Raw genomic sequence first — 288,358 nt, 5'->3', positions numbered from 1 at the left:
AATATGACAACAGATTAACATGTCTCTCTTAATTTAACTGTGGACATGATGAACTGCACCACGCAATTTGTTTGCAGTTCTGGGTTGTAAAGCACTGTGCGGGGTAACTTATGAAGTGTGGTCTGATAATTAAAGCCAGACGAGATTGTGTGTAATTTTGTAATCTAATCTCTTTGATAAAGTATGACTGCTTTAACAGCTGGTGCCAATCCAAGTATAACTCTCTCATCAAGGACTGACACTATTATCTTAGCCTGGAACAATGGCTGGCTTTAATAGGGACTGTGTGAGACAAAGAGAGCAAGCGAGGAACCAGTGGTGTGCTTACATTGCAAACAAAGCAAGTTTGTCCAGAAGGAGAAGGTTATAGTTTTGCAGGAGTATCACTAGCTCAAGGAACAAAATTTAAAACCCTGAGGGGAAAGGTACAGTATGGGATTTCATCAAGGAGTCTTTCAGTTGTAACTCCCCGTCTCTGCTGCTGTAGCCTGTTAACTATCTTAGTATCTCTGTAGTCATACATAAAAAGTCAGTATCTCGAAATACAAAATGAAAAGGCACAATGAAAACTGCATGTGGAGTCCTCAGAGTAAAAGGCAGACCTTTTTCTGGAAAGAGATTGCCTATAAGATTTTAAAGTAAACACCACACTGGAAGCAGGGAGAAACATGTGCCCAGGCTCAGTGTGTTTGTGTAAGTGCACTGCTTTCGGATGCCACATCCATGCATGCAGACAAAATAAGGTTTGCTGGTTCTCTTAACACAGACTCAAGATTATAGAGAAGATACCAGAAGATGGGTGATTACACAAGAAGAACTGGACAGGGATGTAGAAGGGCACTGACCAGGCAGTGGGATCTGTATCTGCTCCTTTGTGCAACGAGGAACAGTGTTACTGACCCACTGCAAAACCAGTTGTGCTAGTTGATGTTTCAGCCTCCATAATGTTTGCCCCACCCTGTTTAGTAGCCAGTAGTGGACTCTAGTGAATGCCAGTGGAGTTGCACAGTGCCTACCTGTGAGCACACGCCCCACTTAAGTAGATCCAGACTGTAGACTTCTGAATTATGCACTAATATCAAGCATTTGTGGACACAGTGAAGAACGATGTTTGCTGAGATGGTTCTGAATCAAGGGTGGGTAATTAATTTCCCCAAGGAGCCCAAAGAAAACAGATGTTCAGTTTTGGTTTTCAGCCATGTACCCGTACCATGTACCAGCACATAGATACAGATTCTCTGCAATTTAATGCAGAGAAACATTATTCTTAAATCATTAAACTTTTTGAGATGCCTTCTCCACTTTTCTACCTAAAGACTCTCTAAGATGTTCTTTTTTATGTGCAATCATGTAACTAGAGTGCCTAATTGTTTCATTGGTACTGTGTTTTGAATAAATTTGTGTTTAACTGAATTGCAAGTCATTGTGTTTATTGTGCATTTGCATTTCATACAACATCCCAAACTTTTTTGGACAGTCTCGAAGTTTGTTTCAGTGGAAATCTTAAACACAGTCAGGCTACATTTCTTCCTCCCTTTTATCCTTGTCACTGAGTCTAAAGTGGCCGAGCAACTGCGTCAGAAGGCTAAACCTTTATTTAGAGATGACCATTGTGTCAGACTGTTAGGGTATGCAACCACTGCTAACGTCCAACCTACTGTAATAACAAGCCAGCAACAGTTTGCGGTTAGAGGCACCCATCATTTTCTCATTCCTCACCCTGGCCAACACCAACCCACTCATCAACCCACTCCCCTCTAACCTCTCCATCTGAAAAACAAAAACAACAGATGGGCTCTGCCAAGGAGACTCCTACCCATTACCACAGTAAGGAGACAGAGGGGTGGTGGGAGTGCTAAGCTGCTTGCTTTGCAGATATGTAAAGTAACCTGGTGGCACGGAGGGACTAGGCTGTTCTCCCTCGCATGCCTTGTTCTTGCTGCTCTCAGCACCTCATAATGCTTTTATAATTACATTTCAACACAGCTGAATTATGATTGGGTGATCCTAGCTTTTTTTTTCCTGGCTATCACCCACTTCACTTGACGGTAGGTCATGCTGGTCTCTGAAATTAGAGGCCTGCATAAGCTGCAAATTACATATAGAAACACATTTTAAAAACCTAATGATAACCTGCACACTTGTGTAACATCTGAAGATGGAGCTACAAATAATTATCAGCTCAATCTCCAGCTCTAAGCTTTAAAAAGCTTCCTAATGGTTTATAGCTCATTGTTTACCTGCTGTTATGCAACTTTACCATTTAGCTTCACGTTGCATGCTGTTTTTGGTCACAGCAGAAAGCTTTTTTTCAGTAAAAAAGCCAAAGCACCCACAGTACACTACCTGCTCAGCAAAAGCTAGGTACAGCATAAACTACTATTCAAAAGCCTTGTTATTGTGGCCATATTTGAAGTGTCTGTGGTAAAACCAGCAACCATCATGAAAATGTGTTACATAGTGATGGAGACAGGTCACTGAGGAAAACACTGGACTCCAGTGCAGCATCTCAGGCAGTTCAGGAAAAGGGTTTTTATTTGAGAGACTGACTGTGGGATGGATTTGGGCTTGAAATCTTTGCAGACCTTTTGGATACACTGTGGGATGGGCACTTTAGGTAAACCGATAAACTATATCACTGAATCAAAAGTGAAATTGTTAGTCTGCAGAAAATGATGCTTACATCTAAGTTCACTAAGGAAGATCTATAGTCTATTCTTTACAGCACTTCTGCTTCCTCATGCTGTCAAACTCAGCTCTGACATCATTACTGTAGTCCAATGATTTCCTTACATCATATCTGCGAGCCAATCAGCCTCTGTTCTGTGTGCTTTAAGTGCTCCTCTGCCATTCTGACTTTCAGATTGGCGTTCATGCCATCCAACTTCTTCCTATCACCGCCTCACCCTGGTCATATCCACCAACACCAGCTGATTGTTGATTTCCCTGAACAGATCTTGTGAAAACTGTATACTTTGCTTATTTTGGTATGAAATTGGGAGACCAGGACAAGCTATGGGCATGTCATTCAGTTATCCCAGTATGTTTTGAAAACCTCTCTGAGCAAAGACTAGAGGAAAGAGAAAGACCTTAGGTTTTGGTGATCCAGTGGTGTAGAGGGAACCACAGAATCACTTTGATGACAGATACTTCTGTTTAGTGAATATTTATGGATACAGTTGTCAAACTAAATCAGTTAGCCAGTCAGTTAGCCTAACCTTCCATCAGCAATGATGGACATTCGGATGAAAGACACACTACCCATTTTTACTGGCTTATTCGATAAGAGAGAAGAGTTGCACTACATTCTAGAGATGGGAACTGTGGAGATCCAGCTTCTATTAGCTCATCTGTCCCCCAGTTATTCACTCAGCCAGACTTAAATGACTTGGCACAAGATGTTGATCTGTCAAAGGAAGCAACTGAATTGATTGGGTCTAGGCTCAGTGGGAAAAACCTGCTGGCTCCAGGAACCATGTTTTCTTTTTACAGGCGTAATGTGAAGGATGTTATTCCTTTCTTTCAAATGGATGGTGACTTTGTCTATTGAGCTGATGCTGAAGGTCTTTTGGGTGCAGTGGGTTTTCAGTACGAGGCAGACGAGTGGAGTCTGTTCACTGACAGCTCAAAGCAAGCATATAATATGCCCTGTAATGGTAGTCACTTTGCATCTGTGCCAGTTCTGTCCAGCTAAAAGAAACCTATGAAAATAAGGTAATTGTGTTTGAGAATAATATACAATATAATATTGTGGCGAGCTCAGACAAGGAGGAGACGGAGGTATCGTTTGGTCTTGCTTCCCGTGAGCTAGCCAGGGAGCACAGCCGTTTATTCACATTTGCAGAAGAACACTGCCGCTAGCTAACTGCTCAGCACGGCAACCACAACAACAACACAGGGCGCCCTCTGACCCCGGAAGGACACACCGTCGCAGCGAGAGGGCGTCACCTGTCACTATGGCAACATAAACAAAACATAACTGTACAAACAGAACCCCGAACAGCCCTGACCCACTACATAGCCCCCACCTAAGGGGTCAGTCGTCCCCGGCGACCCCATTACCCCACACAAAGTCCTGCAAATGTCCAGGTGCCTTCTTTTGGCGCACCGGCCGGTCACGACCGGCGGGGGAAAAGTCACTTGGGTCAGAACATGGGGTGCCACCATCATCCCCTGCTCCGGCGTCTGCTGGAGCGAGCGGTCGGTACGGTGAGAGCCTGTCCCGGTGCAACACCACCATGCGCCCCGGGCCCGGCATGCGGATATGGTACACCACGTCTGTTAGCCGCTCCACGACCTCTGCCGGCCCTTGCCAGTGACTGCAGAGTTTGGGGGACACTCCTCTCTTGCGAACCGGGCAGTACACCCAAACCTTGTCGCCAGGCATGAAAACCCCCCCTCGGCACTTGGTGTCGTAGGCTCTTTTCTGTCGTACTCCGGCGCTGGCCTGGGCCTGGCGGGTGTAGACATGAACCACCTGCAGCCGCTCCCTGAGCCTCCTGTAGTAGTCCATCTCTGGCCCACCATCAATCTCCGGCTCGGGGGGGGACCCGAACACCAGATCCACAGGCGTCCGGAGCTCCCGTCCAAACATCAGAGCGGCAGGTGTGCACTGGCTGGACTCCTGCACCGCAGTCCGATACGACCAAAGGACCAGGGGCAGATGTCGGTCCCAATCTTGCTGGTGGCGACTGGTGAGAATGGCGAGCTGGGTGGCCAGCGTGCGGTTGAAGCGCTCAACCAAGCCATCGCTTTGTGGGTGGAGCGGTGTGGTTCTCGTCTTCTCCACCCCCAGTCGCCGGCAGATCTCCCCGAAGACCTTCGATTCAAAGTTACGCCCCTGGTCACTGTGGAGCTCAGCCGGGACCCCAAAACGGGTGAACATCTCCTCCACCAGCTTCTCGGCCGTCGTCGTTGCGCTCTGGTCCGGCACCGCGTAGGCCTCTGGCCACTTCGTGAAATAGTCCATAGCCACCAACACATACCGGTTCCCTGACTCTGTGACGGGGAAAGGCCCTAGGACGTCCACTCCCACTCTTTCCATTGGGGCCCCCACCAGGTACTGCTGAAGGGGGGCAGTGGAGCGTTGAGTTGGGCCCTTCTGTGCCGTGCAGGTGTCACAGCAGTGCACATGGAGTTCCACATCCCGTCGACAGCCAGGCCAGTAGAACCGTCCCCTGAGGCGGCGGAGAGTTTTGGCGTTCCCATAGTGTCCTGCCCCCACCGAGCCATGGACCAGCTCAAGCACCTGCGACCGCAGCGGCCGAGGCACCAACAGCTGCAGGAGATCTCTGCCCTGACTGGGGGCCCGCCATCTCCGGTACAGGAGGCCGTCGTGGGTCTCCAGATTGTTGTGCTGGGAGTAGTAGGCCTTCACCTCGGGCTCCTGTCCCGACACCCCCGTCCAGGCGGGGCGTTGCGCCGCCTCCAGCCAGGCCCCCACCTGAACCAACGTCGCGTCGGCCTCCTGCTCCCGCTTCAGCTGCTGCGTTGTCAATGGGAGCCACCCCCCTCCGCCAGCTGTGGCCTGAGCAGTAGCCACCCCCAGCACCTCCTGGGCCCGCTCTTCCTGTCGCAGGCAGTAGCGGCACTCGACGGCTACGCAGGGCCGTCTGGAGAGGGCATCAGCGTTGCCATGCTGTCGACCTGGCCGATGCTGGATCTCGAAGTCATAGCCCTGAAGGACCTCCAGCCAGCGGGCCACCTGCCCTTCTGGGTGTTTGAAGTTCAGGAGCCAAGTCAGAGATGCATGGTCAGTGCGCAGGAGGAACCGGCAGCCGTGCAGATATGGCTGGAAGTGCCGCACCGCTAGCACTACGGCCAGCAGCTCCCGCCGGGTCACGCAGTAGTTCCTCTCGGCTCGCCCCAAGGCATGACTGAAGTACGCCACCACCCGTTCTCCAGCCTCGTCCTGCTGGGAAAGGACCGCCCCGACCCCTACATTGCTAGCATCAGTGTCCACAATGAAAGGTTGCCGGGCGTCGGGGTAGGCAAGGACTGGGGCTCTGGTGAGGGCCTCCTTCAGCTGCTCAAAAGCCGCAGCACAGGCATCCCCCCAGACAAACAGCTGTCCCTTGTCAGTCAGGCGGTGGAGGGGGCTGGCCATTGTCGCGAACCCTTTGATGAACCGACGGTAGTAGGAGGCTAAGCCCAGGAAGCTCCGCAGTTCTTGGACGTTCGAGGGAGTCGGCCAGTCCCGGACCGCAGCCACTTTTGCGGGGTCAGTGGCGACACCTCGAGCGCTGATCACATGGCCCAAGAACGTGGTCTCTCTCGCCAACAGGCGGCATTTCGCGGGGTTGAGCCGCAGCCCAGCTCGTCGGATGGTACTCAAGACCTCGCTCAGGTGAGACAGTGCACTGTCGAAGTCGCCACCGTGCACCAACAGGTCATCCAGGTACACAACGCAGCGGCTACGAGGGATATCCACGAGCACCCTCTCCATCAGCCTCTCAAACGTCGCTGGCGCATTGCAGAGCCCAAATGGCATGACCCTGAACTGCCACAGCCCCTGTCCAATGGTGAATGCAGTCTTAGGCCTTGCGTCGGGGGCTAGCTCCACCTGCCAGTAACCGCTGCGTAGGTCGAGGGAGCTGAACCAACTGGAGCTGGTAACGTAATCTAGGGCCTCGTCGATCCGCGGCAGCGGGTACGAGTCCTTCTTGGTGACTGCATTGAGACGGCGAAAGTCCACGCAGAACCTCGGGCTGCCATCCTTCTTCCCCACCAGAACCACGGGTGCCGCCCATGGGCTATTGGACGGCTCGATCACCCCAGCCGCAGCCATCTCACGGATCTTCTCTTCCGCTACCTGCCGTTTCGAGAGGGGCAGCCGGTGTGGGCGCAGACGGATGGGCTGAGCAGAGCTGGTGTCGATGGTGTGCTGGACCAGACTCGTCTGCCTGCAGTCTTTGTCACTGGCGGCAAAGATGTCCACATTCTCGTCCAGGAGCCACCTCAACCGCCGGCGCTGGTCGACGTTGAGGCCTACGCTGCTGCGCTGCCAAAGGTCATCAACAGCCTCGATGGTCTCGGTCGAAGGAGGTTTGTCAGGCTGAGAGGCTGAGGCGAGTGGAGATTACCCGGAGCCACCGGCATCCGAAATCTGCTGAGCGGCAGCTGCCCGACGCCTGTCTCGTCTGGTCCCCGCTCCATGCTTTTGGCCGCGCTGGAGAGCAAAAGTCTCTGCGCCAAGAGTGATAGCCAGCTTTGCGGTGTCGACGCAGGCCCCCCAGCGGCTCAGCAGATCCAGGCCAATGATGCACTGGTCTTGAATGTCGGCGAGCCAGAAGTCGTGCACCAGCTCTAGATCCTTCACTCGGATCCGCAACGGTTTCTTCCCCCGCATAACAGTTTTCTCCCCCGTCACTGTCATCAGCTGGGTGTCTGTGGGCAACCAACCCTTCACCAGTGGCCCGGATGTTTCAAGGAGCACGCCAGGTCGTATCAGGGAAATGGTAGACCCCGTGTCCACCAGGGCCTGGCATGGCTGGTCCTCAACACAGCAGCTCAGGTGGAGTCCCTTGAGGTGCCCAACTCGGCCCACCACTGTGCATCGTCCTTGGAAGGGGGCAGGAAGCTGGAGCGGTGGTCCCCTCGCTACACCGCTCCCTCCTCGTTTCCCTGAGGCTGCGTAGTTCCGGTCTTCGGGGCTGGTGCTGGGCAGTCACGCGCCACGTGGCCAGGCTCATCGCACCGGTAGCAGCGGTCGGTTGGTCGACGAGGACGCCTCCGGGGCACCGAGGGTTGCAGCTGGGACATCTCGGCGACCTCCCCCTCCCCGTCGCAGTCTGTGGCTCTGATTTGGGGGTAGTTTGGGGGGGCACCTGTTGGTTAGGTCGCGAGGTGAGCACCGGCTCGGCCCTTTCAGCCTCAAGGAGCGCCTCACGGAGGGTCTGAGGCATGGCCAGGCGGACGTGTTGGCGTAGTCGCTCTGGGAAAAGTCCTCGCAGAAAAGCATGCAGGCTAAGCTCCTCACGGGCCGCTGCTGGAAACTCCGGGTAGCCACGACGAGCATACAGCAACACGTCTGCTGCAAAGGTGCCCAGGCTCTCCCCTGGTCGACGGCTCCGGTTGGTTAGCTGCTCTCTGCTCTGATCAGTGGAGTGCCGCTGCCCGAATCGCCTCTCGAGTGCCGCGGTGAGGGCCTGGAGCTTATGCTGCTCTGCCGGGGCTAGGTCAAGGAGTATCTGCAGTGCATCTCCCTCTAATGCTAGTGCTAGGTGTGTAGCAGTCTCCTCTTCGCTCCAGCCACTATGTCTGGCAGCTAGCCGCACTTGTGAGAGGTAGGGCTCTAACAGGTAGGGCTCGACGGGTCCCGATGGTGCGAGCGCACCATCGGGACCCGTCGGGGGACCCGTCGGGGGACTTACATGGCCGCTCACATCCTCTCTCTTCCATCGCCAGTTTCCCAAGCGGGGAATGTTCTCCTCGACGGCTTGCTCCAGCCTCTGAATGTCTCTCTCCATTACGGCGAGGGTGAGCTATCCCACTTCTGACACCAATGTGGCGAGCTCAGACAAGGAGGAGACGGAGGTATCGTTTGGTCTTGCTTCCCGTGAGCTAGCCAGGGAGCACAGCCGTTTATTCACATTTGCAGAAGAACACTGCCGCTAGCTAACTGCTCAGCGCGGCAACCACAACAACAACACAGGGCACCCTCTGACCCCGGAAGGACACACCGTCGCAGCGAGAGGGCGTCACCTGTCACTATGGCAACATAAACAAAACATAACTGTACAAACAGAACCCCGAACAGCCCTGACCCACTACAATATACTATAATATACAATGAACACACATCGATCATTTGTGAAAAAAATGTACATTTTTACTGTTTTCTAGAAAACAGTAGAAATGTTATTTTGTTCAATTCTTCCCAGTTCTTCTCTCCATATTAAAATGCTAACATATCACGTTGTAATTGGAAATTTAGTGTTGCAGTTCAGTTACAACCTTTATCTAAGTACCATATACAATTTAATTGTTACATCTTAATGTAGAATTAGGGGAAGATCACAAGCTTAAGCCTTGTCAAATGGCCACCAAAAATGGAAATACAGCACATCCTGGGCCTTCTGACCTCAGGAAATCACATGATAGGGTGGGGCTAGGTTTCACAGCCGGTTCACCTGAAACCTTGGCTGATTGTGACTTAAAACCCGTTTTCACACCTTGGCTCATGTGATAAGGAAGAGGATCAATGGGGGTCCCTGACCCTCTTGGGGACACTCCCATAGGGCATAAAATCTGGGACTCTCCACCATTTGACCTCAGAACTGAAGAAGTTTCTCGGATGAGAGGTGAAACATCTTCGAGCAACTTAAAGAAGTCCAGACGCTTTTCTTTCCAAACTCCTTAGACTACAGTACACGATTAAACTGTAACTTCCACCACAAGGGATAAACTTATTATTAGGTAACCCAGAGCTATGAAGTGATCCCTGAATATTTATTTTTTATTACACATGATAGTGATTAGGTCTGCTGTAGGTATATTATATATTGTTTTGATTCAAACACTTGAATCAAGCCACATCTGGATTCTTAAAAGTGTTGTTCTTATTGTCTGTAATTGGTTTGTTGCTATGTACTGGTGTGTGATTTATGTTTACATGGTGTTGTGCCTCATGGCTGGCATTGCACACAGACTTGTTTTATTCCAGCAAACATTGGCTTTAGCTAAAAGCCAGGGGACTCATCTGCGATGAGAAATGGCACAAAATAACCCAAATAGTAATGACACTATTGGGGATGATGCCATTTGCACTGCGTACGAGGTCTATCTATTTCATCTTTGGAAAGGCATTTTGTTTGGATGCAATAGCTAACTGCTCTTATCAGACAAGGTTGTTAAAACTGGTGGAAGAAGAGCACAAACAAAGCCTGTTAAAGTCAAAGTCAGCTGCATATAGAAAAACACAGCCCCTTCCTACCATTAGGAGACATTGCCATTCCTTTTCTCAGAAGGTTGAACAATACAATGTACAATGTAATTATGATGTTAATATAGAAAATAACCCAGGTGTCATAAGGAGGAATGGTCCAATACTGACTGCAACTTGGACATTGTCACAAAGTCAAATTCCAAACCCACAATGTTACCGATACTGCAGACCAATTTACTGAGTCTGTTGGTGTCCACTACTCTCAGGTTCCTTCCAAGCACACCACAGCATAGATAGCACTGATAGCACTGACCACAACTGACTGATATAACATACTGAGCATCGTCCTGTAGATGTTAAAGGACCTCAGTCATCTCAGAAAATAGCACTGGCTAGATAGTAGAGATGACCCTTCTTGTAGAAGGCTTCTGTGACTTAAATGAAGTCCAGTTCATTGCCATTATAAACACTGAGGTATTGTAATTGTCTACTGTCACCACAAAGACACCCATAGATGGAAACAGAGGCTTCCAGTCTTCTATTCCTCCTCATGTCCACAACCAGTTCCTTAGTTTTTGCCACGTTAAGTTGAGGATGGTTTTGCTTGCACCATGTAACAAAGTTGTAGCCCTGTACTCTTCCCTGTCATCCTCTCTGATACATCCCATGACTGCAGACTCATCAGAAAACTTCTCAAGGCGTCAGCTCTCTGTCCAGTAGCTACACTCAGTGGTGTATAGGGTGAAGATGAAGGGTGAAAGGATTTTCCTTTGTGGGGTCCTCTGTTGTTGACTATGCTGTCCAATTCAGGTGAACATACTGTGGTCCACCACTGGGCACGTAGTCAAGTTGGGAGGGATCACCCAGAGAAGGCCTGACGGTGTTGAAGGCACTGAAGAAGTAAAAATAACATGAGTGCTGGATGGCTTGTCCAGGTGGGTGTAGATATGGTTGAGCAGGTAAAGGATGGTGTTCTCAACTCCAAGTTGGGACTGGTAGGCAAACTGGAGTGGGCAGCCTGTTTGCCGGAGCTGGTGCAGGATGAGTGACGACTCCCCATGGTCTTCATAATGTGTCATGTAAGTTCCATGGGTTTGTTGTCCTTACGGCCAATGGGATGTCCCGTTTTTAACACAGGGATGAGGTTCTCAGTCATCCGGGTCATTGCAGTTTAAGGAGCTTGGAAGGAAAAGTGTCTGGACTTCCTTAAGTTTCTTGAAGATATTTCACCTCTTATCCGAGACACCGATTCAGTTCTAAGGTCAAATGGTGGGAAGCCCCAGATTTTTTTTTAGGTATGAGGCATGACCTCTTCCACAGCATGGGCCAGGCCTTGAATATGCTTTTCTATTGCCATCATTTATCTCCACTGTTGTCTTCATCCCTTGTCTTACTATCTCATGTTTACATTCGAACTTCCTGTTCTCAATCTTTGTCCACTTTATCTCCATTTTTTATCCTGTGTGCTCACTCAGTATCACCTGAGGATTCACAAAAGAAATCAAAGATATGAAGGGAAGCTGATGACTTCTTTCTTCCACATTCCCCTCCCATGAACAGTCATTTGAATCAAACAGCTCTTTAGCTTCTATCCAGGACATGAAGTGAGAGAAAAGGGCTGGCCCGAGTTTCTCTTGGAATGCGTGCCGCTCTCCTAGAGCGACAGAAACCTCGGTGGTGCCAAGTACGCAGCTCTAACTGCTACCAGATGTACAATTATAACCACTTACAACCACCAGGGCCTGTTTGGTGGGCAAAAAAGGGAGATAAAGTACTTGGCAAAATAATGAACAATCTGCAGAAATATTTATCTGTTTCAGCTTTAAACTATTTCTTTATTATGGGCATTTTATTGCCTCTGAGATGCAGATTGTGTGTTCTGAACCACACAAAACCACTGCAGAAGTTACCATGTTTTATAAGCTAATTATAGACCAAACGCACACACTGAACAAGTGAGGGTGTATTGATTTTCCTCCAGCTCATTATTGAGGGAAATGGAACGAGTCAGATTTTTTTACAAAAAGGGGGGGAAAAAATCTAAATACATTACTAACTTGTTCTGTTTGTTGCCTTTTGAGGGTATAATGTTCATTCAAGTTGACATATGGTTTGCTGAGCATGACAGGGAGTATAAAACATCATCTTTCTTGATTTTGCCCTGCCTGAACTGTTCTTCAGAGGAACTGGAAGAGATATGGAAAAAAGCATTTGTTTGAGGAGCCTTTTTTTGGAAAGTCAATTTTATTTCTTAATTTGTGAATTTCTATGGTATGATAAAATCAGAAAAATCAGTCAAGATCTATTTTTATTTTTTCTTTGGACAAGTTTTGCAGCAACACACTTGAGCTAAAGGTGCTTGTTCTAGAAACAAAGCCAAGTTGTTGTATCGGCTGCATAAGGAAAACCAAATGTAGTATCACATACTGGCCATTTTATTAGGCACAGTTGTTCAAGTAGTTGTTAACACGAATATCTAATCCATTAATCACATGGCAGTAACTTAGTGCCTTTAGGGATGTAGACATGGTTAAGATGACCTGCTGAAGTTCAAAATGAAGAATGGTGCTTTCAGTTAATTTGAACTTGCAACGGCTGTTGGAGCCAGATGGGCTGGTCCAAGTATTTTAGAAACTTTTAATCTGCTTGGATTTTCCCACACAACCATATCTTTATAGACAGTGGTCCAAAAAAGAGAAAACATTCAGTTAGTGTCAATTCTCTGGGTGAAAATGCACAACTGATATCAGAGTTCAGAGGAGAATGGTCATACTGCTTTGAGTTGATAGGAGGTGCAAGATAATTTAAATTCTCACTTCTTACAACCAAGGTATGCAGAAGAGCATCTCACATATCAAACCTTGGGGCAGATGAGCTAGAGCAGCAGAAGACCACACTGGGTACCACTCCTGTCAATAACAAGAAACTAAGGTTACTACTCACCCAAGCTCATCAGAATCAGAAAAATGGAAAAAGGTTGTCTGGTCTGATGAGTCTCACTTAAGCAATTGCATGGTAGAATTTAGTCTAAACAATATGAAATCTATCCTGCCTATAATGCCACAGCCTACCCAAGAATTGTAGCTGACCATGTCCATCCTTTTATGTCCACAGTATACTGACATCCGATGGCTGCTTCCAGCAGGATAGTGCATCATGTCACAAAGCTCAGATTATCTCAGTCAATGAATTCACTGTACCCAAATGGCCTTCACTGTCACCAGATCTCAATCCAGTAAATCACCTTTGGGATGAGGTGGAATGGGAGATTTGCATCATATTTCAAGGACATATTGTAATAGAGTGCTACGCCATTACTATATGTCCTTGAGCAAGATCCTGAATCCTCATGCCGCATTGCTCATGATGCATCCATAGGTGTGTAAGTCTGCATTTGATGCGGGCACACCACAACAAGTCTGCATTAGATTAGATGTGCTTATATCTAATCATGCACCTATAGCATAAAGCATGTGTGAATGCATGAATGTGCCTTAACATATAAAAATAAATTTTTTTACATGTCTTTCCATTTACTACTTACGTTTTCCTCATTTTAATTGGTCAGTCAACTTTTTGGTGTCTCACAGTCTCTTTCCTGTCATCAATAACACACAAAAACACCACTAAGAGTTGTATGTATGCACCTCAGGCTTTTCATTTATTCTACATAGGATGAGTTATAGCAGGTTAATAGAACTAAATTAACAAAAGGCTCTTATACACACAGTCAGCTTTGCTGTTTCTGGCTATTATTTTTCTGGCACCAGATATAACAGTGAGTGCCCTCTGTCCGTATACTCTTTCTGGAGGACATGATGACACATCATTGGGCTAAATGGAGATGATGATGAGTAATATGACAAATAAACTATTTTGGTAATATGTTGGCTAGCTCATTTTATCATCACAACCAAATCCAAAATACTATAAGACCGGGTCAGATACATTTTCCTGTTTTACTAGACTTGCAACATTGTCTGAATTACTCACATTCATCTGCTTCACAACAACTGCCTGTTTCACCAACAGGCTTCCCGCTGGTGGTGCGTGCTGTGCAGTTTATAGCAACAAATCACTTCAATACAGCATCTCAGTATACGTTTAAAATGGTAAATGAACTGATTCTCATATAACAGTTTTCTACTCTAGTCAAGCATTCAAAGTACTTTATACAGCATGCCTTATTCGCACATTCACACGCATTCATATAAGCCCTTTTTTCTATGCCTAAGTGCTTTCTGTCTAACATTCACACACATTCACACTCTGTCGAATGCATCGGAGAGCGACTTGTGGTTCAGTATCTTGCCCGAGGATTCTTTGGCACGCAGACTGGAGCAGTCGGGGGATTAGACCACCAACCTTCGCATTAGTAGATGACCTCTCTACCTCCAGAGCTACAGTAACCCCAGAAAAAAGAATGAGGATAATGTACTTTTCATGGTATTTTGGTATAATGCCATACCGCCTGAGGTTAGCTTCTAAGGTTATAATTCAGAAATGGCAAAATAAACACCATGCCTGTATCTTTTTTCTTTTTTTGCATAAATCATTACTGCATCCTCATGTGAACAGCTTCAGTATCTGCAGAAGTCCATCACCTGAGAGGTTAGCCATAAGGATTGCTAAGCTGTGACTGGAAAATTGCTATTCAAGGGATGGCTTTAGCAAACTCTCAATTCACAATGATCATCAGACCATCCTGGCCACAATTTGATAACACAGTGTAATAGTATTAGTCTAAGATCTCCCATCTTCACACATGTAATTATACTCTGCCTGTGAGGTCCACTTGCTGATTTGCCTACCTGCAGAAACATTGGTTTGGGTGAGTCATTGTTACTAGTGAAAGGACATAAATCATGCATGCACACACTTATGTTTTTTGTAATAATAAAGAATCCCCCACAGCGCTCTATGCGGCAAGATATAACGTTCTTCTTCTCTGGGAGCACAGTCGATACGCTCATCTTGCCAGATCATTTTGAGCCCAGTTAGAGTTTAGAAAATGGAGACCAGTATGCCTATATTTCTTATGTTAATTACAGTTTTCCACGATTTAGGCTTTTCCAAATTCTGCTTTAACCATGTAACAATACCCTGTCTGTAGAATGATGGAAAATTCTCCAAGCACCACTACATTCCCGTTCATTCAGTTCAGGGAGTTAGCCCTCAATCAAATACAGTTTTGACAGAATAAATGTGCTGTCTGTCGGCCACAGGGTAAAATACATACAGACGACTACCTCAGCTACAAAAAGCAGGGCTATGCAAGCAAATAAAAAGCTGACTGAGCCAGACTGTGGCTCACAGGTGTGCGACAGTGTATATAAAACGTGGACAGCGTGTTATTACAGGTGTGTAACCACATGTTGACATACCCTCCCTCCTCTGCTGACAGCTTGTTATATGGTTCAGTCTCCTCTGACCCTCAAGGCTTGGTGAACACTTTAACTAGTCACTGTAACCTCATCGTTGCAGAGCATGACACCATGATTTAGTCTCTGTTTTGTGGTTACGAGTGTAATGACTGAAAGAGGCTCACGGGACATGGCAGTTGATCCTAAATCACCAGAGTGAGAGGTGTGATAAATATGAATAAAGGCTCAGTTTCTTAAGGCCTCCACAGAGAAAGAAAAACATTCCATAACATACTGACTTTACAAATTCTTATTTTGTCTTAGAAGAAGCTATGCAAAATGCAACATTCTCTCATTAAAAGTGGACCGCTTTTTTTGTCGTTGTTTCTTGATGCAGATTTAAAACAGTAATTGAGGTCAGAAACTCCAGCAGTCTGATGGAGTATAAACCTCCAGCAAGTGATGACAAAATTACTTTTTTCCAAATTGCTGACCATGGTTTGAAAGGGTATCAGTGATCCTCTCAGAAGCACAAGTGCTGCTACCTACACTTTATAGCTTACGTGAGCAAAATGAGTAATTATTTGATGCGAAACAGGAAACTGTGTAGAAAAAGACCATATGAGTGGGGAAAACCCCCCCTAGTCCTCAAACTGCAAAGAATAGCAGAAGCATCTTTTCTGGCCATACAACTTGCAGGCTGCCATAGTTTTGAGTTATCTTCTGGCTAATTTAGTAAAAAGGACTAGATGTTACAGTCCCTGATAATGCATTGCTTTAGATGTAGAGGCTCTTGGGGGATGACTGTTATAAGGAAAGGCAGCCCAGAAACTTTACCAGCAGCACACATTGTTGTGTGCCTCAACTTTCGGTCTTTTACCCAGGCTAATCTGCCATTTTTTTGGTTAGGTTTAGGGATTAGAGATATACTAATACTTGCAATTACATGTTGTAACTGTATTTTTTACACTGTTGTCAGTTTTACTTCCTGTTTTTAGAAGTTTTCCCCCTCTTCTGGTTCTTTTTTGTTGTCTACCCTGTCCTTGTTAGTTTATGTTTAATCTGCAAGACTTGTTAAATACACAATATACAAGGTGTTATTTGTGGTGAAAAAACCAAATAAATATATAATAAATAAAAAGAAATTCTCTTGAGGAACCAAAGTGGCCCTTTATATTCTGAATCATATTAGAGTATTTATTACTGATGTTTATGTGTAATAACTATGACCTTGACGTAAACAAGTTTAGAACTTCAGCATAAAACTGCAGCAATTACAAGAATATTTTGACATAAAAATAATATTATGCACAATATTCTCAGTCTTTAATCCAGGTAAATGCAATAAAACAAACAGTCTAACGCTGCAGAATTAAATCTCCCTGCTCAACTTCCACTTCCACTTTGGATGACTATTTTGCCCAGCGGTAACACTGAACTTCAGCATTTACTGTAATATGAAATAACATCAGAATGTAAATGCACAAAATAAAACCAGTTTCAGTTCATAAAATAATAAATAAAAAGTCTGTTACAGTAAATTCAAAAGAAAACAGTTTTTGCTTAGATGCTTTTCCTGCTTTGCTGTGGAGCATCATCTCCAGCATGTCACCCCTCTGTCAACCACATCTGAAAATCTCCAGACAGGGAATGAGGCACCCTGTTCATTTACTGGCATCAACAGTGCCTTTGTGAGTTTGAGAATCCATAAATATGTGATTTGGCTTTTTTGTGCATTTTCAACCTTTCCAAACGATGGTCAGGTTGGGATTAATTTTTGTCCACAGGAGTGTTCATCACAGAAGCTGCTCCATGCACAGTGAACCTTTACAGCAAGCTATGTCTGTCTTTCCAACAGCTGGAAGTGAGACGGCAGACCTTGTGCATAAGTGACACTCAAAAGTGTTTATGGGGGCTTTCATTGGTCTCCTCGAAATGTGATGATTTGCATTTCTCTTTTATTTAATTAGTGGTAGTTTTCATTCTAAAATTGCACCATGATTACATTCATTCACGTTGTGTCTTTCACGTGACGTCTTTTCACCTGAAGAGGTTGTGCTCCTGGTAGTCAAGTAGTGCAGTCATTTCCAGTGGTCCGTTTGATTTCTCTTATGTTTGAACTCCTTGTGTATTACTTTTTGACTGTTTTTAGATTTTTCCTGATTTTGTTGAATACCGATATCAGAGGTCCAGCCAGACTGTCTAATACTTTCTAAACCACTCGGGCCTGGCAGGTAAAGTTAACAAAACGCTTTGTGTGGCCTAATGTCAGCATACCACAGTGGATGACTGGAAAAAAAAGTTTTATGTTCTGATCAGCCCAAGTTTGACATTTTTGTAACACAAGGAGTAAATGCAAGAAGGGAGAAACAGAAGAGAGTGATGTGAAATAATTCAAAACTAAACACTAAAAATACTGGTGGGAATATTAAAGCATAAAGGTGTTTTGACTGTTTTGGATTTGGACACCTGCGCTGACTCAATTCCACCCTGACCAATGAGGCCTAGCCCTCTGTTGATCTGAGACATCCAGCAGTGTGGAGACGGGTTAATTCTGCATATTGCTAGTACCACCGATATCCCAGCATCCATTCATCCATTTTCTTAAGCAGTAGTCTGTAAAGGCAGGGTTTACCCTGGACAGGCTGCCAGATATTACACAGAGTCAGCCAATAATTCACACTCACGTGCACATCTTTGGCCGTATTAGAATCGACAGAAGACTGTGGGAGGAAACAATATAATAGCAGTGACAGGCAAATTATTTTACCAATTTGATCAGTCTGTTCAGGCAAGAGTCTGTAATACCCATAGGAAAAAAATATTTTTTTTATCCTAATACTCATTTATGTAGGAAATATGAAATGAAAACCTGACATTAGATTTTAAAAAAAGTCCTTGGAATGAATAATTGAAGGGAAAAAGATCAACAGCTTTAAACAGAGAGAGAAATGCCACTATATTAGTAGATATTGTGTGTAAATTTTGGCATGATTAGGTCATATAAAACTAGCTCCAACTGTAGCTTCCAAAAAATTGTGGCACAGATTAAAAGTTTCTGTGACCCATTTGAAACTGTATTTGCACATTTTGAGTGGACTTATTCACACAACAGTGTAATCCAGTACTTAAATCTGTTGTCAAATGCTGCATGGGCTGGTTGTATGAATGCTAACTCGAGTGGGCTACCATGAGAACCCAAGTCCATCTGTCTCTGAGTAAATTTGGCCTGTGAAGGTATTTGTGGCATTTGCTGCTATCTGCTTGAGTCGACGCTATCTAAATTTTCCTTTTCTGCTTCCAGTCTGGAGGGAAAATAATGCTACAAACTGACACTTCTGTCACCAGGGTGGTCTAAGTACAAGTATTTGACACCAAAAACTAAAAACCTTGAAATGCTGAGTGTTTTCTTCTACCATGCTTCAGTCACAGTGTGAATATGATTTACACTGTGTCAGTAGAAGTGAAGCTTGATCCAAGCAGCACTAACATACTAAAATGAATTAATAAGTATTCATAATATAAAATCTCCCTTTGGGAATACCGTTGATGCTTGGTTATAATATCTACTAAAACCCATTAACTCACAAAACACCATCTTTGTGGTATTTGTAACACCTTCAGTGTCAATTAACTCTCCCATGCAAAAATTTAAGAATAAATCATGGTGATTTTTATTATCATTAAGTGCCCATATTTGTCCTGTAATTTATTTCATGACACATTTCCCTGAGACAGAAGATACGGCAGATTACTTTTACATTAGAAGAGAGCTGATTTAAAAGACTGTGCAGCTCTGGCCTGAAAGGTTAAGTCTTAAAAACACATATAAGGTCCTTTCAGAGGGTTCTCTTTAAAAAACAAAAGAGAGAGAGAGAGAGAGAAAGAAAAGGAAAAGCATGAATGTTAGCTACTGGGAAAGAAACTTTTGCTTTTTTGTTTTTTGATTATTTTATTTTTTGGTAATTAATGGCACTGAAGACCTCTGTCACACAGACCTTCAGACTGGTTGGGACCCCCTAGCAACCTCTGGTCATGTATTCAATGACCAGTTGATGAGTGGTTGATGGAGGCCGCTGCCAGGTGAAATTAGTCACGACCAAGGTGCTTTACCAATGACCTCTCTTCGATTGCTTTGGTTCCTAGCAGACTGCCTATAGTTTGCTTGCAAGGCATCGATTTGTCTGTGTTGTTAGTGAAACTTAAAACAAATTAAACTGGAAATGGAAAAGATTTACTTTCAGACTAAAAGCATGCCTTACAGCAACAACCAACTCATTTCCAAGAGGCCCATTTTTTATCTTTGAAGTTGAACATTCTCCGCTTCTGGTTTGTGTCACAATTTTCACAGATACACAAATGTTAGGCAAGAGGTTTGCAAGCGTTTTCAAACACGTTGGTGTCTTCAATGCAAACTACTGAAAACCAAGGCAACCTGCTGGTGACCAAAACAACTGCCATGAGTGCAGCACTGTACATCTCTTTGCAAACAGTTTCACTCTAACAACTGCTGGCAACCACTTGCTAGTCTTTTGAAGAATAAATACTTTTCCCTAGCAACTGGTGGTTGCCACTGTGGTCACTGTGAATGATACTTTCAGTTTCACAGTGACTGCCAGCAACCTCCACCAACCACTTCCCACCTGATTCAGCAACCTCGATGGTCGCTAGCTCGCCTCTATGACTGTGTGACTGGGATCTTAATTACCAAACTAGGGACAGGTGTAAAACTCCCATGGTTCAAAAATTCACAATTAATAGCAAAAATCAACCTTGTTTGCAGGTGGCAGACCCATGGTGGTCTGCAAGAAAAATGCTTTTTGGTTCACAGGGGATCTTTCCCTTGTGTTCACTGGAGAAACCAGTGAGAAGACCACACTGTATTTAATTTAGTGAGAAATCAAGGTCTCACTATGAAAAATGATGGTCAAGTGGGATATTTGATGCTGTTGACAGCATAGGACTAACATTCACATTTATGTACCTTATACAACATAAATCCTTCCATCAAACACTGCAGTCAGTTCTTACAGTATTGTACGTTTGTAGCCTAAGATGATGAATGGAAACAAAAGCTCCTAAACTCCATCATATAATTTGTTACACCTAAATATTGATGTGTTATTTTGACACTCAGCAATATGCCATATGTTATGCCGAAAAGCATCTGACAAAAAGGCAGCAACCTGTGAATTGAACTGTCAGCATTTTCATTCATTTGTAGTCGAGTATGAATAGAAAGCTTAGAGCTGAAAAACTGTTTCCACCTTCAGTCTTTTTAATAGAATATATTTACAGGTTACATACATATCTTCTGCCACAAAACCGAAAGAGTTTTGGATGCGGAGAAATGATGAGTAAAAATTTCAGGTTACAACACTTTAATTCATCTTGTTTCCCCTCCTTCGAAAGAAAGCTCGTCTAGCAGTTTCTGGCAGGAATTGAATTTCCACTGATTGTGCACCTCCTGTGACATGCTGGTGGTAACTAGAATTTTAGGAAAAACCACAAGGCAAGATATGGGGTCTAGAATGATCATATAAGCAACTCTCTCTCGGTATAAATACTGGTGGTTATTTTTGGCAGATTGCTGCAGAAAACAACAGAATATTCAGCCATATTTAGAGAGACTGACCAATAACCCACACAAAAATAAAACAGATGACATGTAGGATTCATGTCTGCACAGAATGATTTCTACACATTTTGCTTTACACAGTCTATTCAGATGACTTGCATGTAGAATTGTCTGCTTTTCATGGAGGGAAGGATGTTATTTCAGTGAAAACGTTCTCAAAACCTGGGACCTAGCAGTTTGTTCTCCCATTTTAGCCTGCTTCATCGTGTGTGGTTTTTCATGTTAAGAAAGACCACATTCACTGGTCTACAGGTGCACCATGAAGAGTTTAAATTCTGTCAGTTTATGAGAATGTGTTTTATAGAACTGGAAAGAGGACAATAAAAACCACTGCAGGGCTGGACTGGAAATAAACAGTGCCACATACCAGTGTGATCAACACACTTACTAGACCAAAATCATAGTCCGTTTAGCCTGCTCTTTCTTGCTGTCAGTTTTTCTCCCTTTTTCTTTCTCTCAGCAGTGTCGACAGTAAGTGGGATGTTTTCCTTCCAGCCCTGGGGTTACCTTGGCAACTCAAAGAAAAGAAACGTGCTCAGAGGCTGTGCAAATTGAGGCGTAGGCCGAATTCTTTCCTTTACAAGCCGCAGGGTCCATGTCAAAGCCAGCCGGCCAGCCAGCAACCTAGCCAGCCACATGTCAAGAGACACCATCCAAGGCTTGTCTCCGGTGAGGGATCTCAAAAAGAAGAGCCGTGGCTGCTCACATCCTCAGGCAGACTGTCAGTGGGTGCAGCTACAGGAAAAGTAAATGTGAAGTATCAAATCTCAGGCGGAACCAGCTGGCAAAACACCGTGACAAATCTTTAAGCCTACATCACTCTCCTCTTTGACTTCCATTTACCAGACAGCAATATCAGTCATCACTTTTCCACCACAGACAGCTTTTAAAGAAACTTCTACTACAAAAACACGCAAGAACCCGTAGCAAGAGAGCTATTGTGTGATGACATGACTCCAGAAGTTTAGCTTTTATCACACTTTGCATTTAATACTTTTGAAATGGTCAAAGTGCAGAATGAATGACGAGACTAGATTTATTTTCTTTGGAGTTTCAAGTTTCCCTACCTTGCCTGGAACACACAGTCATAACCCGTTCATACACTCTGAAGACCAGAATCCTTTTTTTTAGAGTTAGATTTTTAACCAAGAATGTGATCTTAAGCAAATGTTTCTAAAACAGAAACTCTTGTAAATAGCACATTTTATTGGGGAGTGTACTCAGCTGCAGATGAAAGTGTTTAGTGTTTAGCGTAGAGTTTAGAAAAGTGACTCAGTGCAACAGCTGCTTTTAGTAAAGATGTATTAAAGCTGCTGTTAGCGTTTTTCAGAGTGACTGAGCTCTTGACCATGACACACAGGAACACTGGTAATTTTAGCCTGACTGACAATTACGTGATGGTTTGCCTGCAAAAATAAACTGGAACATTCAAATGTATGACAGCAAAAATACTTTACCCTGTCTCCAAGAAACCTTCTTTGCCTGGCCTTAATTGCATTTAGCTGGTTAAATATAAAGACAGTGGGCAGCAACTTTAGGGGACAACATGGTGCATTTCCCATTAAAATAAGCTATTACAATCTGATAATGCTGCTTTTAACTTTTACTAACCACTTTTGCAGATATTTGGAGAGCTCTGTGATTTATAGCTGAGTAACACTGGAGTAAAAATAGAATGGCAACCCCCTTGCAACTAGGAAAAACTGGTAGTTGTTTGGTGATTTCCTTGAATCTTTTCACATTCGGCAACCTAGTGGTTTAGCATGCAACACCCTCAACTTCTGGGTGACCACTTTTGATTCAAAGGTATTTAAACAGGTTGCTGGATGGGAGGCAATCTGTCTTCAAACAATTGCAGACTCTCTAATAACTGGATCAGTAAGTCGAACTCAGCTGGGAAGGGTCTCTTTGCAGCAAGCGACTCGACACGTCGCACATAGTTGCAATAATTGCCATGGCTTCACAAACTCTGACCACTGCTTTCCCAGGTGTGACTATAGCATAAAACCTCTACATTGATACGCTACACAACAGCTACTTTATTGAGAAATATATCTGGTTGGAATTGAATAGAACTGATTGAATAAAGATAAGCTTTTAGCTCATTGCTACAAGCATTTAGGGTTTTTTCATTGTTTTTGCTGCTGAAGAATAGCTTCTTTGTTCAATATTTCATGCCACTAAGCATCATGTAGCATGACAAATATATAAATATACAAACTTGCTGTGTAATAGTATTTAGTGCTTCTGAAATATTCAGCTGAGGTGTTTCACTGACAGAATGTCACTTTTTGCCCCACAACATCTGAACTAACCAAAGGCCTGAAAAAGTGGGCAAAAATCTTAAATCATTGATAATCACTCAACATTAAACACAAATTGCCTTTCCGTTTCAGAACAGCTCTCCGCCGGCTTTAATTTATAATTCCTTGATCCGTCTCTGTCCCAGAAATCAACTTCCCATCCTGATTGGCTGCCTCTCTTTAGAGCTCCCTAAACGCGCATATTCACGGTGATGGAGGCTGATGAGGGTGTTCTCCACCTGTCGCACTATTTAACAATAATTGCCTCTATTTTTCTTTTCTCCTCTTTTAAATAAGCCACTAAGGTATTCTTTTAGCCATCATCCTAATTTAATTTCATCCCCCTCAGAGCAATTTAGAAAGATGACTGAGACTGACTTTTTTTTTTCTACAATTTCACTTACCCCTTTCCACTCTTCACTGCCTTGCCGTTCTATTTCCACTCTCCAAATGGAATACCAGCGCCACATGCATTTTTAACAAGAGCAGAGGGATGTTGGAAGCTCTGCTTTTGTGTGTACTGCATATGCATGTACTTGTGTAAGAGTGCTGCTCGTGGTTTTTGTCTGTAAAGGAAAAACACTGACGAAATAGGCCAAAGGACCGTATCATCTGGGCTTTTTATACTCAGTTTTTGTATATCAGTGTTACCTCTGTCAGTGCACGTGTCAGAATGAGTGTGTAATGTAAGCTGGCACAGAAATGTTGAGTGTGGAATGATGACATTCACACAACCTGACATCCTGTATGTCAGATCATCCTGACCTCACCACTGTGAATAAACATACGGGTTTATTGTGCGTTCTTGCAAAGTCATCTTGCCATATGTCATCATCTTTCAAATCATCATGGAATAAATTGCTTCATACTGAAAACAGGAAGAAAAGGACATGCTTTCAGTGCAAAAAACCTGCCACCGATATGCCCTAAAAAACATCTTTATTTTGCTTTCAGTGTCATCTTCCCCCACAAAAGGCTGTGGGGGGATGAGCTGGGAACAGACATTCAAAGCAGTTGTGGGAAATTTTAAGATGACTGTTGAATACAGGAAACTCAAAGTTTCAGTAGCACTTTGTAATATTGCCCTTAAACTAAGGGTGAAATTCCCCCGCATTTAGAATGAAATGCCGATGTGATTTTTGTTAAATTAGGGTCTCATCAAATACCTTGAAAATTCTTGCCATAGGTTTTTTTTTGTTTACAGGAGAGAAACATGTAAGCTAAATACTGATCAGTTAAATGAGTTAAATACTGATTACTGTATAGTTACAGTATAGTAAAGTATTACAGTAAAATACAGTATAGTTAATTCTGACTTACAGTAGAAGTTCTTTGTTTTTCCTGTAAAAGTGTGAATTGAAGTGTTCTTACATAAGTCACTTTAGAACCTTTAAATCACATCCAAGTTTTACAAAAATGTTACAATACATCTGAGGAAATGACACACTTAGTCACTGGCTGTATGAAATTATAAAGTGTTATTACACTTGGGGTGGGACTAAAGTCTAAAGATGAGTTACACTGAATAAAGTTTTTTAAATGAATGATAAAGCTGTTTTGTGTTTTACTGTTTTGTCATAAACCCATCAGGTATACATTGTGAGTACTTAACACACACCTGAATGATCCAGCCTGTCACAACTTCTGTTTGTTGAGTGGTCAGGGTAGTCACTCATGCTGATGATCAGTTAATCATGTATATTTCATGAGCAGTCTCTGGCTCCTACTTACTTATGGAAGCAGTAAGGATGTACTCATTTTTTAACAGGAAGACACAACAGCCAGTGAAAATGTTCTTTTTCAAAGGACTGTATTTATTTTGTCCTGTTTCATTTTCTCTGTCTCTCTTTATATGATGTGTACTTGGAATGTTTATATAAATTTGGCTTGACTGAAAGTTTTATAGAAATATCGCATTTATATAACTTCGCATACAAGTGATAACAGTGTGTATTGTCTGTTACATTTACTTCCTGTTTTATTTTGTGAATAAATCATGTTTGCTGCTGCTGCTCCTGCTGCTCTAAACTTTTCTCTGCCTTTGTGAGTGCCACTGCTATCTCAATAATTTTCCCCCTGCAACTTGTTTCAATAACAAGTTTGCTGCAGTTGTTAAAATTCTGGGACATTTTTTTCTTATTAAAAAAAAATATTCAAAATCTCACAAAAATAACAACCACAAAAATTACTGTCCACTTAATCATTGCGCTTCATTGCTGACAGTTGGATCGAACGATTAGTGTTATATCTCTTCGCCTCTGTGCCCCACATGGTGTTGAGGATATGCATGGATTTGTTCCTGTTTTTCTACGTAATCATCTTACAGTCCCTCATATTTACATTTATTATTAGACACCACGCAGTGTAAGGTTTATGCCACAGTTGCCCTAAAGTAACAGCAAAGGTATTTACCAAAATTATGGCTTTTTGTTTCTATAATCAAATCCATCCAGAATCATATTTTAATACTGAAATGTACTATTTTACAAAAATTAAAAGAATAGCAAAGTACATCATTATTATCATTTTTATTAAAATGTTAAATTGCAGTTATTTACTTTGATTATTGGACATAAAAAACAGTTTAGCAGTTGAATTATATGCTTGATCAATTAAGTATTTGTGTTTTCTCTTTGATTCAGTTTTAATATTGTCACATATAATAATAACTAACTGAGAGGAGACAATCAAATAGTTTTAATTGTTTAATCACACATGGCTGGCAACACTTGAATACTTTTACTTTAAGTAGGATTTTTCTGGCAGGACTTCTGCCAGAAATCAAACATAAGTGCTGCTAATTATCTACAAGTGATTTCTCTGTTAAATATCAATAAAAGAGATTTCTCTCGTGGAGGGAAGTAAACTTTAACTTTTATAGCTGGTGGTCAGCTGGGTTCATCGGGTCCCACGTCCATTAGATCGAAGCCATTTATCCTGGCAGACAATTTATTAAATACCAGAAAGCAATCAGAGTGTGTATCTGTAATTAACAGTCATCTCTCAGATTGCCTCTACACCATTAAATACCAGACCAATATCTGAGCCTTGTATCCCTATTATCCTTTTCTTGATTAAAAATGCAAATGAAGCTCCCTCTAATTACACATTAACTGACATGGAACTGGACAAAGCAGTGTGTGCCACGTGCATGTGTGTGCGGAGGCTGTATTATTGGAAGGTGGGTAATCAAACTAATGGTTTGAGTGGCGACTTGTGAGGTTTTATGATTAAATTGCAAGGAAGGACAATTAATGAAACTTTGTTAACGTCACTCAAACTTTAAAGGCTGAAATGAATCTCTGCATGTCTGCAGCTGGCATTCACGTGTCAGGTTCTTACAATTCTTTGAAAGCATTTCATCCACAGTAAGGTCTTGACAGAAATCGCCTTAACTGGATCTAATTAGTCAGTCAACATATCCTTAAGAGCACCCTGCAGCTTCAGCTACATTTGATTTTTGCACATGCCATAACCCTTGTGTGATGTTAGTTTGGGTCAACTTATCAGATGCAGGTAGTGCAGTAGAACCTGTTTCTGTATAAAAGAGGCCTACTTTTACACCATGTCATTTTAATTGTGTACTCTAAGAATTACCTTAATTGGAACTTTTTGCTTTCAGTAGTCAAGAAGTAAAAATTAAACAGTGTCTCCTAAGCTGTGAAACAGACAGGGTGGCATTTATTTTTTAATTGTGGAGATCATTTTGACAAAATCAAGATAAATGTAGGGTAGTGTCAACAGCCGTGCTATGCTGTCAGCTAAATGAGCGGAAAGAACAGAAAGTTTTGCTGCCGCACATTCTCTGGAGACTTCGAAGGTTGCAGACATAGTCGGTTACTCCGCTGAGTGACAATCCGTAACATTTCCATTCTGCATCCTTGTGCTCCCTCTCTGATCACTTTATTCAGTAAAAACTGATTTACATATTCTACTTTTTTTTCTTATCAGGCGATACATCTAAAAAAGTGAATTAAATGCATTCCGGAAATGCTAGATGAAGCAGCAGTCATTAGCAGGCTGTTGTACTATACAGCATTGTCCTTTATTAAGATCCTTATTTTACAATTGTGACACTGTATGATAAAATCGACTTAAATGAAGGTAAAGGAAAACAGATGTGTTGTATTTTGAGCTGTTTCAATGTTTAAAATGTGAGATTTCAAGAGACAGTTTTGTCTTAACTGCAAGTCTCAAATGGCATGTTACTAAACTCAGATAGATGTCTATATCAGATGAGGTGCAAACAAACGGGGTCCAGACAAGGTTGCCAGGTTGGCCACTGCAGGAAGCGCCAAGACAAAAGCTAAGTAAACTAGTCTTTACAAAAACAGATTTCAAACAAAGGCAGCTTAAATGTCACCAGGTAGATTGGGACGGTCTGGCGAGAAACCATGGCAACACCTACCTTTGATATACTCCCTGCCCGATGACTTCATTACAAAAAGGTACAGGAAGTATGAATCACACCGACAGGCTCCGCCCCAGGGCGGAAACCACCAACAGAGCCAGCCTGGCATCTCCACCATAGAGGAGGAATGGAAGGAGGTGGAAATAAAACTCAAACTAGTCCTGCTAAACTATAACAATATCTTTATGTTTAGTACTGTGCAAAGGTCTGACTGCCTAGCAATTCTTATGTTTTGCTAGAAAAATTAGAAATATATCCAATGATTGATTGACACATTCAAACATATATGGCAAGACAAAAATTCTAAAGTCAGTATTTGGGAAGACTGCCTTTATTCTTCCACATAGCCTGAATGCTTTTAGGCAGGCTTTCTTGTAATTTCTTCAAGTTGTCCTCAAGACTAGCTCTCCAAGATACTTGAAGAAGACTCCACAGTGTTGCATAGATGGCTGTAGGCACTCACTACTGTATATCTCCTGACCTTCTTTTCTCCCTGTTGTCCTTCCTGGAGAATGGCTTCGTGACAGCCGTCCTTCCACTGAGACAATTCCAGATGAAGCATCAGTGAAAAGTGGATGAATCAACTGAAGTGGCTCAGAAAATGGTTGCATAGTATGACTAGACTGAAAATGAGTGAAAAGGCACCCAATGGCCAATTAAAAAAATCTGAAAGACTCTCATAAGGAATGGAGAACTATTGCTCAAGCTCAGGTTTAAAAAAAAAAAAAAAAAAAAAAAAGACCAGAAAGTCTGGCTCCTTGGAAGCAAAATATGAAAAAACATAAGGAGCGGCTCAAGTCTGATGTCATCCATTGAACTTTCCAAATCAGATAATAAAGCTCTTTGAACATTTCTGGGCTGGGCTGTGTTTAGTGTAGTGGCCCAAACACTTCACCACACCTTTCACACTCATCATGCAATGGACACTGAGAAGTTCTCCCACACAATCACTTCAGAAGAAGCAGCTGTAAATTTGCAAACCACATGAAAAGACTGTTCCAATAGCATTTGGAAAGTGTGAGCCACATAATTGTTTTATTTAAAGTCACTCATGTGTGTTGGGGGGAAGTTAACAAGTGCGCATTTTTCTTGCTTACTCTCTGCTGGCTTTGCTAAGAGGGAGGCAGTGCAGATGCAGGAATATGTGGCTCATCAAGGTACCTCACAGGAAAGCTGGAAAACATTTTTGCTACAGGAAGCTCAATTTTAACAGCAGGGGAAGACTAACAGTGGTTGGAACAAACTTCCTGTGGGCGACTCGCATTTCATCTCAGATACACAGAATGTTGGAACACGCTGTAACAGATTATCTGTAGTGTGGATGTCTCCTACTCAGTGTAATGCACTACAGTGATTTACAGCAATTTTCAAAAAGTGATTGAAATTTGAAAGTCAGCATTTCAGCACAATAATTAGTCCCAGAAATGCTGATTTTGTCCACATGGAGATGATCTATTTAGTGTTATACAGATGTTCAGATTAGATTTGTCTCTGAATCACCGGTGTGTCAGTTTGGTTCGGGGATATAGTTTAGGGAATCAGCAACAATGGCTAAAGATGCATTCATAGTGTTTTAATAATTTAAAATGATTATTATTCTGCTGCCATTACAGTTTATATGAATATTTTCCCCATTTTTGCTATTTCTGATTTAATCAGCTCTTGGTTATTTTGAACAAAGTTGCCTTGTTCGTAGAATTATTGTGCAAAGATCTCAAAGATAGGCCTAATGTCTTTTTTTGTCGAATAGCCATATAAGTGTTTTCCACTTCTAATGAATTTCATATGCACTTTCGTGCTGAGTATGTACAAAGTATATTGCCTGTTACCAATAACACATTAATGATTGTCCAAAAAAAGCTGATCCCTAGTCTTCATGCTGACTCCAAAGCCAATCAAAGAGTGACATCATTGCCTGCTGCACCCACTCACCAGATATTTTATTAGGCACAACTGTTAATGCAAATGTCTAGCAGGCCAGTTGGATGGAAGTATATTAATCCATTTGCACATGCTCATGATAGCCTGCTGAGGTTCAAACTGAGCATCAACGAGGGAAAGAATGGTAGTTTAAGTTGCTTTGAATATGGAATAGTTGTTGGTGCCAGATGGGATGGTTGATCCTATTGGTCTACTTAGGTTTTCAAACACAATCATCTCTAGAGAACAGGAGAGCTGAAAACTGAGCTACAATCCACATGGGCTCACTAACACTGGACAGTATAAGATTGGAAAAACATAGACTGGTCTGGTAAGTCTTGATTTCTGCTGCCATGTTCAGATGGTAGGGTCAGAATTTGTTGCAAATAACGGAAAAACATGAACCCACCTTATATCATGCTTTGTTGCCGACCGTGTCTATCCATTTATGACAACAGTGTAACAGTCTTGTGATGACTGTTTACACCATGCCACAAAGCTCCGACCATCCTAAACTGGTTTCTTGAAGATTCCGATGAGTTCAGTCTGCTCAAAAACCTCCACAATCACCAGAATCAATCAAAATCCCTTTTGGGATGTAGTGGAACAGGAGATTAGTATCAGGAGCTGTCAAATCTGCAGCAACTTTGTGATGCTACCATGTGGATATAGACCGGAATACCTGAGGAATGTTTCCAGCCCCTTCTTGAAGCTATGCCCCAAAGAATTAAGGCAGTTCTAACAGCATAAAAGGGTCGAACGCCGTACCAGCAAGGTGTATCTAATAAAGAATATTGAGTGTATATAAAGCTGAAGGTGTATCTGGGTCTGTGAAAGGAAAGAGAGATGTGACTCCCACTGAAATCAGTGGCTTTTACTTTTTATAATCTTAGCTAGCTGTAATGCTAATGTTAGCTTAATATAGAGCTTTGAGTTTTTTCATAACTCCAAAATTGTATAAAACTGCATATAATGGCTTAAAAAATAGAAGATGTGATAGAATTTGACATGCAGCAAAGAAAAGATAAACAAGATGGTGATACACAGAGAGAAGGAAATTAAGGAAATGAAAGCATGCAATTTCTTTACCACTTATTTATCCTTAAATGAGTCAGGAGTAAATCAAGGTTTCTGAGCACTCGTCAGAACGAATGTGGCCCGCTGTAGTAGCTGTAGTGACTCATAGAGCCAAATTGACCTCATTGTGTTCTTTCGCTAAATGTTACTAGATTAAAGGAGGAAACATCAAATATCATATTTATCTGAGGAGAGAAGATTAGAGCAGTGAAACTCTAGGGCAAAGGTTTCTGCAAAAAACATAAGAAAAGGAGCAAATATGGGTTCATATTGAGGTCACATGAACTCATATTGATTCAGAGATGGACAGGTGGGACCTTCATTTCTCTCTGCAGCCAGACTACCTTTCCCTTAAAATCGGACATGACGTGTTAAACAGCCGTAACTGGAAAACTAAGTCACGCAAGAAAAGACAAATGGAGAATTTATCCAAGGTGCAGCTAGCTGTGTGTCTCTGCACTGGAAAGAAAAAAAATGAATAAGTGAGCGATAAAGACAGACACTTTGTTATCTGTCTTTTTAATTGAAACAAAAAAAGAAAAAAGGCTTTTCTGTCACCACACATGGTTTGACACATATGTGCTGATCATCTGGCAGGACTCATCTGGATTAACTCCAGCTCACTCGCTGTGGGCTGCAGCGCTCTGCTGTATCTGCGTAGGCCTGGTTTCCTCTTTCTCGTGAAAACAACAGGATTATAGTCCGCCGAGGGAATTTCCTCGGACTGCAAACATCTTCTGTTTAACCTAGTCTGTGAGCAAGATGGATTTGGCTTTCTTCAAACCCTTTCATAGGTATTGAGGGCATTTCATTCTCTCAGCTATGCCTACTTAGCCTCTCCGTCTTATTGTTGTAGAGATTTTGCTAGTGGGAATACGAGTCTATTATCATTCTATTCTTCTCTGCCTCCACACAAGCTTTAAATTCCACTGTCACTCTGTCAAATATGTTTGACTGATTGTCACTTTTTTCCCACCGCTTTCTGGAAACCGGGTGGGAGAAACCATCATTGTATTTCAAATACTTAATCATTTAACTGTGATTTGTCTCTTCTCTTCTTCTCTCACTTGATATTAAAATTGTTCATGAAAGTTTTAAAGCACAAAGGAGGCCTGTCAATTCAGCACATAACACACCATAACATTAAATCTTAGACCGTACCGGAAGAAAAACAACAAGAGCATCCACTTTAGAGGTTTAACAAACTCAGAAATGTGCCTCAACAATTTTCTGACACGAAAATAATTACCACTGGGAGGTATAATCTGCCTATCTGCCTGAGGCAAAGCTTTCACTGTGGCCTTACATATTGAATAAGTACTCCATATCCGCCCTTCAGGATGTCAAAGGAGTGTTTTTAGTCTGTGCAACTGATTTGAACTCATTGAGTAATTGCTGTTAAGGGAATCACACTGATGGATTTTTAAACTACTAGACGCTGAGCAGTATTGAAGGGAACTCAATTTGAGTCAGCTCAAATTTATGTCAGATGTCTTTCAGAATAACCTCGAAGTCTTCAAAATCCATTCAGCGAAAGGGAAGTGCACTGCAGTACTGCTATTTAGTTTATATACTGCAAAAAATAAATGTAAAGAAACTGTACAAAGGCGTCTTCGTGAAATGTGCGAATCTAAGCGATCATCAGAGCTGGTAATTGTAAAAAGGCTTGGAAAGGTCATTTGGAAAGTAGAATTACAGCCTTGTGGCTGAATACATCTGCCAACCAGCGATGTTGCAGTTTTAAGTTTCCATTTTGCCCAATAATTGCAGGGCTGCTGTGGACGGATGATGTCATTTTCTGTTCAGATTGCAACATTTCGGATTTGTAATGTAGGAATTGGTATAAAATAAACCTAGCTGTGAGAATAAAAACAGTAATGTTTCTTAGATGTGTTCTCATGCTTGGCAAAGAGAGAAAATCCTTATGCAAAGAAGTGAAAAAAGGAAATTGTAATTATATATACAAACACCAGTATTTCATGTTGAGGTGAAGGGTGAAATATGATCTGGGGTTAATAAATCTGATTGGCAGGTTTATGTATATTACTTTTGAATTAGTTCATTTTTGATGTGCTGCAGCTTGGCATTACTTCCACTGATGGCATGGAGATACTTTCTCAATAATAACCAAATAATAACATGATCCACTTACAGCCTCAGCACCCTGTGATGCGTTCATGGTGCAGACATAAAGTTGCAGTCGCTGTACTTAAGCTAAGCTAGCAAGCTGCAGAAGATGAGTAAGCTTAGGCGAGTAATTGTAAGTCTTGGCAGGCTTTTTCTCTCTCTTCTTTTTGGCCACTCTCCCTCTTTCACTCTCTTGGGTGTAGAGTCAAGCTTACCTGTGCCTTTTCATACTGCACTGATGCATTTGCAGTGCATTGCCATCTCAAGGCTGAGAATTTAAGGATGGGCTTTTATTCTCTACCAGATTGTTGCTTCCACCATTTCTGTTTTTTAGTTTCCTGCCTGGAGTTAAGTGTTGGTTCTCTGGAGAACTCACCTGTGTTCCTATGACGTATCGGAAGATCATGGCCAGCCATTTTTCTCTTTCGCTCGTCACTTACCTGCTACTCACCTGTCTGCCTGCTCTCCACTGAACTTCTGTCCTCTCTGGACCCCAACCTGTGTACTGGTTACCCCTCCTGTGCATCAAGGAGTACTAACAAACCCTTCTTGAGTAATCCTAATGGAAATAATTCCAGCCCAATTGCTCACCTGCTGGTCATTAATTCCATTCATTCTGTAAATAAATCTTTAAAACCTTTTATTGGCTGTCTGAGTCTGCTCCTCGGGTCAGGAAATTGCAAAGTCATGACAGTAATATTGTTGAAGTTCCAGGTAATGAAACTTGTTTAAAAGCTTAACAAACTGTCTCTGGAGAGTTTGTCCCAAACGGTGTCTCTATATTAAATGTACAGTTGCTGCATTTCTGCTGGACTTCATAAAACAAATTATTACATGGTGTATTTCAAACCAATTCTTTTCCCCATGCTACAAAAGATCTCAAGATTTCCCCCTTCTGTTAAATCCCACTTTAACGCCTGATCATAATCTCTCCAAGTGTTCCGGTATTATGGTGTTAAAGAATGGCCAGACGAATGCAGGATAAACACACAATATAAAAAAAAATTCCCCAGCCACGTGGAGGCTTAAGAACTAGACCGCTGTATTGGGATGTAATTTACCACGTCAGTTCTTGAAAATAGAGACTTTGAAGCAACCTACCTTCTCTGACATCCTCTGAAACTGTGAACCCAAAACTTTGATCTTTACCAGCTAACAACACTGCATCTGAAGTCCTGTGTCTGCATCTGTGTCTGATGGTGGGGAAACCTCAGTCCTCTCTCATGTGGCTGTCTGCCCCTCAGCCCCAGCCTGTCTGTTTTGAAACCCACCAGACGCAAGGTAGAGTGAGGCAACTGAGGCGAGCAGCGCAGCCTGCCTAAAAGCCCATGCTCGGGACGAGGCGTCTCATCAAAGCTCTGGGAACGCCGGGCTCCAAGCTAAGTTTACTTGGCTGCATTTGAGCTCAAATATTTGAGCAGTGCTCTGTGGCCTGTGTGCAACTGGCAGAGCAACACAGGATCCCGTGTCCAAAACAACATTTTTGGGACAGTGTAGAAGGCTTGGAAGGTGGTTGTAGAAGCGCTCTGAATGTTCGGTATGTGCATCACGGATGTTTATGCACAGGCATCTTCAGTAGCCTTCCTTCCCTAATTCAAACTTGATAAAGTTTAATATTAAGGAAGAATTTGGACTGTATGCAGTCTACCAGAGTTACTGCACTTGAGTACATAATTGCAATTCTGTTAGGTTTTCATGATTTTAAAACACTTCGTTTTACAAAAGCAAAATCTTGTAGCGATACCAGGAGTATATTTCTTGGAGGAGTTGTCCACCATATTCGAAATGATACAACAACCAGTCATGACAGTAAAAGTGTACCGTGGTGCCGAGAGGTTGCTTGGTGAAACTAGTCATAGAGAGGGTGTTAAACCAACAGCCTCACTGTAAGGTTGTTGCTTTGGTTGTTAGCAAATTGCCATTATCATCCATGGTTTGCAAGGCAGAAACAGACTTGTCCATCAAGTTGTAGTGAAACTGTGAAAACTGTAACATAAGCTGGAAATGCAGGTTATTTGGCTTCAAAATAAAAGTTGTGCCAGCTTGTTTCAAAAGGTGCAACATTTACTTTGAAGCCAAATGGTCTGTGGAAAGCTGGCAAGCGTTTGACAGCTCAGCATGTTGCATTCAAACTACCGGCAACTGCAAGAATCTTTTCCCTGTTGCTGGTGATGGTCGAAGACTGGAGCTTTATCCACATGTCACCATGCTTGTCACACATCCAAAATGATGAGCAATGTCACATGATTAACGAGCACGTGACTGCAAAATAATAAGTAAAGGAAGTTTAGCAGAAAAGCAGAAACCAGTAGCTTCCATATCAGCTTTTAACTTGAAGTAAATGCATATGTCTTCATTTGGTTAAGTTTCCTTCTAATAATTTTTTGCATATTTTTTTAATCTAATAAATGATTACAAGTATATTATCTACATATGCTCATTTTTAGCAACAATTACCTGCACTCCAGTGTTCTCTACTGCACGTTTATGTTATTATAATAAAAAAAAACAACAGCTACAGTTGTGAGTAACCAGATTGTTTTTTTCTGTAGATTTTTAGTAAACATCCTCTAATGTAGAAATAGATAGAGTCAATCAAGTTTAATGTAAATCATTGTTTGCCAGACAGTTGCAAAGACAAATGAGATACATATTATGCCATTCATTTCTTGACCTGAATCAAGGAATTTTCTCCAAAGCTAAGATTTTCGGAACTTTCCATACCAACAAATGCTTATATGATTAAAAAAAAAAACATTAAAGCAGGTTTAGAGGTAAAGCTTTTCAAGGTAAAGCTTGTGTAGTTTCTGTAACTAAAGGCAACTAAAACAACTCAAATGGTGGCCTGGTAAGGCCCTTTGACTCAAAAATCATCTTTTTTTAATATATATAAATCAGTAGATATACACACCAGTATATCTGTACAGATTAGGAACTTGTGCTTTTTAATAGTTGCTCTTTTATTTCTCAAAGCTCACACAATAATGCATAAAACATACATTCACCACGGTCACCTAACTGAGCAGTCCGTGGGTGCTTTACATCCACTACCGAGCTATTAAGCCCTCAGGATGGTGTTTACGTTCACTTTCACTCAACTATTAAGATATCATGTTTCAGGATTGGCATTTATAACGCAGCAGGCCAGTGCCTCTGTACAGCAGACTTACAGGGACGAAACATTAGACTATTGTGTTCCTTCTCCTCCAAAACAGTAAAACAGCTCGTTTTATTCACAGTCAAATTGCTGAAGGGTGGATTTACTCTCTCGCCTGTTGTACCATAGAAACAGGTAAAAAAAAAAACAACTTCTCCAAGCATCGTCACAGCATTTTCACCCACTCACTTCCCACCCTTAACAACATCAAACACGCAAGAACGCTTTTATATGCAGATACTTTTGCTACGTTCTGCATTTTAATACCATGTATATTTGCTTCCCTAAAAACTGAATGCAAATTCCAATCCATCTGATCGACAGCATATTTTATGAAACAATATAAATAAGCAGCAGACTTTACATATGCCATAAGCATCTTGAGCTTACTGTGCTATATGTCCTCTGTGTATGTGTGACTATGTATGAGAGTATGTCTTGTTTTGCAACTCAGTGCTGTAGTGCCATCTAGTGGTTGTGAGCTGTAGCTGTTAAAATCGCTTCTGGAGACACAAACGAACACTGGCACACAAAAACCTTTCTGTCCTCTCCAGTTTTTACTAGTCACGCAGTCTGGTTTCTGTCCAGCAATCCACGAAGGGATACTTTGGGATCGTTTGGGCCCGAGCTGCCCTCTTATGGAAGGTTAGACTGGACACAGGCAAACTAAACACCACCACCTCTTTCTCCTTTGGGGTGAAATGAAAAAACGTTTCCTTCAATCCTACTGGGACATGAAATGAAATAGGTACGTGTGTGTGTATCTGAGTGTGTGCAAAAGTGGAAGGTTGCACTACTACTGCCCAGAAGATAACTCATTATTGTACTTAACAGTGACAATCTATTCCTCTGCCTCCACTGTGACCCTGACCCAGCAGAATCTCTTTAGATCCACAAACACTGCATTTAATAGTCTGTTAGCGTTGACCTTGGATCATGTGCTACACTTAAAAATGTGAAACCTTTTAAAAATATAGATTTTAAAGGTACGTGAGCCATAATGGAAGTGTAGCATTGCTGGGTCAGTTTAATCTCGAGAAAGCTTCACTGGCGATGACGCATTTTGCAGCTTAAAAGCCAAATATTTCATACTGTGGGTGGAAATATCTCACAGTTTATCATAATGCTTCCTCTCGTGATACAACTATTTATACAGTGGTGTCAGGTATCGGTGGTTTGATTAAAATACGCAGGCAAGTTTGCCTTGTGTGTTTGACTTACCAAAGCTGCTTTATGACTCTTTGTGCTGGTGTTCATCAAATAAAATGAGGGAAAAGTGAGCCAAAGTTAACCAGCTTCAGTAAAGAAGAAGAAACTCACAGGGGAAAGTAATGAACAATAAACGAGCAATGAATAATGGAAAAGCTAATGAGAAAACTTTAAACTGAACTGACATGTTAGAACTGATTACACACACACACACACACACAAATCACAACAGTATCAATGTAATAAATCTATATTTTCTGCTTTTACCCTTTTAAAAGATATCCCGATCTCCTAGTTGAATCAAGAGAAAAAGTCAGACTTTAAACACTCAAAAAATAGTTCTTCACTTTAAAACATGAAGCATTTTTTTCCCCTTTTTTTTAGAGAAGACAGTCCATTTTGGACTGACATTCAAACCAGAAGCATATTTCCAGCTGGATGAGTAAATGTGCATATATATATATATATATATATATATATATATATATATATATATATTTGTACCTGTTTGCAGTTGTTAATTCTATTTTTCTGTATCGTTTAAATTCCTACTGGGTGGACAATAATGAAATTTCCCTTAATGGATGTATAAACATGACTACAGTCAACACAGTTTACTGAGTGTGGATGTAATCACCCTGCGATCGAACCCGAGAGTAAGTACAAGTCATTTTGTTCATTTCCAATATAATATGATGAGGTGCAGAGCCAGAACAAACTGTAGTAATACTTATGGGATACGAGAAAGTAAGTAAGGATGTTTGGGAAGTAGTGGTAAATCCCCCAGTAATGCAGCCACTTCCTCAAACAAATAACATAAGCAGAAATTTCCTGGCCTGCAGACATGCTGATTATTACCATACACATGCAAGAATAGATAGTATTTCATATATGCTATAAGCCTTGTTTGTCATGCATTCGTTCACATGAATAGAAAGAAATTTTTTTATTCGCCCCTAAGTCCCTGAACAATGCAGCAAAGTTCAAACAGCGGCTAATATATTGAGGCTGAGAACGGTAAGATTTTTTTATACATATATTCACATTAATTCTGCACACACACACACACACACACACACACACACACACACACACGGACAAAAGGTTAAAACCCCTAATAGCCCCGTATTTACAACACACGCCTAGCAGCAGAGCCCCCGAGGCTGCTGAGTGATGAGCCCTCTTCTAGACAGCATGTCTGGGAATTAACTCCCTAAGCAGTGACATAGTTCACAGCTGTGTCTGTGTGTGTGTGTGTGTGAAGTCGTCATGAACCCACTTCATCTCACAAGCATGCAGAGTCCACTTCAGCCATTATGCTGCCATTCAAAATATTTTGTATTTTTGTAATATTTTACTGAACTTGCCCAGATGAAACAATTATTATGTTTTCAGTTTACTTATGTCAGTTTGACAGGGTTTGTGGAGGAGAGTCGAGTGTGTTTACTGAGATAGCAAACGAAACTGCATCGCTGTGCATAGAAAAGTATTTTTAAAGCAACTTAAGCTCTTGTTTGGCATTACCTTTTCTGGCCAGCAGGTGGTGGCAATGCTTCACTGTGCTTCTCTGTTTCTTTTCCTCCATGAAACACTTGACCCACATTTGAAGCTTTGTGAATAAACCAGTTAAAGGAAAACTCAAACTAGAGATTTTAATTCTTATTACTATTCAGCATTTCTCTTGGCATTTGACCACATGTTCTTCTATGCTTACAAACTCCCTTTAATGTCACGTAGAATCTAAGCATATACCGTAAAACAACAACGTTTCAGATACATAAAGGATTCCCAACAAATGACAGCTGCGGTGACTGATGCGAAATATTCCCCTGCGCTACTCCATATCCTATCTGTAATCTCTTCCACAGCTCAGATAAATCAATAAATCAGAACCTTGTCTCCGTTGTTGCCTTTTACTGACTCTATTCCCACAGCAAGGATTTACAATACAGCCCTTCAATCCCTTTTCTTTTGGTAGATACAGAATTTCCAAATAGAGATAGAGACAGATGGAGAATAGGAGGCGGGGGAAAGATATGTTCTACAGATGATTTATTGGCTAAAGTTCTTTTACGGGCTCATGTAGTGTAGGTGGGCCAGCTGCAGAATGACCATCGTAACCCAGTTCAGTTTTCTCTCTCTTTTCTCCATCTCCTTGTTATTAGCAGTACTTTTTGTCTATCTGCGTAGATAATGCAGGCCTAATAAATACTTTCAACTCTCCTCTTTTTTCCCCCACTCCTGGACCAGTGGTTATCAGAGGTCTTTATGACCCATCTGCCCCAAGGGCATGTCGGACCGAAGCTGCAAGACACACACTCCTTTGATCTCTGTCACTGAGCACTCGGAGGCTGTTACCTCCAGATTAGATTCGGTCATTTACAGAACAGGCTGTGACTCAACGGGAAACCAGAAATGTGCCTGCAGAGTAACTGCAGAAATCGAGGCAACATGTCTAATAGCTTTTTTGTTTAATAATTTGTTTTGTTTTTACTCTAACTTGGGAGAGTCATGGTAATTTCCCTGACTGATTTCTATTTCATTCCACGATACTTATGTACATAAATTCACATCATGCTCAAAGCAAGGCCAGATAAGATTGTTAAAGAGACTAATCGCATTATCTTCATCCAAAACATGAAGCTAGGTTTTACAATAGACAAAACTGAGCAAATTATGGATTTTGGTTTAAATGGCATCAAACAGAACTCCAGAAAGGGAAGATGCATGTTTCTGAAATGTCAGCTCATTTAACCCCATTAAAATCTAGCAAAAGAAAAAATCACTGAGGGAAAACAGGGAAAAGAGATTCTCACCAGCAAAGTAAAGGACAACAAGAGCACAGCAAAGTGTTCAAGCTAACGATCAAACATCCTCAATGGGTTTAACTCAAGAATGACAATTAGGCAGTTTGTCTCAGGTGGCCCTGTGTCTCTCCAGTAAACCGTGGTTTGCTGCACAGCACTATCAGTTGTCTGGTCATCATCCCAGACAATCTCATCTGACACACACACACACACACCTCTGACCCCGATTCAGCTGCGTGCCTCCAAGCAATACATTTGAGGCCCTGGATACTGCAGGCTTAAGCTCACTCTGTTCTGACGTCTACATTGAGTGGCACTAATGCGTACTCACCCCCACCAACCAACTGCATCCAAAGTGACACAAACACACACAAAAACATAGCACTGAAGAAAATAAAGGTGATGGTTTGGCCCTGCAACCATTACATCATTTGAAATAGAATTCGCCAATCAGTCATCTCTGTAGGGAGCGTTCCTAATCAGACTTTGCTTCATGGTTGTACAACATATAGCTTTGACCCAGTGTAACTGGCTTACTATGGTTCAGCTACTACCGCTATAAAGCGCTGCTCTCCTCAAGTCACACATCTTTTTTCTGAAAAGTGTTTTTTTTTAAAGCACTCATTTAAATGAATGCTGTCCCCACTTGGCTGTGAAGAGGTGCTTTTATTATTTCTTTTGAAGTTAAGACTTTTGAACCCTTAGACATCTTTCATGTTCAAACTTGTAGTTTCGGACTCGTGTTGCCTGACCACTCGAGGCTCCCAAGTCTCATTTAGCTTGGAAATGTTTCCCACTGAGGATGTTCAAAAGGAAATATGCAAACTAATGAAGAGATTTCTACTTAAGCAAGCCTGAGACTGGTTAAAAATTTGGGAAATATATTTTCTTATTTTGCTCTGAGTAAGATTTGAAAACCAAAATATAAGAAGCTCATAAAATATGTTTGTGTTAAATATAAAATATGATAAACGGAGAAATGAATTCAGGTAAGAACTGAGGTACATTCAAGGAGAAGACAGTAATCACATTACTAGGACCGTGGTGAACGACAAGCGTAAAATATGACGTTGCAGATCTAAGCTTGGACCGTCAGCATTCTCCAATCAAGCTTGTCATCTATAGAACACACTTCCAAGTGAAATTCAGTTAAATCTTTCACAGTAAAGGTCAAAGGTTGGTTAAAGAGCTGTAGTCATTTTAACTGATTATATTATAATTTTATAACTATCTTTTGGAAATAATTTAAATTTTTCTATCTCACTGTCCTTCTGTCTTTCTTACACAATATTTTAAACTTTATGTATTTATTATAGCTTTTTATTTATAGTGTATTATGGTTTTATTTAATTGACTGTTGCAAATTTTGTTTGTGCATTGTGAATGTAAAAGCCCGACAAAGGTTTTATTAGCAATAGCTACAGGATACACTCTCTGTGTGTAGCGCATTGTGCTCCATATTGGAATGATGTTAACTTGTACTGCTACACTGTTACTACACCTGCACCTTGACACAAAATGAAAAATTGAAATTTTGTAAAAAGAAAAAAAAGGAAGAAAAATATGGTAAATTTACAGTAAATATACATTCACTGTACTGCAATGCATTTCTCCCAGTTATATTTAACATTTGCATTCGACCTCCCAAATTTAGGCGGTGGTGATGGTCTTTTTGAATGTTGTGTTTTATAGCTGCTATTTTTGTTTCAGTGATGACAGATGTGGAGTCAGTGATTAAACAAGCATAAAAACTCGGTTTCACCTCTCTCTCTCTCACTCGTGCACAAAAGCATAAATAAATTGTCAATGTTAATTCAACACAAGTGTTAAAACTCAGCAACGTGCCAGAGTTTCTTAGCTCAGAGCCTTTAGAGTTCATTTAGCATGGCTGCTAGTTCTGAACAGCTGCCTTAAATCCATCGTAGCTCTGCAATCAACAGTTGTTAGTGCAAAGAAGTCTGCTGTGTGCCGACCACCTCACACGTTACTGTAACTACCATTATCAGCTTGTTGCTGTTGAAATTATTCAGCCATATAAACCAAGGTATTTATCCGCAGCTTAACTTTGTCTCTGTGAAGTTTTCATGTTAACTACATTTAAAGTGTAGTAGGCAACACTGTGCTGCTGAGTAGAAGATTTTAGAGATTTGATCATGTAAAGTGGGTGCAGAGCTCCTTTGAAGCCCATCATTCATCCCATTATCTGTATCAGCACTTTGGTAACTTTAAAGTGAAGTTTAGCGTTGTCAGTGGTGGGACTTCAATGCAATGTGTGAGTTCTTCTATTTGTAACGATTTGTAAGTTATTTTATAAAGCTCAAGATGTCCTAAAGGCAGATTTTAGTAATGACTGCCTGTATCGCCAGTGGAAAGACAGGAGTAGATGAATGTGAAGGAAACTAAAACTGTGTGGATTTAAAAAAAAATCATTCTATTATTTCACACAACCGCACATCCAAAGGGTGCCCACGGCCAGGGGACTGATGCCTTAATGAAACTTTTTATAATAATTATAAAACCTTGATTATTAATTCATATGACTTTATTAAATTATCCAATTATGTATAATATATAAATTAAAAATGTTACAGGTCGACTGGAATAACACAAAAATGTAATTGTTTTAATTTTATTTAAATTCCCTGTGACATTTTCTCCCCTGATACAGCTTCTAGGGCACACTTTTGGCCTTCTGAGCTAACCGTGATAACTATCTTTCTTAGTCACTTTTATTAATAATGACTAAATTTACTCCCTATAAGGTCAAATGGTTCATGGTCATGAATGACAGAATAGGGTAACATATCAAGCAGAGTTTTTGCATTTCATATTTGTCTGGCTTTTTGATTTTGTGAAGCACAAATGAACCTGGAACATCTGATTCCAGTTGAACAGAGTGAAAATACCATGTTAAAGCATTTGTTCCCTGTTGGGATCATTGTTACATAGAAGAGAGATTCTGAATTCATGAAGCAAATCATCAACCCTGTTGATACTAAACATCAGAGGAGAATGGCCAGACTGCTTGGAGCTGCATGCAGCCATGGTATGCAGGAGAGCATCTCTGAATGAACAACACCTCAAGCCCTAAAGCAGACAGAGTATAGCAGACTGCACCTTGTGTTTTTACACCACTATACATTTAATCATTAGTTATTTTTAATCTCTGGTCTCCACATTGTGTCTTTTGTTCTGTCTCCTTCCCTCCATCCTCAACTGGTGGCGGCTGCCCCTCCCTGAGCCTGTCGGAGGTTTCTTCTTGTTAAAAGGGAGTTTTTCCTTCCCACTGTCACCAAGTGCTTGCTGATTATTGGGGTTTTCTCTATTACCGTAGGGCAGGAGTGTCCAACTCCAGACCTCGAGAGCCACTGTCCTGCAGCTTTTAGATGCGTCCTTGTTCCGACACACCTGAATCAAATGAATGGCGCGTTATCAGGCCTTTCCAAACTTGATGGCATGCTGATGAGGTAATCCAACCATTTCATTCAGCTGTGATGGAGTAGGGATGCACCTTACAATCTAAAGTGCCTTAATGCAACTGTTGTTTTTCTTTGGTGCTGTATAAATAAAATTCAACTGAACTGAAGAAGCGATTGAAGGAAAAGTAACTAATTAGGTAATAATTCCCATATATGGTTGGCAATTTTCCTAGCTGATATGCAGCAACACTCAAGAGTTTTGTGTAAGCAACTCTGCAGAATGAAGCACTTTGAAGGTTTGATTTTATTTATCTTAAGTACATTGCACTCTAACACTCTAAAATTAGTTCTTAAGCATTTTTCAGTACCAATATGTGCTCATTATTTAGAAGCTTTAATGAAAGTTCTGATGTGCAAGTGGAGGTAAAACTGTTTCAAATTGGCTGCCAAAAGATAGGATTATAAAGGTTTATGCCTTGATGAAAGCGCAAATTCCAAATGCAAAATAACCCAACGACTTGTAAAGTTGAATGCTATGTGTACTCGAGAAGCCCTTAAAGTGACCCGCTCCACCAGCTTTGAATTACGGAAAAATTACTTTTGCCTCTATCATTGCAAGTCATCTGATTTCCAACAAATCCAACCCAAATGAAAATGTAATTTGCAACTCTCCTCAGCACTTACAGTGTGACTCACAATGACAATATTTTAAAACATGATGCCAGAATTTAAAAACAGCCTTCAAAGGGGGAATGACAAATCACCTAGAAGATCTAAGATAGCACGCTTTTTCCTCTTTTACCTCCAAATGTCCCGCAGAAGTCTGGAACTCATTTCTGTCAGTTTTCAGATAAGGTCGTGAGTCGAAGCTTTCATAACACTCTGCAGAGCGCAGGTCTGAGCTGGTTGCACAAAGAGCCCATTCAGCTGCCACGGCAGAAGTATCCTTTCAGCACAGATGCCACCCCTCCAAGTCACATACAGGACACGCAAAAGAGCCTGTGGCTGTAACAAGCGTGGAAACCTTTTGGCAGCTCGCAGACATACACAACTCAGGTATGTGTGGTCGAGAGAAAAAGGGAGCAAAACACAACACTGAGATGAAATGAAGCAACTCTCTGGACTAAACCGCTAAATTGAGATCAGATTTATTAAGGGCCACTCAAGGGAACGTGTCGGTTTGCAGATTAATCACATTTACTCATGGTTACATGTGCAGACACACACCACACATGCTGGCAGAGTCAAGGGACCGGTCTGCAGTTACAGGATAAATCTCCTGAACTTCTCTTCATCGATCGCGCCGACCCCGACGGAGCCCGTGGCGCACGTTCAGCGATTCTTGTCACATTAGAGATGTCAAGCAGACAGTTGTGTGCATCCTAATGCCAAATGAAATACATCATTACGTAGGTGGAGTGTGCCACAGTGCAGCGGGCTCATATCAAGGTTTGCGCCGCAAATTGAGCATAATCTCGAGCAGCTGTGAAAGTGATTGCATAATTGCAGATAAACTAAGACATCTCACACTCTGGTTCTCCCAAAGCAGCGCGCTCTGAAGGGCAGTTTGCTAACACAGCACGACTTCCTAGATAGATTAGGACAAATTGGCCATTGAAGTGAATTGTTTGGGAAATAAAATGCAAGCCTCTATAATGAAACGTGATGGCCAGTGTTGTGTTATATATTTACTTTACTTTGACTGTAACCACTGAGAAATGAGTTCTTACATCCCAAAGGTGCAATTCAAACCGATGAGGATGTTGTAGAGGTGGTCCGCTGGTGTCGGTTTTGCACGAGGCATAAAACCAGGACTGCATCAATATTTGAGAATCATTTAATCTGCACCAGTGGGATCAGAGCGCACAGGCGTCAGGATCCGGTTGGTCTCGAACTGTCGGAATGGATACCATGTGGTGCCTCTACCCAAATCAGCTGCGCGGTACGGCTGTCAGTGGTCGGTAAAAATAGAGGGTGTAAGAGAAGAAAAAGGTGTTTGTGCTGCTGATATCCTGAGACCTTTCAGCAGATATGAAACACAATTAATTGAGCACTTCGTCCCTACACTTAGAAGGAAGTCAAAGTGTGTGCACATTATCTCCAAACACGTCAACAACACCAGGCACTAGGGAGTGGAATAAACCAAAGCCCCTCCAGATACTTTGAATTATTTTATCATATCGAACACGCGCACAAGCACCAGCACCTGACACACATGCACACGACTGAGAACCTGCGCATAAATGGCATCTGGTTGTCCAAGTGAAGAGTATCAAGTCATACTCTAAAATATACATGCCTCTAAAAAAAGCTGAACTATGTTAAAAGATCTGAAGGGTAGATTTTGATGTAAAGTTGATGCAATTCAAATCACAACTAAAGAGGAGAACTGTTTCTCTGAAGTTATCTGATTTACATGTTTCCCCTTTACTTCTGATGTTGCTTAGCGAGATGGCTGTATTCATTAAATAGCCCCCATAGCATATTGGCTAATGCTAAACTCCACCTGTAAGCTTATTGTGCTCTTGATGTCTTATTTTCTTTTTCTACCTGTGTTAAACAGGGAAGGTGTTGGTGTTAGGACTAAGAAGGCATCAGGACTGAGTGGTTGATGTAAAAGGAGCATTTTGAAAGTGTTATGTAAGAAAATGACTTTAACCTCCTAAGACCCGAACTCTTCCACAGCATGCATTTTTAATTTTTCCTTGATATTTGGGCTGATTGGGGCCCAGTGAATGTAAAAACAAAGAATTACCAGATTTTTTTTACCCAATTTTTGTTTCTAAGAAAAATAAGAGCCACAAATGAGGATATTCATTTAAAATTTCGATAGAGCAGTAGCAGTATAATGTCCTCGTAAGTGGATATCAGGCCCTTGTAGAGCAAAATTGAGTATTTGGGTCTAAATAACCAAAAATGTGATGTCCACATATGTGGACGTCAGGTCCTAGGAGGTTAAAATGGGTGTTTCCATGAATACTCAAAGCATGTATTTACATACAAAGTGCACCGTGATATGTGACTGAAATGCGACATTTTAATTTCATTAAGCCCACTTTGTAAAATGGTGAATTATATAGTTACAAGGAGCTTCGCTTTAGCTGGCTACACCATTAAGGTGCTGCATACATGTTTATGTGGGACATTTTCGAGTCATGGAATATTTTGTTTTTAACAGTTTAGTGTTGCTTTTGCCAGAGCAAAGGATATGAATCCTTGTAACTAGGATATATCAGAACACATTTGAAACTGTTAGTCACGCTGAAAGGTCCATATCTGAGACATTTATTATGTTTTTGAGATAGCTTTCTGTATAATCACAAAGTTCACCCACAGCGCCACTGAGACTGCCTATTATCAACAGACTAAAGACCAAATAGCTTGGCAGCGAGTGCTAGCATTGGCGTATGGTTCTTAGTTTCCAAGCAGAAGTTGGATTTTATTCATTAAACAGCTTTAAGGTGACAAAAAGGCTGCAGTGATGACACAAGAGGGTGCTAGTAACCATACACAGCATCAAGGAGCAAACAGAGGCAGAGAAACACACAGAAACCAATTTAAATCCACTTCTTTTAATAGCAGTCAAAAACTAGTTTACATTTTTATTATTATTTTCTATGCATTAAAGAATTAGCATTCAGCTGTTTGAATATAAAAATGAAGGAAACACTTGAGCAATCTTAGCCTTACCCAGCCGTCAATGGGTTGTTGATTTTGTTGTTGATTTACAGCTGGTACATCATTTTCTCCTTAACAAATGACATAATGTAGATCAGTAAAGACCGTGTGATGTGCTCCGTAGTGGTATAATCACACACAATGCTGCAGTCACAAATGCTGTGTCACAATCAACTTGCAATTATTTCACTTTCAAAACAGTTGCTTTGAAGACAGGGACGACGTCTGTGACAACTTGCAGTCAGTTGGTGTCTTCAAAGTGACTTTGGTGTGTCAATAAAATGGCAATAAGATAGAATCAGTCTGCAATCTGCACTCAGTTTGCAATTTAATTGTGTCAACTTGTAATGTATGTGCTACATGTAATCTGTTTGTAATAAACCAGCAACTAACTGTGATTAAAGTAATGAAAATTGCAAATCTGTCTATGTAAACACCGAAATTCAAAATAAACTATGTATTTTCAGACTCAAGCCGGAACCTCATAGATCTGAAACATGAATTCAGATGTCTGTTCAGAAATTGTGATGTAGCTGCTGCCGTATCATTTTTTAACTGCTAAACATACAACCTTGCTTTTATATAGAAATATAAACAGAATACAACCAGTTGAGTTATCTCTGCTATTGCAAAGAGATTTGTTGCAGTCAAGTTGCACTCATTAGCATTAGACTGACTACGACTGATTGCAGCATGTTGACAATCTGTCTGAGAGTGGAATCTGGAATCACGTTACGCGCTTTGCTGGGATACTGGGTCAGAGAGTGATTGCAGTTAGTGGGCAGCAGTCGCTTGGAGACAGATTGCCAGGAGGTTGAGATGAGGCAATCAGTTGGTCACTGCAACTACTTGTAATTGGTGAAAAAAAAAAAGTCTGTGCAGTCACCAGGCAATAACCAATTTTTCCCAGTCGCAATGAAGTTGCTGTTCCACTTATATAGTTTTGTGACTGAGCCATAAGCAATCAATAAATTAGAAAAATGGTGCATAGTGGAAGCTTCAAATAGTTATGTCATTCAGACTTAACATGCCTGCAACTATGTGAAAAAGAACAAAGTTTACAAACAGACTTTTGTACCTAAAATAAATGATTTGCATTTTTATAATGACCAGCAGGGGCCAGCAAGTCTGGCTGTAAAAAATAAGTCAGTTTGTTTAGAAGTCTACAGGAAAACAGCCGTTGACACCCTTGATTTATTTCCTCTAAACACTTTCCTGGTTAGTTTATGGTCTCAGTGACTAGTTTTAAAGTCTTTAATGTAAAACAGCATGATGTGTATTTTGTCCTCATTGTTAGGACAATTAAGCAGGGTAGGGTTTAGGGTGAGCTGAACTCAGAATAAAAGCACTTCCTGTCAACACTGTCTAGAGTAAAGCTGTAAATGGCTGTAACTCCTCATGCGGATTTTATTAATGTGAATGCTGTGGTTGTTAAATTGTAATGACAAACATGCTTAGTCTTAAAAGCATTATTGTTCTCTCATTGTAGAGCAGATTTCCCTGCACTTCCTACAGTGGGACTCAAATTAAAACCTTTTACAGAGCCCAACATACCAGCTGAATGGCTAGCATTGTCTGACTACCACGAATATTGAAGTAAAACAATTCATACCAAAATAAAAACAAATAATGGAACCTTGCCCATTGTGTTCAGTAAACTATTTTTTATCACAATCTCATGCCATATTACTTTCTGGCCACAGTCAAATTATCTAATTTCCATACATTAATAACTTGCGGGCTTGCAGTTGCATTTTCCTCACCAATGTCAACAGGCTGCCTCTGTAATTTTCTTATGCTTGTCTTAAACACAATCTAGGTTTACCACAGAGTTGGCTGCAGGAGTCCATTTTTAAATACTAAAACCCAGTGGCCAATCTCTAATAATATTTTTTAACCCCGTTACCCAGAAAACTTAGCTGTGAACTTAATTCCAATCAATTGCTTGTTGGAGCCAGATGTGCCAGTTTGTGGCTCATTCATCACAAAACAGAAAGTATAAAACTATCAAAACGGAAACTCTTTAAGCTCTTTTCACTATCCAACTTTGTGAATGACTCCTTCGGTGATGACCCAAGATTTAACTGTCCTCGACTTGATGAATAACTGTTACCTTGCAATTATTAATCAGCGGCTTTTAACTATTTTGTCCTGAAATCCAAACCATTGGGTTTAAGTGGAGCGAGGATAAAGATCTACTCCTACTTCTTAATGAGTCAGCATTAGACTTTGTCTTTGGCAGGAACCTTGTCAGTTTAACATCTGGAAGCAGCTTGATGCCAGCTTCTTCGGGGCCATTTGAGGTCTGTTTTAACTACATGCATTACTGAGAATTTGTTACACTTTCCTAGTAGAGGTGTTATTTGGGTTGAAATAATATTATTTGGCTGTTGCATTAGATTGGAATTTAAATTTGCATAGGAACTCTGCACTGGAGTAAACTGAACTTCCCATCTTCTTTTTAACACTTATTTCCTGTATTGAATGGTGTTACATTCGGAAATCTTGCATGATGCACCAGCACAATCTCTCTCTCTTTCTCTTGTCACCAGTTCCCTGCTGCAGTGCCATGTGTGCTTATTTATTTATGTTTGTGTGGTAAGTCGGAGATGGGTGGGTTGATATAAAAATGCAACCCGAACATTAATATAATCCCATTTTCTGCTCTGTCCTGCCAATGTCTTGCCCAGGGGAAGAGGTAATGAGTCACAATTGGTGTCCAAGATTTTCTCTCGTTTTAGTCTTTATGTCGCTGCCATTTTTGTGGGCTTAAAAAAAACATTACAAGTTCATGGAAAGTCTTGTTTGCAAGGGTTGCTATAAGTGTAACAGATTCCTTGCTAGCTCGTCACCAGCAGTAGTTATAATAACAGGATGCCCCAAAATTAATCAAAGGCGGGGATGTTTTCCTGTTAAACATCCTGTCACATGTGAGATTCGCTTTCAATACACCTTTATCATAGCTGCAAAAGAAACAATGTGTTTACATGGAACGATTCAAGCACGGTATATGATTAATTAAGCATCAGTCGGAGGTCTAGGAGGAAAACATTGCGGGCTCTCATTCCTTTTTCATAGTGTGTATTCAAGGCACAATTAAAGAAACTCATTTTGTAATCCCAAGGACTTGAACCGAATGAATAAAATGCTTTATTCAAACATAACAGGGAGTAATGACGATAGCCATGTAAATATAACCGTAAATTATTTTAGATACAAAGACGAAAGATTTTCAGTAGAATCAAATAGGGCTGAAAGTTGGACTCTATGAGAAGTCACAGGGAAAGGTGAGCAGTCAGTATTGGTTATGACTGCTGTTATAAAATATAACAACCTCAGAATAAAGATGAGGAACACTTCATTTGCACACAAACCCTCTGAGGAGAATTTCCTTGGAAGTCAAGTTTTACACAATGTCCTTAGCTTTTCACCCCTTTCTGTGAAATAAATGTTTAGCCTTTAGTCATTGTAGATGGGTTTTTTTTTTAAACTTGCACAATAATAACTGAAGGAAGCCAATTTCCCACAAAATAACTTGACAGAAAAGCTGCATTCTGTGCTTGAGAAGCCAAAAATGGAGAGAACTAGGATTTGTTAGGATTTTGTCTTTTTGCTTTCCACCAATTTATGGTTTTGCTCCTTTTAAATCACACTGATGACCACATAATTTATCAGAGGTCAAGACCTCTATTGTAACCATATCTTCTCTCTTTTTCTTTGAGCTGTTCAACATCCATCAAAAGGGCACAGTGACAAGACAGTGATTCATTCGTTACAATCCTTTCTTAAAACTGTGTCATTTCATTTTGAAATCTCCAGATGTAAATTTTATTCCTGGAATCAAAAACATATTCCGTATCAAAGGTAGGAACCACGACAGATTTATGATCTTAAGATAAGTTCCTGTGACGCCTTTGCCAAGTGGCTGGTCATCACCTTCTCAAGTTGGCCAGCCCTGCTGAGGAATGCATAGACGACTGTAGTTACGTCACTAGTAACTCTGGGAATTATACCTATCTCCTTCCTCCTCTTCTCTTGGAGATCCAGCATGGAATGGTCTTTGTCGAACCTGAAAAATGGTACTGACAGGCCAAATCTGACTATTTAATAGCCCTTAAAGAGGCCAATCTCCAAACATGAAGAGCTTTTTTGGCAAGCAGAACACAGCATATGAAGGTATTTAGTACAAAATGTCTTCCTCACTGTGGCAGGAGAATTAATAGGACTAGCATGTTATGTGTAGCAACCACTTGATGTAGTGTTGAAAGGCTGGCTCGTTTCCAGTGTCCCGTGTGGTGTTGTGTGATAGGCGAGATACGGATGACATAAAATGTTCCACCCCACACATTTGTAGTTGATTATCTGCTTGGTGGGTCCTGATTGATGCATATGTATTCTGTGTTGTCAGATATAGAAATCATAAAATCTGGCATCATTAAGAAGACGTATGGCGAATGCTGTATGCCCAAATGTGATTACAATTTAAGTGTGAAAGGTCAGGAATTGAAAATGCACTCTTGTGTTGAAAAAGTCCAACAATCCAAAAGCTTTTCACAAGCCTTTGTTAGCGGCAGGCAAACTAACTTTTACTTTTGCCTCAAATAAATACAACTCTGCTTCTAAATGTAGACTTCAAATGGGTTAAGACGAAAGCTGGCTCGAAAAGACCTTTAGAGATGTTTTATCTATTTGAGTTTTGGAGGGAAACACACAAAAAAGAAATAAATTACAATGATCGATTGGTGCTCACTTTTTCCAAAAATGTTACTTTATACTAGACGACTCTTAGTACGTTAGTATGGCAGTGAAAGAAAACACTGTTCTCATCCACACCCAAGACCTGGGTGTGGTTCACTGGTTTTCAATAAAACATCATCAAAACAACATTTTGATGGTTACGTCTTCAATTCCTCGTGAGCTCAACTGTGATCTTTCTACAGACAACAATATGCTTCGCATCAATCTGTCATTGCCGAGTATATGCATTTTACAGAAATGATCAAAAGTCAGAGCTGGGACAGACCACGCCATCACAAATCCATCGAATAAAAATAAGCTAAAATAGCAGTTAAACATTTTTGGTAATACACTTTACCTGTTTACTTACCAAGAGTTTCTTGCACCCAGTCATGAAATAGCTCAACATATAAGCCTCCAAGTGAGGTCAGTCAAGATGTCTGATTGTTAAAGAAAGAATTTACCCCAAAATAACATTCCTGTACTTTGCCTTTGGGCTGTGGGGCTGTTTGTCCACCCAGATTATTCTGGTTTGGTGATATCTGGTATTTCATGACTATAATGGAACTAAACGGTTCTTGACTAGTATTGCCCAAAGCACAAAAAAAACACAAACACCTGAGCATTTTAAAGTAGGGAGCATTTTCTCTTTTAGTGAACTACACCCACCAGCTGGATCGCTCTACAGGACAAAGTGTTTGATTCAAGAGGCTCACAGCAGTGTAACAGAATGTAAACATTTACAATATCTCCCCTCAAGTGAGCCGTAATGTTAGCTTTATTCTTGCTTTACATGATTGATGGATATAGTAAGTAGAAAAAAATGGACCACTCACACCAAGTTTTGAACACTGGAACAAACCTATACTGACTGTTTAACCATTTTCCTTGTGTATTTGTGCTAAGCTTACTGTCTAAGCCAGTGTTTCTCAACCACTGTGCCGTGGCCATAGGTGTGTCGTGAGAAATTATCAGGTGTGCTGTGGAAAATTATCTGGTTCCACCGTAACAGACAGAACAATTACATTCTCTTCCACTAGAGGGCAGTACAACTACCTGCTCTAATTAAATGAGTTGCCAACTGCCAGTAAAACAGAAGAAGACAAAGAAGAAATTACATAATAGTCATGCTGTGAGATGACTCCAATTCTGCTATATCTAGTATGCTGGGAAAAATTATTAATATGCTTTTTGTGACATATTTGTTTGGTGGTGTGCCGTGTGATTTTTCACATTTGAAAGATCAGCGAATACTAACAGCGATCTAAGCTAAGCTGTCTGGCCCCCACTACATTTGGTCAGTGTACATATGTGAGCATGGGGCCCAGTCACACAGGCAAGAGACCAGTTGGCAACTGCCTTGCAACCACCGACCACCAGGGAAATATGAGTATTCGCTGACCTTTGAGGAATGGTTGCTTTAGGCTGCTTGCTGTTGCTGTGAAATCGATTGCTAATCCCCTAGTGTTGCAAGCCTCGAGACTGCTTGGTAATAGTCTGCCAACCACTGGTCACTGCAACAGGTTGGCAAGTGGTTGCAGGAGTTTGGTGGCTGCTGCTACAAGAAATTAGGTGCATATACACAAACCGCAAGAATGTCTGCCTTGAGAGTAAAAGTTGGTCTTTTTAAAAGTGTTGATTTCAGTGGTAACGCAAAACTTTTACTTGAATGTGAATGTACTCAGTTTCAGTACAATTTTCACAGTTTTGCTACCACTTTGTGGTTAGTTAATGAGTGCTTGCAGGAGAGTTGGCGTCCTCCGTGCAAACTACAGCTGACCGCAGCAATCCCCTAGTGACCCAAAGAAATCACATGGAGGTTTTTGGCAAACTCTCTTTGCAGCAGATTTCACCCAGACACCCACCAGCTTTCCTGCAGCAGAGGCTATGCACAATGGGATAACTGCATTTACACAGCATTCTGTGTAAACGTATCACTGAATTATACAGTCATAATGAAGTAAAATAATTAAATCCAATCTTCTTTAAGAATATAAAAAATAGTTCAGTACTAGTGCTAAAATGCAGAGGATCTGGCTCAGTCAGCTGTCTGTACAACTGAACTTGTACTGCACGGCGGTGGGTGGCTCTCACTGGGACATGGTAGGCATGGCAGGCAATGTGCCGGAGCTGCCTAGCCATCTGTGAGAAGTGGAAAGTGCTGTGTACCTCCAAGCCCCAGCTCTGTCAACTGTTAAAACACTAGAAGCAACAAACAGAACCAGAAGGATCGGTAAGCTGGTCAAACCAGTGTGTCGCGGAGGTCAAGTACCATGTGGTAGAGCTTTTGCTTCCCATTTGCTAAATTAGTTTCCATTTATTTTCACTTGGTAATAGCGGCTTTAGTGCGTGACAAGTTCATAGACAAATACTCAAATAACCACAAAGGACCTCTGTCGTGTGTCCTGGAGGCGAGGCAGTCATTGATTGTGTTTAGTGCTGGCCCTTTGACCCATACAACAATGTGACATGATGTAAACCTTTGTTGCACTTCTGGCTTTATTTAATGTGACATATCTCTTGTAAACATATACACAGCAAGAGCAAGTTTATGCCACTCCCCACCTTCCAACTGACTCCGTGACATGAAACTGATAAAGTTAAGTTATCACTTACGTGAGCACAAATCACTCGTGTTTGAGGAAATCAGTTCATCAATTCTGACAGTTTAATGAGACATTTGTTTCTGATCAGCAGCCATAAAAATCACCACTGAGAAGCACCTCAAGTGTTTCAGCGTGTAAAGTGTAAAGAGGGGCGTGAAGATCTGGCTTTTGTAGCACACTCAGTGTTTCTGACAGATCACTGAAACATACCCGTCCAGATCACCAGGTGAATGACTGCCCGTTCTCTGCCAGACATGTTAGTCACGCTCTGCTGCTATTTGAGTTTTAATAGGCAACTAATAGGACTGCTTTCTGGGAGGTATTGAGAGTCCATGCTACACCGTGTCACTCACTCCCCTGACCTCATTGTGTTTCTAGAGGTTGATGCAAGCGTCACCAGACACTGACGCCTCATAGGTTGTTTCCATATGCAGAAAAGCTGTTGAAAACCATATCTATGTCGCAAAGTGGAAATACTGATTTAACTTTAGCATTATATTGCATGTTTTCTTTTCAGTTTTCTCCCTGATTTTGTAGTAAAAAAATGTGATGCCTCCACTTATGAGGGGCAAAAGATACTGTCAGCAATAGTTTAATGTGTTATTTGACTCTTTCTAAACTCATTCTAGTGCACATGATTGACTTTGGCAACAGGCATTTGAACTTTGGCTCAACAGCATTTGACTTTATGAGTGTGCATAGTGTTGTGGTCACACAATACTTTTTTTGTTTGTTTTGTTTTTGTTAAGCCCTTTAACACTTATTTGAATTATGAATCATTTAAGCATAAAAACGGCGTCTAACTCAAGGAACCAGTGTCCTCACAACAGACAACTTCGGAAAAATTTTAAGAAGATGTATGAACTTTAAGCAAAGGGGGGAAAAATCCTCTGAAGACCTAATACAGAACCCCGAGAGATGAATCTGGCCCTTGATTTGAATGATTTTCTGGTCAAAGGTAAACAGGCTGAAGTATGATAAATTGCACACAAACTGGATGGAAAATCAGTAACGTGATTAATCCAAATTTGAAATTCCTGATTCAAATCATTGGCAATATGTTCTGAGAATATCAGGAGAGAGATACAACAGCGAGAACGCGGCGGACGCTCTGTTATGGTTTGGGGCTGTAGAAAAAGTACCATCAGATTTTGATCCACCAAAGTGGGAGCTTAAAGTTTTTGAAAATGATCCCAAACACAGCATCTCTAGATAGAAGAAAAACACACAATGGAATATCATCAGTCATGGATTAGGCACCACAGAGCTCGGACCTCAGCATTATTGAAGCAGTGTGGGATCATCCTGACAGCGAACAGAGTAAGTGGCAGCCAGCATCCAAAGATGAGCTTTGTGATGTGCTTTAGGTAGCTTGAAGAACTACTTGAAAAAATTACAAGAAAGCTTGGTTAAAAAAGTTCAGGCTGTGTTGTGGAATGAAGGTATTTCGAATTTATTTGCTTTTGCCTTATAAACTATATTTACATATATATGTTGCACATCTTTCAATCAATGCCTCCACCTATTTACAATTTTCCTATCAAAACATAAAGATAAGACTTTTGCACAGTACTGTTGAGTCCTGTTTTCCAAATGGCTGTTATTAAAATATAATATTAAAAGCATATCCTTTACAAAACATATCCTTTCAGGGTGCTATAAATCAAATCTTGGCACAGTAGCGAGTTTGGCAGCACACAGCAGAAAATCAGTGCCGTGCTATTGCCACTTATACTGTATGTGTGATCACCAAGTAATATCTCTGCAAAAATTACACAGTCACCCTACATGGTAAAAACAAATAATGTTCCAGTGTTTCTGCGCTCGTGTTTTGGTTGACTTTAATCAAGAGCTTGTAAAAGCATCCTTTTACAGGCACATTAGCAAGTCATTGTGTGACTTGTGCTTTTCAAACTACATTGAATTTGACTGTAGACATAAAAATGTTGCCCTTTTTAATCCCAGTTGCTGTGATGACCTAAGATTTAGTTGAGATATGTCAAAAGATGTGAATCACATATTGGATTTTTTTGTTCAGTTTATCTGCAGTAAGGTTGTGTCATCGTCACAACACAGACTGGAAAGAAAAAAAGAAAACTCTGGAAAACTTTATGTTATATGGAGCGGTTATCGATGTGGTGAAAGGCAACGAGAAAACAAAAGCAGAACACCCTAATTCCTTTCGATTCCTGCGGGAGCGCATGTGATGTGAAAATGAGGAAAAGGGCAAACCAGCTGACAACAGTGTTTTTTTAACCCAGTCCATGTTTGGTCCAGCCTCCTTATATGTGGTGACATTTCTTCATTATGTGAACCAGTGCAAACACAGAAACATGATGAGGCTGCCACATATGAAATATGGAAATGCACTTTTCATACAAAAATATTTTCATATTGCATTGCTGTTGTCGAACATACTGGAACACAGGCTAAGCCAATGACTCTGAGGTGGCGACAGCACATTGTGCAGCAGTCACCTGGGCAGGTGATGACAAATATTCTTCATATTAACAAAAACAAACCCTTTATATTCTATTTGTTGGCAACAAAGCTCAAAATGAATTAGTGGGTAGACACAAGACCAATAAAGTGACTATGTATTCAATCAAGTTAAATGATGAACCAGTTGGAAGACAAACTAAGCTTGCAACATGGAGCTATATCATTACCATCATCAAGGAGCAAGTGGCTGATTAATGTCAGAGTTATAGAGACAGAAAAATAAAGAGTCATCGTGTGCTGTCAACAGGTGATTAAAAACTGGAATAAGACCATACACGGAGCGAAAAAGAGTTTGGGAGAATCTGAGAAAAACAAGAAATGCATCAATTTAAGTTCCATTATATCCAGATAATTCTTTAAACACTCAATCAAATCCTATTCATAATTCTAAACACATTTTTGAGCATTTGTTGTGCATCTTTCTAACTCACGGTTGAAAAGTACTTTATTTCAAACAAATGAATGAAAAATGAATGAAAACATTTGCAAAAATTATGTCCAACAAGCAGCAGCACAACACAAGTATAAACCATAATGCAATATTACATATGAAAATGCAAAACAGAAAATAGAGCAAAATTAAGATACTGAGCACGCCTGGTCATTCCTTAGCTGTTCCCCTCTAATTGTAAACCTAGCAGTAGAAAAAGTGTAGCATGGACCTTCTGTACTAATAGAATAACCGCGTGTCGGGTCTTTCCCTTATTTAAATCTGGCTTTTAGCAGTTGTCTACAATCTTGGACTTTCATCGTGGTTGATGATCTGTAGGAGTTTAAATAATGATTTCATTTTTCTGTAAACCTGTTCAAAATGCATTAAAAAAAATAAAGAATCAATGCATTATTTTGCAGCTTCCAGTTTGGATTAAGGAGACAGACATTATCTCTACTTTTAAGATTAGGCTTAAAACGTTCCTTTTTGCTAAAGCATAAAGTTAGGGCTGGACCAGGTGACCCTGAATCCTCCCTTAGTTATGCTGTAATAGGTGTATGTTGCTGGGCGATTCATTCCCATGATGCATGGAGTATTTCTTCTTCAGTCACCTTTCTCACTCACTGTGTGTTAATAGAGCAGAAAGCTTTGAATCCATCCATCCATTCGCTTCCGCTTATCCTTTTTCAGGGTCGCGGGGGGCGCTGGAGCCTATCCCAGCTGTCATAGGGCGAGAGGCGGGGTACACCCTGGACAGGTCGCCAGTCTGTCGCAGGGCTAACACATAGGGTCAGACAACCATTCACACTCACATTCGCTCGCACATTCACACCTAGTGGCAATTTGGATTATCCAATTAACCTATCCCCACAAGCTGCATGTCTTTGGACGGTGGGAGGAAACCGGAGTACCCGGAGGGAACCCACGCAGACACGGGGAGAACATGCAAACTCCACACAGAAAGACCCCGGCCAGGACCTTCTTGCTGTGCGGCAACAGTGCTAACCACCGTGCTGCCCCCTTTGAATCATATTTGCTATTAATCTCTGTCTCTCTTCCACAGCATGTCTTTTATCCTGCCTTCCTTCTCTCACCCCAACCGGTCACAGCAGATGGCCGCCCCTCCCTGAGCCTGGTTCTGCCAGAGCTTTCTTCCTGTTAAAAGTGCTTGCTCATAGGGGGTCATATGATTGTTGGGTTTTTCTCTGTATGTATTATTGTAGGGTCTACCTTACAATATAAAGCGCCTTGAGGTGTTGTGATTTGGCTCTGTATAAATAAAATTGAATTGAATAATAATAATCTATTATTAAAAGTGACTGAATGTTACAAATGTGTGTTCAAAGCTCTCAGATAAACTCTTCAACTTATTGCTAAATACTCTGTGCAATGTGACCAGGCCACTATCTTCTTTGTTAAGCTAATATGCCATGTCATTCCTCTAAAAATACTAAAGATGCATAAATGATGCTCTGATCTGATGATCTCTTTATAAACTATAAGAACTGTTCATAAACTTCAACTTTGTGTCACTATTCACAGGATTTTTTTTAAACTTTGTGTTCTTTATCTTATCTTTTACATGTTTTTAAACAGTTGGTGACTGATTTAGCAGCCCACTAGTACCGTTTATTAACACATTTTAAAAGAGCCAGTATTCTCCTTTCCATTTTCACTGTTTCATCGCTCGTAGATAACGCACGTTTTGAAAATAGATGTTCTCTCAAGAGTCTCTATAGTATACAGCACCTGACATGGTAAAGTCTTTGTGTACATTCTCGAGCTCTCGGGAGACTAACCTTCTGTCCATTAAAGGATTACCACTATGACAGAGCTGACAAAAACCTGCTCTGTCTCCTGTTGGCTATATCATACTTCATAATTTTCACAAACAGAGCTGTGAGAAGGTGTACGTAGGGTGGACAGAGGAACATAAATTCTTGTTCACAAGACTTCTTATCAGATTCCTTCCTTGCCATTTTTCTTAAGGTATGCTAGGGGTAAATGTATGATGCTAAAGATTTAGGCTTATTCTCCACCTGTCCACCTGTTAGATTGTCCTACATCAGCCAAAAAATAAAGAGACACGAAGGAGCATGCAATCCAAGATGTGAATGTATGTCAGATTGTGTGTGACATTCAACTTTAAAAGTGCTTTGTTGCCAACCAGCATGCAGCTGAACAGACCAAAAGCATAGTATTAGCTGGACTTATTTATTGGTCTCTCACATATGATATCATGTTGCACACACCTACACACTGACTCACTGTGTTTTTGATTCCACCAGCAGGTTAAGTCCAGAAAATAACCATCTGCTGATGTCATGCTCTTTTCCAAAGTTAGGAGGACCAACTGGCCCCATTACTGAAGAAGAAAATACTACGAGACAAATGGCAGCGAGCTGGAATCACATTAAGATGGAGCGAGCAAACAGCACTTGCCAGCAGTGAAATTAACAAAGTAAGTAAGAAGATAGAGCTCGGCTTACTTTGTCTTTTCTTATGTATGTCTGCTGAACAATGCACCCTATCTGAGGCCAACAATAAAAGAACTCTATAGTAATTGATGTCAAACGGTGGTCCAAGTAGTCAAGCTAAATGAGTTATTGCTAATTAAAGTTGCTTTGCTGTCTGATATCAGTTTCCAAAGCCTAATATCGTTATGGAGTGCTGACAAGCATGCTGCGCTTTAACCAGCCTGAGTGGTTTGCTCAGACTGACACAAAGGCATGTTTCTGTTTATGTCCAAAATCTGATTGTGTGAGTTAATGTGAAGAAAACATGGCGATATCAGCATTCATCGGCTTGTATCAGGTGTCAGCTTGCTGTTGCACAGGACTTAATTTTATCTGATATGGCAGGACAGAATGGGAAATGTACTTGAAGAATATTATCTAAAGACTAAGGAATGCGATGGGTGAAGGTCTTAAAGTTTGGAATAGATTTTGAATGCAAGCTGTCGAACCAGCCACTGGATTCAAAGAAATGTACTTGGACGGTGACTGTTTTTTCTTAGCCTTGACAAATAGAAGGCAACATACTGACAACTAGGCAACTGATCAGGACAACTCAAAAACTATGATGGCTGCTGTGTTGCAAGGCAGCGAAATTAGCAACAGCAATTTTTCCTTTCGTTTTTTTTTTCTTTTTCATTATCATCTGTAAAGCTGTTTTATGGTAATAACGTTCAGCTTGCGTGTCACTACAGTACATTTCACTTTTACTCAAATGGAGTTTGTTTAGTCTTCATGGAGACAGCAGAGCTTTATGGAAAAAATAATGAGGCGCTTCTAAGAGATGCTAAAAGATTCAAATAAGCATTAAATTGTCACTGCATATAGCAATTAACAATTAAACAAGAGTGAATTATTCCATCTGATTCATCAGATCAGGAAACCTTTTCCCAATTGTCCAATTTTGATCAGATATTTTGATGGAATTCGTAGTTACTTTTTCTTAGCTGACAGAAATGGTACCCAGCGTGATCTTCTGTTACCACAGCCCATCTGTTCCAAGGTTTGATGTGTTGTTCAGCATAACATGCTTGTACAATAACAGAAATGGCACCCAATGTGGTTTTCTGCAGCTTTAGGTCTTTGCTTATTACTGCCACATTATTATTTTACTGATGTGTTGTGTGTTCAGATATGGTCTTCTTGGTTGTAACGTTTGGTCAAAGCAGTTTAGTCATTCTCCTCTGACTGCAACAAGTAGATATTTCATTTTTCTCTGACCATGATAGAGATGTTGAATTCTACCTTAAAATTTAAGGTATTTATTTTCTCTTTTTTATTCTATGTAAACCCTAGGTTGTGCTGGAAAACCCCCTCCCCTCATCTGGCTCCAGCAAATATTTAAAGTCACTTACAGTAAATCACCTGTCTTCCCTACTCTTACGCTGGGTTTGCACTTGAACATGCTGTCTTAATCATGTTGACATAATTCAATGTATTGAGTAGCTGCCACAGATATTTGGATTAATAAGCAGTCCAGCAGGTGTACCTGAAGTGGATGGTGAGTGTATATACTCAGTGCCCATCACTTTGGAGCTGACACTTAGCTCTGGTAACACTTTATATTGCATAATATATGTCAGCCACAAGTACTAGTCATTGCCATTAGTAGCCACTTGTGTCACTTTCCTTAAAGTTGAGAGTAGCTCAGCTCTGTAGCCAACCACATCACAGGACTTATTTCATTTGAATTCGAATGACTCTACTCAGTAATTGTTGATATGTTTCGATGTTTGCAGCTTTTTGTGGTTTACAATTGTCCACGAATAGTACAGGCATAGATAGTACAACAAAAGGACAAAGGGTTGTGCACAGTGGAAAAGTAAGAAAGAAAGAAAGTAAGAAAAACTTTTGAATTATGAGCTTTAGTAAACAATTCCTTTTTTTTTTTAGGTTTTTTAAATATATTGTGTGTCAGTCTATAAATGTAACTTGTATGTTGTTTTCAGTTGTGCTTTCTTGGTCTGTATCTGTGTTTGTGTGTTCCAGTCTTCTGCTTTGCAGAGTTACTGCTCTCTAAAATAGAGACAGAACAGAGGGTAACATATCTAGAGCCACATAGCACATTCCCGGGGTCTAGCCAAACACTCTTCTGACCTTTGCACCAACCAAATATTGCAGCAGCAAAGGTCATATTTTGTTTGTGCATTTGCTTCCATGTGGCGTTGGTTAACCTTATGATTGCAAATTGAACGCATAGTGATATCATGTAAACTTGACTGTGACAAATCTGATCTCTGTGATTTGATGAAAATTTTATAATACACGCGAGAGACACAAAGTAAACTAAAGCATGCAAATTTGTGGCAGTCTGTAGTGAGGCAGGAATGAGGGTGAGGAGTTGGAAAACGAAACATCAGATGGGACTGGTGACATGAAGTACACAAAAATAAACAGAACGTCTTTAGGAATACACATATCAACTTGAATTTGAAATTGACTTTGCTATAATGATAAATTGCTGAAGCATAGAGGAAAAACAAACACGAGGTCCAAACCACAAAAGCTTTTGCAAGTGGGCACAAAGCACCCATATTTCTTTTTCCTTTATTTATGTTTTTTTGTCTGTTTCTATTGTTTACTGATGCTTTGTCATTCATTTTAGAGTTTTACCTTGGTACCAGACCCAACTGCGGGACCACCAACAGTGCAGTTAACTTGACCGTGGGTGCCCCCTTTTTCCTAACTTTCCTATTTCTGTTTCTGTTGAGATAAGAAAAAAGAAAAAACAAGTTAAAGAAAACAGCTCTTCTTCTGAGGAGCAACATAAGATTTAATACCATACTGACAGACAGAAACCTTTTTACTTTTCCATTCACCTCGGCCTGAACTTTGTCTCATGTATCCAGGATGGGTGGAATTGAGGTTGGATAGGGATATGGCATGCTTTGACAGGAGATGGAGGCCATGCCTGTGGAGTACATATCGACCTGTGGATCCCAAGGGGAAAAGGAAGACTGACAGCCACCTTGTGCTAATGGCTTCCCACTGTCACTTTTCCAATGGTCTCGCCCTGATGACATCATTGCTCCGGCAGGCACATGTCAGAACTGGTTGTTTACAAAATCCATCAAATCCAATGCTGGTTCAGCAAAAAGTAATACGCTTGGCTATTGTCGATCTTAATCAGGATCTTTCTGACAAAAGAGCAGATAACAAGACTGTTGTTATGTATAGTCACATACTGTTCTAGTCAACACAATGCTACAAACTGAACATTGTGCAAGTATGTTATCATAGCCACTGTCAAAATGCTCAAGTTTAGAACATTTAGAATTAAACTATATTACAAATAGCTCCAAATGCAAGTGCAGCTGAGGCTGACAGGAAATCTGCCAGTCAACCAATCACAATGACAGCACAAGCGACCCTAGGCGAGACTTATGCTAGCGTCCACTTCAGTCCAAGTGTCATTGGCTGTTAAATGTGTAGGTCCATGTGGATGTGCCTGCTCATTTTTGGTGACTTTACTTGTGCACCAGCTGTGCATGCGTACTAGGCGGTGAACTTCATAGAAGTAACAGGAGTGACTCCTCAGCCATTGTTTCTTCAGTTGTCTGTGTCCATGTCTGCAACCTAGCCTAGCATAATTATGGCTTGAGAGAGCAAACAATACATGCCCTAATAACACCGATAATAGGTGGACAGCAGGATTACAACAGCAGAGATGTTAACAGAAACTATTCTCCCATGTGAACCTGAATTCTCACATCACTCTTGTATTTTTGCAAGTAGCTCAGTTTATTTAGACAAATCACAACAGTCGCCTTAAGGTAGTAGTGTGATCTTTATGTATTTATTAAAGTCAGTATTGCATATTGCAAAATTCAAACTTTAAAACAGTAACACAGTCCCATTTGTTTCTGCATTGTGACAGATATGTCAAGCCATGAACCACATGTAATTCTGGCAGCATCTCCTGCTCTCGTTTCAAATAAATGTTCTCTCCTAGCAGCTTTGATTACAGCCACATCAGACCCAGAAATTGGCAATAAATTTTTCACAATGTTGGGTAAAGTGCATGTCGCTCACCTAATAAATCATGTTTGTCTAATTCATTTAAATATTCTCCTTTTGCACTCTGTAATAAGGCCAACAACTAAAATACCTGCGTCCACGCTTTGATGTGTTGTTGTGAAATTAACATGCCAACTCTTTAGTAAATCCCAGCAGTAGCTTTTTTAGCATCAAAAGAGGAGTCTTGTGCTGGCACAGACCCATTAACGTGATTCCAAGTCAGCCTGAGGAAATACTAAAAGCAATGTTTTATGAATCTATCCAACATGATGGTAGACTAGTAAATGGTCAAAGAAAACAAGCAAAGGAAGAAAATAAAATAAAAAAAAATCACAGGATTTCAACCTTTGAGGATTTACTGTCTGACTGTCATACACATCTGTATCATATTTAATGGCAGTCAAGCTAGTGTGTTGAAAAAGCCGCATTTTATGGCATCTGCAAAGCAGATGTATATTTAACAGGAAAGTCAAAACTTTGAGCTCAACAGTGAGGTTCCTGAAGTAAAAGTATCATTCATATTCTCCGTTGGGATTTTGACTATGTGCCACAATGTTTTAACTATCCAAAGCCGATTCATTATGAGTGACATTGTGAAACAATGGCATGTGCTCCTGTGGAAACCACAAGTCTGTATGATATCAACCTTATTTTAGCAAAAATGTGTTTTATTGGTAATGTTGCGGAAAAGCACTACACTCACCACAATCCCAAATTGAAACAGCAATGTCTCTGACTGATGGAGTTCACTGCTACCATGGAAAATTTTAAACCCACGAATGTTGCGATTGTTTAGAGAGCATGAAATTTCAAAACTGTCAGAATGAACCTCTGTGCCACAACAATAACTAGGCTATACTTTGTTACACACACACACACACACAAAACACAACACAAACTATAGAAATATTATTAACTAAATAAACACTACAATAATAAATATAATTAAATTCAAGAAAATTGGACGTTTGCTGTGGAATCTGGGATTTGCAATGGATTATGGGACGAGTAGTTCCTGAGCCGTCACACGGTCTATGTTGGATTTTATTTAGTTTTACTTCATTTTCCCAATCAATCTTTTTATGGCCATTTGTCACCAAGAATTTGGTTGGTATGTTTCAAGGATTAAAACTCTGTATATGAGGATTTTCTGAAATTTCAATGGAGAAAATGAACGGAAAATTTGATTTTGGAATCAGAGCCCTTAAAGTGCGCAACCATTGTTGCACTCTGTTCTAGCATGCTAGCATGCTTGTTGAACCAAGGAATAGTGTTTCAGGATGGTCTGCTACATTTGCATATGAGGTTGGTCTGCAAGGAATTTAAGAATTACATTTTAATTCTACTCTCAACAGGAAATTGCGAAGCAAAAGGCGTGTTCGTTTTAGGCCTCGATTTATTTCTACTCAGCTGAATGTCTGCTTTTTTTTCTTAATCCTTTATGTTTGTCTCGGGAAAAAAAAAAACACTGGACGTTAAGCCCCATTATTATTTTCCCACAGGATTTAAGTAAGCAGACTTGAAAACACGAGCCTATTACTCTATAGACTTACTGCAAAGTAGATGAAGTGCCTGCAGAGCCACTGGTGTAACTCTTTACTCCCTGCACATGCACTTCAGTACATCCATTCAGTCTTTCACAAAAACCACAACCACTCAAAGCACCCACAAATGCATAACTCTTTAACTGTCACCTCTCAGCCATCTAGCATGAAGTGATGTCATCAATGGTCAAATGCTAACGAGGCTATTGTGTGTGAGATTAACGCTCCTTTGAGGCCCCAGCAGACCAGACCGTGGATCTTTCAGAAAGGATCTCAGGATATCACACATCAGAACTGAACTCAGAACAGGAGAATAATATGAAAATGACCCACATTTGCACTTGCAAGCAGATCCTGCCACTGATATGTCAGTAGCATGGAGGCTGGCACTAGTTCACCACTGCCTTGACATTCGTGTTTAAGCGCGTATTTGTGTCCCCTTCAGTCACCGTCACCATGACAAACAGTTAAGCTCAGGACCAAAAGAAATGGTTCCATCAGTGTTAGGCTGGGTTATACAACCATTTCATCAAATTCAAATCGAGCTGAAGCTATTCAAGCATTTCTGAATGAGTTGCTTAGGTTTGTCACTGGAGTCAAACGGAACGCTTGTGCCTTTTATATCCAGTGACAACACCCTTTATGCCCCACATTGGGGGGGCGGGGTTCTAGCCAACCATAGAAGATCAAAGACCCTCACATCTTAATAGTGGACCAATGTGCCACTGAGTAAAAATTTTTTTACCATGAATTTTGAGTTGATAATGAGTTTCCAATAAATAAACACAAACTTTATTTTTAGTCGTCATTGGTGATCGACTTGGATGCAGAATAACTTTATCTAAACAATAAAACTTTTGTCAACATTTAACTGCTTTATTTTTATCTTAATCAAATAACATGTTTAAATTAGTTATCACATTTTTAGACCTACAACAGTTGTTATCTCAAGTGGTTAATATCAAATAAAAGTTAAATAAAAATAAACATGTAACTTTTTGGTATCATACCTCCATCCAATACAGAAAATATAGTTAATAGTTAACATGTTGCTTTTTCTGTTTACCTGGGATTTGTGTTTTGTGTCACGTAAAAAGTGGCATTTTACAAGTTATGTGACCACAAAATGATCCCTATGAGTGACCCCGGCATCAATCACACATGATCATATGATGATCAAATGGGAATTAAAAATCTATAAATCCACTTGTTGTTGTTTATTTCTAAAGTGGGGCTGCTGATTAGAGCTGTGAAATTTTTTCCTGCATGCATTTAAACATTAAAGATTTCTGTCCTGTTGCCTAATAAATGAAAATTGCTTTAGTTTGTTGGCAGATCAAAGTGAAAATAATTCTTTTGACTGAAGAGGTATTTTTATTCTGTGTTCTAATAGTTACAGTTCCAGCAGTGTAAAAGAGACTTAGCATTAGGCATTAGCATTAGGTTAGAATCAAGTATAGAAACACGTATACATGTTCTGCAGCACTACATTTACAGGGTAACATATAGAGACAGATAACCATTCTGTCATGGTCCTGGGTCATTTGACCCAGCGTTTTGAGTTTTCTGTGTTTTTGTCATTTTGTACTACGTTCACTTTAGAAGCACAAATGAATCTGTCCTGACTCAGACAACCCAGGAAGAGCATTCAACCTCCACAAAGAAAAGACCCTTCCTGGATTTGTTGAACCTAGCTAACCGTCCTGCCAGCTAGCTAGCCTGAGCAAGCTATATGTTACCTTACTTCCATTATATATATATATATATATATATATATATATATATATATATATATATATATATATATATATGTACACACACACATATATGCCATATATATACATATATCTGTGTATACATGTAGATTTTTGTATTTTACTAAACTGGGTATGTATTGGATGTACATGTGGAGCAGCCAGAATGGGATGCCAAGAGTTAGTGAATCATTTTTCTCTCCTTGCTCTGTAAACTGTTTGTTTTCTCAATAAGTTTACATTCCAGTAAGATTTTAGATCTGAGATTATAGCACTCAGTTACTAACTCATAAATATAAACAGCTTGTGTGTTTTCCTTTGCAAAACAAGCCACTGCTGGATGTGAGATGGCTGAAAATTAAGCATTTTGTGTTCCAAAAATGTTTTATGGACTTTCTTCAACGAAAAGCACGTGGACACACGCATTAATCTCAATAAGATGCTTCCTCACAGGATAAAAGTGATTACTAAGAGTAACTTTGAACTGATTTGCAGTGACCATATAAGGCTACAGAAAGCAAAATGGCCTCTAACCGTAGCAGCTTCAAACAGAAAAAACACATATATTTAATGTTCTATTTTAATACCTCTGGTTTTCTGTGTTTGTCTGTTTTATTAAAGGCTAAAAAATAAATAACTGACATTGTTCTTCCTACATGATACATGTGAAAATATCTATGCTGTAGCTTTAAAGGAATACTAAGTCATAATTCCTAAATTTGTTTAGATATTTTCATGTATAGCTGTGCATCAAAGTCATGTGCTGTTTTAATTTACAAGCCCCAGTTCTTACACTTATCTCCTCCTTAGTTTCCTTTGGACACAGGAAAAGGCGCCTCACTTTTAGGACACCAGCAAAGTACGTCAACCTAAGAAAAGCATTCCAAGAGCAAACATGCTTTGTGTCTTGGCCAGTCTGGGTTATTCAGAGGGTTTGTTATCTTGGGTCTCCTTCATGCATTCATTCACACCACCCCTCTGCTCCCACACACAAGACCCAACTTTTTTCAGCCTTCTGATATCACTGGATACACAAGATGTCAAACCCACACAGGATTACGCAGAATTCTGTGACATGTACTGTGAGTATGCATAAGCAGAAGGATATACATAAACATACGCTGGATACAGTATTTGCACATACATCACACACGCAAACAGAAAAACAGACACACTCAAGCATGTACACAAATTTGAATGTCTTGAACTGACGAGGAATGTTGAAATTCAGCCAGAAATCAGACAGCTGTGTCTCCCGGAATCAGAGATTTTAATAGGCTGGCCGTAACAAGGACTTGACCTTTAACCCAGGGTCTTTCAGCGCTGTATTTCCTCACTCTGCCCCTTGTTCTGGCTTAATGATAAAGAGGCATTCCATCTATCCCCTGCTCATTCTTGGATTTCACTTTTGTTTTCATGAAAACGTGACACTGGAAGGCATGTGATATACTTGTGATTATGTAAACTCTTGTAGTTAAGATACCAAGCAAAATGACACCTAAAAAGCCGTATGATTTCAAGTCTAAAACAAGCCATATTAGTTACAGTTTAATAATTTGTTACTGTACAAATTCTGTGGACAAGACCTTCCATAGATCAAGCTCCATACAACCATTTTTCAACCAGACGTGTCAGGTCTTCTACTGCATAAAGAAGTATTGGAGACAAGTTGCGCTCACTGGCGCAGACTGACTCAGACTGATTGCAGTGCGTTGGCAATCTGTCTGCATTTATAAACTAGACAGTGAGCATTTGCAAACTTTCTCTGAGTGATTGTAGTCTGTCTGAGTCAGACTGCAGTTGTTTGGAGACAGGTTACCCAGGAGGTGACCTGTGCAATCAAAAGTGGTCACCCAGAGGTTGAGGATGTTGCACAGCCAGTCTCTGAGCAACCAGTTGGTCACAGCAACTGCTTGCAATTGGTTGTTAAATGCAATGCAATACAATGAAATCACTGGGAAAAACATGGCTTTTATTAGTCATAAGGAGGTTGCTGACTTAGGTTTGCCATTAGTAAACTTAACCCATGACAGTAGGCTTTGTCCAACCACAGATGCTTTGTGACTGTTTGCTGAATTTTTACTTTACTCTATTGTACATATTAAATATTTGCATGTACATATATGTATATACTACTTACAGTATATATAGTGTCAAACAGACTTAGCAAACATTAGCAAAATGATAGAATGGTGGGCATTTTTGGTGTTTGAGTGCTCTCTAATAGTATTTTAAATTTACTGCAACAAATTCTATGGAATGAAACATATTTAATATCTTGTGGTAAATGTAGCTCAGGCGTATGGTTTGCTGTCCATTAGCCACTACATAGGATTGCAGTTTGATCCTATGGCTACTTTCATGTAGGTGCTGCAGTTTATAAAAAAAAAATGCTTGTCCTGACTGTGGATTTGTACTTTCAAGAGATAAGCAGAAGAACATATAAAGCTACCCCGAGCACAGGTGACAGGTTCGTAGCACCTGTTATTAGCTGAGCAGGGAGAAAAGAAGAGATAAATTAAATGCGTGCGTTCAAATTATTATTATTATTATTATTATTATTTTACACAGGCAAGGGAGCAGGTCAACCACATAAACCGGCCTGAAAGCTGATCCCCACAGTCTAAGCATGTCCTCTGTGCTGAGGTCTCTTTCTGCCAGGATCACACACACACACACACACACACACACACACACACACACACACACACACACACACACACAAATACGTCCATGCACAGAGTCACATTCCTCTGCAGGCTCTGCGAGGGGCAGGCGCAGAGTGTGCTGGAAGCTTGGAACTGCTCTTCAGAGTGAGCGTCTCCCTCTCTCTCCCTCCCTCTCTCTCTCTCTCACTCTCTACCCCCAGTCGTTAAGTTTGCGAGCAGAGGAGGAAAGAACGGCAGAGAGACCAGGGGAGGTCTGACGACACTATCCCAGCATACCCAGCACCTACTTTAAATGCACACTCTGATAAACGCAGGCAGGCTCTGATTTACTGGAGGAACACCAAGAAATATAGCCAAGCTGTCACACTCCAAGACATGTGTGCAACTTTCCCTGCCAGGACAAAAGCTTAAGAGGAGGTTTGGAAACATACATGTGTGTCCCGTCCATGGCAAAAAAGTCTGCATGAACTCTGACTGCTGGAGGTCCAACTTAAGGATGGAGGATACATGTTTCAGGCTAACGTTTTCTGATTCAGCCCTTAAGAGAACATCTAGTAAAGCATAGAAGGAGAAACAAGAGACACACGAAATTTAATCACCCTCAACAGCGCTTCCAGGCTGATATGATGCTGTGGTACCACTACAGTCGTCACCTGCTGTCGCTGGCGGCGCTTCTGGTGATTGTGAGCTGCGGAGGAGGTGAGCAACGGAGAGGGACGGACGGCAGCAGCAGTAGCAGTAATGGAGGGAGTACTACTAGTAGCAGCAGCAGCAGTAGTAATTCCAATAACAGACGTTTTCATAAGATCCAGCATGGCCAGTGCACCTACACCTTCATCCTACCTGAGGGAGAGGGAGCTGGAGGAGGCTCCTGCAAGGAAGCGAAGGCCAGTAGCTCGCAGTACAACGCCAACTCTCTCCAGAGGGACGCTCCACCACCTGAGCCAGACTTTCCCAGCCAGAAGATCCAGCAGCTGGAGAACGTTATGGAGAATTACACCCAGTGGCTACAGAAGGTAAGGAGGAACTTTATGTGGAGCATCAGGTGCTAGATCTCTCTTTTCTTTTAAACATGATCTTGGCTTAACGATAAGCTGAAATAAGAACGCAGTGGAATTTTCCTGTTTTAATCAGAACCACGCTGAAAATCTTAGAATTGCATCTGCACGAGTTTTTTCTTTTGAAGTGGCTGCTGTGTGTTATTTGTTGAGATATTTGTGTGTGTGTGCTTGGGTGTGTGGTCTCCCCAGAGCGTCTGTTTGTAGCTTCACTAGATACCTTGTTTTGGTTTGTGGACGAGGCTGTCAGACTAAAACCATGCAGTGTTTGCTGTTTTCATGTAGTCGACAGGTAGTTTGTCAAAGTGCTTGTCAGTAGGAGAGTTCATGTGCCTTGGAAAAGTGCAGCTTTCTTTTACCCATATCCCCCCCAAAGGGTGATGCTGTGTGGCCACTTTCAAAATAAAATTCCAGAGATTACCACACAAAACACTGACAACATCAAAAATGTTAAAATGCACGGCTGTCAACTGGTTGACTTACATCTCATAACTCCTTCAGTTGTTGAGAAAGCAGCCTGGTCTCATAGTGGCATTAATCTTCTTTGCTTCTGAGTTGACAAACAGACTTTTATTAGTTAACAAAATATGTGTTTTTGATAACACACAAAAGAGGACAGACTGGAGTATTTGGTTACATAACTGTGTACATTGACTGCACTGAATTTTCCGTTCTGGATGTCACACAGCTGTCCGGTTTTCACGCACAGACATCTCGTACTGCTGCGTCTCTGTCTAACACATCTCTGTTTTCCTGACGCCTTCCTACTTTTCTCTGTGTTAACCGCAAAATTCCACAGATGCTCATACAGCAAAGGTAGCTATATGTCAGTCACCCTCTGCTCTCCAGTGGGCTGTCTCTTTAATGGCAGGAAGTCAGAGGGAGCCCCAAGAGACTCAAAGAGGAGGAAAAGACAAGGAAGGAGAATACTCTCTTTATTTTTGTTCAAGTGTGAGTTTAGCCTGAAAATCCAGATTCATATAAAATAAGTTTTATGTGAATATTTTTATTGGAATAATTTATTGGTTAAATAACTCCTAAATTAAATCCTTTTAAAAGGAATTTGAAGATCTGTGAGGTGCTATGTTCAAATATGGTTCTTGTGTGATGTTAATAAGACGCGAATTCTGATGCCATATCTGATACTGCTTGGCAGGCACTCTGCTTTTTCAGGCTTTGAGACTTTGTGTCTCCGAAAAGCCCAAGACCGTCTCTCTGAAATTAATACACGATTCAAACAAACAAACTTCCAAATTTGGCATCACAGGATCTCCTGCTCCTGCTCTTTCTACAGTGTTGTTGCTCCCAAATAAGATTAGCACGTCCAATCTGCCATCAACACCTAAAAGCTGATGGCTTATTTTATTTTCCGCAGTTTGTAAGTCAAACACGCGCACAGCTAACAACTGATGGATTTCATGGATCACAGTGTAACGGGGAATTTATCAAGCTGAATTTCGCCGATTAATCTGTTTGTACGCAATGAACATGTCCTTCGAAAGCTCTCAGAGCTACGCTGCGTCTGCTTTTCGTTTTCTCACAGAAAGTAATTTTCACTCCTCGAGTTGGAGGAAATAGTCATTTCTCATCAATTAACCAGGCAGTGGCAGCGGTCTGCTAGAGCGCGATGTTGACTGAGATCGTAATTAAGGGAGGTAGTGTTGGGGGCTACTCCACCCTCCAGCAAATTCAGAATATCTTAGGAAACTACAGAACTTAGAAATGCGTCTCAAACCAACTTGGGTATAGCACAAGAGGGATTTTGTCGCTACTACTGACTTTATCTACATTTAGCATTCTGTGTGTCACAGTTGTTTATGTAGAGTCACCATTAAAGGGAGGAAAAATGAGAAAAGACTTTTAGTAGTCAAACGTCTGAAAACTTGTGTATGTGTTTCTGTCTGTGTCTTAAGTGCAGAGAAAGGCCATGGTTTATAATAATACCAGCTCTATCTTTGCTCAGTGAACCTCATCCGTCTATGACAGTACAAGGGACCCTGTGAAAACACAACGGCAGCATTCGTGCACTGAAGGTTTGACTAATGGGACCTCTAGAATAACTTTCTCCTCAGATGTAAGGAAGGGAGCACCACTACCGCCATTGTGCTTCTCTCCTGACACCTAGGAGTTTATCGTGCAGGACCAAAGACAATCTTATCATGAATTTTCTGATGTATCTTCTAAATACTGTAAATTTAAATACAAAAGCAGAAAAAACAAGTAGGTATATGAGAAATAAAGAGGAATTACCTCTTGGTCATTTCATAAGGGAAGTTCAAACACACAGTGGTAATTCACGCTAATTGCACTACATGGGGGGGAGAACATCAGGATGCAGTTAACATTTTTCATTGGACAGAAGATTAAGCGTCTCAGTCGGTCTATCTATCTTAATCACGCCGGTCTTTTTACTGCTTGTCTAAAAGAAAGCTCGCCCTGATGTTGCTCCAACCAGCCCTGATGAAAGAGACGGACAGAGAAGATTATTATAGATAGCAACCCTGTGCCTGTGCTTTCAGTCCAGTGTGGGGGGTAGACAGTTAAGAGTGATGTAGCAAACAGCTGTTGGGGAAGTGTTTTAAGCCTGAGATCTTACCTTTGTCAACCCAGGGTAAAGTATATGGACCCTGATAACATTCCTAACCAGTCAAAGGTGGCTCGTGTTTGCTCAAGGATTACTTCTTTTTCCTGTCTGCAAGGTGAAGAGCCATGGATAAGCTTTCTTACCAGAATTTCACAGAATTATATGTCATAAAAGGAACACACGGGCAGAAAAACCCCACAAAAAACAAGAAATGGAGAGAAAATAAAAGACAACAGGTAGGTGACTGAGTTTGGTATCCAAATGTGTTTTTATTTTTGACACATTTATCTATAATACTTTTATTTTCTGTTCTTACCAAATATATTGTCCACAGTGATATTAATTATTCACTGATTTGTACTTTAATGGGGTTTATATTGAGCAATAGCTGAAAATGTAAAAAAAAAAAAAATAGAGAAGAAACACCCTTCAGTGATGTTACAAGTGTTGATGTTGCATAGTCTGTCCACCTGAGGGCGCTCTGCAACTTGTTGGCAACAGGTGTTTGCCAACAAGGAAGAACCAAACATAAGTATAGACCAGTATTAAAAATCCTTTATCAGACAGGCTGTAAAACTGGGACAGTACATCAGACATTTCACAGGATTCAATTCCCACAATGCACCTGCTGCAGCAACTCACCTATCTGTTACAAACCAGCCAATCTTAGTACAAAACAGAGTGATACAGAATACTGAAGCTAACAAAATGCTAAAATACATACTCAATATGCAGCAGGAAGTTTTTTCGAATTTTCTCCATATCTCATAAACAGGTGTTGTTGCTATTTAGAGTTAGTTCCTTGCTAGAATGCAATACGGTTACAGCTTAGAAGAGATTTTGTTATCTTATGCTGGCAAGTCAGCTTTATTTATTTATTTCAAACATATGTCACCTTTGGTAGACGTCAAAGTGCATAAAAAAATCGTCCATTTTCAATCCAAATCCAGTGTATGCCTGTAAAATTCCACAATGAAACTTTGAATATATATAAATCTCAACCACAGTGTCTCACAAACATCAAACATAATCATTTAGCATCAAACAGTAGCAAGCTAACGTTTCCATTTCTGAAGCTTTTATAACATAAACTGTCTGGTCAATGCAGCAAACCTTATTTTTGAAATAACTAAGTATGAGTTGATCTTCTTGAGATTTAAAATATCTCATGCTTATAACTTTGTGCAATTTAGGGCACAAAAAGGATTCCCAGTGTCATCTCGCCATAAGGTCTCCTAACCAGTAACCAGGAGCCAGATTTAAATATGCACTTATTGCATAGAATGAGTTTTGTTGGTGGTGGAAACGTTTTTAAAAGCTACATTTTATCAGCATCTACTTTTGAATTGTGTTTGGAGTTTTTTCCCCCCTTTTTTGGTTGTTTGATAGAGTGTGGATGCAGGCAAGTTTTCATAACTGATCTACAAACTGAAATGACCAAAAATGTTGACTGAGCTAATAAGATTTTGATGTTCGACAATTTCCAATATTTAGTGTTGCGACATACTTAGATCAATACCAAAACTCAGCTTTATTGACAAGTAAAAAGATGAAACTGGTGTTTTTTAGTGCACTTTAACAACAGATGGTGTTCTTTGGTGCACTGAAGTGTAACAAGATCTTCTCATTTCCCCCTCTTGTGGAAACTGCAGAAAGTTTCTGGAGAAGCCTTTGCCAAACTAAGCTGTTGAACATGGAGGGGAAATGACCATCCTGGGTGTCTTATCCCTGTGAAATTCCCATCTTTCTGCCTCTTGACGAACTTGACTGCGTTGCATAAACAGTGCTTTAGAGGATATACCAACATGTGGGCAGCAGCTCGTTTCCCTTCCATATTGGGAGTTCATTTGAGAAAGAGTGAATATGTTTCTCTACTTAATGCTGTCAGAAGGCCACACAGTGTGCCTGGGGATCCAAGGGGAAACCTATCTATTTTAGTAGTGACTTCCTCTATAAGAGTTTATTTTCACTTGTAATGTTGTCCAAAGCTAACAATCGGATGATACATAAAGACGGGCAAATGCTCCAAGGAATAAAAAATCTTGTCCTTCTGGACCTCTAAACTTGCAAAAAGGAAACCATAGAAATTACAGAAGGGCGCTCCAATAACAGCTTCCAGAAGGGTTTTCTTGGTTGCACTTGTGCTTTGACTGTAAGTGAAAAGGAAAGAGAACTTTCTGCTTCTGCGTGTCGTGGGAGCAGGGAAAAACATTACAACAATGCCGCAGTATTTCCACACGGACATGAAAATGGGGTTCAACACTGTTAATGTTTCTGATTTTCAGGGAAAGGGGGCATTTAGCGGTTTTGTCATGCTCAATAAGCCGTACCGCTTTGTTTTCAGACTCACCCGTTTTTTCCAGAGGTCGTATTTCAATTAACCGGTGGCTGCGAACATGATGGCAGCTTTGATACTGGCCAGGCAGGTATTGTACACCTATGTCTCTTTAAAGTCACATGAATGAAGCAGTACATTTCTAGGTAATGTGACAGTCCATTTTGAATTTGTCTAGTTTCCTTTAGTGCAGCGATACAAAGTTACCATTTGGTTTCTTTTTCCATCATTCATTTTAGTGAATTACTCTCAGGTGGGTACTTTATTGAGGATTTATTTTTGCTTTAATTACAAGGTTATACATTTGGCTAAATGCTTGCAGGATTTATGACATCCCTACTGAAAACACTGTAGCTATAGCTTGTAGCTTGGCACCCACTCGTGCATCTGTAAAATAAATTGAGAGTTTCCTCTTATAGGCTCATGTTTCCGTGCGCTCTCACTCTTCTAATGGTGCTAATTTTTCTTCATTTGGTCGTTAGAGGTATTACGAATGTAGGTACTCTTGTGATTTGGCCACTTGGACACAGTGAAAAAAGTCACGCACATATGCTATACCGTATTATTACTTTTAATCATCACTGAAAAAAATTTGGAGGTAGTCTGAAGTCTAGCCCCAGGCCATCTGATTGATGAGAGGTTGTATTCAGATTCCTTTTAGCTCTAATCTGGTCACCACCAACTTCAGAGGGACATATCTGACTTTTCAGCTGCTAAACGCTCCATTATGTTCACCTTTGCTAACTTTGCAAGTCTGCTTTTTAGTTGACATTAAGAACAAAGCAGTTTAACTAGAGCTTTTTTTTTTTTTTACTTAAACAGCAGTTTGCCAGGACCAGAAGAGTCATAAGAGAAACAAACCAAACAATGAAGTCAGAAGCAATTCCAGCACTGAGACTTTGAAATAGTCTCCAACTCCAGCTTTGTTTAGCTGACTCTGTGGACGCCTTTAAGAAACGGTTAAAAACATTTTAGTCAAGGAGGCATTTTGTTGAGATTCTTATGGATAGTACCTGTTTTTAGTTGGCTGTTTTCCTTAATTCCTATATTTTATTTTTTGGATTGCTTTGTGAAGATATATCTGTGAAAAGCACTTTAGAAATAAACTTTACTTCCTTACTTATTTATATCTCAATACTTGTAAAAGCTCTGGGAAATTATTTAGAGTTAATAACACCAAGCCTTTATCTAAACAAAGAGGGAGAACGCCATTATATATAATACAGCAATGAAAAAGCTTTACCCTGTGATTGCTTTATTTACCATACTAATGCACTCTGCTTGCTTACTTGCCGGATAACAAATTCTGGTTTTGGAAAAGGGCTTTGACACATATGTGGTCATCCGTCCATCCACCCGTTCAACTTAGGGTGAAAGGTGCTGGAGCCTATCCCAGCTGTCATGGGGCAAGATATGGGGTACAACCTGGAAAGGTTGACAGACCATCACAGAGCCATTGTTTATACAGCAATACAGATTATAGCAGCTTTAAGGTAAGTGTATGTGTATAGGTTTTATTCTAGTGTGGTATTTAAATATTTTCTTATAAAATTGCTGAAATAAGAGGTTTTTTGTTTTTTTGCCTCCCCAACAGAACAACCATACATAATATTATTCTGGGCAGACAAGTGAAAGCCATTAGTACTAGAGTGGAAGTTGTTGTCAGAAGAGTTGCCAAAAGCAAAAAGGTTCTTGTCTGCATCTTTGCCACTGCTAAGGTTGAGTGATTATGAGCCAAATATGAGATAATAACAACTTAGATAGAGTGGAACATTAGACATTATGGTCGATGTAAGTGCACAGTTAGTAATGTAATGTGCTGTTATTTTAGCCTGCAGCAAATCACGAGTGTTTTTAAACTTACTTCGGTCGCAGAGCTGCCTGTTATCTTTTTTGTATTTTTGTTTTATAATGACTCTTGATAAACAGAGCAGATGATAATATTACTCACCCATATCTGCTATTTGTTTTCCTCCAGACTTCGGTTCATGCAGGTCGTACGCTGTAAATCAAAGTTTGATTAAGGTCAAAGGAACTGATATGGCATTAAAAACAAAGCTCTGTTTGGATATTTGATATTTGAGCTGTTTGCAGAGAATACCCCAAGACGTCTAACTCGGTTTGAATTTGCAGTAATCTGTCAGATGTTCTCTTTTTTTTTCCCAACTGGTTTGTTTCCAGGAAAAGATAACTGATAAAATATCAATTTCTTGTATTGCTGATTCTGGCAATGTGCCGCAGAATGAAAAATGAGGATACGCTGTGAATTTGAATGCTCTCGCTACATGCTTCAGTTTGTGTTCATCCAATTTGGAAGTTCACTCTAAGTTGTGTTGTTTGATCTTCGTTTATGATAATTTTCAATCCCGTAGATATTTCTGTGAAGTGGAGGAAAAATTCCTGAAGCCGCCTTAGATGCTGCCTTTGAGGCCGGCTCTCCCTCCAGTGTCTCTTTGACTCTCCCTGACAGATGTTGCATTCTGAGTGGATGTCTTTGTTTGTTAGCGCTGGGGAGCCTTCCAGAGGTTCCAGAGGGCAGCGCCGTTTCACCCTGCATGGAGTCAGCCTTGCAGATTATGTGTTTCTCGGATTCTAAAGCGAAGAAACACAAGAATCAAGGTCAGATGCTCCAAAATGAGGAGAAAAGGCCGTAGAGTGAGGCCAAGTTGTAGAAAACTGTTGACAGGAAGCGCATAACGGTGAAAAGAAGACAGAAGAAGATTGGGACAGACTCGGGATAGTAGGAAAGAAAACATAAACAGCTTCATTCCCTCGCACTGTGGCCTACATAGATCTTCAAATGAGTAATGGTTGTCTCCATTGTTTTTGTTGCATTCTTATGGTGGTAGGATGTGAGCCACTTGTTCTTAAGCCCTTCGTGTCACATCTGAGCATTACTTCACGTATTTATTTAATCGTTTATTTTCTTGTGGTGCGAGTGAGGGAAGCGAGCTGGTCTGTGAGTATTGTGCAACGTATTGAATTACATCTTCAGACCCACACATCTTGATGGAATTCAGTCTGGAGCAATTCAGAAGGGCAGGCTGTTTATAACCTGCCTCTGTTTTCTTTGGGCGCTTTGGGCACATGAAGTGAGTCGGGTCTCGGTTTATCGCGTTAAGTGCTGTGATTGGTGTGACACTTCGTTCAGCCTGCTAGTGGCAATACGCACACGCACGAAAAGATATAGACGCACATGCAGACACATTTGCACCCACAAATCTTAATATTTGCTTTGAAAGCAAAGACACTCGTAACCCTGTACAGAGTTGTGTTTGCGTTAGTAGGGACCTGAGCCAGACTTCTCATATTTCACAGAATACCACAGCTGGAGCTGGCACACTCACTGCAGACGTGTAGAGGAAAGTCAGTAAAGTGGGTTACCCTGTGACATTTCTTATGTCCCCTGCTGTTAAACAATAACACCCTCAAAACATCGTACAGTGCAACTCAAGAGTCCTCATAAAATCATTGACTCCGTCGACTGTTTCAATATGTTTCTTTTCTTTGGTCATTTTAGCTGTTTGTACTTTCGGTCACACTGCTATCAGAGCTGTCGATTAGCTGATAAGGAACACCTGCTGCACGACAGAATTTGGTGATGAATTGCACCAAGTATGCAATTCACACGCCTAAAACGCATAATTCGTTTGTTTTTAAAACACAAAATAAGTACACACAATCAAAGTATTCAATCAAGTACGGTAACGAGAGGCTCTAACGAATAATCTTTTAGGCAAGCAAGCTGTGGATTGGATTTTTTCTTTCTAGTAAAGGCTCTAAAAAGTTCAACATTACATATAAGCAGATACTGATTTCGATTTTCATTAGAACTTGCTTTGTTGCATTACACCAAACTATAGCTAATCACACTCCCACCAAAAAAACCCACCCAAATTGACATGGAAATAGCTCTTTTATATAATTCATAAATTCACTTTAAATGATAAATGTTGTAAAAATCAGTCTATACTTAATTTATCTAGTCCTACATTTTTTTTTCTCTGTGCTCACAATGCAAAACCCATACAAACACGTTGATATATATACTCACTGGCCACTTCTTCAGTTACACCTTTGCGAGTTGGACCCTTTTTTGTCTGCAGATTTGTGGACTGCTGCTGCAGATCTCATTTTCCACAACAGCCCAAAGATCTGGTTGCCATGGAAGCTATTTGAGAGCTGTGAACTCATTGTTATGTTCCAGAAAGCAGTTTGTGACATGGAGATTTATACTGGTGGATGGAGCCATCAGAAGATGAGAAAGCTGTGGTCATAAAGGGATGGAAAAGGTCAGCAACAGTACTCAGATAGGCTGTGGCATTTAAAAGATGCTCAGCTGGTACTAAGAACCTCAAAGTGTATCCCCCACAACATTACACAACCAGCAGCACGCCTGTATCACTGATATAATACAGGATGAATCCATGCTTTCATGTTGTTTACACCAAATTCTGACCTTTATAGAAATCTGGACCTTCATTTAGGACTGTTTATTATTGCTACATTGTTATTCGAGTGCGTGTTACAGGGAAAAACCTTGTAAAAACACTGCTGTATTTGGTGTCAGCCTGAAGCATCAAGCTGTTTTTGGTTTAGGCAAACAGTTGGCTGTAATGATTAGTACAGGTGGATTTTAGCAGTCAGTGTTGTGATTACTGGTAGAGAAAGCACTTTGCACACATTTAGGGATGGAAAAAATGTTGCGTAACATTTTTTTTCATGTATTTCCCCTCTGCAGTAACAGTGCAGTGACAGACTACCTCTAAATTGCGCTGCTGCACGGTGACCTAACAGGAACTAACTTAGAAATCTGTTGTTGATTGAAAAGATGGATGTGCTTGTTGGTCTGAGTTTACAACGAAAATACAAATGGTTACAAATAGTTCCAGAAGTTTATTTAAGTTGACATGTTTGCTGTGGTTCTGAGGTGGAAAGGTTAATCCTCCAGAGGCCTGGACATGGACGTTAGTAAATCTGCACGCGTGAGTGTGTCACGTTCGTGTCCGTTTCTGCATGCGGGTTTGTGCACGACACTGTTTTATCTGCACAAGCCTGCTTTTTTGCCTGTGTTTGGATGAGATGACCTTGAGCTTAACCGATAGTCTGAGAAGGATCACAAGAGATGTTACTTCTCTGGGCATGTGCAATCACAAGGTGCAGAAACTGGCACAGAAGCTGACACATGCTGTCAAACAGCACTCACATTATCCCTGTAAATGTATACACGTCAGTGATACATGATGTCTAGGATGTCTCGTCTAAGGGAAGGATGAAGATATAACTAACAGTTACAGATTGCAAAAAAGAATGGGTGATGTCACTGTTTTCCTAAAATCTACCTTGTATGGAGTAATTATCATTGTGTTTGCCATGATACAACTAAGATTCGTGGCTTTCTCATGGTTTTCAGTCCTACAACAGCACCAGACGGAGTTCGGTTCCAAGATTAGATGTTCAAATTTCAGTTTTTCTGATCGTTGTGGTACTTGTCATGTTGGCTTAACAGTTAAGGTTTAAAGTTCATTCACGTCCTCAGAGATGGCAGCTTTCAAAAAGAAAACAAAGCCTCTTCTCTTTTTTTTTTCCACAGTGTTATTGCTTTACAGTCCATTTAGTACCTGGAACCTTTAAGCCCTCAAACTAATCACAAAAAATGGATAAGATGTTTTGTTGTTTGAGCATGACCATTTATGTTTAGTTGCACTGGTTGAAATCATTTGATCCATCCTTTGCTTTTGCTTTTGTTTATAGACATGTCTTGAGTGCCGCTGCCTATGAAATTCAAAAACAAACAGAAACTGAACACAGAAACCCAGGGATTAGACAGGTAATGCACACAGTGTGCGCTTCTCTAAATGATCCTTTTCTTTACTTCTGTTTTCTTTAGCAACCTTGCACAACAGAAAAAGATGTGATGTAATTCCAATGACATGCTATATCAAGAACTTTTCAATGTGTGTACAAATGTACTCGTACTGCAGTTTTTCTATGAAAAACATCAAACACGTGAGCAGCTAATGATCAAGATGCACAAACATGCAACATGTCAACCGAAGCCAAAGATCAAACTGCTCATTAGCTGCACATCGTCGATAAGAGCAGCGTCCACTTCCTTTTAAACATATGTGGTAAACTTCGGGTCAAAGCTGTTTCATGTGTGCATGTTAGCTGGTCTACTTCGGCCTCACTTACTTAGAAGTGCCTCGTGCAGCCACTGACAGTGCGCGTTAGCAACAGTGGAAGCGTGCAAAATGACTGAACAGTAACATAATCTGGACCTGGTGCGATAGTGTCTCTGTGTCTTTGGTATTAAAATCAAAGCGAAGCAAAGATTGTAAGAAAGACACGGAAATGCAAGCACGTGTAGATGTGCAGATATGGGATGGAGGGAGGCAGAGAGAGAAAGTGAAGGAGGCCGTGCTCAGCTCACACTGTGGTGATTAACTATAGGAACGGTTTATAAACTCCGGAGTCTATGCTTAATGGGATGTTAGGATGAAAGATAAACACGAATGTGACATTGAAGGAAACAACCCTTGTCATTAAAGGCTCATTCGTTTTGATTTAAAAAGACGCCCAGCTTGGTAGGTAGTGGGGCTGGCACACAAACTACTGGAACCATTTTTCCCTGAGGTTTTGCCTGACTAGGAGGTTTAACATACAACGCTGTATGTAGTAAGGTTTCTGTCATGGCTGAAATTAAAACAAAACATGCCCCCTTTCATATATTTCTACAACTGTCTGGCAGAGGAATCTCCTGCTGGGATGTTTTGAGGGTATACTGGAATGCTATCTCAAATATTTGGACGTAATAGACTCCTCCATGGGATGGTGGGTTTGCGATCCCTGTGTGCTTAAGTAAAGGGGCAGACTGACATGGCCAGCAGCATAGACACACAAAAAAAGACTTTTAAAAAAGGGTGCATTCCTGTCCAGATGTGTCCCTGAGGAAAGCTTCTCATGTTGGATGACTAAGCGAGCCACAATATCTCAGGACTGTCCCTCTGCTGGTGCTCCCAGTTTAAGACATCTGGATGAATGGTAGCAGGTCCAGCTTTGTTTGCTTATTTGTTTTTCATTATGCATTCCCATGTCTTGGATGACTGCAAGAACTTCCTCTCCCATAAGGCTAGATAAGCAAAATTAATTGGAGTAATTTTTGGACCATTTTGACATTAGATAGCACCAATGTAACTGGAGTATTTATGAAAATATACATTCATATGCACACTTTCCTTCACTGTATTTGTTTACATTTGTCATTGAAAGAAACGATGCTTTGTCTCTAATAGCGACTGTTACATCTGCTTGACTTAGGAATCATACATTAAATGTTGTCTTGAACCACCCCTCATTTCTTTAGGTACAGTGATTTATTGAATCATGTCCATCATGCAGTAAATAAAGGCTCTTAGGCATAAAAGAATTCCCATGTTAGAACTGTCTTACGCATGTAATTTCTTTAAGTACTCTGCAGGAGTAGCTCCCCAGTTGTCTATGAAGGTGATCCCATACTGCTTCAATCATGGTGAGGTTTGGGCTCTGAGAAAGTCAGTACATGACTGATGGTGTTCTTTTGTCTTTCTTCTTGTCTTTTTTCTCTACTCTGGGATGCTTTTACTGAATTGGCATCAGATGCTTTCCAGATGGAATTGCATCATGGATCAAAATCTGCTGATACTTGTCTGTGTGCATAATTCCATTCTCTTTGACAATATCCTCACACCACTGGCTGAAATGCAGCTCTAAACCATTTCAGACCCATTCTACAGAAGGCTGTAGATACTCACTGTTGTACCTCTCTCCTGATTTTCGCAAGACTGGTTGCCATTGATTTTCAGTGGGGACTGGTTTTTGTGTAATTTCAGTTTTTACTTAATTTGGCATACCTCAGCATTTTCTTCCTGTTTCCCTTCCTTAAGAATGGCTTCTTGATAGCCACCCTTCCACTGATGCCATTTCTGATCAGGCTTCAAACAATAAATGGATCAACTGATCTGAACTTGTCAAGTGTCCTCAACTTTTTTAAGGACACACTACACACCATGCTCAGATACGCCAAGTTTTTGGCTAATAGCCTTGTTGGTGCAAAAATACTATTATATTGCTGTCAAGCAGTGCTATCTTGGCATTGTTCATAGATTCAGCTAAAGAAATGAGAAGAAAATGTGTTTTTGCGACAGACTGCCAGTAACAAAGGACCTAAAGATACAATTTATACAAATTTATAATAATAACAATAATAAAAGCTTGTTCCTACCGTAGATTTTATGAGATGGGCTTGTTCTCTCGGTTTTATAGTAGTTGTAGCCTGTAGATATTATGATATTTTTATGTTTCTTGTCTAACACTTTGCAGTGATTTGAGTTATGTGTAGTTTCACTGGAATTTAGTCCTAAAGAAGCACCGAGCAGAGCAACTCTGAAAATTCATTTCCAGAATAAATTTCCCTCATGAAAACAAGCAGTGTCTGTATAACCGTATCAAAATCAGTAAATGAAAACCAAACATTGCTCTTGGATGTTCTTACACAAGTGCCACAAAACTCAAGTTCAAGGCTTTAAAATGTCCGTCTCTCTATTTTATGTCAAAAGGCCGTGTTTGTCCTTCTGTGCTTTTCATAACACAATGCCAACATTGCAATTTTTATATCTCAATCTGTCATTCTGACAAATAAAAGACTTTCTTTGTTGTATATTCTAGTAGTTTATCACTGAATGTATGTGTTATAGACATAACACTGTCAGACTTTGATTTAAAAGGTCCTTCCAAGTTTGACCATTCACGTAAGAGAAAGCATAACATAGATTACACAAAATTTATGTCTCAAAGAAACTGACAAAAAAAAAACCAGACTAAAAGCAACAAGAGCAACACAAGCAGGTTTTCTTCTTTCTTGGGTTTTAATGTTTTTGCAAATTTAACATAATCAAAAGAAGTATTAAATCTAAATTTGACTCGGGTTTGTGTTTTCGAAATCGTGATTAAGAGCATCAGAATTTTACCCTGATGCTTAAAGGGGTAAAATGAGGCTTGAAAATCAAGCCTCATTTCAATTGAAGCATTTAAATTATCTACACAGAGATCTCATCAGTTGTTTGGGAAAAAAATCCCCACATCAAAAGGTATTATGTATATTCCCCCTTCTGTGTTTGTGATTTATTTGAATTGTTAACACTGAGTAATGATATGCAAAGTCGTATAGTTTAAGAATATCTGACAAAATGGAAAATATGAACTTCAATTTGGCTTAAAACTTTTGCACTCTGGTTAGAAGTTCTGATTTGTTTTTCCTAAGAAATATCACCCAGCCTTGAATATACCAGCCAGAAAATCTCACTTTCTTTTATTGGCTGCCCTGTTGACAAACCATCATGACAGTAAACCTTTGAAGGTTGAAAAATGGTGTGCGTCTGAACCTGCCAAGCAATTTTGGGTACTTCAAACTATGCACTATAATTGACCTAATCATTTATAAAGAGCTTGGTTTACTTAAAGTTGTGTACACATGTTTCATTATGTCCTTGGAAATACAAAACCACAACAAGATTAGCATCAATACTGTCTTGACAGGTTGACAAACGGGAAGAAAAGAAGCAAGAAAGATATAAAGGAGGAAGAAAAGGCAGTGTTGGATCAAGCAGGTGCTGGCAGGCACTTGGTTGTTTTTCAGATGGCCAAATTCACACAGATCAAGAGAGCTGAGAGAGGGTTTGGACAACCCAATTCATTGCGCACTCCTATTCCTATTCTAAATTATCCACCATCAGCATGTTTACTTGCTTTCTTGTATTGCTTACAGACCTTCTCCAATGTAGTGGCGTGACTTTCACAAATAATACATTCTGTGGGAACTACCTCCTTGCAGGAAGTCTATACTGACCTATAAAATCCTTGTGCACCAAGGGCACTTCCACAGTTTTTGAAATGGGATGTCCCCCTGCCTCTCTTTTTAAGCTTTCTACTTTATACTCTGTGGAGTAGAAAATATAATGCCTTAACCGATGCTCAATATTCCAGGTGAGGGAATACCAGAAAGTTGATTCTGTAGTCTGGATGGAGCATTTTCAGTCGAAGAAGCATTTCATCCCTAATCCAAGTGATTTCTTCAGTCTCGACTCACTGCAAGTTTCCCCAACCTTGTGCTTCGTTTAGGTACTTGAGTGAATGCACTCAAGGTGCCAACCAATGCAGCAATCCTCTAGAGGTTCTGCTGTTAATATCCATGTTCTCAGTCTTCTGCTTTTTGTGTAAGACATATGCCTTGAAAGGTGCTTTATTCATCAACTATAGAGGTTCACACACAGTGCTCAAGAGCTGTCTACCATATCGAACATGATAGAATCACCAGTCTTGAAGGAAAAATGCATATTCCCAGATGGATTATCGAGAGGTTTCTGGTGGTTGCTGGCTGTCATTGAGCGAAATCAGTCACAAAGAGGATGTGGTACAAAAAATCTCCTTTTGGTTGTTAACAGATTGCTTAGTTGCCAGTAGTTTGCATGTAAGATGATACCTTGTCTGCCAACACTCTAACTGTGCTAACTAACGGTACACTGAGAAAAAGTGAAACATGAAAAATTGCAACACAAACCCGAAGTAGTGAATGCTTGCCTGTAAAGTGAAAGTTGTGCGTCAGCACTGCAATTTGCATGATTCAAATGACGTGGTATTTACTTTCAAGGCAAATGGTCTCCATTTCTTGCACAGTTTCACAAATGTTCAACTAGTGGTCAGCAAGTATTTGTAGAAAAGTCAGCATATTCAGTTTGAAATACCGGTGTCTGTAGCAACCTGCTAGTGACTATATCAAGGAGGTTTCATTGGGATATAAACGGGAAGTATTTTCTGTCAATACTAAAAATTCCTACGGGGGTCACTGACCAATCTATAGGCCTGTGTGACTGTTGCTTCTGGAATGAATATCAGAATGACTGCATCAACCTCCAGCAATCACCAACTGGTCAGAATACCCATTGACTTGACTGGTTGTTGCAATATGATATTGGGCCGGTCTCTCATCCTGTCTGACTGAAGCCTTATTCACTTGATCCAATGTTGCAACACGTTCAAAATGGCAGACAAGTTGACATCACATAGTTAGCGGGTACGTGACTGCAAGACCTAAATAGTCTGTGTGAGCCAGAGCGGAGGGAGTGACACAGTTAATGACTCAGTTAGTGACTCGCTACACCAACACAAGTACGAACCACACAAGCAACACGTAGAAACTTCCAGCTCTCTGCAAGCAAAAAACGTTGATTCAAAAAGTTAATAAGATTTACCATATACCCCAAACATTTGTTCAGTAAACATGACAACTCATTTTATGCAATGGATGGGTTTGTGTGGTTGCAGCTAGCTGATATGCCTGTCAGGAAGTAGATGAGTGAGCACTCTGGAAGTTATTAACTTTCATTATATTGTTAGAGCGCTTATCTACAAGTTGAACTAATTAGGATCAAACTACAGTGTTGTTGAATTTCCAGTTGTAGTTTTTTGTTGTAGTTGTAGATTCTTCATGCAAGTTTACAACAGTCCACGGAAACTATAACTATAAGCAGAAAATTATGTCACAGAACACTGCATATAAACCTGGATATTATTCAGTAATTTACAGGTGTGGTGTAGCAAACAGCTCTTTTAAAACTGCCTGATGAAACTGTCTACTTTGACATGCCGGGCCTCTGTTTGTTTCTTATTTATTTTATGTCAGTCTTTCTCACATGACATCCTGTTGGAGGACAAAAAAATGTGGCAGCAATTGAGTAAATCTCTGGATGCTGGCCACTGAAGCCAAGGTCACAGAGATCAGCTACGAGTTCAGTCTGAGTTGTTACTCATCTAATCTTGACAGACTTTAAGACAGCGGTCCTAAAACCATTTAAAGGTGGCTTTGAAAACAAACAATCGAGTGACCGAGTTAGACAGTTTTTAAGATACGGCAGAAGTTTCTCCTATTTTATACAGCTGCAGAAAGTGGCCTGCAGTAAGTCAGGGTAGCACCTTCTAAAGCCCTACTAGAGTGAATTATAGACCCGGATTTTAAAGAGTGGTGTCAAATTCACCTTCCGCTGTCAGTGAACGATAAGAGAGCATAAGTGGAGCCTATTTGCTGGCTTTGGGTCTAAGGCCTGTGATACATTGGGAGGGGCTGATGCGGGGGGTAGATCATGGTAAGTAATAACCCCTATCCTCTCTGTTAAAGTGGCCTGCAATGCATCCAGGCATGAGTGAAAGGGATGTATCCCAGAAGCCAGGCTGCCCCAGTAACACCATTACCATCACCTCCCTGCATGCGCAAAGAGCTGGAGATAAGCAGAGATGTGACAAAGCTCCACTGGAAAGTAGTAAAGAAGTCCAGGCCTGCAGTTTCTTACTTTCACAGTGTCTCTTTGCACTGCTACTGCAATTGTTTAGAAGAAGATGAGAAGTTATTTTAAATAGTAATCGTAACAGAGAGTATCATTTAAAGGGATTATCCTGTGCCTGGCTCTCAAGCATTGGTATTTCAGTAGATCTGCCATAATTATTTGCAGGATCCGTATGTTGGATGTCTGACATGATGCCATTCCAACCATTTTGCGTGTTATGCTTGGTATGAAAATGTGCTTGCTCAGAACGTTTCTATCAGCAACAGTTGCTTTTAAAGTCTCTATCCTGTCATTTACATTCTAAAGGGCTCAAAACAGCCTGTTTGGTGATTAACATCCAGTTGTGCCTCATAAACTGTTTACTCTGACCAGTCTGTGCATGCAAAGGGTACAGGGTGCACTTAAGGCACTGAAGGATGAATGTCATGGAGCGGAGCATAATTAGTAAAGTCACAGGCAGGCCACATGAAGTCAGCTTGTGCCAAACACACCACCATAAAACCTTAATACTTCTGTAAAGTAGCACTTAGGGAAACATAAACTTGTGTTTATGAGACTCTCACTTAGCAAACAATGATTATCTGAAAAGAGATGATAGATTTAGCCATTTCTAGAAGAAATTAAGAAGGCTTTAATAGTATTAAACTATTAGAAATTAGAAGTTACTTAAGGTCATAGTTATGAAAGTGGACTAATTAGTTTTGGTGAGTGACAAATATGTTCTACTAACCTTTTTGACCTGAGATGACCTGTACCTTAATGTGGCTAACAAGTTTGAGTTTGTCTATAGTCTGCCTATGTTACTGTTATAAGGGGTACATAGCTTTAAGTAATATTTTTCAAGGCCCCTGCTAATATAATCACTTTAATGTTAATATGGTTTCTTTAGATCACTCTGTATATCAGATCTTAGGCCCCACTCATAAAGGCACAGAGACCAGTTGATGACCATCTTGCAACCACTGGTTGTGAGGGTAAAATGAGTATCAGCTAAATGGTTGGTGAGTGGTTGGTGGCAGTTCCTTTGAAACCAGTTGCTAAGCTTCATTCACACAGGCTGAGAGACCAATCAGTGACCCCTCTGCCAATCACCAGCCACTAGGGAGAAGTGCAGGAAGATGCTGAGTGGTTGATGGAGGAAGTTGATAAAAAGGTATAGGATGCTGCACCAAAAACGTCCTTGCAATTGACTTGGTTGCTGGCTGGTTTCCATGTTCGCCAGTAGTTTGCTTGGAAGACGCCAACTTGTCTGCAAACACTCACAAAGTACTCGTGAAGGCAGTTTTACTTACACTTTTTCAAATTTCACTGTTGTTTGGAGAGTAAATGCTAAGCACCTTCTTCGTGATTGATTTCATCCAGTGAAGGCCAGCAACTTCAAGCAACTACTTACCAACTCATCAGGGAATACATATTTTTCCCTAGTAAACGGTAGTTGAATGGAATCACTTTCTAGGCCTTTGTGACTACTCATTACTACTGAATGAACATTTAAAACAGCAATAAGCACTGAGTGAAGGCTTAAACCAAATTATTTGTGCTGAATATAAATATTTTTTTTTAATTCCCTGTTTTTTTTCTATCTTAGCAGAATAAAACCTTTGCATTTTCGTTATACACCCATTTTTCACTATCCCAATCCTCCTGCTGAGTGACACAAATTCAGCTCTGGCAGTGGAAAAAACTATTTGCTTTTACTGTCGACAATAGTTTCTGCTGGTAGTCAGTAACAGAAAAAACACTGCATTTAACTGGAGTCGAGGTTAGAAACCATCTAAATAACCCAACACCCACATAGACCTATTTTACAGCTTCCAAAGTGCTGATTTTACATGAATGGGCATGTTTGTATAATCTCTTTTCTCCTTGGTACTTTCCACTTATGACCCTTGCAAGGTCCAGCTATGATTCAGCCACACTGAGACAAACCGTGAAGTGATAGCTGGGCTTAGGTTTCTGTCATTTGTCTCTTCAATACCCTTTTTTTTCGAGATGACTTAAGCTGTGCCAAACCTCTCACTGCCCTGAGACTCGGGGTCTATGATTGTATGAAATCATCACACGAACCATAGAGTTCCAGATTTACCGATCACCTTTTCTCAGTCGTAGTCTGTGGTTCATTATCAGCCAGAATAATCCATCATTATTAGAACTTTGCAAATTCCAGTCTCCTTGTTTTCTTTCCATGTCTTGACGCCAGACCATTGGAGGTTATATGAAAAGTGACACTTATATCAGTCTTGTGTAGTTCACAGCTAGATGAAGCCATATTATGTCTGAAATCCAGCCTGCAAAAATGTTTAATTTTACTTCTATATTGTCGCCAACAGAGGATATTGCATTGTACGCTTAATTCAACTTGGCAGAGCCACACCAATGGCTGAGAACTGGCAATGTCTGCTGAAGAGCAACAGGGATCCGCCTCGGTTCTCTTTTATTATCCATCAGTCTTGGATTGATTAAAATATTGCAGTTCATTTATTTGCTATGAAAGCAAAAAAGTCATTTTTTTTTTTATCTGCATACAAATCATTTACTGGAAATAGTTGCAGGATAAATGTTTTCTATTGAATTATACAAACAGATAAAAAAGATATTTCTGTCACTTCTGAAAATATTATGCCCACCAATATAAACTGTATGTGAAGTATGTGCATTGTAGCATGTAGCATAATTTCTCCTTGTTTGTATCTGACAGATTTTTAGCCAAGTGCGTAGATTTTAGCCAGTTGTGCGTGGCCGCAGTTGGACACAAGTTTCTTGGTGGATTTCTGGCTACCTGCTATTATTCCCATACCCTGTATCCACACCTTTATATTCTTCACTGTTTAAAAAACCAAAAGGAAAACATGAAATGTCCTGATTATAACAGAATTCAGAGTTTATATTTAATCCAGGTGATCTATGTAATTAATCTATAGGAGAACCTAAACCTTTACCGCCGTATTGTCATTTGTTTGGCTATGGAGCACAGACTAGTTTGGAGATAAGGAGGAAAAACTTCTATCCAGACAAGCTTCGGCTAATATCTATTCATCTGTTCAGGCCCCAGCTAACCACCAGCATGTCTGTGCACCTGTATGAACTAAGGTCATTCTTCAATCGAGTTCCTTTCAAGTAATATGAAATAAAAAGTATGTGTGTATTTTTCTAGATAAACTTAAGAAACATGGATGGTGAAGATTTTGGGATTTTTTTTTTCATTTATATATTAATGGGCCAATATCTTCACATACACAGTGGATGGTATATTCTGGATGTCTGTCAGTAATCACCAGTGTCAGTATGCCACTGTCTTCTTTTTTGGGTGTAAATCTGTTGCTTCTTCCTCCTTGTTTTTTTTTCTGTAGATTGAGAACTACATCAAAGAGAGTATGAAAACAGAGATGGCTCAGCTGCAGCAGAGTGCTGTCCACAACCACACTGCAGCCATGTTGGAAATGGGAACCAACCTCCTCTCTCAGACTGCTGAACAAACACGCAAGCTCACTGATGTTGAGACTCAGGTAACAGTTAAAAAATGCTTTTGAATGTTTTCAAATGCCTACATATTTGAGTGAATTGTTATAATAACACTGTGTAGGTATATCCTGTGCTTCACTAACTATTTTACACATTTTTTCTTAAAAAGAAAAAGCAAACTGGCCAAAGACAATAACGATGGTATATGAATGCCTATCGATTACTTTCAATACTTTGAATACTGAAAGTTGAGTAAAGTTGACCTTTGAGCACGGGTCATTTTTAGCTCATTTATTCAACGTACTGAATCACCTAATGGGTTTTCACCCAAGCTGTGCTCATTTTTATTGTTTTATGGGCAATAATCTGCAAATTGCAATAGATTGTGTACGTCATTGATACTGTGGTTACTAAAGCACTAAAACGATAACTGCTCACAATTTTTTTTTAAGTATAAACATAGTAGAGATAAATATGTTCTACATATTCCCATGTTCTAGGTATAGGCTTGACAAAATGAAAACAAAGCTGGGGATTTATGTGTGGCTTGAATGTACAGTGCTTTTTTTTTTTTCTCAAGTGCTTTTGGTTTATCTTACATTTTGTTACATTGTTGCTGATTTATGATTACTGGGACTAACAAAGTATAATATTGATTTTTTGTATTCTGTATTTTTTTGCCGTGGCAGGTTCTGAATCAAACATCAAGGCTTGAGATCCAGCTGCTGGAAAATTCTCTTTCAACCAACAAGTTGGAGAAGCAATTAATGGTCCAGACCAATGAGATCAGCAAGCTGCATGACAAGAACAGGTAAACACACAATACACAATACAGACTGGCAACCGAAGATAAACCGGAGGTAATAAAGATGATGTATCGATGGGCGAAAGTCCAGCAAATTTACTAAACATTTTTCACTCGCTGCTGCTGTTTGCTGCATGATTGCATAAACAAAATCAAAAGCTTACTACCAGCGCTCTCTGACATTGTTATCAGATTTTCCAAAATAATATTTAGTTATGTAAACAGCAGCAATGATAAGAAGCTCATACTCTCTTCGTGCTCAGTAGATCCCACTAAACCCCACGAAGCCTCGCTTTCCGTTTTGGACAACTTTGTATTTGTTGCAAAATCAAGCAATTAAAATATTGCTGTTGGATATGTTTTCATAACTCTAAACCATGTTCTTTACAGTGATTAGTCCTGCGGGATTGTGTTACATGATGTAGTTTTTCAGTCCATAGGTCTCACTGCGATATCTGCAGAGACTGAGACAATCACTTAAAAAAAAAAAAAAGATCGCCATTTGAAAGCATAGTTTCTGGTGAATCAGACTTCAGTTATGCTTGAAGCTTATGGACATAGATTTCCGAGAGCAATTTTCCTAAGCTTAAGCAATTATGACATTATTCAATCTCATATGTATTTCCTTTACCGATCTTATAACTGCGGGGAGGATATGATTATGAATTTGACGTCAGCTTCTATCATCTTTGAGGTATTAGATTGTAAAGCTCAGATGCCGTAATAGCGTATTCACTTACCTCAGATGGGCCTGCAAAGTGAACAATGAAGCACATGTTTATACTGTGTGAGGAAAACATGGCAACTAAGCCTACAGACATCATTGTTTGTATTTTAGTCAGGGAAAGTTCCTGAATTGGAGTTCTCTAATCACCTCTTGGGAGATAGTGAGGGGAGTATTGCCACATGTTGATTATAATTACTTTGGGTGTCTGTCATAGGCGGCGCAGTGGGAACCAAAAGTCAAATATGAAGAAATTTAAATAAATATGTTTTAATCACCTGATCCCTGCTCATAATTGCAAATAAATGAAACTGATATGTATTGCATAACTAGTAAATCAGAGGCAGGATTAAAGCATAAACTGCCAAACAACTGTGGATCAGTTTAAATCCTGTGAAAACAAATGTAATTCCAGAGACGTTGGATGACCTGGAAGGAAATAATAATTAACAACTTCATCATGTTCCATAATAAACTCTTTCGTTTTGCTTTTCCCCTCAGCTTCCTCGAGGAGAAGATGTTAGAGATGGAGATGAGACACCGTGAGGAGTTAGAGACACTGAAGCAGGAAAAGGGAAGTCTCCAAAACCTCGTGGGAAGGCAGAGCGGAGTTATCAGAGAGCTGGAAGCCCAGCTGAGCCGGGCCACAGGAAACAGCACGGCACTGCAGAGACAGCAGCAGGAGATGATGGACACTGTCCACAACCTGCTCAACCTCTGCTCTAAAGATGGAGGTAAGCAAACTGGAGTCATAAATGTGTAAAAGTTTGGAATGTTTCAAAGCATAAATATTGTTTTATACAATAGCCATCTTGGAAAAACATATCCTTTGATGTCTAGTGAAGTCAAGCGGGTTTATTGTCATTTCAAGCATGTGCAATGGTACCGTACACAATGAAGCGAAACAGCGTTCCTCCATAACCATGGTGCTACATATATAAGATACAACAGACAACACAGGAGAGGTCTGTGGTGCCAAAGAAGTAGATGAAGACAAGTCAAGAATTCTGAGAGCAAAAACCTTTGAGAAATACTTTTTATTCATCCCTAAGCAAATTATGTGGTTACAGTTACTCAAACTTCTTAAACGTAATAGCAATAAAACTGAATTCATTTTAACAGGCACCAAATCAAAACTGACTAAAGTCCCAACCAGAAGTGTTTCATTATCCATTGATAATTCTGTTGTCACACCCTCCCCTCAGGTTAAGAGTCTTGGTGTCATCCTCGATAGCACTCTTTCCTTCACAGCACATATAAATAATATCACTCGGTCTTCCTGTTCTCCTTAATATTAACTGCCTTCGACTTCACTCACTCCAAACAGTACTACCATACTTACATCTCGTTTAGATTACTGTAATTCTCTTCTTTATGGTCTACCTCATAAATCTCTCCATAAATTGCAGTTAGTTCAAAATACAGCTGCTCATATTGTATCCAGAATTAGATCCACTGAACATATAACATATAACATTTTCTTAAACAGCTCCATTGGCTTCCAGTTCACCTCCGTGTCAATTTCAAGATCCTGCTTCTTACTTTTAAGGCGCTTCATAACCTCGCTCCTCCATATTCATCTGATCTTCTCCATACACACTCACCCCCTCGTACACTTCGCTCTTCTTCAGCTCTGACTACCATGAGACTCAGAGCCTTTAGTAGTCTCACCACTTTTAAATCATGTCTCAAAACCCATCTATTCAGAATTCCATACACCTGATCTGTCTTAGTCCATTTTTACCGTGCTCAGCTTTTATACTTGATTTTATATCTTCATGCTTGTTTTTTTTTATTTACTTTATGTTTAAATTTTATTTTGCTTTGTTTTATTATATTTTATTGTTGCTTCTGTTCTGTGCTATTGTAAGGTGACCTTGAGGGTCTTAAAGGCGCCTATAAATAAAATGTATTATTATTATTATTATAAGACAATAAGGACAGTAACAAACTGAATTAAATCAAATAATACAATATATTATAAAGTTACAAAATGTAAGAAATAGCTCTAGCATATATACAAACAGCTCAACTATAAATATACAGAATATTACAGAGATTAAGTATATATGATTGACATTTTACCCTAAACTGTAAACTTTGTTATTTGTTTTCACAGTAGAGAATGTGCAAAAGGGTGTAAGTATTGCACTGTGTACTGTGAATAAGATGGAGGAGTTGTACAGGGAGATCCTGTGACTGGCAACCCACTGCTGTGTGTAAATACAGCCGCAAATAGACACTTGCTTAACTTTAAATTCTTACTCTTGTTTCACCCTAAAGCAAAAATCAAGACCGTCCAGAATTCACCGGCTTGGACTATAATGGGGAAGAAAAGTTTATATTTATGTTTCTTTAAGACTTGTCAATCATCCATTGGTCGGACGTGCACTGCTCTAAATGTTTTCTACCCCCATCACCGGTGACCCCAACGCAAGAAGATGCTTATTGACCTTTGCCAGACCACAATGTGAAAAGCAAAGTTTGTGGATTGGCTATGTTAAGTTTGACCCGTGAGGCAGCAAGCTGTTTTGGATTACTTAGTTCCTCTGGTCAGATCTTTCTGTTACAATAGCTTTGATTTGACAATCCTTGCGATATTATGATGAAACCAGTTCTACAAACCTTACCCCATGCAGAGAGACACAGGGATGCACTTTCTATAATGCCGAGCACCATTGAGAGCAGCATGAAGAAAGAAACATGCTTCTTATTGTAACCCGATGTGCTCCCATTAAAGCAATTTAGTGGCTCTCGTAAACCAGCGTGGTGCACTTTTCACAACAATCGCTTTTCACGCTTTAATTTTATAAAGTCCGTGTACACGGCTTCAGCGAGATGTTAGACACGACTCTGTCCATGAAGTAATTGGCTTATTTCATTCCTCTGGGTCCCTCACTGTTAATACGAGACTAGGGATTTTCCTTTTGGCCTAATGTTTGACCCGACAGCAATGCAACCTTTCTTGTTCGGTCAAACGCAGTGAACTCATTTACCCCCTTCTCAGGCATTTAAACATTAAAACCTACTTGATCCTAACATTTGCCCAAAATCCCTTTGGTCACAGGAGATTTGACATGCAAGTCCGTGTCAGGGGGGATGGTTGCAACCTCATTTCCATTTGTGGATTTCCTGCAGAGACGCCTCGAGACCCCACAGTGCTTCTCGACGTTTCCCATCAGACAGGAAACAACAAGGGCTTGAAAGGACGAAGGAGTCATGAGCGGATAGCTGCTGCACATGATTAACACATGCTTTGTATTTATCATGCTGCTGACTTTTGTAATTTTAATGTTCCATGCAGAAAAAGGTCACGGACTGTCTCTATGCTTAGTCTGGATTTGTATATATTACATTTAATTACCGGAGGTCTTTTGGGACCCTTTTGGCCTGCCTGGGCCATATGGATCATCTGCACATTCCTTATATTAAGATGCGTGTCTTGATGTGAGACTTGTAGATCTCTGTTTTGCTGTTGTTGTTGTAATTTAACAACATTGATTAAATTCTCCGGTAATCATTATTTTTGTAGCGTATAACTCAGTACCATTTGTGGCATTTTTAGAGTTGGTTAGGTGAGCAGGTTATCCCAGCCCATCCCCCAGCCCATGATTGGTGGCTACCCTAATAAGAGGGGATAGAAATGGAACGTGGCCACTGCTGCTCTGTGGTTGGTCCTTTCCTCTTCCAAGGGGGTGTTGAAGGTTGGGGCGGGCATGCAGGTCAGAGGTCTGCCCTTTCCTCACCCCAGCCCAGATAAGTCAAACTGTAATAGCTCCTGGGGGAAGCCCTGTCTGAAGAAAGTGAAGGAGTTGGTAGAGCTCACTGGTCATCTGATGCACCGCGCCTGTTTTTCAGCAGCATTTAAAGCACAGAAGAAGCATAGCTTTGTTTTTCTATGTTCGGGGGGGGGCTTTAGTTTGTTTGAGAAACAAATGAGTGTTTTCATTCGAGTGAAGATTTAGCATTTTATGCCATCGGGGGACGTCTGCTTGTGTTAATAACTTCTTGTTTGGAAATGGAGCCTGAGCACTTCCTTTAAAACGTGGCCTCAAATCATCTTTGAGTGCAGGGAAACTGACAGATGCTTACAAAAAGCCCTAAATTTAAAAAAAGACGCTTTCCCACCAGCTGTCCATCGATTGCTTTTCCTAAAATTGAAGTTTCCAGTGTGTGTTTCAGCTGTTGCTATGCAAAGTGAGGCCGGGGAGATATTTTCAGAATGACCAGATGCTGCAGTGGAGTTCTTATATAGGTTGCAACCATTACTCGAACCTCATTAGAGAGTGAGCCACACATTGTTATGAACAATACCTGACCTCAGCTTTGGAACACTGTGCTAAAAAAAAGAAGTCTGGCTGCTAAATGTGATTTTGTTTTACAGTGTTCTATTATCCAACTAAATGAATGACATTCATCATTTTTACAGCTGCTTAGTCAGAATATAATTATTTTAAGGTTCCATGCAATGCCTAAAAAACATGGCCTTTTCTCTGTGTAATGCCCTAAAAAAAAGAGCATGGTAAACCACTTCGTTAGACGCTCCAGACCAAATTTGCTGCACGCGATTGTTTTCATGCTTCACTGGCTGGTTGTAAAGTGTGTGCAGTTATTTCCATCCACCTGAATAACCTATCCAAAAGTAGGGATAACTCTGCTGCATTTTATAAGGGTGCAACCGAAATATTTAATTTCTTTGTAGCGATCAAACGCGCTGTTGTTGTACGTATAAGGGTAAAACTGCATATTTTATTCTGATATTTATTAAGCTAAAGTTTGCAATTTTATACATTTAAGCTACAAATTACAATTAGCGAGCATTCTAAATTGTTCTACATAATAAAACTAAAAAGATTACATAGACGGCACATGTCCCCACTAGAGGCCTGCATAAAGAATTGTGTCACGAAAAGAAAAGTATTTGGTACACGGTAAATATTTCAAAACAAAGCCGCTTTCCAGTCCATGAACTTTGTTTGGCACCAGAGACTTGGGTTTGTGTCGTTTCCCTCCAATGATTTAGGTTGTGGTAACACTTGGTTCAGGTTAGAGAAGGGAGAATGGTTTTAGTTTAGAAGTCAGACTTTTTTTCTCTCGTTAACTAGAAGACGATAACCTCTAACCCTTTTACAAGCATCAACCAAATGGCGTTTGAAGCCCAAACATAAAAAACATCAAAGTAAAAGAATGATTTAGCTATTGGTGGCAAAAATTTGGCAAATCATGTAAATGTTGATAGGAATGTTGAGTATAAAGAGTTGAGTATCGCTAAAACATGGTTTGCATGTGGTATACCTCCTATGGAAGGTATATCCAAAAGCAAATCACGTGTACGTGTTATGTGTACTTTTTCAAGAGATATAGTTGATATAAAAGTGAGAGAACCCAAAACATTTTCACGATACCAGTGACCCTCCTTATATATTACCCTCAATTCTCTGTTTGACATTCTGTAGACCGTTTTACCCCGTTACATTGTCAGTTCTTTTTTTATATTTAATGATTTATTTTAAATGATTTTTCTACACTGTCCTGGGCACACATGCTCTAGTATTTTTATACAGTACCTCGCTTCCAATTTCTCTTTGAAGTCTGTTAAGATTTCTGTTACTTGCATTCGTTCATTAGAGACCCAGCTTGGGTCTTGTTGACCTTGAATATAAATAGCATCGTGTTCATCAACTTGACAAGTATCTGGCAAAGGGAAGGGATAGGATTTTAATACTTTGCTATGCGATTTCTGAGATCCAAAAATAGGACAAAAGTAAATGTAATAATAATGTAATAAATCACAAGGACAATTATTAATCATCACTGCATTACGGTAAATGCGTTGTGGGAAGGACTTGGCATCGTTTTTCGTGTGTTTCATGCTTGATCTGCAAGTACACAAAATAAAGAATTTCGCTTGCAATCACTTTAACTCTCAATGGCACTGAGGACTGATTATAGTCGCATGGGAGCAGGGATTTCTGTGGTAGTCCATTTAGCTCCTTCCTAGTTCAAGTATTTGGGCTCATTTGGCAAGGATCCTGATTTATGCAAACACCCAAGCCCTGCTGGTCTTTTCACATGAACCCCCTGCTGAATACGAGTCCCAGCTGAACCCCAAAAAATATTTTGGTAAATAAATATTGGGACATAAATAATATTTGTAAAGCTGGGCAGCAAGCTGTTCAAGGGAGCCGCTATGAAGCTGGAGGGTCCGGTCCCCTCAGCAGACAGTCTTCTTCCACCAGGGTAGATGTCAAAGGCAATTGTGAAATAATTGTCCACGCTGTTACAGATTGAATACCAGAAAGTTCCCCTCTGACAGTGATCTTTCAGGCCTCTAAAATGTGTCCCACTGTCTGCCAGCTTGGGGTCAATTACCGCCCGACAGGGCCGTTCTTTGTTGTATTAGAGTCTGCAGAGCAAGGGTCCACTCCGTCAAACTGTCACAGCGGGGGATTCTTGTTGCCGACACTCAATACCTTGTCAAAATGCTCCAATACTACGCCCAACTAAGCAGCCTGCTTCTGCTGAGAAGTTCTGCATCCAGGAGAGGGGGTGGGGCGGATCAAAGGATCACTGACACATTTCACTTTTCCCTGACATTTTCTTTGACTCAACCGTTTCAACAATAAAAAACAGTGGTGTGAAAACTGAGACCAACCCCCTTCTATGAGAGGCGAAAGGCAGGGACAGGGAGGAGAGAGAATCGGAAGGTATTTCCACCAATATAGCATGGCTTGGAAAGTAAATAAAAACCACTTGTTATAACAGGAACTTGAAATTTATAGCTTGTAGTATTTTGTCCTTACCCCCTTGCTTGGTTTCAAAATAACGCTGCCATAATTATCAGCAGATGGAAATGGATGCAGCTGGTCTGTCACAGTCTAAAGCCTTCTCTCAGAGTGTGAAAATATCCAGCAATGATCACCTCTGTGCTGCAAATGAATTGGTTGCTCTAAAAGTTGATCTGGTGGTTACGCTCGCAGTGAGAATTTTATTATCTTTTTTCTTCCCCCTGTGAAATATGCAGATCTGAAATATTGCAGATTGATCAGCTATGGGTTTGGTGCCAATTTGTGATTCTTATTAAACTCTACTTTTAAGATACAAGAGGTTGCACATTTTGTGGCGTTCAAGTGATATAAAAAATGTGCTTTAATTGTTTGAGACTTCAAGAAGGATTAGTTAATATTTTTTTACTGCATGGAGTGAGATTAGAAGATAAGTAAACTCATGTTTGTGCATTTTTATGGAGCTGGAGTGAGCTCAGTGTAAAAATGGGAAGCATGTGGAAACAACTGTCCAAGCTCACTCCACAGCTCATATAAGACTTCCTTAACCTGTCACACAACCAGGCAGGAAGTCGTTCATTTTTCACATCCAGCAGTCCTGTCATTTCCAAATTTCTTTGTTTTCCTCATTAAGCAAGTAAGAGACTTGTTGAGTTTTGGAGGTTTTGAGGTTTTATTTTTCAACTTTTGAACACCACATATGTTAAACAAATGGCTTTAATTGTAAACTTCAGTCAAATAGAGAATTTTCACTCATTGAGGTTATGCAGACAAAAACATGACGAATTTCTTGTGTATCTGCAGTTGTTCCTAACAGTACAAAGGTCACGGAAGAAGAGAAGAAGTTTCGGGACTGTGCCGACCTGTACCAGGCTGGTTTCCATAAGAATGGCGTTTACACCATCCACGTTAATGCACAGGAGACCAAAAAGGTGGGAAGCCGTGATATCATGCAGCCAGCATTTCTCTGTAATGTGAAAATATCTCAGCTTTCATCACCTCTGAGGAGCGTTTTTATAGTGGATTTACAGGGTTTGACTTGGTTTTTTAAAAATATTGGACTCCGCTTTCTCTGCATGAGCTAAAACCAACCCGTGGGATATTAGCCAATGATGAGTGTCAATTATGAGTGCTAGCTGCTGCGGAAATATTGAAAGCTAAAAATACATTTGGCAGCTCTGAGAGTTCAGGAGTTTACTAGGGAGGTTAGGTGCGAAACAGGACACCACACTGCTGAGCATGGTGACAAAGGTATGTGTGTGTATGTATTTCACATCTACGCTATTGAATTTAACTGAAGTGTATTTACCTGTTATGGCACCAAATATAACTAATCTAAGAGAGAAACCCAGCTTTTCCCTTTGAGTGAGCCCTTGGCCAACTTGGCTACGTTCTCTGATTGATGAGAGCGATGATTTCATGACTTAGGGAGTTTGTGTGCGAATTTCTGTTCATAGCTGTTTGGCTAATCTCCTTTTGAAATTTAAATTCACACAGCATTTTAATGTATAATGTTACTTGAGCTGTTGTTTATTATTCCAGTCTCCATGAAAGATGAGGAAACTATGGAGGATATTTGTTAAACAGTAGGCGATCTAAGCTTCAAGCCTCTGGGTGGATAGCTCCCATAGAAACGTCTGACGTCTTTTTGGCTGGAAGATGTCCTGTCGACTTCCATGGTGTATTACTGAGAGATCTGCTAATTTTGTTCAAACAAACCAAGTTTGAAAAGTCTGTTTTTTTACATCTATCAATCCATTTCCTTCCGCTTGTCCAGTTCAGGGTCGCAGCGGGGCTGGATCTTATCCCAGCTGCCAGGCCGAGACAGTTGTCTTTTTAGAATGAGCTATATAGGAATACTAGTTGCTGAGGAAATATAGCTAGCCTACCTGTCTTTAGCCTGGGTTGTTCATGTCAGCACTGAAAGTTATTTTGTGTGTGTTACTTGCTATGCATAAAAGATCGAAAAACTTTAAGTTAATTAAAAAAAAAACATTATTCTATACTATTCTATACTTTTAGCGATGGTTGTAAAGTCGATGGTCATAGCGTGTGTGTGTGTGTTTGGCATGCATGAAGAGCTAGTCAAAAAAGAAGGGTTCTGTCTGGGCTACCGCTTTAATTATACCCAGGCTTTGTTCATGTGTGTTCAGCTGTGTGGTCTGGCTGAGGTGAAAGACCTTCTCCGCTAAACCCCGGGGTATCCGCCTCAAAACAAAGAGTAACACTGCAGATAGAGTGCCAGTACTGCATTATCAGCTTACACACGCTGAGGTCCAAGGTTAAGGGCCACATTACACCCAGGTGTCTGCTGGTATGTGTCCATCCTGGACCTCCGCTTTGATTTTGCAGAAACAAGGACCACTGATGAGGAACATCTCGAGGGAGCTGTTGAGGGATAAGGAGACGCTGATTGAGTTTGAAGAGGACCTAGATACATTGCATTCCCAAAGATGATTCATCGAGAAAGCAAGAGAAAGGAGTGTCTAGAACCAAATAATTGTCCAAGTGACCCTGCTCTGTTTGTAAATGCCGCTGAGAGTTGAAATGTTGAATGTTGAATTCATTAGTTTGGTAGTTACGTTACATCTTCAGACTATGCAAAGACCTATGGGTGTTATCAGTGTTCTATCACCTTCATACACAGTACTTTCCAACCCTCCCTTTCTGTCCTTTTAACATTGCATAGGTCTACTGCAGAATGGAAACAGCCGGCGGCGGATGGACAGTCATCCAGCGCAGAGAAGATGGCAGCGTGGACTTCCAGAGAACGTGGAAGGAGTACAAGATGGTGAGACAAGACAAATACGTGCACGCACTTCTCCATCCATGCACTCATTCATATCCATTAACAACGAGAGGATAATGTTTGTTCTTTAAACACGAGACAGTAAGTGAATACACACCCAGAAACTGAGTGAGCGCGCTCATCTGTATCCATTAAGCATAAATTACGAAACCGTACGATGAGCGAGACCTCCTGTTTCAAAAAAATACGCTTCCACTGTGTGATGATGAAAAATATCGTGCACACTTTGGCCTTTACTGAACATGATGAAAACATGAGAGTCGGGATGCACTGATCCAAGACCATTTGGAACGCTTCGGCCAGATGTCATTCCTCTTTGGCAATATCTCCCCTGTCGTTTTTGTATTAGCAAAATTGTCTAGGGTGTCTGAGACTTGCACTGCTCCTTAGCCAAGGCTTCACTGCTGTTATTCTTCCTCTTCTCCAACAGGAAATTACTACCTAAATCTGAAAACAAAGCATTTGTTTAGTCTCAGTCGAGCTGGGCCAGGTGTTTGTCATCAAGGATAAAGCTGTGCATATTTGCATTGAGGGTGTTAACATTTCCTACCTAGGCTGTGTTTAGATGGTAACTTGGATTTATTTTTACTGCCTGTTGAATTGCTAGTGTTTGCTATAGTAGCTGCCTGTGTATACCTTGCACTTGCTTTCAGTTAATGTTTCCTCTTTCCCCGTATAATCTGTTTCTACTTGAGTTTTTACCTCATCTCTCAGCTGCTCTTGTTGTACAATTTATCAGTAAGTGGGAAAAGATAAAGACATTTGGGGAATTACAAAGCAGAGAACTTGCACACTGGACCAGATATAAACCCACAGCAGTTTTTCAATGAGAAATCTTCATGTTGGCATTTTTATTGAAAGAGCCTGAACAAAAATCAACAAAAGCAATATTGGAATAGGGCAGAAATCTCTCATTCAAAGCGACCTCAATCTCACTCTTTTGAGGTAAATTAAAAAGGTGAAAGGTCAGCAGCGTAAACGGTAACAGAGAGATATAAAATGATAAAAAAGAAAAGAAAAAAAACCCCAGTGGAAACCTTCCTGCCTTGAACAGGTGCACAGAGGGAGTGCACGGAGTGCTCAGTGCAAGAGCGTGCATTCGCAGGACTTGGCTGACATTTACGCGGCTAACTAACAGCTTAGAGTCTCCTTGAAAAGTTTAGAAGTCATCAACAAGTGTTTTATTGTGTTATTAATTTTCACATTCTTGGTCTCCCAGGTCTTGTACTTACACATTTATTGTATTTAGAGGATCTGTTAATATTTCAGCCAAACCTCAGACTCAGTTTCTTTGTGAGACCACAGAGGAATGTGGCGTGTGCATTAAAATATGATCTGAAGATCATGCATGTAAGTGCATTATCAGGTGACACCTTTATTTACAGTAACTGCTCAGCTGCCCATCAGCCCGAGTCACTTCTAATGTATTAATATCATGCCATGCGTTTAAGAGGGATTAATGTCAGCAAGAAAGCAAGCTTTTAAAATGTGTTTGCTGTAGTACTAGATAGTACTTGAAAACTGACTCCTTGGACCTTCAGCTAATGCAAAAACAGTTGAATTATTGAGCTTAAGTAGTTTTTAAAAAAAAATATATATATATAGCTAAAAGCTGTAGATAAACATTTGAAACAAAAAAAAACTTTAAAAATACCCATCAATGTGCATACACTACATGACTTTAAAAAACCCTGGATTTAACTAAGCAAATAGTTAAGAGCCTTCCTATTGCACAATAACTTCAGATATTAATTGTTTTGGCTGGCAACAGATTATTTTAATCCTAACTGATGCGAAAGGCCATTTCAGAAGGATCAAGTTATTGGCCTGCTTCAATCAACGAAAACAACTGAGGAGATTATTGAAGCGAATCGGGTTTGGAACTGCCCAACATGTTATTCAAATCTGGAATGAGAAAGAAATGTAGTTGGGAAAAAAAAGTCTTGTATGATCGGAGTGGTGAAATCAAATAGTAAAATAATCAACAGTATGTTTAGCAGTGAAACTGGGAGCATTTCCACACAGACGATGTGAAGAGAAGTCAAGGAATTGGAACAGAAAACTATGTAACCTTAGGAATATCACTTATCTGTGAGGCTAATAAAAAAGGCTTTAAGTTGCTAGAAGGCATAAAGATTTGACTCTGGAGCAATGGAAAAAGGTCATATGATCTGAGTCTAGATTTACATCTTCATGCATGCTCAATCATCCAGGTAAGTTCTTCAGTCTTATATGACTGCAGGTTTCCCCAAATTTATAATCTTATAATCTTATGCAAATGTACGGTTTATAAGATTAGGGAAACCTGCAGTTAGCTGAGACTGAAGAAGTCACTTGGATGAGTGATGAAACGTTTCTTCCACGGAAAACGCTGAGTCCAGATGAATAGAATCAACTTTCGGAGAGTCTAGATTTACTCATTCCAAAGTGATGGCTGGAACAGGTTAAGAAGAGCGGCAGATAAATGTTGGTGCCTACAAATGAGCCTGCAGAGGCAGTGTTGCGATCTGCGGTTTCTTTATTTGGCCGGGTCTAGGTTCATCAATGTTATGTTCCCAGAGAATACAGTCAGCTGTCTACTTGAATATACTGAATGACCAGGTTTTCCCGTCAGCTGATTTTTTTTTCTTCCGTTGATGGCACCGGCTTATTCCGACATGACAACGCCACGCTTCATCAGGATCAAACGGTGAAAGTATGGCTCAAGGAGCATGAGACATCATTTTCACACATGGATTGGCCACCACAGTCCAGATTTTAACCCCACTGAGAATCTTTGGGATGTGCTGGAGAAGACTTCATTTGGATGTTCAACCCTCCCATTATCAGGACAAGATCTGTGCGAAAAAATGAATTTGTATAAGTTTATTGAAGGATCGCCATGGTGCCGTCATCAAAGCTAAAGGCGGCCCAATAAAATATTAGTGTGTGATTTTTTTTTTTTTTTTTTTGGGCTGTGTGGTGTATAAGTGATAGGATGGGTGGTGCTAATAAATTACTAAAGCTCCCCTGACAACCATAAAAAAAAAACAAAGGTTGGAAACAAGTAAGTCAGTAAGAGATATGAGATCTACATATGAGATATGAGTGCTCAACATACACATTTCCTTTTTATCAGGACATTTTGAAAGTGTAACTGACATGCAAACCGAGTGCTCAGTCCAACAATATGACTAACCATCTCATCTTTTTGTGGGCTGAGTGATGTAGATCAGGTTTGCGTGTGAAGAATCGCAGAGCTTGAGAATTATATGAGGGAAAACTGTCAAAAGATCCCCACATACAGCCTCTTCCAAGCAAGAATTCTTGAGATAAACTGTGGTCACAGTAGGAGGCATTGGATCAAACTGAAAGCCCCTTAGATGGGAACATCTCATCAGGAGCAAGATCAATTGTAGCGACAGAGAGAAAAAAGAGAGAAAGTGGTAATGGGCCCCAGCCTTTTTCTCTTCCACCCACTCAGCAGGACATGGCTAAGGCCATAGGAATGCCCTGTATTTGTGTTCCTTCGTTGCTATTCTTTGTCACTACACACACAGAGCACAAACACAACTTCTTTCTGACTTTACCGCTTTGACAATTTCAGCCCCTCTGTTTTACAATCTTTAACGGAGCAGCCTTGACTGTCCTGTCAGACCTGTAATGTCATCTTGCTTAGTGATATTCCCCCCTCGGTAATCCATTGCTCTCGCTGCTGTCAGAAGCACTTTGCCTGTGACCGGGAGCCACTGTGATCAAATACAAACTTTGGAGTTTGTTTGAAGGAGTGTCCGTGCATGCGGTGTATGTTTTGGGAACGAATTCTTTAAGTAATAATGACTTAAACATGTGTGACTTTAGTGGAAGACAGAAATGGAAAAAAGGTGTGCTTCTAATTCAGCTGGTATCAATTTTCGTAATTTTATAGATAGGTAAGTCCATCCAAGTTAAAGACTGGGCCAAAAGCATGCTCGAGAAACATGAATAAAATATGTCTGATATATAGTCGAAGTCTTATCTATTTGGGGTAGGACGCTACAGCAGTACAAGAACATTTCTGCTGGTGGATAAACAACCACAGTATTTATTATCAGAGACGGTTTGTTCTGATCTAATTGCTGATTGATAAAAAAGAAAAAGTAAATTAGAAAATTCCTTCCCATTCATGCCATAATCCTCTAGTGTGAAGATGTTATCATCCAAGGGAAAAGTGATGAGATGAGCAATGAATAATCTCAAGTTTATGCTTTACAAAAAGTATTGTCAGTGGTATTTACATGCTGATTATTGAATTTTTCTTTTCCATTGCAGGGTTTTGGGACCCTGTCTGCAGAGCATTGGTTGGGAAATGAGTACGTTTACCAGCTGACAAACCAGAGGCAGTATGCCCTCCGTGTAGAGCTGACCGACTGGGACGGGCTCCAAGCCTTTTCACTGTACGATCGCTTCCAAATAGGCAGTGAGAAGCAAAACTACAGGTAACAGCAGACAAAGTGGGGGATTATTGTGTTTTCAGGCCAGTATTTGCTTATTATTGCCATGTTACCAGTGTTGGATGTAGCCAGCTACAAAGTAACACATTATCGTAGTCATATTTTATTGCACAAAAGGACATAGCATGATGGTAAAGTGCAAATTGCATCCAAAACAGAAACAACTGTATTATACTGCAACACAACACTCAGTCTGTGCTAACATCTGCACCATAAGCTCTTTAAAAGATGGTCGAAGCTTCTGTGAGGTTACCTACTGGTTTCTGAAGTCCCATATTGAAGACTCAAGTTGAAAGCTTCTGCAATTGCCATCTTGGTTGCAAACAAACGCATGAGACAAGGAGGGTTGTTTGACTTTGAATCGCATGGTATGACTACAATTTGCAAAATAGACTTCATGTTTTACTGAATATGACACAAAACGAGTGATTGAGGACATAAGCTGATCACTAAAGTGTTTATAGACATTGAGATAAAAAGAAACATTTTGTCTTGATGTCTTGTGGCCTTGACATCAAATGTAGCTTATTTAAAGGGAGAATGCTAACACAAAGCTAATGAATGAAGCCCGAGTGATGTTAGAACTGCGCATGATTAGCGGCCTGGCCTTATTAGCGTGACTGTCAGCTAAAAGGCAGTTCAACATTAAAATCTCTCTTCACACACTCAGGTCAACTCTTTAGCTTAGAACAAATACCACCAGAACCAATGCTTTTCCAAACACTCATACTTCATGTTTAGTAGCAATTAGCAAATATTAGTATGCCAGCATGGTGAAGATTAGCCTGTTTGCTTTGTTACTGTTCACGTGTTAGCATGATGCCACTAGTGCTTTTCACAATGCACTGCTGTGTCTCATTACAGCTTCAAAGCCACTGCCATAGTTCTAGGCTTTTACACAATGTTGACACAGTTCAGTCCAAACACAGCAGAGTGTCAGTCAAGTTTTGGCAGTGTTCAAAGCCCAACAAACAATCAAAATTATTCACGTAACATGGAAGCAAACAGTCTTAAAGCATAAAAATATGTTTTGAGTCACGGTTACATACACAGAGTGAGTCAAATAAAAGCTATTACACAGCCTGTGTGGACAGAATTGATTAAGAGCGAAGTATATTTGTTCCATCAGATAGCCGTGAAATGAATGATTGAAACGGCTGTTGTGTAAACAGTAAAGTGCTTTCAGAACTCAACTATCACACAACACAATGGGGTGTTTAATGTGCGTTCGGGATTTTGCCCAAGGGCACTTAGACTTGAAGGCTGAAGAAGCCAGGGATCAACCTGCCTCCTGAGCCACGGACTTCTCAGGGTGTGGACAAAGATTTGGTGTTCTCTTCACCTTTTCGTGCCTACATCATTGCACATCTGGACATTCTAAGACTGTATCTATAGCATATATCTGAAATGAAGCAAGGAAGAAAAAAAAATTACACCGGAAAATAATACTTTAGTGGTAAGAAAAAATGTTCAAAAGTGTTAAGATTATAACCATGAATTGTAACCGAGCTTTCCAGACACCTCAATCATGTCTTTCCTGTTATATAAGTCTGTGGTGAGGTTTGTCTCGTAGCAAATTCCTTCCAGCCCAAATGTATTGCTTGTCATCGTCTCTTCATTGCAAACTGTACTTTGATTTGATGGATGCTTTGTCCTTGCGTGTTGCAGGGCAAAGGTTTCTGTTTTCTTTTGAGGGGGTTAATGATAACAGGCCTCAAACTATGGCAGATGCTTGGCCCACTTAGATGTGGAAAACTGATGCAAATTCCAGAGCTCCAAGCAATTGCTGGCTTCATAGGCGAAGGTCTGACATCTCCAATTCACTGGATGGCTGGTTCTCTGTGATAAGAAGTCCTTTTAGTTTTAAAGTGACTTTTGTTCATCTTTGAATGATGAACTAAGGAACAAGATTCTGTGGTTGAAAGCCTTTACCACAATCGGTCCAGAGCTCCCTGCAGCAGCAAGGCCGGTAGGCCTTTTGCCATATCTAATTTTCAGAATAGTCCTGCGACGACAGGGGTTTCACTTTACAAATTTTCTGTGTTGAGAAGCTTGTACCTGGAGTGGGCTGTGTGTTTTCTCTAAGGGTCTGGAGAATGGATTTCATTTAGGCGGAAGAGACCAAGTTGTCTTTTTTTTGTTATGAGTTGAAGTTTTGAGCACTCAAAATGTGAGGACCGAATGAAACTCCATCTCTTGTTGCTTTCGGTCTTTATTTCTTGGCTGTGGTTCACAGATATGTGAAGTGCAGGCCAAACGTATTGATCATTATGTACTTTATTGTAAAAGTAAGAGTGTTCAAAAGCTAAACACCATCCTACACATTTACATGCATTTCATTCACACTCATTTTTACACAAACAAAAGCATTTATTTTTTTAACGCCCTAATTCCCTTTGCACATGATTTAACAGTGATTTCTTACATTTTTATGTAAAAACTGTTGTTTTTGTCACACAGCAGCAGGCAAAGGGCATCCCCAGCCAATCCAGGCTGTTTTCAACTCAGCTTCATACTGCTAAGGAGACAAGCAGGTCTCTATAAATAGATATGTTCTCGAAAAATAGTTGTGGTATGATAATCACTCATTGCTGCTCTGAAACATGGGCCAAAACAAACCAGATGGCCAGTCCCAAACAAACCGGTATTGCCACATTCTGTTTTGGGCTTTTTTTCTTCTGCTTTGGCACCTACTTCCTCTTAAATGTAAAAGAATCTGCAAGTTTGCCAGAAAGTTCGCCAGACTGCATTTATGTTGCTTTAAAACTTTAAAAGCGATAGCAAGTGATAGGGCCTGTGTTCTAGCTGGTTTTAAAATATTTTCTTTCATCTGAGGCAATTTACTGGAATACTGACTGCGCCAGCACTAGTCAGACAAACATTTATAAAGACCTTATACTGTACAGTCAGTCAGTATGTTTCTTGCTTTCTTTCTTTCACGAGCATGCACTCTCTAAGCACTAAAGAAAGCAAGGCTGTGAACACAAGCACCACTTGGAAAGAAGGCAGAATTATAATCTAGGTCCACCATTGCGCACGACTCACCATTTATCATAAACAATACTGAGAATTGCTCGCCAGGAAATGCTTGTCCTGCTGCCAGTGTCTCGTTTCATCTACGTACACTGTGAAGCACAAACCACTCAACTTGTTGAGAGGGAGGGAGGTGTGCAATTATTTCTTTGTGAAATATTGGGTCCTAATCCTTTGCAGATGAAATCATGTACACAGCATAAATGTCACAGTTATTACAAGTGCTGTAAAAATTTGGACCTGCTATTTATCTTTCCTCGGTCATCGGATTCTTGTGGGGTTTGCCCACTACAATAAAACTGTTAAAACAGCGCATTAGTAATAGTCAGATGATTCAGATAATTTGGGTAATTGATTTGTCAAATGTCAAATGCTGGTACTGGACGTTAAAACACAGACTCAAAGTATTTACCTTTAAACTGACCTGATTTGGGTTTTTTTTTCCAAATCAGCCAATCACATGATAGCTGCTCAAAGTATTTATGCATGCGGGCATAGTCAAGACAACCTACTGAAGTTCAAACCGAGTATCACAACAGAGAAGAAAGGTGATTAAAATGACTTTGAACATGGTATGGTTATTGGTGCCAGACAGGCTGGTCTATTCACTCATCCTTACTCATCTACTGGAATTTTCCCACACAACCATCTCTAGCGTTTACAGAGAATGGTTTGAAAATGACAAAATATTCCATGTTGATGTCACAGGTCAGAGGAGAATGGCCAGACTGCATCAAGCTGGTAGGAAGGCAGCAGAAACTCAACAAGCCATTTGTTACAGCCAAAGTATGCAAAAAGACATCCCTGGAACCACAACACATTGAGCCTTGAAGCAGATGGGCTACAGCAGCAGAAGATCACACCGGATACCAATTCTGTCTGCTAAGAACAGTAAACTGAGGCTACAGGTCATCTTAGACCAAAATTGGTCTAAGGTTTCAGATGTTCAGATTGACTGGTTAAACAACCTGAAAGCATCGATCCACTCTGCCTTGTACCAGCGGTTCAGGCTGATGGTGGTCATGTGACTATGTGTTGTTTTCTTGGCAAGTAGTGCCAAGTGTACATTGTTTAAACACCATAGCCTATCTAAGTCTTGTTGCTGACCATGTCCATCCTTTTATGGCTACAGTGTACTGCTTCCAGAAGAATATCATCCCATGTCACAAAGTTTATCATCTCAAACTGGTTTCTTGAACTTGACAATAAATGTACTTAGTTCATTAGGTTTCAGTCCAGTAGTGCAAACTGGAATGTGTTGGAACAGACGATTCATATTATAGATGTTTAGCTGAGAAATCTGCAGCAACTGTGTGATGCTGATGTGGAAATCTCTGAGTGTTCCCAGCACCTTGTTGAAGCTACGCAATGAAGAATTGAAGCACTTCTGAGGAAGAAAGGAGGTCCAATCCAGTACTAGCAAGGTGTACCTAATAAGATGGTAGATGAGTGCACTGTTTGCATGTATTCTTGAGTGCACTGAAGGCCATATTAAGCAGTCATGCCCTCAAAACGTTGTTTCTCCCATAAATCACAAGCGATAATATGGCGAGAGCAGGAGAACTGCATCAATGCAGAAACAGCTCATGAAAAAAGACAGAAATCTACACAGTATCTGCAGGGAGAACGCCGACATCAGCAAGGTTGTCTTAATCATGAATGTGCACATCTTAACACTTTGACAGGCATTTCATTTCACTAGACCTATGGAGTTTGCTTCTGAACCACAAAGTTACATGATTGTAAAGTGAGCTCATTTCACAATCGTATAAGCTTGAATTGTGGTTCAGTGGAAAACTCTATAGGTCTATTTTGGTTTTTTGCTTCATTGTGACTCAAGTCACCATAATTGCAGAGGTTACTTTCCTTATAAACAGCTGAAAAAAGTTCCCTATCATCATATCTAATCTGCTTGCTGTGCCACAGCATGGGTTGCAGAAAAGAAAATAGTCAAATCATTTCATGACCTCCAAATATTGTTCTAACTATAGCCGTCAGATGAACACAATCAGTTAATTAATGTCATTCGTCAAAGTTTTGTTGTTTCATAGAATGGCTCTGCATTGTCAATATTAATAGAAGAGACCAGAAAACATGATTGTTCAGTATGAAAATGAAAGTTAAATAGCAAAGTAATGCAAAAAAGAATTAAAAATGACTAACTGTGAAACGTAAATGGAATAAACAAAAACAACAAAGATTTAAAGGGGGAGGGGGGATCTACAGAATGACGTTTGCTGTTGTTTTATGATGCTTTTATAAAAGGTTTTCTTTGTAAATTAATAAATCACCATTATTATCATGAATCCTAGCCAGCAAAAGAATAAATAAGAAGGTAGAAAAAGTTGCAGGAGAGCTGTGAACACAATTAGCAGGAACAAAGGAATAACACAGAAAACTGACAAATACAGGATATACACAGAAAGTAAACTGCACTGGACACTCACAAGAATAGCCCACAATCATATTTTCACAATGGGTATAAGTATATGTTTTTTTGTCAGTCTGATTCTTGGAGGGTTACAGTTTCACTGAACTAAATAAAGATCATAGTTGTCCCAGGAGATTGCCTTAAATGAGAGCTTTTAAACAGCCATTCTTAAGGCAAGAGGAAATATAGAGAAAAGCCTGATGTATGCCAAATAAAAAAAAAAAACTACACTGAAAATCAGTGGCAACATTTCTTATGGAGTGATGAAATTTTGAAACCTTTGGCTCAAATCATTGTCAGTAAGTACAGAGGAGGTCAGGAGAGTACACCAGTGAGGTCTTCTGTAAAACATGGCGGCGGCTCTGTCATGGTTTGGGGTTGCATTTTCATCTGTGCTGTTGGGAATCTTGCCAAAACTGATGGAATTATGAATGCAAAGAAGTACCATCAGATTTTGATCCAGCATTCAATAATATCTGGGAAGCATCGGATTGGCAACAGCTTTATTTTTTACCCTGGTCCCAAAAACACTGCCAGTGTAGTAAAAGCATAGATAGAAAAACATATGAAGGAACGCCATCATTCCTGCACTGGCCTCCCCAAAGCCTGAGCCTAACATTAATGTAGCAGTGTGGGATGTTGAAAGAGTGAAGGCAGCCAACATCCAAAAAAGAGCTTCGAATGTCCTTCAAGAAACCTGGAGAGCTATTCCGAAGACTACTTGAAGAAATTTTAATAAAGCTTACATAAGAGAGTTCAGGCTGTGTAAGACATTAACTGACTTTCAACCTTTTTGAGAATTATACAAACTTTGATTCTTTCTTCTACTTAGATTATATTTATATTTAGGTTTGGATATGTTTCAGTAACGACACCAATTTCCCATTTTGCTAGAAGATAAAAAGCAATGAGACGTGGTTCAAAATGTTTGTGCAGTACTTTAGTACTTTTTTCATAGCCTGAGTGAGTCTCTGTAATCTTTAGTTTCATGTAATTATTTCATTAAGCACAGGGAAAGCAATATGGGTCACTGAATTTAATGCATCCTAAAATAATAATGCACGTCTGAAGATCCAGATATGTAAAGCAATCATTTCCAAAATTGTCTGAGATAGAAAGATTTACATCAGTTCAGTATATGCACAGACACAAATTAAAGTTTACATGAAAAAATCTTTAGTATGCGTGTTCAAAATCTCCCAGCTAGAAGACTTATGCAGTCTGTTTATTTTTTAACGAGCCATTACATCTTTATTCAGATTCCCCACTGAGAAAGCCAAGTTCCTAAAATTCAGTGATTTCTCCATATGGTAATGACTAATGTCCCTGTAGAATCAGATCTCGTTGAGATGTTTTTCATTTGGAGATTTACAAAAGAAATTGGCAGAGTTTTGAGTTGCAAAATATGATTACCTTCTTCTTTATCCAAGACTCACTCTGAGATTATCAGGGATACCTTAAATTGGAGCTAATTGAATCCCGTCCCTGCAAATTTCAAGTTAGATAGATTCTGATTCTCGAGGGTTCACAGCTTTCAGATATGCAACATAAAACTGATTGTACTTTCGTCCATCAAAGAATTTTCTGGGTCAGATGGAGAAAATCCAGGGTCAGTATGTGTGACAGTAAGCATAATAGGTCTGCATATTTTAACAGGCATGAATAAGATGGATATGGCAGTGGCCTTACTCAACGCAACAATGTAAATTATAAAGTGTATTGCCAAATTATAAGCACTATGACAAATGCCTGGCTGAATGGTTTTCTCAGTGGAGCTATATGACACCCATTGGCAAGAGAGTAGCCAGCCAGATACCTCTGTGGCTCTGTGGTAGGAAGCTAGCTCTCAGTCAGAGTGATTAACCTCTGCAGTGGCTTAAGGTGCAGAGGCTAATGCAAGACTCTCAGCTGACAGGGTAGTCGCCTATAAGTAGATGGGAAAGAAACAAGCATACTTAGCCGCCATCCGTACTTTATCTCTGGCATTTTCTTCAAAGAGCACCCTGAACTTTAGTGTGCCATACATTCCATTAGAAGTATTGCTTCAGGACTTGACCCAAACCTTCCCAGAATAATTCTTCTATGAAGTTACAATATGACAGAAATGTTCTCCCAGTTCAGAGTAACACAGAGTGTTGAGAAATAGAACATGTCAGCTAAAAAAAAAAAAGAGTTCAAAGAGGCAACGTGTTCGCAGATCTAGGACCCCACATGAATCCCACTTACTCAGCTGTAATCCGCTAAGTCTGGGAAAAACAGCTTTAAGGGGTCATTCATGAACACTTTACTACTTTAAATGAAACAGATTTCTACACATATAAAGTTGAGTTTGTGTTAATTAATGCAGCCTTTGTGCTAAATTTTAGCCTAAAATTGAAAAAATGTTAATGACTGTGTTTTAGGTTACAGTCTGATAAAATGTCAATCACTGTAACTTAGTTTCACTTGGAAGTAGTCTCAGATAAACATATTAGTGTCATCGGATAGCTCACCTTACAGTGCTACAAATGATTTCCCACGTACACAGTTTGCAGCTGTAATACTCTAGAGCGTCGACTCATTATGACTGAAACCGAATCTGTATCTAAGGGTTTAAGGGTTCAGCTCAACCAAATAACACATATAAAAACTCAGTTTACTTAAGTTGTGTTTCCTTATTCAGGTTTATTTGTTCCTTGATGTGTCTTTCCTAATATAATACGACTTTCTTGTGACACCGAACTTGGATATTTCTGTCTTTTTCAGAAACTCTTATTACAGTTTCTGTTTTCACATCTCTTTCAGTTTTTCTTTTTTTCTTTTTTAAGATAAAAAAGTGGATTTGACCTAGAGTAATCACATTACGAGCATATTTATAGTAGGCCTAGCTTTTCCTCATTTTACAGCATCTCAAACTAAGCTTAGGCCAGCTGGTTAATGTTATCATTGAGCAGTTATTTAGCAGAACTTCATGTTGGCACCTTCAGACTCAAGATATGAAAGTTCATTTATGATCTGAGAAGGGGTCTCCTTCACCAAAGGCGTGAGAGCGCATAGGAAACATGACCAGTATCTAGAAAAAATGTCATCCTCTTCCACTCTTTCAACTTAAGCCTCTTCTTCTAAAGTCAGAGCTCTAAAACATGAAAATATGCACAAAAAATGTTTATTTATTCCTGATATTGTCAGGATGTTGAATTACTTATTATCAGCAGATAACACAGGATTTTGTGTGCGACCCTCCCATCTCCAACAACAGTTGGTTAAAAGCAAACATTATGCCAGCTAATATTAACCTTAAGTGTCCTTAAAGTAACATTTTCCCCCAGATAAACATTTTAAATACATTCTCACATTATGTAAGCCTTTATTTGCTAAGTTACCAAGTCGAACTATGTTTGATCCACTTCAAAGAAAGTTTTATTACGCTGGCTAACAGAGGCTAACAGAGGCTAACAGCAGCGCTTACTGACAGAATTCCTCAACAACTCAGTATTCACCTCAGTGTTGCTGTCATTGGTTACAAGTGAGAAGATTTTACAGCCACACGCTGTAGAGTAAATAGACAGGACACACAACACATTGCTGAGGTAAGTAGTGAACTAACAGCCTACACTCACTACAGATGAATGGCAGCCAAAGTTGTTACCATAGCTATGATTATGCACTTCAATTAGGAGGAGTAATAAAGCAAAACTCAGTTGACTGCAATCTATTGACGTCTAGCAGCATTTTACACACTGTAACTTTAGAGCATCAGAAACACCCAGCATTTCCAGTGGATGTTAGAAACCTGAGATGACACGTAACTCCTTTCCTGTCACTAAGACAACCAAATAATTCCAAAATTATTTTTTCACTAATGTACCTTGACGAATTGCATTACTAAGTTTCTTTAACGCCAGATCAGATTAGCGTGTATTGCCTTTTTAGTTTCCAGTCTGACTGAGCAGATGTCTGTCCTTTGATACATTTCATTAACAGGAAGATGCCATATCTGCCAAGGTCTTTTTCTTTGTCTAATTCTAAACAGGCTTTGGGAAAGGCATCTGTTCCTCTTGTATTCATAACTTGGCCCCTCTTTGGATTATCCCACTTACCATTTGCCTGCTTAATGGAATCTGACAGGAAAAACTGCAGATGTCAGTCTTATTAGGGGATTTCGGTCTTTTAAATGTGCAGCATAGCTGGTAAGCACAGCCACAGAATACTCCGAGCAGTTTGTCAAAGCATCATGTCGAAAAGACTTCTTGACGATCTGCTTTGGCGATTCATCAGGCAAACACAGATCGTAAAGAGCTAAAGAAAACAGAGAGAGTAAATGTGAAGCACAGTCTGTTCTTTATCAGAGCGTTAGCAGACCACATCCTCGACATTGAATGCTGTATTTGTCGGGATCAGGAATTAGCTGATGGAAGTCATTCTACATGTAAGTGAGGCAGCGCTTTGGGATGAGTTTACTTTGACCTGGAAAATATCTCCAAAAACATCTGTTGCCTTTTAGACACCAGATAATACTCCAATGTGTCACTGATTAAGTTTTGGACACCCATACAGGAACTTGCACATTTAGACACTTTACTGCTTGCATAATTGTAACTGGCCCTTATTAAAACTTGCCATGTCCAGCGGTCATTGCTGCCACTGATTAGAAACATGACTCACCCTTATGTCGTAGGATTGTGCCTTCTGGTTTAGTGGCTTAGCGAATTCCCCTCTGTGACTAGCAGACATGCTTTTTACCCTGGTGCACAAATCGGCCGTTTACACAGCTGTCCAAATACAGGAGTCTTTCACGTTGAATGATTTTCTTTCCTGGGAAGCCTATCAGTCTGGTTCTTTGAGGTGCACAACCTGATGCCTCAGAGCTACAAGCCTCAAAAAGGTTTTGGGTGAGTTTACTTAAAACATAAATTACCGCATTTTGCATTATTACTTTCATCGGAAAACTCAAAGTGGATGGAAGGTTCACAACACGCCCACGCTCCCCTGTTGTCGATAAAATAATCTCAAGCAATTACTTTGTTTGGGAGTGAACCGTACTTAATAACAACAATAATAATAATGGAGACCTCACTGGCTTGGTGATGCAATCCTGATCTTTGGATGTGCAATTCCTTCTGCTGGGAGAAAGTGAAACTGAGACCGTGAGAAAAACAAAGGTATCCATGGAGAAAAAAGTAAATCTGTGATATGGCAGGATAAGAGAAGGCGTGTTCTGTCCAATGGGTGCAGGAATTGTCATATCCCCATGCAGCACATATCACTCACACCAGGATTGAATTCACAGTGGGCCACACCCAGGAGAAATCTGCTTCCAACCTTCATATTAGTTTTCAGCTTGTGCTCTGTGCATTGAGTGTGTGAAGGAATTCATCTTAGTAATGGCTCATCAGTCCCCTAAACGTGCTGTTTCCAACATGCTATTTCAATAGCATCTCTTAAACTAAAAGGATATTTACCAAGCTCTGCTCTAGAGGCCTCAAGAAAGTATCCCTAAAATACACTTAGATAAGTTTAAACAGAGGCTTTTAGGGTTAAGTAAGCTTATGATTGCAGATGCTTTAAACGCCAGTGAAAATAATGCATTTTGGATTTCATGCACTGCAAGGGAAGACGAAAGTTAGTGAAAAAGTAAATAGATGCACCTAAATGAACTCAGCCTGTTTTGAAAAAGCTCTGTTGATTTTTTTTCTCTTAACTCGAAGTTTAGTAAACTTGCACATCTATTACTTTGCTAAAATTAGACTTAATGAGGTAACTAAGAGAGAAAAAAGCTAATTAAGAAACATTTACAGCTGTGTTTAAAGCAAGAAAGGAAGCATCATACCTTCTTTATGTGCTATCTGGAGTTAATTCAGAATAAACTAGAAAAAGTAGTCAACATATGAGTAGATGGATGTTTACGAATCGTGGTACTACTGAAAGTAAATCACTAAATTGGTTCAGAAGCACATTAATAATTATCAGTTACTAGTTTTATGTAGCTATTGTTAAAAATTCTGTGCAAGAATTCCACAACTAAAATGTTGTTTTCAGGTAAGTGTTATCTGCACATCCATTTATTTCTACTTATCCAAATCAGGATCATGTAGGGGTGCTGGAATCCATCCCAGTTGACACAGGGCTGCAATCTGTACTGGACGGTCTATCACAGGGTTAATGCAGAGAGACAGACAAGCATTTGCACTGACATTCACACCTATGGCCAATTTAGAATCGCCATTCGATGTAACCCCATGCATATCTTTGGATTGTGGGAAGAAGCCAGAGTACTCAGATAGAACCCACACAGGCACAGGGAGAACATGCAAACTCCACACAGAAAGGCCTTATTGCTGTGGCAAGGAGGTGCTAACCACCACTCCACAATGCCACCCAATCAAGTGTACTTATAGGCGAAATACTTCGTTCTTATTTCATTCTGGTAGTACTGAACCATCTTCTCATTTTCAGTCTTGAAAAAAAAAATTCTTAGACCTTTACCTGCAGAAAGAATATTACTAATAGTAGCATGTGCACAGTATCCAAACAATCCAAGAGAACTTACACGATAAATCACAGATAACATGAGAAAACTGCACTCCTGCTGCAAAATCTTCCTGGACTTGGTAGGAAAATTGACAGGCATGTTTGGTTTCATGACAAAAAAGTATCGCCCTACATCATGAACAGAAGAAGTCCAAGGACTATGTACCTGACACAAGAAGCCAGGGAAGAAATATTGTATTGAGATTGTTCCCTGTGTGTCCAGCTATGGATAAATGATTTGTTAAGCAGGTTATTTATTCCTCTTTTACTGCAGGTAGCTGTTACAGGTCTGCATTTAATGATTTAGCCTGTTGTTGCGGTGTAAATCAGCGTTCACTGGCTCTACAGGCTGACATGCGATTCCCAGACATTCTGTCTCACTCACACTTTCGTCTGTAATTCTTTCATACACTCCGTCTTTCATTCTTTATTTTAGATTCTCTCTACCCTGTTCTTAATGTTGTTCCAGGTGTTCCACATGTACTCACTCACAACTGAAAAATAAATATCTCTCAGGAGATGTTTCCTGCACCACGTTATGTCTTCTCTGTGCTTTTATTGCCTTCAGTGTTCGCCGTACTTCTCTCCCCCACTTCCTCCCACATACATGTTTTCGAGTCCTGACTCACTCCTTTTCCTCCTCCTGATGTCTTTCAGGCTATTCCTGAAAAGCCACAGTGGGACTGCAGGCAGACAGAGCAGTCTAGTAATCCACGGAGCAGACTTCAGTACCAAGGACATGGACAATGACAACTGCATGTGCAAATGCGCCCTCATGCTAACTGGTGGTAAGTGCATTCACGCAGTGGTTGTAACATTGTAGTTACACATGTAGTCTGACAAGCGCAGAAAGAAGAGCGATCAGTTAATCAAATCGCTAATGTCTCAAAAATGCTGCTAGTTTAAACATATTCATTTGAAGTCACCTGGAAAATATGAGTCCGGTCTTTGCTCCGCGTGTGTCTCGGCTCATTTTTGGGCCCTCCTGGGAGAAATGACTGACTCTTTAATTGCTGAATGGGTCTGCGATGTTTGTGTACAGCTCGGTCCTGGTCAGTTTGGGCACACACTATAAAAGTTGTTTGTTTTTTCATAACCAAAATTGTTTGGCTTCCCTAAGGGTTTGTTTAAAACTCTTGTGTTATCATTTTGGGTTTCTTGCTCCGTCGGACTTTGTTCTTCGTAATGTTGTCAAATTCCCCATCTCACCAGATTGCTTTGTAAATGTCAACGTTATCATGACCGCAATTTCAACAATTACAAAAAGACCCCAAAGGATAACGTAGAAGAGGTAGAAGTATCGCTTTTCTTACGCAGCGCTCAGGACACAATGCACTTTTACGAGGGCGTGATGCAGAACTATAACTATTCCATAACCACAACCTTCACTGCACAGTCATAAGCTCGGGTCACTGTGATCACAAACCTCCTCGTTCTGCAAATGTGGCCAATTAAAGATCTATCTGTACCTATTAGTCTATATTCTGCATCCACTCCCACATGTGTAACACTGAGGTTGGAAACAAGCACAATATAAAAATCCCTGGGCGCGGCACCAAGTGTCAGAGAGATTTAAAACGTCTCTGCTTCTCATGCTGTGTAAGTGGAGCCCGCTGACCCTTGATGTCACCTCGTAGAAGCTCTGTTGCTGTGGATTCCTGACATGGTACCAATCAAGGATTTTCTAAATGCAAATTTAAGATCAGAATTACCTCTTAGGTCATTCTAAATGCAGTGGGTTACAGGGAACTTGGAATTGATCAATGATCAACACCCTACTCTGCTTGATTCATGGCCCGCCTGTGGCCAGCCGCAAATGAGAAGCATGACAACATGTAGCCTGATTCGAGACTGAGCTGAACCCAGCGCTGAGTTAGTGGTACTGTATGCGGTATATCATTTGATTCATTCCCTGCATTTATAAGAGCAAGTCTGACATCAAATGACGTCAGTACCTTGAATATACAAGGGGAAAATATGTCTCTGTTACCTTTATGAGGACAACCACAGCGTGCCGTGCTAAGAATACAGAGGAGGATACAGTACGGACACACATAATATATATATTTACCCAGCTCCAGAGCGTACAGTAGGGATGACGCTCAGACATCGGGAGTAAGGAGGACATCTTTCATCATGAGAACAAACTGCAGTGCTTGAGAGTTTTTCAAAGGAAAACATCCTCAAATATTTTACAAGTTTGTAAAAAGCTGTGGGCTGGAAACCGGGAGGCCACTAATCATTAATCCCAAAGGATCGAGATGTGCACACTAAATGTTTATGTGTATGGCAGCGGTTGTGTGGTCTGCAGTATATCAGCAAGTACTGTAAAAGATGGCAAGTGGTCCACATTTGCTTTATGGGAGGAAAGAATGCAATCTCAATAAAATAAAGCAGACTCAACAGAACGCGTTGCAAAAAAACAGGTTTTTCAGTTTAAAGACTAATTTTGTCTCAGTTGTTATTTTTATAGTACGTTTAATCCTGATATATTAGGTGTAAAAAAAATTTAAAAAATTAAAAACACTGGCTTTTTCATTTCGATCTGTGTGTGTGTGTGTGTGTGTGTGTGTGTGGGAGGGGGGTGGGTGGGTGTGTTTAAGTCTTTCTTGGTCTTCACAGCTCTGTTTTGTTCTCCACCAAGTGCTGGGTTGAAAATATCTCTCTCCTACTTGCTAAATGCTCACATTCAGTGCTGGAGGACAAGCTGTTTTCTAACAGCTTAGCTCTTGTTTGGTGCAGTGCAGGTTCTCTACATGGGGATTTTGGACATTGCATTGTTAGAATTACTGAGATGCTCGATGAGTTTCCTGCCACTTTAAACAACCCCTTTCCTTAATTATAATTTTTATTCTTGAGCTCAGAAAATAGCCGGCTTTAACCTTCTCTTCACTGAATTTCTTGTGGGAAGTGAAATTCCACCACCACAAGTGCAATTTCACTCCCCACTGGCACTTGCACCTGAAATGATACGCAGCAGTGGAAATATAAAGAGGCGTGCACTGGTTTCCATGCCAGGTTAGCCATTTGTCCTAGGATGAAGCAGCAATCAATGTGAAACTTATATCTGTGTGATGTGTGCCAGCAACAAGGGCAAAACTCTGCTCCTGATTACTGACAGGTCTCAGTGAAATGTCATGCTGTTGTGCACTGTGGTATTCAGGACCGCCAGAAGGGAGAAGTGCCATTTGTCACCATGTGACTGACACATTCCGTTCCTCCATCTATATCTGACTGTGTTCCCGTGTGTGTTCAGTGATTCAGATATAAGAACTGATCAGTGGCAGATAGGATGACATAAACCAGAAATTCATGAATTCCTGTTTTTCAGAATCGCAAAATTAAATAGATGTGAAACACACAGAAACAAGCGAGAAGTGAATTATTAAGAGTGCAGACTCTGTGGAGGAAAGTATAACATAAACAGCATTTTATATCATCATCAAATAAGATAGAAAGGTACAGCTTTTCATTTAATTCACAAAGGATCACAGGGGCAGGTAGCTCCTGTAGCATGTTTGATTTGTGCCCTTCGTGACACAAGCCCGAAGGAATTTGTGTCTTCTCCCAGGATCAAACCAGGAGATATTATACTTGTTAAACAAATGTCTAAAAGTAAGAGCAGAAACTGTCTGAATAACAATATTGCAAGCATCACTGATAGGCTTTAAATAAATAAAAAAGACCTCTTACCCAGATTTGTTTTAAAGATAAAGTTTTTAAGATGCTTTTAATGTTATTTCCAATTTGTTTTTGAAAACGTAGAAGGAGTTTAAAGATGTACTTGTACTGCCAAACATTTCCACCATACCAGGTTTTGCCTCCCCTTCTCTTCAAACTCTCTGCCCACTGCACAGGTGACACGGAGAATTAATAATCAATTAATATTCAGTTCTGTATTCACTCCTAGGTGAAGAGAGGCCAGGGCTATAAGGGTCTAACTGCGTTATTCCTACATAGAAATAAGTTAGAGCAGTGGAAGTGAGAGGAAAGTAAAGCATGATTTGCAGTTTCCAAATCTTTAACAGGCAAAATTTGATTTTAATTTCCCACCAGCATGATGCTCGTGCTAGTGCATTTTCACAAAACAGCTCATGTTCTGGCAGATTTGAGAACGTTATATATCATTAGTTTTGAAAGTGATTCCATTGTCATTTTTATTGGCAGAAAATCATGGGATTCAAAATCCGTGGGCTGTGTCCACAAATCATTGTTTTGTTTTTTATTTCTTTGTGTTTTTGCTGTAGCTGTTCCAGCAACGACTGACACCGGCTGTTCCAACATTAGGCACATCCATTTTGTAGTGTTCTGCTGGTACTAACTTCTTGGCACAGACACCAGTCTCTTTCGGGTGGAAATCACCAGCGCTGTCACAGAGTGGAAAATATCATGTATCATTCAAATAAATGAGTTAAAAGGTTGACATTAAATACATGATTAAAGATTAAAAGTACTTGTGAAAGATTACAAATAGGATTCAGGCTACCAAAGATGTAGAAGTTCCTCGGCAGACATTTGCCAGTTGGTCCACAGTTTTAGCCTTTAAGAAGAAATGGAAAGCTATTCCCATGTACTTGAGAAACTGGATAAAACTATAAAAGAGGCCCTCTTAAAAACTCAGCATGCCTGAGTTTAGTGCCTGAGTTTTGGCCCCTTCTTCATCTAACCGATATAGTTCAGAGAAATTATAAAATGTGTCACCTTGTGGGTGGAATAAAAGTTTCCCATGCCTCTCACTGCTCTGATGTCCCACTGAAGCACATACATGCACTGCTTTAAATAGAAGAAGGTCCCAAAAGTGTTCAGCAACAGGTACTGGCATGCTGATGAACCCACTGACAGCAACACATTCAGCAGATAGCAGGAAACGGTGTTCTGAACTTATGCCAAGCCTTTGCGGGTGAGGCCATGGGAACCTTTCAACCTTCACAAAGCACAAAGCCTGCGGTTGAAGTAACTTTATAACTACTGCAACAATACAGGAATAATTCTCTGGTCTGTATTATATGTTAATAATACGTATATGTTTTTGTCTTTTTCCCAGGTTGGTGGTTTGATGCCTGTGGCCCTTCAAACCTTAATGGTATGTACTTTAACCAAGGACAACACATAGGGAAGCTGAACGGTATCAAGTGGCACTACTTTAAGGGCCCCAGCTACTCACTTCGAGCAACAACCATGATGATCCGCCCACTGGACTTCTCCTAGTCTTTTGAACTTGTGAACTCAACTTCCACACATTAGAGGGACATTTCCTATTTCCTACTCTCGTCTCATCTCATTTTTGCTGGACAGGGGAGTCACCCAGTGAGTCTTTTCTTCAGCCTGCGCCGCTGTTGCTTCGTAACCTTTCCCGACACTGAGCTGAAAAAGCCGGCGCGAGGAGGAGGAGGAGGAGCGCAGATCAAGGCGCGACGCACCAGAACTGATTTTCTGTTCCCAAGCGATTTCACAAGCTTGATGTTACAAATGAGGAAGACGTTGTAAATGCGTGAGCTTGTAGGGAATATTCACACAAAATGTCGCACTTCAATTTATTTTCCTGGACCTGTGTTGCAATAATGTCAAGGACATGAACGTTTTTGTTTTGTTTTGTTTGAATAGAAAGCAGCTACCACAGAGCTGCACAGACTCTAAAACTGCAGGACAGCATTGTGACTTTTTTTGTAATTTGTAATTAAAATGTTGCTAACAGAACACAGGCCATCAGTATCACGGTTGTGTTACATATTGTGTTTTTGGTATTATTTTTTGTTATCCTAACTGTACTCATGAAACTATCTTTTGTACAGTGTATACTGAATTCCTGTCTGCATTATGGATACTGTAAGAACTTTTAAGATGACCTTGAAATTCCAGTGGTGATATACAGTTGGTAATAATTAGGAAGGTCGCTTGCAGTTATTCGCTGGCAATTATGCACTTGTTTTTGACAGAGTGTGATTATTTTTAGAGTTCACCGTGTGAGGTTATTATTGGATTAGATTCTGGACTGAGATGTATTTGCCTTGTGTTTTTGGCCGAGAAGCAACTAACACATGCCAAAGTTCACGATATGAGTGATCACCTTTGCTGATTGTAAAAAAACAAGACAAATATCATTCAAGGACATTAATCCCAATGCATATGCGACTCTGAGGGAAAAACATTCACATTTGCACACTTGCTACAAGTGATTCTTACAGATTTACATTATATATACTGTACATAGCATTCAGTATATAATACCACAAAGCAATTCGTTCATATTCACAAAGGTGTAAATGCTTATATTAAGCTAGCGTCTCGAGCGAGTTGAGGTAAAAGGGGTTGTTTTTTTTTGTCCAATAGCTTTCATCGAATTCCGACCTCTAAACTTTCGACAAAGAGCAGATCATTAGGACGAGTTACATCCAAAATATTTTCCACAGACATCAACATGACACAGCCACAGAATCCAGCCAGTTTCTGTTTCTCATCAATTCGGCTTAAGAGAAAAAGAAGGAGTCTGGGTTGGATATGAAGCATGAAATTAATGATTCCACCAACTGATCCGTGTGAACATGTATTTCATAACTTCCAGCTTATAAAAACAGAATCTACTGTGGTGTATTTACTAAAGGTACACGCGGCGAGAAGATGAAGTGTATCTGGAACTTGTAAAATGACAATTGACATGTTTATTAGCATACTAAAATTGTAGAATTTAATGGGTGTGCATGTAAAGCAGCATTCCTGCTTTTTTCTTTTCTTTCTTTTTTTTGCAGTTTTCACTCTGCCAGAGGTACAGTGGTGTTTTTTGAAGCTGAGCATAAAACATAGAAGTTAAAATAATAACCCTGGAAAAATGTGCCTTTGATAACTTTGCTTTTACCTCGTTAACTTCTAGATTTGCAGATTTATTTAAACATCTTTTGTAACATGTGGTCAGTGTTGTGTTGCTAAGGTTAAATAAAAGCGCATGTGATGCACTAATGTTTTCAATGTGCGTTTAGGCTGGACTTTGTCATCCAAAAATGATGTGATGATAGACAAAGTTTTAAACAAGGGGCTTCAGAATTTAGCCCTCATTACATCTCCCTTTTATTTCTCATTTGCTTCAACAAGCCTCCTTTTACGATAAGATCTTTTACAGGAGTGTAAATCTTCATATACAAATGCTGTACTGTAGGCCGGGCAAAGTGAATGTGTTGGTGCAGAAAGACACGAGATAAATCACGTAGATAAACAGACGTGCTTTCATCTTCCTTTTTTTTGAAGAACCCAACCAGATGCTGCAGAGATTAAAACTCTCTCCCTGTCCACACAGTGGAGTGGCATTGTGCTGAGTGGTGGCTCGCTTTGCTTGCTCACTAGTGTCAATGACAGATTGCCAAAAGTGTCAAACGAAGCTGTCATGACTTGTAGTGTCTCTTCATAGTTGACATTCCTGGGCCTAATCAGAATAAACAAATTACCGCAGCCTGTGGACCACAAACTGTCCTTCAGCGCCTTCGCTGACCCAACACCCTCACTGGAATGTGTTCTTTAGAGGCAGTGGAGTGTGAAGAGGGTCCACAAAAACCTGGCAAACACCTTTGTGGTCCTAAGCGTTGTCCTTTGTTGGTGTGAGGACAGGAGGTACTAAAGACTGGGAAGTTTTGTCTCCAGTGATGGCTTAGGGATGTTGTACAAAGTGGTGTTCCTCTTGTAATCTCCATATACGCACGTACATACACGCCACCAGCTTCTTACACTGACAGACAGATTACCGAGCTGAAAATGGATCCTTTCCTGTTAAGTCAGAAAAAGCTAAGGGTCAACGAGGACTCCCAGAAAGAGGTGAGGACAGACGGCACTGGAGCACAACCAAATCAGATATAACACAATACAGTGCCTGCAGTATGAACAGTCATACCGCAGGCCTTTGAAACCCCCTGAAGAGACCACCTGCTCAACTAAAACAAATACAAGTGATGAGGATTCAGAGAGAAGAAAAGTGAATCTGAAAACATAAGTGTAGCTGCCATCTGTTAATTCAATTATATCGGATTTCATTTTCATATTTCTTAAGAAAGATTATTGTAATTTGAAATGCATCCCTCTGTCCTTTTTATTAACCACTTATCTATTTAAGGGTCGTGGATGGGCTGGAGCATATCTGAGCTAACACAGGGCGAAAGGCAGGGTCGACAGTCGATCAAAGGGCTAACACCGAGACACACACAACCGCTCACACTCACATTTACATCTGTGGCTACAATATCACTACCAACTGCAGCAGCATGCCATCTTTCCAATATGACAGCCAACTGTTGCAGCATGGGTAGCAAAGCCAGCTCCAGAGGTGGTGGAAAACACTCAGGCCTGTCATGATGCACCTGGAACCACACAGTAAGGCTTTGAAATGGACACGATTTAAAAAGTACAAAATATTAGTATCATAATTCCTAAAGTGTTGACAAGCAGTAAAGTAAAGCATTTAATAGTGGCCCAACCTAAAGAGAAAACAAAGGATGAATGGGCTGAATGCCAGGCATTAGCAAAAAGGTGTGACCTTTAACCTCCTAGGACCTGGCGTCCACATGTGTGGACATCACATTTTGAGTTGTTGTCACAGCCCTAGCAGGGCCGCCTCCTGAGTTTGCCCTTGGGTGGGTGTGTCCTGCTGTCTCTCCTGCCTAATGTGTCACCTTTTTTCTGTATAGCTGACTCTCATCAGCAATTAGAAGTATTTAAGGCCAGAGAAAGGTGAGCTCTAGTGCCAGAGAGCCATGTTAGTGGTTGCAGCTAGTGAGCTGTGTTTTGTGACTGTTGGCTCCTACTCGGTGGAGAGGAGTGTGTTTGGTAACTAATCCTTTTTTACTTACTTTTCAGTTTACTGGCCAACGCTTGAGTTTTGTTTTGTTTCTTTAAATGGTGATAGGGGCTTGTCTGTCTCTTTTTGCCTCCCTGTCTCCTTTTTTCAACCTCATCCCTGGACCTTTTTAGGGGAACATAACAGTTGTCTAGACCAAAATACTAAATTTTGCTCTACAAGGGCCTGCTACCCTTCTATCGAAATTTAAAACAAATGTCCTCATATGTGGATCTCATTTTTCTCAGAAACAAAAATCAGGTAATTCTTTGTTTTATTATTATTATTGTTATATTATTATTATTGAAGAATATGCTGAAGAAGAAGCAGTTGTATTTTTGTAGCTATGTCCATTATTGCAACTGTAAACTAAATGAATGGTGTCAGCGAAATAAATTTGTTGTATCAAAAGCAGATGTTTATCACTGGAATTGCTTTTGTGCAAAATGTAGCTGTCTGTGGAACAAGCAACAAAACACACTCGTCTCCAGACTGAAGAGGCCGTAATGAGACTTGGTTGAATCCAAAATTTAACAAAGTTTGTCACATGAATGTATGTTGAGTCTGCCCTTGGACTGAAAGCAGAAAAAAGCATACGTCTTTGTAGATTTGCATTTAGTGGAGACCACAAATCAGCCTGCTATAAAGCATATAGAACTGTAAGTACTCAGTGGAGTCCTAACCCTAAATTGGTAACTACATCCTAAAGTTCTGCTAAAAAAAATCACTGTTCATGGCAGGACCTCCTGTCCACTGGAATCTCAGTTGCTCTTCTAAAAAGGCAGTGACTATAATAAAGCCATGACAGCTACCAGAAGTACATTCATGACTCTTTGAGAATCTGTGTGTGCATGTGTAGTGTTGCAGCTCTAAAGCCCTCTGTTTGTTCATCAGTGGCATTTGGTGCGTTGAATGTGTTTATCTTGGAACCAGTGGTCAATGGGCCTTTGTGTTGCAGTTGCTGCCCCTGAAAAGGAAAAAATTCCTACATTTCCACAAACAAACGTCTGGTTCGTTTATGGGGAACCTGAAATACCTTGAAGTGATGTAGGAAAAAGCAACAATATCATTAGTGGGCATATCTTGTTTATATGTTGCACTGTTGCATGATTATTTTTAATTTCATATATATATTGCATTGTATAATACATGTATTGTAATGACAATAAAAATACATTCTATTCAATGTCGTTCTGTTCTACATGTGAAAAAATAATACAAAAGGTCTCCAAACATCACTTATTTAGCATTTACTATTTATCTTGCTCATAGTGGTCATCTACGGTTGTAACCAGTGTTGGTCAAGTTACTTGAAATCAGCAATTACTAATTACTGATTACTTATCCATGAAAGTAATAAATAAGTAATTTTAGTGATTACTTATTTTCAAAAGTAATTAGTTGCTTTATTAGTTAGTTACTTTTTAAAAAGGTAATACACAACCTGAATACGTATTAAAGCAATGGACCTTTCATCCCAGTTCTATTTTTTCTGCATAACCTATCATATAAAATTGGATCAAATGAAATAGTCTCTTTTTAAAACTTGTTTTATTAATTTTAATCTTCTAACTTTATGCACATGGCATCAAGCAAAAATTAAATTATATGCTACAGTCTTTGACTGGAAGAAATTGGTTTAACATTTAAACCTATTTTTTGCATATTCTAGCATATAAAATAAAATCATTTTTTGTGTTTACACTCGCTCTTTCAGATAGATGCAAGTAAAACACAAAGACTCAGCAGCACTGAGTTGCTCTTACGTCTATTTTCAAATAACTTCCCATCGCTGGTCGTAACTCTGCAAAGTAAATATTTGCATCAAGATGCCAAAAACATGCAACTGGAGGTGTTGCATATACTAGTATTGTTACTATAACAACTGTAATACTTCACTATTGAAAAAATAATTGAAGATTATTTCTGCAAAGACGAGTGAGACAAAGTACTTTTAGTTATTGCAAACACTTGATTGCAGTTCTTGCCGTCGAATGTGGTGCAAAAAAAGAAAAAAATGGCCAGGTAGGTTTGGATAGCTTTTTTCCCTTAACTAATGAAATTATCATTTTTAAGATCTGCATTTAATATCAACTCGGGTTATCTTTGTCGAATATAAAAATGTGTTTGATCTGAAACATTTAAGTAAGAGAAATATGCACATTTGCAGGAAAACAGAATGCAAGCTATAAGCTGAGCAGCAGGTTAGTACATAGCAGCGGCTACACTTCTTGGCTTGTGCCTACACATGACAGACGACGCTCTAAAAACAGATTGTTTATATACTGTCGATGATTCTCACACAGTCATATTTTAGAGTTTAGATTCAGTACATAATCAGCCTTGTTGCACATATTAGACCCGAGGCGTAAATATCCATTTAGGGTCCGGTTTGGAAGCTCGTGATGCAAGCAAAGCCACATCAGGTTGTTAAGCCACGTGTGTAGATTAAATTTGAGTACGTCTTCATCTGGCAGACAAAGCATTGTGAACTCAAAAACCTCGCTGAAAGGTTTAGAGAAAAACACCCACCTTTATCAAGCTCTTATCTCAGCAGGAATAATGCAGTGTTTGATTTACAGTCCATAAAAAGTGTTGTGACAACCAAACTAAAGTTTCAAATTACAAACGCAGTATTTTTGGATGCAGGCTAAAACTAAAATCCATGTGTTAGATTTGCGACCAAGAAAAGGATCCTTCCATCATTTTTAGGGTAGAAGTGAATTTAGTGTTTAGCCACGTGTTATTTTATCTTTTTATTCCTATGACAACTTTTTTCTGAGGTTTAAATGGGTCTTATACACTTTCAGTCATGAGGAGGAAGCTCCAAGACTAGCAACAATAGACAGAATCAACTGCCAGTAAAGCAAGCCATTTAAAAAGATGCAACAGCACAAAGCATGATATTGAAACAGCCTTGGTGTAGTCACTTCTCGAATTCATCAGATTGAATGAGGTCTGATATTCCTCATATTTGAGGTATGTAACTCAAATCATTCCCTTTCTCACTCTGGTACTCTGTAGCTTATCAAATGGAATGATACTTTATTCAGCATTTTTTCAGTTAAAATGTTACATTTCTGAGTTTGTCCAAATGTACATTAACAATTTATTAACCTCTGATGTCTCAAGACCACCAAAGACCAATTTTTATCTGGTATCGTCATGATTTACTTTTTCAGATTGTCAATTATAAAGCAGTTTGAATTGTATATGCTGGTCTTGAGCGAAAAGTCCTGCAGTTTAACAACATAAATGGAGAAGAATAGAAGAGTAAACGTATGTTGAGGTGCGGGACTCTCTCATGCAGAAAAACTCAAAAAGAGCCTGACGTGATTGATGGTCTGTGGGAGTAAGAATGACAGTTATTGTACACAGAGGGTGTGAAGCAAAGAAAGGCTGCAGGCAGCAGAAGGGACCATTCAAACTGATAATAACACCAAGGCTTTGTACTTGCGTGGTTACTGAAGGGCTTGAAAGCTTTCAGCTGTAAATGTTGATTTGTTCACCAAATTAAGCAAAGGACAAATTATCCAAATGGATTTAGATGATTGTTAAACATCCTGAAGTTATGGGAACATAGTATATACTTGTTTGTTTAATTACGCTGGAAAATCTGCAAAAAAGCACAGGAAGTTGGTTTACATGTCAGGAAGTAGTGGATAAAAAATATGAGGGCCGTATTTTAGTCGTTTTAATTTGGAACTCACTTTCCATAAAAGATGATGTAACAAGTGAGAAGTGTGTGGTCAATTATTGCTCCAGAGGCTGCTGCGGTTAGAAGTAATGAAGTGTGAGAGCTGAGTGACGCTATGCCAGCCAAAAGCAACATGTTTTTGTAAGATATCTGGTAACGAGAGCATGTCACAAAACAAACAGCATGTGTTTTACTAACATATTCAATGCGTCTAAAATGCAGAGGTGCAGGCGTGCAAATGATCAAGAATACTTTGAAAAGCAGCCTGATTTGTCCTAATCTTCAATAAACCTTTTATCACAATCTGCACTTGGCAAGTCTGCGTCTTTATGTCAGAACACTTTGATATGTTCCTTGTTTGCGAGCCACAAATTTAACACAGAATTGCTGTTAGCAGCTGTGACAAAAGCCAGCATGTGCATCAAAGTGGCGTACGTGCAAGAGACAAAACGGGAATGTAAAAGAATAAAATGCCAAAACAGATAGTTGAGAATAATACAAGTTACATTAGTGTAAATACTTAAAAAAAATTAGATTAAGATATTAAAATGTGTCATTTTTAAAATCTTGAAATTATAAAACACAGGGATATACTTTTCAGAAAACTACTTTATCTCAGTAAGAGAAGGCCAGGGCACCCAGAGGGAAAAAAATAAACCAACTACCCACTGGTGGATTTGAACCCAGCTCCATCTTGCTGTGAAGCAATGACACAATGGTGCAACAATGCCAATTACCACTAAAGTACCTGTCTTTTATCATTTTTTCTTATTCATTATGACATTTAATGAGAGAAAGTGCTTTATCTGGGTAAAATAAATCTTTGTTTTTGTAAAGTGCATTATATAAAGTGGTCTTATTTTTTATAGCAACGGAAAATCATCATTTTTCTGCAGGGAACATGTAGATTATGCATATAAATCTTTGCTGGTTTTATACTATAAATGCCCAACTCTGCAAACACAAGACAAAAGAGTAGCTGCACACTGTGGTCACCAAAATAACTGTGACTGTGTGTAATACACTTGGGTTCTTTGAAAATGGCAACAGCATCTGTGACTACTTGCAGCCAACTGCTGTCTTCAAAGCATCAACATGTCAATAAAATAGCTAAAACAAAGTTAATCTCCTAGAAATCTGCTATTAGTTTGTGACTGAGTAAGATCAATTTGGCAATTTCGTGCAATCTGTTGATAACACAGCGATCAGCCGTGATAAATCATTTTGCAAACCTTTGCCAATCTTTCTGAGAGTGACTGCAGTCAGAGGAAAATAGGTTGCCATTCACTAGGCAACCTGTGTGATCGCCCAGAGGTTGAAGGTGTTGCATGCACAAACTGTGGGCAACCATTTGGTTGCAGCACCAACTGCTTGTGATTGTTCTCCATCAGCAAAGACATTCAGTGCAATCACTGGGCAGCCAGTGTTTTTCCTAGAGGTTCACTGTTGTGTAACTGAACTATAACTGAGAAATGCCACCCACAAGCATCTGAGAACTCCCAAAACACTGTGCAGGCTTTGTTTTACAGCACAAAGTCGAAAATCTAAGGTCGATAACACATTATAAATATTCAAAGTTATAAATGTTATCATGTTAGCATTGTAACTGTGAGTGTTAGCGTCATTCGTCAGAAGTCAGTGCTGTGTGTGCATAAGGAGAGCCTCAAAGCCCCTCAAGGAGACCATTTAATCCTTTATAAAGCCTTAGCAGTTATCAGTTACACAAAAAAAATCTGTAACATTAAACAGCACTACTAATATATCATATAAATGTAAACACTGCCACTATGCTCCTGTTTTGTCTGTTATTTTTCTTCCTCGTCTTCTTCCAGGCTCTTCGCTGTGTAAAACACTGTCATCAAACCCAGCGCATAAATCCAAACCAGGGACCTTTAAACTCTCCCTCGGCCTTCAGCTAATCAACTTGTCTGGTTCCAACAGTGCACTCTGTCATCCCGTCCATCCCTCCGCAGGGGACGAGGTCTCTTCTTTGCCTCACTGACCCCTGCTTTGAGCTAGCGCTAATTTACTGTCTTTCCCATCTTTATTTATAAAAGACAAATCACACAGTCAAACAATAACATCTATCCTCTTCGGAAGGAAGTATTAGTGGATTTTATAGTGGTTTACTTTTCCTGTGCCAAGACAGATTTGACTTCTTTGTCGGGGTCAGCATTGTAGCATTTCAAGAGCTCAATACAGCTGCGTTAAAACTGCAGTTTTGTGTAGGTAATTCCAATTATTTGTCAAGAGCAGTTAGACAGTTATAGATATTGTTTATTGGCCTGAAAATGAAGAGGCAACAAATCAGTGAAGGTCTACAGACAGGAAAAAAGAAACATCCCAGTTACAGCTGTTCCATCTTGTCATTTTACACTGGCCCTGCAAACAAACCCTGACCAAAGTTACTTTTTCAATCACATCTGTTTCATCTGCATGTTGGGAAGATGATTTGATCATTTTAGCAACACTCTAAGTACGATCAAAAGGATAACAGCAAGCACAACACAAATCTAGGAACACAGGCAAAGGTCAGAGTAACAGCTTGAGAGCCCCTAACAAATGCATTCCTGTACAACTGAGGCGCATTAATATCTGCAGCCAAATGAAACAAATTCAGTACAAGCAGTGCAGGGTAAACAAAACAGCAGTAACACTGCACATGTTGATAAGCACCAAGAAGCACAGGTGCAGTGTCTCCCCTTTCAGACTTCCTCTGCACTCATTGAGTCTAGAGGAACGTTCTTTCTCCTCACCTGAAGCATCTTTGTCACTTTTAGCTCCATGGATTCTGTGTCATTAATTTTTCATTATACAGTGAAAGATCAGGTTTAGTTGTGCACCGTTGAGAAATAAGATACATAATAACTTCACTGCTCTTTGTGGATTTAGCTATCTGAATAATAACAGCAACGTATAAGTAGATGTTTCATGAGCTGCATGGCTGATTTTCCAACCTGTGGACGCTATAAAGGGGTAGAATTCGATGAGTGAATCAGCATCATCATCAAACTGATATCTACCACTCTTGAGGTGTATGGTAAACAGACTGGTCTTTATACAATGCCTTTCTACTCAAGCTCTTTCTACTACATGTTTTATTCACTCGAATCCACACATGCGACACACACACACACTCTTGTGGATACATTGGGGCAACTTGGGGTTGAGTATCTTGCCCAAAGAAATGTCAAAATGCATTAACCTGCCTATCAGATGTAATTGTTCATTTACAGAGGGTCCCAGAACACTGAGTCGTTCTGGATCATTCTACCCAGCTGTAACCTCTGATTACATCTGATGGGCAGGTTAATGGTTATTACTGTCAAATGAGTTCATTTTTGCTTGCTGCAGCCTGTTGCTTCCAGAGATAGCACAGAGATACTTGCTCAGTAATAGATGTGATGCTGTACATGCAGAAGACTGGGATGTCTTGCTCAGAATGCAGACTGGTCTGTGCTCTGTGCTCTGTCTGTGCTTGTCTTTATCCTCTTCATCAGACTTGAAGTGTTGCTGCAATGATCAAATCAACATCCCAACATATAAATGATAGTGTGGATGTGGCTCTGGAGGAACAGCAGATCATCTGCAAATCAAAGGTTTGGTGGTTTGAGCCCCTGCTGCTGCAGTCTGTATGCCAAAGATCCTTGGCCCTGAGTTGCTCTTTGGAGTGTGAATATTAAATAGAAAGCACTTAGGTAGAAAAAAATAGAAAAAAGTGTGTGTGTGTGTTATATAAAGCACTTTGAGCCCACGAGTAGAAAAGTGCTATATAAGCATCATTCCATTTACAAAGTATGGTTATGACTGAAGTGTAACTTTGGTCAGGATTTGTTCACGGAGACATTTTCCCTTCATTTTTATTTATGGAGTAATTACCCCCATGTATCCAGGATGTTTTTTGTTTTTTTAATTTCCTGTCTTAGCCCTTTTTTTTTCAACTCTGTGACGTGTTCATGGTGCACGTGTAAAGTTGTAGTCCATCCAAGTGGTAAAAAAGTAAGTACAGTGAGAGGATAACACTCGGTTTCTTTGTTATCACTTTGATCTGCTCCATTTCTGGCTGACTGGCCAACAACATCACAGTCATGCGTATCCCACAGACTGGATGCACCATATATTTTGGCACTGCCCCCAACAGAGGCTGTCTGCGAACACGCTACCACGGCTCAAGGATAATTTCCCAATTAGTCCAGAGGATGTGATATCCATGTTTTCCAAAGAGAATTTTTTTAATTAATTTGACCACAGAGCAATTTTCCACCTCACCTCAGTCCAGAGAAGATGGCAGCATTTCTGGAGCATTTGTCAAAATTCTTGATATTTATAATCACCTCTGTAATATTTTTAACGTGTATAATTGAGCGATTTGTATATATTAGCGCTATTTCTTAAATCTGTAAACTCTGTAACATATTGTATTATTTAAATAGTTTAGTCTGTTACTGTTACTGTCTTGGAGCAACTGTAATTGCAAACTGCATTTGTGGATGACACAGCAAACTGCATTCACAGTGATTTCTAGAAGTGGTCCTAAGCCCATGCAGGGATTTCTATGTTTTTAATGCAGGGCTACCTGAGGGCCCCGAAGATCACAAGCATCCCACACTGATTTTCCGTGGTTCTCTGAAACTTTTGACGATATTTCGAACTGCAGATAATGAGATTCTCAGCGTCTTCACACATTTATGTCGAGGACCATTATTCTGAAATTGTTCCAGAATTCGCAAACAGTTTTCTGCAGATTGGTGAAGCTCTGCCCATGTTTACTCTGACTCTGCCTGTCTGTGATACCCTTTGATACCCAATCATGTTGCTGACTTGTTGCCAGTTAACCTACTTTTTTTTGTCTTTTGTTGCCCAACTTTTCGAGAAGTGCTATTATCATCAAATTCAAAATGAGCTAATATTTGTCATAGAAGCAAAATGTTTTATTGTGAATAAAATGTGGATTCAAGAGATTTACAAATCGTTTATTTGCGTTTTACAGAGCATCTCAACTTTTTTGGAATTGGAGTTTTATTGTGATAAATAATGCAAATTATAGTGAGTAAATTCAATATGCAGTGGAACTGGCTGTCTCCTTATTAGTAGAAAGGCCCTTTTTGCTCCGTGTGAAAATACTAAACACATAGGTAAGCTATTTGTAGCCTGATGCTTTGTGTACTGCTCCAACAATGAAGTCATAGTGACCTCCAGTGGTAGACAACCAAACTAAAAACTCCTTCTCCAAAATTAAACTTTAAACTCTTAAAAACCAAAATGAGCATTGCCTTGATTTTGACCAACTTTAATGTTTTAGCATGTTGGACTCCCTACAAGAAAATACAATTAACACAAAATAGAATGCAATTACATGTATAATAAAATGAAATAAAAGTATCAGTCAAAAAAGGCAAGACCATGTTGAATAGTACTGCAGTACTTTATATTTTGCAGTATGGCTATGTTCTGGGAACTGTTCACCTTTGTATGTAAATACATGAAGCCAAACAGAGGCAGGGAAAGCAGCACTGACACAATGCAGGGTACAGAACATGCAGACATCAGCTGATGCGTGCTGGCATGGAGAGCTTGAATTTCCTGTCTGCCTGCAAGACCAAACCACTTACTGAGTAAGCAGGGCATTCTCATCTTGTGCAAGTATCACATTCTTTACTGGGCAGAAGTGCCCTGTTTCTTATTTTCGCCTCATATTTCTCCTAAATTTAAACCCAAATTTAGTTTCAGCCAGACATTCATAGCTTTTATCTGAGGTCAGTTCTTTTTTAAATGTCGAGTTGTGGCTGTGTGTCATATAAAAACAAAGAAGCCCTGTGAGGTAAATTGTCTCAGGGTGATTTTTTTGTACCTAAAAATAACATTTATTGTTTGAAAACAAACTCTTTGGCAGTTTCTAGATAAGGAAGTGCTGCATGTTTTGTCAATGAAATACAGTCTGTTCATTAAAAGCATTAAAAATAATGCAGTTTTTTTGTTATTTTGGATTAAAATTAATATTGTGCTTGGATTTTCAAAGCATTTGTAAGTACAGATTTTATTTTAACCCCAGACTTGAAAGCATAGTGAGCCCGTTTGTCCTTATGGAGGAGCACTAGCCTTCCTCTCTGCACAGTTTGAAACTGTATATATTAACACGCTGAGTTGGTTTGAGAACATGTCCTCTGCTGATGCTCTCTGAGTCACTTCCACCCTCCATGACAGACTGCCAACAGATGCAACTTAATGCCTGTGTGCGTGTGTGTGTTCCAAGTCCTATTTATAAACAGGCCCCTTCCTCATCAGACATGCATATGTAAAATCAACACACATAAAACCATCTTCAAATAAAACACAGCTCTTAAAACAGGACTAAACACCCCTTAAGGCTTGCAGTATGTTTTGATGATATTGCTAACGTCAGAATACATGCCACTCTCCACTGAGTGAGATGAGATTTCCTTACCTCTGCATTGGAAGACTAAACCACTGCATGCGTAAGCAAGACATCCCAGTCTTCTGCAGGTATCATATTCTTTCCTGGTTGAAACTCCCCAGAGTTTCCTTTTGTTATACTTGTTCTTTTTCTTTATAACCAGTTTCTTAACTAGCTACAGTTAAAAGCTAGTCGAGTACACAATTAAGGTGCTGTATTTGTACTTTAAATTGAATATTTCTGTTTTCATGGTCATGAGAATTTGTATAATTATGACGAAGGAACTGACCTCCCAGCCCATTGTTCCTTCAGTGGTGCTAGTTTCAGTCATTATGCTAATGTACTGTTACATTTCTTTCCTTCTTACTTCATGCATCACTGTTGTCTTCAGAGGGTTAATCTGAAACGTTCCCTTAAAGCCCCACTATATGCAGTGAATACTGCAGCCCCTTGACCACAAAATATATTCAGACAGTTAAAGGGTAAAACGGAAAGCTTTATAGTAGCAAGGAAATCAGCAAATGGGCTCAGCAACTCTAAAGTTTCATAACACTGGCTAACATTAGCCACCATAACCTTGTGTTACACCAAAAATGTCAGCTTGTGGCAGTAAAGATGATACCATTAAAAGTGGGTTTAACTGCTTATGAGTTCAACGTATTCTTTGTAAGACTTTGTAAGACAGGTTTATACTTTTTATCAAGAGTCACAAGTACTTTAACCAAAAGGTTAGCAAAAGCTAGCAAAGCGAAGTAGAATATTGTGTAATGGTTGCAGATATCTCCCAGTATACATCATCATCATTAATATCTATGAAGCTGAACATGTTGAATGCATATAAAATGGTAAGTTTTTTGTCATTCTGTTTTGCACTTGTTCTAATTCAGAAACGTCTGGTCTACTGCCCTGTTCACCTCTAGTTACAAGTGCCTTAATCTGTGATGAAACATGAGTGCATGGGGGTGACCAGTGTCAGAGAAAGACGATCACGTTGGTAGCCTGGGATGACTCGAATACTTTCCACCATTAGGGTTTACGCTCCCCAGTTTGGAGCTGTGTGTGGGAGCAGGGAAACGGAGGCAACAAAGGTACAGCGAGTCAGGCAGAGGATATGAGTTCATTTTAGCAAATCTTACAGCTTACTTGTGAGGATTAATTGTGCCTGTATTTACAGACTAATAGAGACAATTATGTCAGACAAACACAATGGCCAAGCTTCCCAAAGGAAACCATTCAGCAACAAGAACATCAAGAAGCTCCGCACTATTAGCATGGTGTGCAACCTGGCAAGCAGCTGGCAGCAATGGGTGACAGAGAATGAGAACAAGCAGGCCAGCGAGCCAAGCGGCTGGGCTCCGTCTTCACTGGGTGGACCAGAGGAACCCAAAAAGAAGTGGGTTCCCAAGAAGCCTCAACCTGTTCAAACGCAGCAAATAGAAGCTTCTAAAGGTCTCGCAGCTCCACAAACAATGACATCAAAGACTGGTGAGGTTAAGACATCGGATGAGCCACCAGTGGCGTCTTTTATCAAGACAAAGCAAGTGGTGAAGACAGTGACCAGCAGCGCTCAGGAGAAGAGTGCAGGTATTGGGCTCCTGACAGAAAAAATCAAGAGGGAGCATCTCCCATCAGATGAGGAGATTGACAGACTGCTAAAGAAGAAAAACTCGCCCACCCGTCGGAGGAAGTGCTCCAACATGGTGTCATCGCTGACAAAAAGCTGGAAGCAGGTGGAGAATGAGCAGAAGCTTGTTAAAGAAGGAGGAGATCCAAGAGAGGGATTCACCTGTGGGCGTAAAGAGGACAGTGGGCCCCTCGAGGCAGATGTAGAGGGACTGGAAGTAGATAAAACATGCAGAACAAGCTTTTCAGAAGAAGCAGAGGAAAACAACTGTGAAGAAGACTCTGAGACAGCAGTGGGAATAAAAAGATCCTCAGTTCCAATGTAAGTAGTGTCACTAGGCTTCATTTTGCATTCAGAGTTAAGTTTTCAAAAAGAAAATGTTAAAGGGGAGTATAAAATGTTCACCAAATCAACTTCTATCCAACAAATTTCAAAAACTCAAACTCTCTTTACTTCTTTTCAATATTTAAGAAATAGAGAATTGAGCTGACAGACTGGATGTTTTCATTACACCACACAAAAACTTGCACACATTTATCATTTTTGTCTCCAACAATTACATTTAAAAGCAAGTAAAACCACAAGTTCTTTCTGTTGATTACTGAAACACTGTTTAGTTATACAGGTAACGTTCTCATTAAGATTACACCTTTCTTTTTCAAATCATATCTGGCCAAGAGAGAAGCAGAAATGATAACCAATATAACAATAAAAAACAGTACTGAGTGTCTTGTTCATTTTGTATTGACTTGTTGTGTCACTTGACATGCTTCACAGCTACAAAAAAGAAGCTGAGGATGCCAACAAGATCAACACGTTGTCCAAGAAATACAGCACCGTGGGAAATCTCAAGAGCCGCTGGCAGAATTGGGCCTCTGAGCACACAGTTAATCAGAAACTCAACCCCTTCAGTGAATACTTTGATTATGACTATTCCATGTCCCTCCGCCTCCAGAAAGGTCAGGAGGGCTACGGACGTCCAAAGGAGGGTAGTAAGACGGCAGAAAGGGCCAAACGTGCGGAGAAACATATCCACCGTGAAATAGACGACATGTGCTATGTGATCAGGACTATGGCCGATCCGGACCCAGATGGAAAGACCCGGGTCACATTTGGAGAACTGTTTGACAGATACGTTCGGATCTCTGACAAGGTGGTGGGGATTCTGATGAGAGCCAGGAAACATGGGAAAGTGGAGTTTGAGGGCGAGATGCTGTGGCAAGGCCAGGATGATGGAGTTATTATTACTCTTCTGGTGTGATATTAACACCTGGGTCAAAGTTGTTCTTGAAATCCTCTTACAGCTTCTTTGCTTGCACACTGGAATTTGAACCTGAAATAACCCCCGTCATTGTCAGACAGCGCTAAGAGGAGGATTTAAAATGCAGTTTGACCCAGGACTACTCGGTGGACACTTGCAGAACAATATCAAAAGGATACAAGCTGAGCTCGGCGGATGTGTCTCTCTACGGATTATCCAAAGAATACTTTTGCTGCTATTTTGGTAGATAGTTGACGACTCTTTCTGTCAGTGTTTGAGCTGTAGCTGTCTTACTCAGTGTTTTGAGAAATCTGCAGAGACTTAAAAGCTTTAAATCACAAGCGCTGAAGAGATAAAGTGTTGGGGTTTTGGTTCCTTAAAATCCATTCAGAGTAGCTTGCAGATTATCACAAGTGTCTCTTTTTCACTTCATGGTTTATGTTAATGAGATACTTGAGCATGTGTTAACGTACCAAATAATCAGCAGCTTTGCAGTATTCTGTACACTAAGTCAAACATGGGTTGGGTTTCGCTGCCTGAATACATGCAGCTCAGCTTTCATTGCGCTACACCAGACACAATGCAGTGGAACGCCACAGTACTTTAAAACACTGTGGCCTTTTAGACCACAGCTCTTTGAAATGGTATCGAAGGTTGACCAAGACTGCAAGGGAAAATGGGAAAACTCATTAAATTGGAGAAATCCACTTCATGAAAACCACCTGGCCAATACTGTGTAGGTCCTCAGTGACAGCTAATAGTCTTTAAGTCATTTCCACAAGACAGCTGTGGCTGCCCTGTGGGTTTTTTGCACTAAGACATGGCAGAAAACCTCCTGTGGGTTGCAGCAAAGGGTCTACTTTGATCAGGCTGTTGCTTGGGATCATTCTACAATCTGGGGAGTTCTGAGGCCTGGTGAGCACTTTGTCCTCTTTTAGTGTGTTGCTCGAGGTGCTTTTGCTGTAGTGTACTCTTACTATTAGAGGATGTGCTGGTACAAGATCACATTAGAACAGGATAATCAGTGTTAATCGCTTCAACTGTCAGTGGATTTACAGGAGTGCACAGCAGTAAAGTGTGAATAAGTCAAAATTAAAGTGCTGAAATGAACGAAATTATAGTTATAAGCTGGATTCCTAATCATACAGTAGCCTATGATGGCTTGCCGTATTCTGTGTTTTGTGATGCTTTTTGTCATGGGATTAAAAATAAAAAAGAAATGATAAAAATAAATGCTTGGATATGTTTACCAGTTAATCACTTACTAAGCTGAGGGCTGGACTGGCCTCCGGGAGCACCTGGACATTGTCTGATTGCCTGAGGGTCATTTTGGGCTGCAGTGAACATTCAGCTTCATCAGCAAGCAATTTACAGACTGAGCAGGGTCTGAGGATTACAAGCAACTCTCTCAGAGACAGACTGTGCACTTTCCTTTTGCAGTCTCCCTCCATCGCACAGGTGATGCACACAAAAGACACACACATAAGAAGCCCCACCACCCTCCCTCTCGCTTAGGCAGGTAATGTTACCAGGTAAACCATCTCTTGTTGAGATGACATCATACAATCTAGTAAGAGTGGTTAGTTGCCTGGATCCAGCCACTCTTACTGGATTGTATCATGTCATCTCAACAAGAACAAATTAAGTTGCTGAATTTCATTTGGATGCTACATGATTTAATTACGTTCACCATAGAAACATGGAATTATTTAGTTCAAATTACAAGTCTGGATCTTATGCATGTAACAACCACCCTATTTCATAACATTACTTAATATGAATACAACATGTACTACAGACATAAGTTACATTTCATTCATTCAACAAGATTATCATTGGTGTAACAAACAAATATTTTACTAGTTCATGTAACAAGACTGACTTTTGAAGTGTTTAAACAATATAAGATGGATTTAAATAAATTTAATTAGACTACCGTGGTACAAACATGTTGATTGAACAAAAATCAAATTAACTGAATGCTAATGTTAATATTATGTTAAACCTACACACATATATCGTGTTGACACAACACAACCAAGATGGATTAATATAACATGATTTGTTTAGATGGAATATAAGTGGCAAGATAAAATTACGTTCATCCAATTAATTATTTTTTTTGAGTGTAGTAGCACCTCTTAGTTGCCTGCTATAAACGAGACTAATATCGTGGTGAGTGGTGAGTGTGAAATGGGTTAAGCTGCATATGGTTAAATGATGAACTGAAACATCAGCCAGGTCCAATTTTTTGTAGATCTTTTTGATCAGTTTTATCACAAAAGTGTCCAAACAAAGTATTTTTACTACACAGTTGCTTATTAGTGTTATGGTTGATTCCGACTGTAACGCTGTAGTTACATTTTTTTAATGTCAACATTCTCTAATCTAGGTTTGAGAAGGCAGACATGCCCTTTTGCTACTCTCATCAGAAAAAGTCGATTACACCTTTCCATTCTGTTGTAAAAGTTAAATTTAAATATGTTCATAAATAGTAAATGAACCAAAAACCACAAGAAACAATGATGGATGACAAAGTAGCACAAAAAATGAACAAATAAAATGTGCAATAGTGATCGACGGCTGCTAAGGTGATATAGTCCTCTTTCAGGTTTTATTTTAGTCTTTGCTCGGGCTCCATGTCTTCCTCTTCCTTGTATGATTAAAAAAAAAACGTGCAGATTGGCTTTCCTTTCTATCAAATAGAACATTGTATTCTGACTGGAACTGTATGAACACCCTGACATGTCTGTCAAGAACACAGGATCACCATGAGACACCATGTAAGAGCTGATAACATAAACTCCCATTATGTAAAGCTCTTTAACTAAAATGATATTCTTTAAAATTCTAAATAGTAACTGTTTTCAAGGAAGCGTTCTTAACCAGATATCCATTAGTTCATTGCAGAGTGGCTGAACCCCAAGTGAATAGGAAAAGTCTGCACAAGCTTTTGGAGGTTTCAGACAATATCACTGCCAAACAAGGCCGAGTGGTGGTTAAGTAAAGTAGTGGTTAGTAAAATCAAGAACAACTAATAATCTGGTTCTGCAGGATTTTCAGTCATGCTCAGATTACTAACATGCTAACAATGAGAAACATGCCTAGCTGACATACTTTATAAATTTGAATGCCAGCTACTGCATATACTTATGCAACAGACCAGTGAAAACTTTTATCTCCAAATTCAAATGTGAGGCACTACAAATGTACACATGGTAGCCAGTTTCTTACTGTAAACTAGATAGTGCACTCACACAGCCTTCTTGAAACTCACATACAGACTTAAATCCCACTCAAGGACTGCTTTCAAGGACGTTTTCTTAACAGATTTCATGGAGCGATTTTGTAAAGTTTCAAACTTTGCTAGTAGAATCCAAGCAGCTATAAGAATCAGTCCATTTAACTAATTAGGACAAATCTGCATATAATTTTGAAGGTAGCACGCAATATCACTGCCGAGCAGCACCTAGGGATGGTTTGATAATATCGTATCGGAGACTAAAATGTATCTGTTTCCTGCTTATATATCTGTACTTACGGTAACTTTAGTCAAAAAGTGAAATCAACTGTGAAGTCTGCAGGTGTTCAATGTGAACACATTACATGCATGCAAACATGCTGTAACAGAAAATACCGCCCATCATTTGTATGTTGAAGCACTAAAGGGAGTATAAATGAACCAGGCTGCATCTTGCTGTAAACTGGAGAGTGTAGCTGCACAGTTTTGCCTAAACTTAGACGCACGTTTCAGTATTCGCGTCTTCATCTTTTTGACCTAAACAACCAAGCAGACAGGTGAGACCATTTTTACTATAATTACAATCAACACCAATTTTAAATAATTCTTAAATAATTAAATAGTTCTTTGTGTTCATGTTCACAGAATGCTTGTCGTTGTTGTCGTTGCGCTTCTTGTGGCTTCTGCTTCAGCTTCCTGTAAGTGGCTATGAGGTGTATCTGATATTTCAGCATTCAATTGTGTGTTTTTAAAGCATTTTAGGGATTTACAATTAAGTGACAAGCAATAATAATAAATTGTGCACTGTGTTCACAAAGTATGATCTGCTTCATCGCTGTCAAACAGATTCAGCTGCCTCATGACGTCTGTTTTCTCCTCCTTGCAGTCCAGCCTCAGTACTCTTTCTCCCCTTCTGTCGGGTCAGGAGGTGGCACCTAATTTGCTATCACTGAAGAAGATAGGATCACAGCTGTACGGGTCTGGGAAACCTACAGTGGCCACATCATAGGGTGAATATAAAAAAATAAAATAAAATCTAATCTTGTGGTATTAACACTGCTTTCATTCAAAATTAGCACAAAAGAGATAGGTCTATTGATCTATTGGTCATGAGAATGCAGCATATTAACCACCAGCAATTATCTTACATTGTCTTTGTCTGTGTCTCATTTATTTATCAGCATTCAGTTCCACTATGGCTGTTTTTGATCCAAACTACAACAACACTGCACACTGAGGACCGTAGCAGAGGGGTTGACTGTCATCATCTGTTCAGTTTTTGGACAAAAACTAAAGGCAGGAATTGCACTTTGCACAAAATTCTTTAGGGGTATTTTCATTAGTATCTAAAATGATAAAGTATCTACATGAAAATAAGTTATAATTACAATTTTTTCCTCTTATCCTTATAAAGTAGTTAACCTACTGCTTTTGCCTAATTGCACTCATCAGTGATCGAGAAAACGGGTGTTGATAACTGTAATTGTTTTCTTTTGACAATCTGTCATCTTTCTATTACTCACTGTGTACTTTTAATGCCATTATTCACCGTCCACCACACGACACGGGAATCGTATTGTATCCAACAAAAATACAACTACGTGTAAACTGGAAATTAGTCGATTTAATATGCTGGCTTGATGGAGTTGAATTCCTGTATCTTTAAATAAGAAAGCAATAAACATCTACTTAATGATGCATAGATCTTCTTTGAACAAAACGTTCCACTTTTACTAGAGTAGAGCCGCGAGACACATTATGGGACACAGCCTGGCTGAAGACTAAGCGAACAGGAAAATATTCAGTTAAAATAGAAATCTGAATATACTGAATGAAACTCGAATATATTTGATGAAAGTCAGATTATATTGAATGAAAGTCTGGATTTATTGAATGAAAACTGACGTTGCAAAGGCTCTGGCGCCATCTTGTGTTTAAGACGTATAATATTGTGTCGCTACAAGAAGTAGCTCAACAGGGGAGCAGCATTCCTAAGTAATGAAGACATAATTCTCTGGAAAATGCTTGTACTGTCGTAATTAGTACTAGTAACAGTAAAATATATATTAATTCCCCACTCTCCCACGAGGCTGTCTTTATCCTTCGAGCTTGGCTCCAGTTACCATGAGGACCACTGTTTCCTTCACCTCCACATCTTCTCCAGCTCCTTTCTCAGCCCTTGTTATTTCTCAAGTTTCTTATGTTCCTTCTTCTTAATATTGCGATCACTTGGTATAGCTACATCAATCACTACGGCCATCTTCCTCTGCTTGTCCACCACTACTATGTCTGGTGGCCTGTACCTGCATTGTTGTCTCAATAATCCACCTGTTAGTAGTAGCTGAACCTGATTAACAACCCCCTCTGCTACCTAAGTGACTAGATCAGTATCCCAAAAATTTGACTGACTTGATGCTATACTCTGATTAAAAAGGGTTTCTTTAGTTTTGTGATGACTGTTGTGATCACTGGACTGTAGTCACTGTAGGCAGTGTAGGGTTTATATTAATTTCTAAGATCTCTAATTTGGTGCTTTGATGATGTTGGTCAAGCACTGTCTAGCATGTCAATCTAAAATCTGTCATAGATATATCATTCACTCAAGAGATATGGTGACAGCACAGACCACCTGGATAGTGACAGATTGAGCTTAGGCTATAATAATAATAATAATAATAATAATAATAATAATAATAATAACAACAACAACAACAAAAGCATCTGATGTAACAATGGACTTGAAACAGATTTGGAAGGTGACAAAGGAGGTGCCACATCCAGTCATCAGGCCCCAGTGTGTGAAAGCTCCAGTGTTCTATCAGGATCCAGTAAGACAGACAGAGAGCTACAATGTAACTATCAGTGAAATTAACTCTTGATTGGTCTCTAGCTGCTACAGTAACAAAGTGGTGGGGTTGTGTTCAAACATTTGGCTCATAAACTACTGACCGAAGACCTGATTAGTTAAAAGGAGGAAGCAAATTATTTCTCCTGCGTAGACAACAGGATTTATCTTATATGTCAGCTCCTGGCTTCCATTGTGTAATTGTACCAAGCTTAAAATCTAGATCCAGTGGGCGTGCTTTCTCTCACATAATATTTAAGCTAATTTTTTATTTTATTTTATTTTTTACGCGTGTGTGTGTGTGTGTGTGTGTGTGTGTGTGTGTGTTCTGTCCTGCAGACTTTGATTTAATTGCGTTGAAATGTGCTGCGTACACAGACATTTGCCTCGCTGTTTCCAGCTACGGCTAAAACTGCTTTCTCTGCAAAACCCAGGAAACTTCCTCTTCCTTCCAGTAAGCGCTGAGCCTACACTTCCCAGAATCCTTTAAGGCGCGGCAGCAGCTGTGCGCTCCGGCTTGCCCGCAGCAAAGTGGTGATAACACACCAAACAAGGTACAATGAGCGAGCGTTGACTTTTACATTTCGTCTGCTCCCCTTTGCGAGTGATGCCCAAATCTGTGGAGTAGCACCATGGCCGTGGAAGGTAAGGCGCCTCACAATGCGCTGTCCACACCGGTGTGTCAGGCTTTTTGTGTCCTTTCTAATATTGCATACAATAGTATAGTTATCATATGAAAGGATTTACACGATTCAGCCAAGACACAGTCAGGTCAGCTGTGAAAGGCTGTGATTGGGTGATGTTGTAGCCTCTGGTCTGTCAGCGTTAGATGCGCCGTTTTGGTCATCTTCTCCGAGCCTATTATTACGCTGTACAATTGAATCAATGTACGGCTGGTATTCAGAGTGCTGATCCATGATCACACACCATAAAGCCTCGTGTTAACGCGCAGCCTCTTTCTGTATTTACATTGTGGCTGCCTGTGCGCCTCGACGTTGCTCTGCGATTGGAGCCCCGGTTAACAGGTCTGCGACCGAGGATCGCCGAAGTCCTTTTACACGGTCGCCTCGGCATTTTCTCTGGAGGATCCTGAATCACTTTTATGAGAGAACATTAAGATAAACCCATCTCTGCTAGGATTTATTCACGGGTCTTTTTCGTGATGCAACAGCGCGCCGTGTGAGCGCTCAACCTGTTCCACAAGAACAGTCTCTTAGAGGCTGCTCGCCTGTCAGCAGGTGGTGTGGCATGTGGACAGGGGTGGTCACCTGCCTCTCCCCGTGAGTGTCAATACACAGTTAGTTAAGGTGCTCGCTCCGGACGTTTGAGGTGAGGGAAGTGGCAGTCAGTGAGTCACAATGCTTGGCCAGTCTCCTCACCTTATCGGAGGCATCCTGTGGATCCAGAATCCAATGAGAGGTATGTCAGAGGCATGCTTTAAACGCATTGAGTGCAACCAGCTCTCTCGCTTGAGAGGGCTTCTCCAGTCCTTTGTTTGTGTATTTCCCCACGCAGGTATGTTTGGTATGACATTTCGAAGCGCTTGCATAGCCAAGATCAGGTTTTTTATGTGGGACGTTTGTGTGCACAGCCATGTCTGTGTGTTGTCTGACCTGAACCCGTCTCTCCTGTTTTCTTTGGTTTAAGTTATCTTAGTGAGGATACGGGTTTTTGTTTTTTTTTGTCCAGGATGTATGTTTAGTGGCATTGATAGCACAGATTAAACAGCGAGATGAGATAAATGCTGTCTGACTGCTGTTCCCTTCATTTTCTCTAATGTTAAGGTCCTGTTTAAGAGTTTAGTGAAGCATTTGTGCTTGCCTCTAGAGCTGTTGATCGTACTTCTCCCCTCATTGGTTAAACCTATTGTAAGGTTCAAGGCCGCTTTAAACCTTCTCAAGCTCTGTCGCTGGTGTTTGGCCCCCAGTCGAGAAATATGTTGCAGCCACGAAGTTGTCTTTACTGCTCCGATGATATTGCATCTTAATAGGGCAGATAGCTGAACAACAGGTATAGAGACGTCATCTGTTTCAAAGCATCTTAGATACAACCTTCCAGAATATTCCCCTGTATAGTTTCATTCATGCACCTCTTGAGATTCATCATTCAAAGCTGTAAGAGCAAGGCTGTCTGCAGATGCACTCTTTGTTCCAAAGCTGTGTAGTTTGTCTGTTGTCCAGTTTCATCCATTTCTTCAAGTAGCAATAGCATCACGTCCTCAGCCACACCACAGCTAAAAGTCATGACATCACTTCATTTTTCCCATCAAATGATTTAATGCTCCCAAAATAATCTTACAGGATTGGCACCTCTATAGGAGATAGTCTAACAAAATGTCACCACTTAAAGCTTGAGCAGTTCATGCAGCTATGGAATAACTCTTTGCATTTGAACATGATTCATTTACTTGTGTCACTCACATAGATGAATTATGAGTCACGTCCCTATTCACTGAAGCTGCAACAGCCACAATCTGAAAGAAAATCACACGCACACACAAACCAAGCTCGCACAAACTTTTCCAAACCTGTCAGAAACATCCTGCGGAGCCTTATGCTGAAGGTAAAATGTACTGATGCTACAGAAATACTGTGACTCAGAATAGAAGAAAGTAATATGGTATTCTCTTACTGATTCACTTTTTCCTTAAATTTAAGAGGGACATGTTTACTTTCATCTGACAGCTGTATTTTTCACATTAAAGACATAGAAAAAGGATCTTACATTGAACTTAGGAGGCTTTGGGTTTGTGATACCTGAGTGGGCTACAGCTTCGGGGTTTGGTTAGAGTGTCTTGTAATGTTTCAGTTATCTAGAATTGCATGATCCTAAAATTAAATTCACACTTTATTTCAAGGCCCAAAGAAGTAAAATAGTTCAACACCTGACAGTAAAGCAAAGATTCAGTCCAACATCAAAACATGACTGCAGATTTGCTTAGATTACCTGATTAATCATCCCACATATTTATGTGAGTAACCACAGAGGCACACACTTCAACTCTATAGTTATAATTGAATTCAGTTCAGTGTCATTTATATCGCACCAAATCACAACAATACTCGCTCAATACAATAGAGGCACACTCAACAATCACATGAGCAAGCATTTGGCGACAGAGGGGAGGAAAAACTCCCTTTTAACAGGAAGAATCCTCCAGAGAGGCGTGGCCGTGGAGTGAGGGGGAGGGAGACAGGACAAAAAACATGCTGTGGAACAGAGCCAGGGATGAATAATAACTAACTATTAAATGTTTAATCTGTAAGGACACATAAACGAGCGCCACTTCCTGTTTTTAATAACACTCACAAAGATGTATTTTTGCAGTTGAGTAGTTTTAATTTTGATGCTTTTAGCTCAGTTTTCTCCTCGTGATTCTAAACTTTTAATTAAGTAAGACTTTGTAGATGTTTTTATGACGTAGTATATTTTTATTTGTTGTTGTGTTATATTTGCTAAGCAAAGGGCACAAAACCTTTTTGAGTCCAAGCTCTCTATAGTCAAATTACTTGTCAAATGAAATAGTTTATTGTTGCAAAATTAATCAGTGACTATTTGTCTTTTTTTTTTTTTTTTTTTTTTTTTTTTTTTTGAATACAAGAGATTTTCCATGATTTTTTGTGTTTTGTTATTTTTAAAACAGAAAAGTTATATTGGTCAGGGTTCTATTTGAGCATTTTATATATTAAACCAGCGGTCCCCAACCTTTTTTGGCCATGGACCGGTTTATGTCTGACAATATTTTCACGGACCTGCTTTTAAGGTGTCGTGGATAAATACAACAAAACAAAACCAGTACCAGTACCAAAAAAATAAATAAAATTGATTCATAACACACAGGAAAAGACCCAGGGAAACCGAATTAACAATAAAAACGCTTAAAAAAAAATAACGATAAAAACCGATAAAACCCCCTGAAAACCATCAATTTGACACCCGAGCCTCAACTCTCGCAGCCCAGTACCAAACGACTCACGGACCGTGGGTTGGGGACCGCTGTATTAAACGATCAAACAGAAAATAAAAGTAAGGTTTGCATACAGTGCAGGTATATTAAATTGCATGTCCTGCTTTTGTTATTTCTCCTTCCTGTTTTGGTTTCTTATGCTCACTGATCTCTACTTCTAAATTTGCCACAGTTGGCTAAAAATGCCTCTCTCTCTTTTTTTATTTTTTTTTAGATCAGATCTAATTAAAACCGTTGTTTTCTCTGCAGTTATTGCTAAACTGTCCCCGCGGGTGGGACAAAGCTTGCGGTAGCATCATCACTTTTAATTTGAGATGTGATGAAAAAACATCACAACAACTCTGCTGTGTCACTGTGTTCTGTTCCAGTTCTCCACCAACCCTTCCAAGACAGAGAATATAGGTCAGATATTTAATAATTTATAAGCTATGAGAAGACAAAAAAGCTCTTTGGGAAATGAGGGCTTTCGAGACTGCCACCCCAGGACCCCACTGAGCTTTACTTTGAAAGGCACTTTTGATTAGCTGTGCTTAGCCGACTCAGTTTACACAAAATAACAAAGGAAGCACAAATGTTTGCAATGCTCTTTAATGATAAGCCAGCAAATAGTCTAGTTTACACTCGAGAGGAAGGTTTAATTAGGGTCTTTAAATGGTGTGAAATTTGATTATGGCTCCTTTTAAATGATCTGTTTAGGGGCCACTGTTTTCTTGTACAAGCACTGCTTTTTTTTTTTTTTTTAGCATAAAAAAATCTCTGCGTGTTGTTTTACAGTCTAGATGAAAAAAGTGAAATCTGAGAAAGAAGATGGTCATATATTTGACCATCACAAGCATGTTTCTGATACCCTCTGTGACACATATTAGATGCTGAGTAAGTGAGGGTGTGTTGATTGCTCAGAACAACTTGGAGATTGATGTACATGTGTACTGATTGCAATTTTCTTGTCCCATTCCAATTTCCAGTAATTTTTTTCTGAGTGATCTTCCGATGATGTTTTAACTTTTTAACAATTCATATTTTTCTTTCATAGACCTTTAACTGACAAAACAGAATGCGAGCAAAAGTCAACATTTCCTCAATGCAAAATGTTGTTAGCAAAATTTTAGGATCTTCTCTCGGTGAAGCAACTAAATATAAAGTGCTGTGCTACTGGAAAGAGCTACATATACTGTAATTAACTGAAGATGAACCTTTACCCGCTGATATATTTTACCTTAAGAAAATAAGCGCATGCAGCAGTCATATAACAAAACTAATCACAGGTACTTACTCCATTTTGCAGTATAACTTCACTAGGTAACAAAACATTGACCCGTTTCTCTTTTTCGCTTTGATCGTTCGCTCATATTGAGGCTGCTAGCTGCTGGCTAGCTTTGCGTCTGAATAGCTTTAGCTTTAGCCACTTTGGCTTTGTTAGCTTCTTCAAATTGGACATGTTCAGCTTAGGTTTGTTTTTAGGAAGATTTTCATACTTAGGGTTCCCCCTTGGTTTACTTTGGCAAACTTTGTGTATTCTACACTCAGACTGAGTACTGGCCACAGCCGTCATGCATGCTGCTTATAGCATGGCAGTAAGTATGTGCATGACTGCTTGCTATTGCATGAAACCAACCATCTCATCTGACATACATGAGGGTAACTGACCGGTCACTGGTCAGAGCCAAGACTGCTGGAAATTGTCAGATTCTGGTACCTGGCTGGTTGATCAGTGCATCTCTGGGATGTCTATTCTGACACGTAGTTAATTTGATAGGCACTGAGGTTATACTCCAGAAACTTGACACAGGATCCTTAGTGACGTAGCTTAAGATAATTTTCCCTGGGGCCCTTAGCACAGATGGAGACATCAAGTGACCTTGCTTCATAACAGCTTATGTAAACAAAGTCATGACTTAATGGGGGAAATTTATTTTAGCGTTCTGCTGACTAAAGGTTGTATCATAAATGTACTGGTACAATGACTGAGTGTGAAGCTAACCATCGTATGGAGGGTAGGGACGCAGTACTCTTAAAATATGAGTATAATAGTGTATTAGTGTCTGACTCATTTATTTATGTGACAGAAATTATGTTTCAAATGAAAGAAGAGACACGGAGAGAGAAGTTCAAATGCTGGCTCACTTTGGGTATGAAGCAGAGGGATTAGATGTGTGGGTGTTAATGTTGGACTGTTGGTTTGGGAACTTTACAGAAATGGTCACACGCACCCACATCAGAAAGGTGTGAGCACTTCTGAACAGCAGTTCTGATAGAAGACATTGGTGCCTTAAGGCCATGTTGGGACCAAAAATAGAATAGTGTCAAACTGAAAGTGTTGGCACAGGCGGTCGCCAATGCAGGAGGCCTCTTGCAAACCAAAACAATAACAGGGTTGTTAAGAAAATTAAATCTTGCTTAACATTTTCCACAGACCCTAACACAACTAAATCGAATAAGCTCAAGTAGATTAGCTTGTTTATTTATGTTACAGCATTTTTTAAAATCTGTTGTTTGCAAGCATCTGTTCAGAGCAGCGAGTCAGTGTAGCTGTGATAACTTTCCAGTGTATCTGATTAACCCTTCAGACCTGCTAGGTGATGTTTTATTCCCTCACTTGCAACTTCCCCATGTTGAAACTGTTTTATAAGATAACTCAGTTTTAAGATAATCTTGGGTAGATTTAAATTTTTATAGGACAGCATAGCAGTGTCTCCTACAGAATTTGATTATATCTGGTAGCGATCCGGTAGCACAATCAGGGTGAGAACACCACATAGTAAACGTCTTAATCATTCAGCCACCAGCATTCATTGTTATTATCAGCATGACAGAGGCTCTACATTTTTCCAGTGCTAACGTCATTATAATTTAACCAGGCAGGCTACTAAAAGGCTAACATGTGTCAGGACCATGAATTATGTGGACGTGTGCACGTACACACATATAGAAAGCAGCAAGAGCTGGACCCCAAGTCTAGTTGCAGTAGTGTTTACCCCTGTGGCTGAGGTTGTTCATTTCCCTTCTTTCTATTTGCCTCTATGCATCCAGCCTCCTTGATCTGCCCTGCCCTGCTCTGCCTGTCTGTGCACCCATTCAGAAAACTCATTTCAAATCCTTCCCCCGGATCTAGCCCAGGAATAGAATTAGGAGAATAAACATGTTTATTTGAGTCAGTGGAATGGGATTACATCTTAGTCAATTTAATAAGGAGCTACTACGTCGGACGAGGATCTTTCAAACCTTACTCAGCAGGAATAGGATTAAGATGACAGAAGATGCAGCAAATGTCGAGGGAGAGCAGTGTTGTGCAAATGTCCTCCTTTAGGTAGGTCTACAGCCATGTTTGATGTACCATACTAAAGTGCTGCTGCCTGGAGTTTAGCATAAGAGATAAGCAAAATTAAAAATAGAAAATTAAAGTATTGGTAGGCACAAACATGCCCTCAAGCAACTTGCACAAAGGAGACTTTCTCATTAACAGACTTGCAGAGATTTCCACTACTTCCATGGATTGATGTAAAGGGCAAGTACCTGAAAGAGTCTGTCTAACAAATGTCAATGGGTTATTCATTACAATTCTATTGGACCTGTCCCTGGTCTGAGTGCTTTAGCTGGCTCAGCTTGCATTGCTGTCTCTGACTGTCAGCTTGAGAGAAAGAAATCCAGGAGAAGGAAAGGCCAAGTGTGTCTGGTCTGGACACTTTCTTTTTCCGCAGCACTAGTTTATATTCCCTCAGTTTTACTAGAACGTGTTCTGTACAAGTAAAAGGACCAATTAAAAAAACACACAGAAAAAAAGGCAATGACTTTAATGTTAAACTAATAAAATATGGTATGTTTTCTTAATGCATTTTCTTATTTTGATTTCTTGGTAGTACCTCCGCAGTGTAGTGGTTGATAAATTCAGCTAACATCTAAAAGCCCCTTGTTTGAGACCAGGGGGAGACATAAATGCAGAGGGTTATGTCAGAAAGGGTATCTGGTGTAAAAATGTGTGCCAAATCAAGATATGTAGACGTATTCAACCTAAAGAAAAGTAGGGAAAGTGGACTAAAGTTTGGCTTACTGTTGTTGCAATTCACACTGGGTGTGCTTGTAGAGTTTTTTTCTCATGTTTAAAGACTATTGCAGCATCTTGCTCTCAGTCCTCTGGGAATCTTTGAGCTCCTGTACTGAGTATAGACACACTCATGTCTTCCACCTGGCCATGTTACAAAATCAAGAGGTGCACAACAAACCAAACCAAATTGACACTAACGTGTGAGCTAGGGATGCTGTGATACCATGGAATGTAGTAGTTGGTGCCAGTACCAGCAAAATTACACAATTTTCTATTCCTACAAAGTGAATATTCCATGTACCTAAATGTTGGTGACAGACTGTTTATTTGAAATGTCAACATTATATTTTGCATATCCAATATTAACGCTAATTCATGTAAACCATTGCAAACAATTTGGCCTACAGGGACTTAATGAATTTCACAATACAAGGCCATCTGTCTAAAAAATGGTAACATAAGAAGGATAATACTTTGAATTGATGTTAAATTGAAACTCATTCACCTTGAATTCTTTATTAAGTTTTGTATGCTGATCTTTTAGGTGCTTTGCTAAATTGGAAGTATTCTCTCGCTTGGCCTGAAATAAGCCAGAGAACATCACCCCTTGGCTATCCACCTGAAGCGCAAAGTACCATACCCAACTATGCTATTCATATCATATAGTCAGAGCAGCTGCGCTAGCTGCTTCTGGGTGTCCTCTTTTTCGTCTTCTTTTCTTCAGCAGACTAAAACACTTGGAGACATATGATGCCCCTGGTAGTTCTGGAAGAACTGCAGCATTTGTACATGAGCAGCATACTGTGCCTACAGTATATAAATTGAAAATATTGATTCTGGTGACTTCCATAGCATGAGTTTGACATTAACTAGGTGTTGTTTGGCTCACTTTACATCAAAAGGTACAATTGGCATCTTTCAGTTAAGTATATTAATAACAAATAAGCCTATTTTCACTTGGTAGAAATACTATATTAGTTAAGATATTAAGCCTGCATCTCATGAGGAAAATGAGGATGTGTGTTAATATTGTTTCTTGTTGCAGGAACAACTTGATTTGCTTTAGAAGTTTAAAGGGTACATCAGTACCATAGATCCAAAACAAAATATCCTAATTGCACTTAATAAATACATTAAAAAAATAATAATTTTCACATTATTTGCATGCCCAGTGTCACTTTTCAAACTACATTGTTTAACACAATGTATGTACAGATGATTGAAGAATAATAAAACTCGTTCTACAAAACTACATCCTTAGCATTTGAAAAAAATGATGTAACCATTAACCAGCTCTCTAATTTAAAAGCACCATTACAAATTGTAGTTTTTGTTCTATTCATATCTCTATTCCTATCACACCTGCATTAATACTTCCCTCTCATTGTGTTTAAAGTGTCATCTGTAGCCTCGGGATGCTTCATGGTACAGCTCAATCAACTTGAATCATGAGCCAAATGCTAATTCTGTTCTCAGAATTATAGCGATGAAAGGGAGAAAAAGTATCAATTTTCCACATTTAGAAGTGATGAATATGCAAATTAATGAAGACAATAATGTTGTTTTATGCAGATAGCTTCTGTCTAACCTCTGTGAAGGCCTTCTTAAAAATGCATTGTAAAAATACCTGGCTGATTGCATGGGTTCTTGTCCGTACCGCAAAACAGGGCAGAACAAAATTTACTGTATACAGTAACTTTATCGACCTTTATGAAGTGTGACCATCAGGGAAATTAAGCCCAGGGGAGGAGACAAATTTTGCTGAATGTCCCAGTCATTCTTTGCTTATTTCATCCTTGCAAAGCGCTCCCGGCCCTTTGTGCACTTCTCGTCTCTTTCCAAAAGGATGCCCTTTCTGCTTTTTGTGAATATTTGGCACCCCGGTGTGTCAAGTGCAAAAACTTGGCTTTGTGTCAGCTTCAGTCCCTGGTGACCATGAAGTCATCTGCGCTCCATTCTGCTGACTGATTGAAGCTGCTGATCTGAGAGTTTGGGTGTCACTGATGATATAGTGGGCACAGATGGAGAGTCATTGTCAGGTGAAGACAATCGTTATGTGGCGTTTTTAGTGCTGTGAAGCTGATTCTTTAAAGTTCTCTTAACGTGGAATAAACAGGAGCTTTGGTTCAGTTAGGAAGTGTGTGTGAATATGGCCCATAACAAGATGGATAACTGTAAAATTACATTTTTAAAATGCAACTTTTCTAGTAGTTGTACTTTCAGAAGTACTCTGTTAAACAATATGAGCAAAGGCAGATGGTAACAGAAACGCATCCTCCACTTACAGCAGTACTCCACAGTGAAGGCCAAAAATGGACAAAATGTTAATTGTAATTCAGTTGAAGTGTTTTGCAGGGGGGTGGCAACAGAGCTAATTAGAACACTACTAATTTAATCAGGCCGTTGAAGAACAGCAGTGTGCTGGGGTACAATGAGCTCAGAGAGACTCCATTGCTGAAAACATCAGGGGAGCACTTTTAGATGTGCCTTTCAGTGGGAAATTCAAATAGTTTTTTTTTAAATAGGTTAGATATAATGTCCTATAATTATCAATTAAAGGACTAAAATCCAGTGGTTAGCACTGTTGCCTCATAGCAAGAAAGTCCTGAGTTCAATTCCACCATCAGGCCGGGGTCTCTCTGTGTGGAGTTTGCATGTTTTCCCCGTGTTTGCGTGGGTTCTCCCCGGGTACTATGGCGTCCTCCCACAGTCCAAAGACATGCAGTTGGTGGGGTTAGTAGGTTAATTGGAAACTCTAAATTGCCCATGGATGTGAAAGCAGGAGTGAATGTGAGTGTGGCTGGTTGTCTCCTGTCTATGTGTTAGCCCTGCGACAGACTGGCGACCTGTCCAGGTTGTGCCCAGCTGGGATAGGCTCCAGGGAAGTGGATATGAACATCAGGCTGTCAAAGTGTTTGGCAAAGGTGGGTAGAGGTGGTGTTGTACCATAGAATCAGAAGGACAGACTTTTTCTCTTCAAGCGCCTTTCCAGTATTTAAATCTTCTATCTAGTTTTGTTTCTTGGGTTGTCTTTAATATCTGCATAGTAAACTGTATGAGTGTCGCGTGAGGCCTACATACAGTCATTCTGTCAAGTTAACATATGGCCACACAGAGCTGTAGTGTTGGGTTTCTTTCATTACCATGTTGGTTGACCAACCATGGCTTGATCGAATATGACTGGAACTAATGGAGAAATTGCATTGGTCACATCATGCCCGATGGCTGTTTAATCAGCCGGTTGCTCCTTAAAGCAGAAGAATGTAAACAGTTTGTGTCTCAATATGAATTCTGCTTTTTGAAGTGACACTGTGATACCGAATCATGACTCTGCATTGTAAGCACTATGTGTATCTTAAGGCAGTAAAAGCTAGTTGATATTGAAATATATTACACATATAAACATACGGTGTCTAGGATTGCTATATTGGTAAAGCAGCTTCAAACTTCTTCAAATAAAACAAGTGAAAGGTTCAAAGCATGTCTTGTATACCGTACCTGGTAACTGATGAGATTTGAGTCAAAAACTTTTGATATTAATATGTAATAGTTTCTGTTGTTTTGGGCAAATGGAGGAAGTTTGAGTTTCACTAAATATTAATAGTTGTTACTCAGTTCTAAATTAAGACACTCTATTTTTTCACCCTTTTACTGTCTGCCTTTGAAGCAGAGCATGCTAACAGCTTTATGCCTGGGATACAGGCATAAAGCAGCATCACAGCAAGCCAAAGTGAAAAGCAGTTATATTTAGCTCATATGTATTTGCAAAGTGGGTCAGTTCGGTCTGTCTTTTTCTTTCCAGCTCTGTCTCACTGACTCATTGTGTCTGTCTTTCGGATTTTTACTTTAAGTCTCCGTCCAACTTTTTTTTTTCCACTGTCTCTCAATCCATCATTCTCTCTCTCTTTTTATCCTCCCTCGCACTCTACACCTAAGAAATATTCAAAGCTGAGCACATCTGCGCCTGCTTGACACAGTCCCAAGCAGCCATGGCTGATGGAGCCCTGGGGTTGTAGAGGGCAGTCTATGAAGTCTGAATGCAGTTAACTTTTGATGGGATGTCAGGGTGAATTAAGAGCCCGTAGAGTCTAGCTGGCTGGCTAACTCATTACATGGTTTCACTTTGATAGTTAGTCATGCAGTCAATCCTCATTGTCTCAGCAGCTGACATATGAACATAACCACAGCCTTATGAGTGTGCATTAGCAAAATTAATGGCAATGATCCCAAAAAGCTTCTTTTAAGGCTGACTTAGTCATCTGAGTATCCTGTTTAAAATCCCATCTAATCATTTCAGAGTAGTGAGATTCTCTCTTTGCTTTCTACGTATTAAATGCACAGTTTATAAATTAAGCTGCATGGGGCTCTCTTAATCACAAAAATAACAAAAAGCATATTGAAATGAAATCACGAAGTAGCGTAGTTGTTGACCTCACCGCTGCTTATGGACGTCTGTTAATTGATCTCTGGGCTCCCCCAGAAAATAAGACAATATTTTCGATATATTTGCATTAAAATGACTGATAAATTTAAGAAATAAGGAATAGATATGAGAAACACCCTTCAACCATGTTAGGAGTGTTGATATTACATAGTTTGTCCAACAGAGGGCACTCTGCAACTGTAATTAGTGTTAATGTTTAGAGCGTAAACAAGTAATTCATGACTTGTTGTAAGTTCATTTTTGAACTCCATTGTCATATTTTCCCCAGTAAGAACTCTTAAATAACTCCTTACTAACCAATGTTTCGTGTGTCTGAAAGGGAAAAAATAAAATCAGTACTGGAGCAGCACCGTGGAACAGTCGTTAGCACTGTTGCCTCACAGGAAGAAGAATTTGAATCCACCACCTGACTGGTGCCTTTCTGTGTGGATTTTGTGTGTGTCTAAGTTAGCCTGCCGACAGAATGGCAACCTGTCCAGGGTCTACCACGCCTTTTACCCTGGGATAAGTTCCAGCGCCACCACAATCCTGAATTGGATATGTGGGAGAAAATGGATATACGGATGAAAATATCTGCATCAATCTTAAAAATCCTTAATTATTGTGCTCTAATTGTTTAAGATGTGTTCATATTGTGTCATTTCAGTCTAATTAAACAGCCACAGGTTACTAATGAAATGTTGATTGCTATTAGGGAAATCCCCAAATATTTTGTTTTGTTTTGTTTTTGTTGCATGGATGTTCAATTTTTCATATCAGAATATTCTGATATTCTTTTATAAAATGTGGACATATGCTACAATTTAAGCTTGGAAGATCATTCTCCACTCTGGTTACTGTGTCCAATTTAATGACTTTATTGCAGGATTTACCAACTTTTTCATAGCCTGTAACCGGCCCTCCTCCTGAAACCCTTCCGAGTCATCTCCGGAAAAATGTCTAAACAGTATTTTGTGATCAAAGGAGCCCAAAACCTGATAGCTTCTTGGGGACAGCACTGTTGCTAACTTAAAAAAAAATCACTGACATATAAATGTGGAAATCTTACATATTATAACTTTTTACTGCTTAACCGAATCACTGAAGCCACTGAACCTAAATGTAACATTCCGTGCTCGTGTTTCCATGCACAGTCAGCCTGATCTTAATCCTTGGCGCACCTACCTGCTCACAAACAGGAAAAACAAACAAACATTTATGTATGTAAAATGTAAAATTCATTGCACCGTGGGGCATATTACTTTTGCATTACTTTTGCAATACTCTGCTTCTGATGCACTGTTGCATATTTGAGATTTAACAATATGAGCCTTAGGCCACCTGTGTACACACTGGCACAAATCTCTGTTCTAATGAAGGCACAGGAGTATTAACAAACTGACAAAAAGTTGGCAAAAACACATCGCAGCACTTTACAGAAAAATCTCGTGCGCGCAGCGATCTTTTTGGATGCTGCAGGCCTAACTGCTGATCATTGATTTTGTTACCTGTTGAAGGTCAGGCTCTGGCGGCTTGTTGTTGGTCGCCATGCACTCAGCATTAACATCAACCGGGGTCCAGGGTTGTGCATTATTGTGTGTAACAGAGTTAAGCATTTTGTCATGATTCTTGCAGAAAGAGCTGATCTTCCAATAGAGATAGTGGGTAGTTGTTTGTGGCATGGGCACAGTTTTGACTTTATCATCACATTTTTGTCTTTTCGTGAAATAAAAATTAAAGCAAGCATTTATATTTGGACTCCTCAAATATTGTAGACCACTCCACTAGTTTTTTTGTTTCTTCTGCCACACAAACTTAAGTGAGCTGATTCGATTGTGTGCAGAAAAGGGGCATGTTTGACTTCAAATCTGGTGACGACAACAACAGAGCTGACCCACTGAACGTCATGTTCTGTGACTGTTACCTGAGCTCACCTGAGTCCCAGATTGCAGAGGCAGCTCATGAATGTTAATGTAGCCGGGGAAGGCTTTAACAGTAGGTGTATTAATAACTCATGGATCAGTTAGTGTGAAAGAAGGGTGCCCTACTTTTTCAGTGTTCAGAAGCATAAAAACCTAAACTATGCACAGCTTGAAGTCAAATACCACAGAGCAAATGGTTTACATAACCATGTGTTCTCTTGGATGTTCTCAAGAATATCTTGATCTTGTTTAATTCTGATAGAAGAGCCTTTGAATAAGAATAAAAGAATAAGTAAAGCGATCACGTACATGTAACTTTCTTTTGTCTCTCTGGGCAGCGAGCTTATCCTACAGGCTCCTGTCCAGAACATCCGATACTGGAGGCCATTAGGTTCATTTCCTGTCGCCTTCTAGTTTACAGATACATTCTAATTAGTACTTTAGTTAGCATGTAACAAGGATATAACTGTCTGCTGTCCCTGACTGATGGAGATGCTCTTTCCAAGGTCCTCGGGGGCAGACAACTGAGCAGACACACTCCTCTCACACGTTTCCACACTCTTCTCACATTTTCTTTTCTAATTTGGAAAGCAGAGGATGGACACCACAAGTAGATTTGCTAGGTTTGCTCACTTCCTCCGAGCAGACTGGGCGAGAATTACAAACGCGCACAGTGTTTGGAAGGTGTCTTCACAGCTTGTGCGTACGTCTTTGTCTGCATATATACATGCAGGGTTGTGTAACGTCTGCACATCACTCTGAATGCATGCAGTGTTCGCCTGGGCACACATGAACGTGTGGAAGCTAACAGGAGAGAGATAACAGATGGGGGCAACTGATGATGTGCCTGGAAAATATGTGCAAATCCCAAATGCCTTAGTTATTTTAGATGCAGAGTTTTGCATGTTTCCAGCCATGTGACAGAGACTGATTTCTGATTCAGCTCTAAGCTACCGTTAACATATAAAAAGAGTCACAGCTGCGCAGTTGACTGAAATGCCATGTTCTCTACATCCTGTCAGTTTGGGTGCCAGAAAACCTCTTCAAATTCCCCTAGAGTGTCTGCTGGCGCAATTGCTCTGGAATGAAGGCACCCACGTCCTTCCTGTCCTGTGTACATGCCTGTTAGCTTATTACATATTAACTTGTTTCACTAAAAGTTCTGGAAGCAGCAAAAAAACAAACTCAAGGTCTCAAAGCAGCAGTGCAGTTTGTACAGTCTCCAGTCATCTGGCTCGCCCTGGCCTCTTTCTCTAGGCTTTGTTTCTGGGTCATAACAGTTGATTCTATTCACAAACATTTCATTCTGCTACACCCTGGGAGTCAGCCAAAGAGAAAGAGATCACTATGAGCCTGAGCGCCCACACAGAGCAAACATCACTTTTGATTATGGACCCACTACTGGTTTCACTTTGAACCAGCTCGTGCTGTGAAACACTGGCTCTAAAGTTAGTGCAGAAATTTGCTGTCTGGCTTCTTCCATTTCCCCTCTTGGAAATGTGCTTTTTCTTTCCACTGGGTTTCTTCTTGCATGGGTGTAGTTTTATGGGGAGATAGGGAAACACATCGGCCTCGGTACATATTTAAAATATCTCACCCTCTGTTAGCTCAGTTAAGTGTTCAATTATAGGAATTCACTTGGTCATTCAGTCATTAGATTTATTGAAAGCTTTTATTGCTGAAGAGAAACCATAAATGTCAGGCTACAACCATGTTGTACAGCTGATGCAGTGGGCTTGGGGACTGCATTTATATTGAAATATCTCCAATTTAATTCTGAACATAAAATACCCAAACCCCTGGAAGAGTCTGAACTTTAAGTGCACAAAAATGCCATTTACACAGTTGTTTAAGTGGGCAAATATGCAACATACAGTCCTGTTCAAGTCTTAAGCTACCACTCGTTTTTTTATAAATTGGTAGGACAATGGGAATACGGTGTTTTACTGAATGGTGCGAACATAAACGGAAATACAGCATAATGTTTCTAATGGAAGTCAGTATTTAGACATGTGTCTTTTTGTCTTTCTCCCCTCACTCCCAACCAGCTGCAGAAGATGACGGCCCCTTGTTAAAAGGGAGTTTTTCCTTCCCACTGTCTCCAAGTGACTGATTATAAGTGGTCGTCTGATTGTTGGGGTTTCTGTGTATTACTGGAATGTCTTTACCTTACAATTTAAAGTGCCTTGAAGCAACTGTTGCTGTGTTTTGGTGCTTTATACTGTAAGTAAGACTGAATTGAATTGAATAGTTTTCTGTGTTCATTATTCTATCAGTTTTGAAAAGATCCCCAACACCACAGGCTGGAATCCAGCCACAAACCATAACAGCATATTTTACAGATGGCTGTAGAGAGTCATTATTGTACATCTCTCCTAACCTCTGACGATGATGGTCTACACCACAAATTTCTAAGTTGGGTTAATGAGTCCATAACATGTGTTGTCCCAGATTTTCAGTCCAGTTCTTGTGTAATTTGGCATATCTCGGTCTTTTCTCGCCATTTCCTTTCCCAACCTTCCACTTCTTTTGAGCTTCAGTGAACAGTATATGGATGAACTGATGATGCATCACATGTGTCTCTCAGGTTCTGTCTGGTCTTTGCTGTACCCTTTTCCCCATTTGTTAAGGACATGACTTTGAGATACTGTTTATCTGCTGTAGATAGTTTTTAAGGTCTGCCACTTCTTATTTTTTCCTCCACTTGTCCATTTTCCTAAAATTTTTACAGCAGACTGTACAGCATGCCAGGATATGCCAAGTTTTGGGCCAATAGCTTCCACAGTTAAGTGCAAAAATAAGGTTATTTTTGCATTATTTTTGTTATATTTTGCCATCTTTGGAAGTTTTCATAGATTCATCTAAAGAAATGGGAACAAATTGTGTTTTTGCGTTAGGCTTCTTGCAACAAAGTGTCTGATGATAAAATTCAAAATGGGTTATTTGCTAAATTGTCTGGTACGTCCCTTGAGTTCGGTGCCCTTTTTATATTTGAATGGTCAGAGTTAAGTGGCTTAAGAAACCAAAAGTATATCTCTGAAAATGGATCGGTATAAGGATTCGACGAAAAATGAGTGAAAAGGGACAACATCCAAAGAAAAAATGTGAAAGATAAAAGCCTGAATAACTATTGCTCTTTTGCAAAGTACTGTATGTAATATTACACCATTTCAGATTGTATTACAGCTACAGACTATGTCCCTATCTATTAAGCATCACACTAATCAATTAAAATCTTACCCAATAACTGTCCAATGCAGTAAAATATTAAATATTCACTTAATAAATACATTCAAACTTACCCATTAGATATATCTAATCTTCCATGAGATCTCCAATACTCTCTATTAAACTGCAGTTGGTGACATTTGCAACCATCAATAAATTTCTTGAGTGCTTTTTATTTAAACTGGTTTTCCACACTGTGCTTACTTTAACTGTTTTTATACACACAAAATATATTTTCAAGAAGGTAAAAAAATATTCTGATCTTTATCTTATTCATAGTTGTAGACTATTCAAACATTATTTGAGCTAACAAAACACTAACTTTAGTCATTTCCGTCTTTATTGAATACACCTAGTAATAACTCACAATGCTGAAAAAGGAAAGTTAATATGTGAATTTAGTAACTCTTTGTACCAGCTCTAGCAGCAAAAACTTCTATTAGACATTTTATAGCAGCCTCAGGGACTTTACTCAAATAAGAAGCTATTTTTGGACCTGACATTACTGTTTCAGCTCGTTGATATTTGTAGGATGTCCTGATTTAGGTCATACCATGGGATCTCAGTAATGTTAAGGAAAGCGCTGGGAATTCTGAATGACTTCTTGTTGATTTACTGGTGTGGTCTGGGTTACTGTCTTGTTACATCACCTAACTTTGAAGTCATGGACTGCAGCTCTGACGCTCTACTGTAGAATTTCAAGAGGTGTGTCAAATCTCAGTGTTCACTGGTACTCTGATGCAATATTGAGTAGTTCTAAATTTGGCTTGTTGCACCTTTAACACTATAGTGCTGCAGAGGAGCCAATTCATGGCCAACGTATCAGCAGTGTCACCAAGATGCTTTTTTTTTTTAAGTATGAGGGGATGTGAACAGGACTCCACATTGATGTAAAACAGTTATTAAACTTAAAAAGACTGTTTGACTTTTTTTTTTTTTGCTATTACACTGAAAACAGTAGATCCAAATTTAAAATGGAACAAAAGCTGCAGCTGTTGCAGTTGTCGTTTCTTTCAATTATGAATTCCAGTTTTTCAACTTCTGTGAACTTCTGCCTGAGAGGGGGTTACCCTGCGGTCACTGAAGTTGGACTTCAGTTTCTGGCAAAGATAAGACACAGCTGCCTGTCTCTTCAGGAGTGCACAGTCTGAGAATACAAAGATCCTGACTATCTCTGGTCAAATATGACATGACTGGGCTTCTCTGCAAACAGCCCCGAAAAGCCTTCTAGACTAAATAAATGTTAAGGGAAAAAAATGCATACAAATCTCCATATGCATATGCTAGCCACGCCTTGGCCTGATTACTGGCAGACCTGATGAATCAAGAAATCACTTAAATAGAAGCTGTCTGACAAAGTGAAGCAGGGTAAACGATCTCAAAAGCGTGAAGTGAAACAAAATCATTGACAAACATCAGTGAGGAAGTGATTGCAAAGACATTTCTAAGCCATTTTTAAACCTTCTCAGGAATATAATGACTCCAAGACTGCACTGATGATTAATCCAGGAGGTCACAAAAGTCCCCAGAACAACATCTAAAGAACTGCAGGCCTCACAAAGTGTTCAGTATTCAACAAAAATAAAATGACTTGGCCCAAATGGTTCCAATAAGAAAGCCACTGGTGACCAAAAAGGATACAAAGTCCTGTGTCACATTTGACAAAAAACATCTTGAATATCCACAACATTTTGTGAAATGATGAGAAAAGGTTTAGCTTTTTGAAGGTTTTGAGTCCCGTTAGATCTGTTGTAAAACTACAACAACATTTCATAAAGAGAACATCATATCAACAGTCAAACATGGCGGTGGTAGTGTGATAGTCTGGGGATGCTTTGCTGCTTCAGGGCCTGGATGACTTGCCAAATTTAATGGAACCATGAATTTTGCTTTCACCAGAAAATCCTAAAGGAGACTGTTCAGCCATAAGTTTGTGCTCTGAAGCTCAAGTGCTTGGATAATGATCCAAAAACACACCAGCAAGTCCACTCGAATGGCTCAAAGCAGCCTAGTCAAAGTCAAAGACCTCTGATTGGGATGCTTTGGCATGACCTTATATGGGCTGTTCATGCTCATAAACCCTCCAATGTGGCTAAATTAAAACAGTTCTGCAAGGAAGAGTGGGCCAAGGTTGCTCCACAGTGATGTGAAAGACTCATTGCCAGCGCTCCATTGCAGTTCTTGCTGCCAACTGTACACAAGCAGTTATTAGGTTTAGTGAGCAATTACTTTCTCAAATAGGGCCAGAAGAGTTTGAATGTTCTTTCCCTTAAAATATGAAATCAGTGCATTTTGTGCTTATCAGGTTATCTCTGTCTAATCTTTGTTTGATGATCTGAATCACTGTATATATTTTTTTGTTGTCAGGTCCAAAACCCTTAAAATTCTTATTATAGCAGTCAGTATATTCAGTGTGCCTACAGTTTTTCATGGCAGGCATATAAACAGATTCCTGCTGGTTGGTCCTTTTCAGATTCAATTGATAATGGCTGCTCGTTTAAAAGTCATGTACAGTAATTAAGAGAACCAGAGTTACGTAAGACTAATCTAATTCTTACTTTATCCTCCTCTAATAGAAATGCATTTGGCTTTGAAGCGATGGCAGTTTTTGGTAACAATTCTACGTAAGTGTGCTCCATTCATTTTCTCTCCTCATTTCCCAACACCGAGTTCCATTGATAGAAAAAGAACGGAGTGGGAGAATGGAGGCGGATATCCTCCCTCATCTATCTCTCTTCCCTCGCAAAGCTTTCACGGCGCATGTCAGCGAGGAGAGAGGGAAGAATGTAATGGTGCTATTTATAGCAACTGTTGCTATTTTAAAAAAAAAAAAAAAAAGAGAGAGAGAGAAAAGAAAATCTATCTTTTAGCCCTCTATCCACTCACCCTTCTTCCACAGAAACGATGACAGGCCAGTGCGGCTGTCCTTTCTCTGTTTGCTGTGGTCCTCCCCCTTTGCCTAACTCCTCTCACCATCTTCTCACCCGTCCATCCATTTAGTCTACTTGTACCATTGTTCAGATGCTCTTAGCAGAGGATGTATAATTCATTTCTCCTCCAGAGTGGTTGCACACCAGTCATGAATTTAGTCAGGGTGAGGAGGGGAAGGGGAAGAAGTGAGCTGGGAGGAGAGAATAAAGAGTCAGTGAGAGGGAGCAATGCATCGTGCCGCGCATCTCAATTCGGCTTTGTTTAAAACATGGCCCGCTCATGTATGATCTTTGTATGGTTTAAATGGGGCTTCACGGGGCTCTGTTCTTTAATCAGGAATCAAACAGCAGGACTATAGCTGTGTCATGTTCGACATTTTTCTTTAAAGTAGTAATACACCGATTAGGCATAACATAATGACCGCTGACAGGTGAATAACACTGATTATCTCTTCATCATGGCACCTGTTAATGGGTGGGATATATTAGGGAGCAAGTGAACGTTTTGTCCTCAATATTGATGTGTTTAAAGTAAGAGAAATGGACAATTGTAAGGATTTGAGTGAGTTTAATAAGGACTAAACTGTGGTGCCTAGATGGCTGTTTCAGAGCATCTCCAACACTGCAGCTCTTGTAGGGTGTTCCCAGTCTGCAGTGGTTAGAATCTACTGAAGGTGGTCGAAGTCAGAAAGAGTGGCGAACCAGTGATAGTGTCACGGGTGGCCAAGGCTCACCGATGCACGTGGTTCATACGCTCAGCATCTGTGGGATGTGCTGGACAAACAAGTCTGATCCATGGAGGCCCCACCTCGGAACTTATAAGACTTAAAGGATCTGTTGATGACAATTTGGTACCAGATTCCACAGCACAGCTTCAAGTGGTCAAGTGGAGTCCGTGCCTCAGTGGGTCCGGGCCGTTTTGGCACCGAAAAGGAGACCAACAGAATATTAGCCTCATAATATTACACCTGATCAGCATTTGTAGTCTATCCATCTATAAGTAAGCCTTGTTAGTTAATGTGGCATATTTTAGAGCAACTTGCCTTTTGTCCTATTAGAAAACGAAGAAAGCTGGTTAAAGATGTCACACAAAGAGTCAGTCAGTGTGTTAACCAAGTGTAGAGTGATCCTTAAACAATCAGTAGACTGCCTCACACTTTGAGTACAGGTATCAAAAAACACAAGTAAGAAAAGAGGCATGTGGGAGAGGAATAGTTCATATATAGTTATATATTAAACGCTTTGCTTAAACAAAATTTAAATCATAAAAGTAGCAGAGGTAGTTAACGGTGACGTATCACAGCACGCAAGGCTATTTAAGGCATGGTTCATCTTGCTTTAGAATAGGTAACTCACTCCAATGATTCCTAATGTAGGGGTTAAATCACAAATTAAAGATTTTAATTATTTTAATTACAGGTGGTTGATATAGCAAAATGATATCACAACATTTCAAGAAAATCTCCAATAATTATTTTTCGGTCGATATAAGGAAAAACAAATACTAAATAACATCCAGTCAGACATTGCAGCTTGCAGGCAGGAGCATTTACTTATTGGTGCAAACAACATGAGCGACCTTTTTCCTTTTCCTTCTTTTCCAATGAACTAGTGTCACTGATGACAGACTACCTAATTCACAGTGTGAATCCATTACCACAAGGTGCAGCAGCATTATAGTGCAGTTCATCAAATGCAAACCCAAAAGCAGCTTAGTCAGTGTTTTCCAAATGTCAAACATTTAAGTAAACAATAATAACAATAATATTAACAAGTAAAGTGATGTAACCTTGAAACTCTTATAGAGCCTGCACATTACTATCAAATAATAGAACTTGAATTGATTAATATCTTCCACCTGAGATGTTATATCTTGGCTCAGACCTTTTAAGCAGTTGATTAAAGCCGTGTAACTGCATCACTAATTTCCATCCACCACTTGGTCCTCCTGTCATGTAGAGTCTAACTAGTGAGATGCTCGGTTGATTACTTTTTGGTTTCACTTCAGCCGCCGTGTCTCCTCTTTGTACTGGTGGTTTTGCCTCAAGTTGGGGTTTTTTCCCCACCTTTAGCTGTAACAGCTTTCTAGCAGTCTGGATTTGTGCACTAGCAACATAAATGCAGATTATATATATCATCAGTATCATGATAGGACACTTTTATATTGTGTACAAATTTGTACTGATATTATTGGGGGTGAAATACGATATGAAAAACTCTGCTTTTACGTTTTTAATTTGATATTATCTAAATGACTTATGTAACCTTTGGAATTACTGAATCTATTATTGAATATTAACTTTTTAGTAGTAACGCCTCCAGCATGGCACCCTTTATTTTAACATTACAACAAATTATCATCAGGCTCATCACAACAGCTATATCATGCATTCAATGTATTGAGCATAATCATCTGTAAGCTGCTTTGCAAACCACCCCTGCCCCAGTTTTTTTTCTTTCCATTCTGTGTACAGCTCAATAAATATTAGATCTGTTGTTAGCTGTGGTATCAGCTTTGTTCTTTGCATCTCTGGCTCTAGCTTTTCTTCTGTTGCGCATAAAGAGAGCTATACTGCCAAATATAAGTTACTTAAATTATTAAGTAACTTATAAGAATCTTATTGTGACTTCATAGGTCCTCAAAAAGATTGTAATATTTTAAAATCAAGTAAAGCACTAAGTGGTCTTTGTATTCTGGCATTTGGACAGCGTAACAGTAATCTGAACAAACTCTGAGTCATTCAGGCAACTTTTGTATTAGCTCAAGTGCTCTGTGACTATATAGAATAGAATAGAATAGAATAGAATAGACTTTATTGTCATTGCACATGTCACAAGTACAAGGCAACGAAATGCAGTTTGCATCCACCCAGAAGTGCTTTAGCCATGATATATATATATACATATACACACACATATATACACACACACACACACACACACACACACACACACACACACACACACACACACACACACACAGAGGGTGTGATTCTAGGTCAGATATTTGAACAAATGTAGTGCACTCTCTCCCTTATTTTAAATGTGTTCACACTATTTCCCAGACGTATAGCATGTTGCAGTATGAGGAGGAACTATAGTAGTGAAATCTACTGTAGGTGGCCCCGCTGGTATGTTGAATGGCAGCACGGATATTGTTGCTGTTTTGTTTCAGTCCAGTCTGAACTGTGTCAGACTTGTAATTGCTCTCTGACAGTGGTCTCAAATAAGTCGCTAATTGGCAATTTTCCTGGCTGCGCTTGTCTGCCAACAAGCAGACTGGCATTTTTGTTTGGCCAGTAGATAGCTGTCATCCTTTTATACCCTCCCCAAAGCCTATGTGTCTATCCGAGATATCAAGGACATTCAAATATGTATTTATTGCAGGCAATTATATGAGACACATTGCACGGTTGTGCTTTTTTTTCCTCTTCTTTTTTCAAGTTCATTCTGTTACTCTTTTTAGACCTTTAAGTAAAGCCGAATGTGCGGCTTTCGAAAAACATGTTTTTTGACCTTTTATCCAAGCAGACTTCAGGTGTGATGAAAAGGGTTTTTGACTTCCATTCCACATGAATGAGACGCTGGTGTTTTTAGAACAAGTGCCCAGGTTTTATGATGACAAATGGCCTATTTTAGTGACACCTAACAACTCACTGCTAGCTGTCACTTCTGCTCCTGCATCACTGCCTGATGAGACTAAAATAGTGTTCGAGTCTGACACCTCCTGAAAAACACAACTAAAAATAAGCCCTTCATGGAGGAAATGACAGAGTAGTACGATACGGTTTTACCCAGAGTAATACAAGCCTTCTGCCAATATGTGACTATTATCATTCATCTCTTACATGCATGCAAATTGATTGACAGGAATTGCTTTTTCTGTTTTCTTTTTTAAGTCATCTGCCTGAGACATGTCCTTGAATGCCAATTTGTGGCAGTCATAACACAAGTTTTTACACAGATTTCCAGTTGTTTTCTTATCAAGGCAATCGACTGTGCAGGATTTTTGAGGGGAAAAAAACAGAAGAAAAAAGGCTTTTCTGGCTAAAGATAAACTCTCCTGCTGTAGTGCTCAGCCAGTCTTGGGTTATGCTGAGAATGTCGCCAATTTACAATGCAATATTTTTCCATAAAAACTGAAAGTCTTAGGCAAGTGTAACATGTAAAAAATTTAGTATGGTCCACTGAAGTCCAAAGAAAATGTTTCTTTCCGTCTGGAGTAATTTGTATTTCGTGGCATGGCAACAAAATGATCTAGCACAGCTGGCATCAGTGACAACAGAGTCGACATGAAGTCAGGTGGGTTGCTGAGCGGCTTGCAGTTGTTACAGAAACTGTTGGCAGGCTACAGAATATTCAATAGCACACACGTAATGAGATGTGCCAGTTTGCTGAGAGACTAGCTGATCTGTGCTGGCACTGATATCATCTGATCTGCCAGGCCGGCAGCTGAGCTCGACTTTGTAGCCTGCCTGAACTTGTTGGAATTTTCAACTTATGGATGCCTGAACGCTGGCTTTGCTGGTAGTTCCACACTAACAAAATTCTCTTTGTCTCCTTTACTTTTAAGAGTATGAGATTCATAGAAGGGTCATTACATTAAGGATAGAAAAAATAAATTGCTGATGTATGAGACAACTCCTTTGCTGTTGTGCTCTTTCACAGTTTTCAGTTAAGTTGTCTTTTTGGAGAACTTGTCATGGTTCTTCTGTGGATGTCTGCCTGTTTATGTAAATTCCAGATTATCTCTGTGGGGGCATATCATCTCCTGCATAACTTGCTCGTCTTCTTGTTTGCAGAAGATATTTTTGTGCCTTGTATTTGGGTTGTTCTCATCATGTAGAATCATTCTGGGACTTGTCTCTCAGATGTTAGTAAATAATAGGTAACACTTAGCTTTTTCCTGAAACTTTGCTGTTATCATTTATGCTCTAATACAGATTTTGGATAACTGTCTGCAAACAGTCCACTGTATTAAGAACTGTCTGGTAGTAGGAGACAGGTTGCATTACAATGAACGACTGAGACTTTCACTGGCTTACTCACCATAAATCACTCTCTGCTGCCATCTTGTGGAATTTCTGAAGTGTAGCGTTCAGTGTGTGAGGACTGGGTTATTCAACATGTGTTGCTCACAGTTTGGAATTTCACCAGGAAATCTAATAATCTAACATTTAAGAGAACTGTAAAAAGAGACCATTAAAAACAGATGTTATACTATTACATAAATGATGTAGTACTCTTGTGTACTATAGAAGCATTGAAAGGCCCATTTATTGAAAACTGTAATCTTAATTTATTAACTAGAGTACATACCTGAACCTAAGTGATTCAAATGTAATGCAAAGCACCTCCAGTTAAAATTGCAATACTACACTTTCGTCCTATTTATGGCAAATGTCTGCTGTTACCCTTTGCTAATCACTTGGAAATGTTTGCCCTCTGACACACTCAGCTGTTCACTGCAACCTGAGCCAGAATGGCATTGACCACCAGATGTGCCAGGAGAATATGACGTCACAGCTGGAGGAGGAGGAAGAGTCTGTGGACGTGGGGTCTGTCCTGCTGGATGACGACAGCCCAAGCTATCAGGATGTCAGCCCTCCTAGGTACCAGCGGCGCTCCCCGCCACACCGATCTGTCTCAGAGTCTGAGCTGACCCGGGTAAGAGTTGTTCTGCCACATCTATCACAGCACAGTAGTCAACACAACAGAAGTATTTTTCTTTTAATCCAGAGAGCACTGGCGTATTGGTTTTGGTTTTCAATTTTTAATTTTTAATTTTCCAATTATTAATTATTTAATCTCCTGTTATTTCAAGCATATAACAACTCCAACGCCTCTTTTTCTTTGCAAATCTGTACTCTCTGTGTCTCCATAGTGCCATAGGGCAGCGGTCCCCAACCTTTTTTGTGCCACCGACCGGTTTAATGTCAGACAATATTTTCACAGATCTGCCTTTAAGGTGGCGCGGATAAATACAACAAAATAAAATGATACGAGCAAGACAAAAACTGGGGTATTTTTCAAATATAATAATAAATGCGAATTCACTGTGTAATTGCCTAACTTTATTGGCAGCATCCTCCTACAATGACCAACAAATTGAGTGTAACATCCTCCTCTCTGTCCCTTAATACTCTCTGGTCACTATGGTAACGTGTAAATATTTCTTTGAAAACACACAACTACAACACGGGAAAAGACCCAGGGAAACCGAGTTAACGATAAAAAAACCTGAAAACCATAAATTTCACACCCGAGCCTCAACTGTCGCAGCCCGGAACCAAACGACTCACTGGTACCAGTCCGTGTCCCAGGGGTTGGGGACCGCTGCCATAGTGTCTTCATAGTGTTTTCTATCATACTGCAGCTAAGGGGCGCCAGAGTCAGCAATTTTCAGACTCATGGTAACTGTAAGAGAAGCTTGGATTAAAAAAAAAAGAAAACAGGTGACTGATGGCTAATATTTATATTACATGTTTGTCCATTAAGTCTGTGAGTTAGAGACACGAGTTTAGAATTGAAATAGTCAGGGGGAGTGTGTTCTCACTACTGGAATGATTTGGGTGACGGTGCTGTGTGAGTATTGCAGGTGGCAGCATCCTGAATGACCAGTTGCTAGTAAATACTAAATATGAACTGTTACATGTAATATCTTTTATATTATTTGTGGGGTACAGACTGTTTAATGTCTTTTGATGCGTAGTGTTTTGAAACATTCAGGGCTGCTAGGTACATTTTAAAAAAGAATGTCTCTTTGCATTTGTCGAGGGAGTTGTAGTTTGATCTTTAACTGTGAAATTTTTAAAAGGTTTTTAATGCCTTTGAAATATCCATCAAGTTCACAGACTGTGCGTAAAAGTTGGATATAAGCTCTCAGTGTGTCATAAATATATATATTTATTTTAAAAGCCAGCATGGGCAGAATGAAAGTGTGACTGTATAGAAGTCTATGAGAAAAAGGACCCTAATCCTCATTTGACTAAAACTTAAACATTTTGCCCAGTTATGGTCTCAGTTGCTATTTTCTGATCTTTTTTCCTTTCAGCATAATGTTGTAAATCAATCAAATCTAGAGTAAAATAAACAATAAACCTGGAAATAAAACCTGCTTTGGGGGTGACTGTTATTTCAGTTTTTATTGCTTTATGGCTGATTAGCTGCAAACGTGTTTGCTCTACATTCTGGCTTGACAGCAAGCTTCAGGTTGTCCAATTTTTTGTGTCCAAATTCCCAAAATAAATATCGGCCACCTCGAGCGCACTAAAAACTGAAATGATGAAAGTCTTAGTATTAGATTTACACTTGTGACCCCTCAAATTAGCTGCTTTGTTTTGGATAAAAGTGTAATTACTGTGTTTTCTTAAGTGCTAATTAGCAAATGCTGGAATGCTAACAGGCTAAACCAAGTTAATGAAATGCTCCACTGTATCTAAACAAAAGTATAGCACTTGAAACACTGTAGCACAAGTTCTCAGATCTCACAAGGAATTCACATAGCATGCTTAACTGCACTGTGGTGATATAACTGCACGTATTACTCTTATTTGATGATACATTGATGGTATTTGTTGTCACATTATGTGGAAGGCACACATCCTTTTGCTTTCCACGCACAAAATAGTATGCCAGTCAGGTAGATAAAGTAACCCCTTATGTTTCTGTCCACCTTGTAAGCACCAACAATAACTTTAATGTGGAATAAGCAGTGACAGACAAGCTGTTGTTTTCCTTGGTGTCCCTGATAATAGATGAAAGGACCCATCAACAGCAGTGAAGACTCATAAGTTGTTTCCTCTCCAGAAATACACGGATTGGGAGAGTAGTGTTTGCTTCCAACGTATGCAAACTGCCATATGCTCTTTTTCTTTCCTGATCATCAGTTACGACAATGAAAGAAGATTAAAGTACTTTGAGTCAGACACCAGCTTCTGTGTAAACCTCTTTGAAATACCAGACCTGCAACCTGGCCTGGTTGAATTGGTGCAAACAGAAAGTTGCAGAAATTATTTGACAACTTTCAGCCTCAATGTCACATGTCCCTGTGCGCTAGATTTAATATCTCCTATCTTTGGAAAAATCTAAGTAGACTAGTCTATAAAGAGTTTAATTATGTCTCATAGTAATCTGTACTATCAAGCTTTGGAGACACAGGACAGATAGTATTTATTAGTACTTACAGGATTTGAGGTTAATTAAATGATGTTCAACTTCAATTAATATTACATATGTGTGCTATTATATGACCACATTCTTTCACATTCTATATGGCTCGGCATATTATTTTTGATTTCATAAATATGCGTGCACTACCAAGTCTAAATCACGGTGATGCTTCAAAACCTCCCGTTCCCTCATATCAAAGTCCTCATAAGTGAAACTCTCACCACTCGGCTGTCATCTAGGGAATGCCTCCTGGCAGTTATATGTGCAGTAGGTGATCATCTTAAAAGCACAGAGCATAGAAACGGCAACCAAATCCTGTACTGTGATACTTAAAAAATTTGATGTTTATTTGCTGCAAAATAAGGTTTGAGCACCTTAGCATCAATGTCTTTAGCTGATCCCTCCAGAGTGTTTTACTAATGCTATAATTAATAATATTATTTGTGAAAAGGCAAGAAAAGTACACTTTCCTACATCTTTACAACAATCTTAACAACAACATTTGTGCTGTGAGCAGGCGTCATTGGCTCATATGTTCCCAGGTTACACTGTTGTTTGGCTCCTTGCCTCCTCTGTTACAGTATTTTCCCTTAGATTTCTCTTCAGCACTCCCTGATTGTCATGTCCCTTCATTACAATGTCTCAACTCATTTGCTTGTTGGTCTTTGTGTGGTGCCAAGTCAATGGACCCATCAAAGCAAGACCATTGAAGGTGCCGTGTGGCGTGTTGCACCATCAAATGTTGCTGCCCGGGGTGCGTCAAGCCTCTCAAGTTTAACTGGGAACAGTTAAAACATCTTGCCATCAGTTCATGCCTTATCTCTCCTCAGACCACTGCGAGTTTGTACTCAACAGTGCCAAACTGGGCCACTTGATAAGTGTTGCTCTTTCAGATATGTTCCCGTCCAGTCATCTGGCTGCAACTTCACCCTTGCCAGTCACTTAGTTCTTTACTGCTGCCCATTTGCGCAGCTTTAACAGCCAAATGTTCAGTTATAGTCTAATTAATCCCAGACCTTGAAATGCATCATTGTATAATCAATGTTATTCACTACATCTGTGAGCAGTCGTAATGTTTTGGCTTGTCCGTGTATATGCATATGAGTCCAGGGACTATATATCTTGCAAATAGAAATTCTAATCAAATGTTGTTGGCTGTTAAATAACAGCAGCCACGCAGATGAAACTGAGAGTCTGTATTAATTCTAGAGTCAACATAGCACTCGTGATTGATACCTCGCCCCGAGAAATCGAAATCCTGTTTAACTGAAACTCCCCGGTGCCACATTCGAGTGCTTTTTCAGCCCTACAAACACATTTCAGTTGATAGAAGACAAACGTTACCAAGCTTCGTCAGCTTTTCAGGTGAGAAACTCAACATTTTGTCAGGATTGCTGACTAAGAGGGAGAGTTTGATGCTAGGGCTCATTCATCTCATTTTTCATGTGGAGTGTAAGTACCTGTTTTAACGATCCATCAATTAGCACTGAATAAATGTGAAGACATAATAAATCCAGACCTTTGTGCCATTCTGTGGAACAGCATACAGCAGGTCATTTCAGTTCATCACATCAGCAGCGTTAATTTTTAAATATTGGATTAAAGTTGAATCGTGCGCCTGCTCGGATTTATAATCGAGTCAAGGCTCAGCCACAGATTAAACATGAAGCATAAATCAGCCATTTAGACTCTGTGGATAGCTATAACATCCATAGCAAATAACCTCATCTCAGTCGTAATCAATATGAAGCCCAAGGTGAATATATCTTGTTTGGTGTTAACACGCCCTGCTATGCTTTATGGACCCCGCTGAATCCCAAGGTCAGGTGCTCTGAAGGGATCTGGTGTACTTTCTTTGATGTGCCTGAGTAAAGTTGGCATCGCCTGTAAATCCAATTTCAAACAGAGGCTCCTTATTAAGGCTTATTAATTTTTCCAGCACAGTGTGTTATTCTGTCAGCTATCCACAGCTCTCTGGACTCCTCTCTACCCTGTCCACTCACACATACACGCACCCGTATCACGGTTTCATCCCTGTATGTAACAGATTAATTAATACAGGGAATTTTCATCTCCTGCCAGCTCTTAACGAGAGAAATGGAGCGAGGCAGAAAGAAAAGAAAGCGAGAGAGAACATGCCAGAGCTGTTAATTAGCTGTGCAGTGGAGATAGGACAGGCGACACAGGGCTCCGTGTCTCAGACACCCATTCACTCAGTCAACATGACATTAATGGCAGCTGCCTTGCTCTTCTTAGTGCTTCTCCGTCAGTCTGCAGTTAAACGTGGAGGCAGTGTTTAGTGGTGACACTAGAGGGTAGTATATAACAGGGAATGTGACTCGTGTAACATAAGGAAGTTCAGGATGGAGGAAGAAGGAAGCGTCTAATACAACCTTTCAGTTTTCCCGCTGCTGTTGAGAACTGAGGGATGGAATTAAAAGGTAAAATCAGGATTAGATTTAGGGTTAGAAGTTGGATCTAAAATTATAACTTATACAAAGAATGAGATATAATGTGGTAGCACTTTGTTTTAAGACCTTATGTAAATACAGGATTGCATTTTTGAGAAGCTGTGAGTATATTGGTATATTTAGCTATAACAGTGTTTCCAAATAAGCTGTAATGCTGTCTAGAATAAAAACCAAAATACAATTTTGCAAGTTTGCAGTTGATTTAATCTCTAGATTTAATTGAAAGTAAAAATAAAAAAACAATCGAAATGTTGAAACTAATGAGTTTTTTTCTTTTAATATACACTGATTAGCCATGTGACTAACACCAATAATTTTATTACAATGCAATTTTCTGCTTGGGAAATTCAATTTCTGGCATTCATTTGGTTTTTTCTCGGACCACTTGTTGTTGCTGAGATGCAAACTACCCCTGGCAGGGCCGTTTAAAAAAAAAAAAAAAAAAAAAAAAAAAAAAAAAAAAACTGCACACAGTATTATAGACAGTGGTTTTAATGTTGACTTGTTTACACTCACGTTGAAATTTATGTCAGCAGCACATTTAAGAGAACCACTGTCTTGCATCCTGATCCATTTTTAACACTTTAAGCATTTCAGTAGTTTTGATAATTATATTTTCAAATGATACATTTTCCCGTCCTTTGCCAATGTACAATCAGCACTGTTTAACATTTTAGGACCTAGTTTATCATATATTTAGCTTAATTCATCCACCCATCTATTGTCCAGTTGTGGGTTGTAGGGTATCCTATCCCAGTTGTCGTAGGTTTCCATCATCTTGCTAAAATAAGCAAAGCCTTTTCCTGAAAAAAAGATGTCTGGATAGCATTAATGGTGTTTTCACAGTAGTTCAAGGTTTCCGTGTGCACTCATGCACCACCATGAATGGTTCAGGAGTTAATCATCCACCAATTGAAAGATCATTCTCTAGCTCCTCCAGTCTGCATGTTGCATGTCCTTGGGCAAAATACTGAACACTAAATTCAGTATTTTGCTGATACTGTGCGATCAAACATCAGAGTTTGTGAGTCTGGTATAATAGTTAGAAAGCTCTTAAAGGCATAGAATAAACCTCTGTTTGAATGAGTGTGTGAACGTGTGACTGTGGCGTGTTGGTGACTTTTGAAATGAGCACTGATAACAGGCTCTCTTCTTTCTACTTGAGGCGTCCATAATTTTATGAAAATAAGTTCAGATTGGCTGTCAGGACCTTGTATTGTCTATAAAAGTTTGGGAATTTTTTTTTCAATCTTCTAGTCGTCATAGTTATTTATTTGAAGTGAATTGCTAGCACATTAAATAAGTATTTATACAAAACAAAACAACTGAAAAATTCTCTAAAATTACATGATTCTGATTTTGTGTCCTACATTTATAGTAATGTGCAAAAGGACACGACTTTCAGATACTGTTTACCTAGGCCGGTCACTTCACATACAAAAAAACCCCAATAGCTCTTTGGGAATTGTTATCACGAATTCAATATGCCTGTCAGAAATTATGTTTTGGTTTTTTGGTTTTTTGTCTGCTGTTACAATAGTTAAAATTGTGTTTTTGCTTAGTTGTCTTATCTGTTTTGTGTCAACACTGGTTCATCCCTTGAGTAAAGTGCCATTTTTATGCTTGAGTGATTCATAGGTCAGTGCTGTTAAGTGGCTTAGCAAAGAAAAGAGAAAACCATTCCTTCAAAAATGATCAAGTACAAAGGCTGGAAAATCAGTGCAAAAGCAGCCAATGTCCAAAGAAATACTTTGAAAGACCTTCAGAAAACCTAAAGACAACAAAAATTACAACAAAGTCTGGCTGTTTAGAAGCAAAATATTAAGAAACGCTGACATTTACACGCAACTTTTGGTACTGTGTGAACATTACTTCCATTTTTTTTTTCATACCTGTTTAGGACAAAAAGGAATCAGCTACAATTTATTCAACAAACACCGCTGCGCCTAATGAAGGCTACTAGACAAGGGTTTGAAATAAAAGGAACAGTATTTGTTCTGCCCTTGTACACTGTAAAATGTAATATTGTGTTTAATTAAAAATATTAAATAGGCTGAACTCAATTTTTAACAATTTGTTATTAGAACTCGATTTAAATAAGTTACCAGTACTTTTTATGCAAAAATGCTGATAAACTCAATTTATTTGAGTTGTCTTAACTTAGAAAAACTAAGTAAGCTGGAAGTTTTGCTTCTCAGGGCGGAAGGATGAAAGATGTGTTTTGAAAATGCCACGTGACTAACGTCCTCCTCCCTCTCGGATCAGTCCGCATGTTCATGGTGCATTTGTTATGGAATATGTTGAGCAAACCTGGAGCAGCGTCAGCTCAAGAGATTATTGCCATTGCTGTGGATCTTTACCTGATACACTGACTTGGTGAGTAAATGTTTACTCTTATTCAAACTGATTTTGTGGCTTCTCTTAGTTTAGCACCAGGTTTATAATCTTGCTAGCTAGTTAGTGTTAGCCTAGCGTTGCTGCTGCCGCTGTGCTCTTGTGGGCTCATGCTACTTAAAAATTAACACAGCCTTAAAAACCTTACATAAAACTATGTCTGTGAAATTTTCTGTTGATTGTTTGAAATAAAAAAGTGAGATAAGAGCCCGGACAAAATTCTTCGGGAGGTGCAGCCGTTAGGGCTGGGGTATGGGGGGTATTTTCAATCCATAACCATAACTAACTATATATATATATATATATATATATATATCATGTTTAACCTGAGTAGCAAAAGAGTGCAGGGGGGTTGAAAACAATAAGCCAGGAGTTAGTTGTGCTCCTGGACTCTATCGAGCCTTGACCTCCCGGTCAGCTATGGCGCTGGTGGATAACAGAGCTCTCCGAAAACGTGGAAGCACTTTTGCAAATATGTGATATTTTGATAAATTAAGTAGATCTTTGGGCATTACACAGCCACATTCTCGCCTGAAAATATCTTAAAAGGTTATTTTGTGACCCAGAAAGGGTAGTCTGGGGAAAAGGAGGATCGCATTTGTTAGCCGGTTGTCGGAGCCTGTGCGTACTTGTAAGCGCGGCAATGGCGGAGGAGCGCGGCTAAAAAACGTATTACTTTTTCTGGGTCACAAAATAAACTTTTAAGATATTTTCAGGCGAGAATGTAGCTGTGTAAAGTTCAAATATCTGCTCGATTTATCGAGACATCACATATTTGCAAAAATGCTCCAACGTTTTCGGAGACGTCCATTTTTTTTCATGCTTTGTGGCAGCTTTTGAACATCTGTGGCATCTATTAATGTCAAATCTAGCCTTTATTTAACAACATAAGCAATCTCTATGTTACAATAATTGCACAGCCATTAAGGATCAAATCGGTTTCTGAAAAAATGTTCTGTTTTTTCTCCCTCTGCTTGCTTCTTACTGTCTTTGAGGCTCGGGACCAGCACTCCTGTTGTTGGAAAGAAAGACATCAACTCAGTGGTAAGTATTTTGGTTTTCCAATATATTAGCAACTGTCAGTGACATTTATATTAATCAGGCTGAACTTTAATCATACTTTAGATCAGCCTGTTTTACTTATTGTTTTATTTGTGCTTTGGTTTGGGGAAGTTGTTTCTTTACTGATCTATTCCTGTCTTCTGTTATTAGACTTGAGATATGACTGCACTATGCTGTTGCTGTTGACTCCAGTTAATTCTACAAGACACGCTGTGTAAGTAAACAAACAACAACAGTTTGGTCTGCATTTCTTGAAAGATCACATCCCCCAAACTTAGTTTAGAGGGTCTACACTGTATATAGTCAAGTCTGCAAGTTTTCTAACAGCAAAATTTGTTTTGTGCCCAAATCATTTTGCACATCATTAGAATGAAAGTTATTGGCCATGTTTGCATAGCCCTTTTTAAAATGATGCTTTCATGACATTATTGTGTGTTGGGTGGTGGTCAGGGCTATCCAGACTGACAATTGGGACATTGAATGTCACCTCTCCGGTGGGAGGGAGCCTGAGATTGTGTAAATTGGAGTCTGTTTTATACCAAATGCAGAAAAAAATGTTTTAAGAAAGCAATTAAGTTCATGTTCCAAAAAATATGATTGTTTGCTTGCAGGACAACAGGAGAGATGAGTCCTCCGTCACAGATGGTGTGGTCAGTGAAGATGGTCGCCTGCAGGTTCAAGCTCATTGCATCTCCAACCCACATCCACTGCCACTGTACTTAAGGGAGGTTAAAGACTTTCTTCTGCACTTACATTTGGATCACCTCGATCCATGATAGTCATTCAGGCAGTAATGCCTGGACTGGAAACAAGCCATCCTTAAAATATTACAACATTCCAGCTCATGTGTTGGAATGCAAAACAAATGTGTTGTTTAAATCAGAGACTGCACTTGTGACAGAACAACAAATATTTTATTTTGATTATATAAGTAAGTACAAAACAAACTTGTGATAGGCCTAAACTTATTTTCAGAATAATTACATCTGAGACTTTGTTTCATTGTAAGATTCTAACAGTGATGGCATTATAATTGTTTGTTGTTCAGCAGAACAGTGTCCAGTATGTTGGCTGTTATACTTTGTTGTGTTTGAAAATAAAAGTTGGGCTGATTTTAACATCATTACAAAAAGTGTTGTTAATTATTTTTAATCATATTCAGGTTACCACACATTGTTTTTAATTTAGTTGAACTTGAAATGTTTGTCAGTAGGTAAACAATTAAAATTGTACAGTCAGAAATATCAAGTTATTCTTAATAGTGCAGACTTGCAATGTGTAAGTTGTCCTAACAGTCATCTTAAGTAAGCTTTACTTAGTTTTTTTGAGGCAACGAGTTTCCTCAATTTTTTTGAGTTCTGGGAACTAACAAGGCTGTACAGTGTACTCAAAATGAGTAAGTTGCCCTAACTTGGTCATCTTACGTAAACTTGATCCAATTTTCTTGAGTTCTGGGAACAAATGAGCTTGTACAGAGTACTCAAAATAAATAAGTTGGCCTAATTTAGCCATTTTTAGCTAAGCTTTACTCAATTTTTTTGAGGCAACGAGTTTCCTCAATTTTTTTGAGTTCTGGGAACTAATTAGATTTTACAGTGTATGCATTTGCTCAATAAATGACCTCTGCCACTTTATATTGTCCAGGGAAATATCCAGAGCCGAGGTTGAATTTGAGTTATTTCTGGTAAGTAAGCAAAACTCAGACGAACTAATAAATCTGTTTCACTTCATAAGCTCCTTGTGGTCAGTTTAGCACTAAATTCAAATTATTGACAAGACAATGTCCTTACATGAGCTAATTGCTGCTGTAGTTAACATTTTTAATTGAGTGAAAAGCCATTTGACCCTGCAATCAGCCCGACAATCTTGGAGGCAAAATGAAAACCGCGGCACGGGGAGGAGGGGGGTTTGCAGTTCTCCTAAGAAACAATTATTGCCGTACAACACCACTGCCAAATTCACTCTCTCAGTCACATGGTGTTTGTCTCTGGAATGCTTTTCAGCGCTTTTTAATTCCCAGCTCTTTTTTGTATTCCAATACTGTCCTCACAAAGGGGCCATGTGATTGCCTCTTGATTAATTTAGCTGAGTGCATTCATATTGGATCTTTAAATGCTTATCAGCGTTAGTGGGATTACATGCTTCATTATGTATGTAATAGTTGTTTTTTTCCAGTGTGACTGGAAATGTATGTTTATCGCAGACTCTGGTTCATCTTAGGGTTGTGCGTTTTCCCCCCCCAAAGGGCTTTATTTCTCGTCTTTTAATTTTTGAGGTTGTCCTTGCTCTGTTGCTAAGGTAACGTGAAGAATACTGGGAGCTCTACTGGGCTTTCAGATATCAATTAAATCCAAGGACATCACAACACTGTACGCATGTCGGCACAGATGGCGGTCATACAAATGTGCCGCGTGCGTGCGTATGCATTGCATTTATGCGCATTCCTTCCAGTGTGAACGCGTTTGTGCGAACGGGCTGCACATGTGGATAAATGCGTGCGTCTTTGTGTGCTCGTTCCCAGACGTATTCCACTTAGAAATAAAGCGGGCTTCCTCTCTCACCCCTGCGCTGTCACTCAAAACTCTAATTGGCCTGGAGTCTCTTGAACACAGCTCTTTGAGCATGATTGTACTCTTGTTTTCTTCTCTGTTCTGTTTTCTCTCCGCCCTTTGGCTCTGCAGGCTGGCTGGCAGGCAGAAAGGCACCGGCTCACCTATTGTACAGGCCCAGGGAACACAGCTATGGGCTAAATCAGTGCAGAATGTAAAACACAGATGGCCATTGACTCACAAATGGGTTCATGGAAAATGAGAGAGTCTCCTGTGTCAAACTCTGCTGAGTCTACCATGGAGCACCAGGCTTTTTGCTTTTCATTCCTCTGGATCATCTGTCAGTCCGGCCATCCTTCACACTCCCAGCCTCCTCTCTTTTTTCTTTTTCCTCCTTTTCTACACTCTACTTTCTCACATGCTTTCATAACACACACACACACACACACACACACACACACACACACACTCCTCTCTCTCTCGCTTCTTTTCTTCTCCATCCTTCACTCTTACGACATCCTGGCCTCCCTCTCTCTTTTGTCGCCTCAGGCTTATAGTCGGGGTTAATTAGCATTGAGTTGAGCTGTGTTTAATGGTTAATGTGGTTTCTTCCTGTAATACCACACCCTCCCCTCTCTGCAGTTTCTACACCTATCCTTTGCAGGCTGCCAAGCAATCGTATTGAGAGAGAGGCGGCCTCGCCTTTCTGCGTACATACCTACCTGCTTTCTTTGGCTGTCTGTCACTTCGCCTACCTACACGGGATACAGACCATATGCTCAAATCAGCATGTACACATCCCTCAATTTCTCTTTCTCTCAGGGATGCCGCGTGATGAGTGGGAAGGAGTGGTGAAAAGACACCGAAAAGGCAAGAGTGAGGTAGCACCATATAATAAGAAACAGGTGAGAGAAGGGCGATGGGAGAGATGAGGGCTACAATATGCGGGGAGAAGAAGTGAGAAAGACAATGCGATAGATCTGACAGGGCCTGCGTGAGATTGAACGTGGGGGACAGATGAGACGGGATAGAAAGAAGGAGCGAGAAGGCACAAGCCGGGAGAAATGCTGCCAGTACCTGCTGCTCTGCTTTCTTTGGGTGGAGGAAAGAGGGGGCTTCCATTGCTATGCCGCACCACACGGCAGCCAGAGAGCAGGCTGAAGTGGAGGGGAGTGGATGTGAAATTTTAATCACCTCTCTGTGTTTGTAATTTTAGTAGCCCCCTCAATCAAAATCAAATCCATTGCCAGCACTTTCAAGAGCAATCCGCTGGCAGTCTACTGCATAGCCCGCTGTTGAAGTAGTGCGTTTAAATAAGAAGGGTGTCTTGCAGCAAGACTGCAATGCAAAACAGAGAAGTGTATGCATGCACTCGTTCATAGTTCTCTGTCAAAACTGGCTACAGCTACAATATTATAGGTTTTGGCTACTATTGGCCCTGGATAGCAGTAAGTGTTGGTCCTCTTGTGCTTTTACAGTACGATATCTGTCTTTCTTATGGTCTAGTTTATTCTTTTTTTATTTCAGATGCCCATACAGAAAGAATAAAACACTGCAAGTCTTCCCAGCATACAGCAAAAGTCAGTCAACAAGAAAACTAACAGGAAAATTGAAGGGGCATACTTTTAATTTCCCTCAAAAGTGCACTAATAGTTTAACTCTTCATTGCCATTACACGTAGTACAATGAAAGTGTGGTACTGTCCCACATCGGTGCTTAAAGAAAGCCTAGCAAATCACAATAAATAATAAGATATACAGAGAATAACATATGTTCAATATGTGCAGAGACATTTGGTGGTGTTGATGTTGGCTGGTCTACCGCTTGTGTGGAAATATTCTTGTACTGGTTTGGTGCATTTGCAGCGCTCAGAGCTTGCATGCATTCTTGACATCTGTAATTTTGATTAACGTGCTTATCAGGCGTTAAAGCAAATAATCAAAATAGAAAACTTAAAGTTATCCTCTAAGCTTCCTGTTATAATTCAGGGGCCAAATTTCCGCACATGTAAAGAGACGACATCACAAGTTGTTCATCTTCTAGCTGCTTATTTCGAGTCCATGTTTTTGATCCCTTTGTGTTTCTCATTTTTCCCCTCACAGAATTGATTTGCACAAATTAACACCACCTTTCTCAATTAGTCACCATTTTTTTTGTGTGTTTAGATACAGATTTTTTTTTGTTGTTGAGGAAAAATGAGCCATTTAGTGTTTAACTTTAACGCAAGCGATACGTTTCTCTGAGCTGTACAATGTGAACATATGTTGAGAACATATGTTTAATTCATACATAACAGTGTGTGTAATTCAAGATTAAATATTTTACTTTGTGCTGAGCTCCCAGCTGTAGATTTCTTGACTGTCTTTTTAAACATTTTTCTGGAGTTATAGTGTAAAAAATCACTTATTAGTCATTGATCACGGATGCAGAAGGGAAAATGTCACAAAGCAGCCTGTAAAGATTCAGATACACTAAAATACAGTTAAGAAGTGAAAGTGGCATGATCCCACCAGGTCAAAATAACGGAAAACACTGACACATAACAGTATTTTACCTGCATCTTCTAGATCAAACGATTTGACCAAAAAAAGTAAGCGGTAGTCCATAAACAGGATTTATTAATAGTTATGACTGTGTAAAAAGCTTTTAAAAGAAGGAGTTCTTATTTTTTATTATTATGTTTGTATCTTATACAGACAGGATATGTGAAGCTGTCCAAGCCAGTGGCCCTGTGGACCCAACAGGACGTGTGCAAATGGCTGAAGAAACACTGTCCCAATCAGCACCAGATCTACAGCGATTCGTTCAAACAGCACGACATCACAGGTAGTTTTTGGCACCTGTACAGTGGCTTCATTTGAGGAGGTTTATGGTTTATTATCCACGGGTTTCTAGTAGCTCGTTGCTCTTTTAAAACCTGATTGATTTTTTTTTTCCATTCACATTCATGATCAATAGGATAAGACGAAATGGATGTATAGATACTGAACTGCTATATCCGCTATATAGACAGTTTAGTAGAACTCATAGTGGCGGCTTTTAACGCAACGTAACATTACAAACATGTTTCCATTTGATATCAGTAATTAAATAAGTGCACTTCTGAGATACTCACTTCCTGAGAGCTCTGTGCAATCACAGAGGTTAAGCTAACTATAGAATTTAAAGATTTAGCATTTCCTGCCTGGTAAACTCCAATTTTTTATTACCGGCTTATTTAGAAAAGGTGCGACATGCATGTGTGAAGAGTTTAAATATATTTGCAGCCACCTTTGTCAGACCTGTGCTAACTAATTAGAAAGTAAGGAAAAAACAAAGCAAATCTGTTTTGCTCCTGAAAAAGTGCTAAAGTGCAAGTAACGTGATATTGATCACTATGCAGCAAATATCACAACGTTAAATCACTGAATATCTCTCTTTAAATGAGGTTTGGAGTCAAGTTCATGAAGCTGGTACATTTATCACATCTGCTCTTGACAAAACCAGATCTCATTCATAACATCCCAGGTGCTCTCTGCACCCACTGTCTGCCACCTGCCACCCGGCCTACATCCCTCGCTTCCCACTTTCAGCGTTCCCGCCAAAAACAGACGGCCACGTCAATCATCTTCCTAACGAGGCTACTCAAGGTCACTCTGACCTAACGACACTCCAGCCCGCGTGGCAACAGACGAGCGCTAATTGCCGCACTCTCTACCTCTCAGAGCACGAATGATCGCATTAATATGTTTATTTGTTGCTGTCGAGGACCTCCTCGACTCAGTGACTGGCTGGCAGGATAAATCACTTGGTGGTCATGATGAGTGGTGTAATGACTCACGCTCCCATTTCACCCGTTGATGCATTTGTTCTGTTATACATCTGCATAGAGGATTTTGAGATTTAGCATCTTCTGTTTAATGGCCTGAAAATATGAATCTCGCCGCTTTGCAGCTCAAGTTGCAGATATATCTCATCACCAGCATAGAGGTCTGAGAGATCCACAGTTCATTGCACGCTTGCTGAACCACTGCTGCGTTTTTGTTTTTGTTTTTTTAAATCCGTTTTCAAGCGAAGGCATTTCAGCAGATTTTATTTTGTTTTCTTTTCACTCAAGGTAAAAGCTAAAAGCGATGTATTGACGAGTCACTTGTGAAACATTAGCTTCTGGTTTCTGTGGACTGATTCGGAGCTCGTGTGCTAAATAAAATATTTGCCGATTCAGATGACTTACAAGGCAAATATAAAAGGACGATTTAAAGGGCCTGCCTCTGAAAACACTCTTAATCACGCAGTTAGAGTGCTTATCCATCCACTCATTTGAAATTTCTCATGAGGTCCATATCTGAATACGGAAAAATTAATCTAACTTTAAGATTAAACACCTCTGTGTGCCTAACAATTCTAGTGCATCCAGTTAGTCTGTAAATTAATTACACTTTTAGTCTCCCAGTTAATAAAACCCTGGAACCTAGCTTCCTAATAGTGTATTAACTTAATGACCTGTGATTGTTATTAAGGTGTAATAATGTTTGCGGGCTCTAACAGGTGTGGAAAGGGTTAACCAAATGAAAACTCATGCTCATATTGTACACACACGCATGCACACACATACACATTCACGCTGGCACAATTAGGAGATAATGACATGCGCAAAACCTGCAAGTAATTCAGTTTGTCTTCACATTGAGCATTAATTAACAGAGCCCAATTAAAACAAGCCAAGCCACACCAATTGGGCTCACGAGGCAATTTGCATCCCAATCAATCTTTGAAATATTATGCAGATATTTTTTTGTTCCTACACTCTATTAGAATAAACAAGGGGGAAACAAATGATGGAATATTGTTGTGGAAAACAATCATGCATAGACAAACAAACAGTGAGTATGAATACATTTATAAGAGCATGCAGGCGTGTGTCTGAGAATATCTATTTGTTCAGTGTGCTTGTCAGCCATGAGCTGTGACCCTTGAAAATCAGAACCGTGTGTGTGTGTGTGTGTGTGTGTGTGTGTGTGTGTGCGTGCACGTGTGTATGCATGAATAGATTTTTGGCTTTTTAGCATCGGAGTCTCCAGACCGTAGCAATTCTTGACTGTATTTTCTGACAGAAAAGTCAACCCTCTTTTTGGCTGCCAGCGGTACTCAATCTCACTTGTCTTGGCAACGTAGTCGTCCCTTCATAAAGTAGCAAATCAATAAACGGTCTCTATTTCAGATCATAATTCAAACAGGCATTTGTGTCCTCCCGCTCCTGACATAAAACAGCGGCGAGGGAAATGCATTTTACTGCGGATCAGGACTGGTGCAACATTTTAACGTTGAGCGACTTCAGTATGCAGCAGCTGGCTTCCTTCTAGGCTCCTCTAACCTCTGCCAAAGAAATCAATGTTTCCTATCCTCCCTCCAGCCTCTGCTGCCAAGAAACCCTTTCCCTTCCTCAATCTTCACCTCCCACCCCCAACAGAGACGGCAGCGAATTTGACTTTAACACCCAGCTGCCATTAAAAATGCATTAAAGCATATTAAGGCATAATTAGATATTACTCCCTAATCCGTTGTAATTACAAAGACAAAGCTCTTTTGGTTGAGAGAATAGCTTGGCATGGTAAATTAGTTAAACACACCGTTTCCGATACTTTAGATGTAATCAGCATAAAAGGTGCGATGACATAGGTAATCAGAAGCAAAGACGATGAAGGAGGAAAAATGGGCGAGTCGCTATTAACTTATATTTTCTGTCAGAGGAGACCATTACATCACAGTGTGGAAATTCAAAGTGTCTCTAAGGGCGTACAGTGACTGAATTAGAAGCAGCTGTGGAGGCTGGCTGCAGGGGCTGGTTTTAGAAAACTGTCGAAGATGGGGGTCCAGATTTGAGTGCAGTGTTTTGTTTTGTTTTTTTAGGATGAACCACATTTATACAACAGTTTTCAAGTTAGTATTGGATGAGATGGTAAAAATTTCCAACCGGTCGCTGTCACACTAGCATATGCCAGGGTATTTGTGGTGGTGTTTGTGTGCCTCAGGGTTACTCACAGGGTGCTTTTTTAAAAAAAAAAAAAAAGTTACCATCTGTTTATATTTATAGTTTCATAGTTTTAAAAAATGTGAATGTGTCTTGCAGTGAAAAGCAATTTGAATCGTCATCAGGACAAAAAAACCACTATATAAATGTAACTCATAACCTAAAGAGCATTTGTTTCATGAATGCAGTGATTTCTACAGACTGCTTCCAGGTAATAGATGAGAATGCAAACAGCAAATGAGTCAAAGGGACTAACATGGCTCCAAATCAAGTGGCGAGCCACATAAAAGATCCATCGGTGGTTGTTGTTTGAGTGATTGAGTTGTGCAGTGAGCTGATGAGCTCTTAGGGGGACAATCTGATCCACAGGCAGAAGGAATCATGGTTAATGAAACCATTAGCAAGGCGATTACATGTCAGTGTGTTACATGTAATTAATTACTGTCCTGCCAATTGCATGTTTAGAAAATTGCATTCTTAATTTTCTTCATATAGAGAATTAAAAATTAATCTGTAGAGACTGTGAATGACTTGTCGTTAAATAGTGATATAATAATAAACTGAAAAGAGATATCCGTTTATTGATGAAAAGAGAAAAAAAATAATGTCTCGGCCCAAAAGAGAAGCGCAGATATCCGAGTGATTGCAGCTCGTGTACCAGTGAGGCTTTTGTAACGATTTTGAGAAAATGGAACATTTATTCAAAGGCAGCTTATCTCATTGCCACTATGTGTTCATATGATTACAGTCTCAAGCACAGTAATCGTGTCACACTGTTCTGCTTATGTCTCCCAAGTATTTTACTAGTGTGATTCAGCAATGGAAGCAAAGACTGAAAGCAGGCAGTGCCTTAGAGAAGCCTGAAGGCATGTGCATGCTTTTTTTCTTTTTTTTTAAATGTTCTTATTTTATTTTTATTTTTTCTTCAATTTTTGTCTTTTTTTAAATGACATGCATTAATTATATACACGAATTAGGAACCCTGGTTCCAAATTGCTTCCACTGCTTTAGCCTACCTGTGAGTTATGATGAGGAGTAGGCAACGTGATTGGAATTCATATCAATTTACGTCTCTTGAATAATGTTAACTTGGGTTTTGAGACAAAAGATTTTCAGAACAGAGCCCATTTTACAGAACAGAGTTTTAAAGTTAAAATAGTTTGACTGTTTAGCAGTGAAGGAGAATCTATACCTGTTATTAGTTTTATTATTAGAATTGCTGGAACACTGGCCTTAAACCGCGCTGCCAGTCAAACTGCGCAGGCAGCACGGTGTGATGGGTGTGACGGCAGCGCGTTTCTAATCTCTATGACCGATGTGACTTCATGCAACCTTCGCAGACAGCAGCACCTTGTTACGTCACGCAGAGTGGTGTGACTGGTGTGACCGGTGTGACGGCAGCACGGTGTGAAGTCACGCAGCATTCGCAGACGGCAGCGCGGTGTTACGTCAGGGGTGTATACTGAGCTCTCTCCTGTCCTCACTCTACACCTACGCCTGCACGGCCACTAGCATCTACAATTTCATTGTGAAGTTTGCGGATGACACAACAATGGTGGGTGACAGTTTACAAGGAGGATGTCAGTGCCTTTAAACTCCAGTGCTAAGACTACCATCTCACCCTCAATGTTACAAAACCAGAAGAGATGATAGTGGACTTCTGGAGGTGTAGAAGAGCACATCACCATCACCATCAAGAGTGAACAGTGGAAAGAGTGAACAGCTTCCGTTTCCTAGCTGTACATCTGGCAGACCATCTGGTCAGTTCACACAAACAGCATACACCTTCATAGTCAGCACAGTGTTACGTCACGCAGCGCAGTGTGATGGGTATGACCGCAGCATGGTGGCTGCGGTGACACCGGTGTGATAGCAGCGCGGTGTGACCTGTGTGACGTCACGCAGCTTTCGCAGAGGTCAGCGCGTTGTTACGTCAGGGGTGTATACTGAGTGTTGGAGTCAAATTGTTAAATGTTGTCATTGTGTTACCTAAATTTGCAAGTCTTGGTTCAAACTATATGGTCAAAGACATTCTCCTGTTTCTTTTGCCCTCCCCAGGCTGTTGAATGGTGGAGGAGGCTATAGTGTTTTATTATAGGGACACATCCTATGTGAAGGTTCTGTTTTAAACTTCCTGCCTTTATGACCCTTTGGTGAGCAGGAGGTCAGACAAACGCACCCCCAAACACACACACACACACACTCACATGCATACACACACACACACACACACACACACACACACACACACACACACACACACACACACACACACACACACACACACACACACACACACAGTGTTTTAACCTTTTATAACCATGGGGTTTTTTACAGTGGGTGTTTGTGTAAACTGTGTGTCACAGAAATAAAAGGCTGCAGGGGGAGATGGTTCTTTGAAGTGGTCTGACACCGAGGGCAGAAGGGCAGCTCTGAGATCCTTCCCTTGCTAGCATGTGAAAAACCGGTAGAGCTGTTCGTCTTGCTTCGTTAACGGGAATAAGTCTCTAAACCAGCGGGGCCTGTGGAAGCGCAGACCCAACACTGAGCTCTCTCCTGTCCTCACTCTACACCTACGACTGCACAGCCACTAGCATCTCCAATTTCATTGTGAAGTTTGCCGACAATTCAACAGTGGTGGGTCTTATCACCAAAGTTGACCGGTGTGGGGCGGTGTGACGTCATGCAGCCTTCATAGACGGCAGCGTGGTGTTACGTCAGGGGTGTATACTGAACTGTCATGTACTCACGCTACACCTACAACAGCACGGCCACTAGTATCTGCAATTTCATTGTGAAGTTTGCTGATGACACAACAGTGGTGGGTGACGGTTACAAGGAGGATCTCAGTGCCTTTAAACTTTATTGCCAAGAGAACCATCTTACCCTCGATGTCTTAAGAAATAGTCCTCCAGGCTATCTGAAGCCATTCAGGAAGAAGAGGCTGAGGTATGCCAGAGAAAAAGAACCGAACCCAAAATCAGTGGCAATGTGTCTGATGGAGTGATGAATCCAAAGATCTGGTTCAAGTTGTTATCAGTATAGAAGAGGTCAGGAGCAAGGTACAACAGTGTCTACAGTTATCTGTTTAGGTTCTGTCTTGATTTGGGCTGTATTTCAGCCCCAATATATATATGTCACGCTTATTATCTGTGTGTATATGTGAAGATGTTTGTCGCTTAGCTATGATTTCAAGGTGTTACCCTGAGGATGGGGTCTCTCATAGGTAGTTCAGCAGACCAACTAACCAATCACATCTTCCTACCGTCCTCCATTTTTATGGCTTCACTAGAAAAACCTTGAATAGTTTACAAGTTTTCCCTTCCAAGTAACGCCTGCCCAATATATAATATCTCATTCACAAAGTGGTGTATGGAGAGGAATGTGCAATACTTGTGAATGGCTTGTTTTTGTGTAGGGTAAATATGGGCTGTTATCATAATGGCCACTTAAGTGGATGGTGGTTTTTTTACGTGTCAGCCTGAATTGCTGTGATCTATTCAGCAGGGCCAAGCTCTCTGCAATAAATATTTTTGTGTAAGACATCTGATTCTCCTTTCCTGCATCAGTAAAACTAGTCTCACAAGGTTTCCTCAACGCCATGCACATAGGGCTGTATATGTGTTTACATATTTTGTTTGCCACATTTTTAATACCTACTATTTAGAAACTACGAATTCACAGTGCATTTTAAGTGCAGCATGCCCATGCGCCACATATAAATAAATGCAATATAGAAACATCAAAGGCCCAGAAAATCTACAGTATTCCACCAAAAAAGTAAATATTACCCAAATATAATTCTAGAATAATATCTTTCCTCTTCCTACTACAGCAATAGATAACTTGATAGTGTAGGTGAATTCAAGGTTGGTATGACAGATTCAAAGCAGGTTTCACCTGAGTCATCACAACCTCTCTGGCTCACAACAAGTGTATCCAGCAATCTACTTCATCTCGCAGAACGGTAGTTATCTAAAATGACAAGCGATTGTCCTTCCATAATGACCATCGAAAGATGGCTAGTTATTGCCACGGCAAACTTCAAGTCATCTCAGTAATTTAGATGGATTCCACAGTGTTAGAGTCCAAGTGAGCTGTCTGCATGTTGTTAGCTGTGGCTACCCAACAGAGTTGCAGTATAATGATCGGCAAACTTAGAATACATCAGTAATGGTGAAATCAGCATGAGGCTACTACTGATGTGACAAGTGGAGGATTGAGACGGCTTATTATCTGTCTGGGTGCATGTAATTGTGTGTCTCTCCATCTCTGGTGGGACTGTCTTCATTACTTAGACTGAACCTTGTTCTCTCTAGGATTATAACTGGGCTTTTCTCCTACACTCTGCATTAGCATTAGCATTGGATCACAGGTGCTCAGTAGCTCTAGTAGCCTTTTAGCTCCAGGGCTACAGGCAGCTGCGTGACTGAGACAATCAGTTGCCATTGATTTTAAGGACTTCAAGCTGCGCCACATCACAGTGAATACTAGTGAAGGATATGCCCAGTGCTGCCACAGTTTTGTCACTGCACGCTAGTTGAATCCAATTCTGTTATCTTGGTTTTATTCTTGAGGGGAATCCTATCACATATGGCAGCAAGAAGTGTACTGGATATCCAGCGCTCAACACTTGCATGGCTTGTTATTCTGCGCTTGACAGAGTGTCGTGCGGGTTTGGAGTGCAGTTTTCCAGATGCAGCTCGGTGACATTCATCCCCAGAGGACACCCATATGGGCACAGCTGAGAAGGAGATTTGAGATGAGTGACTGGTATGGAAGACTTACCTGAGGAAAAGTCTTAGAATACATTCCTGCTCCGTATCGAAAGCTTTGAGCACAGCTGCCAAAAATTGTCAGGGCTGAAAAGTGCCATTTTGGAAATTGGAGGCAGAGGACTGTTAATTTGCTGCCTTTGTACTCCTGTCCTTACACATGGCTGCCTCACACACAGCCATAATTAGTATGGCGTTTTAGCTCCACCTGCAAAATGAAGTGGGCTCCTGCAGGATCAGTGTCTGGGTGTGAGTGCTTTGTCTGTATATGTATTTGTGTTTGTGCGTGCGTGTGTACAGATGCACTTTAAGCTCCCATTCATCACTGACTATGCCACGCTATAGCTGCAGATTAATCTGCAGCCCAACACTGCTGCTCACCCACCACTCATTAATCTAATTCCGAGGGACAATGTGTTTGTGTGTACGTCGGTGTGTTTCTAGGAAGTATGTGTGCACAACATGTGTACCCATATTTGGTTTGTGTGTTAAAATACACAGAGTATAATGAAAATAGAGCACCTCATCTCCCTGCTGTTCAACACTTGAAATTCAGACATTTGTGTTGCAGGTAGAACATGTGCAGCAGCACATGTACACCCTTTCCTTTTAACATCCTACAGACACAACTGATAGACGCATTTTCAAATTGCGTGTAAAAACACCAGAGTAGAACAAACTCTGCCTCTGTTTCTGTGGAAAATAGTTCAGTGACAAGGGTATCATCTCAATCCTCTCAACATTCAATTCACTACATGGTTGACCTGAATGAGTTGGGTGGTTGTTTATATTTGTATTTATTTTTTTGGATGGTGGTGGGTTGGGTCTCTCCTTATAGGCCTCAGGCGACTAGTTTAATGGCTTAGTTACACCAAAGTAAAAATAAGATGGCAACCTCCAGTTGCCCGGTGATTTACAGCAACCAGCTCATTGCCCACAGGTTGCCTGATGGGAGACAGCCTGTCTCCAAATAAATGCAGTCTGTCTCACACTCACTGCATTCACTCCCAGACAGATGAGGCAAATTTCTAATTGCAGACAGCTGATTGCCAACACTTTGCAATCGTTGCCGGTATCAATTGGTTGTTTTTTTTGTTATATTCCTATATAAAAGCAAAGTTGCCAAGGGCCTTTGTCCTTTTTCAGTCAAATCGCCCTCCTGCTGCGACTTAACTGCTATTTGTGGAGCAGCTTCTGAATTTCTGTTTCAGATCTATGACTTTCTTATTGGACACTTAAAGTAGATTACCGTATTTTCCTCACTACAAGGCGCAATTAAAATCCTTTAATTTTCTCAAAAATGGACAGTGTGCTTTATAATCTGGTGCACCTTATGTATGAATTCTAGTTGTGATTATTGACCTCTAACTGATTTTATGTGGTACACGGCACTGAAAAATCTGTCAAAAATGTTTTGGTACGACTTTGGTAAGCTACAAAGCCGCACTGCTTGATGGATTGTCGGAGCATTAGTCGGGAGCCTCGCGGACCCAAAGTCAGGTCCCAAAGTCAAACAAACACTGCAACATCACTGAGAGTTTAAAACTGTCTAAATTCTTTCATCTTTAATAAACTGATCAGCGTTGCTGCTTTACCAGGTGTAACAATTAATTTTAACATCCAGGCATCCATGAAAACAGAATTTATTAACTTTAATGGAGTTAGAAGTTAGCAGGCGTTAGCTTGCTAGTTTCCACCTAAACATGATATAGCATGTTCTGACTGAGAGATTTCTGAAAAAATTAAAACGTACAGCTCTGCTACCACTTCCAACATAAATGACGACAGAAAACTAAACAGCAGTGACTTTTGTAGGGTTACTGAAGTTGGACTAGCTGGTATATAATGATGTGCTACGTTATAGCGACACAGCTATGTTAGCATAACAAACAGTGAAGCTGGAGGATGAATGCTAACTTTTTTCCACTCAATAAAAGTTAACGTGAGGGTTCCCGATGGTTAGGGACCAGTGTTGCCAACTTAGCGACTTTGCCGCTATATTTATCGAGTTTTCAGACCCCCTTAGCGACTTTTTTTCTAAAAAGCGACTAGCGACAAATCTGGCAACTTTTTCTGGTGTTATTGCAGACTTATTTATGACGTCAAAAAGTCGTCATAAATAAGTCTCTTCTTTATGTCTCTTCCACGATGTTATTTCTCTCTCGTAGGTTACAATTACATTAGCATGACCAATTATGCAAATTAGGCAATGACGTCATTTAGTGACTTCTAGCGACTTTTAGGACAGCCAATAGCGATTTTCCTTACTGAGGAGTTGGCAACACTGTTAGGGATAAATGCGATCGCATGGCAGGATGCTGTAAATGGACCAAATTTCAGTCAGGAGAACAAATTAGATAATCCATCAACAATACGAGGTTAGTCATTAATATACTGCAACAACACGGGAATAGAGCAGCTGTGATAGAATTCAACATTAATGAATCAATGGTACGGACGTAGAGGAAGCAAGAAGAATGAGTTGAGTAAAGTTTGACTTGATTTGTTTCACTTAATGCGCCTTGTAACACGGTGCGCCTTATGGTCCGAAAAATACGGTAAATGTCCAACACTCATAGTTGAAACAGGGGTGTGTGTGATGTCCCCAGTTTTGTCCAGATGGGTGGTTCATGTGTCCACTTTATTGCCACAGCCTACAAATGAATTAACTGGATAAACACCAACGGCGTGTCTGCAACAATGACTTGCCACAATTCATCAGTTTTTGCTGCTTGATTAATGAGGACAGGAAAATAGACTAGAGCTTTAACACCTCAACGGCCAAAATTGGAAAGTCAAAGGGTTGTCATCTTTGCCTAAATTTCATAAATAAAAACTCTGAAGTAGCATTTAAATGGAATGAGCGAGAAAGGGGAATGAATGGAAAAGAATGATAGTGGAAAAAAAGAAAGAGGGTAAACCCTTTCGGTTTTCAGAGATGGATGAAATTTCTTGTCTAATCAATATTCTGAAAGAGAACGAGCTGTGGCGACTGGATCACAGCCAGCATTTTTCTTTCTTGCCTACAGTAACAGGACAGTCATTATGCACATGTTGAGAACTAGATTCATGACCAAACGTTCTGCTTTTAGGTCGGGAAAGGATGACAGTGTCACAGTGTGAGTGTGTAAACTATGTTTTAAGTAAATGATAACTTAATGGTTTTCTGTCATGTTGTCTTTTTGCCATGATCTTTATGTGTTGGCCTGTTAAATGAACTAAGGCCATGCTATATCATAGTGCTATAACTGTCTTGGCCAAGCAGCAGAACACCAGGCCGACATAATATTTCGTTCGCACCACTGTCCACACGGCCCAGGCCCTTTCTCATTTTTCTTCTCACCTCTGCATTTCTGGTGCCTTTTATTGCTGATTCACTGTTTTTCTTTCGCTTCCTTACGTTCAGCCTTTCTTAAATCTTCTCCTCCCCTTACCTCATTTATTTCCTCTTGACCAATTTCCTCTGCTGTCCACCTCCTCCTTCTCCTCCTCTTCCTCTCCTCACGACCACGCTACAGTGCACAGTGTATTAATTGTGGTATGAAAAACTCCCAGCTGAGTCTTGGTGGGATTGTCAAAGCAAATGGCTCAGAACTGCGGGAAAGCAGAGTGAAAGCCTGGATGCCTTACAGAAGCTGTTCCACCCCGCTAATGCTGCCTCACTGACCGGAAGAAGCGGCGCGTTGGCATTCACCGCTGAGAACTGGCAGCTTGTTCATGATAATTGCAGAGCTTGTCATGTTGCAGGCATTCACAATATTCCACTAGACTTGTGAGATTATAAAAAGCTCGACTTTTACTCAAATTGCAACTGTGCAGCTTATGGTTGAATTTAAACTTTACGTTTCTAGAAGGAGGGGAGTTCAATCCTGCACCTTTTCCATTTAACAAGATGTTCAGACTGGAAGTGATTTGCAGCAAAGTTGAAAGCTAAAGACACGGAGCAACTTCAAGCGACTACGGGTGAATTAACCAAATGGGGGGTCCAGAGATAAACTCAAGGTGGGAGACTGAAGTGACTGCAGATGATGGGACAGCATGCCTCTGATTGACATGTGACTTTAAATACAGGGTGGGCCATTTGTATGGCTACATGGTAATAAAATGGGAATGTTTGGTGATATTAAAGTCCTGTTTGTGGCACATTAGTACATGTGAGGGGCCAAACTCCTCAAGATGGGTGGTGACCATGGTGGCCATTTAGAAGTCGGCCATCTTGGATACAACTTTTGTTTTTTTCAATAGGAAGAGGGCCATGTGACACATCAAACTTATTGGTAATGTCACAAGAAAAACAATGGTGTGCTTGGTTTCAACGTAACTTTATTCTTTCATGAGTTATTTACAAGTTTCTGACCACTTATAGAATGTGTTCAATGTGCTGCCCATTGTGTTGGATTGTCAATGCAACCCTCTTCTCCCACTCTTCACACACTGATAGCAACACCGCAGGAGAAATGCCAGCACAGGCATCCAGTATCCGTAGTTTCAGGTGCTGCACATCTCGTATCTTCACACCATAGACAATTGCCTTCAGATGACCCCAAAGATAAAAGTCTAAGGGTGTCAGATCAGGAGACCTTGGGGGCCATTCAACTGGCCCACGACGACCAATCCACTTTCCAGGAAACTGTTCATCTAGGAATGCTCGGACCTGGCACCCATAATGTGGTGGTGCACCATCTTGCTGGAAAAACTCAGGGAACGTGCCAGCTTCAGTGCATAAAGAGGGAAACACATCATCATGTAGCAATTTAAAATATCCAGTGGCCTTGAGGTTTCCATTGATGAAGAATGGACCTACTATCATTGTACCCCACATACCACACCAAACCATCACTTTTGTTGTTCCAACAGTCTTGGATCCATCCAATGTGGGTTAGTGTCAGACCAATAGCGGTGGTTTTGTTTGTTAACTTCACCATTCACATAAAAGTTTGCCTCATCACTGAACAAAATCTTCTGCGTGAACTGAGGGTCCTGTTCCAATTTTTGTTTTGCCCATTCTGCAAATTCTGTGCGCCGATCTGGGCCATCCTCGTTGAGATGCTGCAGTAGCTGGAGTTTGTAAGGGTGCCATTTGTAAGTATAAGCTATAGCTAATATCCGCCGAAGGGATGTTCGACTAATGCCACTCTCCAATGACATGCGGCGATTGCTACGCTGTGGGCTCTTGCTGAATGAAGCTAGGACAGCCACTGATGTTTCTTCATTAGTGACAGTTTTCTTGCGTCCACATTTTGGCAAATCCAACACTGAACCAGTTTCACGAAACTTAGCAAGCAGTTTGCTAACTGTAGCATGGGAGACGGGTGGTCTCGTAGGGTGTCTTGCATTGAAATCTGCTGCAATGACCAGGTTACTGCGTTCACCAGATATCAACACAATTTCGATCCACTCCTCACGTGTTAACCTCTTTGACATGTAATGGCTGTGAACACAGAGAAACTTGTAAATAACTCATGAAAGAATAAAGTTACATTGAAACCAAGCACACCATTGTTTTTCTTGTGACATTACCAATAAGTTTGATGTGTCACATGGCCCTCTTCCTATTGAAAAAACAAAAGTTGTATCCAAGATGGCCGACTTCTAAATGGCCGCCATGGTCACCACCCATCTTGAGGAGTTTGCCCCCTCACATATACTAATGTGCCACAAACAGGACTTTACTATCACCAACCATTCCCATGTTATTACGGTGTATCCATATAAATGGCCCACCCTGTACATTAGAGAGTTACCTAGGCAACCGAAGCAACAGGCTATCGGCTTCAAAGTGACACACTACAAATCGAATACAAATCAAATCAAAAGTTTTAAAGTAGAATCAATTTAGGAGTTCTGAGTTCTACAAAGAACAATGGGGGAAAATATCTGCATACAATACAGTGCATGTTGTTGTCATGCCTCATGATAAAAATCTGTTAAAATTACAATCACATAATAATTAAAAAAAATCTGGGAGTAAAGATAAATAAGGGTTGAAGCTGTCCTTAGGATAAGCAAACAGGGAAAGTCTGGGTGGAAGAGATCAAAACTAATTATCACGTAACTGTTCAGCTTATATGTTGGACTGGCTTCAGCGGGTGAATTATTCATCCGCGATGGTGACATTGTAGAGAAAGAAGAGGAAAAAAACATTTAAAAACATCATGCCAAGGTCCACTTACTACGCCATATGAGTCACAAGCCATCTACAAACAAAGTAATGTCAGGGTCCAATGAGAGCAGTTTCAGCACATAATAATGGCAACAGAGGAAAAGACTGTAAGCCTGCCCTTCAGATTGTACATGAAGAGCCTCAGCAGGCACACAAACAGGTGAAAGCAAGGGAATGTTACAAAGTAAGTACATATGGTTGAATGAAAGTTCTTCCTTAAACTTATTGACCTGAAATAAGATATATGAGGTTTAGCTTACCTTGATTCTTTTAAGTATCCTAATCTTCTGTCTGTGGTGATCACACAATGTGTGGGCAAATAAATAATGACGGGTGGGTACTAGAGTTGCGGAGAACGTAGTTATTATACTTCTATTTTTCTTTATTAGTTTTTATTTTTGTTGTTTGTTTGTTTTGACTTTTTGTTTTTAGTTACATTTTTTTCCAGAGTGTTTCCAGTTTTTATTGTTTGAAAAATGTTTCATTGTAGTTTCGTTTTTATTGGTTTCACTGCTAGTTTCAGTCTTTTTAAGTATTGCCAGTATTGCTTTAGGAAACATTAGTGTCGGTATTACAGTAAGTAACACAGAGCGTTTTAAAGCAGTCCTGTAGATATCCCGAGTCTCAATAAAGATGCCCATCAAAGCTTCAATAGGCAAGTTGTGATAACAAATTTTAGTAAAGTAATAAATACTAAAGCTAAGGGGAGTTTCTCTAAAGCAGGGGTGTCAAACTCCAGTCCTCGAGAGCCAGTGTCCTGAAACTTTTAAGCTGAGGTGGCATTCAGCAATTTGATTCATGTTGCAATGAAGCGAAGCGAATAAACATGGTCCAATAAAAGTACATTTTTCCAAACACTTGCATTTACTTACATTTATTTACATTTACTTCAGTAGGCTTAGGGGTTGCCACCTCAGCATGCAGTCTATAGAGTCTTGCTAATGGCCTACTAATCTTATTCATGTGTGTTGCAGCAGGGACACATTTAAAAGTTGACTGGAGTTTGACACAAGTGCTCTATAGTTTTATTTTAATTATCCAAATTCATAATATCAAGATGATAATAATAACATATCAAGATTCTAAGCATGCATTATTATCCATTATGTAAAGTTTGCCGTGTTTTCTTTGTTGTTTCTGCTGTTGTTTAAGGTAGACTTTACAGAAGCACAGAAAAAGCAAACCTCTGTTGCCATGCCAATCTATCTTGAGTTACAAGATCAGGTGCCAAGTGATGGCTGGTCAATATTTATAGACTCATAACAGCATGCTTTATGTGTGCATCCTTTTTTTTTTTGATTCTGTCAGTTTGTACGTCTCACTCTTCTTTCCCAACTTTCCACTCTCAGCCTCCGATTCCACTCTCTTTTTTCACATCAGTAATCTTCGTCTTTCCATCTTCCCATTTAATATGCTCCTCTTACTTCTGAGTCTTTAAGACTCGACTTAGTTCCCCAATGTTTTTGTAATGTCTACAGTCTTTCAGTGCAACTCTAAGTTGAGGCGTCTTAACTATATTAGGCATTTTACCCCCATCTGGCCGTAGGGCAGAGTCAAGAGCTTCTTTTGTTAGAAAGAAGAAAATTGGCCTAACACAGTCAACATTTTACCGATAACACTTAAGGGTACTTAGCTTTCCAAGCAAACTCCCTTTTGTGCTGTGGTAGCAAAGTGGTAGCATGGGGCTCGGCATGCCCAAACAATCTACAACAGATAGTCCAAGAAAGTCAAGAGACATGAAATTGTAAAGTCTGCCTTTTTTTTTGCTGGCAGGCTGGATTTGAATAAAAGCAAACATTTTTATATTAAATCTTTATTATTGAGCCTTCGCATTTGATTGTTGTTGATCAAACCACAAATAGTCGTGGAACAGAGGAAACAAGAACAAAAAGAAGATGGGGACGAATATGAGAAACCAGCATCCATGAGGCTTTCAGGACCGAGCTACTCTCTTGGCAGTCAAACCAATCAGATTTTCTTGTCCAGACAGCCATCAGGGCGAAAGAGGAAAGGGAGCTGCTGGGGACGAACTTTAATGCCTAGTAATTGCTCTGCATTATTATCCTATCTGCTTACCATCCCACATGTTACAAAGGCACTCATAACAAGCGTTAATAATTACACCATATTCTGCATGGCTTTTTATCAGCAGCCTAAATCCCCTTCATACAAACTGATTGCATGATTAAATTATGAATTTTTATACAAGGATTTGCAATTAAGGAAAGAGCTGTGAGGGATCCTTGCTCAAGGGATACACAGTACTGATATTTATGCAGAGACGAATCTGCTTTGCAGTGAGTTGCACTGGGCTTAATTGGAAATTTCAGGCTAGGTGACGGTCACATAAAAAAGAACGAGTCGTAAAACAGTTTCTCTTTATGCTTTTATAAAAGAAAATATTGCGTCCTTGAACAGCTTTAGGAATTTGCACTTGAATGCTGTTTACACTCTGCTCTTCCACAGGCACGAATACGTTATCGGTAGCCCTTTTTGAAGTGTCTCCAGCTGTGCATGTTAAATTTCACCCTGGCATCTGATCTTTAACCTTCAGATTCATTTTGCGTGTTTTGTTCAGGGCGGGCTCTGATGAGATTGACGGACAGAAAGCTGGAAAGAATGGGCATCATGCAGGAAGCCCAGAGGCAGCACATCCTGCAACAGGTCCTGCAGCTTCGTGTCCGGGAGGAAGTCCGGACTCTTCAACTTCTCACACAAGGTAACTTTTAGGCAGAACATGTTCTTCTTCATCTGCCTGTATTTTATTCCATCCCTAGCATCCTCTCGAACATCAACCCTCTGCATATCCTCCTTCACTACGTCCATGAATCTTTCAACTCAGGCTTGGTTCTGGCACTAGGATTTCACTGGCCTCCCTGTGGCTGGGTCTTCTAAGCAGAACCCTTTGCACACAGTGTATACGCTGGACCATAATGCTGTCAATCTTCACCAGCATCTAGGTTTTAAGCGCACATATTTTATCTGCCCGTCAGCAATGTAAAATTCTTCTCAATAAACCCAGCATGTCACATTTTGATAAATATTCAAATCATTTAATGTGCAGCATTTATGCACATGCCATCTGTAGTCATGGCAATCACTGCATGTTTTAAAGCCTGCAGGAAGTGGTGAATCATAAATGATTATGCAACTGAGAGAGTCATGCACAAATTGTTTCTTTTGGTATCTTTTGGTGTACTGTGATCACAGAAAGCTCAGAGTGGTAAACATGATGACTTGTTGATGTTAAAGGCGTAGTTTAGAGCTATCCTGCTCCACATTTACCTGGTGGAGCATGATAAGTGTATATATCTCTTTAAGGCCAGATGCAACATCAGCGTGTAAAACCCTTTAAGACGGTGCGATTTTTGCAAGCTTCTCTGGAACGTTATATATGCTTTGCATCTTAAAAAATATATTAACTACGCTTACAGCATGTACGGCTCTAAAGAGAGATGCGCACAGATGTCGCTGCCTTTTAAGATTTACGACTTTACCCGCCTACACAGGTCAGGCTGTGATAACTTATATGGTTACACTGTAAGGTTGTTTGACAAAACATTTCAGAATAGCTATAAAAAGTCTACCTGTATGCCAGACATTCATCTCAGCAATATGTGTGGGTGCTGCTACACTCCAACGCAAGCACAGGCATAGGATCAATGCTCGTGTGCTGACAGAAGAACAAAATACCTTCAGTTTTGCAAGCAATATGTTGAGTTTATTAACACTAAAGGAAAAGGAATGATTTTAATTGTAAGTGGACAGTTTATCTGCATACTGTAGAGCTGTCTGAATTCAGAATATGTTCTTAAGAAGTAACATTGAACTTAGACTGTTTTAACTACTAAACATATTGCTTTCTCTAATAACTTTGACAGGCAAGGTTTAACTGTTTTTGTCTTACTTTACCTGCGTTAGCTTACTCTCAATGCATGTAGCAGTAAATGTACTGTTAACAAACACACTTTAGAAATATGCAGTATAGGAGCAATGCAGCGGGTATAAAAATGACAACTCTGTGTTTAGGTCATGCCAAAGCAGCTCAGAGGGATTTAAGTTTAGATTTTGTTTTGGCTACTCCAAAAGTTTCATTTTGTTTTTGTTTTTTGTTCTTTTTGGAGCCATTCAGAGGTGGACTTCCTGACCTGTTTCAGATCATTGTTCCGCTGCATAATCCGAGTGTGCTTGAGCTTTAGGGCACAAACTGATGGCCGGACGTTCTCCTTGAGGATTTTCTCGCAGAAAGCAGATTTCATGGTTCCATCAATTATAGCTAGTCATTCAGGTCCAGAAGCAGCAAAACAGTGTCAGACTATCACACTAGCACCACTATATTTGACAGTTGCTATAATGTTCATTATATGAACTGCTGTATTAGTTTTACACCAGATGCAACAGCACACAAAAAGTCCATCTTTTGTCCTGTCAGTCCACAGAATATTTTCCCAAAAGTCTTGGGAATCATCAGGATGCTTTTTTGGCAAATGTGAGACAAGCTTATTGTTCTTATTAGTCAGTGTTTTCTCCTTGGATCTCTCATGTGGATGCCATTTTTGCCCATTGTCTGTCTTATTCTTGAATCATGAACTCTGACTTTAATTGAGACAAGTGAGGCTCGCAGTCCTTTACATGTCGTTCTGGTTTAATCTGTGTCCTTGTTGATGCACTCTTGAAGTGGATAATGGTACATGTCATCCACAAATGCATCATTTGAATGCAGTTATATGACAAATAATACAGCTCATTGTGCAGTTAATTGCTGATTACTTAGCACTCCATCTGGCTTTGAAAATGCTAATGTTGGCGCATCAAAGCTCAGACCAGTGGCTCTTCATGGTGGTTATGGCTTTTGTTTATATACAGTCTCTGGGGATTACATGAAACAGACGGAAGAAACTGAGAAGTGTGGCAAACAGCCTTACAAAAAGCTCACCATTTTCCTCCATTTATGTTCATGCACAAGGATACGTAAATGCAGTTTGTCCTTCAGTCTCATTTTTTGCTTTCGACAGACCATTCATCTGACTTTCCACAATACATTCTTCAATACATTCTAAAGTGATCCAAAATGATTGGGTTTGTCTGTTGCTCTAACCCCACCTTTTTAACAAGTTTCATCAAATTCGGCTCAGTAGCTTTTACTTAATCCTGCAGACAAACAAACATACAGAGAAACAAATAAACATCACTGGAAACATACATCCGCCTCCACTCTTTCCTTGGCGAAGGCATAACAGCCAGCCAGGTGCTGTTGTTTTCCATCTTCTCCCCTCTCGCTCTCTCCTCACCCTGTGAATTCTCAGCATCCCTCGTCTCTTTCTCAGCAATTCTAGCTTCCCTCCACCAGCTACCAGCAGCACTCCTCATCACCACTGTTTCCATCAGCACCCATCTGCACAGACTCTCAAGCAGAGCTTTGCCTCAGGGGCCAAGAAACAAATTCTAGGGATCTTTGTCACTTCGCAAAATTCTTGGAAAACATTTGGAATGTGATAAAGCTGGCACTGTCCCCCGCTTCTGTTTTGGTCCCTTAGCACGTAGAAAACATAAAGACAGAGTGGAAAGGAAGGAGATTGTCTGAGTGATGACACTTTGCTAAGGGCTACTCTTAGCTTCTTTGTCACGATTTGTGTCTCATCTTCCCCAGTCTTCTTCTTTTTTTCACTCTCTCTCTCATTCCTCTCTGTTTTGTATTGATGATATGGGGAATGACAACCCACCAGCCTCAGCAGCATCAGGCCACTGGCCTCAGCAGGGAGCAGCCTGTTAGAGAAGCCTATCTGGGCCTCAGGGAGAAAAAACAGAACGACCAAAAATACTAATTTGATAACTGTAGGAAATCTGGAAACAGAAAGAAGAAGTAGAGGATGAAAGGGGATGTAGAAAACGTCTTTTTGTGTATGGCAGTGTGATAAGAAATTAATAAGAATAGGGTCTTCTAAGGTCTACTAAGCATAAATTAGCAGTTTTCTAAAGTATGCATAAGCACTTTTTATTCACAGTAATATCAAGAACACCGGTCATGCTTCAACTTCTATTCAGCAGTCATAGGCGGTGCATCTAAAGCACTTTATATCACTGAACTTTGGTGGGAAGTGAGAGGTACTCTTAAGCTGTTGCTTCTGGACATACTTTTGGTAGTAAAAGGGAAAAAAAAATGGAAGGAGAAGAGATGGTGCAGTATTTCTAGGCCCTGGGCGAAGTTCCTTCAGCTGTTGCTAAAGTGAGATACAGCTGTACACAGTTAGAAGCCGAGCCAGTGACAGAGAGAAATTAGGTGAGAAAGAGACGGTGGTTGAGTGCTGTTGAGATAATGAAGAGTAAGAAAGGAGGAGGAAGAGAAGCGTTGAGAGTAGTGGGGAGGGAGTGAGACAGTAGGTGACGAGAAGGTAGGATGAGAGAGAAAAGGCGGTGAGAAGAAAGAATGAGTGAGGAATGTGAGAAAGAGAGTGGGTGAGAAAAGGAAACCCTCCTCACTTAGAGATGTGATGCAAGATATGAATACATCTCTCTTTCTGTACCTATATAAACACATCTCTCTATCCACTTCAGTTCAATGTCACGGTTGGACTGGAGCTTATCCTAGCTGTCATAGGATGCGAGGCGGAGTACAGCCCCAACAGTTCGCCAGTCTGTCACAGGACTAACACATAGAGACAGGCAATTCATGCTCACATTCACACCTACGGTCAATTTAGACTCACCATTTAACCTAACCCCGTGTATATATTTGGACTGCAGGAGGAAGCCCGGAGTACCTGGAAAGAAACCAAGTGACAAAATGCAAAGAGAAAGGCCCCAGCTGGGGAGCGGTTTCAGACCCAGGATGTTCAGGAAGCGACTGTGTTAACCACCATGCCGCTCTCTATCGGTTTATGTCTGTCAAATATATACTTCATTCGACTGAGATATTAAGAGGTTGGAAGCCGGGTCAACACCTGAGGCTGTTTGTCCTGTTGCCTGAGCTTTTTTTGTTGTGCTGTAAGAAGTGTTGTCTTGAACTTGACACGTCTGCGGTTTAATCATATCTTAATTGCCTAATTTGAAGTCCACTGTAGTGGTGTACAGACGCCAAATTAGAACAGTTATGCCCTTGTCTAAATACTGACGCAGACAGAGACACAGACAGACACACAGATAGACAAGCAGACAGAATAAGGCATTAGAGGAAGCAGGAGAGGGAGAGCGAGAGACAGGTGTTGTAATTACTGCAGTGTACCCAGACAGAATTAGCTCAACGGACAGTGATTAACCTTTAAGGCTTGCTGGGCCATGGGAGAGAAATAATTAGATTTCTCCCCTCTCTTTGTCTCTCCCTTTCTCTCTTTGCCACAAGGACAGCGGAAGCTCACGACCACTTATTCCCTACAGTCATCAGAGATGGGCTGAAGTCCTCCAAATGGAAAGTGATATCCAGTGGTATATCCAGCCTTTTAATAGCAGCCTTAGAGATGCTTTGGAATAAGAGCGGGGTTCAGAATAACACTGATCTAAAGTGGTGTGGTGCACGATACCAGTGGTAGCATAAAAGCAAAGCAGAGGTGTGCACTGTATGTTCAGACTGAGAAATGTGGAGCAGCACTGGAGCTGAAGGAATCTGATTAATGTTGTGCAACATCGTGTCTTTTACATTGGCAAGATTATTCCAGCACTTGTGTAGAGAGTAAACAAAAGAATAATTTGTGTTGCTGTTTCTGATGCTTGAAGGGTGAGCATGCTGAAAGAGGTGAGAAAAGAACTTTTCCTCCTTTAGCTGAAGTAAAACTACTACCAAACTAGTATAACAGTATGGAAGCCCTCAGTATATCACCTCAAAAATGAATGAATGAATGAATGAATAAATAAATAAGGCTTTTTTTTTTGTCAGTTTGAGAACACCTGCCAAATACAGCTGCTAATATTTCCGCATCAGCAGGGAGGAAATGAATAAAAGATAAAATCAACAAATGACAGCTTTTCTACAGTGTCTAAACATATGAATGGGTCAGATATGGAATAGGAAGGACATTAAGGTGAATCCATGACTGAAAACCAATAAAACTGAATATCATAAGGTGATTCAGTACACCATATTGTCACAACTAGATGAAGCATCATTTCAGTATTACTTTTACCAGTCGCTTTTCTGTTTTCCAAGGATGTCCACACTTCTTGGTGCCAAGCTAGCATGAATTAGCATTTTTACCTGTCCTGTTTTTATGTGCATTTGTGCTGTGTCAGATTTAACATAAAACAAAAATAACCTGTAATGCAAGTTTTGTAAGAATTTTTATATAAATTGAACCAACTGTTTATCCAATGCATTGATGACAAAGGTCGGAGTTGTGCCACGCTTTAGCAGTAAACACTGTTACAAAGTGGCCTGATAACTTGAGGCGAGTCTCCAACATCTCTATGGTGGAATTTCCACCATGCCTTCTTCCCTGTTTTAATGTCCCAAGCCAATTTCAGTGCATTTCAGATGTGTTCGTTGACTAGTCCACTCCAAAGTTTTTTCTCCTTTCAAAGGTAGATTTAGTCTTATGCTAGGTTGCTGTCCTGCTGCATAACTTCATTTGAGTTTTCAACTTAAAGACTGATGTTCTTCCTCTGAATTTTATAGCAGTGGGAATTCTAGTAATGATGTTGGCCAGGTTGTTGAGTGTCTCCTTCTTCAAGCACTTCCTAGGCACCACTATACACCAGTCTATCATGGGAATTAAACACCAGTGAGTAAAGCCCACCAGAGACTTCTTCCAGTAGCTGAGAAAATACAGGGTCAGTCGGGAAGGTATGACCCAATTTTACACAGCTGTTACAGAGAGTCCTTATTTTCTCCATCCTGACTAGAACAGCCAGTCACAACAAACAAAAGCTTGATCAAAGTAGTATATAGAGGCTCCAGGATCATTGGTTGGGTTTTGCTTTCCATACCTTCATACTATGCCACCAGGAAAGCTAGTCACCTTCAGTCTTCTCCCATCAGGCATAGATACAGGAGTATTACTAACAGAACATTATGATTGGGGTACCTACTTTCCAGATATTAAGCGCTTTTATACCCACTGAAACGCTTATAAATAACAGTTTACCTACATCAGGTTGTGATCAGAGAATCCGAATATATTATGCACTGAAACGTATATATTTGTATCATGCATTTGTAAAATTAACTGAACGTCTTGCAGTAAAAACTGGCCCAAGAACCATCTCACCTCTTTTTTGGTCACTGGGAAGCATGCAGGATGCAATGGCTGCCGTTTTCTCCATCTTTCATCACCACAAGAACTATGGGGCTACATCACACATTGTGTGACTTTTCTATTAGTGCCATTTGCGGGCAGGGATATTACTGTGGGCAGGGATAGCTCAGTAGGTAGAGTGGTGGTCCTATGATCAGAAGGTCGGGGGTTTAAATCCACTGAAAGACTACCCTGAGGTACCCCTGAGCAAGGTACAATCCCTACCCACTGCTCCCTGGGCGCTGGATTGGTGGCTGCCCACTGCTTTACTGACTGAATGAGTTAAATGCAGAGAGGAATTTCCCCTCGGGGATCAATAAAGTATACATTATTTATTTATTATTATTTTTAGCTTTTCATTCAGCCTAGAATTTCCGGGGATGTCTTGTAATCATTTGACAACAAGTGTTTCTGATTAAGTTCACAGCTGTCATCAGTGTCATGCTCTTTCTATCCACAGTAGTGACATCTGTAGTGACATCCACAGTGGTCATCTGTAGAAAAAAACAAAAAAAATACCACATACACAGCCAAAGATATATTTATTGCTACAGTTAATTTCAACAGTAGTTAAAAAGGAAATATTAGGATTGTATGAAAATCGAATGGTGATGTGTTACATATGTGTATTAAGAAGGAGAGTGGTGGCAGTTTGCAGCCTGTGTTTGTTTATGGCTTCTTTTGACAATAGAAAAGATACTGTCCCTTTTAAAAATATATATATATTTTCTACCCAAAATGTAAATGGTATATTAATTGAAAAATAGCATTTTTCATACTCATATCTTTTCAGATGGATGGTTGGATAGATGGATATATGAAGGTTATGAGGATTAGGACACATACGTACAGCGAACTCTACACGATGTAGCATCCACTTGTTTGGGATGTTTCACTGTATCGCAAGTCCACCTGGAGAGGTTGCAAGCCTTTCTTCACACAAATGCCCTGAAAACCAACTGTAATTGACCAAACATGTGGAACTAATAAAGGTTTATCTCTCTCTCTAATTAATAGATTAGGTCATTTAATCTTTGTCTGGTACCAGTGTCAACTCAGATGTATCAAAATCAATCCATTAAAATCTACAAAAGTTCTCCTCGATATCTGTGTGAATTATCAAATTTAGTTCCATTTTAAACATCTAAAGCACTGTTGTTGTTAGTAGTTTGTCACTGAGCAATTTTGTGGTTCTCACATCTAGCCCTCATCTGTGATGTAGACCAGCGGTCCCCAACCCCCGGGCCTCGGACCGGTACCGGTCCGTGAGTCGTTTGGTACCGGGCCGCGAGAGTTGAGGCTCAGGTGTGAAATGTATAGTTTTCAGGGTTTTTATCGGTTTTCAGCGTTATTTTGTTATCGTTTTTATCGTTTACTCGGTTTTCCTGGGTCTTTTCACGTGTGTTATGAATAAATTGTTAAATTGTATTTATCCGCGACACCTTAAAGGCCGGTCCATGAAAATATTGTCGGGCAAAAACCGGTCCGTGGCGCAAAAAAGGTTGGGGACCGCTGATGTAGACGTCAATATCTTACATATTACACTTCAGAAGCAAGGAGAGGGAGCTAAAAGCAAAACACACTGGTGTAACATGGGTAAAGGCAAGTTCAAATGGTGTGATGCATTACTGCTACACCTTAACAACAGTGTAGATTCTGCCTGTGCTGCATTGTCTTTTGTGAAAGAACCATCAGACACAGACATGAGGGTAGAAATAAACACAAAGAAAAACAGGGACAGATATTTTAAAAGCTATAAAGAATACCCATACCATTGTTGTTGTTTTTTTAAACTATACAAAAATGAAACTTTCGTGGGTCCAGATTTTAGAATTATACACATTGTTTCATATTAACAAAATAATACAATTAATACCATAAATATATTTTTTTAAATATTCGTATGAGAAGGGATAGTGGAATAACATTTGGGCAGTTGTCCTTGCCTTGTTGTTTCTAGACATCTCTGAATGTCCTGTTTTGTCTCTCCTAATGGATCCAGTTACAGAGACTTGTTTTGTTGCAGCTGTATGACCTCAAATAAAGTTTAGTGAAGAAGAACAAATGATAAATAAATGTTTCCCTTAAAAATCCATGTATCCACATGCCAAGCATTTGTCTTGGTTAAATGGTTTAAATGAATATTTAAAATGAATTTGTTATTTACCACTAAGGTCTAGTGATGATGTTCGTTCACTATTCCCACAATGACATCATACTCCATTGGCTTGATCTAATGTGGCATGTTAATAACTACCTTATAACCTGAACACAAAATAATTAGCCAATGGATTTTATATAAATTGGCAGACAGATAGTATTTCTATATAGTAATTCTGATTCATATGAAATTTAGCATTTCTCAGCATAGTGTACAGTGCGTCCTTCACATTAGATAAGCAATGTATCCAGTAAATGAACAGTAAAAGATAATCATGTGTAATACTTAAAGTAATTACAAGAAAGCCTTTTTAGGAGGTCAGACTGTGTCGAGTACTAAAAGTGGTCACACCAAAGGTTTACACTGTAGCTTATTTAAAATTTATAGACAGTGTGTATCTCAGAAAAGGTGCACAACGCTAGTAAAATATGGATTTACGATATTGTGGAATATTGTGATGATAATATTGTTGTGATTGTGATTAATCCATATTTTCATCATTCTTGTTTTTCTTGCCAATAATCACTGGCCACGCCTGCTTGAGCCCTAAGATCTTAAATTACGATGAACTTCGTGATCTTCTGATCTTTTCTTTCTGCAGCAGCTATCGTTTTGATGTGCCAGGTGTTGCTTGCACATTGTGAGCAGCATCAGGTAATGGTGGTTGTGGTGTAGGAACTAAATGTGGGCCGGCTGTGGCTGGGTAATGGGTCTTCAGGTTGAGGTGACATGGCTGAAGATGATAGTCCCCAGATGTTTTTGGCACTCTTGGTGTGGGTTCTTTACTTAGCTTCAGATGGTCGATGTTTACTTTTGAAATTATAACCCCAGTGCAAACCTGAAGGTCTGCGCTTTTGTCCTGGATAGCCGTTATAACATATGGTCCTAAATAATTTGCTTCCCGCTTTCCTCCTTTCCTCTGCTGGCTGCTTATGTTGGTTCTTCAAACCCATGTTTCTGGGTGGTCACCGACAATTTTAAAGAAGTCTCTGACAGCGTTTGTTTGCAGATGACAAGGCAAACACTGATTTTTTTTTTTTTCTAATATATATTCAACATTTCACACACCGTTTTGCTGAGCTGCAATAATATATAAAACGCACTGGTTTTAGTCTCTTTACTATAATAAAATTTCAAGCATAGTGCAAATAGAAATGCATTACAGTAAGAGTTAAAACATATACCAGTCATACAAATGTCACACACAGAGTTATCAATACCAGGATAATGGTTCTGTTTGAACTGTAACCTGAAAAACAATATACAGCTCTATTCAAAAATTATAATCATTAAATCAAAAACTTTGTTTGGACAGGAGATGACATAGCCATCTTTCAAAATATAATAAAAATTATTTATGTCATCAATAATCAATAGAAAAAATGGCATTACAATGATTAAGCCCTTCCTATAACTACTGGTCACCTTCAGGATTCATGTTTTAGCTCAAAGACCTTTAAGTTCGATATACCTTTTTATTAGCACCCAAATCTTCAGCTGCCTTCACAGATTCTGTATCAGGATCAAGTCAAGACTCGAGCTGGACCACCCCCAAACATTAATATTAACTTCTGTCAGATGAAACATGTTGGTGAAATTAAGATACTTAAAATACTTTAACCCTTTCATGCATGAATTATGACAAAAAAATCCTGATTAAGGTTTAATTGAAATTTAATCAGGCAGTTTGTCACTTCTATGGCTGATTTGGACTTCAGCAGATACACCTGTGGTCATTTTGTGATGTAGTCAATAAACATGCAAACATACTGATTTCCAGTTTTGGTTTTTGTTAGCTTTCCAGTAAGATCCATTCCAACCAGTTCAAATGACTGGAAAACCATAAATAGAAATGTCACGGCGAGTGAAGTGAGCCGTGTGGAGATAATGAAGTAGGATCCAAACGCAGGCACTTGTAAAGGTGTGAAGGTGGTTTATTGAAAGTAAAGTACAAAATAGAAAAACGGCAAACTGGACTGCAGACTATCTGAACTGGGAACAACTAAACTACAAAACACGAACCAGGACACGAACATGAGGAAGGATGGGCGGAGGTAAGTGATGACGGACAGCAGGGAGAACACACGGATGAAATACGATGGATACACAGACGGACCAGCGACTACAACAACAGAAGACACGACTTAAATACACTCAGAGAAACACAGGTGGGGGACACAGCTGGGAGTGATTAACGAGACAAGGGAGGTAAAACTGAACACACTCACATGAGACGCAGACCTACACAATAAAACAGGAAACAAGAAAACACTACACAAAGACGCAGACTCGACACTGAGAGACAGACAGAATATAACACATGGAACTTGAACTATACTGAACATGAGACACAACCGAAGAACAAATCCTTAAACATGAATAAACAGAAACATAGAATTCTAAATAATAATCAACAAGGCACAAAAGTAACAAAACGATCATTCAAAAACAAACCAAAACCTAAGAACTCAAAATGCTGTCGAACCGACCCAGAACCGTGACAAGAAAGACATATTAAGTAAATTCATCATATAAAAATTAAAGACAGTGCTCGAACATCCAGGTATGGCTGTCCCATACTGTTCATCTGCATATGGTTAGTAGAAAAATGTTTGGTCAAGCATCCAAGTGACTTCTTATGATTTGCTGCCTGCAGGTTCTAACCTTTGACTAGCCTTTATTGGGGTGTACTCTACAGTTTGTTTGTTTTTTATTGTAGTAGCACTTGCCTGACAAACTGTGCACTGGGAAACCTGAGCAATTATTGTGGCAGGGGAATTTCAAATTATTAAATGAACACCTTTGTTAATTAGAAAGTTCTAACAAATGACTTCCAGCCTCGTTTTAAAAAAACAGTTATAATATTTTGGAGTACCCACCCAGTTATCGATGTCTACTGACATTCGTGGCCAGTACAAACATTTTGAAATGGCTTCACGTGTTTTTGTTTGCCCACAGTGAGCCTCAGTGGGGCTGGCATGAAAACCAGAGAAAGTAGTGTTGGCTTCATTGTTCCCACACACTATCTTTGTCGTGATAGACCTGGCAGTGCTTTTGTGATGCTTGTGAAACAGCTGCTCCCCTAAACAGAAGGAAAAAAAGTATATAGAACAATTTTATTGTAGGTTTACATAAACCCTGATAATGGTAATATGTGGTAATGAAATCTTTCCTTAGTATAAAATATACACAAATTAGTAACTTGGGGAGAAATTTTCACTGATTGTCTCATATTTTTATGAGCTGCCCCCCTCAGAAGCCAAATAAATGATGCCAGATACACCAGGATGGTATGAACAAGACACCCAGAAAAACTGTCATGCTGAATGCATTTAATAGTAATTCTGAAGTTTTATATTTATATTTCTGGTTATATTTTTCCTGCAAATATTCACTGAAATTAATTTCATGATATATTTAAGGCTGTCACTATTGTCACACACATTTAATGTATAACTTGCAATGTTTGAATAAATATGCTTCCACGACTAGATTTATAATTTCTGACAGTTAACAAAAGGTTATATAAACTGCAGATAAATACATAAAGGCCTTCATGTGGTTTTTGTCCCTTTTTGGTTATGTAATAACAATTTAATCTTAAATTAATCAAGGCATAAACTCAAATAACAATTCACATTAAATTATAAATGAAGTAAATATGTGGTAATACTGCCACCTTTAAGAAAGTAATTTTACTTGCTTTGTCAGTGCTGTGTGCTTAACAGCAAATTATGTTCAGAGCCTAAAAACATGTAGAGTAGAATAGAATAATCCTTTGTCCCACAAGGGGAAATTTGGTTGTAACAGCAGCAAGAAAAAAACTATATAGTAACTGTGGGGGGTTTTGTAATACATGAATGAAAATCACTTTAAATCTAGATATGCTTAAGTTAAAAATAATTTGGTAACATTCATCTTTCACTGTTTCATAAAAGCAAAACATTACTACTTGAGAACTAGTGAGCATAAATGAATTTACTCTGAATTATAATTATAAATTGCTATGGCCTCGATTGTGTTCTTTCTGTTTAGTTGTCCCCAGTTTACGCTATCTGTCTACTACAGAGTTCAATATTCAATGTATCAGTTTGTACACCATTTTGCCAAAAAGTTGTGGTGACTTGATGCCATTCATCTTCTTGTGGTTTACCAACTGTTTCCATGGATGCTTTTTTAAAAGGGATTTTTCAGATGTTGTAGTCATGAAAACTTTGAGGTGCAATTTCTTGGATGTTTTGTGTAGAACTTATTGCAACATTGTTGGAGGATTTGTGGAATTCCAGCCACTTCTGAGAGATGAACTGTTGTTCCCCATTTTCAGCAGCTCAAAAGTAACTTTGCTCATGAAAGCAGTGGGATGAATTGTAGTCTCATCAATAAACACTAGCAGGGACACAGTCCCATTGTATAACATTGGCTCTACCATGTTTGATGCATTTCTGTTGCATTTCTTGCATTGTGTCCTTCTGGTGAGACTTTGTAGCCAACTTTGTTCTTCTGAGAAAGATCTATTGAATAAATGATTTGACTTTGCAGGACTGTTTGTAATCAGAGTTGTTTCTAGTCCAGCTGCAAGCACTTATCAGTGCACCAGATTTACCAACCAAGAGGGCAGATATGTTTTTGTGTTAACAGAGGTTGCTTTTCCTTTTAAGTGGCACATTTTATTTGAGGGTTTATTAAATGTTCGTGTTGGATCGACACAAAAACAGCCGAACAACTCCCATCTATTCATGTTAACGTAAATGTCTTCATCTAAGGTATAAATCCTTGATATTTTCCCCTGACATACTTTGGGCATTAAGAGAGAATCAAAAGATCTGTCCATGTCTGAGACAAAGTGAGGAGGACTGGATGAAAAACAAAAATATCTGCCCTTCTCTAGCAAATTAAAGTGAGTTATGGCTTCACATTAACTCTTCTGACACCTTAAAAAGTCAAACTCTGAGACAATGGAAGAGGGAATGAGATTGTTATGATTAATTAGGTTGTTTTCTTTATAATGCCATTTAGCCATTCAGATAGTTGTGTGTAAAACCCTCTAGTGAGTGCACTGAATCTCCACGAATTAACTCCAAATACAAAGATTGGAAGCTGTTAAGCCATCGTCTTTCTCCTCTGAAAAAAAAATCTCATTTTACTCTTCTTCTGTATTCAATTTCATGCTTATAACCATTTCAGAGTTTTCAATAACAGCCCTATGCCAGTAAATATGCTGTTACTGGCTTGTGAAATCATCACTCTTAAAAGAAACTTGAATTACACAGCTGACAGAGCTCTATGAAAGTGGTTTTCTGAGTACATAGTGCTAATCTGTGAATGTAGACACAGGCTCACTGCTTATGCTTCATTTACTGTAACAGAGACTCATTTAAAAGAGAAGATGAGGACACCTTTGAAGAAATTAGACATAGCTGCTTGACAGTTTCACTTTCTTTTACTTTGTGCACTTGTGCCTGTTATTGTCCACTGGATTCGTGACGTTTGTTCTTCGGTTGTTGACACGTTTGTTTGCTTGAATCAACAGTATAAAACACTTTTTAAAGATGTTAAATGTAGTTTCAGCTCCCATACTTTATCAGTGACATAATATATGCACACGAACATTCAAAAGTAAGTAAACAAATAAATCTTAGACATCCTTTAATGTTAGTGCTGTTTGTGATTCCTTCCAGATAAAAGAGCTACTGTCTCTTTTCTTTGCTTAAATCTCTGAAACTATGGCCTGAATTTATTATTCCTTTCCCAGTCTGACAGCTTTTGTAAAGTACTATGGCCCGGGGGCAGTAAATGAAGAAAGTTTTTCTGTTGGGATTTAGTAGACCTATGTTTCCTTTGCTTCAGGCCCCTTAATGAATAATCTCCCCCTGCTTCATGGGTTTATAGAGGAAATCTCTTCAGTAACAGGATACCCCTCTCTTGCTTTTTTCCATGTTTTTTTAACTTGTTCGACATGCACACTGTGCCGAAATGAAGATTCCAAGTAACTAGAGACACTTTACTAACCATAAATAAAACAAATTTCACATATTCCCCCTCTAGTAAATTACTGCATCATTTTACAGTCCAGTGATTGTGGGATAACAAGCAGTCAAATCAATAACATTAATGCTTACAACCACAAAGTGGGAACACTGTGAGGTTGGCTCAGAAGTGGTAAGACACTGTGATCATGTACAAGATTAAGAGATCTTTTAGATTTTTTGTTTCCAAGCTCTACTCCTGGACCTGTCTGCTAATTTCCAGGTCCATTCGTTTTTCTTGACTCTCTATGTGAGTCACAGTTCAAAATAATCCTTCTTTACCTTATACTGTCCTTTATAGCTCCCTTTGTCCTCTTGCCCTCCTTCACGATGATTTCGGCAGGTGGTTGTAGCTGCTGTGCTCAATACCAGTGCTGTGAGCCTAAGATCAGCGGTGGTAAAAAGTACAGACTTTCTTTACTAAAGTAGAAGTACAGATTCCTGGTTTTAAAAAAAAAAAAAAACTAAAGTACTGAAGCAACTTTTTAAGTAAAAGTGAAAAAGTACAAACTCAGAAATGTACTCAAAGTAAAAAGGAATTCCTTGAAGGACAATTCTACTAACCGTTTTTGTACAAAGGTAGCTGAAGATTTTGCCGTATTAATATAATAAAATGATATTAGTACACGAGAACACAAAAATGATGATTTATTCCCCCAACACTGACACTGCTTAACCTTTAGCTAGCAACAGCATGTGTGTGCTTGCTGTTTGTTGAGCTGATAGAAACATTTAATTTTAAATTAGCAGTCACTCCCTTCACCCTTCCTCCTCTTGACCCGTTAAATGAACCAAAAGTAACCAGTCCGTTTTCAAAATGTAAGTAGTAGAAAGTACAGATATTTATTTAAAAATGTAGGGAGTAAAAGTAAAAAGTTGTCCAAAAAAATAAATACTCAAGAAAAGTACAAATATATATATAAAATTTTGGCTTAAGTACAGAGGAAAGAACTCCACACACGCTTGCAAGACATCTGCCTAAGATGACCACATTAAACCAGCGGTCCCCAACCTTTTTTGCGCCACGGAGCGGTTTATGTCCGACACGGACCGGCCTTTAAGGTGTCGCGGATAAATACAACAAAATAAAACCCGTACCAATACCAAAAAAAAGAAGATTTATTCAAAACACAAGGGAAAAGACCCAGGGAAACTGAGTTAACGATGAAAAAATAACGATATTAGAGCAGCAAAAACTGTCAATTAGAATGAAATCAGGAATTACTTGTACATGGGCTGACCTCAATATTTAATACATGAAGTCTAGGCTTTGTATCATCACCATGCAGTTACGAACAACTCTAAAAGTGCAGTTACAAATGTTTGGACATATTTTTGTTGCCAGTTATGTTCGAATAGAATTAAATAAAAATAGCCTGAAAAGTTTTTAACTTTTCTTCCAAGTACATGGGCCAAAAACAAGATTTTCATCGAAAAACAATGACTGACATTTATGCTTTTTATCTTAAAGTCACAGAGCAGTGTCCATCTTTTTATGATACTTGCATTTTTCAAAGTCTGCTGCATTTAACTCTGGATGTTTTGCACATTTTATTAGGTGAAACTGTGTACAAATGTAAACATTTTTAATTAAAAACTGAACAAAACGTCTTTATTCTGCGACCTTGATCTGCCAAATTCAGCACATCCAGGGCTTTTGGTGAAGGATGGCCAGCAGCATAGGTTATCTGTGTGTCCCGTTGGCCATCATAAGTGAACAAAATATCCTTGCTCCAAAGCCTTTATTGAAACCACTCACTCTGAAGAGTTAATGAGCTCAGGGTGACTACTGTCCTTCCTTTGGGCTTTTTAGCAAATCAGATGTCTTGCAAGAGTGTGTGGAGAGCTGAGAGCTCTCATTATACAAGTTCTCTCCTCAGGCTTCTGCCCTCTGTGGAGGCGCTTCCTCCTTAAACCTCTCTTGATGCTATCTCTTTCTTTCTTCTTGCTTTCTATCTATCTATCTTGCTTTCTCTCTTGCTTGCTTGCCTTTTCTCCCTTTCTTTTTCCTGCCACAAGCGAAGGTCAAATGAATTATTTTCCTTAATTTCCTGTCACCCAGATTCCTCCCTCAGAGACTCCATCTATGGTGCGGTGCCTGAAAGATGTGATTAAAGTGCAGACAAAGTGAATACCTATGTCTGACAAAGTGAGCCATGTTTTTTCCTTTTTCATATAGATATATGGAGCGTATGGCAATATCGCTCTTAATAAAGTCTCACAGACTCATTTTTACTCTTCTCTGAATATTAATTTGATGCCTTGGGTGACTCCACATTAAAAGCCATTTTGAGCTCATACAAGGGAAATGTCAGTTAGGTGCAAATGGTTTCACCATTCAGACAGCAACCTAACCTTGGCCATTAATGGCAGTGGTCTCAGGGATACAAAGCCCAGCGGCAGACATCCACTGTATAGCAATACACCTCAGAGAGTAAATGCCTCCCCTGTTAGGAAAGCAACCAGGCTGTTGTGTAATCAAGGTATAGCAGAGATCTCATAGCAAGTAGTGCCCAGTTGTATTTTGATAGGAAAAAGCAAAGAAGAAGAAAGAAAATAATAAATAAAAAGAGAACCAGTGCAGCCTATTTTCCTCAAAGTATTTCTTATAACCTCAAGCTATAATTCTCTTTGGCATGCAGTGAAATCTTCCTTTTCAGGGCCCCAATTACATACTTTCCCTTTTCACCTCCCTCGAAGCGCTTCAAACTGGACTGCTAGTTGGCCATTTTCTTCTTTTTTTTCTTCTTTTTTGGGGGGGTGAGGAAAAAAGCACAGATAGCTGAGCAGAATCAAGGTTAGGCAAAACTCATTTCATCTAGTTTTACTCTTAGAGAAGCAAGAGATGCATAAATGCACCAAGCCCGCTCTTACCTCCAACTCCGGCTCACAAGGACACCAGAGCAGGATGCAGCCAAGTATGAACAACATGTGCAGATCTCTTAATGAAGCTAAAGGAAAGAGGGCACTGCTGGAATTCCAAATTATGTGAGGAAATGGATGAAACCAAGAGAAAATGAAAAGGAATAAAGAGAGATAATAAAGAAAGATGTACCCAGAACCAAAGGAAGACAGAAAACGGGTGGAAAAGGTGGAATAGCCCGAGGAACAGCATCAGCACTTGTCAAATGTGGTGTGTGCACTTGTCTGTGTCTCAGTGTCCTGCCATCTGACCCATGGCAGAGGGAAACAGATTGCTTTGACAGGTCCACTGACATCATATGATATGATCTGCACTTTTGACAGAGTCTCCAGAGAGTCCTGGGCTGCCGAACGTCCAGTAAGGCTTGAAAGCATTATGGTAGTTTTTGCCCCGTAACGTGACTGCTGTAAGGGAAAATTTACAGAGTTAATCTATCATTATATCATTTGTATAGATGTGGCCTTGCACCACAAAGGCCAAATGTTGTCAGAGTCTGGATGCCAGCAGTTATGCAAACTTAATGAAGTTGGTGCATCTTGCAGAAGTACTCTGTAAACTGTACGATGGTGGGAAATCACAACCTGAACTCTATATAAAATGACCTCCACAGATGATGAATCCCAAGCACTCAATAGTTTGCTTTTATATGCCTTTTTAAACCAGAAGTAGCGGGTAAGGTTTCACTGTGCACAGCCGCAGTCATTAGTTTAAAGCAAAATGAGAAGCCATTTGGAAGTCATTGTACTGGTCGCCTGGCAGCATTGGCTGGTTCCACTTAGTCTGCAGCTGCCTCCAGCCTCACTGACCACCTCCGGACATCCAGGAGCCCAGACAGCGTGGACAGACCAGACTCCTGAGCACACGCCTTCAGCTTCCCAGCATTTGCTCATGATCTTAGTAACCTGGATCAATAGCTATAGGACACGTACTTTACTCTGAGACTAGCCATTACCCATAAACATGCCCAAGTACTGGCTCCAGACTTACTGTGCGTATGTGTAATGGAGAAGAGGAAAATGGCACTCAAGAAGCTGTTTTGCCCACTGTTTGTCAAGGCAACCATTATGCAGCTTTGAGGTAGTGTGGCGTTAAGCCCATTGGTTAATGCCTTATAAGAACAGACACCACAATGTGTTAATGTATTTCTGTGCCATGGTACTTTAATTGTGATAATTTATTAATAAGATGGATCTGCAGTGTTGAAAGTCTCCAGCCTACTTAGAGGATAGCGCATAATGCATTAGAACAATGCTTGAATTAAAATTATGTAGCATAAATGGCTGTTTGGGTTAATGGGTCCATTAGCAGCAGCTTGGTAGGAAAGGGCTATTTAGGTGTATTCCATTTACCTGTGCTCTGGTTTAAGCACTTTATACTGGTAGTAGAGTAACTTTTTCAAAGTACTGCTGAAATATTTGGAATACTAAAAATGTTTCTAATATGGAGATTTGTATGAACATATGAACTTTATTTGCATAGCACTTTTCAAAACACAGAGACTTGCAAAATGCTTCACAGTTTGAAAATAAAAGCCAAGATGAGTGTACACGTTCTAGCACACAGACTCACAATCATACAATAATATAGTCAGACATTCATACTAACATACAACACTTCAATTCATGCAAACTGAAGCAAACAACAGCCCAACTAATGAAGGAAAAATTATGGGTAAAGCTAAAAAGTCAGTTGCAATGATAAGGTCTCAGTTGCTCTATAAGCAGGGGTCTGACCATCTAGAGCTTTATATGTTCATTTAAAATATTTTAAAGTTGGAGGTTCTCATGTTGTATTTGCTGGAATCGTTGGAAAGCTTGCTACCTTGCATCTCATTGCTTTCCATGTGTTTGAGCATCAAGCATACATGAAATATTTTAACATGCGAACTCTGGAAGATGATGGGAGAATCAGAAGGTGACATTGTTTGAGGTTGTCCTTTGTTTTTCATTGTACACACAGAAAGTTCACTTCTGACATGCACTTATTTCTGGAAATACTGAGCTTCACATCTGAGTATCTGAGTAGATCATGGAGGTGGGGGGAAACACATGACACCCCCTCCTCTGCTGTGAATTCAATGCACTATTACCTGTGATATTCTCATTAGGGCACAGCTACTGTAAACAGCCCACAGTATTTGTACTGAGAAACTGGCAGGTTAGACCTCAATCATGAAAGCTAAGAGATCTGTCAGCATCCAGCTGGTCACTATGAAAAAAAATCAGTATTTGCCATCAATCAAGGAGTTTATTGGTGCAGTAACTTCCAGAAACTGCTCGCCAACAGGTCATGGAATAAACATTTTTCCCTCAGAAACTGTGGTTGCCAGATGGTTGCTGTCTGGTCTCTAGTGTGTCACTGTGTGACTGAGACCTTAAAGAGTTTTTAATGTCTGCTCCAGCTATGTTTGACGTTTGCATTCCCACATACAGCTTCGTCAGGTTTTGTCTGGAACAGTTCAGAGCTGCGGTGCATTTATGAAAACGTCTATAGACATCAAAGCCGGGGCTGAGACTGAAAGACATGCAAAGAAAAATCATCAGGCATAAAGGAGATCGAGAGAATGGTGTCAAGTGAAAAGGAAGCGAGTTACCAAGGATATTTGGAGGGAAATGGGGTGCAACGAGCAGGTACATAAAAGGAAATGATGTATATTACGCCAGTACAGGATCGTGGTTAGTGTATCAAGGATTTATGATGGCGTACTTAGCAAGAGTACAGCATCACAACTGATCATCCATTATTATTGTAACATCTCTCACTCTGGGGGCAGATATGATTGATGGCAAGCTGTTAATGACTTTGGGTTGAAATTGTTATTACAACAAAAGTGACAAAAAGTATTTTAAAAAGGTCTTGTTTGCAATTGGACATTATCTGAAAAGAAGACAGTCATTTATCAAACTATTACTACTAAAATGAGAGGAGGACACGTGGAAGAATAAGCAAACTTTTATAATATGCCCGACTTGACTTTGGTCTCTTTTTTTTTTTTGCACTCAGAAAATGTGCATTGTGTTGTACCAATTTCTTTTAAAGTATGCATAATGTACAGTACAAATGCCTCGTAGCATGCATGCATGCAATCTGATACGTTTCTGTAGGAACAGATTTTATGCATACTGCTGTTGCACCCATGCTTCACTTGATCTTCTTCTTTTTCCCCTCAAAAGTGACAGTAATCCACTTTAAAACGCAGAGTAAAAAAAAGTTTAAATCAAACCCTTTAGTAAGAAACAGTGATCAGCCCACCCTACGTCACTTTTAATTGGTGCCATTAGTCTTTTCAGGCTTGATTGCATGCCAAAATGTCAGCCTATCTATTTCCCTCTTGTCATTTTTTTTTTTTGTTCTGAGCAGAGTAATCAAAAGTAATTGTGTACTCGTTTCAGTGGAAACTTTGAAACTTAAAAATATATAGTTTTCATTTTACCTGTTGATGGAAGATCTAGAAAGCTGTACTTCCAAATGCGGAGCACATCATCACATGCACCATCCTGTGCACTGCACATTTTCTGCACTTTGGGTCATGATGAAAGCAATTGCCACAGGCAACAATCAGCAGCATCCCAACAGAATGCAGGAATTGGAACTATTAGCATTTGATGATCTTAGTGCACGCTTGAAAGTAAACCACATGCATAAACTGCTGTAATATTAGTGAGAAGGTTTAAACCCTGGGTCTTTGCATCATTTGTATCGCCAGAGAAGGTGGTTTACTAACCACGCTATCAGGGAGGCTTGGCTGTCTGCACACCTTTTCATAAACTGAGGCTATGATGTCATATGTTCATTTTTGGGGGTGTCTTTCACAGTTTCACAGTTTAAAACAGCCAAAGTGTTTCTATTCTAACCAAAGATAAGTTTGGGTGTTAGACATCACACATTCCAATTTGGGACGATGTGATTAAGTTTCATGCTCACAAACACTGTAAGGACATAAAAGAGAACATAAGGGAGGAGAAGAAGAGGAAAGAAAAATAATCATTACAATAGCTTTGCTGCTTCGACCCTTAAAGACCCATAAGGTCTGCAGACGAGCAACACTAAGTACAAAACAACTAAAAGGGATATCATCTGATTTTATTCATACAGTGAGTGTGTCACTGTATAAAATATAAACTTTATTTCATCACAGAGTTGCTAATGTTAGTTTGTGCAAGTATTTTTTTTAAGTGGCATGATTTGCATGAAAGTTACCTGCAGGGTCCTTTAGCAATTCATCATTTAAACATCTTAATTTGTCCAATATTAAGGTTTATAACAGAAAAGAAACTCCTAAACTATTGATGACTTTATTTATGTACAGTGGAGATGATAATTATTTCACTCGCTGAATTTAGAAGTTTGCTTACTTATAAAGGAACATGTCTGTGAAGGTTCTCAGTTATCCAGGTCATTGTAGTCTAAGGAGCTTGGAAAGAAAAGCATCTGGACTTCTTTAAGTTGCTTGAATCCTTTCGCCTCTCATCTGAGAAGCTTCTTCAGTTCCAAGCTCAAATGGTGGAGAGTCCCAGATTCAAGCCCTATAAGAGTGTCTCCCAAGAGGGACATGGACCCCCTATTAATCCTCTACCTAATCACACAAGCCAAGGTGTGAAAACGGATGTAGCAATGGTTTCAGGTGAACTCATTGTGAAACCTAGCCCCACCCTATCATGTGATTTCCTGAGGTCAACAGGTCCAGGATATGAGTGGGCATTAAGGCGTCTGGGAAGGGATCTAAAAACTGGATTGTAGATGGCAGTCTCAATTTTTATGATAATTTCTCGTTGAATAATGAAAGGCAGAATATCACCAAAAAAAAACCAAAAACACATTATAGAAAAGTTATAAATTGATTTGGAGTCATTGAGTGTAATAAGTAATTGTCCCCCTACAACCCAGCCACAATTCTGGGTATATATGTATATATTATATTGGTAGAAGGTGGCCACTGGCACCATTAGCATTAAAGCAAAGCATTAATTGATCCCATGATAGCTGGCTCCCTTTTTCAGAGTACTTTACTCCTCAGATATGTTTTAGATGGCATTGGTTTAAGCTTAGAATTTTCAAAAGAACTAACTGTAAGTGAGCTTTTTATCCACAACACCACCAGAGGACTTAAAGCTTCAGATGCTTTTAACTTTTATTTTAATTACTTAATAAATATTTAGAGGAAAGGTTGCCTAAGGGATGAAATATAAATGAGGCTTTTTTAGAGCTCTCTCATTATGTAATCTTTTTTTCTCTATGTTGATTTCACTTTGGTGTTTTAGGTGCTACATGAGTAATATGAGCATTAAGTGCCCTGCTTATAAATGGTCATGTTCCCACTAAGCTCTGGAACAGGTAGGGTTTTCTTCTTGCTTTCCCATGCCTCTGCTGTGTTATGTACGTGCAGCAAGAGACGAGTTCTGGGCTGAACTTGCCCTCCGCTGAAGATTTAGCTTGTTCACAGAGGGGAGCTATTAGAAGTGGGGGCCCTCGCGCCCCAGGAAGACGTTTCAAATCAAGACCAGTTTGTTTCATTGTCAGAAGATTAAAGCCAGTTTGTTGAAAGGTCTTTTTGCTATTCCACATGATTGATCTTCCTCCACCCCCCAACCTTTCACCCCCATTGCTCTTTCATACACCAGCTATGAATGCCAAACTCCTTGTCGCTCACTCTTTTCTCTTCACACTTTCTGTGTGCACATCAGCGTTTCACATCTTTTATCGTCTGCCCCACTGGAGATCTGTGATTTCTTAAAGCTGTTTTCTCTTTACTTTATTCCCTTTTTTTTCTCTATTTATGTATTTTTTGTCTTTCTCAGTGTTTCTGTCAGTGAATCTTCTGCATTTTGTGCCTGATACTGTTCGGTGTTCCTTTGCCTCCTGCCAGTCACTGAGCTTCAGGGGCATTGCTGATACAATCATAGTTTTTGATTATCGTCCAGACTGACCCGAGGATGGCCTGGCCCCAGTGCAGCCAGTCTGCCAGCCGCTGCTACTGCTTCAGTTAATGAGGGACACCTAGTATTTCCCACTGCTGGCTGGCACCTTGATTTATTGTTTCAGGCATCTCATACCTGTGGCTGCATTCCTGTGCATTAGGAAACAGTAAATAATAAGTTTACTCTGCGAGTGCTGTACCTGTCCTTTTTGTTTCTTACTGATGCTAAGCAGCAGCACAACTCGAGCTGTGACGCCGTGCTAGGTGTATACCGTAAACTCTCATGTGGAAATTGCCTTTACGTCAGCATCTCATTCTGCATTAAAACACATAGATCTTTGGAGATCTGTGTCACTCTCCGAAGATGAAAATACATGGCTAAAGTTTGTCAGAGTTAAGTAAAATAATCAGATGACAAATGGTAGCTTCACTGCAGAACTGTGATACATTTACAGGTTCAAACGTTTATATTCAGTTTTTCATATACCATGAAATGGCAATGATAGTCATCTCAAGGCAAGTATTATAAGTTAAAGCATAAAACATAGATAGAAGACTTGGAGATGAGATGATCCCCCAGGTAACTCGAAGAGGAAAAACTCCCTTTTTAACTGGATGAGACCTCTGGCTGAACCAGACTCATGGAGGGGCCAGCCATCAGCCCCACCTATTTGAGGTGAAAGAGAAGCGAGGGAGAAGAGGATATTGCATCTTTTATACAATAAAAAATTGACCCTGTACAAAAAGTATCGCATCACTGGTTTAAGAATTATACCCATTACTATACATAATCCTGCATTTTGAGAGTCTCAAAGTTAACTGGACAAACTAACGTCATTTTAAAAATAAGTATTGGCCATAATATTTGGATGAAGATTCTTCATAGTCTGTGACTGCCAGACTTTTGTTGCAGCAGCTTCTCTCGGCCTTCAGTTCTATCTTCAGTAACTGAAAAGCATGCTTTGTTGGGTTGATATCAGGTGACTATCTTGGCTATGTATCCTATGTCTTTACCTTGAGAAACTGTTGGGTTACTTTTGCAGTTTGCTTCGGGTCATTATCCATTTGCACTAGGAAGCGCAGTTAAACTCGTTTTGCAACATTTGGCTGAATCTGAGCGTTTTAACTGTGTAGACTTAATAACTGTTCCTTCTATCAGCAGTCATGTCGTCAATAAACGCTAGACCCTGGCAGCCATACATGTCCATGTCATAACATTGCCTCTGCCATGTTTGACCGATGATGCGGTATGCTTTTCTCCTCCCATTAGTCGAGTTAACTTTGGTTTCATCTGTCCAAAGAATTTTATTCCAGAGCTGTGCAGCCTCTTTTAGATGCTAAATCTAATCTGGCCTCTGTCTTCTTGAGTGGTTTGCACCTTGTTGTAAATTGTATTTACACATCTGCTGATTTTAGACCATGATAATAATACACCTGCCTGTTTTGGAGGTTTTTTTACTTCTTCGTTAGATGTTGTGAAGTTTTTTTTTCTTAACCATGTTAATGATTATGTCATTGTTCACTTTGTCATCCGTGAACTTTCAGCTTTGATGAGTTGGTCAGTGCGTTCTTTCTTTTTTAGAATGTTAAATCTTTTGTTTTTTCTCTGATAAGTTTATTTAGTTTCTTACTCTAATGATGGCCTCATCTCTTTGGACCTCATTAAGAGTTCCAGTGAACAGCTACCCCATGCAAGTTCTACACTTAGGATCAATATGGATGACAGTTTTATTACACCAGCTTGTCATGACATAATAAGGAAACAGGCCTCAACTAGCCATGAAACTGCTTGTCAGTCAACCATCCAATTAGTTTTAAAACTTGCGTACAATAATGGCTGTAATTTCTAAACAGTTTCAATATTTTTGTCAAACCCTTGGAATTAAAGCTGAAAGTCAACATTTAAATCAGATAGAAAAAAATGTGTCTGTTTTCCTGTTTTACCACCTACCTCAAGTTTCTTCCATTACTCTGACACATTGTGACATAGTGGTGAGACATCATAGTTCAGACGCAGTTCCTGAAACAAGAAACAGCATCATTTTAACTTTAATTCCAATAATTTATTTAAAATGACCTCACCACATTTCTGCGGCATTCGGGGATGAACTAACTAAACTCAGCTTTCCAAAACTTTTGATTAATGACAGTTAATTTATGGTTTTTCACATCGGGCTTGGTTTGGACAGCTTTTTCTCCCTTAATAAAGGAAATCCAACAAAAAACAGAATAATAACAGTAAAAAGAGAAATCAGGAAGGGGGCAAATACTTTTTCACAGCACTCTGAATCCACATTCATGCATTTATGTAGTGATTTCTTTTTTTATTGAGCTGATACAAACCTCTAATTTTTGCACAGGTGTCATTTCTAACTTAAATATCATCATTGTTCTATATTGATTGTGAATCTGTGCGCAGCTGGACAATGAAGGCACTAAACATGAAAGAATAGCTTCCACATCAGCTTTCCCTCCTTTGTAATTAAAACAGCTCCTGTGATGATAATGAAAGGAAACATGCTTGGTGTTCATAACCTTGGCAAATCAAAGGAAACCTCTGTGACCCCTAATGCCTGGTTGAATGTACAAATGTACACACACATGCATACACAAGTGCTTGGTGTCCTAACCATAATTATGCAGATTGAAGGAAAGCAAGTGGCTAGCGAAAACACTTTAATTTGAATTCCTCCTTTCACCCTCCGTGTTTCACTAATAGTTCCATTTACAGTCATTTGTTCCACCTCGGGCAGTGAGCTTATAACAAAGGCGTTTGCATGTAAAACAAATGTACAGCACACGTGTATGCATGCATACACATACACACTTTGCGCCCGTTCCCTCATTCTTTATACAGTTTTCCTCCCCTCTGTGCTTTGCTCAACCCCATCTCCACCTCCACCTTTTCTACACAGTGTTATAGCGTTTGGCTGCAGAAAGTGCAGAATTATGGCACGTCACCGTTTTAAGTGCTGCCACTATAAAATGGGCGCGGAGAAACCATAAGACGCAGAATGAGGCAGGCCATGCTCTGCTATGCCAGCCATTTACTGCCCTGGCACGGCAATATCATGATACACTGCACACTTGGGGCGCATGACACCAAATCTACCCAGCAGATATTTATGGGGGATATATTATTTTTCATTATGCACACATTAAATCATCAGTTGAAATATTAGGCCGAATACACGTTTTTTCCTTTTTTTCCCCCATCAGTCTGATTTGACCCTGGAGGCTGAAAACATTCATAATAACTCTTGGTTTTGCTTTTTTTTTTTTGCCTATTATTAACTATTATAACTTGAAAGTAGTTTCATGTAAGTTCCTTTAACTTCAGCACTGTCTATTTAACTCTAACAAACACTTTGCAGTAGAAAATATGCAGCTTTTCTCAGGCCATAACTGCTATGTGATCTTTCGGGGGCATTCTGGTTTTTTGTGTTGACTACATCAATAATATGTGAGTTGCACTGACCGCACAAAGAGAGGACATCATCATTATTAAATAGACTACTGTGGAAACCAGAACAGGCTTAGCATTATCAGTGTGACAGAAGTTACAGGGCATTGCAACTTTGAATTTTTTGCATGGGGGGGAAAACACAAAGAAGGGCATGGTGACTTTCATCCATCTGTTGGACATCACACATTGCTTCCTGGTACCCAGAAGAGATGCTCTATCCAGCTTTTATGGGAATTAGCAGCACAGGCTGAGATTGCATAAACCCGACATCGGTTTGACCTGTGCAAATTTCATATTGACTGGCACACAAGATGCTCTGTTTGCTAAGTGTTTGACACAAACTTCACTGGTGCAGCATCATCTGTTTTTACACCTACATCACATTCGCTAACCCTTGCAGAGTAAAAGGTTCCTCTGAAGCAACGATGCCGCCCCGTCACATGAACTGCACGAAGGTAACTGACATGTGGGTGTGAGTGAGTCACTGTTTGCTTTGTTGAGTGCATTGTTTATCTGTGCATCTGTTTTTTTTTGTGGGGGGGAGAAGTGGACCCACAGGAGTAGGCTTTCAGTTTTTCTGAATAAGAATGTTAATCTTAGATTGCTGACCTGGTTTCCTCTCTGTAGGGATATAACAATTTCACATTTTGTCTAAGTTTATATTTAGTTTTGTATTTTTGGAATAAATAAAAACTGGCTACATTTCATAGCTAATCCTCGTTTTATGTACCCCTCAGCCATAATGAAGCATATTGCATGTTATTTCCAAAATTCCTTTGCAAACCATGTATTTGCAACAACAATAATAACAACGAATCTATCATTTGATAGCGGCCCTTAAAGATTGTCAGTGTGGGAGTGGTGCCTGGCTCTAATCCTGTTTTCTCTCAAATTAATGCAAGAACCTCCACATTTGCATAAAGGGTATTTAGCTGTAAAAGAAGTAAGTGACATCCATATGCTTCCTCCTGTGAGCTTTAAAAATGGCTTTGAACAGTTCCTGCTGCAGTGCACTTAATATTGTTACCAAGTGGAAACTCCTTAAACGACTGCTACAGAATAACACTGTCATTTTATTTTTGTTCACAGATTTTCACATAAACTATTTTGGTCATATTTTGGTGAAAAACATGAACAAAATACACGTTTTCTTTCCCAGGCTTGGAAACACATTATCTGTGCTCCGTGCTGATCTTCTGTTTCATGCATTTCTAAATGTAACATGCTTCAAGATTTGTTGCCACAGTGCTGGTTTGAGGCTGTAGTGGTGATGCTCATGAAATTTATACTTATAAATGTCCTGTTCCTAACAGTTGGCTGTAAATTAAATGATATTTACATCAGATAAACAGAGACCCTGCATTCAACCACATGATACTATTCTTACACATTTTAAACACGTCTGCTGAGTCCAATCTAGTGCCTCACAATTACATTTTCCATCGTCTGTGAGTGTGTGTGTGTGTGTGTGTGTGCGCGTGTGTGTGTGTGCCCTCTGGTAGTGTCTCTGACAGATGATGGAAAAGCAAGGCTGGTGTAATTAAGGTGTTGGACTGAAAAGCTGGTTATGATTCTCTCACTCATAATTTCCCAGGTTATTAAAAGGTGAGACTTACAGGCGGGTTTATTGTAATTCAAAATTAAAATGTATTGTGTAAGTGCAATTGCTTATCTAATGATTGTGGCTGCATGGGATATTATCATTGCCCAGCTACACCCACATTTGCTGGTCCACTGGAATATGAGAGGTGATGAAGATCTTGCCCACCCGCCTCACGGATCCTGTAAGCATCGTTAATTCTATACGGATTTATTGTCACAAAGTAATTAAACATAAAATAAGTTTTCATATCAAGATTGTTAGATTTTCTTTATTCTGAAATATTAATCTGGTTATTTGTCTCAAAAGGAAGGAAAGTAATGTAGGAGAAGAGAGTGGGAGGTGGAGGAAAGCGGTTTGCTTTACTCCCACCTTGTTAAAAGCTCTGGAGAAGAGCAGAAAAAAGAAAAAAATAATCCTCTGTAATATCAGACTGAATTTCAAACATTGAAACAATAACTGACGGATGATGTTGTTTCTAATAACTACATTTCAAACGTTTACATATTAAACAACACAGATGCTCCTCTGTACATTCATCTGCACCACTGGATGGATGTAGACTTGAATGATTGTTTTTAATGAAGCTGTCGGGCTTTAATCATATTTCCTCATTTTCACTTTTTGTCACTGAGTTTTTAATGTTATTGATGACTTGAACTGAACTATTTTTAGTCATTTTTACCAGAATGGGAATGCGATCGTTTGACAAATTGAGCAACGGAAACGCACATCTCTCACACGCCACCGAGAAAGATGGCAGTCATCTGCTGTTATTATGTTCAGCCCTGGATGCTATCCATTCTTGTTTACCATCACATGGGAACGCTGGGAAAATGTCAGACAGATGCTTCAAAGTTCATCGCAGTGAACCATTTTACGACAAGAGGTCATCATTTATACACACACACACACACACACACACACACACACATATATATATACATTGTCTTTCTCAAACTACAAACATCACCCAACCTTTTATACCTCTAAAGCTATGAAGATGCATTAGCCAATCAAAAGTTGGGCTTATCAAATATGTGGCCTGTGTCAAAATTAAAGTTTCCAACTGCATAGTTTAATTCTGACTAGCAGCCAACAACGCTGGCTTATTCATCACCTCCATATTTGCAGCACAGGCAGTGCAGCGCAGGGATTTAAAGCCAGTCTGTCACACTCTCCCATCTTTACACAACATTTTTCACCTTCTGCGAAAAAACACGAGATGACGTGTCAGACTTCCCACACATTCCATCTCTTTTTCATAATCCCCTTCCTCGGCTTTCTCCCTCTCGCTGTCACTCGCTGTCCTATTCCCCTCTTGTACTTTTGAACTTTTCCCCCTTAATCCTATTTCTCAAAATGGCCCCGTGTATCCAGCCAGCTCGTCCAGGCTGCAGCAGAAGAATTAAGGGCCATCCGTTCGCTCTCCTGCCAAGTCTAAATGAACAGAGTCAGAGAGGGAGAAAAGTAAAGAGGCCAAGACGAGAAACCCAGTGGCAAAAAGGCAAAAAGAGGGGAGATATCAAGGTGTGGGAAGTGAGTGATTAAACCGGTTACAGAGCTGTCCATGAACCAGATTACTAAAGTCAAATCAGTACCTTCACGTGGTTTCACACTTTTTTTGTTTTGTGCTACTGTCTCTCTTCCTTTTGCTTTGTGACAGAGAGGTGGGACATGCTTTTTTTCTCTCCCATGGCGGAGTGGGTGCGACAGCCAGATGGAGGCAGAGAGACAGTTAAATAGAGAGGAGGGGACAGACACATGTGAGCAAGAGAGATCTTGAGAGACTACTTACACTGCATCAGGCTCAAGGGAAATCTAACCAGGCAATATCCAAACCAAGGTGCTGTGCTCCCGCCACCTTAGCCCCACACAATTACAATACTATTGGACAAAGATATTGAGCGCAGATCCCCTGCTATTTTTCAGGCTGCATGCTAGAGACAGATTTTTTATATGTATATTTAAGTAGCAAAAAATGGGATTAACAGTGACTCATTGGAAAGCAAGGCCATGCAACTAGGCAGAGCGGGCTAACATAATTAGAATATGCTGACGTTCCCAAGTGAAGAAGGTGGCCGAAACTTATAGAATAAAGAATTACCTGTATGTTTGAAGATTGGATGAGGAATAAAAGAAACAATGCAAGCAAATTATTCCTTGTTATGAGAACAGAAAAGTTCAGTTTTCAGTTTAACCTCAGTTTAAATGTTGTTCCAGAAGATGTTGTTCATTTATACCTGGTAGTTTCACAAAGTCTGTCGGAAAATTGCCTGACATACGACTACTTTTGCGCACCTTAAGGGTTCACCAGACCACAGAGAGTGAAGAAGATGAAGCATTGAGGAAAATACCTGCAGATACTTTCCCCGGTGGCATCCTGAGTCGCAGAAAGTAGGAATAAAAGGCTCCGTGTGGATGTTCGGTATTTTTAAACTATGGTGCCATTTATCTGAGAAGTTGGTTCATAGTTCTAAGTGGAATACTTTTTGTATTCTTCATTTTTGGGAAGGAGAATATTTTTTCTTCTCATTTAAACCTTCTCACTAACCGTTTTTTAAATGTATGTCTCTTTGAAGCCAACCTGACACTCTGAAAACAACCTTTTCAGTCTTTGAGTCACATCAGTTACCTTGTTCTTTTGACATTGCTCTCATTTTAATGAATGTCTGCAGACAATGTTTAATTTTAAACGTTTCTTAAACCCTCCTGAGGGCTCTTTGAGGCCGCGTAGTCCACTATGGTCCTCATTTTATTTTTCTATGGTCTAAGCAATCAAGTGGAGCAAGGTTAAAGAAAGTTCAGCCTTTGCTTGTGTAACTGCTTTACTGTTCTTTGCCCAATAAGAGCTGCTCAAATGATGAAGTAAAGTCAGTGTGCAAAACTGGCACACTAAGCATACAGTATATGTGCATCAAATCACAGATTATATTTATCTTTCTGTCATATACTCAGCAACTCTACTGTCCCTCCTTATTGTTGGAACACATTTCTAACACAGCACATCTTACATTACAACAGACTACAGATGGTCTGAGGGGATAACAGATGCGATTTATCACCAAAAACTTTTTCTTTTTTGGTAAATTTCCATTAACATTAATTAACAAAATTAATTCTCCTTGCCCAAAGACTGAGATTTTATCAGAAGTGATAACTTACAGCATAGCTACCCAATTAGAATATAAAAGGTTTAGTAAAAAGTGCAGGCGTTTACAGCTCAGTTGTATAAAACTGTGACTTTTGTAAATGAGGTCTTGTCAAAAAGTCTGCACCAGTTAATGATCAGTGTAGCAGACATGTAATTTAATAATATAAAGAAATTGTTCCTGTCTTTTTTTCCCCATTAAGGAAACTTGTTTCATCTTCCATAAGCTCCAGCTGTTTGAACTTTTAGCTAAAACACGTATTATATGTTCAAAGAGTATGTTTTCACTTCTAACCAAATAACCAGCATCTAGGATGAGGATGATGTTCCAGCTCCTATGGGGCGAGAGGTAGGGTACACCATGGGCAAACAGAGAGAGAAACACCTACCTATAGCCAAACAGGAATCACCAGTTAATCTAATGTTAAGACTCTTTGTTTGGCAAATGAAACACTCTCAGCTAATGCTGACTGGGGTGATGTGCAACTTTATCAAAAGGCCAAGTCAGAGCTGCTAATTTTGTTCTTATTAGGTTTTCCTAATATAATGTCAGTCACCCAGCTTTGACTGTGAGCAGAGAAACCCCACACACATGTGGTTCAGAGAGGCAGGCAATCAGATAAAAAGTTGACTTAAAGGACATAAATAAAAATTGCTTGAACTTTATAGATCACAAAAAGCAAGATTCCGGAATAAAAATATGGAGTTGGAAATTATCTTTAAAAGTTGTCTGTGGTGATTAGTGACCTATTCTAAATATATTGATCTTGCAAAGCAGATAACATTAGTTGATTTGTTAGAAATATCTTGTGCCAGATGTCCAGTCGCCTTAAATAGAAGTCAGTGAATAAAAGTGCTTAGTAGTGGTGCAACGGATCACGGTTGATCCGTAATCCGAACCGATCCCACTCCACGGTTCGGTACGCACGTGATTGGAAGATTCGAAAAAGAAGAAAAAAGTACGTGTATGGTACGCTTGGTGGGTCTGTCAAGCGATAGTTATGGCCAGCGCTAGCGGTCCAAGTGGAGGAGCAGAGGAGTTTGCGGTATTTAAGCAGCCCTTTGCTGCCCAGTCCGACCGGGCTAAAGCTATTACAGAAGCTACTGGGGTGTTTAGCTGCAGACGGGAGACGGATATTCCGTTGTGCAAAACAAGGGGTTTAAACTGTGATGAACATGCTTGAGCCACGCTATGATATCCCGTTGCGCGTCCACTTTAGTGGCAAGATCGTTCCAAGCATGTATGAGCAGGAAAAGATTTAAGTTATGGCTGAACTGTCCCAGGCATCTTCTGTTGCTCTAACTACTACAAATGGGTGGACCTCCAGGGCTACGGAAAGCTACGTGACCGTGACAGCTCATTGTATCACAGCGGAGTGCGATATAATGAGCGGTATGTATTATTGTAGGGTCTACCTTACAATATAAAGCGCCTTGAGGCGACTGTTGTTGTGATTTGGCGCTTTATAAATAAAATTGAATTGAATTGAGTGGTAGATACAAAGCCCTATACTGCCCTATATTGTATCATAAATTTTTTTTAATAATTGCGTGGAATGAGTCTTGAGTTGAATGTTTTTAACAGGCAAAAAATACCTTAATAAGTGAATAAGTAAATGTTACATTTTTGTCTTTTTTTCTTTTTTTGCTGATCCGAAACCCGCGATCCGATCCGAACCGTGAGATTTTTGATCCGTTGCACCACTAGTGCTTAGTGTACATTAATATTTTAGATTTCTTTGGCTTATATTTTATAGAAAAATAATTTTCACTCAACACTGTCAGAGTCCAGGGTAACACAGAGAATATAAGCTAGCAGCTGTTAACTGCTTTGCTCAAGGATACTTCAGCAGAGTGAATGCTTACAAACCATGGGGCCTGACCTCACAAGAAGAAGAAGTGTGTAGTTTGAAATGTGTAGCTTCAATTGATATACTCCAGCGAAAATATATTTTGAAAATATTTTTGAATAATATCCATTAATAATGGTTACAATAATATTTTACAGCATAACTGCCTTGAAACGCCTCAAAAAAACCAGACTGCATTAACATGTGAACACATCTTTTCAGTTAAAGCACTGGAACTTCATGTTCTCTTAGAGATAATGTTTTCTTTATGAGCCTTATGGATGCACTGCAAGCCTCAGGTCAAATCTTTTTCCACTCAATGGATTCAGAATGTAAAGCTGCTGTATGATCTGCAAATGGGATGTGCAAATGTAAGACTAATATATGATTTAGAGAGGAAATGTTCTATGCATTCAGCATTAGTAATTTACAAATGTATGTGCAGCAACAGGTGCATTCATCTAGATTTTGGTCTCTGCCACAGTCATGCTTTTGCATCTCATATTACTTTATATTTAATAAAAGATATAATGGATGCAGTGCCCTCACTATAGGTAATAGATATAATACAAATGAATAGATGAATTGAAAATGCTTAACATACCTCTAAGTATGCATGAACTCTGCCTGGCGACCAGGCGTGCAGCTATGAGCAGAATAGGCAAAACATGAAAAAACAGTCATGAAATAGATGAGTGGATTGATGATTAATTGATGAAGTCCTCACTGTGTAAATACTGTATATAGACTCAGACAGGAGTCTAGTTAGGGAAATGTAGAAGCTCAGTGTAGAAGCACCCTGTAACAAAAAGAAGAGAAGCCTTCTGCTTTGACTGAAGAAATGGATGAAGTAAATACACAAACATATATAGAGTATGTTTAAGCAGCATCTTCATATAGCTGGGGAGGTGATGTTACTCAGTGTCACTGACAAAAGGAGGCCAAGCTGGACATGGCAAGCAAAGACTTTATTGGGAGCAAGCAGAACTGACGAGATTTAAAATGAAGACGTCAGAGGGACAGCTCGGGTTGAGCGTTTTGGAGACAAAGTTCGAGAGACAAGGCTCAGATTGTTTGGGCAAGTGTAGAAGAGGGATCGTGAAGAGGGCTCAGAGCAACACGTTCTCACTCCTAAAGCGTAACATTTTACGCTAGGTGACAAATCGGCAGTATAATCGGCCCAACACGCCCCACGTTTTTACGAGATCAGAAAAATGAGGAAACATAAGAACCGTTTGGAGTGAATCTACACATGTATGCTTATTTTGCTTAAATCGCTTTGGAAAACATGATCCAGCGTCATTAAAGTGGTGGTTAAGGTTAGGGTTAGGGCGGTAATACATGGCTGGAACGTCTATTACCGCGGGACCGTCATTCTACTGGACTTCATCCACAACCCGCCGCGTAGCATTGGAACGCGGAAGGTCAACTTTTGCATTCCCATGGAACGCCTCGGGATGTGACAAATCGTCAGTACATTACATCTCAGGAGTGAGAACAGTCTGCTCAGAGTGTAGTGGTTAACGCATTTACCTAACATGCAAAAGATTCTCAATTTGAGGCTGGGAAGAGACACAAATCCCATGAAGAAATCTCAACCAAATCCAGTTTGCACCTCCTTCTACTATGGTGACCCCTTGTGACTGAGGGAGCAGTTTATACGGAGTCATTAGTAGTAAAATGTAGTAGCCAACATATTATATAGCTGTGAAATGCATTTAGAAAGACTTAAACACAAACATTTGAAATGTAGTTAAAATGTGTGCTTAAATCAATAAAAAACACAAGAAACCTCACTGTTGGTAGTTACTCCCATTACACAAATACTGAACTACAGCAATGTTAGATTTGTGTGTATTGCTGGAAACATTTGCATACGTGTGTGCTTATGCTCTAGTGCCTTCACGAAAGCATCATTAACAGACCAATGACACAATTATGGTTTACCACGACCACATGTGCCCTTCCCCTTCCACTGTAATTTTCCCTTGTCTTGACTTTTGCCATCCACTGTCTCCGATGGGCGAATTCACCTAGTTTCACGACCCCATCAAAGAGTTTCGGCAGTCCTCAGGTGAGCATGTCACTGGAAGGGTTTGTATCTGGAGGTGCACCTTCCTCTCGCCCCTAAGAATCTCCCTGAGAGCAGGGAGTGTTTAAGTGAAAGTCCTGTTAACCCCCATTACCCTCTGCAGCACTGTACTGGAGGATTAGTAGAATACAAATAGCCCCTCTTGCTCCTCCTGTCCTCTACAGCTCAGCTTCTACACTATCTCTGTAAGAGCTGCTGACGATGAGAAAGAGTGAAATATGATTTGGGGCCAAGCAGGTGTTTACCGCATGCTAAACAGTGTCCTGCTGCTCATTATGCGGTCCTTAATGGTGGGGATGCATTAGCAAACGGTGTGAAATTTTAAATTGGGGAAGGGTGATGAAGTACCCTCTCAAAATGTTGTTGCTGCTTGGTACCATGTGACCCTGCCTTGCAGAAGCTCAGATCATGGTGTGGATCAAGACAACTGGCAAAGGGTTTAGAGGCGAATTAATATTTGATAGTTCACTTCTTCTTTTTCTTTTTTGTATTGCTTTTTTTTTTTTTTTAGAGAGGGAGAGAGGAATCAAAAAGCATAACAAATCAATGAATGCTGATCTACGATGAGCAAAACATGCCCACAAATCTGTAACATTCCTACATGTTGTTTAGAAAAGTGGATAACAATGTAGTGAACTCTGCTTTCCTTTTTAACAAAGGAAACATTTACCAAAAGCCATCGTTTATCTACATATTCATCATGAGTCAGCCCACATATTCTAATAGGATTATATTCATACGCATTTAGCCTTTGTTTCATGACCAATTTTTCAGTCTAAACATAATAAAATTATGGAAAATTTTCATTCAGTTTTTAGCTATGGTGATATGCCAGCTAAGAAACGCACCTTTTTCTTCTCACAAGATCATTGCTACATTACCAGTAGTACAGTACATGTGATTTCTGCACATTCAAGCCAAACTACACACATCTGTGTTTCAAGATTACAAAGAAACCCCCGTGATGATGATGAGTGTTCAAGCTAATAGGCAGGGATGAAGGTAGATAGATAGGTAGCCATCCATACACTTCAACTGATGCAGTTGATGTGTTTTTTTTTTTAATTTAAATATCAGAATACATCATTTATTGATTATGGGGGGTTAAAGAGAGTATACCCTTCCATAAACGTGCAAAGGGAAATACACCCTACTTTTAAGATTAGTCAGCAAACTATCAAAGAACAATTTGAAAGTAGAAAAACTTTTTTTTGTCCTAATAATTGGTCGTCTGACGTCAACTTCTTCTGGCCTCTCTGTGGTCATTAACCTGATTTCGTGTAGACTGCATCTGAGGAGAAGAGGAGACGGTGCATTCTCCACTGCAATCACAACACTGACTGTTGTGTGTGTCTGTGTGTGTTTTGTGGGTATTTTTGCACCTGTACTCACCTGCCATTTTCTTAGGTACACCTGTTCTACTACTTATTAATACAGAATTCTAATCAACATCAACTCAATGCTTCTAGACATGTAGACATGATCGAGAAGACCTGCAGATCAAACTGACTTTGAACGTGTCATGGTTTTGTTTGGAGCGTTACAGAAACTGCTGATCCACTGGGATTGAATTTTCCTCCACAATCATCTCAGATAACTCAGATAACCACTCATTACGAACAAGGTCTACAGAAGAGCATCTCTGAATGCACACCATGTGGTACTGTGAAGCAACAGAAGACCACACCAGGGGCCCTTAATGTCAGATAAGAAGATGAAAATGAAGCTGCAGTTCACACGGGCTCATCAAAAGTGGTAAATGGCCGGTATTTGTATAGCGCTTTACTTAGTCCCTATGGACGCCAAAGCGCTTTACACTACATTCAGTCATCCACCCGTTCACACACTGGTGATGGCAAACTACAGTTGTAGCCACAGCTGCCCTGGGGCACACTGACAGAGGCGAGGCTGCCGGACACTGGTGCCACCGGGCCCTCTGACCACCACCAGTAGGCAACGGGTGAAGTGTCTTGCTCAAGGACACAACGACCGAGACTGTTGGAGCCGGGGCTCGAACTGGCAACCTTCCGATTACAAGACGAACTGCCAACTCTTGAGACACGATCATCCCTATCTGCATATCTGTATATATAAAATACAGATTCCTGCTGCAAGACAGTTAGAAACACAGCAAAAATATTTCCTATACACATAATTATCTATATTTCCTGGGCAGCTATGGTAGTTAAAGGTTCTTCTGACATTATTCATTTATTTATTCAGTTATTGTATTGTGTGAGAAATCTGCATCCCATGGTTTCATTAACAGGCTTAAACAGTCATTAGCTCTTAAACTTTAGCCTGAACCCAATTCAAACAAGGAGGCATAGCGAAGCCCAGAAAGAAGGTAACTATTCATTTTCTCTCCACACACCCGCCATCTGTGTACTCGTTTCCCATCTCTGGTCTCCTTTAATGTCGCCTTCTTTCTCTCCTCTGTTTCTGCCCTCTTGTCTCATTCCCATCGCTCACTCTGCTTCAATTCGTCCTTCTATTTTCCATCATCTCCTCCTCCGTGTTCTCTTTTCTCCTCCGTGGCAGCTCAGACCAATATAGTGCAGACCAATATGAGATTTCTTGGTTGATAGAGAGCCACAGCCACTCCAGCACACTGTATTTGTGTGTGTGTTTATATGATGGTGTGTGCGCATGTGTGTGTGTATGTGCGCTTTCACCTTTGTCTTTGTTACTGTGTTACTGTGTTTTGTATGTGAATTTATTTTGGTGCAAGACAGAGTGGTTTTTGTCAGTGTGTGTGTGTGTGTGTTTGCCTGTGTGTGTGTTGGTCACAAAGCAGGTCTCCAGGCCAGGGACTGTCAGTCTAATTCTATTTCTATGGGGAGACAGAGATGCTGCAGATAACAGTGTTGTGTGAGCTACTGTACTGCCCGGGCTTGTGTTTCAGTGGAGTTTCAATTAAAGTGAACTGACTCCTGGGAGAAGAGTGGTGGCCATCGCCGCGCTGCAGACACACACTCTATTCCCTGAGACTGATCGAATGGTTCCACGCTATACAACACAGCTTGACAGCACACAGCCTGATGGAGAATAGTGAAGGAGGCAGGCAGGTACCGCACACACAAAAATACACACAGTCATCACTCTGCAAGTAAACACACACACACACACAAATGATGACTGTCTTGCACACACTTATGAATCCTCTTTGATTGCAGTTTTGTTTTGAAGGAAGCTCTACATGATTACTGGGAGTCGAATGCCTATACATGCATTTGCTGCAAATTGGCTACCTGACGTTGTGCATGACTGCACCCTTGGAGCCAAAATTGCAAAACTTTGTCATTGTTCGCTTGATAGAATCCATATTGTTGCCACCTGAAGTCTACTGTGTGCATAAATTTTTAGGGTTATTAATCATAGTGGCATCTCATTTTTGCCCGCTTATTCCTCAGAGAGTGTACAAAATGTCACTGTCGTACGACATCGGCTCACCATCTCCCGGGGAACAAATGTTCTTAGGCTGAGAGTTTGCATGATTCTTGCATGGCATCAGCACTGACGCGATTTCTCTCTTGAGGTCATGAACTAAGTCTAATGTTTAGCACACAAAAGTAAGTGTAATAATTCTCGCGGTGCTATATTTTGGTACAAGTTTTTTTAAAGGGGAAGGATTTGGGATTTACTGAAGTAATGAGGTGATTTACATAGAAATTTACTGACTAGCTGTGGAGGAGAGACGTGCTAACTTTTATTCCGTTATAATGAACAGCAAAGTGAGCAGGGACTCTTCCTCACACACATAATAAAGCATTTTTCAGCAGATAGTCCAAAAGGCTGTATGTGCGGTCACTTGTGATGATGATCTCACTTGTTTCAATTGTATTAAGACTTAAAGTTATACTTGACAAAAGATGTGGCCTCTTCAACCACCACATGGCTATACAATTCTGTGGAAAGGTCGTGAGCTATCCTTAATTTCTTTATATCTTGTGTCCAAGGAGCCTGAATTTTTGTAGTTAGTTTTTTTTAAAGTGGTCTTGAGCAATAGTTCTCCAGGGTTTCTGAAGGCCTTTCAAGGGTTTTCTTTAGACATTAAATGCCTTTTTACTCATTTCCCTTTCAGTCCTTGTACCTGACCATTTTACAAGAATGCTCTGTTTTTTTCTTTTTGCTATTTGCTTGTCAAGCCACTTGGCATTCACCCATGAATCATTCAAGCAGAAAAAAGGCACCTTAACGTCTACGCGTAAGAGACAAGAAAAACGGTATATTTAGGCACTTTGTAACTCTCAGCCTGTCACAGAAACTCGTAATTTGTTCCCACCTCTTTAGGTGAATATACAAAAATGCCAAAGCTAAAACGGTTATATGGTCGTATTTTTGCACCAAGGTGATTCCTGAAGAGACTTTAGTCAGAAATTTGGCATGGTATTTCATGGCATGGTGTGTAGTGCATTCTTAAAATTTTGAGGAATCTGTGCAAGTGGAGGACAAAAGAAGAGGTGAAGGAAAAGAATATATAAACAGCAGATGAATGGTATCTGAAATACTGCTAGTATTGTCATGTCCTTAAGAAATAGGAAGAAAAAAAATGAGCAAACTGCTGACACAGGACCTGAAAGATGCATGTGACCCTTCAGTTGGACCACGTAGTGTAGATCTCAGTGGAAGAATGGCTGTCAAGAAGCTGATCTTACAGGATAAAAGACAAGGATAAAGTCAAAAAAGGCTGAGGCATGTCAAATCATACAATTGTGGAGTGATAAAGGTTTATATATGAAAGTTCATTCCGTGTCGAAGAGTTAAACATTCTCAAACGTGTTTATGGTATGCACTCTGGAACGTATTTAATGCAGTTAATACACAATAAGATGTTTTTACTGGAAATAAGCCCTATTTTGCAGCTCTACATGTGTGTGCACCCTTTCAGTCGGTAGATGGGCGGAGGTTTCTATAGATGATGGCTGAGTAATCCACCCCGACAGCCAAATTTGGTCAGTGGATGGCAAACATTCCAAAAGCTTCAGAAATGGGTGATTTAAGCAGCAACATTATAGTGAACAAGTAGCAGCTAAAAAGGCAGATATCTCCCTAAGCTGTTGGTGGAGACTCGTCTTAAATATCATCTTAAATAGAAATGTGATAACGTGTCAGCGTTCAGTTTGTGTGAAATGTTGAGGAGAAAACAATCGCACCTGAATATTCATTTCATTCTTGTCAACATTGTCAGACCTCTTTTCTATCACTTTGCATCGATGTTCACATCCATTTTTTCCAAGCATATTTTACTCACATTCGTATAAAAGTATGTGAGAGCCAGTGTTGGTCAAGTTACTTGAAAAAAGTAATCAGTAACTAATTACTGATTACTTCCCCAAAAAAGTAATCCCGTTACTTTACTGATTACTTATTTTCAAAAGTAATTAATTACTTAGTTACTTAGTTACTTTTTAAAAACACGATTTACAACCTGAATAGGTGATAAAGCGATAGATCTTTCAGCCCAATTCTACTTTTTCTGCATAATCCATCATACAAAATGTAATCAAATGGAAAAGTCTCTTTTTAAAACTTGTTTTATTAGTTTTAATCTTTGAACTTCATGCATCAAGCAAAAATTTAATTATATGCAACATTCTCTGACTGGAAGAAATTTGTTTAACATTTTAACCTATTTTCTGCACATTCCAGCACATAAAATAAAATATTTTTTTGTGTTTACACTCACTCTTTCAAATAGATGCAAGTAAAACACAGCAGAAAATAAATAAAATCAAAGACTAGCGGTCCTTTTGCTCTATTTTCACCTGTAAAGCAGGAGTGGGGTAGGCGGAGGTTTGCCCTGGTGCAGGTGTGCCGCAGAGGTCAGTTGAAGAATCCGGGAGTTTCTCTGTGAATTTCTCATTACCTCGTAGCACACTCGGTGCTTGCTTGGAAGTTTAGGGTTTTTTTCGCTGTAAAAAGAAGTTTTCTTCCCATGCACAACGGACACTAATGTTTTTGTCACTTTTTATGGAATCAAACTCGAAGTAAGGTCAGTACTTCCACGCTTTAAACGCTGCACACTCATACTCTCTCCCCACTCGATATATTATCCATTGTTGATCTGCACACAGCTGTTGTCACTAACGCTTAAGTCACTGTCATGAGACATTCTCGCAAAAAAATCAGTAACGCAGTAACGCAGCGTTCCTACGGGAAAGTAACGGTAATCTAATTACCGTTTTTGCAATAGTAATCCCTTACTTTACTCGTCACTTGAAAAAAGTAATCGGATTACAGTTACTGCCCATCTCTGGTGAGAGCCAAACGTCCACAAATGTATGCCAACTAGTCCATTTGGGTATATGATATGAGTGGAAGCTTCTAGACAGCCAGGTATATGAGATACTCTTTTGAAGATTAAGAATGTACTCTGATGACTAATGAAAGTAGTTTGCAGTAATATCGTCAAATGTAAGTAAACAAGTCCCAGTTGCTATCGGTTTCTGGAGAATATATGGGGTTTTTTTTATAGCTGTAAATAAAACAGGGGTGCTGGCAGCCCAGTGTTACACGGGAACAATGCAGCATACACTGTTTGTTTTTCAGTGCTGGGAGAAATGAAAAGCAAGCCAAAAATTCAAAGCTTTGTTGAATCAAATTCAGTTTAAAGCTTTGCAACTAAGCAGAAGCCAGTTAACAGCACACCCTTGCTGCAGCAGTGTTTGTCTGTACTGTGTTTCAGGTGATATACAGCTGAACATGCAGTAATTTGCCATTTGTCCGGTCTTCTTTACCACACTGTTGCACAGAGTTTTCCCTCTATTCTCCCTATGCAGGCTTGTCATGTCAAACAAGCCAAAACCCACTGTTTGTTTCTTAACGCACACTTACCGAGTATCCATTGACTTAACTTGTTTACGTGTAATAACTTGCCTTTAGTAAGCCCAAAGAGGGTCTCCATCAGTATACATGAGAAGGCAGTGTTTACTCAAGTCAGCGCTCTTTAATCTTGACATGTGAAGAACGACACTAATTTCCTCTCTTCTTTTCTCCTGAAGGGGAAAAGCGTTCTGATGATGTAAACACCTTCGTTTATTGTGGCTGCTTTCAAATTGCCTGAAGTGGCTGTTTCTGTAATTGTGGGGTGAAGCAAAGTGCAAGTGATTATGCGTGTGTTGAAGACTGAGCTTGTCTGTGCAAAAAAAAATTAAAAATTGAAAAAAATTACACATCTGTGTAACAAATCATGTTCACGGATTCTGCAGTGGTGACATGACAAGTGTGTTGTAAATGATCTCTAAACAGCCACCTTAACTTGAGACTATCACACTTACACCAGGATAAAGATCTTTAGGTGAATGTAATTACCTGCCAGCTTCTCCTCTTAAATGTACGGCAAAGAAGGGAGGAGGGAAGCTTGAGGAGAATGTTTAATAGTGTTTGGAACAGCATATTCTTATATTAAGGATTGAAAAATTGCCATTATATCAATCAGAATCAGAAGCCATTGCCATCATAGAAAAGAGCAGTTTCCTTTGATGAATCAGCAGTGAAAATATTTAACCAAGAGAGACAAAATAACTACAAACTACTTGGTTAGGTTTAGAGGAGGATCACTGAAGTACAGCACTTCAAATCAGTAATGCGGCGCGTTGAGGAATTACACTCGCCCAGTGTGTTTAATTTCATTGCCACGATCACAGCCGTGCAGCCAAACGCCAAAGAACACCTTCTACGTATCTGTGAGATGCCAGCGGCTTTCACAAAACAGCTGTTATTGACATTCTGGTGAAATGTGGGCTAAAACAAGGCCAACAATTAAGTCTTTAATGAAGGGGAAAGAGGGAGATGCAAACAGAAACTGAAGGTGGTTTAGAGTGAATGGAGGATGGAGGAATTACAATGGAAGGTAGGAAGTGATGATAATGAGTCTCCTCTCACGAGTCCATTTCTCTATTTTCCGAGTTATGACACTTATCTCTTTGAGGTATGCTTCGTATGTGACAGAAAAAAGGCTGTGAAATGTCTCAAAACAAAGTATGAAGTATATAGAACTTAACTGGAGAAATCCTTTTCTTTTCTGCACTTTTCTCCTGTAAATATATAATATACATGCACCCAGGATGATGACGATAAACAGTACTGTTTATTGTCATCATCCTGGGTGCATGAATGCAAGGGTCTTAAAGTAAAGGGAAAAACGTCAAACAACTCAGGCGTAATCTTGAACAATAAAAGGAAGCATTTGAATGCAGATTTTTGGCATTGATTACCATGGCAACTAGCATTTGCATCAACCCTAATATAAGCCTTGCTATCTCAAATATTAGCCAATCGTGACAGGCTGAAAATGTTTTTTTTAAGTAGTTTTGCATTCAAAGAGTGCCACTGGGTGTATATATATGCGTTGCAGTATTTAACCAGGCGTCGTCTTCTGCGCGAGCAAATGTCACTCTATCTGTGCTGAAGATTAACAATGGATCTTCACATCTCCATTTTCCTCCTGCCTTCAATCTATATCTCCACTTCCTTTGTTCCTGTTTTGTCAGGCATTGTAATCCCCATCTTTTCACCTCCTACAAATTAAAGCCTGCATTCAGCCATCAATCACACAACTGCAGTCTTAAACAGAACGAGGAGATAAAGAGACGAGGGCGGCAATGCTTATTTGTCTATCAACTCCCTCCAACTGACTAACTGTCTGAATCACAGTTAGCTTGCCAGTGATGGCCTTTTGTTGTGTAGGATCTGTGTTATTTGGTTCAGTCTCTGAAGCCGTTCTGGTTATTTGGTTGTCAAACTGAGGTGCAAGGCGGTTTGTACTCTACCTGCTTGCTTCGCCACCACCGGTGCATGAAGACAAACTAATTTTCTCCTCCACCGGTAATGAAGAATGAAATCCTTTTGTTCAGCAGCAGTGGGGTTTAGCGCAATTGTCTTTACTCCTGCGTGCTCTTATAGAGCAGGTCAAGTAGATTTTTCTGAAGTGCCTTGTGCTCTCTCAGTGAGCCAGATGATTCATTTAAAAAGGCACTGAAGCATACGTTGTTAGCTTGCTGCCTTTGATACACTACCCCATGGCTGCTAGTCTGAAGCACGTGCACATTGATGTGCTTATTTACAAAAACATGCAAACGTTGATACCACAAACCACATGGATAGCTACATGAATGTTGGACACTTTCCAGAAGTCTTGGGCACTTCATGTTATTTGCTATTTGAATTATGACCCATTACTCATGAGGGTGTTACTGGTTCCCAGCTCATGAAAAACTACATATACCTAGGGATGGGTATCATTTAGGTTTTATCCGATACCAGTACCAAACCGGTACTTTTGAAACGGTGCTCGAACCGGTGCTTAAAGAATGGAGAACACAAAATTGGTCCAAAAACCTCTCATGTTTAGCTGTTTTTTTGTAAAAAGATAACAATGTTAGCCTTTTCTGCAGCTATAGGAGATTTATGGCATCACTCTTGGCTGGAAGCAGTGCTTAAACAATGGAAAAAACATAAACTTTGTCCAAAAACCTTTCATGTTTAGCTGTTTTCCACTTTTTCTTTGGTCATTTTAGCCTTTTTGGCCAGGGTGAAGGGAGCATCTGCCATCAAACAAGAAGACAGCCGACGGTGTTTGCTAGTTCACCTTACATGCATTAATGTAATAACGTGGTTAGCCTACTCAACGTAAATTACACACGAACAACATTAAGCTACTCACGCAGAGAAGAACGGCTGCTGCTGCCATCATCATAAATGGTAAATGGTAAATGGTCTGTATTTGTATAGCGCTTTACTTGGTCCTAAGGACCCCAAAGCGCTTTACACTATACACAATCATCCACCCATTCACACACACATTCACACACTGGTGATAGCAAGCTACAGTGTCATCATCCGTCATCATTTCTGCTACACTGGCAAAGCTAGGGGCCAGGACTCTCCTCTTCGGGTTTTTGGGGGATGTTGCTAACTCCAGGTCCGATAACAGGCAACCCACCCGCAGTAGATGTGCCCGGTGTGAGGTCTCGCAGCAAACTATCAAATACGGTGCATTTCTCGGCTTTTAACAAAATGCTATATGTCGCCAGGTGTTTCATCAGATTCGAGGACTTACCTCCTTTGCACAGTATCACCTTAAAGCACTTGTTGCAGGCTGCTGAGTTTGCATCTTTTGCTGTGAAGTACAGCCAGACTTTGACCGCTTCGCCTTGGGCATTTTTAATCTGTAGCTCTGCTCTAAAAGAACGTACGTACCTGGGCCCGCCTACTACGCTTGCAAAGGTAAAATGATTGGCTAGAATCCAAAGTGTATCACATCTCAGGAAAAAAAAGCACCGAAATAAAGCACCGAAATGTGCGCTGCTTTTCGGTCTGGTTACTACTGTTTATGTCAGAACCGGTGCCATAATGGCACCGGATACCGGTACCCATCCCTACATATACCACATAAGAGGCAAAAGCAACTAAAACAGCCTAACTGCACAAAAACAGAATAGAATAATCTTTATTGTCATTATTCAAGTACAACAAAATTTTATATCTGCAAATATTACAAAAAGCAATAAATAGACTATAATAACAATATTTAGGCAGATAAAATTTGTATTAATCCAAAAATTACATAGGATGGAATGAGATCAGTGTAAGTTATTGTAGTGTATGTGTGTTGGGTGAGAGGTGATGGAGGCTACAGCGCTGGGAAAAAAGCTGTTCCTCAGTCTGTTTGTGTGTGATTGTGTAAGTCTGTATCATTTGTCTGATGGCAAAAGTTCAAATAGAGGGTGACCGGGGTGTGACATGTCTGAAATGAAGCTGTCATCTCCCTCAGACGGTTGTTGTAGACATCCTCTAGGTGTGGGAGCTGCAGCCCTACTACACACTGTGCAGTCTTCACCATTCGTTGTTGATCCTTCAGCTCAGCAGGTGTGCAGCTTATGTGCCACACCATTATACCATTTGTGAGGATGCTGTCGATGTTGGGCTTTTTTTTTTTACTAGTGTTGAAGGTCTATGTCAGGATGTTGAATAAGGTGTGTCCAAGAAACTTTATTTTCTCTACTCTCAACTGCTTGTCCATGTATGTGAAGGTACTTCCACTTCTCCTGAAGCCTTTGATTAACTCTTCGGGCTTGTTGGTTTTAAGGACCAGGCTGCTCTTCTCAAATCAATCAACAGAGTGTGCTTCCTCAAACCTGTAAGCTGTTTCATTTTTGTTGAGAACTTTAAAATTGTATAAGTTGGTACAGCACCTGCGCAATGTTCCCAGACAATAAAATTATCATAAAGAGGGAGCTACACCAAAAACCTTCTTGTGATTGCTTTGGTCACTTGCAGATTGCTGCAGTTCCTCAAAGTTTGCACAAAAGATGCCCATTTGTCTACGCTTGTACCCAAACTGTAGTGAAACTTGGGACACAAATGGGAAATAGCCAAACATTTGCCTGTAAAGTAAATGTTGTGTAGTCCAACACATTTTAAAAGGGTCGGCTTTTACGTTGATGGCGAACATTCTGGGTTTTTTTCACACTTTCATGACATCTTGGAGAAGGGATTGGTAGATAAGTCATTATATACAGGGAGTGCAGAATTATTAGGCAAATGAGTATTTTGTCCACATCATCCTCTTCATGCATGTTGTCTTACTCCAAGCTGTATAGGCTCGAAAGCCTACTACCAATTAAGCATATTAGGTGATGTGCATCTCTGTAATGAGAAGGGGTGTGGTCTAATGACATCAACACCCTATATCAGGTGTGCATAATTATTAGGCAATGTCCTTTCCTTTGGCAAAATGGGTCAAAAGAAGGACTTGACAGGCTCAGAAAAGTCAAAAATAGTGAGATATCTTGCAGAGGGATGCAGCAGTCTCAAAATTGCAAAGCTTCTGAAGCGTGATCATCGAACAATCAAGCGTTTCATTCAAAATAGTCAACAGGGTCGCAAGAAGCGTGTGGAAAAACCCAGGCGCAAAATAACTGCCCATGAACTGAGAAAAGTCAAGCGTGCAGCTGCCAAGATGCCACTTGCCACCAGTTTGGCCATATTTCAGAGCTGCAACATCACTGGAGTGCCCAAAAGCACAAGGTGTGCAATACTCAGAGACATGGCCAAGGTAAGAAAGGCTGAAAGACGACCACCACTGAACAAGACACACAAGCTGAAACGTCAAGACTGGGCCAAGAAATATCTCAAGACTGATTTTTCTAAGGTTTTATGGACTGATGAAATGAGAGTGAGTCTTGATGGGCCAGATGGATGGGCCCGTGGCTGGATTGGTAAAGGGCAGAGAGCTCCAGTCCGACTCAGACGCCAGCAAGGTGGAGGTGGAGTACTGGTTTGGGCTGGTATCATCAAAGATGAGCTTGTGGGGCCTTTTCGGGTTGAGGATGGAGTCAAGCTCAACTCCCAGTCCTACTGCCAGTTTCTGGAAGACACCTTCTTCAAGCAGTGGTACAGGAAGAAGTCTGCATCCTTCAAGAAAAACATGATTTTCATGCAGGACAATGCTCCATCACACGCGTCCAAGTACTCCACAGCGTGGCTGGCAAGAAAGGGTATAAAAGAAGAAAAACTAATGACATGGCCACCTTGTTCACCTGATCTGAACCCCATTGAGAACCTGTGGTCCATCATCAAATGTGAGATTTACAAGGAGGGAAAACAGTACACCTCTCTGAACAGTGTCTGGGAGGCTGTGGTTGCTGCTGCACGCAATGTTGATGGTGAACAGATCAAAACACTGACAGAATCCATGGATGGCAGGCTTTTGAATGACCTTGCAATGAAAGGTGGCTATATTGGTCGCTGATTTGTTTTTGTTTTGTTTTTGAATGTCAGAAATGTATATTTGTGAATGTGGAGATGTTATATTGGTTTCACTGGTAAAAATAAATAATTGAAATGGGTATATATTTGTTTTTTGTTAAGTTGCCTAATAATTATGCACAGTAATAGTCACCTGCACACACAGATATCCCCCTAAAATAGCTAAAACTAAAAACAAACTAAAAACTACTTCCAAAAACATTCAGCTTTGATATTAATGAGTTTTTTGGGTTCATTGAGAACATGGTTGTTGTTCAATAATAAAATTATTCCTCAAAAATACAACTTGCCTAATAATTCTGCACTCCCTGTATAGTACACTACTAGCAGCTGCTAGCAACCAAACACTTGCAAGGAGGTTTTCGGTGCAACACAGTGTTTGCAGTCATTTTCAAGACTGCTAGCAACCTCCAATGACCACATGCCAATTAGTTGCAAAATACATCTTTTTTTCTCCAGTTCAGGGCAGTTACCAGGGGATTACTGATCTGTCTAAAGGTGTGTGTGAATTGGGCTGCTTCAGCAATCAGTTTCAGGGCAACTGACAGTAATTACTAACAACCAGTCGGATAATACAGTACACATTTTCCCCTTGTGACCTGTGGTTGCCAGTTTATCACCAACCTGTCTCTAGGGCCGTGTGAGTGGGGCCTAACTGATGTGATGGTGTTCTTTCTGAAAACAGATTATACTTTTATTGCAGTATTTACATGGTATCTCTATTTATATGCAAAGTGCTTTAACTTTTATACTCTCAGTAATTACCAGTATAAATTTCTAGCTGGTAATATACTGCACTATTTACGCATCTTGTATTACATGAATGTGATTTCCTGTTGTTTTTTTTTAATTAAAATTTCGCAAGTTAACATACAGTAAATTTTGAGGGGCTAATTCAGTGTCTACCCATGTTTTTCATCCTAAAAGATTTTTTTAGAAGCAGAAAAATACAACTTACTTTTGTATTTTAGATATGTTTATTAGAATATTTCAAAATAGCATTGCGGCAGAGTTTTGGATTCGTCTCACCTCAGCACAGTTTTCAGCATAGTAGACAAGCTTAGCAACTAGTCTGTGAATTGCAGCATTTAGAATCTGATATTTCCCTCTGGAATTCCTGGAAACCAAAAGAAAAAAACAGCTAAAAGCGAGGTGAATATTTGAATTACGTTTTTCTTACAAGCACAGCTTCAAATAAATGCAAATGCATCTGCGTGCCTGCTGAATGTATAAACAGGCGACACGTTCATCGCATCAAATTCTCAAGATAATTGTGTCAGTGTTGTGTTAACTGCTCAACCCCAAATGGCAAAAGACGCGAGTAAGTGTGTCGAGATGTATTTCAATGAAAGAAAATAGCACGTCTCCAGTAACCTGTGTCACAGACACACACACTCATGGCCTCTGAAATAAATTAATCTTTCTTCTCGGGTTGGTAATTAGGCATCCCCAAGTTTTCTCAAATCATCTCATTTCTTGTAGAGATGTGATTATCATAAAGTGGATGCTTGAGGGGAAAAAAAACCCAATTTGCATTTCTTTCTGTACTTCAGTCATTTCTCCCCAGTCTTAGCCTTACACTTGAAGAAGCAGAAAAGCCAGGCTTGTTATCAGAAGGATATGTAATAGCCCTTCATTAGAGTACTGGCTCATATCCAGCGTACCTGAATTTCATCTGATCCTATTGATATAGCCTACGTCGCTGCAAACCAGGGTCAAATAGCGTTTCTAAATTATTCAGTGTTTATCTGAACCTACATAGTGTGGTTAGGTAGAGGTATTGTAGAAGAAGATGCAGGGACATGCAGTAACTAGACTATGAAACGCTTTTCTTTGATTCTCTTTACTGTTTGGTGTTTTGCTTGTGTTTTAATTCTACCCTAACCATCTGCCACACATATTAGCCAAAGACATTTTCAAAAGCTATACCGACTCTTCTCTCTTGTTCAAGCGCTTTGTATACCTCCCACTTTGCCACATTCATTTAGTACTTTGTTCCAGCCATAGTTTCCATGTTTTTAGGTTGTTCTTTTCTCCTTTGCTTCCATCTGCAACACCGTTTTTGTGCTGTTACTTTTTCCCATTTAGTATAAGCACTTAGTATAGTATTTCTGGCCATAGCAGGTATTCTTCTGTATAAGTTCACACCTAATATGTGGAATACTTTCTAAGAAAACCCTTTATAGCTTGCCTATTAATACACTGCTAAGAAAAGCCTTGATAATAGGCCCTTGGTGTTAAGGGGTCAGTCCCAAGCCCACAGTGCTTCCTGTGGCACTTATTTTCTCTCTTCAAACTGGCTAGGAGTGATGTGGGATGAAACGCTGCCATCCAGTAACATGGCAGATGTCTCTCACTGTGTGATTACTCAGTGTCAAGTAGGCGGTGAAAACAGGTGACACGTTTATTTGTGGGGGGCGCGTGCAAACAAGGCTTTGGCGATTAGTCATCATTTGTGCAAATGTTCCCTCTCTTCACTTTCACTTCCCAAAGAGACCAGTTTCAGTTTCAAAAAATAAATAAAAAAAACAAACAGTGGACACCTATTGCACTCAAGTTCTTCAGCATAAGCAGTCGATTTCGCTTGTACAATAGTAGACTCCATCATACCCTGCAGTAATCCTCTGCCTACTTCCGTCTTGCTTTTATCTTTGAAGGACAACTTGTACAGTCTTCTAATGAGCCTGTTTAAAACTGAATTTGATGGGTCAAATGTATTTTTTATGATTCATTAGCTCTCCTAATTTTGCAATACAGTATCTGCCTTCAAATATGCTTAACGTGTGCAAACCAAATCCTTTTCTGAAGCCACAGAGGGCTCTGAGATAATGCAATGGGCCCTTTGGCACAATGTTCTGATATTTTACATTCTAAACCATCAGCAGACAAAACAATGCAAAAAAAACCCGGGGGGTTGGGGGGTGAAATCAATGTTTCACACATAATAAAACATGAAATCAGACTCTGTTGTTTCACTTTACTGAGCCTAGTTCTGCTGGAGGTTTCTTCCTGTTAAAAGGGAGGTTTTTTTTTCCACTGTCACCAAGCGCTTGCTCGTAGGGGGTCTTTACCTTACATTGCAAAGTGCATGCATAATGCCAATGCATAATATTTCTCATGCAAAAGCCTTGTTTGACACCCTGAAAAATAACAAATTAGACTTAATAATAATTTAATATTCATGTTTTTCTGCTTGTCCATTTGAAAAAAATAAAAATTCAAAGTTCAGGAGGTTGTTGTAATGCAAGGTCTTTCTATGTTGGAGATCAAATCTCAAGTTTGTCAGATGCCTCAACTGTATCCAAATGGGTGCAGCTCTGCTAGCGCTGTTCGCCAACTGTGTCTAATACATCTACCAAACAATGCTGATGGTTGCCAGCAGTGAAGCAGATACACTGTCTGCTTCACATTAACCTCCCTCTGCATTACCAATGTCTGTTGACCCAGACATATTATGAAGCTACAGGTAGACACTGGAGAGTGTGTTATCAGGAGATGTGTGTGCCTCAAAAAAGACACACACCAGAGAGCAGCGCTAGCCCCTTGCACAGTAGGACCACCATTGTCGCAGGCGGTGTAATGTGCGTGTAATTTGAACACACTTGGGCGCGCACAAACACATAAAGCTCTAACTACAATTCTCTGACTGGAGGCCATGCTAGAGCACACTGCCTCGTTGCAACAGCGGGTATGGCACTATTGATTGGGAATGAATGTATATGTTCAATTCCCACCTCGATGTATTTCTTTACAACAGCCTCCCCAGATATGCTGCACATTTGATGATTAATATTCATCATATGGTTCCTTCATTGCCTGCAGATGGCCCCCTCTGTATCCGCTGGGACCCGCACACCCTGACGCGAAAATTATATCCATTTATACATAGTCTACTCGACATGATGTGCCTGTGTGCTCTGCTAAGGTTAAAAGTGTCTAGCTCAAGGGCGATGCGGTGTAGTCGTGGCAGGTATGGCCCCGCTGGGAAACCAGGAGCTTCGTCACGTATTCAGACCCCTAGCTGGTAAATACACGTTTAATGCTACAGAGTCAGGCGGGGCAGGCGGCGTACCCAGAATACACAATTACTTCAGGTGATTTATTTTAAAGCAGGGAGGGTGTGAGGGACTGGTGGGAAGATTTCGGTGTCAGCACATGAAGACTGAGCACTGCCTTACAATATAGGAAAATCCACAGTGACCTGTTAAGAGTTCAGTGGAAGCAGTTTTTGCATTATTTTGATATCAGTTATTACAAGAGTGAAAAATGGGTTTGAGCTGTCTTCTGCTGTAATTAGTTGCATCAATCAAAAGTATAACAAGAACAAAATTAACTCGTTTGCTTGCATTGCAGTTATGGCTTGTGTTGAATTACTAATTTGGATATCAGAAATTTGTAAAACAAAGACCGAATGTGGCAGAAACACAACATTAGAACGACAACAAACAGCCCTAAGGTGCTACATTTGCATGTATTTTGAGTTGTTTGCGTTTCCATTAGGGCTGCCACAAACGATTATTTTGATAGCCGACTAGTCACCGATTATTTTTGCGATTAGTCGACTAATCAGATCATGCATCCATTGTACGTAAAACGACAGCTTATTGCACCAGCATGCATCTGGTCTTATATAACTATCACTAGCTTACAGCTTGAAGTGTTTAAGGTATGTGCTAACTAAAAATAAAGACAAGACAGTAGTTTATTAAATTTTAATGAAATGTGTAGATTGTTTCAGTGACGTTTAATAAACTCAGCCGATTTACTCAGGAACAAATAAAATACTGAAAAAAGCCAAATAATAATATTTTTAAGTTATCTAAGCAACTTATATATCATGTTTAACCTGAGTTAAAGAAAAAGAAAAAGCGAAAGACGGCGGTGGGTTTGAAAACGATTTGCCGGGAGTCCGGTGTTCTCACGGGCTCTAGTGAGGCTTGAACCCCGGCTCGCTATCGAGCTAGTGGGTAACAGACGTCTCCGAAAACGTTGGAGCGCTTTTGAAAATATGTGGTGTCTTGATAAACTGAGCAGATATTTGAGGTTTACACAGTTACATTCTCGCCTGAAAATATATTAAACGTTTATTTTGTGACCCAGAAAGAATAATAAGAGTAGTATTAAAACTAACTAGCTGCCGCCATTGTTGGAAACTGAGCTGGGCCGCGCTATGAATTCTGGGACACAGCTTCTTCTTCTTCGGGGTTTAACGGCAGCTGGCATCCTTGTACATGCAGTGCTGCCATCTTCTGTTTCAGTCCGTTATTACACTCTTAAATCCTACTACTTACTCCTGCGTCTTTTGGGATCTTACAAAGCTTCAAACGACGCGTCGACTATTAAATCAGTCGTTGACGATTTTGATAGTCGACGTAATCGTGACTAGTCGACTAATCGTGGCAGCCCTAGTTTCCATGCTTGTACAAGAACTCTTATACAAATCTGTCCAGATATCTGCAAAAATTATGTTTCTGCCATTAGCTTTTCAGCAGGCATTGTAAAGAGTACATTGCGCGTGAAGATTTTGTTTGTTTAAAATATTAATTAGTGCAGCTTTAAGGCAAAAGAACGCTCAGCATTATGTGCTGACGTGCAACAATTGTGCAGGGATAACCCTGCAAGTGAGTGCAGATGCTAATTTGCCACTCACAGTAAACATGTCTCATGGAAATGCAGCCAAAAATTAGTAGGGGAAGTAGCGCTCCCTCTTTTTGCCTGAAGATACTTGTTTTATTGCAGTTGCTATAATGTTCCTATCATTATCTGTATTGCTCTCTCCTCCCACTCGAACTGAATGCATACCTGTTGTCTGCAGGTTGTTCAAATACATTGTGGGAGATTTATGGAAAAAGCAAAGCAGCCTATGCAAAACTTTATTTTGTATAAAATACCTCACAATTGTGTGCCTGATGACACTCGATTCAGGCCCTCAGCGTTATTGCTAGAATATTGCGAGAGCAGCGGTAAAGTCTAAACCGGGCAGTTCGTTTAGGTAGTCAACAACACCGATAGCAGTCTGCAAGATTCATGTGTGTTACAGATGTCTCGTACTGATGAATTACAGAGTTCTTAACGTGACGACGTGTTAAGGTATGCCTGCATTTTTCAGATTCACAAAGCACAGAAAGCAATCACTCTCACAGAAAAAGATTTTCTTCCACCCACACAGCAAACACCCCGAGAAATGTGCATGAACACTACTGTATGCACACACACATGAGCATTTGCACACTCAACTGGCTTGGATGTGCCAGCGGAACTAATTGTTTGTAGAATTGATTTCTTATTTAATTACAAGACAGGCAAATTAGTTTAAACTTGAAATCCCAGAGCCACTCAAGAGGAATTAAAGTGCTTCCAAAAGTTTTCAGCAGAGAGGAAAATGAATTTTTCTTTCATGGTGATTGGTTATGTCGCTGAGAGGAAGGCACTATATTGCGCTACCACACCGATTTATCTACCGAGTATACACAGTGTCCTCTCCGAAGAGAATAGCGAGAGCTTCCTCACTTCCTTATTGTATCTCTTCCACTGGCTAAATTGACAAGAGAATGTATATTTTCAATAGTGCACCTTTGGTAACTGCAACCAAATGCTGAAAACTGTTTCTTTACGTTGTCACTGCGTGAAAGAGGGTAATGATTCCATCAGTGGAAATGGTGCCTTCGGGGACAAAACGGATGCATGAGTCAGATTAAATGGAAATTGAGGAAAACACAAAGAAAATGTCTTTGGTTGTGGTTTTCAGCAGTTTGCTTATGATAATTTCATGCAAGTCATTTTGTTGTTATATGAAACTGACAGAATGCTTGCAACAATAAAAAATGCGCAATTACATTAGATAAACATTATTACACCGCAAAATACACTTCATATTATATTAAGTCATTTTCTTAGGCATTTTTTAGCCTTGCATGAAAATAACATCTTTTAGCATAATGTAGCCATTTCAAGATATAGGCTTCATTCATTTTGTTCGTACACATAGAGCCTGACAAGGCCACTCTAACTGTTCTCATTGTACTCTTGTTCTTAAGATATTTTTTACCCTTCTTGGGTAAAGGTAAAAAATGAATTGTTGTTTAAAAAAACAATAATTTAAATTAAAAAAAGACAAAGGCTATATTTATTAGCATCTACACCAATCAAAACAGAGGTGGCTGAAGTACAAATGTTCTTCACTTAAAAAAATACTTTGGTAGAAGCTGAAGTACGTTAATGTCTTATGTAAAAGTGAAAGATACAGACTTTGAAATGTATATTTGAAATAAAAGTATTAAACGGAAAAAGTAATTTGTTGGAGGGTGTTTGTAACAGGCATTTTGGTCCACAGGAAACTGAAACATGTGCCAAATTAACATAGAAAAACCACATACAATACAACAACATACAATACAAGGAAATAAAAATGTTATTTCAACTTAAATTATAACTGTAATTAGGGAGTCAGCCTGACCATCTGTTATGTAGAACACAAACAGAGAAAAGCAGAAAAACAAACAGAGATAAAAAGAAAAAAAGCTGTATTTGCCGTTGCCTAAATTGTAGATTATTGACTTCACTGTTATGAACTGCCTCAAAGTAGGATGTATGGAGTTCACACTAGAGGTTTACTTAAGGTAAGCATGCTTTTGTTGTGTTATTCTTCCCTCCTGCTTACGTCTGTTGAGTAGAAAGTAGAGATAAAAATACTCAAGAAAAGTAAAGAACATTTTTTAAATCCACTTGAGTACAGTTAGTATTTGTACTTGGTTACATCCCACCTCTACTATCTACTCACTGAATTAGTCCTTTCAAATACCATTATCTTGTTGCAGTAGTCTTCCAACCCTAAAAGCTTTTCCATTACCATAAACTCTAATGATTGGAATTCTCTCCTATTTAGTATGTATGCAGGCTAACAAGCTAAACTAGTTCATCACAGCAGTACAAGAACAATGTTGTGTTTCTATTAGGTCTCTTCTTCATCATCATTTTGTTCCAGTTTTGTTCAGTGTAGCATTTTAAAGCAGGTCAATAACTTTAAAAGTCAATCACAGGAAAATGCTTGGACCAAGCTAGCATAGCACAGCTAGCATAACTCAAGCAGTAGCCATTATTCTAGTTTACAGATTGACAAATTGGCTTATGTACCGTGCAATAATGGGAACAATGTCAGCATAACAGTAACTAGCAATGGTCAAACCTCTCGAGTCTGTTTTACATTGGGGTTTTTTTTTTGTTTGTTTGTTTTTTCATATTTGGGCCACAAGGTGATGTAGCTAGCTAAAGCATTTCGAATGCCTCTTTGTTTTCCTTTGCCTAATTTGTTTTCAATCATTGGCGGTCACTTTGAACAGAAGGCAACAAGCGGTGCCATCTTCAACACAACTGTTCACAGTTAGTAGAAGAGCAGAGACCTGATAGTGAGAAATAAGATCCCATTACTCCAGTGACAAAGGGAAACAAGAGTTGCCAGTGTTTCAGAGCCATGGTGATGTGAGGTCATCATTATTCACCAACAGCTCTTAGGGTTTCTGTAGTGAGAGACAGAAGGTGAGAGAGAGAGAAAAGAGAAAATGCTGAGTGAAACACATTGCAGTTTTTTCCTTATTTTGAGCACCACTTCCGTGCTCCCTCTGTCTACATCATGGCCGTCCTCCCTGTTGTCGAGTCATCAAATTTCTGTGGAAAATGAGATTCGCTGTGCCACGAAGACTGATGATCCCCTTTAACCTCGGCTACTGAAGCACTTTCCCCGTTCGAAAATAACAACCAAGCCTTTTTGTCTGTGCTATTTGAAGCCCCCCTCCCATATCTTATATTTAAGTGCTGTTGACTTTGAACATGCCCTGTTTGAGTCTAGGTAGGCGCCGCATCAACTGAGAAGCTTGAGTGGGATCATTTCCTTCAAGTATTCTCAAAGTACATTTTAAGGCGTACCCCAAGGGCAAATTGGATAGCACTGTGGTAATAGTATCGCTTTCTTCACTTGAGCAGTATATCATTGGCTTAGAGGCTCGTCCTAGAATCAGAATTGTTGTGGTAACGCTAATTTCTCTCATGTCCATTGGCTTTGGTTACACTCCATGGAGAATTTTCACATAGCTACACATCGAGCTGTGATAGCACGGTGGGGCTGGGAGAGTTAAGCATGGGATACACCGCAATATTGGGAAACCACACATATAACAGCTGAATTTCAGTAAAAAAATACTGATGCAGTCCAACTTTATTTATAAAGCACATTTAAAATGGCAGAGCTAACCAAAATGACATTCATAAAATAAAAGGGTCAGACAATAAGAACAGAATGACAGCAGCAACTGGTCTATAGACCTCTGTGACCTTGACGGGACGTAAAGTGTTAATATCCCATTAAGAAATTTTAAAACATACGATAAAATGTTAAAATCAATCTTGAAGTGCGCAAAGAGTCAGTGAAGGGAGGTCAGAACAGGGGAGATGTGATCTTGCTTTTACTGGTTACAGTAAGGAGGCGTGCAGCAGCATTTTCTGGACCAGTTGCACCAATAAAAAGTCCATTACAATAGCTGAGATAAAGTCATGTACAACCCTCTCAGAACCTGACCTTAGAAAGATGCCGTTACCAGATATTTATTAATGAAGAACGTGGACACCTCAGAAGCAGAGTTTTAAAAGATTCAGTGATATTAAAGGTTATTGTATTGCATTAGATTATTAAACTGAATTTATCTCAAAAGAAATCTTTAATCTGGCAGGCAAAGGCCCATTTATGAATAAAATGTACAGTTTTACATTATATTACACTTTTTAGCCTCTTTGTTTGCTTTTGTAAGCATACAGAGGTTACTCTTTGTGTTACAAACTATTTATGCCGCTTTCATTTCTTATACTTTGGGTTGAAAAGCTAAAGTAGCCAAATCTATTTTGAAATTGCTAGAAATTATTGTGTAATAAAGGTTATGTATCGCTTTGTCAACCAAAGCTCTAATGTTATATTGGGACCTCGCGTAATTTGTATTACTTGTATCTTAATCCTTTGCAGCTCTGTCATGTCTTTAATTTTGAAAATAAACGCAGGCAAACACAATGGGTAATAATAGTGATTATATTGTATTGTGTCCAAATTGGCATCTTGGGCTCGGTCTATTTTCTTGTTTGTTTCTATTGTTTCACTTACTTCTGTCTCTCTCCTGCTTAAAGTATATAATAAAGTGCAAAAAACAAAGTTAGGTGCATGTTGGGTGCAAAGTCTGGAGTCTCGTGTCACTGCACAACATGTATATCCAGTAACACCAAGATCAAATGCATGAAGACTCAAAGGATGATGATATGAGTGGCATCTGCTATTATAGGACATTTTCTTGTCAACAGCAATGTAAGGTCTGTGGCTCGTGACGAGACTCTTGTAATCAATCAGTTGTCATGTTATGCAGGGATAATATTTAAAAAATGTGTCCTCAAACACAGAGGTGAGTGGTACCTGCTAAGGTGTAGCTGAGAGGTATTGATCCACTGCACTGAGTAAGTATATCTAAGGTTTATGTAAAAGTATTGTATAGCTAGTTTAAAGTTTTGTGCGGGCAAACATGGCCAGTGTGTTTATTTGTGATTTTTTTTATATATTTTTTTTTAGAGAGACATACTTTCTTAGGGAATAGGAGATAAAAAGAATATCATCGCTATACTGAAGGGGGGAAAAAAGTGAGGAAGAATCTCATAGAGACTCAGATAGGGAAAAGTCTATTCTCAGGAAACACAATGCTGGATGGCGTGCTCAAGCTAAATAAATTATCACGGGGGCTATTTTTAAGTTGAAGTGTAAATGCAGTAATCCTTGGAGCAGGAGCTGCGAAGAGCAACGCACAGAAACCACATCGGGGAATACAGCTCTGCCTTTATCTTCCCCATCCCGCCCGCCACACACTCTCTTCCCTCTTTCTTTTACTCTCTCACCCACATGCATCCTTCACTCCGCACATTTTCGCCCCATCCCAGCACCTCTATCTGTTCTCACTTTATCTGTTTCCCGTTTCTCTCTCTCCTTTTTCTTCTCCCTGCCTTTCATATGGTAAAAGCCTCTTTTCTGTGTCAGAGTATTTTGCTTATCACTGAGTTTTCTATGGGGACTCCACTGAGGTCTATTGTAATAAACAATAACAGAGCTTTGAACAAGACTGGGAGGGGAAACATGTAAGTGGCACGCAAAGAAGAAGCAGTCAGAGGATATTAGGATACAGTGGGCCTGTTTTTTTTAAACCCTCAGCTCCCTGCAGGACAACGTTGTCAAGCCCAACAAGACTTTGCCTGAAAAGCAGTATTGTGGTGTTTTGGTATGGGGGAAGAAACCCTCCTCTGCTGCTGTTTAGCAGCATATAATGGGGCATCGTTAATCATGAGCACAAGCTGAGGTTTTACAAGGTTAATGACGGCATAGCCAACCTCTCGACTGTGTCCCATTCCTCAGGTATTTATCAGTGTCAGCAGAAACCTGTGAGCTGAGGGTACTTCATATAGTTCTCTCATTGACTCTACCCACATGTCTTAAGCTTTTCTTTTTGAGTCCACAGTGCTAGAGCCTTGCTTTTTTCCTTTACATTTATTCTCAGGGGTCGGCTTTTGTGTAAATCACTTAAGAAAAACAGAAATATACCAAACTGTGTAAATAGAGCGCAGAATGGATAAAAATATTTGTCACCATATACTTTATCTGTCATTTTGTATTTCATTTTATTTTGTATTTAAGAAAAACAGATAATAAATCATCACAAAATTAGATTCGCCCAGCTCAGGCATTAAAGGCATACTTTGTGAGAGATATATTAGCTGCTTTGTGCTTTGCTTGGCACAACTCTGTTTAAAATATTGCTTCATTGACATTTAAGTTAAAGATAATCAGCATCATACTGAATACTAATTCAGTTTCAGAATTTTCAAAATCTACCTTGCCCAACTTTTCAATAGACACAAATATTTATTTTTAGTAATTTTATATATTTATTTTAAAATCTTACTATTCATATAATTGCAAGGGCAACAGAAAAACCCTTGTGACCTAACAAAAACATTTATATGTAAAAAGTTAGTCAAAAATTGTGTTGGTTAGAGTGACAGAAAAGATTTTAAAAAAATACAAAGAGGACTGATCTTTAGTCTACCTGTGGTGTTAGCATATCGCTCGGTTATGTCCCTTCCTCTTTGTTCGTGTGATCTCATGGATTTGTCCCTTCCTTTTCCAAGTTAAATATATTCATTGGCAGCATGGTACATATGTTGTGGGACACAACTTTCAGTGCATAGTTACTGCTCTTTGAAATATGTTAATTTTAAAAAAAAAATAACAATCAAGATACATGTATCAACGAAATCACGTCTTCAGCAACTACGTTTGCACTTTTTCTCAGAACGAGTGTAATTTACAATGATACATACGTACAAACTTAAATGTATGTTTTATGTTGTTTGGGATGATTTTCAAATTCATGGATAGGATGGAAAATGTCCTGCAAACAAATACATTAAGTGCTATATGAAACCGTCATTAATAAAATCCTGCTTTAAATGTTGCAGCAGTTTGTGCTGTACATGATGTTCCAAACACAGTGTTGGGAGTTTCCAGGGTTTGGCTAACCTTAGCAATGCTAGCACCAGTAGCCTTGGTTTCTTCCATGCTAGCATGAACATCTTGATGTAGTATATTGTTACTTCTTGCTTCATCTGACTTATTATGTTCCAGTTTATTCTTACAAACTCGACTTTTTTTAACATTACATGACAGAATTGCAGAACAACACTAGTTAGCACAGTTGTTTACTTTCCAAATCTACTCATTTACAACGTCTGTTCACAGGGAGAGCAAGCTCACTGTGCAATAATGAAAAAAGAAAAATCAACTAGTACCTTCTATCTGGGGCTGACTAGAGAAAGCAGCAACGTATAACCACATTTGACCAGACTGGCAGACTAAGAGACTTAAGCTGTTCAGCTTTCAACCAAAATGTGTAGGTTTTAAAGGCAAACTTCCTTGGTATGTATGACATTTGTTCAGTTGTTATCTAAGCCTCAAGTATGGAACTGCAAAACTCTGATGAAGATGTTAATGAAATCCCCTGAAAAGTTACTTGAGATTTTCTGTTACAGTCTATAGCTGCATTTCTGAAGGAGTTTGCAATTTTTTTAAAAACAAAACTGCAGTTTGAATATTTCTCGTGTACAAAACAAATACCAACATCTTCAATCTTCTGAATCCAATTTAACAGATAATGAAGATCTGCTCACTAATTTGCAGCACAGCCTGCAATGCTAAAAAAAATAACTTTAGATAAGTAAGGGATCCGTGTCAGCATCCACTAATTGAGACAAATTTGAATTTTGCAAATGTTTTTATTTGCAAAATTGAAGATAAGTAATGTTACTTGCCATTTGCAGTAAGCATCCTGAATTGGTATTAATCATAACAACCAAATGTTGACCCAGTTGTTTAATCTCATTGTTGTTTTAGCTCTAGAAGTAACAAATTGTCGAGTGTCTGTTGTGTTTCCGCCTTGATTCAGTCGATGGAAACCATTTCAAGAACTGGAATATAACATTCAGAGTTATATGTCATTTTTCTTTTATCATAATGATCTACTCTTACTTGAGTCTCATTTTAGCAAGTAAACAAGCAAATTTTAGATGTAGCCCTGCCTGAAGAGGTTGCAAAAAATACACAAAACCAAACATTATACTGGGGTCCATGTGGATGATGTGCTGTAGAGATCCCCAAACCTACTTTCTTTAATATCAGAAAATCCAGAATAATGTTTAACATTTAAATTCCATTGCTTTGTTTCATTGGTTCTGTTTATTTATTTATTTATTTATTGTAAAAGGCATCTCGTGGCCCACCTGCTGTGCCTTAATGATTCACTAGGGGGCTGTGGACCACACTTTGGGAGTCAGTGATCTAAAAGCATATCTACACAGACTTCCCCACATAGACATGCTTAAAAATATAGATACAAACAAATGTCAGCATAGATGTTCTGAAATAAATGAAAAGCTTGTTTTTACTGTTTCGCTTTTTGCTTCTTTGTATCACTGTTTTTTTTAAAGCCCTGACAATGTGACAGCTTCGTTTCGGTAGAGATATCCTGCATGACAGAGCAGCACAGTGCTGAGCTCAGTTTGACAGTGCCCTGCTGAGCAACTAAAGGAAACCGAACCATGGAGGCAAGGTCTGTGCATGTGCAAAGTGCGAGTATGTGTCACTGTATGTGTTGGCATGTGGCACTGGAAAAGGCACAGTAGCAAACAAATTCAACTTGACACGAGTTCGAAAACCAAAATACAAGCACTTTGAGGACTTCCGTTCCCCTCTCGCTCGCTCTGCATAAAATAAACTTATTTATTTAACCTCTCTGGGTTACGCTGATGAGGAGCTCTGCTTTATAGAGATAGATGGAGAGACGGAGAAGGGGAAACATCCCGTCAGTTGTTTATGTTGTTGAAATCAGGGCAGGAAGAGAAGCAGGCATGCTTGCTCTGACTCGCAGAATAAGATGACCTATTTTAAACAGATGCTGGAAGACGAGGCTCCATAAAGCTTATCTGAGCACGACGGAGGCTCGAGTATCTACATATCTTAAATAACAAAATCATCTATTGGTACTTTTAACAGGTCACAATTAATTAATGGATTATAAATTCAAGCAAGAAACAATCAACTCTCTTAGTAAGATGCCACCAAACTCCTTATATATCCCCAGCATTGATCTAAAAGTGTCTCGGATTCTGCTGGAGGGACTGAACACCGTTCAAATGATTTTCCCTCACTCGCTGCTTTGCTTGTGGTGGACATCTAAAACATCTGATTCCCAAAGGTGTTCAGTTGAAGGCCACAGAAGACAGATGTTCAGCTAAATGTGGTTAACCATGATTGTGTGTTTGGTATAGAGTGCATGACACTAATTATATTGTAGCAAAAATAACTCCAACAAGAGTAAACTGAGTTAAATTTGTTGGCGTATTTGTGTATTCATTGGACTACATTCAGCCACACATTTATGCACATTTGTTGCAATAATAATCTGTGTGTGGGACTGGCTCAAAATAAACTACAGTGCCCACATTCATTGTAATGAAGGAACCTGTTAGTCAGTGCAACGCCGTGGCTCAGTTGTATTTTTTTTTTTTTTTTTTGCGGACATAAATGGAGCTCCTGTCTCGGCAGACTTTTACTGCATAGATGACACTTGACGCTGTGGATTCGTCTTTCCGTGGGATTTGTCGATAATGAAGAGCAATCCTTTGAAAACTCATCTTAATGTGACCCAGCAGCAGGACACCACCACCAGGTGCAGGATCCAGCCCGTATGGAGCAGATAGTTCAAAGCGGGGCGGACAGAATCAGCGCAACCGCGTCCTCGTTTACATTTTCACATCGAGACGCGGCACGCAGCAGAGAGGCGGCAGATGAAGCCGCACACTGAGGTGTGCTTTGATTGAACAAGCAGGACAGCTCTGATTACAAATGCATGGGTGCAAGCTGTAGAGGAGACGAAGGAAGGGGGGGGGGAGAAAAAGACAGCAATGACAGCGTGAGTGAAGTATGGCAGGAAGACAGACGGGGAAAATTTGATGATCTGGACATTTAACTCCTTGTTTCTATAAAGCTGCTCATGTGTTAATGGAGGCAAATCACGTTGATCAGTTGTACCGGTGGCACAGAAGAGCGAGCCGCTGTCGATACAAGAGAGTTTGTGTGCATGTGTTGAAGGCCTGCAAGCATTTATGTTTGAACATACGAACATATGGGCATGAGATGGAATCCGTGTGTATTACACTGTGAAACAGAACATTAGTAATATATCAGTTTTCCCTACGTATGGGCCGTAAACATGAAAAGTGGGTTTTGTAATTGGTGAGTTTAACTGGAGACAAACCAACTGTTCTCTGCCTCTCATTCACTCACACACATACACACACTTGCGATTACACACCACAGACGCATGCCGAAATCATAATTTTCTGTCAGATGCTTGTGCGCACACACACACACACACACACATGATCCACACTTATGTCAGGGAGGCATTCACACGCTGCTCAGTTTAATTTCGGTTTGGCAGATTATAGTAATTATGTTAAAGAAAAGATTTTTCAAAGTACTTTGCCCTTTTCTGTCCTTGAAGACTGAAACAGTGCTAGCTAAAGGATCCTCATACTCCAATTTTTTTTTTTTTTGAAACTCTGCTTTATACTGGGTCAAGTAGATTGGAAAATATATTAAAATAAAGGATCTACGAGGAGCTATGGTTTTATTGTTTTGCGTGGTTTTATGGCAACAGTAATCTCTGTGGCATTCAGGGAAATGTTTTTCTAGTCATAACAGCAAACTATCCTTTATATTAAGTTGCAGCGTGTGTGTGTGTGCGTGTGCGTGTGTGTGTGTGTGTGGTGGCAGCCAATAGAGACGCAGTGACACCAACATAAATTGGAAATACAGAGTATGTCATTGAACTGCACCTCTGGGCCTGCTCTCCATTTAGCACTATGTCAGAGTAATGTGTTTGCATACGCCGTGTGCTCTATTTGTGTGTGTATGTGTGTGTGTGTGATAGTCAATGTAAACTACCCATGAAATTAAGAGGGTTTTTTTTCGTTTTGCTTTGTAAATGTAGACGTTTGCTTCTGCGTGTGACAATGCAAACTATCCTTGAAATTAAGATGTAGACCAGGAGGCGTGTACGTGTGTGTGCGCGCGTGTGCATGCGTGAGTGTGTGTGGGTAAACAGATAGCTCTGAGTACTCTCCCGATCCTCAAAAGACAGAGCGAACCTCTAAAGGGAGGGCGGGATTTGAAGAACATTTTGAGCATGCTGACAGCTTGTCAGGGCCCTCCTACGACTGTAATGAATTTCAGCCTTTTGTGGTGTGTGGTCCTGCTGCACCGATAAGCCCTGGCACTAATGCAGTTAACAAGGAGTAAGAGTGTGCGCCCAGTTGTGTGCGCACCGCCTGACGTGATGTATACATGCTTCTGAGCATGCATCACTCAACTCCTACACTCCTTAAACAAGCTAATCATTGCCGGACAGTCTCAAGTGTGTTTCTAACTGTATTTAACGCTGCAGTGCTTTTATTTATATGGCTGAGGGTTAGATTAGTAGCATGTTAAAACTCAGTATGTGGGAGAAGGAAAAAAAACTTTGAACCTAAGACTTTAAGTAACCAGGTATTGGAAGCCAAAGCCTTCAACTTCCACAGCTGCATGATCCTTTGGGTGGTGGGTCTGCAGTAGGGCCGGCACATGCGGCTCACTGGAGTTGAGCCAAGCCTGACTTCATGAACTAATGCCCGACCAGTAGCAGTTCACCCCTCCCCCAGGTCTGGATCTTGGGTGGGGTCTCTGGAACCCAGATACAGGTAGCAAGGGTGTTGTTGTTGTTTCCATAGAGGCCTTATGAAATATACTTAGTTTAGCTTGTCACCCAGCCAGTAGAGCCAATACCAGCAGCCATGTTGCCCCTGACAACATAGCTCCAGAGTTCACTTGGGAAGTCTACCCCCTCCATCGTGATAAGGATAACAATCTCATCTCTGCTTTTTTTGCACTGGCAGAGACGCATCTTAAAAAAGTTAAGACAGGGCCATGTTTCCCCACTTTGTATCATCCCGTCTTCTTTTAAATACAGCCCGTAAACATCTGGGAACTTAAGGGAACCAGTTGCTGGAGAGGAATTTTGTCCCATTCTCGCCTGATTCGAGCTGCTCAACAGTTCTGATCTTCTTTGTTGTAGTTTTCATTTCATAACCAGACAAATGTTTTCAGATGGTAAAAGATGTGGACTCCAGGCAGACCAGTTAACCAACTGAACTCTTCTACTCTGAAGCCATGTTGTTGTAATAGCAGTAGTATGAGGTTTAACATTGTCTTGCTGAAATATGCAAGGCTTTCCCTAAAAAAAGATGCCGTCTCAATAGGAGCTTATGTCGCTTTAAAACCTGGATATGCCTTTCAGCACTGATGGGCCTTTGCAGATGTGCAAGCTGACAGTTCTTTAGGCACTGATGCATCCAGTCCAGTTCTGCCTTAGGCCTAACGATTGTGGGCGTCCACTGATTTTTGATTTCGTCCCCTGCACACAGAGATTGCTCAGATTTTCATCATCTTTGACTGATATTATGTGTTATAGATAATGAGATATTCAGAGTCTTTACAATTTCACACCAAATTTTTCCTCAATTTGTCACAGACATAGTTATTTGCAGATTGGTGAACCTTTGCCCATCTTTACTTCTGGTAACGCTGCCTCTCTCAGATGCTCTTTTTATACCCAATCATGTTTCTGACCCGCTGCCAATTAACCTGATTAGTTTCAAAATGTTTTTCCAGCTGTTTCCTTTTAGTACCACTTACTTCTCCAGCCTGTTGTTGCTCACTTCCCAGCTTTTTTGAGATGTGCTGCTGCTATTAAATGTCAAATATTATATGAACTAATAATTTTTCATGAAATGGTACAATTGCAACCACTTTTAACATCTGGTGTATGTTCTATTGTAAGTAACATATTTGTGAATGACACATGTTTTTACTTACATTCTACATAGTTACACAACATTTCGGTGGGAATTGGAGTTACGCAAAATAATTTCTTTTAATGTGACAAGAACTTATAGCTGCAGCTCTGTACCAGAGAAAGACAATATATGAGACTGCATCCAGTAACAGTTACAGATAAAGTACAAACCATCATCATAAATACTATTGTTTAGATTATTTTGAAAAGAAACAGCCATAACTCATGAACAGATGCACAGCATGTTTTTATCATATCTGCAGGGTGGGGGTGTTATACAATGAAAAGAAGAGTCTCATGAGAGATTCAAATGTCAAACAGTGCGCACTGGGAAGTCTGCTGATGTGTTAATCTTGTTTCTTTAAAGCAGATTTATGATACTTTTCCATTTTTTTTTAAACCTGCCATATGCATACTGTTACAGTGATGGATGCTCATATTACACATTGCCAGATTTTCACATTTTTGGTGTCAGCATGTGGACGAGTATCCCTTATGAGCCAAACGCTCAGGCTTTAGACTGCTCTGTTTAAGGCCGTTTTTTTTTTTTTTATTCTTGGATGTTTATGATGTCAAAGACAGAGGCTATTCCTTTATATGGTTATCTGAGGTAAACGGCTCCGGCTGTCTGTGCGTGAGGAACAGCCAATCAGAACAAAGTGGAGAAACTCTGCCTTGTTTCTCAGTGATGAAGTTAGTGGACGTACAAAGAGCCAGTATCAGATCATTCAATTCATTTTAACCTGTGAATCATGCAAAGCATCTAAAAAAAAATATTGAGCTAGAAATATAAGTAATAGATGACCTTTGAAAAGAGTCTGACCCGAGCATTTATTCAACTTTTTTTCTTTTGAGCCAAAAACACTCAAGTCAGAAGATCTTTAGTTTTTAAATGATCACAAAATAACAAGACTTCTTATATTTTATTAAAGGATTAGTCACATATAATCGACTGTCTAATTATATTTTATAGTTGGAAGTGAAAGGTTGAGTACTTTTGGTTACATTTTGCTTTTTTCATTTGTTTAAAGTGGATTATAATACACGCGTTCTAATTGTAATGGAGTACTGTCAAGGTACATCAAAGTATTGGCTTTTGTACTTTAAAGATCTGAACTGTACTTTTAAAAGTTTTAAAAATACATCTCAGCTTTGTGTTAGCTATTTGCCCTGAGCTTCAGCTGTCACTGTTGAAAAGAGTAACGTATAAAGTGACAAATCTGTTGCACCAAGCTCTGCATTCACACTCAAACTCTCTCTCACACACACACACACACACACACACACACACACACGTACAAAAGCTGTTGTCAGAGGCAGGGTTGGCATGTATCTTTATGCCTTGTCTTTACATGCTCCGAGTGAGCTCTAAATGTCACTTGTCTCTCTCCACTTCATCTGCTTGACTCATCCTCCTTGTCTTCACTCTGCATTTGAAGTGCTTGTGTGTGTGTGTGTGAGAGAGACAGAGACACTACCATGTGCTGGTGTGTACCTGTTTGATGGACACACTGCTGCTCTCCACCTCCCTTTGTACGGCTCCTGCAAGCACAATGATGCCCACTGCATTGATTTTCTCATGCCATTTTATAATTATGTCTCCTCTTTTCATTCGTCCTCCCCCTCGCTTGCTCTCCCGCTTTCTCTCTTTTATCCTGTCTCTCTTATCTCGCGCCTCTCTCTTCTATTTTTCTAATTCCACCCATCCCACCACCACCACCCCACTAGATCCATTTTTATGCCTTACTGTGCCCATGCTTGTTATCTCAGCCCTTTCTGGTTTTTTTTCTTCTGTTTGATCTCAACTTCTTAATTTCCTCTCTCATCTACGTCACTTTGCTTTGTTTTGTTTTGAACCCTTCTCCCCGCTCCTCCAGAGATGGTCCTCATCGTTTCTGTTTTTGCTCTTCTGTTTTTATCTTATTTTTCTCCTTCTTGCCATTTCTGATTTTTCTCAACCTCATCTCAGCGGGGACTGTGTTTTCTGAAGATTTTTTTTCTCATGAACTTTTTCCAATGTTCTTTTTTTTCTCATTTTCTGCAGCCTCTCTGGAGTGCACTCCGTCTTCACCATAGATTGATGGAGAAGGGCTTCCCAGCCGCAAAAGGACGCTGACACGCATCGCCTTGTCGACACCCACCTACACTTCTTCCTGGACCTATCACAGCTCTCCATCTCTTCAGTGTCCGACCTCTATTTCTCCAAAGACAGATCTGGATAGAAACCATGCCTTCGTCCCAGCCACTCCTGTGAACTCTCACAAGTTCTGATTTGCTGTTTCCTCGCAGTTCAAACAATTGCTCGCAGCTTCTCGGAGCCTGACCAATATTTTCCATTGCAGGCGCCCCATCCCCAGTCATTCCTGACCTTTGCAGCCAAACCTTCACCAGACTTCTCGTGCATTGACTTCTCTCATAGCTCTCTTGACTCCTTCTCCCAAAACTCTAGCCTAACAAGGTTTCCAAAAGGTATCTGAGCACAGAGATAATTTCTGCTTTGTCTGTGCTTTTAAGGCTCTTTAAGGACACCACCGCCGCCTATCTATCCCTACAGTAAAAAGTGACATCTACAGTATAACCCACTTTCCAATCACTCAAACACAAGTCCTGAACTGTTTGTGGCATGTTAGCTCCTTCATCGTAGCACTTTAATGTGTGTTTTCTCCCGTGCGTACTCTTGTGCTGTATTACCGATCCCGGTTCTACCCCGCTGAGGACTCTCAGAAAAGCAGCAAAAAAGACTGTCCATAGGACTGCTATTATACTACTCTATACTTCCCTTTCTACCTTTTTTCCTCCATATATCCAGATTGTACTTCCTCAAACATAAGAGGGGAACACCAAAACACACACAACCATGTATGTGCTTTGGTGTCCTTCCTCTTTCTCATTCTATGCATAGATCCTGTGAACAGTGTTTGACAACACCCGGTGAAGTGTCCATTGTGTCTCCCTCTGCCCACTATATTGTATATATCTACGGGTAGACAGTAAGCCTGAAAGAACTTCACTGTGAAAACAAACAACATTTAGCAGGAGAATAAAGACTGAACCTGGCATCACATTAGGTACGCTTAAGTTGGCTCCCTGAAACAAGTCACACTGTTGCGAAAAGCAATCCAGTGGAGATGAAGCAGAGCCTGAAACGGAGATGAACTGCAAGGAGGAAAGTCCCTCAGTGTCACTGAAAGCCTGGTGCTAGTAGGTAAACTAATTTGGCAACCCAAAGGGGGGTTGGCTGAAAGAAAAAAAGAAGAAGAAGGCAAAGCAATAGGGCTCCTTGAACAAAGAGGGGCTTTGACTTGAAATTCTTTACTCTAATGAGGAGAGAGAAAAAAAGAAGAAAAGACATCAGAGATAACAAAAGAGGAGCCTTTTTCATTTCCTCCCCTCTGTTTCACCAACTCTTTATTGCTTTGTCTGCTTTCCATCTCACTGCTTGAAACTATTTTTAGATGAGATATATTGAAAATAGTGTAGTAAGAAGACGTGCTGTGTGCAAAAGCTCAACATGGAAATGTTTTCTCTCAGTCATATTGGGAACATACACCGCATCCTATTTATGTCAGATGGGAAACTCAAATCTCTACTGTCAATGTGAATAATGGCCACTCACTGTTAATATTATAGACGTTTTAACAGCACTTAAAAGCACATTTGTCTGTAATGAAACAAAACAGCTGTAACTTGGAGCACTTCATGATGTCTGTGAGTGTAAAGACATTATAAAAATCTGTAGCCAATATAATGACCTCTCAGTGTTAGCTGCTGATTTCAGTGTATCAGAGTGATATTTATCAGAAGCTCGTATCCACGCTGGTGTAGCAGGAGCTGTTGTCACGGCAACATCTTTTTCTTTCCTGGACGGGATCTGTCAATCAAAGGCACATTAAAAAAAATAGCAGCTGCAGTTGGAGGAGAATACGGGGTGGGAAAAAAACAAAAACGGGGTCGACCCCTGAGAGCCATCACATTTTAGTGGAATTCCATTTGCACACCGGTCCTTCTGTGTCCACCCATGCATGGTTTGTATAGCAGCCGCGGCCTAATGCAGCAAAGACTTGCAGATTGAATAGTATTGATCACCTCTTCGGGACATACACTTGGTCCTCCAGGATTACAAAAACCGCGGGGGTGGGGGGTGTATTCTGACAGTCAAGAGGAATGGAGTTGTTCGGGCTAAAACACAAGTGGTTATTTCACGGTTGGGTGGTGGTGCTGTGTCCATGGCTGTCAAGGCTACAGCAGGGAAGAGGAGGAGGGCTGAAGTTTCCTTTAAGTTTGATTTCTTTACTACTTGATTTCCTTTTCTTTGGAAAATGTCCATAAACAAACTTGAAGGAATGGTTTGAATTGGTAAAGAGTTGCTAAATAGAGGTGTGCGTTAAAAAATTCAGATCTGCCACCATGTGTCAAAGAATCAGTGGAGGGTGATATATTCGTGGAGGTGTTATTCATTGAAACAAATCACCAATTTTGGGATTAGAAGACCTAAAGAAAACAAGCTGTACAACATGTAAGGTCTTGTTGTGTCAGTGGAAAGCTAGAAACATGTGGCTAATTTGTAGCAGTGGCTCTGGGCTAGCATGTTAGCTTAGAGAAGTATTGGGTGTTCATGATACTATAATCATTAGTAATTTGTGAGCAGCATCAAACAGGCATCACCAAACCTGTTACTAGGTATCTCTGATATCTTTGTCATAGCACATATTGATGTACAAATCTAGCTCTAGCTCAGCATAGCAAAAAAACTAAAAAAGCGATACCAGTCAATTAAACATCTAGCTGGTGTCAATCTAAGAGGTTACATTTTAAGTTAAGGAGTTTTCTTGTAATAAGAATAAGACTAGATGACAGAATAAGATCAGAATAAAGTCTTGAAATTGTAAAAAAAAAAAAAAAAAAAACATATCTTACTGTGTTTAAAAAGTTAAACTATTGTATCAGTTTAACTCTCATGTCTACCTGTAGAAGGTTTCATGCAGCAACTTGTTAGCTTAGCTTAGCATACAACAGAATCTATATACCAGCACTTCAAAAACTTAGAAATCTGTAGAAAAGAGAAAGAAGGTGGGTCTTGTTATGTTCACACAGACCAAAGCTAGCTGTACCAGTTTCCAACCAGTTTGCTAATCTTTATTGGACATAGAAGTCATACTGGGAGAAGCATGGTGGTGTGGTGGTTAGCACTATCACGTCACAGCAAGAGGGTCCTGGGTTTGAATCCGCTGGGTGGGGTTTTTCATGGGGAGCACTCATGTCCTAGTACTCCAGCTTCCTCCCACAGTCCAAAGACATGCACATTTGGGTAATTCCAAACTGGTTGTAGGTGGGAATGTGAATAATTAGCTGTCTCTCTGTGTTATCCCTGCGATAGACTGGTGACCCATCCAGGGTTTACCCTGCTTATTGCGCTACGACAGCTGGGATAGGCTCCAGCTCCCCCCGCAGCCCTGAATTGAAAAAGGAGAAGGAAAGGAAAAGCATGTATGGATATGGTCAAAAGCACACAAGAACCTGACAAGGCAAATGTCCAGGCATTTTTAAAATTTAGTAGGAAACGAAATCAACCCTGACTTCTCTGATCTTCCAGTATATGAAACAGTTGCATAGAATTTCATCATTTTCGATGGTAGTCCAGTAAAGAAAGCACTCTGCTTTCTAACTCGCTTTCAGCTCAGCACTTCAGTGTGGTTGTAAAGGATTATTCAGAGCATTCATATCAAAATGTATTTCCTTCCAAAGTGTCTTTGAAATGAATTTTCCCAAATTAAAAAAAAAAATGGGGTCAATTTGCTTGCAGGCATTCCCCTGCATAACAAATGTAGCACTGTGTCTTAGTGATCCATATGCCAGACTGCAGCGCTATGGTAACCCAGGGTGTAGGGAGTAAAATATTGATTTTGTATTGATATTCTCTTGAGGATGTGTTCCCTACTTGCAGGGAGGGAAGCAACGGAATAGATTCAACTCCAGAGGCATGAGGGGAAAGTTTCCACAGTTTTTGCTGGCTCTAATATTCCAGGTATAACCAGCTTGAGTTGTGGCACCTGTACCAAGGTGTCTAGGAACTTGCCTGAACTGGCCTTACAGACTTCTAGTGCCCCTAAGAGTTTTGGCACACACTCACAGACACTGATACACAGTGCACTGTTACACAAGAGATCCCCAAACCTCACACACACAGTTATTGCACAAGCACTTTCACACATGCTGACACACGTGTAAAATCCATTCAAGGACACAGACTTTGCGTGTAAACAAATGCACAAGCACATACAGAGTGACAATGTAAGCAGCGCACACATCAGTTAACAGGAAGCGTAGTCACAGCCACTGACATCTTTCACATTAGTTATGCGTAAATACATGTAAACAAATGACACCTCAAACAGAATTTAAATAGAGGACAAATCTCAGATTTGTTTTCTGCCCAGCTGATAGCATGTTTCAATTCTGCTCCGAGTGCTTTTGTAACAGGCATATAAGCGAAGTCTCTTCCCCCAATCTATCTGCATATAAGGTGCCTAATGATGGATGATAATGGAATTGATATCGTAATAAGTGTACATAATAAAGAGATTAATCTTCATGTATATGTGTTCTCTGTTTATTCCGCCTACTGTATTACACATCCTCTAAAAAACTGATTTACACTGTGCAAGGTTGGCTGTTTTTGTGTGTACAGCTCATGTGCTTTAGGTTTAGTGATGCTTTTGTTACTGTTGTGGGCTGACTGATGGGACGTTGCTACATATTGGCTATAAAAGAAAAGCACTGCCTCCAAGTCTGAAAAATGAAACCAATGTAGTTTCCCAAACCTGCATTCTTTGTGATGGCCACCAGGAGGCGACTCCTCTGGTCAAACTGTACAGAGGTTTATGAGAAAATAGCCCCACTGCTCACTTGATTTATGCCCTCACTAAACACTTTCTTGATGATTCCACGTGTCAGTCAGTAGATTTAACTTTTATTTGATACATTGTGGCGTTCAATTACTAAATCATGATCATATTTAGAGTAAAATAATAAAGCTGTGTTTCATGGATGCGATACGGTGTTTGTATTTTAAGAAACTGCGAATGAGTGGATGATGAATTTTGATTATTACTAAAAAGATTATTCTGTATTCTGAAGTTAAAATAACCCCTAAAATTAAATCAATTTATTAATGTTGCAAGATATACTAACTTAGACTTTGTGTTTGTGTCTAGGTGTTTGATTGACTTGGTTACTTTGCAAGCATGTTTTTAGGACTTTGTTTAGCATGTATATCAGTATTCACCATCATTTTTTATATAGAGTTGTAAAGCATTGTTTTCTTCAATTCTGTACTAAGAGAATACTACAATACCCATGAGCCTCTGCCACCACTATAATATAATATCAAATCTAAATTGAAACCAATTAAAGTGTCTGAAGCTTAGTAAACATACTAAACTATACAAAAAAATCCATTGTTAGCAGTATGCACAACCTTTTACTGGATATTTCTTGCAAAAATGGGAGCTTTAGTCAGTGTCTGCATTTTAATTTTATACAGGGTTAGACTTTTTTTTCCTAAAGGCCAAGATTTAATTGAATTTGCATCTTAATCTGATATGTTTTCTATGCAGAAAATTAGTATGCCTGATGATCAAGTTATTAATTAATAATGAATAAAATTACCTCTTTAAGCATGGCTTCTGAGGTGAGCTCTGAATATGAGCTTGTTAGCTGTAGGGTATGAACTGTATTGTAGTACCAGGGGTTTGGACATACACCTGCATTAGAAGGAGACAGTATTGTGCAGGTTTCACAGGAAAAGTTTTGAAAAACTAAAGAATACCAGTGTATTACAAACCATGTGATCTGCAAATAAAACTGATGTCCTAGAACTGCTACACATGCTGAAATGCTTGTGAAAAGAGCCATGCTGCATTGTGGAGGCGGGCTAAGGAAGAAGAGGTGCACAGCAGGCATGAGGGATGAAGAGACCGAGAGAGGGGACAGAAAATCGCTAACACTCAATCCCCTGCCTTCCTCTCCTGAGACCCGCATCACACCCTCGGCACTCTGGGCTGTCGCCACCTGCCTGGGTGACATCCCCAATTTTTGTGTATCTGGAAATTTCCCTCCTTTGGTTTCTCACTTTGCTCTGTCCCTCTTTTCGCTCTTTGAGTTTTGCTGCTCTAATTCTATCAGTCACTCATTCTCTGTATGCCAGCGACTGAGAATCTATCCCAAACATGTGCTCTCTCATCTCTTCGTTCCCCTCTCTTCTCTCCCTCCCTGCTATCGTTTTATTGCTTCACAGCTTTCAGTCGTGTCTATTTCTATATCCTTGTGTTCTTTGTCGCCACACTCCTACATGACTTTCTTTCACTTCTGTCTTCTTCAAAGATTCCCTCTCTCTTCCTCTCTGTTTGTGTAGCCTCCCCGCTTTGTGTCTCTGCGTCATCTCCAGCCTGGCTGTCGTGCATAATGCTCCGCGTTCCCATCTTCCGTCACACGTTCATGTCGAGCACAAGCAGGCAGCTGTATGAATTAAACATCTTAGACAGTGCACACACTGAGCCCCTTTGGAGTGTCGGGATGAGCACTGGTTCTGAGATAGGGGGCTCTGACCACACACCGTGAGTGTTTGCCAGTGTGTGTTACTTGGTGCTTGACACTGCATCCCACTGAGCAGTGAGGGTTATCGCATGTTTGGTTTTTTCATGATTTATGGTCAAAGGAAAGAAGGAACAAGAACCTTTCGACCCCCCCGCAGTCTTTTTCATGCATTCCCCGGCTCTCGGCACATCTTATATTTCTGCACTTGTTTGATTTTCTGCCTGTTTTGTTTCAAACTCTTTATTTCACTATTTTTTATTTTCTCACTTTCATTGTTGAAATTACATTCACCTTTTTTCCTGTGTTTTTGATCTTTGCATTGTATCCTTCTGTTGTCTTTGATCCACACCTCACCCTCTCTTCCCTTAAACCCCTCCACAACAACCACCACCACCACCACCCCCTCTTTATCCTGTTCTCACTGATCCTGTCAATATGACGGATATAAAAACTTCCCAAAGCGACTGATGGTTGCTCATTGCGGCGAGGATCAGCCTTGGATGTCAGCGGGACACGTGTACGGTGTCTCTGTGTGTATCATTATCTCTACACGTGTCAGTGTCTGCAAGGAAAGACTTCAGAGTGTTCTTCATGAGCATGTCATATCTTCAGAAAGCTGTGCATTCAGGTAAGTGGGCATCAGGAGAGTCTCTCCCTTCCCCACCCAAGTTAGCTAAGCCTTCTTATCATCCTGTGCTGTGTGTTGATTCGGTAGAGATCAAGCTGACATTTGGTCGACTCCCTTTTCAACAGTCTCATTTCATTGGATTTTATCTTGCAAGGTTTGCTACAGCCACACTGCAAAGGCAAGATTCCCATTGGTTGCACTAATTGATTGTGGCAACATTTGATGGTTCCACATTAAAACCTTATTTAAAAAAGTGTCTTTCTAGTAAGGACGTGTGAATGATCCGTCCATTTTCTTCCTAGCAGGCTAAGCAGGGTATTCGAGACTTCCTTCTCCCCACCAATATTTTCCAGCCACTCCTGTGGGATCCCAAGATAACATACTAGGCCAGATGGGATGTATAATCCCTCCAGAAAGTTTAACTTGGGGTCCAGCTGGGCATGCCTGGAAAACCTCTGAAAGAAGACACCCAGGAGGCAACCTGACAGACCCCTGTACCACCTGAATTAGCAGATGCTGTGTCCAAAGTTCCCTCCGGATATCAGTCACGCTGCAGAAGGAACTCGTATCGATTGTCTCAGTCATTCGGTTACCATCCGTAGCTGGTTTTTCGGGAGGGTTTGTATGGGTGATTTGCTTTCTGGCTGAGCTGCCATCACTCTTGAACAAGATCCCAAGATACTCAAACTTTGTTGCATGGGGCAGGAAGTGTATCAGTGATAACAATATTAGCATAAAATGACACTTCTGTGCACCACCTGTCTCTTCAGACATATGCATATACAGATGGTATTTGCAACTTCTTGCATATTTGACCCAAATTCCATTATAAATGTAGCTGTATCAGGTGTACATTTTACTATGCATACAAGTGTAACTGAATCAGTGATTTAGACACAATCAGGTTTGGAGTATTAATGTGTTAAGATCCTGTAGTTGGAAGGAATTTTTCAGATTAACTGTACCTAAAGCAAATAAAAAGGTGTTACGTTTTTGTATATTGTCCGTCTATGATGCAGAGTCAAGAGAGGCCTATTTATTCATCTTACTAGCTATTGTACCGTCTTGTACAGCATCTCAGCCTCATGATTCATGTCTTTCTTCCTTCCCTGAATCGATGTGTTCAAACAAGAAATGGCTCCTAATAGAGGTCTACAGGGAAGTGTTTTCTGGTCAGTCTCCATGGTGGCACCACGGTGAAACAGTTGAAAAGGCAACAGCTAATACCTGCTACCTGATGGCTTTTCCCAGCACCTCGCACAGCTGTGCGCACCCGCCGCTCAACATCAAGGAGAATCCAGGATTATTACCACTGTGTTTATGTCTCAGGCGGTGTCAGTTATACCTCCGACGTGAATGGGGGGGAGACAGAATGCACATGTGGGGAATCTCTCCTCCCTGAGGATGTGTGTGTGAACCTCAGTGAATGTTTCTTGTCTTCTTCTTTTTTAAAGTCTGTGAAAACATGTGTAAATGTGCTCCACAGGTTGTGAGAGAAAATAAATCCTCAGCCTGAGCTCCCCACCAAACTCCCCTTCAGCCGAGATGGAACATGCCAGAGCCCCTACTGGGTAGCCAGAACCTGGGGGCCTCCAGCCAGCAGGCGCCACAGAGGATGGAGGGGTGCTGTGAGCTTGCTCGTTAAACAGCCCTGCGCCCGACCCTAATGATATCCGCCGGCACGTTTCCTGTTTCCAGCTTGCCCTCTCTCTCCCATCTATCCCCCTCTTTTTCGCTTTCGCTTTCCCTCCAGCCCTCCTCCCGCTCCAGCTCCTCTTTCTATTTCTGCGCCATCTGCCTCTCTCCTCCTCTCCCTCTGCTCTCCCCCTCTGTTTGGGTGAGAAAGTTGAACCCAGTGGGGAGAGAGGCTCTGTCACACTTGCCTTCTAATGAGCTGTTGCTCTCTGTGCCACCAGTTCTGACGGAGCCAAAATGGCCGACACATTTCACACTGCTGGGCCTTGATCTGTCGGGTTTCTGAGTGACTGGCTTGACAACTTTGCTGTGAAATGATACCATGTAGAGGGGGAAAGAAAAACAAAAAAGAACAAAAACACAGAACAGAAGAAATGATGTAACATGGTGCCTTTGGTGAGAAATCGTCTATTCCTGTTTTCACTGTGCAACAGAACTGGGACAGTAAAATGGGTGGTGGTGTGGGTATCCTAAGGGGTTTAAAGTGTAGGCTTGCTTGATGGCCTCATTGCTTTCATCCACTGTCTGTATGAGTCAATATTAATTTAAAGGCTTACTGTTCCACATTTTCCCCACCTTGGCAAGAAATATTTGATGTCAGGGTATTTCCAGTGTCCTGGTAAATGATTAACATCAGTGTCCTAAATTGCTCTCTTACCAGAATTGTTACTAAGAAAGAAGAAATTAAATATAACAAATATGACGGGGCATATTTGTATTCAGGCTAATGATTAGTAGAAATTGAAACACATATGGCCAGCTTTCTAAATCCAAGTAAAGCCACCACATGAGGAAACGTTTTATCCAGTTATTTATTTATTTGTGGTGTTTTCATGCTTTCCATTTTCTCTTGTACAATCGCATTTTATTTTCAGAGAAAATTGGACCCTTTTGCATATTTCTATACTAATATCATGACAGCTGCAGGTAATAGATAGATGTTTGGAACAAAAACAAATTCTCCTCCTACCTTGTTGTGCAACCTTGGACGTGGGTTCTGGTTAACTGTGGATCCGGTTAAAATAAAATCTCTAAATTCTCAGGCAGGTGTATTCACAGTATTATTCTCATAAACGTTTTTATCTTGTTTTGGCACTCACCGATCCGAAACGGCACTAAATTTATGATCACTCTATCAAGTTGGAAGTGCATATGCACTGAACATTTCTTGGAATTAGGCTTGCTGGCAGAGGTGCATGAGAGAACATTAACTAGCCTTTAGCTCTCAGCATGCTAGTATAAAGTCCATATGACGTGGTGCTCTGTGATGTTCAAATGTTGCAGGTAATAGTTAAGTATATTCAGTGCTAGCCTGTGTCCGGCCTCATGCATGCTGGTTCCATACAGAAATTTTCCAGCAGTGTGACTGCATGCAAGACGGACAATTTCCTGCTGTGCGCAGCATGTAAGATTATCCAACAGTGCTGAAATTTCTTGAAATTGTCAGAAGTTCATGTACGAAATGAAGCTCAGTTTCTCTGAGTCATAGCAGAAAGGATCTCTTTGTCTTTGTGGCATTTCGTTGCCAAAGATGATAACCAAAAATATATTGTTATTAATTTCTAAAGCTGTTTTCAAGCCTGCACATCAGTAAATGTCAGAATAATATGATTGTGACATTGTCCAAAAATTGCACTTTGGCACACAGTAGGAGAAATGAGTGAGGCTGCTGCCTGAGGAGAGCATGCAGGAGGGCCGAACACAACAGACACACAGTAGAGAATGTCTGCAGTGGCTGTTTGTTTTACAGCTGGCAGAAAGCTAACTCAGAATGAGCACCTCAAAAGAAGGAGACCACATCAAGTTCCACTCTTATCTGAAGCTGCAGTGGGCACATTTTAACCAAACCTTACGTTAGTCTGGAGAAATTAACCTTAATATCTGTCGAGGGTTGGGATTTGGCATCAGCTGCATGGACCCAACCTCCTTTGTGTCAACAGTTTGGGCTGGTGGTGGTGTTGAGTAGCGGTTTTAGCAATATTTCCTTAATAGCTGTAATTCTTGGTTGAATGCCACAGCCTCTTCTTGGTGACCACGTGCATCCACATGTAACTTTTGAGCTACTTCCATTATACTGTTGCACCAAGCGATAGATTAACTGTCATTTAAACACTGTTCTCATGAACATGGCAGTGGGTTTGGTAAGCTTCAGTGTCCTCACCATTCACTGGCTCTGTAGAATGTGGTAGTATGACAAAGTTAGAGTTACAACATGAATTTGAGGTCGACACATTTGTTGAAAATATATTTTATAATTATGTCGACACTGAGCAGATTCTCAGGTAAATATTTCCAACATCTTGCGGAATCCATACCCACAAAGACCGAAGCAGTTTTGAAAGTAAAGCAGAGCGCTACCTAGCTTCAGTGTAGTGCTTGTGATTAAGTTCTTGGTTACTGTAGTTTTTTCCCCACTGATGTTGCAGACAATTTTAACTCTCAGAGATGCCGCAGTTTGTTTGAGTTTGGAAACTGAAGAGGAGTTTAGACCCGGAAATGGCCAATGATGTCAAACTTTAGAGGTGGATATCATTCTGAGCTCTTCAAGACACTGTCCACCTGGCATGAAGACAACCAAAGAACCTTTATAACGCAAAATAACATAATTATAACTTTAATATGTTATTTTAAATTTAGTACAGTAACTTGTTGCATTGCTAGGTTACAAGAAATGCAATGTGATTACATTAATGCCTTTGGGAAAGCATTATACCCGACACTGGTTACATATATATATCATTGTTTGCATTGTGTTAGGTGTGCCAAACTAGAAGACACTCATATGGATTTGTTAAAGCAAAAACAAACAACGATTGTGATGTTTTGTATTAAGATTATGCCCCCTACATGGGCTTTGTGATGCAACAAGACCAGTGGTTTCCTTATGGCAACAATTTAAAATCTACCGGGTTGGTTCTTATCAGGCTGTAATATCCCATCAGTGAGCACTGAAAAAACAGTAGAATGATAATGAAGGTTCTGCCTAGCTAGCTTATATCTCTATAAGCTGCATTTTCTTTGCACCGGCATACAGATGAACAATATGTATTATTATTATTATTATTATTATTTGCAATAACCCACACAATACATCTTTCTATATATACAGATGTTATACAGTATGCATGTGTATTTGCAGTGCTTTTGTTATGCAGTGTTTTTGGAAATTCAATTTCGGCAAAACCCTTGCACTGACTGATCTGATGTTGCACTCAGCATATGTGTCAGTGACTCAGAATTGAACAGAGCTGCAGGGACTGGGTGTATTTTGCATATGCAATCGTAGTGTTGTCTTTCTTGCCTGCGTGTATGGGTGAAGTAGGAGTATCTGTTTTCCACCATATGTGCATTTTTGATATTGTGTGCGTGCGTGCATAGGTTGCCACAAGATATGCATGGATGTGTGTTTCGGTATATTCTCGTGAGCACTTCCAGGCACAGATTGGAACAAAGTGACACGAGCTAAAGGAAAAAATGACATCCCGTCCACACCTCAGACGATGACCTCGCACCAAACAAACACACTGAGCTTTCTTCCTCCCATCCACAATAACCCGTGATGACAAGTATTCTTCCATTTCTAAGAACCAGCACTGTGGAGCATTTTCAGCTGATTGGCCTTCCCGAGATTTGCATAATGTGTAGGCCGAAATAGCTCTGAACAATAACCATTTCAATATGAATGGGCAGTTTAAGATCTATGGCAACAAAACAGTGAATAAACAACAATTTGGGGAACAAAAGTCACACTCAGCTCTTATCCTTCAGCTACAGCTCAATGTCTTGATTGTCTCGCTGGCCTACATTCTGTCTCGAACATTACACTCTCGCATTTATCTCCAAGTCAGCCTCTTAATCTCAGCTATTATGATCTCGCATTACCATAATAAATAGAGTGCCATAATTAAAAATGACATCACTTCATGTCCCAGCAGCAATTGCCCCGCCTCTTTTTCCTTAAGACGTGTTGAGTGAGGGGACTGATTTATTGATTGATGTGACTGTGCTGGTGTACTCAGGATTATGTATCGGCAGCGTGATGTTGTTGACACTCCTGTCGCCTTTACGGCTCCGACATGCCAAGATTTGGATGTTTGCCCATCCCGAGTGTGTCTAAATGTGTGTGTTGAGGAGGGGGAAGTGGGTGAGTTTGAGAGGTCTGTGGAAGAGGTTTTGAGTGTGAGGATTGTGTATGTGTGTGTGTGTGTAAGTCATTGAGGGCTGGGAGTGGTGGGCCAGCTGGCAGCCTCTGGCTCCACTGTGCCCTGTGGGTATCCGGCTTGGCACAGATTCTCTGTACTGCGACAGCTGGGACCTGGGTGCCAACCAAGTTAGAACTTCCAGACACACACATGTATAAACACGGGCACGTAGGATTGGACAGAAAAAGTAAAAGATGAGAGACAGTTTATGTGCCACTGTGTTTAATCTGAGTAGTTTTGTGTTGTGTTAGATTAGGCTTATAGTAACTCTGTTGGCCTACACCAATAGAGTTAAAGGGTCAGATTACCCAAATATGTATATTTTTAGAGCTCTCGCAATTTCACTCACCCCTGTTTTGATCCTCTGTTCATTACAAATAAAACAATGTGAGTACTTAATCTGGCAAGGTGAAATGAAAGGGTGTGATGATGAGGCTGTAGCACGTCTGACTTTAATGCAGGATGGCAGACGAAGATGCAATCAGCGCTTGCTTTTTCATTATCTTCATCCAAGTGTCTTAATTGCTTAATCTTAAAGCAGCATTAAGCCCTAGACTACTGAGCTCTCTCTTTTAGACTTTTGCTGCCCTGTAGCTAACAGCGGGAGGAGAAAGTTTATGAGTCACCTCGCAAACAAGTTTGGTGATTTACCAGTTTGTAGAGGCCAAAAAAAATAGCTTAAAGAGCAGTCAATTTGAAATTACCATAGTGAAAAGTAAGACTATGGATGTTTGTGTTTCTCTCTATGTGCTGGATATGGCATTGTTCTGAGAAATCCACTTAGCTTGTGCTTAAGTACTGGAAATAGTCACGATATGTGATCTATTTGTTTACCTAGGTGGACACAAACTGTTCACTGCAGAGATGAGGAATAAAACCAGTTGAAGCAAGGCAGATGTAACAATGAAGATGAAAGGGCAAGACGTTATGAAGGTGGATGAGTTTGAAGATCAGGGATCGCCCATCAAAAGCAGCTGATATTGCACAGTAGGTGAAGAAGAGTACAGGCAGGATGAAGGACAGGAAGTTTTATAAGATGACAAAAAGACAAGAGGTCACAGAGTTGAAGATGCTCAGATTTTCTTGAGAGTGACCAGGGTGGATGCGATTCATACCTAATCTTCTCATGTCACCTCCATTTCTGTTAACCATCAAAATGCAATTCACTCCTTGGTACTGTACTTCTAATTTATGCAAAGTTTGCCCATAAATTAGAAAAATGATTTACATATAGAATATATAGAAGGCAACTGGCGGGGAGCTGTAGCCTTGATCCAATCCACCTTTACATAGAGTGGACCGAGACAGACTCAGTATGAGATTCTTCACAGGCTGCCTATCACTCCTGTTGTTTTGCACAAGATAAATCGCTCCCTTTCTCCACCGTGCATTAAGTGCCATTCTGATAGGGGAACATATTTTCATTCCTTCTGGGAGTGAAAATTAATTTTCAGGTTCTGGACATTTGTCTCAGAGGAACTTAGTGGAATACTTTAAATAAAAATGTAAAAAGGTCCTGGTGTTTTCCTCTCAGGCCTGCGCTCCAGAGAGTTCCACCTACCTGCACCACATTACAGACCGCTGGAGAAGCTCCTTGTAATTGCCAGAAAGTGTAACTTACACAACTGGATCAAAGTTTCCCCACCTAGTGTGACCCTTTGGTACTGGGAAAATTGTTAATATCCTCCTGCATGAAAGATTGTATGCTACTATAAAAGGAAATTATGAGCCATTCCTGAGGGTCTGGTTACTCTTATTAAACTATCTATCCTTGGACTTGAAAAATGTGCTTCTGAAAGGAAACAGTTTTGCTGAGTGGAAGTCCTCTGCCCACTCTGTAAAACACATTATTATCACTGTTTATTGGATACCCTAAAAAGACATATAGATAGTAGACTGAGATGATGCATTTTTTCCCCTGTTTTATTTGATTAATTATTATTATTACTATAGCATTTATTTGTTATTACTGCTTACTCTAACCCTTTGTGGTTTTGTTGACTGTGTAGTAGGACTGTCGAGGGGGTGGTGTTGCTCATTGTCAGGTGTGTGTTGAGCTGTTTAAATGTTGTTTTTTTCTTTTTGTTAAAACAAAATGGGGAAAAAAGAAATCTCTGTCACAGAACAACAGCTTGGGCTGAGCTGTATGGACACAAAGTTATAGGGGCAAGGGTGAGATGGTTTAGACATGTGCAGACGAGGGATAGTTAATGTGGAGGTTATGAAGCTGCTGCCAGGCTGGAGGGAAACAATAAGACCACAGAGAAGATTCATGAATGTAGTGAAGGAGGACATGACATGCAGAGGGTTGGTATGACAGGGTGAGATGGATGCAGATTATCCTCTGTGGTAACAACTGAAAAAGCAGC

General features: G+C 40.0%; 4 protein-coding genes and 1 long non-coding RNA gene across 7 annotated transcripts in view; all 5 read left to right on the top strand.

The window, feature by feature from the left end:
• LOC146363228 (uncharacterized) overlaps positions 1-1,413 on the top strand; it is an 8,599-nt gene extending 7,186 nt beyond the window's left edge. Inside the window, exon 2 of the mRNA XM_084919930.1 lies at positions 1-1,413. This exon is cut by the window's left edge and continues 4,860 nt beyond it. The gene's annotated coding sequence lies outside the window, so the exon portion shown is untranslated.
• A 68,484-nt stretch (positions 1,414-69,897) lies between these two features.
• On the top strand, positions 69,898-126,118 carry angpt1 (angiopoietin 1). Its single transcript, XM_084918937.1, has 9 exons — positions 69,898-70,786; positions 91,475-91,630; positions 92,276-92,397; positions 93,617-93,849; positions 100,705-100,832; positions 102,590-102,691; positions 107,000-107,166; positions 119,813-119,943; positions 124,200-126,118. Exons 1-9 carry the CDS (start codon positions 70,394-70,396, stop codon positions 124,361-124,363), a joined length of 1,596 nt encoding a protein of 531 aa, XP_084775063.1. The 5' UTR covers positions 69,898-70,393; the 3' UTR covers positions 124,364-126,118.
• A 13,038-nt stretch (positions 126,119-139,156) lies between these two features.
• On the top strand, positions 139,157-142,149 carry abrab (actin binding Rho activating protein b). The gene is made up of 2 exons (XM_084919878.1): positions 139,157-140,027; positions 140,484-142,149. The coding sequence occupies exons 1-2, from the start codon at positions 139,273-139,275 to the stop codon at positions 140,965-140,967; spliced, it is 1,239 nt and encodes a 412-aa protein (XP_084776004.1). The 5' UTR covers positions 139,157-139,272; the 3' UTR covers positions 140,968-142,149.
• Positions 142,150-147,521: 5,372 nt separating this feature from the next.
• samd12 (sterile alpha motif domain containing 12) lies at positions 147,522-277,461 on the top strand. Of its 2 annotated transcripts, none has more exons than XM_084920053.1 (5): positions 147,522-147,698; positions 173,024-173,232; positions 186,910-187,039; positions 203,740-203,880; positions 272,914-277,461. In XM_084920053.1, exons 1-5 carry the CDS (start codon positions 147,686-147,688, stop codon positions 272,943-272,945), a joined length of 525 nt encoding a protein of 174 aa, XP_084776179.1. In that variant the 5' UTR covers positions 147,522-147,685; the 3' UTR covers positions 272,946-277,461. The 2 variants fall into 2 exon arrangements, with proteins under 2 accessions (XP_084776179.1, XP_084776178.1); XM_084920052.1 differs by lacking the exon at positions 147,522-147,698 and adding an exon at positions 147,861-148,472.
• On the top strand, positions 173,252-184,290 carry LOC146363225 (uncharacterized). 2 transcript variants are annotated; one of them, XR_014799285.1, is made up of 4 exons: positions 173,252-180,584; positions 181,598-181,646; positions 181,815-181,878; positions 182,276-184,290. It is a non-coding gene; the product is annotated as an uncharacterized LOC146363225 (long non-coding RNA). The 2 variants fall into 2 exon arrangements; XR_014799284.1 differs by having other exon boundaries at positions 173,261-181,646.
• Positions 277,462-288,358: the final 10,897 nt, after the last annotated feature.

This window comes from Perissodus microlepis, chromosome 22 (genome assembly GCF_051167445.1).
Source record: "Perissodus microlepis isolate ML-2025 ecotype Zambia chromosome 22, ASM5116744v1, whole genome shotgun sequence".
Classification (NCBI taxonomy): domain Eukaryota; kingdom Metazoa; phylum Chordata; class Actinopteri; order Cichliformes; family Cichlidae; genus Perissodus; species Perissodus microlepis.
This window is presented reverse-complemented; position numbering and strand designations above follow the sequence as displayed.

Coding starts and splice junctions, on each gene's coding strand:
- abrab (XM_084919878.1), top strand. CDS start 139,273: ATGTCAGACAAACACAATGGCCAAGCTTCCCAAAGGAAACCATTCAGC. Junction 140,028..140,483: donor AAAAGATCCTCAGTTCCAAT/GTAAGTAGTGTC, acceptor CATGCTTCACAG/CTACAAAAAAGAAGCTGAGG.
- samd12 (XM_084920052.1), top strand. CDS start 148,412: ATGCTTGGCCAGTCTCCTCACCTTATCGGAGGCATCCTGTGGATCCAG. Junction 187,040..203,739: donor CAAACAGCACGACATCACAG/GTAGTTTTTGGC, acceptor TGTTTTGTTCAG/GGCGGGCTCTGATGAGATTG. Junction 203,881..272,913: donor TCTTCAACTTCTCACACAAG/GTAACTTTTAGG, acceptor CATTTTCTGCAG/CCTCTCTGGAGTGCACTCCG.
- angpt1 (XM_084918937.1), top strand. CDS start 70,394: ATGATGCTGTGGTACCACTACAGTCGTCACCTGCTGTCGCTGGCGGCG. Junction 93,850..100,704: donor CCTCTGCTCTAAAGATGGAG/GTAAGCAAACTG, acceptor GTGTATCTGCAG/TTGTTCCTAACAGTACAAAG. Junction 102,692..106,999: donor CGTGGAAGGAGTACAAGATG/GTGAGACAAGAC, acceptor TTTCCATTGCAG/GGTTTTGGGACCCTGTCTGC.